The following is a 205,408-nucleotide window of genomic DNA, read 5'->3' as shown; positions in this document are numbered from 1 at the left end:
ACATTAAAATGTTAAAAGTTGTGCACCATGTTTAAAGTTTGAACACACTAAAGAATTAACGCTAAATGATCATTTAGCAAGAAAAAATTAAATTGATGACATTTGCCTATCAGATGATTACTTTCAAAAAATGTTTTAATCCAATTCTCTGGTAAAAGAAAAGTTTTTTTCTATTAAATTTTTTTATTTATGTCAGTAATAGAATAAGAAAGCCTTGAATGAAAAATTTTGCTAAATTTGTAAAGGTTGAATATTCAAGACTTAAATGTAGTTCAAATCTAATTCAATGCTTATTTTTTGGTTAGTATTGATTCTTTTTGTTGTATAATTGATCTTTTGTATTATATAATGTAAGCTAAAGTAGGCTAAAAAAATACACCAATATTCAATTGCAAAACATTCAATGTTTTGAATGTTTTGTGCTTATTTTGATGCACTGATTTTGCAACTCACCGATGAATCTTTGCTATCTTTTTCTGAAGTTTTTCTTCACTTAAAAAATGATTAATAAATTAGAAGATAAAACTAGATTTATTCAATACAACGTTGATCCTAATGTTTGAAGTTTAAAAATTTACACATTTTAGAAAAGCACTTTTTAGGGTTTTTATAATTGCTTTAAAAATTCATCATATCAGTTGATTTTTAAAAATTGAAAAGCCTGTCATATATACTAAATAATTATCTTGTTGTGACATCATATCATATTCATGACATCATGTCACTTTGCTACTTTAGTATACTGATCTCCCAAAAATCAACTGTTTAAATTTGTTAATGAATTTTTGTTTCTATAGGGTGCCATTATGGATAAAAGAGTGATTTAAAAAGTTCAATTTGAATGTTTTACATTGATAGTTTCTGTGATAAAAAAGGAGGTCATCTAATATCCTGTTTTAAAAAAACAAAGCTCTAATATACAAAGAAAATATGTTTGTACTTTAGAGGTTGTATTTTTAATAGCACTTTTTAAGCAACCATACCACAGTATTTAGATCATGTGCTTCAGAATCAAAAGGTCCTAGGTTCTATGCCAGCTTTGGCATATAACCTTAAAACACAATGGAACAATCTTTAACTGTTTTGCTATGTTACAGGTTTGTACAAAGAAAGTACAAATTAGCTTCAAAGCATTGAGAATTATTAAAATTTTATTATTAAAGACAAAGCAGTCATTATTAGAATCTGACACTCCATCTCTATACATGAATCTTATTACCTCACTGAAGAGTAAGGCAGAACTATTTGCATAGAACAGTTTCTCTATTTCATCTCATTAATCTAATAACATTACTTCCTGTCATCCAAATGAAATAGCTTAATCTCTTTTGTTTTCCTATCTGCTTTTATAAATTATTTCTTATAACCCTCCTGCTTGTGGTCCACTCAACATTGCTATCAAAGTTTTACAAAATTGTAACTGAGTTTACATAATTGTAAAAAAGTTTTACAAAATTATTCTCCACTTTCTAAACTAGTTAAAAAGTGTTTACCAAATTTTGGTTGGGGCTCTTGGTTGAGGAAAAGCTAGAGATGGTGTCTCGATAAAAATACTCATCTTGGGCAGATGTTAAATGCATCCGGCTACTGTCTTATAGAAGACCTACTAAAAAAAGACTTAAAGGGTAAACAGATTCTATTTGTTAAACAGCCTCGCACCCTTTCTTCATCTATTAGGCTGGCACAGATATATTTATAGTACATTATTTCCAGTTTAGAATGTAGAATGTTGGATCTTCTTGACTCAATGCATTTATTTTGCTTGTGTCTGTTTTTATAATTAGGCAACTCACTCTATTATATCCTAATGAGGGTACAGCTCAATAGGAGAAAGTAGAGATCTAAAACTCAGTTTTATGGTTCTGAGGCTGGCTGGTAGTCAGGTTTCCCAAACTCTGTGGTAGCTCTCAGAGAGGCTGATTCCATCAACAGCTGTAAAATATCAGAGTACTAACAGTGCCATGTTGCGCATGAATGGTGTCCCTGTTTGTACTTGTTTATTAGTAGTAATGAGGCAATTGCTTGGGCTATTAAATAATGTACTGAGTACTACCTATTAAAATTATAAAAATCTAAAAACCATCGTCATTACCAAGTTCTCTAAATCTACCATTCATTAATATTTGTGGTCTTTAAAGGAACTTTTCTGTTGAGTCTTATTTCTTGCAAACTTCACCAGACCTACTTGCTCTTTGGGAGACTAATTTGATTTCAGCTGTCTCATCTTGTGATTTTAGTATTGATGGTTATCTTCCTTTAATTGGTAAAGACTCCGATAGTCACATGCTTGTCCTTGGCATTTACATTCATAAGAATTCACCCATTTGTTGTGAAACTAGGTTTGAATCCACAGACTGTTTGTTTATGTGCTTACGTTTAGCACCACTTCATTCTATTGCTTTTCTCTTTGTTCTATTTTGCTCTCTTTCATCTTAAGACTGCGCACTTTTTGATGCTATTTCTGATCAAATTGACCAAGCCCTCTCTCTTTATCCTTCAGCCAATATCATTGTTGTTGGTGACTTTAATGCTCATCACACTGAATGGCTTGGCTCTAGTGTCAGTGACTCTCCAGGCATTAAGGTCCACAACTTTTGCCTTTCACAATCTCTAACTCAAATAGTCAATTTTCCAACTCGTTTACCAGAAAACCTTAATCACTTACCTTCTCTACTCAACTTATGTCTTGTTTCTGATCCTAGTAAGTGCTCAGTTTCTCTACAATTACCCTTAGGTGCTTCTGATCACGGTTTGATCTCTCTAAAACTATTATCTCATTCTTCATCATCAGAATTCCCTTATCATCGTACCTCTTACAAGTACCTTAAAGCTGGAACTCTTTCCATGATTTTCTTCGTAATGGCTCTAAAAATTATTTTCTGTTAATTTTTTTTCCTCAAACATCTGTTATTTGGAATTCGCTTCCTTCATCATTCATGTTTTCCTGATTTATATAATTTGCAACATTTTAAGGCGTCTGTCAATCGTTAACTTACTCTATAAACTTCATCTTTTTTCTTCCAGTAACTTCCAAATCTAATAGTGATTGCTTGTTGGAAATGTTAAAAAAAAATCTATTGTGCAATAGATGATAACAGTGAGGAAAGGACAATTGCTCATGGCACTCTTCTTCATTTCTAGTAGCTTCTGGTGTAAAACCAAGTTTTGTCCGTGGCCCTGTGTTGTTCAATATCTGTATTAATTATCTTCCTGATATTCATATCTTTAAAGTATTTCTATTTACAGATGGCACAACTATACACTCCTGTACTTTAATAATTCTATATAATTTACAGATGGCTATATACTCTATTTATAATATATACTTTAGTCTTGACTAAAAAGTTATCAATTTGCTTAAAACAGATCATGAACCTGATTTCTCTTCTGTGACAACTTTGGGCTCGGAGTGTCTGATGAATTTTGATCAAAGTAAAACTCAGTTGCTCATTTATTGCAATATTGTTGATATTCCTATATTGATGAATACTCTTACTGAAAGAATGGTAAAACCTTACTGAATGAATAGCAAAATTTTTACTGAATGAATAGCAAAACTCTTACTGAGTGAATGGCAAAACTCTTTCTGGGTCTTCGAGTTTAGATCTTCTTAGATTATTATTCACTAATGATCTCTCATGGATACCATTGTATAAATTCTTTTTCAAAGTAGTCATCTGCTAAGGTTGCATGCTGATAAAGTCTCTTATTCGTCTTTCTAAAATCTAAAAGAGACTAGGCCTCATGAGAAGGTTTAAAAATGTATTTAAAATATTTTAAGGCCTGCTCCAGCTGCCCAGTTTTTTACCAAATTTGATTTTTTATCTTTTTTTGTTTTTTACCAAATTTTTGCTATATTAATTTTACCAATTTGGTAATTGATCTTTTGTCAATTTTATTCACTAATAACTAATTTGTGCTGCGGAATATAAGCTTCACATTTGTTTTACTTTTATGTCAGCTATATTCTATCTTGCTTTTTGTTTAATAAATAGTCCACTTGTTTTTTAAAGCAACCTGACTCAAAATTTATATATATATATATATATATATATATATATATATATATATATATATATATATATATATATATATATATATATATGTATATATATATATATATAAATAAAGTCGTCCGTCAATCGTTATCTTGCTCTACAATCTTCATCTTTTCTCTTTCAGTAACTTCCAACTTTAATTAGTGGCTGCTTGCAGCCTTGTTGGAAGCAAAGATGTTTAAAAAAAAAAAAAAAAATTATATATTATTAAAAATATATATTCTCTTCTATTTCTCTTGTTATATATTTCTCTTTTTTTTTGTTTTTAAGAATACTTAAAAAAAAAAAAGTTTTATGCGGTTTAAGTAAAATAAAAAATATTTTCTTTCTTTTGTTTTTTTTTTCTTTTTAATTGTTTTTATTTTATTGTGCTAATTATTTTATTGTTTATTTGTTTTTAATTTGTTATGCTTTATTGTTAGGTGTTGTATATTTTGTGTATTTATTCAGGTGCAATGGCTGCTGCAAATTTTATTGAACAAGAAGTAAAGAAAAAGTTGAAGTCATCTTTCAGCTTTATAGTAAAAAATCCTGGAACCAGTGGATTTATGTCATCTAAAGCTACCCATAATCAAGGTCAAGAAACCTTTTGGAATGTTGACAATAGTCTAAAAAATTCAAAAACCATAGCTTTAGAAAAAGATGAACAAAAGCAAGAAACTTTAATCAACCAATCAAATCTAATTAAAAATTTAATCAACCAATCAAATCTAATCAAAGGAAGTGAAAAGAAGCTTGTGAACAGTCTGCCTAATACTGTTTCAATGAACACAAGTAGTGTGTCTGCTAATAGTGCATCTGTCGAAAGTGCTGCTAAGATTGGAGCCCTAATAGGTGCAAAAGCCGGAGCTGAAGCTGCAGTTAATTCAATTCAGCAAAAAAACATATTAGCTACAAAAAAAATTGAAAATGTCAATGCAGATGCGCAAGGGCAAATGTGGAAAATACATCTTGATGAAGATTCAAAAGTTGTAGAAAATCAAAATTATTATTTATGTGCAAAGCGTAATGCAGGCAATTCATCAGCTGAAAATGATATGATTTGGAAATCTGCTTTAGAAGGTGCACAGATTGGTGCAGAGAAAGGAGCCATTTCAGCTGCAGATGAAGTTATTCGATCACTTGGATTTAGAGGTTTTGACAAATTAAAAGAAAAAAGGAAAGCAAGATCAATTGGCCTGAGTGTTGCTGAAAATGAAGCAGTTGTTATTGCAAAGCGAGTAGTACAAGATTTTAATTTGAAACTTACTGAGTTAAAAACTTGCATTGCCTCACAAAAGTCAGACTTCCATGAATCTTCCAACTTTTCTTTGTTTTCTCGTTCAGGGTTGGAAGCCCATAATAAATTACGTAAAGCACATGGAGTGCCTGACCTAGTTCTTGACCTGGAAATGACAAAAAAAGCAGAAGAATATGCCGAGAAGCTTTCTAAACTTGGAAAGAATTCTATTGTTTTAGCTTCACCATTAGAAAGAGATGGATGTGGTGAAAACTTAGCAGTATTTTGTACATTATCACCATCTCAAGTTGTTGATGAAGCTTCAGAAGCAGTGACAAAATGGTAAATACTTTTTTAGTTTATTTGCTTTCAAATAACTATTTATTTTTAAAAAAGCAACTTTCCATAGCTTAGTTTGCTCATGTACAGTTCTAACCACCATATATTTATAGCAAAGATCTAACCACAACATATTTGTAGTAAAAATCTGTTTTGTACTGTATAGTGTACAAATTTATTACTAAAAAGCATTTTAATACAGCATGTAAACATTGATGACTCACACTATTTAGACATTTTTATGCCCCTACACTTTCATTATAGCTTTTTTTAGATCTGCTAGTGATGTTGGGTTCTGATTTGAGACTTTTACTTTCACTTTTACCAAACAGTTTTCTATGGGGTTTTATTCAGGCATTTTACCTGTTCATGCAGCAAGAACATTATTTTATTTTCTGATAGCAAGTTCTTAAGACCTGTTGGCAAGTTGCCCGGTTGTGCATTAAACTATACAATTTTTTAATTCAAAACCAATTAGACAAATAGTTCTTAAAAATTTTCAAATAATTTGCAGAACTGAAAGTCTCATTTTGTTGTAAAAGGTGTTAACCAGTATGACTGTTGGCAGTGATTGTACCACAAATCGAAATTGCTGGACATAGCCGGACAGAATGCTCTGTGTTTCCTTGAATAAAGTGCTAGCCAAACTATATAGCTTGAGCTTTTTTTGAAAGCAAAAAATATTGTCACAGTTTAACTGTCCACTTCATGTGTTTTTTTCAAAGTTTGAGGCAATTATAAATTATCTTTTCAAAATGATTAAATACATTATGGTTGAAGATTAAAGTATTTGGCAAAGAGTCTTTGAACTTTGTTGACAACATTAAGACTAGGAGGCAGTGAAGTATTTTTAAGCTTAAAAACTCTATGTGCTTCACAACCAAACAGTGTATCATGTCAGTTTTTGGAGTGATAGTTCTAAGCCTTCCACAGGATTTTTCTGAATTAATTTCATCTGTTGACTTGATTTGCTAAATTGGTATAAAAAATTGTCTAAGGACAACTTCATTCATGCAGCAATTGTTCAGACTTTCATTAAAAGTTGTGCTTTAATACGTTTAGCAAGTGATGTCATTGTCATGCTCTAAGATAATAATGATTTTTATGTATATAAAGCATAAAAGATATTTTCCTACTGGTTGATAACAACACAATCATCCACATGGTTGATAACTACTTGAACACACAGATGATTGTCGAGTGTGTGTCCAGTAAACATATTTTACATATATAGTTAGTTATTTGTAATAATTATTAGTGATCTGATTATTTTGTGTATATAATGGTGATTTTTATGTATATAAATTATTTTAGTTTGAACAAAAGATTTCATAGTTATTATTATGTATTTCAGGTATTCAGAAGTTTGTACTCCAGGGTATTCTTTTAATGATAATACCCCTTCTAGTTCTGTTTTACATTTTACTCAAGTTGTTTGGAAATCAAGTACTCTTCTTGGCATGGGCAAGTTTACTACAAAAACGCATAGTGAAACATGCACTTACGTTGTAGCTAGGTACAAGAAACCCGGAAATGTAGCTGGTTTGTATAAGTCTAATGTTATGAAAGGAAACTTTGATGAAAGTTTGTGTCTCTTAATGAAAAACAGTTCCTTCATATCAGGACCCGTTATTACACAAGGTAAATGATTTTGAGATTTTAGAATAAGAAATAAGTTTTTCTTTGAATCTCTTTTTAACATTTGTTAAGTTAATAATGCTTATAAATAAATTTGTAAATTTATATTTAATAAAGACTAAAAATGAAATGTAATATAATATTGTGTTTGCTTAGTTACTAGAATTGAGGTGAAAATTCTAATAAAAAATAAGTAGTAGAATAAAAAATGAAATAAGAGATCTGGTATCTAATATGAGGTGGAAAATGAATGTACATAAGAGATCTGGTATCTAATATGCATTATCTAATAAAAAGTAGCATTAACAGAATGAGCATTTTCACAATAACTTTTTAGTCCATTCCAATTCCATCAATTAAGTTTTTTAAGATTTCTCATGTTACAGTTATTCTAAGATTTTTCTTGATTTGTTACTCAGAAAAATAGCACATTATAGTTAATAACATAGTTAATTACAGTTTTGACTGTAACTAATTGGTTTAACTTTTATCAAAAAACTTCTTCCTATTTTAATTTTAAGTATACCTGTCCTGTTGTATGTTAACATAGAGAAACTCTGTACCATTTAAGTATCAAAATTTGTAAATTTGTTATATTACTGTACTTAAGTTTTATATTAATGGATACCATTTTGATTGTAAATATAAAAAAAATGTTTTTTTAATTTTTTTTCACTATTTTTTTTACTTGTGATGGTCAGTGATAGTTCTAAAAACAGGTAAAGTTTAAAAATCAACTTTTGTAATTATAATTAATTTAAATTAAGTTGGTTTTGAAGATGATTTAGTGTAAGTTATTAGGTTTTTTTTATAATTAAATAAAAGTATAAAAAATTTTTTAGGTTAGAGACAGCTTTTTCTTAGGTAAATAAAAAAGATAAACAGTTCTTGTTATGAGTTGTGTATGCAAAAGCTTAACATGATTGATAAAAATTTATTATTATAAATAAACTTTAAGCAGGAGAAATTAAGGCTCACAATGAGGTGTTTTATTAACTACATTTTAATTTATGCATTGTCCTCATAGTTCTTATTGTTTGAACACATTTTCAGAACTGATAACTTTTTTATTGGATTATATTGTATCTATAGTAAGTATATGAATATGTTTTTGAGGCTTTTTTTTTTTTTTGCTGAACCTAGCATAACTATTGCTGTTTTGAAATCCATACTTTATCAGACGACATTCCTAAAAAGCATCTGATATTTCCTGTTTAGAGTACCTTTTTGTATACTATCTAATTGTTTATATTTTCTCTGCTTTTATATTTTATCTATAATATACATACTTGTGCCATACTTGATCTACCATATATATACTTAATGTTTTTTTTATTCTTATATGAATATTATTTGAGTTGATTTTATTTATTACTTTGTTTGTGGATATTTTACTTGCACAATTTTAATCAATTTTTTTTTTAATTTCATTTTTTCCACAGCCTACCAATATAGGACCTAATGTCAACGAAACATACTCTGAAAACTTTTTGAGGGTTATTATATATTTGAAAGGAGTCCAAAACAAGCAATCCTCAAATCCTGATTTAAAATCTGAAGAACTTTTTGGGTTTGAAGTTCTTCAATAATGTCTTAACATTTTATTAGCAATTTTGTTTGGATTTTTTAAGGGGTTCAAACTCATACTTTTTGTGATTTCAGGGGCTTTTGAGTACATTTTTTTGTAAATTATGTAAAAGAGAAAGAAGTAGACCAAATAAGTACAATGACTTTTACTTTTTTCAAAATATAAAAGTGTTTTACAAAAAAATTGCTCACAATTTTACATTATCATAAAACCTTTTTTATTCATTAGGGTGGGACATAAAACACCTAAATTGTTTTTAAAAGTACCATAAGGAAGATTAAAGATCCTAATTTTTCTTTGATTTATTAAAATAAATTTTGCATGAGACATATCAATTTCTTTACTAGTTATTAAGTAGAGAAAACATAGTTGACTGAACAATGTTAAAAACTTAAAACATCAGGTGAAAGTCTTGACATTCATTCCTAAAATAGAATATGAAAATACAAAGTTATTTTGTATTGTAAATTCTGATTCAAATAGTTAAGTCTACTCCTTACCTCACCATACCCCTACCTTCTCCCCCTCCCCTCCCTACACCGTCACCACCACCTAATTTGTATAACATAATATCAGTTTTTATATTTAATAAGTGTCTCTAAACATAATAATAATTTTTTAGATAAATAACACTTTTTTTGAGATAAATAACACTTTTTGTAGTTAAATAACACTTTTTTAGGCAAATAACACTAAATAAAATGTTCAATTTAATTATCATTGCTACACTGTGTATATCAGGGCTTTTATCAGGGCTCCAGAAGTTACCTCCTTGCAGCGTATGTATATATATACTACATATATACTCATTAGGGTGGGACATAAAACACCTGAATTGTTTTTAAAAGTACCATAAGGAAGATTAAAGATCCTACTGACATTAAAAAGGATAATTTTTCTTTGATTTATTAAAACAAATTTTGCATGAGACATATCAACTTCTTTATTAGTTATTAATTAGTGAAAACATAGTTGACTGAATGATGTCATAAAGTTAAAACATCAGGTGAAAAGTCTTGACATTTATTCCTAAAATAGAATATAAAGTTATTTTGTATTGTAAATTTTGATTAAAATAGTTAAGTCTACTCATTACCTCACCATAACCCTACCTTCTTATCCTCCCGACACCACCACCACCCAATTTATATAACTTAATATCAGTTTTTATATTTAATAATAGTACTAAGTAGCACTATTATTAAATAAAAAGTTCTGGTTTAGCGATACTAGATACTGTTAATGTGTACAGTTGTGATAGCGTGATGCATTGGTTCTGTTTAGTCATCTATTGTAGTCACATCACATTTTTGTCCAATTTTAAATTGGTAAATAAAAAGCTAAAAACACTCACTGTGCACTTATAACGGGTGACAACTAAAAATCCGGAAAAAAAGAAATTGTGCGCAAGGCATATTCAGTTGTTTAACTTTGTCACTTCGTTTACATTATCAAGTAGTGTATGATTCAAGTAATAACTTTACATTTTTATGAACGCCATAAAAGTGTTGGCAAAATGTTTACTGTAGAACATTTTTTGAAAGAAAGTATATTGGAAAGTACAATTTACGATATTTTAAAACGTGGTACTGTTGAAAGAAAGCAAGGATCCGGATGAAAGCCCACAATAATGACCAAGAAAAATTTGAATAAGTTAAAAACTCAATTTAATAACAAAGATGGCATTAGCCAGCGTGATGCTGCTAGAATATTTGAGTGTTCCCAGTAGTATATCAGTAGGACACTTAAAAAGCTTCAAGTTAAACCAAGGATAAAGCAGAAATCGCCATCCTACACCGAAAGTCAAGTTACTTAAGTAGAAAAAGATTGTCGTTATCTTGTGAGACATTTTGGTAACAAAATTTCATTTTGGATGATGAAAGTTATTTTACTTTAAGTAAGCCCCAAATGCCTGCTAACAAAATTTATTACACAGACAACTCTTCTGTTACACCACCTGGTGTTAAATTCAAAATGCGAAGCAAATTTGAGAAGAAAGTAATGTTATATATTGTTGTTTCCGACAGGAATTTCAGAGCCATTTTTCAAGGAAAGTGGTCTAGCTGTCAACCAAGAAGTTTACAAAAACCAATGCTTAACTAAAATTTTAATCCTATTTATTAATAAATATCATTCAGATGATAATTACATATTTTGGCCTGATAAAGCATCGTCACACTATGCGAAAAGTGTTACTGAGTTCCTCCAAAGCGAAAATATTCCTTTTGTACCGAAGAATGTTAACCCCACCAATCTTCCTCAATGTAGACCAATTGAAGATTTTTTTGGAGAACTAAGTTCTTTAGTGTACAAGGGTGGTTGGAAAGCTTGAAATATTTCACAACTCAAGCGTAGAATTAAAAAATCCTTGAAAGAAATGGACACAACTGGTGTACAAACAGCTTGTGCGAAAATTAAAAAAAAGTTGCGCAGAGTAGCGGATAAAGGACTCTTTGTGGAAAACCATTAATTTTATTGTATATTTTAAGTTGTCATCAATTATATATCAACCATATAAAATTGTTATGAATAAATTATTTCATCAAAATTAACATTTCTTCTCATTCCGGATTTTTAGTTGTCACCCGTTAGGTTTTCGCAACAGATGTAAAACCTACTGAATGGATTTCAATTCAGCAAATGCTGATATGATGTGCATTTTGAAGATTCCAAATGAGTGTGCGTGAAGGTGTCTGACAAAATCATTAGATTTCAAGTACTGTAACCACATCTAGTGGGATAACCTGAAATCTGTTTTGTCATACTGGAGTGCATTAAAAGAAGTTGTGGTCACAAATAATATAATATTTTTGTCTCTGCAACATTATGATCGCAAACTGGTGACCAATGGAGCTGTCCAGTCACATAGGCATTATAAAAACAGATTAACAATAGTTAAAGCGTAAAAATCAAAAAAGATTATCCAGAAGATTGAAAAGTAATCTTTATATTACGAAGAGAGTGTCTGAATCAAAAAGACATAACAAATAAAGAAAGCATTAAAGATTAGAAGTAGTAGAACTAAAAAATGTTATGCTGTTATAACCGATTCTAGCTAAATAATGGATGTATGGTGATCCCCCATCCTCAGGAATGCAATTTTGATGTATGACAAGTTATGCGAGTGTTTTTGTTGATTAAATAAGAAATGAAAGTAAGGACCAATAAAAGATTTAGGTTAAGAATGGAATCAGGAGGGAAAAAATGGCAAGCATAGTAAATAAAACATTATTTAAAATTTAAAGACTAAAGATTAGTAGATTTTAAATAAAGCGAGCAATCAATTGGGTTAGATATATGATTTCATTGTAAGGTCAATGGTGAAAGGTAATCTGTGAAGACGTAAAGTAGAAGACTCAGTAAAAGTATTGACATTCATTAAAAAGAGAGTATCACCAACATAGTGATAATTATTAGAAATAAAAAATTGAGTTTTGTATGGGTTAAATTTATCAGCCACTACAAGCTACAAGCAGAAAGAGAGATAACATCATCAGCTGTCTAAATGATCAAAAAGTTTAGACTTTATATCAAGACTGGTTAAATAGGTTTTAAGAATGAGTTTTTTAAAAATGGGAACCACAGATTCCATTTTGTAGCAGACAGGAAAACAAGATTTAATTTTGTAGAACATTTTTGAAATCTGGAATGTTGTTATAGAACTGTTGTTATGGAAATGTTGTTATGGAAATGTTGTCTGCATTGCAAGTTGTTTGCATTGCAAGTTGTAGTTGAGTTTAAGTGAGTATAGTTCTTAACAATGGAAGCTGAAGTGATTTTCATGGTTAATTATGGATTTACCTGTTTCTCTGAGATGTTAGTAAGTGTGTGATCATTAGATTTATACAATGAATTTAAAAAAAAAACTTGAGGTAATAATTTTTGCAAATAGTTCTTTCTTTTATTAAGATGAGCTTTTATTAAGATTCTGTGTCGTGAGCATTCACCCATAATAACAATATTGGTTGATGGGATAAAATAAATGAGCTCGAATGAAAATAGGCTCAATTATCTATTCTAAAATAACATTGATATATGTACAGTCTTTGAAAAAAGGAGAACAATAAAAAAACAAAAACAAAGTTTAATGAAGTAGTGCATTAGGAAAGCTCATAAATGAATAGTCAGAAATTTCAAACTTTATTTCAGGGCAAACGGATGAAATGATATGCAAGTATATGCCTAAAAAAAGCATGTGACTGTTGGAGTCTTTGCAAATCAAAGAACGATTGTAATCAACACTAAGGTCCGAGGATGGAATTAAAAACGGTCTCACAAAGATTGCTTTACTAAAGAAAGAACTAAAGAAAGTGCTTCTAGTTTTGTTTCTAACTTTCATTTTCATCTTGGAACTATGTTTTATGAAAAACTTTCTACGTTTAATATTGTTTCAAACTTTTATTATCTCTTTGAACTATGTTTTATGAAAAACTTTCTACGTAATGTTGTTTTAAACTTTTATTAACTCTTTGAACTATGTTTTATGAAAAACTTTCTACGTTTAATATTGTTTCAAACTTTTATTAACTTTTTGAACTATGTTTTATGAAAAACTTTCTACGTTTAATATTGTTTCAAACTTTTAATCTTTGAAGTATGTTTTATGAAAAACTTTCTACGTAATGTTGTTTCAAACTTTCATTATCTCTTTGAACTATGTTTTATGAAAAACTTTCTACGTTTAATATTATTTCAAACTTTTATTATATCTTTGAACTATATTTTATGAAAACCTTTCTACGCAATATTGTTTCAAACTTTTATTATCTCTTTGAGCTATGTTTAAGAAAAACTTTCTACGTTTAATATTGTTTCAAACTTTCATAATCTCTTTGAACTATGTTTTATGAAAAACTTTCTACGTAATGTTGTTTCAAACTTTCATTATCTCTTTGAACTATATTTTATGAAAAACTTTCTACGTTTAATATTATTTCAAACTTTTATTATATCTTTGAACTATATTTTATGAAAACCTTTCTACGCAATATTGTTTCAAACTTTTATTATCTCTTTAAACTATGTTTTATGAAAAACTTTCTGCGTAATGTTGTTTCAAACTTTCATTATCTCTTTGAACTATGTTTTATGAAAAACTTTCTACGTTTAATATTGTTTCAAACTTTTATTATCTCTTTGAGCTATGTTTAAGAAAAACTTTCTACGTTTAATATTGTTTCAAACTTTCATAATCTCTTTGAACTATGTTTTATGAAAAACTTTCTACGTTTAAGATAAACTTTTTTTTTTGTTATGACAGTATTTTAAGTTAGTATAAATATTTTTTCATTTTATCCAGAATAGAATTTGTTTACTTCAGTTGTAGCTGTAATTTTGTATTAGTTGGCAAAATCTTTTTCTGAGATATGAATGGTTCAACCATCGTTTTTTTCCCTATGTGCTTGCTTCTTCTTGACAACACATAACTTTTGTCTTATTTATGTTAATCTCAAGCTTTTATTATTCACTGAAATTCTTTCAGTACTTTTTCTTTCTCTGCAATCAAGCATAAAACATTTCCATATAACAATCTTAACTCTTATCAGCCGTTCTTCAATATCTAAATTGCTTAAACTCCACCAGATTATCACTCTTGGTTCTCCTTCAAAATCTTTTTTAAGGTCAATCAATGCTGTTTACAGATCTTTTTTTTTTTTAATAAATATTTTTTAAACCTGTCTTAAATAAACATTGCAAAGGTTGTTCTCTTTCCGGGTCTGTCTTATCAGTAATTTCTAATTTTATTTGCAATGATTTTTTGTAACATTTTTATTACCTCATTAAGCCATTTTTAGGGCGTCTTTACCTGCTTTATAAATTTTAACCACCCAATTATTTGGGATTTTAGTTTCATTTACAATTGCATTGTAACAATCTGACAACTATGGAACACCCACATCAGCGGCGGATGCAGCATTTTATGGTGTTAGAGGTGGTGTTTGAGAAAACTCTTTACATATATATGTTGATACTTATGTCAAATAAGATGTTTTTGAAAAAAAATTGTGATGGTTAGAGCCTGGGAACTAAAAACACTAAAATTCTGAACTCCTGCCCCAAGCGTGAAAGCAACAAGCTGACAAAATAATTTTTTTTACTTTTCTTAAATAAATTTATTTTCATCAATAACTTTTAAATTTCATAGATCAATCTCTTAGCGTTCAAAAATTAATCCATTTAAATTTTATTTTTGACCTGAGATAGGGGGGAATTAATTAAAACAACAACAAAAAGAGTTCTTTACGAGTAAGTATAAATTTTTAAAGAAGAGATGAAGTACGCATGAATATAAAACCTTTTTTTTTTACATAGATGATACAGAATTTATATCAGAAATGTTAGATGCACACAATAAATATCGTGCGATACACCATGCCCAGCCTCTTGCCATAGATGATAAATTAGCGGCTGACGCGCAAAGTTATGCAGAAATAATTGCCAAAAGAGGGACTCTTCAACATGAACTTAATATTAACGACGGAGAAAACTTAGCTATGAAGTGTTTAGGACCACAAGAGGTTGAACCCAACGGTGTATTCTTTACTACGTTATGGTATGTCATGAGCTAACCGTACTAATTAGTATACTAGCTAACTATAACAACAATGTTAAATTAGTATACTAGCTAACTGAACAGTACTTTTTTTAAATTATTTTATTACTAATACTTTTGCTTTATTTTTACTATATTATCTTACTATTTAAGTTAAAATATTTAGCAATCATAATACAAATTTAGGTATCAAGAAGTGTGTAATCCAATTTACAAGTTTAATGGAGTCTTTGACCAATCTTCGTCTCATTTCACTCAAGTTGTTTGGGCAGACACAAAGTTTTTGGGTGTAGGACGAGCACAATCGACTAAGGGTGGCGTGACTTGTCAGTATATTGTATCAAGATACCGACCAGCCGGTAATTTTGTCGAAGAATTTGATAAAAATGTTTTAAAAGGCTCTTTTATAGAAAATATATGTAAAGGTTTATCAGATCAAGACAAAAGACATCACATGCCTAAGTACAGACCTAAAAACCTGAAAACGTTTTCATCGATCGGGACATCAGTTATTTAATTTATATGTGTATATATATATATATATATATATATATATATATATATATATATATATATATATATATATATATATAACATTTTATATAAAAGTAATAAAACGATAAGATTTTTTTAAACTTTTTTTACGAGTGCAATTTAAAATTTTTAATTTAAAATTAAAGTGGTAATAGGCAGTATAAAGTAAATGACGTCTAGTGCTCATAAAAATTTACAGCTTATAAGAATTCATGCACAGCGTGAATTAATAGTTAAATATCAACAAGAGATGTGCGTTATGAAAAATTGTTATTTTTATATTTGTTAATATTGAAAGAAATTAATTTATATTTAAAAAAGTTTTTATAGAACTTTTTGAAAATATTTTAATATTTTTAATTTTATTTTAATGTTGTCTTTATAATCCGCCATTATGAAGCTAGATAATAATCAATATTAGCAAAAAACAGTAATCCATTCGATAGTCGCAGTTATTTTTCGTATAGCTTTTTAAGGAGATAACTTTAAAATCTTTTATGATGGTGATAGCTAATATTTTCATGTGACTTAAACATTGACGTCTATGGTTAGACCATGGCGCTTTTGCGTCCCACTGGATTTTGCCGATTTTACGCCATATGCGTAAAGCTTTATGAATTTTATGTCAATGTTACATCGTAAAGATGTTGTTTTGAGGGTTGATTACGCATGCTAATAGGTGTTTAAACATGCAATCTTGTAATCCTGGATCAAAATCCGAAGGGTTTTTTATCAGGCGTATGCTCTTCAATAATTTCCTCACATTTTATTAGCATCTAATTTCACCTGTTTCGGTACTTTTTTTGAACAACCTAATTTCAACTTTTTAGGTGCGTTTAAAAACGTACTTTTTTTGATTTATGTAAAGAAAAAATACACCATGTAAATAAAATGCTTTTTGTTATTTTCAAAATGTATTAGTATTCTACAAGAAAATTGTTCACATTTTCCATTCTTTATTCATTTCCTTTTTTTGAATTATATCGATTTGAATTTTGATGATTCCGTGACAAAATATAGTGCTTTTGTAATCAATACTTAAAAAGCTGATTTGAATAGTCTGTATTTAAGTGGTCTCTTTTGTATCATTCCCAGTGATCCTTAAAATTATGATGTAGAATTCTGATTGCTTGCTCACTGAAGATTTATAGATTTGTATAAACAAATTGTAGAAGAGTATTTCATGCATATATATATATATATATATATATATATATATATATATATATATATATATATATATATATATATATAGACACACACACACACACACGAGTTTATATATGTAAATACCTAAGAAAATACTTTTATATTATCAAGACTATTTTTGTATACTTAAGAGAATCTTCAATAGATAAACTAGAACTATACGTGAGTATTTATCATCAAAACGCTATTGCGTTAGCAATCTTATTTTTATGTTCCAACTGGAATAAAAAAATTTTTTTTTACTTTAATATAATAAATAATAACAAACAGCTAAATAAATATAAACTTTTTAAAAAAAGATATTTAAAATATTTTGTTTGGCAAACACTATCTCTTGATGTAATATTCTAATAAAAACATTTGCAATCTCCCAGAAACATCATTTTATCCACTGTCATTCACAAACAACAATTTCAAATTTTTAAAATAGCTTCAGTACAAGATTTGCATCTTGTATTCAAGCTATTTTAAAAGTTTGCAGGAACAAACTCAGTAAAAGGATGTGACTTAGCTGAATGACGAGTCAAAAAAAAGCAAGAATGAGTTTTGGTTGATGGAATTAAATATAGTAGCTCCTTTGAACAACGACCTTGATCGTATTTGTAGAAAAGAGAAAGAGATGCAACTTTAAGGCAATGGGAGAGAGGCTCAAGCTTGGCAGATAAAGCAGGTCCAACTACGTTTACAACGTTTTTGAACCTTGTCTAAAAAAGGAAGACTATGATTAGAAGAGTCAGCGCTAATGTAACAGCAGAATTTCATACAGAGACGAATAAGAGATTTGTAGAAGTAGAGAATGGAATAAGGAGTAATATAATGACGAGCACGATAAAGAGAAGCAATCTTAGTTGGTACTAACTTGCATTGGATTGAATATAGGAGAAAGTCGGATAGCCCGGGTGGTGGGTAACTCCGGACACTTGATGTACAACTTAAACTAAAGAAACTATGTGACTTAAAATACTATTAAAACATTATTTGAGTGAAAATATGGCATTTGCAAAATATCTATCGTAATATGCCAAAACGATTTGCTGGGAGTGCAGGATAATGTTTCCCACCACTAGAAGAGCGATGCATTCACATATTTGATTCACAGTTAATATATCTAATTTTTATATAAACTAATAACTTTTATTAATTAAAGATACATTTTTATTTACAATATTTATTTAAAAAAATTCGTTTAATACTTTAATTCGGTTTAAACCGGTTTTAAAACTAGTATTTGTGAATGAGGTATGATCTGGTGGTATCGAGCACATGTTTTGAGAGAACTTAATCCATTTACTTATTAAAAATGAGCAACTTTTTTTATATAAACAATAATACATTTAATATAATACACAAACCCATAATAGTAGTTCGTTTAATTTCAATAACAAGACGTAAGCTTTGAAAAAAGTGTTTTTAAAGTGTTTATTTTTATTTGTAAAAAGCTAATGTTTTTATTTGTAAAAAGCTAATTTTTTTGTTTGTAAAAAGCTAATGTTTTTTTAAACGATGACATTTTTATTAGGGATGGCTCTTTTGTTTACCTTTATTTTTACTTACACGAGTTAATTTTTATCAAAAAGTAAATTACATAAGTAATTTTAAACGTTTTATGTAAATTTATATTTCCGTATAAGTAATTAATTTTTTTGAAGAACTTTTACTTTATAATGTAAGTTTTTTTTACTTTCAAAAGTAAGTTATGTAAAAGAAGATTACATCAAAAAGTAATTTACTTTTACCTGTAGAAGCAAGTCACGTGAAAAAGTTGTTTACTTTTACATTTAAAAGTTAATTACTTTTGTTAAATATAAAAGTTCCTTAAACTGTAATTTACATTTATCCATAAAAGCAACTAATTAAAAAAAAATTATATCAAAAAGTTGCATATGAAAGTAAATTTCATAAAAGTAATAAGCTACCAAATGTAAATTGCATTCCGTATTAATTAAAAATTAATTCGCGAACAAATTTTAATTGCACCTTCTAACATTGCGTGCAATCCTGTCCTCTGCCTTTATGCTATCTTTCTAAATCGACTACTTCTATCTTTCACTCTAACATATCTTCGTTCTTCCTAAAATCACTTTACTCTTGGTCCGTAGAGCGGGTTATGACGCTCCTTTTGGAGCCGAACTTGTCTTTGCGGTCCTTGGTAATGTGGCCTCAATATGGCAATTAGCCGGAGGAGGATAAACCACAGTACCAAATGTAAATTGAATTTAAAATAAAATAATATTTTTCAAGTAGGAATTTTTTATTTTAAAAGTAATAACAATTCTATATTAAAAATAAATTTTATAAAATTTAAATTACATTAGCTTACATTTTATATAATTTGCAAAGTAAATTAAATGTAATTTATATGAAGTAAGCAATTAAATTTACTTATATTTTACAATAACTTTGGCAGGGTCTTGTATAAAAGTAATGCAAAAAAGTAAAACTTTAAGTCACTAACTTTTAATTTCCCGCAACATTTGATTTGCGCGGTTGTTTTAGGCATTTCTTCCCTGTAAAGTTTAAAAATATTAATAATAAGTTTCTGCCGATGGTTAAACCCTCTCTAATTCCGGTCCATGATAGTTTTAGCTATAATAACCATTTTCTGAATCAAACCGTCTCAAAAATATTCACTCTCTGGCCAGCCATTCGAAAGGTCTGGAATTTAGACAAAGCTGAAACAAGGCAGTTATAACTGCCTTGTTTCTGCTATTTGCTATAGCAGAAGGCGCATATACCCATGGGAACTCAGAAAGGGTTTGAATTTAAAAGAATTAAATTGGCATAACTGTTAGTTCTTTTTTACAAGTTTTTTGTGTAAATGTATTTATTATTTAAAAACTAAGGAGAGAAAGTTTAAACCTGTCCTGAGTTATGGGGACTATAACACCATGCCCTGAATATTAAGGAGCTCCGAACTTTTTAAGAGGACGCTTTATTTTTGTAAAGATTTTTGCCACTTTGATACGAAAAAAGTCCACCTGCTCAAGAATATCCTTTGACTCTAAAAGTCTTGGTTTAAACAAATACGGTTATATTATATGGGCATGAAAAATTTAGAACTTTTCACGTAAATATCTTTATCTGCGTGTAGTATCAGTGGCCTAGCTACAGCAAGGCCAGTATAAGCAGAAATTATGATCCCACAAGCAACTGAATCTAGAGCCGCAAGGTTTAGGAGCCCTAAGATATATTTACAGAATTTTTTTTTTAGAAAAGTTATTGTTCCAGAGAAACAGAAGTTGGGTTCAAAGGTTATGATTATATAAAGTTTACACACAAACCGAATAAGGTGGTAGTTTCAACATTTTCCTAAACATTCTAATGTGATATAAACAAGAACATACTTAAGTTTGGCACTTAAGTATGTTTTATTTACCAAAAGTGTATTTATTAACCAAAATCATCGATTTTTCATAATTATATTAATATTACATCTCAGAATTTACGCAAGTAGACATCATTATATTATTGGTTACCATAAAGTCTTTAAATGAGTTTAATATGGTTTTTAACAACACATTAAAAGACCTCATTTGTACGTAACTATTAATAATACTATTAGTTAAAGATGTTTATGATTAAGTAATTCTAATCGGTTTGGTGATAAAAGGAACCATTTTCAAATTATGAAACTTTTTTACATTGCTTTTGACGTGGTATAATACGCAATACTTGTATTTAAATCAATTTAAAGTTAAATCTTGTATTTTGTTTTATTTACATTTTCATGGATTATATTTTTTAAAACCATTTTATTTATATGTTATAAAAAAAAAATTATTCAAAATTTCTGTTATTTATGCAATATTTCTTCTGTTTTAGTATGTTATTTTAGAAAAAGTTTTATCTTTTCCTAAAATAACATACTAAAACAGGAGAATTTGGTATTTCAGCTACATATATATTAATTTTTTAGATATATTCCAAAAAAATACAAAACTATAGTTGTCAACTAAAATAAACTTATTAAACTCAAATTTCAGAAAAACACGAGATCATCAATTTTTAATGACAAGTTTTTAATGACTTTATTATGTATGGATATTTAGGGGCTTGGCAAAAAGACTATTTTTGTCTTCTTCTCGCCCCCGCCATTCATAAATTTTACAAAAGAAAAGTAATGATTTGTAACGGCAAATAAAAAATAAAAATAAAAAATTATAAAAATTAAAAATCAATCACTTCATTAAAGAATGACTTTTAATAAAGTCTCTTTATGTAATAAAAAAAAAATCATTGACATTAATTTCAATGATTTTTTTTTTTTTAAATTATCAAATTAATGATTAAAAAATCATTTAATCATTAGTTTGATAATTTTCAAATTAATAATAATAAAAATAAGAATAATTTGAACATCATTATATTATTTTTTGAAAAATACAAATGATCTTGCAGACTAAAGTCACTTATAAAAACTTAATTTTCTTTTATAACTTAAGTAAAGATAGTATATTAAATCCCCTAAATGATTGGTTGCTCAAAATTTATATGGTCATAGTTTTTGAACACTAAAAGATTACATGACATTAGAGACTTGTTAACGAGCTTAAGATTAGTTTAAAATGTGAAAAAAATGTAGGGTAGAGGGGGGCTAGTTGAGCATAGGGGCAAGTTGGGCAGTTAAAATATCTCAAAAACTACACATCGTATGACATAACATCTAATGGATGAAAGTTAGGGAATAAGAATGTTAACACAATGCGTAACATAAGATTGCTGAAAAGCTATTGAGTAAGATACACGGGCTTTTTTTACTTACGTTATTAAAGTGTATAAAATAAAAAGCTAATAAACTATACACACGCTTACTGTTAGTAACGGTTTTCTTGATGATTCACCCAAGTTTTGTACCATACATATTCATCTATTTGTTAATTTTTCAACTTACCACGCACTATTGCTCAACTTACCCTGCTGGGGCAGGTTGAGCAACTTTAGGCAAAATCTTCTTAATAATATTAAAAACTATACTTTTTTCTTAACAACGTTTTAGCAGGTTAAATTATCTTTCAAATATTGAAAAAAATATGTAAATCCGACGCACCTTTCATGAGATCCGTTAGATTTAGTATAAATTGCTCTACTAGCCCCGCTCTACCCTGTATATAAATGTTATAAACTCATCGCTATCACACTAATTGCATGAAAGGAAGGTTACCATTTTAGGGTTTATTGTTAATAAAGTCCAATTATCGCAATACTTTGAAAAGCTTTACATAAACATGAATATATAAATGTTTGGACTTCGCTCCATGTCGTTACATAAAGTTAAATTCTCAAACAAAAACAAAAAGCTTGCTACGGGCCTGATTTTAAATATGCGATTGGAATCTGGTTATTTAAACTTTATGATTTGCACTTTTGTTAACCTTTTTACTTTAAATTTTTGAAAATTTAAAGTGAAAAAAGTAACAAAAATTTACTGAAAAAAAAAGAACTTGATGTTATTTTATCTGTATGATAAAATAACATCAAGACACTTTTCTTCACAATCGACCATACAATTTTAAATTTGAAAGTGTACTTTTTTGAACCAGCCTACTAAATTCGCTTTTGTATTTTGTAGCCTGCAAAGTTTTGTATTTTGGGTTCGTTTTATTCAGCGTGGTTGTTGTTAAAATCCAATCAAACCAAAATGAAAGTTATTTCTGGAAATGACTAACTAGAATAATTGTTAGATAATAGAATAATAAAGGAATAATTGGTGTCTGGAATAGACTAATTGAAATTAGTTCATTACAGACAACAGTTTTATAAATAGCTATTAATAGATAAATTTAAAAAAAAATTAATTTTTGTTTCTGTTAGAGTGGTTGTTACCAGGACTGACCAGAGCCGTTCCGAACGGGGGGTGAAGGGGTATCCTCCCCTTCCCCCAAGCTGCTGTATATGCATTTGAGTTAGCACATTTGTACATTTAGCATTTCAGTTGGCAAGTTTTGAAGTAAGTTGGCAATTATCAAATATCGAGGACCCTTCTTTTTTGTGTATGTGTGTCTCTAGTTGGCAAAATAACACATACGACACCTCCCCCCCCCCCCCAATGAGAGACCTCTTCGGGACGGCCCTGACAACAACCACACTGAATAAGAGAAGCAAAAAGCAGCAGCATAGCTACAAATATGCCCGACTCCTTTACGGTAAATTGTTATCAGGGTCACTAGCCTTTTCTCTCCCGACAAAAAAATTAATACTAAAACATATAAATAAAAAAAATGCCTTTTCAAAGCTTTTTTGCAAAAAATTGTTCTTTTTAAAAAGTTATAAACCCCAACTTTAAAGAACAATAAAATATTAGAGAAAAAAAAATAAGGGTACGACCCCCTTGTCCAGGAAATAAATTTAACACGCATGTTTATCGGAACCACATAAATACTGTCAAGATAAAAAGTAAAATCAAAGTAAAGTCTGAAAGAAAAAGTAAAATTAAAAAAAAAAAAGAGATTCAAAAAAGTGGAGTTCTCCAGTTGGCTCTGAAAACAATTTTAAGATGTACTTTTATCAAATTTACACAAATGCTGGAAGTTTCAGAGCTCTAGCTAGTTTGAAAGGTAGTGAAAAATCAATGGAAAGATTTCGGGACAATTGATAGCCGACAAACATCTTGTGAAGTCAAACTAACGTTTGAAAAAAATACAAGTTTATTCTAAAGCACTATTTTAATTGAATAAGACTTTATTTTTCTAATCATTCTTGTGCGGGTAGAACACCAACGCAACAAAATGGAGGTTATTAGTGTGCCCACAACCTGTAGTAGAAGATTGAACGGCTTTCCTTACCATCTTTTTTCAAATAGATTATATATGATAAAATGCAATAAAAGATTATATCTGATAAATACTCCTTTAATCATATAAATTATATCAGAAAGTTTAAATGACTTACAAATTTTTGATAACTGTTTTAGCAGTCGATGTCCTTGCGAATACCAAAAATGTTATATTGCCATAACAAAATACTTGATTGAAAAGGCAAATACAAAAAAAGAAAAAAAACTGGAGAAAAAGGGCGCTCTAACGAACAGTAGAATTACCCATAGCTTAGAAATTATGCTCCTTTCCCCCTCCCCTCCTCCCGCCAAAGTTTCATTACGGCCACTAACCTTTCTTCTCAGCAAAAAAAAAATAAAAATCAATGATTAATTAGCAGCCCCTATTAGCATTCATGCGGCAGGGAGCCCGTCTCTATACTACTGGTTTACCCGCATGTTGACTATATTTGCCCTAATTATAATAGAACTACCCTTTATGATATACGTGAAAAAAAAATCCTTTTCCGATGCCCCACCACAAACACTGCCCAAGTACATAAGAGCATAACCTGAAGTATTACCCAGAAGTGCTCTCAAAAAGACAATTGGTTTGAATACGCTACCTTTCTCAAAATTTATTTTAAATCAACATGAAATGACTGTTCTTTGAGAAAGTAAATAATATAACTTTCATTTTACTTACAAAGTAAAGTATAAAATTTCAAAGAAAAAATTAACTTTTATTTGTTAAAGTAAATAACAATTTTTTTCAAATTACTTTTATTTAAGCAGTTATTGCTAATTAATTACATTTATACGTAAAAGTAATTTGTTGTTATGATGTAGTTTTATTTTACTTTGTAAAGTGAGTGTTATGTTTTTTAAATATTTTATTTATGTAAGTTTACTTCATGAATAACTTTTTTACATTTAAAAAATTACATTTTGACGTAAATTTTTTACATAATTATAACCAAAATTACTTTTCAAAGTAGTTTACTTTACACGACTTACCACTAAAAGTAAGTTACATTTACAAGTAAAAGTAAAAATGCAAGTAACTGTTACTTGTAAAAGTAAATTACTTTTTCAAGTAACAGTTACTCATTTAAAAAACTTAACTTAAGTAATTAAGTTTTACACGTTATATAATTTATGTAAAAAAAAAACGAATTGCTTTTAAATGTAAGTAAATTATATATTTTTATATGAGTTATGTAAAGTAATTTACGCGTGAAAGTAAAACGCGTCTTTGCATCAAAATAAGTAAAAGTGACATCCCTAATTTTCATTCCCATTCCTTATAAATCAGAGGCAATTTTTCATGGCGATTTTCTTTTAATGTGTCGAGAACATTCCAATACTAATTAATTATATCGTCGTTGGCCAGGTAATATCTCACTTGTGTAAAAAGCAAAATTTTACAGGAGACTGAAAAAACTATATATTTCAATGAAATGAGGTTTTAAAAGTAAGAGTAAAAAACAAATAACTAACAAATTATAATATAATTGAAATGAGGTTTTAAAAGTAAGAGTAAAAAACAAATAACTAACAAATTATAATATAATTCGTTAGTTATTTGTTTTTTACTCTTACTTTTAAAACCTCATTTCATTGAAATATATAGTTTTTTCAGTCTCCTGTAAAATTTTGCTTTTTACACAAGTGAGATATTACCTGGCCAACGACGATATATTGTAATTTTGTTACTCGGATAAAAAAGAGATAAAACCACGGTTATACTACGTATCCGGCTATCCTCCGATTTTGAAACATGCCTTTTTTCTTTCATATTGTGTATATTATTATGGTACACAATTATTTTTTTGCTTCTAATTCAATAGATAAATATTTATACTTTTAAAAGTATAGTGCATACACAATCTATTTTTTCCTTAAGTGTCCGGGGCTATCCGTCTTTCCCCAATGGCTTCTAATGGAAATCATATATGGAAACTTTCCATAAAAAGTCAGTCGTGAAAAATTAATCCAAAAAGTCGTAAAGAAGAGGACTGAGTGAGAGAGTTGGTATTCATTAATATAGGAATGTCGAAAATATTGCGATAATTGTTTGAAGTAAATAACTGAGTTTTGTTGGAGTTATAATTTACAATCTAGTACATGCGCTAATCTGTTACATAAGTGAGATAAGATTCAAGATCGGCTGCTTGTTATTAGCGATCGAAAAGAGAAGACACGTTTTAAGTATTTAAGATTACTTTTTACATTGTAAACTATGATAGAACATTCCACGTCCATGGTTTTTGAACTTCTAAACATTAAAAAAACAGCCTTAAAAACTTCATTAACCTCATTAACCTCGTTAACTGCATCCTAGTGTTCTTAACCTTAAAAAAAGTATTACGTTGTGTTTGGTATGGAACTTTCTCTTGTTTTTATAACAGAATGATCACTTGAAAAATTACTCATTATAATTTGTCTATCTACTAATTCTAGAGGTCTTTATACTAGATAATAACAATCAGGAATTCATATTCCGAGGCGTATAATTACATTTATAATCATACAATAAATCGCAAACATATTAACAATTACACGTTGATTAAAAATCATATGCCATTGATGATTATTTAATACATAAAATGTTAAATAATCATCAATCGAAAATTAGTAAAAGTCTTTTTTTTTGCCCAATATTTTGTTTATCATTATTTATCTATATTCAAACAAATTTCGCAAGTTTAAAATACTTCTTGTGAGATTGTAAGAGTTTATTATTAGTCTTATCTCATGATTGGTAAATACTTGTGTTAGTACAAGTAATGCGTTGCTAAATGTTGTATTTGAATTTTATGTTCTGTTAAAATACTTTATTCTGTCCTTTCTATTTCTGAAAGAGGTTTTGAAAAAAGTGGCTGTTCCATTACACTTATATAGGCAAGGTAAATGACAATGACAACATTGTTTATTGGCAACCTATTTTATTTTAATTTGTTTTATATTTTCTTTTAAGGTTTTAGGTGAGACAATATCAAAAAAGGTTCAAGTTTAATACAGTTTTACAGTATTTAATACAGTATATATATATATATATTTTTTTTGACAGTTTAAAAACAAATTTAAGTACAAACGTATTCATTTATTCATTTGGTTCAATAGTAATTACCGTTTTGCTTTTAACGTTATAATGAATGCAATATTTAAAGGGAGTTCCCAAGGCTTAAGATAAAAAAGCATTTATTTTTGTAAATCTCATCATCATTAAAGATGTGCTTTAAATTATCTTTGTAGTCTTTGTGGCTGTTCCTATGCTAGCCAACAATATCTTAGAATAAAAGAACATTGTATAGGAAAATCAAATAAATAAAACATTGTATAGGAAAATCAAATAAATAAAAAATTTAAACCATTTATTTTTAAACCAGTATTTCTTGTTTACTTTTTTACTACTCAATATAGTGATTTGTAAAAAAATAACTAGGGAAATAATAGGTTGACATTTTGCCCAAATGTAATGGTTTGATACTGTCAAATTTGGCGGAAAAAGCTCCTAAAATAAACGCATCCAATGCTAGTCCGAAAACCGTTTTTTAAACGTTTATTATTTCATCACCATCACCATCATCCATCACCACTGCCTTTCGATAAAAAAAGCACCTTATATAAGCGTTTCTAATACACGTCTAAAAACATTTTCTTTACATTTCCGTGACCACTGGGCCCGGATAAACTATACTGCTGTGTTAGAAGATTTTTCGTGATTAATGCGATGGGAGTCGTAAACTTAGAGAAGCCAATACCATTCATTTAAAATGCAAGTAATAAAATAAACTCTTATATTTTACAGCAAACTTGTTATTGCAGTGTTATAATAAAATAGTTCAAAGCTTTATACACGTTATATAACGTTTTTCTTACTTAATCAGTAATATAATCAAAGGGCTGAACGAATATTTTAGACGAAATTTAAAAAAAAAATACTTAAAAACATAAACCATAAAAATAATACTTTATTTAGTAACTTTTAATTAATAAAAAAGAAAAAAACGTTTTATTAATTGAAGCTTTTGTACAATTTATTATCTGCAGAATTTCATTTTACCAGGGCAAAAAAAAAAAAGAAAAATCTTTTTTAAAAAAAAAAAAAAAAAAAGCAAGTTGTTTTGATTAAGTATAAAGTATTCCAGCTTAGAAAACCAGTTTGTTTTATTTAAGTATCTTCGCTTCCAACAAGACTGTAAGCAACCACTAATTAGAGTTGGAAGTTGAAAACCACTAATTAAACTGGAAGAGAAAAGATGAAGATTGTAGAGCAAGGTAACGATTGACAGACGACTTAAAAGATTGCAAATTATATGAATCAGGAAAGCAAGATGAAGGAAGCGAATTCCAAAGAACTGATGATTGAGGAAAAAAACTAGACGAATAAGAGTTTTTGGAGCACTTAAATCCAGTCACAGAAAAAGGGTGAGACTTAATTGAATGACGAGTAACACAAGAATGAATTTTAGTAGATGGCAGAAGAGATGCTAGCTCTTTAGAGCAGTGTCCATTATAGTATCTGTAGAAAAGAGAAGGAGAAGCAATATTACAATGACGTTATAATGGTTAGAAGTGGGCTAACGGGTGATGCGGAAGTTATCGGACAAATTCTAATTTCATTATTTGAGCATAATAATTAGTTTTTGTGGTTTTATGCGTAGGCATAAACGTTCTATAAAATATAAACTTTATTATTTGAAACACAATTATTTAAAATGAAGTTAAATGCAGCTGAACGAGAATCTTTTCGAAAGCGACTAAAAATGTTTTTTGTAAATAAACCTAATATAAAAAAAAAAAAAAAAAAATCGTAAATCATTTTGAAAAGGAAGGATTTGTTCGAAGTACAATATATGATAACCTAAAAAGACTTGAAACTGTTCAATCGTTTTCTGATAAAAAGCACCCTGGTCGTCCAACACCCTGGACTAGAGAAAAGAAAGCCGAATTAACGAGACTTGTCAACAATCGAAAAGGGGTCAGTCAGAGAAAAATAGGTATTAAATTCGGTGTAAATCAATCGATAATTGGTCGTCAGTTAAAGAAAATGAATATTAAATATAGAAAACGTGAAAAAACTCCAAAATACACTATAGAACAACAAATAAAGGCAAAGAAAAGAAGCAGGAAACTAGTTAACCAACTCTATAACACAAAATCGCTTCTAGTCATCGATGACAAAAAATACTTTTGTTTTGCAGGGGACAAAATGCCTGGAAAATCTGGATACTACATCAACATCAAAAAGACATGCCCAGAAAGTGTTTGTTTTATAGGAAAAGAGAAATTTCCAAAAAAATTATTAATGTGGATAGCCATATCTGACTGTGGTATGTCCGAGTCATTGTTTCGCACTTCCGAGGCTGTAGCGATCAATTCATCAATCCATATTAATGAATGTTTAGAAAAACGACTTCTTCCATTTATTCACAAGTATCATGGAGACTTTAACTATTTATTTTGGCCAGATTTAGCAAGTTCTCATTATTCTAAAGATTCTCTAAATTGGATAGACCAATATGTCTATTACGTTGACAAAGAATCCAATCCCCCAAATGTGCCTCAAGCACGACCAATTGAAAACTTTTGGGGACATTTGGCACAGAAGGTTTACGAGGGAGATTGGCAAGCTTCAACAGAGCAAGTTTTGATTGATCGCATTATACTAAAACTACAAGAAATTGATTTAAACTTTTTACAGTCGCATATGAAAGGCGTCAGAGCAAAATTGAGATCAATTGCAGATGGTGGTGTTTTTTCATTATTTTGTCCTATAACTTCCGCATCACCCGTTACAAGAGCAGGTCCAACTATGTATACAATGTGTTTTTGCACCTTGTCTAAAAGAGAAAGGGCATCATTAGAAGATCCACCCCAGATAATGGGTGATGCGGAAGTTATCGGACAAAATAAAAACGTCAATAACTTATTTATAAATAAAAAAACAAACTACTATTATATTTTTATTAAATAAAGCATTTATCTTTTAATAAAAATATATTATTATTTATATAGTGTGTGGATTCAAATCTAGTTTCCCGACAAATGGGCAAATTCTTACAAATGTAAATGCCCAGACCAAGCATGTGACTATTGGAGTTTTTACGAAAGGAAAATAACCATCAACACTGATCATAACAAGATCATCACAAGAAAATAACCATCAACACTTTGATTACAAGCCGAACTCAAATTCGTCTCACAAAGACCAAGTAGGTCTGGTGAACTTTGCAAAAGATAAGACTCAACAGAAGAAAAGTTACTTCGGAGACCACAAATATTAGTGAATGATAGGTTTAGAGAACTTGGTAATGACGATGGTTTTTTGTGTTTTATAGTTTTTGGTACTTTAGCCATTTTTAAATTTGTTAAAGAACTTGACTTAAAGCATAAATAGTACTCAGTACACTGTTTAATAGCCATAGCAATTGCCTCATTACTATTAATAAACCCTAAGCAGTAACAAAGGGCTCCAAATGTAGCCTCGACAATGCACACCAAAAGCACAAACAGGGACACCATCCATGCGCAACATGGCATTGTTAATACTCTGATATTTTACAGCTGTTGATGGAATCAGCCTCTCTGAGAGCTACCACAGAGTTTGAGAAACCTGACTACCAGCCGGCCTCAGAACCATAAAACTGAGTTTTAGAACTGTACCCTCATTAAAAGATAATAGAATGAGTTGCCTAGTCATAAAAACAGAGACAGAAGCGAAACCCATGCATTGAGTCAAGAAGATCCAGCATTCAACAAACTGGAAACAATATATTAAAAATACATCTCCGCCAGCCTAATAGATGAAGAAGGGGTGCCAGGTTGGTCAACAGATAGAATCTGTTTACCCCTTAAGTTGCCTTGATTAGCGCAAAATAGTTCCTTGAGAAAACCGAATTTATGTCTAATAACCGTCCAGTCAATTTAATTATGGGTACAAGTATTGGAGGGATGTCTGTTTATATTAACCAAATTATAAATATTTTCATAGTGATGCCATCGTTGGTAAAATATATTCATCTTTTAGATGTTCCAAATCTGCAACTGTCCCTTCCATCATTATTAGCATTTATGCTACTGTTTTCTTTAAAGCTTAAAAGACTATATCATATGAAAATAAGCTTTTGCCAAGAACAGTGCATTTTTTCATGATTTTTTTCTTGATTTTTTAGAACCATCTAATTAATTATCGAGTGACTCAAAGGGTCTAAAAACGACTGGCTTGCCAAATTAGTAGTTTAATTTTGCCTTATATAGCAACTAAGTATTTGCAATAGCAGTTGTCGTAAGACTAGTAGTATTGCAAGTATCGTTTTGCTATATAGTACTTTTGCTATACTTGTACTAGAAATTTTTCCACTAGACTAGTTGTCTTATGGAAAAATGTTAGTTTTGCAAAAGTTATAAGATTATTATTTTTATGTTATTTAAGTTGGTAATTAAGTGGTAAAAAAGTGTAGGAGCATCAAATATTTAAAAAAAGCAGCTTGTCTACCTTTTCCTTTAACTTTTCATACTCACAATATTTTGCACAAAATAAATCATGGTTTTAAGGTAGGCAGCATCTAATAGCTGTATGAGATGCGTGGAGTTTGCTGATAATGTCACAAATGCTATTGTTATTCTAATACTACAACGTTCAATCTTAAAGATAAGTTATCCCCAATCTTTACTTTATAGTATCTTAACATCTAGTACAATGTCTGTCCGCCTTCCCTAAGCTATCTTTCTAACTCGAATAGTTTCAACTTTCACTCTTTTTTTTTTTTCGTTCTTCCCAAAACTCACTTACTTTTGGTCCGTCGAAGTGGGTTATGATACTCTTTAGTGAGCTAAACTTATCTTTGCGGGCCTTGTGATATGTGGCCTCTATAGCAATTAGCCGGAGAAAGATAAACCACAATACCAAAAAAACCATGACGGACTCTTTTTATCACTTTCATCACTTTTAAATATAAATTTTTATCTGTTATAAACTCCTTTTAGTGGTTCATATTCTAACTATATGCTCCATAACAATTCCGCTTTGTTAACAACATATGGTGGTAACAACTTCTTCTTTAGTACATTCATCAATGACCAAAAAAACATCACTGAGAGTGAGGCCTTTGGGGAAATAATGACACACTCAAGGTATCGACGTTTTGTCATTATTTTTTTCTTTAACAAGCATTATGATTGGTTTCATCATATTTCCATATACTATCAGTTGGTATCTTAATTATTTCAATGTATAAGTACATAAAATAATAATCAGTTACAGTTGACCTTATTTTTGTACTATTGATGTTATTTGCAAATCTTACCGTGAGATTTTCATGCTTTTTTTTTATAAAAACTCGACTTAATCATATCCTGAAATGATATTGATCTAAGGTATAACAAAACCTTTTTTGACTAAATACCTCATTAATATGCACCTTATATAATATGAATCCACTTGAAAATACTAACTGCTCACTTGTTCAACTGTCAAGAAATAAACATTATCAATATCTAATATATATTTATGGCACTGTATATTTAAAATAAAGTGGATTAACATCAATTATATACAATTGTATAAAAAAATAATTTATCGATTAGTAAAATTCTGTTAATGATATAACGTAATAATATGGCGTAATGATAGTATATATTTTTAGCTGCTTCTTTCGATAAAAATTTGACACGGAAAAAGAACATTGAAAACTTGTTATGTAGAATTTCCTCAAGTATAGGAATACATTCAAAACAATACTCAATATAACTATATACCACTCGTCCGAAATAAAAATTTTTTTTACAACTATAAATTTTTTTTATCATATCTTCATTATTTATACAAAAAAATACTTTATTATATAATAATTATATTGAGTATTTATAAAACTTAATCATAGGTAATGATAATGATTACAATGACACATTCTTGACAAGTGAATTTTCATCAGGCTTTCAAACAGCATTGACAAATCTTTAGGAGACCTGGGGATGAAGTTTTAACTATATTAGTCCACTACTATCGTGGCCACTACTTAATTCTGATTTCATTCTAACCGTTACCCATTTTTTTTATTTATATATTTTTATGCGTGTTTGTATATATTTTATACTCTGAACTACTTTGTTTGCTTTAAATATATATATTTTTTATTTGTGTGCATGCTTATTTATATGCTTACACACGTGTCATTCGTCTTATTTCATACGCGATATTTGATTTTTGTTATTATAATAATTTTAGTATTAAAAGTTTTATAAACAAATAGTCAATTTGCTTTTTGTAAACTTTTGTTTTAACTGACTTACGTTATAAAGCCTTCTAAAGAAAAAAAATCTTGGTTGGTCCATAGTCATCTCTAAGGCCCGAGAAAAAAGCTCGGAAAATTATCGCTGAAAATTGTGAAAAAAGTAGTATCGCTGAAAATTGTGAAAAATGGTTAAGTATAGACTATTTAAAAAAAACAAAAAACAATTGGAAGTTAAAAAATTAATTTTTAAGTATTTCCCCGAAAAATGATCAAGTAAATGCGTATAAAGATTTCTGAAACCTGGTCATAATTTTTTATTCACAAACTGAGCCATCGCAAAAAATGTTTTAAACGTAAAAAACACGAAAAATTTGTATATGTATATTACCACAAATAATAGTAGTCTTAAATTAAAAAGATAACTATGTCTTTATTTGTCTTTAATAAAAATTTCTTTGTTAAAATAAAACAAAACAAACTCTTTAACACAAAGATTTGTAAAGAAATGAAAAAAAAAACCGAAAAGAAATCTCTTTTGCGTTTTTAAATAAACCGATTATTTTTTGCTGGTTTTATTCTTCGATGTTTTCGGATTTCCTTTTTTTTGATGATTTCGAATTTTTTTTCCTTTTGGTGATTTTGTTAGCGTAGTGTCGGTGTTTTGTTCACAACCAAACCACTCATTTGTTTCTTTGAAACCCTGTGGGCATTTTTGACAGAAATAACCAAAGAACTTGGGCGTCGAATTTTCAGGGCAAACTTTACAGAAAGCTTGGCGACTCCTAATTCTCTGATGAAAATTAATTTGTTCAAAAAGATCAAAATATTTATTTGTATCAGTGCAACATGACTCTGTATCTTCATTAAGAATAACGGGGTTACTAATCTATGGTTAAAAACGATATAAAAGATTTATTTTTTTAAATCTAACATCTCAGACGAGATCGAGTTAAAAAAATAAGTAAAACAGGCAAATTACCTTTTTAAAATATATTAAGATTTAAGATATATTAAGATATTATAAGCATAAAATTATTTATAAGAATAAGTTAATGACTTATTAAGATGGTGTCAGTCATACAGAAATCTGATCAAAGGAGTGACACCAGTTTTTAAATGTAATATAGATACAAATAAGCACAACGTCATTGAAACACATGGAACGTAAACACATGGAACGTAAACACAAACAACATATAATAAAAATTAAAACACATACAATATACAAATAAAGATTAAAGCACATGAACATACAATAAAACAAAACATGCTGAAATCATAATTTGTAGTTTATAATAACAATAAAATTATTAAGAAAAATAAATAAACAAAATTAATGATGATAATTGTAGTAATAATGAAAAGAAAATTAGAAGAATATTATAATAATAAGCATGATAATGTCTAAAAATTAGAATAAAATATTTTAAAGAATTTTTTAAATTGATTTTGTTTAAGATGGGGAAAAGGTATTTTAAGATGTAGTATTTTGGAAACATTCATGATGCATAAAAGGCTCTCCCATTCACAGACGCACTGATAAACAATAGAATGTTTACTATACTTCTGGGTTTTAGAAGATGGTATATTTAGTTTTCCATTGTATATATTTCTAGAGTAGAAATGTACTTGAGTCTACATTTTGTGAACAAGTTTGTAATGGAAAATGGTAAATTTTTATTTAAGGAGTCAAAAACATAAAGAAGATTAGCATACTTTACTAACGCTGGAAATGTTGATGTGTTAAGTTTTTTGAAAGACTCTGATGTATCTAATTTAATTGGTTGAAAGTTTATTATTTTAAAGGATTGAGGCTGAAACGATAGAAACTTGTTAATGCAATAATTTCCAGCTTGACCCCAAACTAGACAACAATAGCTAAAATGAGATGAGAATAATGCGTAGTAAATGAGATAAGAATAATGTAAAACCGTTAATACTTAAAAACTGTTTTCGATCTAAAAAATAAGATCAAAACCAGTCATTTACAATATGCGCATACTCCATAATGTTCTAATTTAGAAATCAAAATAATATGGTCAATGGTATCGAAAGCTTTTTGTAAATTGATAAAAACACCACAAACAAAATGACCAGTATCAAGAGCTTTTCTGATTTTTTCTGTTATACCTATTACGGCAAGTAGAATGTTTTGATTTAAAACCAAATTGAAAATCATTTAAACAATTGAATGAGTTTAGAAAAGAGTACACTCAAGAACACATAAGTTTTTCAAGAAGCTTAATAATGTTAGATAAAAGAGAGGTCTGTAGTTTGTGCACAAAAATTTAGAACCATTTTTAAATAATGGAATAACGCAAGATAATTTTAAAATATCAGGAAATGCTTCATTTATGAATGAGGTATTAAATAGTTTAGAAAAAATATTTGAAAATTCATCGTTAAAATCTGTAAGAATGTTTGTGCAAATGCTGTTTTGATTCAATTTAGATATGAGATGAAATTTCAGGAATATTTGCTAGAGATAATAATAAACTATGTAAATTTAAATATATAAGATACTTTTGATAGTCAACATAAGATGAACGAATATTGGGTTTAAGTTTATGAGCAACATTTTAAAAAAGTGTTAAAAGAGTCAGGCCATTTATATAAGTTTTATTTTCTTGCAAACAGATTGTTAATACTTTTACAAAGTTTGCGGAGATTTTTTACACTTTCTGAAAAAAAATATTTTAAAATGGATTTTTTTACTAAGTTTAATTAATGCAATTATCATATATTTATATCTCTTGAAAATATGACTTATATATTATATATAATATATATATAATATATATATATACATATATATATATATATAATATATATATATATATATATATATATATATATATATAATATATAAGTCATATTTTTAAGAGATATAAATATAAATATGTATATATATATTATATATACATATATATATATATATATATATATATATATGTATATATATATATATGTATATGTATATATTTATACATATACATATATAAATATACATATATAAATATACATATATATATATATATATATATATATATATATATATATATATATATATATATATATATATATATATATATATATATATACAGTATCGGACAAAATGAGTGCAACCAAATAATTCTAATTTAGTTTCTTTATATAAAAGTGCTGCATTTTTTCAATTTAGAGAAATAACTATGTAACTGTTTACAGACAAAGTTCTTCAAGTTTTATTCATCACAAAGTTCATTATTTGTACACGAAAATTAATAAATTAATCAAAAGTATTAAAAATAATTGATTTCCTTCTGGACAAAACAAGTGCAACTCGACAAAATGTTGACCAAGCTGTATTTCGCTATCAATATTTCGTGGCGAATCCTTTGTTGTCGATCACAGCCTTGCATCTTCGAGGCATAGATTCGATCAGGTGATCGATGAAACTTTGTGGAATCGCTGCCCAGGCTTTTTGGATTTGTTCAAACAGTTGATCCTTATTACGAACACCTTCACGATTAATTTTGCGGTTGACTCTCTCCCACAGGTTCTCGATAGGGTTGAGATCCGTAGATTGAGGCGGCCAATCCATCACCGGTAGGTGGTTGTCTTGAAACCACTGCTTGACTACTTTTGCAGTGTGTTTCGGATTGTTGTCTTGCTGAAAAACCCATTTTATTGGCATATTCCATTCAGCATGAGGTAACATCTTTCAGGATATTTTTATACATGAAATGGTCCATTATTCCATCGTTTCGATGTATTGGACTTAGACCGTTAGCAGAAAAACACCCCCAGATCATTACATTGTCTCCACCATGCTTCACGGTCTTATGGCAGTAACATAAATCGAGGCGTTTTCCGACCGGTCGACGTACACGGCAAATGCCATCGCTCCTTGAACTTCGATTCATCACTGAACAGGACAGTTCGCCATTTCTGCACATTCCAGTCAATATGAGATGTAGCAAACAGGAGTCTTTTCTTCTGGTTTTTTAGTGAAATCAGCGGTTTCTTTGCAGGGCGTCGAGAAAACAATCTGGCTTCAACAGCACGTCGTCTGATTGTTCGGTCTGATACAGGCAGCTCTAATTGCTTTTGTATCTCGACTGATGATATCCAGGGATCCTTCTTGATGGATCTGACGATCATAGAATCCTCTCTAGAAGTGGTGGAACGCGGTCTTCCATCTTTGTTATCTGCTGCCAACTTCCCTGTAGAACGATATTTGGAACATAGTCTTGATACGGTCCATTTTTTCACGCGGTATTTATCACAAATACTTTTTTGTGACATTCCACTTACGTAATCGCCAATAATTTTCTTTCTTAGTTCTAATCAAAGACTGTCGGGAGCCATTTTTGCACTTGAAGTCATAAAAATAATAAAAATAAATAGTCACGCTTCTCAAGGCTTACCGTGTTACATTTACCTTGTGATGATACAATAATGCTCTGTGGAACACAACGTCTTGGTTGGATGTGGACTGTATTGATGTAATAAAACACTTGTTGTATTTCACTTCTTGTATTGATGTTCTTCGATAAAACACTTTGATAAAACTCACTTCGATAAACTGTCTTAATAATACTGACTGATTGACTTCCATATACTGAGTGAATTACATGTCGATTTACATGTCTCTTATATAGTAAAATGAACCTGTGTGAACCTGTTCTGGAAGATTCTAGATGCTTCTTTTCGATGCTTCTGGAAGCTTCTGGATGCTTCTGAATGTTTCTGGATATTTCTGAATGCTACTGGATGCTTCCAGATGCTTCTTCTGGAAACTTCTGGAAGCTTCTGCATGCTTCTGGAAACTTCTGGATACTTTCTTTAATTATTAAAAAAATTCCGTGACGTTGACATGGACCAGACTTAAGAAAATGAAACAAACCAAAAAAGTTGCACTTGTTTTGTCCGCTGCAAAATGGCACTTGTCAACGAAATTCTGCCTGTGTGCTGTCACCTGTCAGCTGATTGCTCATGTCATGGCATGCTATGACTCCAGACTCCTGAACTGTTTGCGGTGGTAGTATAGTTCGTTTCGTTTTTAAGACATGTAAAATTAGGAACACTTTTTAGCATTGTTCGATGTTGGTTGCAAATGTTTTGTCCAATACTGTATATATACATATATATATATGTATATATACTTATATATATATATGTATATATATATATATATACATATATATATACATATATATATATGTATATATATATCTATATATATATATATATGTATATATATATATATATATATATATATATATATATATATATATATATATATATATAATATATATATGTATATATAATATATATATATATAAGTCAAAACAACCCACATCGCTTATCATGCAGGTTAGCAGGAAGTGCATCTGATGGTATGTTGTTAGTTTCAGGTGAATTATTGATCAGAAATAAATTATTAGTCATTAGCCATAATGCTACAACAACCGGATTTGGTCTTAACACCAATAAACCATCCTGTAAAAATTTTTAGTGACGGTGACAGTGTGATAAAAGGTCCAAATTGAAGCTTGATTCAGTCAATGTGGGTTCTATACAAGAAAAAAGTCAAAAGACTGCAACAGTCTGCATGCTGCTGCAACAGTCTCACTGTAAAGGTGGCAGTGCTAAGATTATTGGGTATGATGATTGATGGTTCAAATTCTATTGTGTTGTATGTGAAGGAGTGTCAGGTATTGGTATTTTGGTCAGAAAAATCATTAAATCATGCAGTTGAGATAAAACAACTGAATGAGAAGGTGATAATATTAGGATTAGCAATTTAATGAGTTTTATTGCTAAAAATTGTATTCAACAATAAAAATCAGTTATTTATGACATAATACTGGCAGAAAATCTGAAAAAAAAAACAAAGTAATGGGAGAACTCGGAAATTAAAAAAAAAATGCATGCAACCATATATGAAAAATGCAAAATGACAAAAGGAATGCAGGAGTATGTAAAAGTGTTAAATAAATGAAGAAATTTTATAATTATAGAAAAAGTTTGAGAATAAGAAAACCTCTATATTGATTAGTTAAGCATAAGACAAAACAAGCTTTGTACAAAGCTCAATCAGATGAACAGAAGTTATTTGACGAGATGTTAAATTTAGAGGACAAAAAAAATGCAGTGTTCTTATGTCATCTTATACTATAGTTATAAAAAATATCAAAATTTGGAATAAAACTTTAATTAAAGAAATGGAAATGATTGTCTCAAATGACAGAAATGGAAATGATGGGCTCAAATGACAGAAATGGAAATTGAAAGTAATTGGACAAACTAAACTCTGATTACTTTCAAAACCTCTCTGTTTAAAACTACTTTTTCTGAAAGCATATAAAAACATTTTCAATAATTCATAATGAGACATAATTAATTGACTATGAAAAAGTTAACTTATTAATACTTGTAGTTACAAGAACTTAATAATGGTAAGACTGTGCAACACATGTCAATAGAAATGCATATTAAACGATCAACATTTGGCTATAAATTAAAAGTTTTTCGATGATGGACTCATTTCCAAGCATTGTTGAAGACAGGAAGGCCAAAATAAACAACTTTTTACTAAAATAATTTTATAGATTGTCAAAGGCCGATCCGTACTATAGTGTAAAAGAAATCAATAGTAAGTTTACACAGTCACATCAAATTTCCTATTTTTATGCAACAGTAAAGTGTTGCTTAATACAAAACCTTTTAGGCCACCATCCCATTAAAAAATCTTTTGTTTTTGCAAAATATTGCAGGGCACTGAAATTCACTACATAACATTTAAATTAAACAGCAGAATAACTGTATTAAATATATTCGGCTTCCAGTAGATCACCAAAATGATGTAGGAGCAAGTTCCTACAGTGAAAGATAGTAATTAAAGTAGTAATTGTTTGGTTTTAGCCATGATATAGTACGTCCAATCGGTAAAGCTACAGTTAAAGCTGCTCCATGTTAAACCCTCAGTCTATTTAGCGAATTGTAGAATATTTATTGACTACATACATTGACTATTTTACAGCCTGCTGCATAGGAGTGCCTTTACATCGGGTTCGGCATGGAGCAGCAATCCTAAAAAGTCTCCACTGATGAGAGCAAAATAAACAAACAAAAAAACATTATAAGCTGCTTAACTGTAGAATTACTAGTCTATCTATTAAGTTCAAGACATTGAGACAAGAACAAATGATTATAAAGATATAATCAAGGACATAATGCTGACGAATGCAAAGAAGAAAATGTTGCATGGTTAGACTTTCAAACATGACAATGCTTTGAAGCACACATCTCAACTAATTAGGGAAATTTTTGCCCAAAAGAAAATTTGAGTCTCGGAATTGCCAGCACAATCTCCAGACCTGAACCCAATAGAACATCTTTGGGAGCACATTAAGAGAATAATTAGCAGCTCCAAGATCAACAGGAATTATTTGAGTTGATTAAATGCACTTGGGAGAAAATATCAATTGATGTTTTAATTAATTTGGTATTCCACCTAAATGCAATGTCTTCATTACGGCAAATAGTTTACCAACCAAGTACTAGTAGTATCTTATGTATAGAGTATAAACTATATATAACAGAATGTAACATGTAGCATATATAATATATAACGAAAATCATCATAAAAAAATGCTAAAAATTTATTTGTATCAATATTGTTTTTAAAGGACATATTTAGCTAGTCCAATTACTTTTGAGCCAAATATTTTGCATTTTTTTAATAAAATTTTTGTTTTGTCTTTCACAATTGTAGTATAATTTGACATACTTATAAGAAATTGTGTCAAATTTTTTTTGCTGACCTCTAACTTCTCATTTTTCCTAATTCCGAGGGTTGATATATATATATATATATATATATATATATATATATATATATATATATATATATATATATATATATATATATATATATATATATATATATATATATATATATATATATATATATATATATATATATATAAATAAAAGGGAGACAACCTTTTTGCAATTTTTAAAAAAAATGTAAATAAACTGTGTATCTGTTTTATATTTATTTACTAACTTATATTTAATACTTTAGCTTACTTTAATTTATAACTTATTTAATTTATATTAGGATCATTGGAATAAGGTGATGTAGTTTTTCAATAAATTGAATATTCATTTTTTTTTCCCATTACATACCAACAAATGTATAATAAAGAAGCTAATTATTGCAAATGATCCTAAAATCTTCTAGAGGAAAACCTCAACTTAAAGGACAGGTCTTCGCCTCCAAGTGCAGCTGATGAATACAAATTAAATGAGAGTATTCTGATCAAACTTTTTAAAACAAGAAGTAGATAAAAACAGAACAGAATTTTTCCATTGCTTCATAAAGTTTGAATAAAGGGCCTTTCTTAGTCTTTTGGTCCAGTTACTGCCTTGCAAATATGTTAAATATGTACTTCATTTATGTGGTCCCATGCATAATAGACAAAATATAAGTTTCTAACATACTCTTGCCAATATTATAATTGCACCCTATTTTCCAAAAAACTTTTCTACCAAAATGAAAAAAAGATCTTTTTCAATATAATTCCATCTAATTCTATTTCTATGACTTTAAATTACCTCATAATTTACGGGAATTTATGATACTGACTAAACATTGTTTGATCTTGTTATTTATACCAATAATTATACCATCTCAAGTTCTTTATTGACAAGAATCAAATCAGGTCAAGGCATCAGCGGTTCAAGGCATCAGCGGTGCAAAGCATCAGCAGTAAACTAATAAATTTCTATTTTTTTGATTTTTATGTTTATTTGATAATCTGAAATTTAATTAACATCATTACTTTTAACTTTAATAAACCTTTCCTGATGCCTACACCTTTTGTCTATACATTGTTGTATTAGTAATTTTGTAAACAGTTAAAAGTTGTTTCAAGTTACTGTAACTTCAATGTTATTCTATTCATTATATAAATATCTATAGATCATCCAGGTCATGTTTTAAAAATCCGGAAATTTGTTTGGGTAAAATATCCGGAATATATTTTCCCTTATTTTCCTCTTAATTTTGCTTTTACCTGAGTTGTTTTTAACTTTTTTTTTGTTTTCTTTCCGAAGTTTTTATTTTTCTGAGTGATGAGTGAAAATGCTTAAAAAACAAATATTTTACAAAAATTTATACCTAAACTCGTATGTATAGAAAATGTTTTGAATATTTGGAAAAACTAAAAGTTGAAAAATATATCTGGGATTCTGAAAATATCCGGAAAAAGATAATCCCTGAAAATCTTAAAATAAACATCAATTAACGTATAAGATTTAAATATATTAAAAATTTGATGGTTATAAAACTTTTATTTTGGTCATTTACTTATAAACTAAACAAAAAATTTAAAAATTTTTTGTTTAGTTTATAAATTTTTTGCAAAAGATTTTATAAGTTTGAGTTATTAAAAATTTAAATGAATTTATCAGATGCTTTTTCGTGCAGCTGCAACATGTGATGATTGTCAACATTTATTTTCAGATGCTTTTTTGTGCAGCTGCAACATGTGATGATTGTCAACATTTATTTTTAGATGCTTTTTTGTGCAGCTGCAACATGTGATGATTGTCAACATTTATTTTCAGATGCTTTTTCATGCAGCTGCGACATGTGATGATTGTCAACATTTATTTTCAGATGCTTTTTTGTGCAGCTGCAACATGTGATGATTGTCAACAATTTTTTGAGTCATTTTCGTTCTCTTTTTTTAGAATTTTTTTTTTTTTTTTTAAATGTTCAAAATGTTCTGAAAATTTTTTTAAATATTTAGAAGTTTAAATCTTCTTTTCTGGAAGCAACTAGTTGCATCAGTATAGAGTTAATGTCAGAAAAAAAAGCTGATCTTTTTCAACAGATAATTGAAGGCTCATCAAGTAGAAATCAGCAACAAAATGATGTTGTATATTTATATGTTATTATAATGTATATTTAATTAAATAATTAACTATATAAAATAATACATTTTGATCATTTGTTGGAATAGTTTTTTATGTAAATAAGGGAATGCAGTTTAACAATATTTAACGCATATTTTAACACTGTCAGCATATTTAACAAAAGTAATGCGTGCTGATGACACAATTTTTTTTCTGTCAAGTAATAACACTGTCATAACACTTTTTCATGACATGAACATGGAGCTAATTAAAATTTCATAATGGTTCAAGTCAAATAAACTATCAACTGAGGTTGAAAAAACTAAATGAAATTTATTTCATCCAAAATCCCAAATAAATCTTGTTACAAATACATTTTCTTGGGATTTTCATTGCTGAAAATCTTACATGGAAAAATCATATTAAAACCTTGCACAACAATAAAGTTTCAAAAATATTGTAATATTATACAAAGCAAGAAATTTTAAAATAGAAATGCATTAATTTATCTTTATTACTCACTTATCCATTAAAAACTATGCAAATATAGCATTGGGTATATTTGCATAGTTTTGCATTAGTGCAAAAAAAAGGTTTTATCAGCAACAGAAGCATCAAATAGTAAAACTTCTTGAGTTTGAGTTTCTAATCTCTGTTGATTTTTGTTATACTTATGGAAAACCTTTTTTATTTGAAAGGAATAATCTTAATATATATCAACTAAATGCTTTTAATGTTTTATGCTTCATGTTTAAATGTAAGATAAACTTAACTCATATATATTTACAAAATTTATATTGTAAATATATATGAGGTTGTGTTTGTTTCTTGGCAATTAAGCCAAAAAACAAACACAACCTAAGAAATGACAATCTTATCCATCAACATTATTTGCATACAAATTATGGAAAAAATATTTTATACCATATCGCAGAACTTTTCTAGTGAACCAAATAAAATTTTTAAAAATTTTTACAATTTTTTGATGATTTCCAAAGTTAGTATTTTCCCACTTTCAATAGATGTTTATTTCCAACATGGCTGCAAACAACTACTATTGGAAGTTATAAAGCAAGATAATGATTAACAGACGACTCAAAAGATTTATATGATTAATTATATGAATCAGGAAATACAAGATAAAGGGAGCGAATTCCAAAGAACTGATGTGGGAGAAAAAAAACTAGACAAATAAGAATTTTTGGATTACTTAGGTCACAGTTAGCTACAGTCACAGTAAAAAGATGAGACTGAATGACCAGTAACACGAGAATGAATTTTAGTAGATGGCACAAGAGACACTAGTTCTTTAGAGCACCCATTATAGTATTTATAGAAAAGAGTAAAAAAAGCAACATTATGACGATGTGATAATGGTTGAAGAGCAGGTTCAACTACATTTACAATGCGTTTTTGGACCTTGTTGAAAAAAGAAAGGGCTTTATTTGAAGATCTGCTCCAGATACGGCAACAGTATTCCATACAAGGCCGGATCTGAGATTTATAGAGATAGAAAATAGAGTCCGGAGTAAGAAAGTGTTGAGCTTGATAAAGAGATGCAACCTTACCAGATGCTAATTTTGCAATGGATTTAATATATGGTTTCCAAGAAAGATTGGAAGTAAGAGTTAATCCTAGAAGATGAAGGGTAGATGACTCATCGAGTACATTACCGTTCATAAATGTAGGAAGATCTAAATTATTGCGATAACAATTGGCTGAAAAAAATTGGGCTTTATCTGAATTAGAGTTCACCAGCCACTGTGATCCCCATGCTATAGCAGAAGTGAGATCCTTTTTAAGCTCAAATGCCCCATCCAAGCAATCAGAGAGTGTTGGTTTCATATCAAGACATGAATAAATGGTATTATCATTAGCAAACAATGCCACTTTAGATGTGAGAGTTTCTGGAAGATCTTAAATGTAAATTAAAAAAAGTATAGAGTCAAGGATAGAACCAACTTTTATACTACAATTGGTAAGGAAGAATTCAATAATTTTAAAAATGTTACCTAATACACCATAAGAAGAGAGCTTATATAGAAGACCAGTATGCTAAACTTTATCAAAGGCTTTAGAAATTTCAAGAGCAAAAACCTTAACCTTTCCACATTTATCTAATGCACGATAAAACCTATCAGTTATTACCATTAAAAAATCAGCAGTAGAACGAGAAGATTAAAAACATTGATAATCATAAAGTTATTAGGTTCAAGTTGAGAGATAAAGTGTTTGTTAATTAAAGACTCAAAAACCTTGCTTATGATTGTAAGAAGACATTAGTTAGAATTGCAAGTCAAATTGCTCTCCAGAATTTTTGAAAACAAGGATAATAGATGCCGCTTTCCAGCAGTCTGGAAAACAAGACTCTGATAAGAACTTGATAAATAGTTTTGAAAATATAGACAACAGCTTCGGAGAACACTTCTGCAAAACTATAACAGGTATGTTGTCCAGATCACAAACTGTAGAAGAGTCCAAGCAGGAAATCACTTTAGATACAGAAGCTAGAATAATACAAATATCAAACAATGGACCAACCTGTTTGTTGGCTGGATGGTAGAATGCAATTAGTGGAATCAAGAGATACAATCGATGAAAAGTTCTTAGCAAAGTATTCAGCTTTGTCTTTAGGGGAGGTAATAAAATCTGAGCCATGCAAAAGAGGAGGAATAACAAATTTACCCTTAATATAGACCATGTTAAAGATTCTCTGGAAGTCTCTGGAGCCTAATTTTTGAGATGATATACAAGATTTTGTGACTTGAGAATAGCAGACTTTGGCATTAGACAAGACCTTTTTACAATGGTTTCTAGCAATAGTAAACAGACATTTGTTTTCTGGAGAGTTGTTTTGGCAATAGATTGGAAGTAGTGGTTACGATTAGAAATTGCAGCAACACAATTAAAGGAAAATCATGGAGAAGAGTGAGGCTTGACTTGAAATTGTCAAGAGGGAATAAAAGATTCCATGCCAGCCTGAATCCAAAAAGTTATGTAAGTAGTATATCTAAAAAATTAAATACTTACATAAAAAATTAGTCAGCTTTAAGGAAGTTGTATGGGATACAATGATAGGGGGGTTCTGATGTTGAAGAAGAATGAGATAATAGATTTAGTGAGATCAAACCCTGATCAGAAGCACCTAAGGGCGAATGTGGAGAAACTGACCACTGACTAGGATCAGAAACAAGACATAAGTCTAGTAGAGAAGGTAAATGATTCGGAGTCTGGAAAGCGAGTTGGAAAGTTGACTATTTTTGTTAGAGATTGAAAAAGGCCAAAGTTGTGGGCCTCAACACCTGCAGAGTCACTGACAGAGTCAAGACATGAGTCAAGCCATTCGGTTTGATGAGCAATAAAATCACCAAAAACAATGGTATTGACTGAAGAATAATGAGAAAGAACTTGGTCAATTTGATCAGAAATAACATCGAAAAGAGTGCAGTCTTGAGATGAAGAAGAGCAATATAGAATAAAGAGCAAGAAAGATGATAGAGGAAAGTAGTGTTAAACAAAAGCACATAAAAAAATATTCTGTAGATTCAAACTGAGTTTTCAACAAATAGGTGAACTCTTATAAATGTAAATGCCCAAGCCAAACATTTGACTGTTGGAATCTTTACAAATTAAAGGAAGATAACCATCAACATTAAGATCACAAGATGATCACAAATTTTTCTTGGTATACGTTTATTATTTTATATTACTCGTAAAAATTCAGCCCAAACATTTTTTTTATCATTCCCTTTAATATGAACACAACTTGTCTCAGTACTTTAAGATCCCTTTAAACAGTATTTATATATTTTAAAATATTTGGTTATATTATTATTATTATATTATTTAACAGTTCTTGGTGACATGATCCTATAATACTCTTTGAGGATTTGCCGGACATTAGCACTCCCAGACCATTTTTGAGACTAATCTGAAGGGGGCAACCAGCCATTATTTATTTTTTTGGCATAATGAACAATTATCAGTTGCCCTCCTTTAGTGTGTCTTTAAAATGATCTATGGTGCAGTGATGTCTATTTTGACCCCTGTATATATAGTTTTTTGACTTGTTGGCTTTAAGAGTACAGAAGTTAAAAATTTCATTTGACAACAAATTATGTTACTTTTAATTACTTTGACTTTCTTCCAACATTTCCGTGTTGTCTAAATGCCAAAACTACAAAATTAACTGCAAATAAAACTTTTTTAAATTACCGCAAAATGTGTTTTTTAATGCAGATGTTTAATGTTTGAGTTAATTTTTTAAAATGTTTAATTTTATTTTTGCTTTTCAATTTTATTTATTTTAATTTATTTTTATTGAGTGTACACCAACTGAAATAGATAAAACATACAAGGAGTGTACATACATTGACTGAAATAGGTAGAGCGTGCAAGGAGTGTACATACATTGACTAAAATAAGTATAACATGCAAGAGTTCCGCTTTTCTGGGTTTAAGCTAGGGCAGGCAATCTTTTCATTGAAAAATTTTTCATGCCAAAAAATGTTAAAACTTTTGTCCAACTTCTATGTGTTGTGTGTGCATATATATATATATACTATATATATACTACTATTTTACTATATATATATATTACTTTACGTATATATACTACTATTTTACTTTAATAGCCACACCTTTTTAGTGATCACCCATAAAGTACGTACGCTTTTATTTTGAGCTCCTTTTCCCTCCTCCACATTTTGCTATACATTTTTTTGAGTAATCTCCACCTCCCTAAATATACTTATGTTTTTAACCTACCTACCTAACATTTCATGATATTTTTTTCAATTTAGCGTCTCCTTACTTTTATAATTGACCCACTGCCCTCCCATCTCTTCCCCTCTGAGTGTATGTACTTATTGGATGATCCCTTACTGAAATAAATAATTTACAACTTTGAACTAAAAACATTCATCTTACCTCACTTTTTGTTTGCACTTGTTTTTTTGAACAAAACTCTACGTTTGCCTTTAGGTAGATTATATCTATAGGATACAACTTAGTCAACTTTGTTCGACTTCGCAAGGATATTGAAAACTTTGAATCCTCTAACACAGGAAGAAAACCTCCATCTACTTGGCCAGAAGTAAGAATACAGAGATTTGTTAACAATTTTCTACAATCTGTCATTTTATATGGGTTATTTTCAGGTTTTAGACAGTCTTCAGAATTGTATGATATTTTATTTTTGATTTTGCTTTCAAATGAGTATTTTACATTTCTCAAAGTTACGGTTTGCAATTGCATCTCTACTTCGTAAGAAAATGTAACATCCTTTGTCTCAAGTGGTAAAAATAGTTCTAATTTCTTTAAAAAAATTGGTTCTTTTATTTCATTGGAAATCCAGCCATGATTTACCAACCATTGCTTATTTGGAATTTTAAAACTTGTTGTTCCGTTTGTAACCCATTCGTTTTTTTTAGGATCTGCTGAAGGATAATATCGAAATAGCTCATTAGATGACAGTATTCCTTTTTTAATGTCTCCTTCTAAGTTTAATGGAATTAAAACAATTTTTGAAATTGTTTCAGCATTACTACACATATCTGGCATTAAGTTGTAAGATAATAATCGGAAATCACTGGTATCTGGATCCATTAGTATCTGAGTGCAATCACTTGTCTGCATACCATGATTTCTGTAAGTGTATATGTGACATAAATCAGTATACAATCTAAGTTTTTGTGAACGTGTTAGATAAACACCTTTTATCATTTTGAGCTTTTTTTGTAAATCAGTATCACCAGAATCATTAATAATATCTTCTGCGCTTTTTTTAGCTAACATAGATCTTGCACTTCTTGCAAATGCATCCATTATCTCTGATTGTTTTTCCTTAACAACTTCATACTGACCAAAGAGGAGTTTTAGCGCCATTTTTATATTGTTTGCCTTATATTCACCAAATCCACTTGCAACTGTGCCAAGAAGTGATTGAGGATCAGATATTTTTTCAATAAAGGTATCTACCATTGCTTCAACAATACCAGAATATTCATCTATGTCACTTTGTTCAATAGCAGGTGTATAGCCACCATACAATTCTAAAAATGTTTTACAATCAGCAAGGGTTAACTTTATATTTGATTTAGCCTTATTTAAAATATCATTAATTTTAGTAAAGGTTTCTTTATTTTCTGAACGCTTTCCATTTGATTTTTTCAAAATAGCATTTAATTTTTCAATATTTTCAGAATAAACTATTACTATAGTTGCCAAGTCTTTCATATTTTTGGCTATTTCAATTGAAGTCTCCAAAGGTCCGATTATTCCTTCATCTGTATCGGTGATCCATTTAATTGGATTTAACCGGCCAAGGATTTGAATTAAAAGCTTTCCAATCTGGTGTAATAAATCACCAGCCTTCATTGCTATAGCGCTATCTTGTAACTCAAGTATTGAATTAAGCAGATCATCTTCTTTTTCTTTAATAATGTTGTTAGCTTTATCCCACATATCACGCGCATATGTCAAATCGTGGTTAGCGAGTTGATTATCGAAATCAGCTAAATTTCTAAAATATTTTCCAATACTTGTTTTTGTTTTATAGAGTTCATTTTTTAAATAGTCAAAACTTTTTTTAAGAAACTCAAACTCAAGAAGTTTTTGTAAGTTATATTTATCAGATAGTTTGATAGCTTTTTTTGCATTTTCATTTTCAAGGTTTTGTAAATTTGAGAATGCTTCTGATATGACATCATCAACAGAACAGATATTTTGATTATCAGGATTTACTGAACTGCAACTCCATTTCCCAAATCTTTGTTTTAAATCTGTCAAATAATAGTTAAGAGAACTAATTATATTCATATTTGTTCCTGTTAACAATATAGTATCTAATGATTCATTTAACAAATCATCCGACCAATTAGTACATGCAACTGCTGCAGGTTGTTTTATACCAGATAGATAATTTTCTTGTCTGCAATCATTTAAAGACTGTTCGTCTCCTATGCAACTAAAAGTTTTATTATTGTATTCAAAACCATTATAAAATTGTACATCTTTATCTATAGTTATTTCATGCATAAAGTTATATTTTAACATTGTACAAACAACTTTGGAATTTTCTTTTGTCCAATGATTTTGATAAACTTGTTTGCCATTGAAGCGAATAACTCCAAATGTATCAGATGCTAAAATTTGAAATAAATTATTTAATTTGCATTTGTCTTTCACCTGAAAGTATCAAAATAGAATAAAAAATATTGGGAAAAGTATGAAAATAAAAAAGTATTAAAAAAAAACAGAATAAAAAATATTTAAAAGAATGAAAGTACTACTAAAAAAAAAAAAATCCACAAATTAGAATAAAAAATATTATAGAGTAAATATAACTTAAAATATATAAAAAATAATTTTAAAATTTTAATGTTTTTTTTAAAGAAAAATTATTTACAAATATGATATAACAAGGTTTAAGGAAATAGATCGAAATCATTTTCATTTTTTTTCCTAACATAACTGATCCTAAGTATGAAGTTGGAAAGACCATAGCATGGTGTTTTATTATTGTAACTTTTTACAAACATAAATACACTGCTTTTAATTAACTTTTTTGTTGACCTTAAAGGTAAAAAACTTACCAAGAAGCTGAAAGAGCTAGGAGAGGTTCAATAAAAATTATCTAGAATATGTGTCACTTAGTATATAAATTGAAAAAGCTGTATTTTATTCCTTCATATTTATTAAACAAAAATATCATGAAAATCCATAATAGTTTCATTAGAAAATTTAAAAAATTTGATTTACTTAATAATACTTAATAACCATCAGCAAATTGTGATTGTCAAGATAGTATAGATAATATAGGTAAAAAAAAATTGGATTCAACGCCATTCTTTTGGCATGTCACTTAGTACTTTCCTTAAAGTTCCATTCAAAACTATATAAAACTAAACCTAAAATAAAACAAAATAAAAAGTATTTGTCAATAACATGCAGTAAAAAGTTGTTATATTCATCAGTTGTTATATAGTTGAAAAGTTGTTACAAATAATCTTCACTTGTTCACTAGAAAGTGAACAGATGAAGATTATTTAAAACTGACAAATATTTATTAGAAGTCAAGCTCAAGAAAGACTGTGGACCTAGACATACTTTTGACCAAGTAGCAAGAGAAACAGTGTGGCAGACTTAAAGATATTTAGAAAGAAAAGAATTAATACTATGATTTCAACATGGAACAAAGGTAAAAAGGACCTACAACATGAACAAAACAAAAGTCATACATTTCATAAAATGCAATGCATGACTTTTGAGTCTGAGCTCAGAAACTATCCTTATCACAGTTTGTAAGCAATGGGTTGATAAAAAATGGTGTTATATACAAAGTACTATTTATCTTGACATTTTGAGTGTTGAAAATGTACTTTTGTTAAATACAAAGAAGTTGAAAAGATAGTGTGTTAGTAAGTTTTTGTTATCTCAGAGATAAAATTGGATCAATAACGGATGAGTCTTTATTGATGTGTGGGAATGTGAAACTGCTGATGTGTGGGAATGGGAAATTAATGATGAGTCTTTATTGATGTGTTTGATCCAGTGAGAAATTAAGTTATAAATATTGATAGCAAGCAATTAGCTATAAATATTTGTAACAATAAAGAAAGTGATTTAGCCACAAAGATCGCCAGCTAGAAATGATATTTATTAGCTAGCTAAAAGTGCTCCTAAGTGCTTCAAAAATTCTTACAGGGCTCAAATTAAGCGTATTGCGATCCCACCTTCGCGATTAGTTTTTTCTTAAAAAAAATATTTTCGCAATTTGTTTTTTTTTGGTTATTTACTTTTTTTCTAATTTAGCACTTTTCTTTACAATTCTCAAAAGTAATGTTTTTTTCATAAACGCCATGCTAAATTTATTTTTTGAAGCATGATCATTTGCTCTTTCGCACGGAGATTTTCATTCAACATAAAAACTTTTAAATTTAAATTACTTTAAATCTCTGTGTGGAAGTCAATAAAATTTTAAAAGGTTGTTGAAGCAAAAAGCTGAAAAGGAAAAAAGATTTTAAAGAGAATTTTTTCTTCATTTCTTTTTTTTTAACAAAACAGCCTGATTTTTATCTTTTAAAACATTGCACCAAATTAACTTATTAATAATAATTTAAATTACTATTTTATCAACAAATTAATATTATTAATTTTACTTCTTTAAGTATAATAAAATATATATTAACTTGTTGTTTTTTTTAAACATTTTCTATTAGTTAATCAATGGTAATAGAAAGCAGCAACTTTTTTGCTTTAACAACTTTGAACCTTTTAAAGTTATATTTAGTTTGATTTAAATAAATATTTAGTTTGATTTAAATAAATATTTAGTTTGATTTAAATAAATATTTAGTTTGATTTAAATAAATATCTAGTTTGATTTAAATAAATATATTTATATCTTATATGTTGTTAACACATCATATAAGCTTCTAACTAAAAATTATTTTAACAAAAACTGTCGAATAGAATATGAAAAACATGATATCATTTTTTTACATTTTTGCTTTATAAAAAGCGATACCAAGATTAAACATTTTCTAAAAATACGCAAGTTGTTTTTAGGAACTTTATTTAAAAAGAAATCTATTTGAACAAAGGAAATCTTATTCAAATAATTTTGCAATTGAAATTTGAAATTGAAAAAAAGTTTGTAAAATTTTAAAAGAATTTAAAGAAACAAGGGAGAATGAGGAAGAAAGCTTTTTTTTTCGTAAATTTTAAATTTTGTTAATGTATTGAATAGTTAATTATATTTTGTTTCTTGAAAATAGTTTTAAAAGTAGAAACATTCTATTGCAAACATTAAACCAAATTTAAATTAAATAAATAAAAATTTAAATTAAAATTAATAAATTTCTAATAAATAATTAATAAATAAACTTCTGTTCAAAAAAATTTTTTCTAAAAAAATAATAAAGCATATTCTTACGTTTAATGTAATTTGATTTTATTAAACCAAATTTTTTTGTTTCACTTTTTGTTGGAAAACAATTTGAATAAAAAAATTGAATGAAAACATCAATTTAAAAACCGTTTGAATGAAAAACTTAATTAAACTTAAATTTTTTAATTGTACGCTAAACATGAAACAAATTTTAAAAAACGTGGTATCTAATGTTTTTTTGCTTTGATCTTACTTGTTTGGTCTATAGATTATAGACTCGTATGGTCTATAGACATGTTTTTTTGCAAATATGAAGTTTTATGATGATGTTTTAATTTATTTATTAGAACAATTCTGTTTATTTGCTTCGTTTAATTTTAAATGTGTTTTATGTTATTATGGTTGTAAATTGTATAAAACAGCACAAAACAGCGTCGCAAAGTTGTTTTACATTAGCACAAGCTCTTTATATTTTTAAAACAACTTTTGTTTATAAAACAAACAAGACAAAAAAGATTTGTTTTATTATTTTTTTATAGCTTTTTACTCTTTAAAAATAACGTTTTATCGTCATCATGAACATAATAAACAGTTTTCTATGACTAATTAAGGTGGCTTAAATATTCCAATATTTGCTTTTTAGTTTTAATTTTTTTACTTTCACTTTTTAAAGTATCATGTTAAGTAAAAACAATTACTAAAAGAAATATTTATAAATATAAATAAGTAATAGTATTAAATAATAGTATTATTACTTGCTCATTACACTATAACTGCAACTTAAACTTTAAATTATAACAGTAACTTATGCTAATGGTAAATGGTAACTTACGCTGTAAATTATAACAGTAACTTAAACTAATTTAAATTATAAAATATTGTTTAAATATGAGAAATAATATGTTGAAAAATAACAATTACGTCCAAAAAATACAATTTTATACTAAGGTAACCCCTTTCCCCCCCCCCCCCGCCCCTATTACAAAAAAATAAATTAAATTTTTTTTTTTTGTTTAAATTTTTTTGCGTTAATTTGAGCGCTGTCTTATTCGTCTAGTTTTTTTTCCTCGAACATCAGTTTTTTGGAATTTGCTCCAATTAATCTTGTTTTCCTGATTCATATAATTTGCAATCTTTTGAGTCGTCTGTTAATCGTTATCTTGCTTTATAAACTCTTTATAAAATCTTTACTTTTCCAGTAATTTCCAACTCTATTAGTTGTTGCTTGCAGACTTGTTGGAAGTCAAGATGTCAAAAAAAAATTTAAAAAAAATGAAATTTTTAACAAATTACTTAACTTTTTAGTAAGTAAAAAAGTCTAAAAAATATCAAAACTGTAAATAATTAAATAATTGCATTGCACATAACATTTTGAATCTTGCACTGATAATATTTTGTTTAAAAAAACAAATTTGGTTGAAATAGTTTAAATAGAAAGTGAACAAGGCTAAAATTTTATAGATGTACCTTTAGTTATTTTTCTATGAGTTTTCTATGATTTTTCTTATTATTTAATTATGACTATTAATTTATTGGGTTATTCCATATCAAATCACCTAGTTTTTTGAAAAATCTCCAGGGTACCATCTCAGATTTGCTTTAAATTTTGACCACACACATCTTATAAAAAAAATACAATCCAGAAAATTTCAGCTTGATTGACCAATTTGTTAAAAAGTTATGATGGAATTAAAAATGACCAAAATCCGAAAAATTTGTGTATCAGGAGCTTACAGCAGTTTTTTTCGATTTTTGACAAACCATAACTTTTTAAATAAAGATGGTGATCACCTGAAATTCTGTAGGGTAATAGTTTTTCGCCCAAATAATCCATTATTGCAGTTGTTTTTGACTGATTTTTTACAGTTTTTGAGTTATTGTACCTTAAAGTTGCTAAATATTGCAACACTATAAATATTTTTTCGAACTTTAACATGTTACAGTTTAATACTTACTTACAGAAAATGGATTTTTTTATTACCTTTGTGTACTTAGGGTCACCACTTGTTAGAATAATCAAAATTATGCATTAAAAATTAATTTAGCAATGCAGCAGCTTATTAAAAAATCACTTTTTTTTTAAAGTATGATAAATTACATTGACTTTGCTGGCATAGAAAGTAGCGTAAACAGTTGAAATAAATTATGACTTTTTAATGTTGAGGTTCTATATATAGACAATCACCATAAAAAATTTAAAGACCTATACTCTATCTTATGACATGATTGTAGCCTTTTGAGAGTGATGATATTTTCAAAAGGAGAATGTTATTAGACTATGAGCTAGCCTTAGATCGTAGTCTAATAATTGGTCATAGGGATGACAGTAGCATATTTTTTATTTATCTGCGAATGAATATATTCAGTTTTCTTTTTAATGACATAATGTCTTAATTTGTACTAATAATAATGACATAATCAGTGTCTGATATTTGTTAGTTTCTTTGAGATTTAATATGTTTATGTCTTTTTTAAACTTTTTAGATTAGTAATAAAAATAAAAAAATAGTAAAAAATGACAGAGAAAGCTAAAAGATATTGTGAACACAGATGTTGAAATTTTAATTCAAAGAATTGGACATACTTTTAAACTAAATGAGGAGATATGTTTTTTTTTTTTTTTTTTTTTTTTTAAACATCTTCGCTTCCAACAAGGCTGCAAGCAGCCACTAATTAAAGTTGGAAGTTACTGTAAGAGAAAAGATGAAGATTGTAGAGCAAGATAACGATTGACGGACGATTTAAAAGATTGCAAATTATATGAATCAGGAAAGCAAGATGAAGGAAGCGAATTCCAAAGAGCTGATGTTCGAGGAAAAAAACTAGACGAATAAGCGTTTTTGGAACACTTAGGAACAGTCACAGAAAAACGATGACACTTAATTGAATGACGAGTAACACGAGAATGAATTTTAGTAGATGGCACAAGAGACGCTAGCTCTTTCGAGCAGTGCCCATTATAGTATTTGTAGAAAAGAGAAAGAGAAGCAACATTACGACGATGTGATAATGGTTGAAGGTTGGCTGCAAGAGCAGGTCCAACTATGTTTACAATGCGTTTTTGCACCTTGTCTAAAAGAGAAAGGGCATCATTAGAAGATCCGCCCCAGATATGGCAACAGTATTCCATACAAGGCCGGATTTGAGATTTATAGAGGTAGAGAATAGAATCCAGAGTAAGAAAGTGGCGAGCTCGATAAAGAGATGCAACCTTAGCAGATGCTAATTTTGCAACCGATTTGATATATGGTTTCCAAGAAAGATTGGAAGTAAGAGTTAATCCTAGAAGATGAAGAGTAGGTGACTCATCGAGTACATCACCGTTCATAAATATAGGAAGATCTAAATTATTGCGATAACGATTGGCTGAAAAAAATTGGGTTTTATCTGAATTAAAGTTCACCAGCCACTGTGAGCCCCATGCTGTAGCATAAGTGAGATCCTTTTCAAGCTCAAATGCCCCCTCCAGGCAATCATAGGGTGTTGGTTTCTTATCACGACAAGAATAAATGGTAGTATCATCAGCAAACAATGCCACCTTAGATGTGAGAATATCTGGAAGATCGTTAATGTAAATTAAAAAGAGTATAGGGCCAAGGATAGAACCTTGAGGAACCCCTGAAGTTACAGAATAAGAAGAAGAAGGTTGTCCATCGAGGACAACTTTTATGCTAGGATTGGAAAGGAAGGATTCAATGATCTTAAAGATGTTGCCGGATACACCATAAGAAGAAAGCTTATGGAGAAGACCAGCATGCCAAACTTTATCAAACGCTTTTGAAATGTCAAGAGCGATGGCCTTAACCTCTCCACCTTCATCTAACGCACGATAAAACCTGTCAGTTATTACTGTTTGCAAATCAGCTGTAGAACGAGAAGATCGAAATCCATATTGATGGTCAGAAAGTAAGTTATTAGATTCAAGATGAGAAATTAAGTGTTTGTTAATTAAAGATTCAAAAACCTTGCTTATGATAGGAAGAAGACTTATGGGACGGTAGTTAGACGAATCAGATCGCTCCCCAGAATTTTTGAAGATAGGGATAACAGATGCGGCTTTCCAGCAGGCTGGAAAACAAGACTCTGATAAGCACTTGTTGAATAGTTTTGAGAGTATAGATGACAGCTCTGGAGAACACTTCTGCAAGACAATAACAGGTATGTTGTCTGGGCCACAAGCTGTAGAAGAGTCTAGACAGGAAATCACTTTAGATACAGATGCTGAAGTGATATGAATGTCAAGCAATGAATCAACCTGTTTGTTGGCAATATCAGGTAGAACGCAATTAGTGGAATCAAGAGATGATATTGATGAAAAGTTTTTAGCAAACAGTTCGGCTTTGTCTTTAGGTGAGGTGACAAAGTCTGAACCATACAAGAGAGGTGGAATTATAGATTTGCCCTTATTATTGATATTATTAAAGATTCTCCAGAAGTCACGAGAGCCTAATTTTTGAGATGAGATACGAGATTTCATGACCTGAGAATAGCGGGTTTTGGCGTTAGACAAAACCTTTTTACAGTTGTTTCTAGCAGTAATGAACAGACGTCTGTTTTCTGGAGAATTGTTTTGCTGATAAATATGGAAGTAACGGTTTCGATTGGCAATCGCAGCAGCACAGTGTGAGGAAAACCATGAAGGAGAGTGAGGCTTGACCTGGAATCGTCGAGAGGGAATAAAAGATTCCATGCCAGCCTGAATCCACGAAGTTATATAAGAAGCACATTTGTTGACAGGAAGTTGAAAGATTTCTACCCAAGGGCCATCACGAAGAAAATCACGGAAAGAATCCCAGTCAGCTTTACTGTAGTTGTAAGAGGTTCGATAGTAGGGGTATTCAGGTGATGAAGAAGAATGAGATATCAGTTTTAAAGAGATCAAACTGTGATCAGAAGCACCTAAGGGTGAATGTGGAGAAACTGAGCACTGACTAGGATCAGAAACAAGACATAAGTCGAGTAGAGAAGGTAAATGATTCGGGTTGTCAGGAAAGCGAGTTGGAAAGTTGACTATTTGAGTTAGGGATTGAGAAAGGCAAAAGTTGTGGGCTTTAATGCCTGCAGAGTCACTGACACTAGAGCCAAGCCATTCAGAGTGGTGAGCATTAAAGTCACCGACAACAACTATATTAGCTGATGGATAAAGAGAGAGGGCTTGGTCAATATGATCAGAAATAACATCAAAAAGTGTACAGTCTTGAGATGAAGGAGATCGATATAGAACAAAGAGAAAGGCGATAGAGTGAAGTGGTGCTAAACGAAAGCACATGAAAGAATAGTCTGTGGATTCAAACCTAGTTTCACGACAAACAGGTGAATTAATACGAATGTAAATGCCCAGGCCAAGCATGTGACTATTGGAGTCTTTACGAATCAGAGGAAGATAACCATCAACACTAAGATCACAAGATGAGACAGCCGAACTCAAATTAGTCTCACAAAGAGCAAGTAGGTCTGGTGAACTTTGCAAGAGATAAGACTCAACAGAAGAAAAGTTACTTCGAAGACCACGAATATTAGTGAATGATAGGTTTAGAGAACTTGGTGATGATGATGGTTTTTTGTGTTTTATAGTTTTTAGTACTTTATTCATTTTTAAATTAGATGGAAGAACTTGAATCAAAGCATAGATAGTACTCAGAACACCGTTTAATAGCCCAAGCAATTGCCTCATTACTACTAATAAACCCTAAGCCGTAACAAAGGGCTCCAAATGTGGCCTCCGCAATGCACACCAAAAGTACAAACAGGGACACCATCCATGCGCAACATGGCACTGTTAATACTTTGATATTTTTCAGCTGTTGATGGAATCAGCCTCTCTGAGAGCTACCACAGAGTTCGGGAAACCTGACTACCAGCCGGCCTTAGAACCATAAAACTGAGTTTTAGAGCTGTACCCTCATTAGGAGATAATAGAATGAGTTGCCTAGTCATAAAAACAGTGACACAAGCAAACCCATGCATTGAGTCAAGAAGATCCAGCATTCAACATCCTAAACTGGAAACAATGTATTAAAAATACATCTGCGCCAGCCTAATAGATGAAGAAGGGGTGCGAGGCTGGTCAACAGATAGAATCTGTTTACCCCTTAATGTTTTCACTATGAAAAAGCCTATATTTCTAGATATGAAGCGCTTCAAAAATACTGCTGTGATCCGTTTAAAGTCCACAAGAAAAAAATTATTAATTGTGTAAAGTCGATATTTTAACAGCAAGTCAACTTAAGATCAAACCTGGTCAAAAACTTTGCACTAGCTGTTTGAATGAATTCAAACTTGAACAAATTACAGAAATATTTAGTCAAGAAGGTGAAGACTAAGATGTTGATGATGAGGAGTTTAGTTCTTCAAACCTAAATAAGACAGTTTTAAATAAGAGTGCTTCTTTACTGGAAATATCTCCTCTAAAAAATGTAAGTAAATGTGACAAATTAGAATATGGAAAGCAAAAAGTTAAAAAACTGGAAACAAGTATGACAAACCTAGTAGCATCTGCATTGGATATAGACCCAAAAGAAATAATATCTGAGAAAAAGCAAAAGTGCATTAACTGTAATGATTTAGACAAAATTTTAGATGCAATAAAGGAAAAAGTAAAAATCAGTTTAAATGAAGAAAAAGTTCAGTTACTAACATTAACTCCTGATAGTTGGTCAATTAAAAAAACTTGCAATGCATTTTCAGTTTCAGACCATCTTGTTAAGAAAGCCAGAAAGCTGAAAAATGAAATGGGAATACTTGCTAAATGTGAGGCTAAAAAAAGACATCCTTTGGAGGATATTGTTAAGCAGAGAGTCATTGAAATATATGAATCTGACGAATACACTGGACAATGTCCAGGAAAAAAAGACTTTGTTTCTGTGCGTATAAATAATGTTAAAGTTCATAAACAAAAACGCTTAATATTAGTTCATTTAAAACTTGATCTGGAATTTAAGAAGCTACGCCCTGAACACAAAGTTGGATTCAGCAAGTTCTGTGAACTAAGGCCAAAGTGGTGCCTTACTGTTGATAGTAGTGGAAGCCACTCAGTTTGTGTATATTCTTACCATCAAAATGCTAAGTTGATGTGCTCTGCTCTTCCTAACAGCCATTTATTATATTACAAAGATTTAATGAAAGTATGTGTTTGTAATAAAGATAGTCGAAACTGCATGTTTCATCTATGTTCCAACTGCCCTGGTAAAATAAATTTGAAGACTTACTTAAAAAATGTGTTTGAAAAGAATGATTTTGATTTTGATGATCAGATAACATATAAACAATGGGTGTCAACTGACTGAACAGCACTTATAACAGTCCAAACAAGCATTAGTGAATTTATTGAAACTTTAAGTGAAACTTTGTATGACCTTTGTCACCACCACTTTATCAAAGAAGCACAGTCTTCCTACTTATCAGAGGCAAAACAAATATTAGACCAATATACCTGCATTATTCTGATGGATTTTGCAGAAAACTATAGTTTTCTTGTACAAGATGCTATATAAGGGTTTTACTGGCAAGCCGATCAAGCTAACTTTCACCCATTTACTGTTTATTGCAAAAATGAAAAAGGTCACCTTAAATGTGAATGCTATTGTTTAATTTCTGACCATCTTTGTCATGACCAATCAGCAGTCCATTGTTTTCTCACAAAGTTGCTCCCTATGGTCAAAATCAAACTATCCACAGTGAATAAAGTTAAATACTTCAGTGATGGTGCTGCATCACAGTATAAAAACTATAAATGTCTAATAATCTTAATTTATCACATAGTAGATCACCAAATAAATGCTGAGCATCACTTTTTTGCTACGTCACATGGCAAAAGTCCATGTGATGGAATAAGAGTTACTATAAAAAGAGAAGCAGCAAAAGCTAGTCTATGAGCAGCAATTACCAATCAGATTCTCACACCACAAGATCGGTTTACATGGGCTCAAAAAAACATCAAAGGTGTTAACATATTTTATCTTTCAAGTGATGAGATCAATAACCATGAAACAACTTTTAACCTTCAGAAACAATATGAAGGGATGCGCACAGTTCCAGGAACAAGAAGCTATCACTGTTTTGTACCAGATGGAGAGAAATTGTTTTTATGAAGAATCTCTAGTGATACTGTCTATGATACTCATGTGTTAAATGATGTTAATTTGATTTTAAAAAATCCTTCAAATTTTTAACCGGTAAATTTATTGCATGCTTTTACGATGAAGAATGGTACATAGGGCTTGTGGTTGATATTTGAAATGAAAACCAAGACGTTAATGTGAAGTTTATGCAAAGAAACAAATTAAATTTAAAATGGACAATCGATGCACGTTCAACTCAGTGTTGGGTTCCATTTGACAAGATAATATGTCAAATAAGTGTTTTATTGATTAAAAGTATAAGTGCTCGTAACTATATTCTTGCTAGTAATGACTATGACAGTATTATGAGTTATATAAATCAGAGATAAGCTAATTAGTTTCATGTATGCATACTTTTTCTTTTAATTGATATCTTACTCTTGGAATGCACTTTTTTACAGTATAGTTTGTATAAAATTTGAGGTATAAATTTTGTATGTGGTAAGTGGTATTTTTTTGTTCTCCTTTTGAAAATATCATCACTCTCAAAAGGCTACAATCATGTCATAAGATAGAGTATAGGTCTTTTTTTATGGTTTTTTTATAGGTCTAATTTTTTATGGTGATTGTCTATATATAGAACCTCAACATTAAAAAGTCATAATTTATTTCAACTGTTTACGCTACTTTCTATGCCAGCAAAGTCAATGTAATTTATCATACTTTAAAAAAAAAGTGATTTTTTAATAGGCTGCTGCATGTGCTAAATTAATTTTTAATGCATAATTTTGATTATTCTAACAAGTGGTGACCCTAAGTACACAAAGGTAATAAAAAAATCCATTTTCTGTAAGTAAGTATTAAACTGTAACATGTTAAAGTTCGAAAAAATATTTATAGTGTTGCAATATTTAGCAACTTTAAGGTACAATAACTCAAAAACTGTAAAAAATCAGTCAAAAACAACTGCAATAATGGATTATTTGGGCGAAAAACTATTACCCTACAGAATTTCAGGTGATCACCATCTTTATTTAAAAAGTTATGGTTTGTCAAAAATCGAAAAAAACTGCTGTAAGCTCCTGATACACAAATTTTTCGGATTTTGGTCATTTTTAATTCCATCATAACTTTTTAACAAATTGGTCAATCAAGCTGAAATTTTCTGGATTGTACTTTTTTTATAAGATGTGTGTGGTCAAAATTTAAAGCAAATCTGAGGTGGTACCCTGGGAGCCTTTAGGTGATTTGATATGGAATAACCCTATTATTATTATATAAGATGGAAAGAAGTCGTCAAAAAAGAATAAACAAAAAATGTAAAATTGGAATTTAAGATTTTTATTTTTGTTTAGTCAAAATTTTGGTTTTAGTTTTAGTAAAATCTTTGCAGAAATGTCTGTTTTGATTTTGAACTAATTTCAGTTTATTTTAGTATTTCCTGTTTTAGACATGAATTATCTGTAGCTATGGTGAGTATATAAGACAATAATATGTAATAACAATTGTATAGTATATTATATAAAAGTAAATAAGTAGTACATAATAGGGCTGTTATCGATTAATCGTTTTTTTTTTAATTTGATTAATTAATCAATTATTCAAAAAATTAGAACGATTAATCGACATTTTATATTAGGATTAGGTTTTATATAAAAAATAGCACTTTAGAGTTTTTCCGTCTTTATACACCAGATTGTCGACACTGGATTTAGTAATTGTTTCATGTTAAACCACGGAACTAACTAAATAAGCCATAATTTCCAAGAACATCTTGAATATTTACATTTATTACTTTTAAAAAAACTTTAATCCTCATGTTTTACTTCATAATGGTATGTTGATAATAATCTTTTTGAATGTATTTCGTAGGAATGTGTGTTCTATTTTGAATTATAGTGTACCTGCAAAAAATTTTATAAGTTATATTATAATTTTAGGATTTATCACACAATATATGCAACAGCAATGATATATGGGTACAGCCAAAAAAAAGAAAGTCTAAGGTCTGGGTTCATTTATTAGAAAATATAAACAATTCACGAACTTTAAAATGCAAGCATTGTGACACCAAATTTAAATCACATTTATCAACTACATCCTTAATGTACCACATGCAACACAAACACGACCTTCTATTAGAGCCTGCTTCAGGAAACTCATTAGTTGCACAAAGTAATTCTCAAAAGATAGTTTCATCCTATTTTCAAAAACAAAATTCTTGTTCTGGGTTAATTCTTGCAAAGTTAACATCTTTAGATAAAATATCGTTTTCAACTTTAGCAAATAGTGAAGAAATTATCAAAGGATGGAAGGCTCAAAGCTTAAAAATGCCATCAACAAGACAAGGAATTAAAAGTATTACACTTGAGTATGCTGACCAGATTAGAGAAAAATTAAAAAGCGATTTAAAAAAAAGAATAGAAGATGATGAGAGATTTCCATTATCATTAGACAAGTGGAGCACCAAAAAAAATAGACGTTATATGTGTATGAATATCCATATGAAAAACGGAAATGTGATTAGTATTGGTATGATAAAGTAAAAGACACAATGCTAGATAAGAGTAAAAGATGCAATACCAGCTACCAAGGCAGTTGAGATTGTTATTAAAAAACTAGGCGAGTTCGGTTTGCAGCTCAAAAACCACATAATCGGTGTTATAACTGATGGTTCGTCTGTAATGAAAAAAATAGGACGATTGATGGGTATTTATCATTAAATTTGTCATAGCCATGGCATACATTTGGCTGTGGTAGATGTTTTATATGCTAATCATACTAATTTAGTAGAACCTGATGACGAATATTTTGAAACAGAACTTGATAACTCTTCAATAAGTGACGAATGTGATGATGATGAGGAAAATTTTGAAAAAAGCGAAGGACAAAGTTGGGTTGAAGTAGCTCCTGCCAATTATGAAATTGAATTTGTTCAAGATTTTTTATCAGCAATAAATAAAATTAGAAAAATTGCTCCTTTTTTTAGAAAATGACCTGTAAAAAATGATTTCCTGCAAAGAGAGTGTCAAGAAAAACTAGGAAAGGAAAAAGTGATGATAATTGATGTACGTACACGCTGGAACTCAATGTTGGCAATGTTAAAGCGGTTCTTGGAGTTGAAAGAAATCATAAAATCAATACCAATAAATTTGTCAGTTATTCATTTATATCCAACAAATTGTGAAACTAAGCAGGTTGAGGAAATTGTAGAATCATTAGAAATCATTGAGGTAAGTTCACTTGCATTGGGAAGGCGAGATTGCAATATATTTGATGCTTTAAAAATATTTGAATTTTTACTTTCTAAATCGAAAACTCAATCAAGTGAAACTGGTATGAAATTCTATGAAGCAGTAAGTAAAAGAATATTTGAATGTAGAATTATTAATGTAGAAGGCTTGTTAGAATATTTAGATGATCGCAACACTTACCTAAAAGCACTTACACAAAAAAATGCCAACAAGAAACGAAATTGCTCTAACAATTAAAGAAATTGTTCATCGTTTATTTCTCATTGATCAGAATGTTAATGAAAATAGTTTAAATCGAAAAGATGAGGCTACACATAAATGTACTGAAATATAACAAAAAAAGAAGAATTGAATTGCATTCTGTCAAAGAAAAACACCAATGTTTCAACTGTGGTAAATTTTCAAAATAACGTTTCATCTATTAAAAAAGAGATAAGCATTTTTGAAAAAATTAACAAAAGAAGTGGAAGTCATTTATTTGAACAAATGTACAATGCTTTGTTAACTATTCCACCATCGTCGGTCAAAGCTGAAAGATGTTTTAGCGCAGCAGGGCTTTTTGTAACTAAATTGAGAACATCCTTAAATGATGAAACTATTGATTCGTTATGCTTTCTTCGCTCATATCTTTTACAGAAACAAAATGGACACGAAATAAACATTATTTAAATTTACTTATATTAAAAATTTCTTATAAAACTTATATTTGAACTTCTGAAACGTTTTTCACTAATGTATTACGAATTAGTTTTAAACTTATTATGTTTTCAATAACTATATAAATTAAAATTCTTTGCCTCTTTTAACCATTATAATATTATAACCATTCTTATTACAGTGGAGTGTTTTATTACTTTAAAACAAAATTAATTTATATTAAAAAAAACTCAAATAATACTATTTCTTGTGTAATTAAAGAGAAACTTTATTTTTCATAAACTAATCCATTAATAATTGATTAATCGTTTTTTTTTAAACCAATTAATTGTTAATCAAAAATTTCTCAAAATGATTAATCACAACACCTTTAGTACATAAAAATATGATATTATGTATATATTCAGTCTTCTCTGCTTAGCCAACATTTTTGTGCTAAAACTTTTTTGGGCTTGACCACATGCTTGCAAAAACTTTGGTGAGTGCATAAAAAAGGCTTGCCGAAAAAATAAGAGTTTTTTAAAAATGAAGCAAATTGTTTTTGTTCAAATACTGTAATGAAAAATCGTGAAAACAACTTTGTGAATGAATTATTTTAATTAGAACTTAAATAAAAACTAAATGTAATTATTTTATTCAAAATATTTTCCATTTTTCATTTTTTAGCCGGTTTTATTTTTAGTTACTTTATCTTAAATTTAAATAAAACCACATTTTGCCAGGTTTTTTTTAAAATTATTTCATCTGGTATTTATTTAATACATTCTTTTTGCAGTTTTTATTTTAATTTAAATAGCAAAAAAAGAATCGAGCTCACCAACCTAGAAATGATGCTTCTTTGTGCGTTGGCGTTAAATTTCAAACACAGAAGAATGTATATTTAATATACATACATACATACATATATACATATATACATATATATATATATATATATATATATATATATATATATATATATATATATATATATATATATATATATATATATATGTATTTAAATATATAAATCAGAACTAGAAAAAAAAATTGCCGACCTAAAGCTTATTTATGTCAGGATCAGATGGACACAAAACTTTAAACCAGAGACTTGACAGAAAAACACCAACTTCTCTTTTAACTGTTAACATTTTCTTAAAAGTTAAAAAAAAAAAAAAAAAGGCTTTATTTTAACTATTTTATTTTTTGCTTTTTTAAAAATTTTGTTTACAATTTAAATTAAAAGTTTGTATTTAATAACAACATGGAAGGGTCGTGTTTCTTTTTATTTTAATTTATTAGGAAGGCAAACTTTTTTTCAAATATAGGATTGGAGTCTTTTTTTGAGTATGGCATTTAAAACATTGGCGGGCGACTGAGGTTATATACAAAAAAATACAAAAAAAAACTTTAACACAGGACTGATTATCATAGCGGACTTTATTTATAAGTTTTTATTTCACGTTTTAGTCGTTTTTAAATAGTTTTTTTATTTCTGAATTTTCAATTATGTAAAACTTAAATAAATCTCTCTCTCTCTCTCTCTCTCTCTATATATATATATATATATATATATACATATCTATATATATATACATATATATAGATATTCTTTCTCTCTCTCTCTCTCTATCTCTCTCTCTCTCTCTCTCTCTCTCTCTCTCTATATATATATATATATATATATATATATATATATATATATATATATATATATATATATATATATATATATACATATCTATATATATATACATATATATATATATATATACATATATATATATATATATATATATATATATATATATATATATATATATATATATATATATATATACATATATATACATATATCTCTATATATATATATCTCTCTCTATATATATATATATATATACATATATATATATATATATATATATATATATATATATATATATATATATATATATATATATATGTATGTTTATATATATATATTTATGTATGTTTATATATATATTTATGTATGTTTATCTATATATATTTATGTATGTTTATATATATATTTATGTATGTTTATATATATATATTTATGTATGTTTATATATATATATATATATATATATATATATATATATATATATATATATATATATATATATATATATATATATATATATATTTATATATATATTTATATATATATTTATGTATATATATACAAAAAACAAGACCAAGAATTATATAACATAACAATACTTCTTATTATATCTTATCACAGAATTACTAGAAAGCAGTTGTATGTTGAAATAAATAAACTATGGGATAAAAACCTATGAAAAGCATGTAGAAAATTTGTAAACAAGTTTAGTCATGTGTCAAGATATGTCTATACAATCTAATCAGTGGTGAGCTCAATAAAGAGATGCAACCTTAGCAGATGCTAAGGTTTTTGCATCTTTTGTTTTGAGATTTGATATTGTTTAAGTAAGATCGGAAGTAAGATTTAATCCTGGAAGACTCAGGGTAGATGACTCATCAAGTTCTTCACAGTTCATAAATAATAAAAAGAAGATCTAGATTGTTGCAATAATTATTAGTTAAAAAAATATTTAATTTTATCTGAGATGCTTTTCAAGCTTGAATACTCTTTCCAAACAATTAGAGAATGTTGGCTTCTTATCAAGACAAAAATAAATTGTAGTATCATTAGTGAACAATGCCACTTTTATGTGAGAATTTCTGGGACATCTTCTATGTAAATAAAAAAAGTATAGGACCAAGACTGGAACCTTGATGAACCCTTGAAGTTACAGGAAATGTTACAGTGCTGTTCATCAAGGGCAATATTTATACTACAATGGACAAGGAAGAATTTAATAACCTTGGAGATGTTACCTGATACACCGTAAAAAGAAAGCTTATGGAGATGACCAGTATACCAAACTTTATCAAAGGCTTTAGAAATGTCAAGAGTAGAACAATAGCCAGCAGTAGAACAAGAAGATTGAAATCCATATCGATGTTCAGAAATTAAGTTATTAGATTCAAGATGAGAGATTTAATGTTTGTTAATTAAAGATTCAAAAACTTTGCTTATGATAGAAAGAAGACTAATGAGTCAGTAGTTAGACTAAAAGTTAAATCTAAAAAAATTGCTGACTTTAATTAATTCAATACATAAAATCAGCATAATACATGGATAATAAATAACAAATTGCATGAGGAATTATGTCTAATAATAGTATATAATAATACCTGGATTGAAGATTACAAAACTTTTGATATCTGCATTCAAAACATTATAAGTAACTAACACATCATTAATTTTTGGGTCCTGTATATTAAAATTATTTGTAATGGATCTGTCACGTGTTCTCTCAGTTATATACTGCTGAATACCAGAGTTTACTTTAATAGTGTTGTAAAATGTGTCTGATGCTTTCCATTGCTCGATCAACAAATGTACCCATTTATCCTTTTCAACTTCTAAATCTTTACATTTATCTGTTTCCTCTGCTAAAAAATAACAATACCGTATTTTATCCTGTTGATATGAAACTTCAATAAGTGTTTGCTTTTTGTTCTTTATGTTAAACAGCAGATGCAACCCGGAACTAAAATTAAAATTATTTTATGTCAAATATGTAAGTGTGTAGATCCTAAAATACAGTGTTTTAATTCACAAAAAAGTTCACAGTTCGAAGTTCACAGTTCGAAGTTCACATTTTACCAACTAACTGTGAGTTGGCACCTAACAAATTATTTAAACACTTTAATAAACATTACAATATATCTTAAATAACATTTTCAAAGAAATAAAATATTTTTAACAGCTTAAAACAAATATTGATAATAGATATGAGATGATATAATAAAAATATGTCAACATTTAACCATAGGATTATTTTTACTAATATTTTAGTAATACTCTAGATGTTGTTGGACATTTAAAATCCTGAAGCTTCAAATTCAGCAGAAAAAACATAAATCATTTTAAAATGTCACACTTGATATCAGTTATTATAAATTGTATAATGTTATAAGTATAAAATTTAGATATACTTTTAAATATATATATATATATCTACTAGAGCGTATGTATGAATGTATGTATGTATGTATGTATGTATGTATGTATGTATGTATGTATGTATGTATGTATGTATGTATGTATGTATGTATGTTTGTATGTATGTATGTGTGTATATATATATATATATATATATATATATATATATATATATATATATATATATATATATATATATATATATATATATGTTAATTCACCTCCTCAAGGCCAAGAAGACCTCTACAGACGAGGAGGCTAGTTATTTGTGGTATAACCCTCTCCCAACTCTATAACTCCGAAGCACGAACCTTGACAAACAAGGCGGCTGCGTGGAGAAACCAGTTGAGCACGGTACTACTAGGGACACGGTGGGGATCAAACTCGGAACCTCTTGCTTATAGTGAGCGCTCTACCACTACACATATATATATGCATATATAAAAACAACAGTAGTGATCGATCGAAACCTGTTTCGGTATTGCTTTTGGTCAAAATTTCAATTTGAACCGATACCGAAATTTCGGTTTCGGTACTTTTTATAAATTCAGTAAAAACTAAAATTTTGGTTGAAAAACATACCAAAAACCGATATTTACCTAATTTAGAAAAACAGTTTTTTTTTAGAATTTTCACAAAACATTTTGAAAATTTTCATAAAAATATTGAGAACTTTCACAAAATACAAAAAAATCTCATTTTGCTGAGAAAATCTGCCAGTTGTTAAATTTCACAATTAACTTATATTGCTGACTTTTGTGATAAATCTCAATTTGGGATACACGTGTAACTAATTTTAGCATAATACGAGTATAAAAAAATAATAATGTAAAATTGGATTTTTAAATAAATTTTTCTAATAAAATAAATTATGACTAGCCAAAAATTTCAGTATCGATTTCGGTAAAATATTTGCCAAAAATTCAATTTCAGTTTCGGGACCAAATTTGAGTATCTAAAATTTCGGTTTCAGCTTTTTTTTTGTTTCAGTCAATCAGTAATATACAGGCTTCTGCGGGAGTAAATGAGCGCTAGAGCGGAGAAAAGCTCACCTAAAATGAACATGGCGAGCCATGCGAGCTGCTCCTCTAAACTGCTCCTTACAAGAGCTATTGGTTTTTTTCACAAACTATTTGTTTTTTAATAAAAAAAATTGCTCATTAAATACAAAAGTCGGTTTTAAACTTGTTACAAGCATATGTTTGTAACGCTAATGTTACAATAATAAATACATAACAAGCATCATTTATTGCACTGTTAAAAAATTCTTTAGACGTAAAATATTTTTTTTGCAACAACCATGCCTTTAAAAAAGCATTACAGCTTTTTAACCAAATAATTTTTTTTTTTTATAAAAATGACTTTGTGTTTTTCATTAAAGTTACAATGAAAATTGTAATTTTGAGAGAAAAAATTTTACTTTTGCGAGAGCTGTAAATTGCTCCTGTTAACAGTTTTAGGGTTCATCAGGAAGCTTCCTGATAAACCTAATGATGGTGAAATATATATATATATATATATATATATATATATGTATATATATATATATATATATATATATATATATATATATATATATATATATATATATATATATATATATATATATATATATATATATATATACAGGGCTTGTGATGAAGCGGGCGCGATCCTGCCGCGCTCGTGAAACACGCCTGCAAACTGTATTTTTAAACCTTCTAGGCGCAATAAACAAGGCTTGCTCAGCTTATAACAAGAGTGTAAAATCATGCTCGTTCAAAAGTTTGGGACGGAAAGAATAATAAGCTTTTATATGGTTTTTTTATAAAATATTTGTATTAAAATTTTTAGGTAATGATATAACTTGTTGATTTAACAGTAAAACTCCGTCTTCCTTATACTTATATACTTATAGGAAGTACTTTTATAAAATATAAGCATTATGTCACTCGCTTTCTGCACGTTTCTGTTTTGCTGTTTTGTCAGCATTTTTCCATTTTGCACTAAATTAATGAATAAACAGTTTGAAGTCGTTACAGCTAATTTCAATAATGGAATGTTAACTATTTTAATCAAGTGTGCGTGGAAACACAATGTGAATATAAAAATGCGCAAATGAAATGGAAATAGAAAATTAGGAAATAACTATAAGAAAGTTAAAGCTTCTGAATATTTTTAATTTTGTAAAAATGTCAAGTAAGACTTATTTGATTTATTGTTAATAATATTCCACACATCGTTATAATAAAAATAAATTTTCAAAATGGAGATTTTTTTAAATTCATTATTGTATATAGTATAGGTTTTTTATTAACTAGTATTTATCTTAAATTAATTAAAAACATTTCTGCTGTTTAGAATGTCGGCAATCAAGAATATTCCAAAAGGAAACAAAGTAATGTTGTCAACATTTATAAAATAGCTGAAGAGATAATAGGCTTTAGAACTGAAATTACTGACGGAATTACATACATTATTGAAATATACTGCAAAATTTGTATTCCAAATCAAGTTCTCGATGACGACTATGAAATAGACAGTGCTGATGAAGATATGACTGACGAATTAGCAGCATTCAGTTTTGAAAATGAAAAAGAGAAAAGGCTGCTGACAACACTTGAGGGGAAAATCTGTTATTTAACTTACAACTAATAGTTTTGAAAAAGAATTTCAAATTATTCTTGTGTTTTAATCTACTAATTTTTTGACGATAAAAAAAACGTTATTTAAATAAGAAATTATAAAAAAATATATTTAATAATTATTAAATAATTTACGAAAAAAATTAATTATTAAAAAAATATCAATAAATATAAAAACCGTTAATCGTAAATATTAGGTTACCAGCGTTTTAAATACATATCAAAACAACAAAAGCAAAAAATTCTAGCCACGAATTTATTCTTCAATACTATTATAAGAACTTATTAAGCACTTGCATTTTTGTTTGGTTGCGATTTTTTTTTACCATTAATAGTTTAAAAAAATAGCAATCTGGTGCAAATAAAAAACAAGAAGTTGGGAAGTATAAAAATCTAAATTGTTGAAGTAGCATAAATGCACTGTTGTAGATACTACTTCAAACATTGACAAATGAAAGTCGTATAACAAATAGAAAGCCTTTTATAAACACAGTCTTTTACAATTTTCAAATTTCAAGATTGCTCTCTCAGCCCTGACCCCGAGCATGCATAATTGTGCGCTCAGGGTCAGGGCCGAATTAGGGTTGTCATTCAGCAATGCCGACCTAACTGCCGACCTGAAAGTGTTTGAGGTCAGCAAAAAATTGCCGACCTCATTTCTATGTTTTATGGTTAGATTTTTGTATCAAATAATTCTTGTCAACCTCAAAAAGATTAAGGTCGGCAAATTATTGCTGACCACATTTTTACTTATTCCGGGGGTTGTGAATTCTTCAAAAGCAATTTTTAACAAATCTTTTTTATTTGACATAAACATGAACATGTAAATGTTTGTAGTTTGGTCCATGTCAGCTAACTTAATGCTGGAAGTTATCTTAAATACTAAAAAACAATTTTGACACCCCTAATGTAGGCAGTCATTAATGTTGTTAGCTATTGAATCTACATATAATAATACTGAACTTAATAGTAATCACTTGTGCATCTTAAGCTCACATCACCCATATAAAGAAGAAAAAAGTTTTTTAAAACATTTTTGTAAGTAAATATAGAAATTTTACATACATAATATAATATTTTTATATACATGTTACATACATATGTATTATGTAAACATGTAGCTTGTGAAAATTTAAGTTTAAAATTAAGTAAGACATTTAAAAATTATGTAAATGTATAAATTCTATTTATATAATGCTAGGTTTTAGCTGATTTTATGGATTGTTTATGTAAAGATTGTGTATGTAAAAGTATATGAGAGTGGACTTAAAAACCAGATAATTATTTTTATTTATTCAAGGTAGATAAATGTTTTTTTAGTAAATCTATATTCTAAAAATTAAAAAACTAAAAGCTAAACAGTATTTATAAATAAAAGAATATTTCAAAAATTTGAAAATCATGCTCTTTTAATTTTTTAATCTAGTTTTCATTGAAAAATATTTTTTAATTATATTTTATATCAATTTATAAAATATAATTAAAAAAAATTATATTTTTTTTAATTATATATTATAAATTGATATAAAATATAATTAAAAATAAATATGCTATCAATTGCTAATTTTATTTAATTTTTAAAAAATTATGCTTCTCTTATACTGAAAAATTGTTCAGTTAAAAAGTCTTTAATTAGAGTTTTGTTCTTTAAAATATTATACGATTTCTATAATGAGCACTCCACGATTTCGATAATGAGCACACACCTAAAAAACCTTTTTAAAAAATCCAGCTTTAACTTTTTTTCAACATCTTCACTTTCAATAAGGTTGCATGCAATCACTATTAGCATTGGAAGTTACTGGGAGAGAAAAGATGAAGTTTATAGAGCAACATAACGATTGACAGATGACTTAAAAGATTGCAAATTATATGAATCAAGAAAACAAGATGAAGGAAGAGAATTTCAAAGAACTTGTGTTTGAGAAAAAAAACTAGACAAATAAGAATTTTGGAGCACTTACTTGTCTAAAAGAGAAATGAGGTCATTATAATATCTGCCCCAGAAATGGCAACAGTATTCCACACAAGGACAGATTTGAGATTTATAGAGATAAAAAATAGAAACCTGAATAAGAAAGCAACAAGCACCATAAAGAGATGCAACCTTAGCAGATGCTAATTTTGCAATCGATTGATATATTGCTTCCAAGAAAAATCAGAAGTAAGAGTTAATCCTAGAAGACCCAGAGTAGATGACTCACCAAGTACATTACCATTCATAAATATAGGAAGATTTAGATTATTGCAACAACACCTGCAATAATCTAAATCTTCCTATATTTATCTGCAATCTGTCCCATTAGTCTTTTTCCTATCAAAGCAAAGTTCTTCCTATATTCATCTGCAATCTGTCATATTAGTCTTTTTTCTATCATAAGCAAGGTTTTTGTATTTTTATTTAATAAACACTTAATCTCTCATGAATCTAATAACTTACTTTCTGATTATCAATATGGATTTCAATCTTCTTGTTCTACGGCTGATTTGCTAACATTAATAACCGATAGGTTTCATTGTGCATATCTGTAGAAGAATCTAAGCAGGAAATCTTTTTAGATACAGAAGCTGGAGTGATAAAAATGTCAAGCAATGGATCAACCTGTTTGTCAGCTATATCAGGTAGAACGCAATTAGTGGAATCAAGAGATGATATTGATTAAAATTTCTTGGCAAACAATTCAGCTTTGTCTATAGGTGAGGTGACAAAATTTAAACCATACAAGAGAGGTGGAATAACAGATTTACCCTCATTATTGATACTGTTAAAGATTCTCCAGAAGTCACAAGAACCTAATTTTTGAAATGAAACACAAGATTTCATGGCCTGAGAATACCGGGCTTTGGCGTTAGACTGTTTTACAATGGTTTCTATCAATAGTAAACAGATGTCTGTTTTCTGGAGAATTGTTGTGCTGATAGATATGGAAGCAATGGTTTTGATTGGATATTGCAGCAGCACAATGTGAGGAAAACCATGGAGAAAAACAAGGCTTGACTTGGAATTGTCAAGAGGGAACAAAAGATTCCTTGCCAGCCTGAATCCAAGAAGTTATGAAAGAAGCACATTTATCACCAGGAAGACGAAACATTTCTACCCAAGGGCCATCACGAAGAAAATCATTGAAAGAGTCCCAATCAGCTTTAAGGAAGTTGTAAGGGGTACGATGATAGGGGGATTCTGATATTAAAGAAGAATGAGATAATAGTTTTAGAGAGATCAAACCCTGATCAGAAGCACCTAAGGGTGAATGTAGAGAAACTGAGCACTGACTAGGATCAGAAACAAGACATAAGTCAAGTAGAGAAGGTAAATGATTTGGAATGTCTGGAAAGTGAGTTGGAAAGTTGACTATTTGAGTTAGAGATTAGGAAAGGCAAAAGTTGTGGGCCTAAATGCCTGCAGAGTCACTGACATTAGAGCCAAGCCATTCAGTGTGATGAGCAGTAAAGTCACCAATAACAACGATATTGGCTGATGGATAAAGAGAGAGGGCATGGTCAATTTGATCAGAAAAAACATCAAAATGAGTGCAGAAAAATTGCAGTCTTTAGATGAACGATAGCGGAATAGAACAAAGAGAAAGACGATAGAGTGAAGTGTCAAGTATGAAGTGGTGTTTAGCACTACTTCATACTTGATAGTATGAAGTGGTACTAAACGCCACTTCACACTACCAAGACACCAAAAAAGAATAATCTGTGGATTCAAACCTAATTTCCCGACAAATGGGTGAATTCTTACAAAAGTAAATGCCCAGGCCAAGCATGTGACTATCGACGCCTTTACGAATTAAACGAAGATAACCATCAACACTAAGATCACAAGATGAGACAGCCAAACTCAAATTAGTCTCACAAAGAGCAAGTAAGTCTGGTAAACTTTGCAAGAGATAAGACTCAACAGAAGAAAAGCTGCTTTGAAGACCACAAATGTTAATGAGTGATACATTTAGAGAACTTAGTAATGACGACAGTTTATTTGTTTCATAGTTTTTGGTACTTTAGCCACTTTTAAATTTGTTAAAGTACTTGACTCAAAGTATATATAATACTCAGTACACTATTTAATAGTCTAAACAATTGCCTCATTACAATTAATAAGTCTAAGACACGACAAAGGGCTCCAAATGTGGCCTCGACAATGCACACCAAAAGTATGAACAGGGAAACTATCCATGCGCAACATCGCACTGTTAGTACTATGATACTTTGCAATTGTTGATTGAATTAGCCTCTCTGAGAGCTACCACAGAGTTCGGGAAACCTGACTACCAGCCGGCCTCAGAACCATAAAACTGAGTTTTAAAGCTGTACCCTAATTGTGAGATAATATAATGAGTTGCCTAGTTATAAAAACAGAGATACAAGCAAAATCTATGCATTGAGTTAAGAAGATCCAGCATTCAACACCCTAAACTGGAAACAATGTATTACAAATACATCTATACCAGTCAAATAGATGAAGAAAAGGGTGCGAGGCTGGTCAACAGATAGAATCTGTTTACCCCTTAAGTCTTTGCCTTGAAGGCCTTCTACAAGACAGTAGCCAGATGCATTTAACGTCTGCCAGAGATGATTATTCTTAATAAGACACCATCTGCCTAAAAAAAGCATATCCTACAAAGCAGCAGGATATAAAGCAGGTTGTACTGGGTTACATGTTACCAATGGCAGAGTAACCTGAACTGACCTTAAACTTTAAAAATTGCAGAGAAGTCACTATGTACCCATTTTAATTTATTATCAAATTTAAAAAAACTGTTTTTTTCAAAAAGCATTTACTAATTTACAGGTATGTAATGAATGCTTTTTATTAATATAATATTAAAATAATAATTTTTATAGTGATAATATATTTATATATGTATATATCAGCCCTTGGAATTAGGAAAAATGAGGTCGGCAATAAATTGCTGACCTCAATCTTTTAGAGGTTGGCATCAGGTCCGCAAAAATTTTTTGATACAAAGGTCTTACCATAAAACATAGAAACGAGGTCGGCAATTTTTTGCCGACCTCAAACACTTCCAGGTCGGCAGTTAGGTCGCCATTGCCGAATGCTGATCCTAATTCCGAGGGTTGATATATATATATATATATATATATATATATATATATATATATATATATATATATATATATATATATATATATATATATATATATATATATATATATATATAAAGCAAGACTTTATTCCATGCAAACTCTGGTACAATCAGCTTTGCCAATACAAATGGTTCAAATTTTATGATGTTTTGAACTTTAGTCCAGAAATGACCTATTTGGACTAACATTTTCAATTATATATACTTTTTTAGCAGTACTTTTAATGAATAATTTAAGTTCCTGTGGAATAAAATGATTAAGAAAAGATACTTGACCATTTTTACTAAATCTAAAGATGAAAAGGAAATAACAAAACTAAAAATGTTTGAAATTAACAAATTACTGTCAATGTATAATGCTGTTCAAAAGGCAACGTTGTTATGCAATAAGAAAGACATCATAGCATACCCTGATGTGGTTGAACCACATTAAATCAGCAAGGATACTTAAAAACTTTTTTACTGTGATGGTGAGTATTAAATGCCTGCAACATATATAAGTTAAAGTACCTAGAGTACCTGGATTCTTCAAATTTTGCAACCTTCAACAAAATTGGCATATCCTTGATGGTTCAAACAGTAAACATTCATTTTGTGTGTGCACAATACACAAAAATGTGAAAATTGTTTTTAGTACTGTGGGCCTTGATATGTCTTACCATAAAATCATTGAATAATTGTCTGCAGCAGAAATCACAAATTTGCAAGATTCACATATGCAACAGTTGTTGCTGCCCCAAAAATTTTATAACAGTATCTGACAGAAAATGATGATCCAGAATAGCAATAAAGTGATGACAGTGACAAAAATGAAAAGTCAGTGGATTTCAAATAGTGGACAACAACAAATAGAACTGAACTATTAACAATAAAGCAAAAAATAACTTTATAAAGCTTGTACTGACAGAATTTGCAAAGAATTATACTTTAATAACATGAGTTTAAATACAGAGTTTCTGTTGGAACAGGAAGCAATGTTTCCTTACTTGAAAAAGATATTGGGGGCATCTTACTTTTGTGTAATTTCAGATAATGTGATGTTGGATTTATCAACAATTCTATACATAATCATATAAGAACTAATCTTTGTCCCACAATTACAAAAATTCTTTTTTTTTCTGATGGCTGTGCAGGACAGTATATATAGCTAGTAGGAAACAAACTTGTTAATAGATTTTCTAAAACAGTGACTGTTACTGGGAGATAAAGTTCTGTAACACTGAAGTTCTAAAGTTCTAGGACTTTTGCGTCCATTTATACTTTTTTCTACTTTGATCATAAAGATGAAAAAAACTGATGATAATGGTTTTGCATTACAACTATCTTCTTTAATGAACAAAAATATGAAATTGTTTGAATCGATTATTTTACAATACCACAACATCTATTTTGAAAATATGACAAACTTTACTGGCTTGGTGTGGTTTCTGAAATATATGAAAGATAAATTCTAAATAATAAAGATCTTGTATCTATATTAAATATGTATCTATACCATAATAAAAATTGCAAAGTGCCAAGAATGTCCTTTCTCTTGTTAAAACACGTTCAACATCTTCTAGATACTAGTACCTTATCTCAAAAGTAGACAAAACTCTAACAGCTTTTATCTTATTAATAAAAGTTCCCTTTTATTATAAAAATAATAAAATTTTTTATTTCAGTTTTCCTGTTCTCATTTTTCCTAAAACCAGGTTTTGCACTCTTTTTCAAAAGGTTTTTCACTACAATTTTCATTTTTTAATACATTAGAGATTTCTACAAGGTGAAATGCAACCGGAAAGTCAAATTTGCAGTCACTAACAATATCCTATTAAACTGTTATGTAGAGTAGATTATTATATAATAAATAAACTATTTCAAATGCATTCTAATGTAAAATATACTTCTATGTATACTTTTTTAAATTAAAAAAACTTTTAAAATTAAAATTAATCATTAAATTAACAAAACTCATATCAGCAGAGGTGGTAAAAAAAAAAAAAGTTTCAAAGCTGAATTTTTTTATGTTTGATAAATAAGTACAATTGGTTGAAATTTAAAAAAATCTGTGGTGTGTGGAATGGCTGACTACCTTTTTGATGGAACAACCCTACATTCTTTGTAAAATCTAGATACAAAAACTTCTTACAGTCTAATATAAATATAAATATTTGAAAATCATAGCTAACAGCTTGATCTTTCCTCAGATGTGCTTACTCTGTTTAGAGCAAAAATCATGTAAACAGAAAAAATATTTGAAAGACGCTGTAAAGATCATTTTCTGTTTAACCTGAAAAGAATGCACTTAATTGTCAAGATAAAAGGAAACTAAGGGGCTGAAATAAGACTTCAAAAATATAGTTTTTTCTAATTTTAAAATTTTATATATTAAGTAAATTTTTAATAGTGTCTTATTGCTTTTTTACTTAAGTGATATTATGTGAGACTTTAGATTTTCTTTTTTCATTTCCACAAGGTTGTTAGATTTATTAACCAGTTCATCACTAAAGCTATAATGGTTACTGTCTATTAGTTTATGACATCATTAGTATTATTTCAATTGATGTTTAATAGGTAGATATAAAAAAATTGTAAAAGTATATTGTATGTAAAATTATATTGTATGTATACCTCTTTTTAGTAATTCTTAAATCAACAAGAATACGAAACGTTGTAAACAATTTTGCTGTTTTAAATGTCCGTAGTGCTAAATAGTAAAAAATTATGCATTTTATTATATATTATATTATTATATATATTAGATATATTATATTTAAATTATCATAAATATACATATATAAATGCAGCATTAAACGCGAACACGGATGACATAATAAAAAAACAGGAAGTTGCGGAGGCTTTAGTACATACATCGACTATCAAATAGCCTGACCTGCAACAGAGTGCTGCTACATTAACTGAGGGTTTGGCATGGGGCAGCAATATTTTCTTTCATTATTCTTCCTTTTTTTCTTCTTTTTCAAAAAAAATAAAACGCACTTTCTTACCTTAATATGAGGAATTTGCGACCTAACATATGGATTGAGTAAAGGGTGTGTATATATATATATATATATATATATATATATATATATATATATATATATATATATATATAAAATAAATTATTATTAAAACTTTAAGAATTATTCCCAGTTTAAATTTTAGGATTGTATAAGATTTATGTGCAGTTTAAAAAAAAAAAAGTTGTTTTAACTAAAACTAATCATGTACCTGACTCTCCATTGATGAACATCACATTTTTAACAGTTATTCCTTCATTTTTTTCTTGAAAATCAATTAAAGCGTTTCTTAGTGCATACTCAGGGAGAGATTCACTATTTATCAGAGCACTTTTATGATCATTAACAATTAACTAAAAAAATACACAAAAATAAAATTGTCTGAGCCATAGCTAAAAATTTATTTATACTTTTTACCCCAAACAGTAAAACTTACATATTAGGGGTAAAGTTGTGTATAAAAAATTGGTGTAGTGGTGATATTTAGATTATGCAATAATGGTGGTTGAACATTCAAAAAAATTTATTAAAAATTTAGCTTTTTTAACTACTTTTTTTTTTAGATTTAAAGCGTAGAGGTATATTTAGATTTAACCTGAAGCGTAGAGGCATTATATATTTTAGGAGCGAGAGTTTGGTTTTTCTTTTAAGAAATTTGTGTTGAAAGTTAAACAGCAGATAAATAAAATTTAGCATGAAAGGGAAAAGTTGTTTTAGACAAAGTTAAAAAGATTAAGAAAAATTATAAATTAAAATTTCATTTTCAGAATCTTAATCGATACAAATTAAGTTTCAAAAATTAGAACTATTTTTCTTATTTATATCTATATATTGATAGTACAGTTACCATTTACCATTAATACACTAAATTATTTTTAGTTTTTAGTTACAATTCTATAATTCTGTAAAATGGAACTTTTTCAACTTGGTATGGAATTTTAATGTATTTTTAAGTAGTTTCCAATGTTTTTTTGAATAGAGTACTTTATTGTAACTTACAAGGTCAAACTGTGAGCGGTGTTGTTTTATTTATATAGCCATTATTATAAGCTACAGTTTTTACTTTTTTGGCCTATTTCTAACTTTTTATTTAAATTCTTTTAATTTATGTAGATTAATCATAAGTAAAGGCAAGTATTAATTATTCCATTAAACATAAGTTTTAAATATTCATATGTTCTGTTTAGATATAATGTAAGTTGTTTCTATTGATGCCAATGTTGAAGAAGAGGTTGAAAGTAAGCTTAAAAGCATTTTTATCTCTTAATAAATATTTTTTTTAAACAAAAGCTTTAGGTTTTACCACTTTATTATTGTTTTATTGCTCTATTATTTATCTATAATTATTTATTTTATTGTTATAATATTATTATTGTAATTTTGTAACTTTAATATTTGATTGTATGTTTTTTTAATAAAAGTCTATATAATTAAGTCTTTAATATTTCAATCAAAGTGTTTTTATTATTGTTTTCTATAAAAGTCTATATAAATTTAAGTCTTTAATATTTCAATTAAAGTGTTTCTATTATTGTTTAAACAAAATGTTTATATCATCAAAAAGATTAATAACTATTATTGCTTCTATTCTGAGATTTTCTTTACTAATAAGAAATCTTTACAAAGTTAAGAGTAAAATTGTTATGGCAACCAATTAGTGTTGCAATTGATTTTTAAGTGAAACTACAAGCTATTCGACGTTAACCACAAAAAAATTCACGATCATGATCTTTATAAGATAATAACTAGCAAATTTAAACTTGGCATAAAGGTATGGGTGAAGTGGTAGTGATGACAGAGGAGCGTTTGCTTATAGTGTTTTCCTGTGCACCATATTAGCTTTTTGGGAGCACGAAAAAGCCAAAGTTAAACTGAGTTAAATAAAAAAGTAATTATTTAAAAAATATTTATAAAAGTTTGAAAGTGTTTATTAATAAAACTATATAAATAAATAATACAAATAATTTACTATAGTTTTAAAAACAAATTACCTGTATACCATCACTTTTGAAAATTTTCACTTTCATAGCTTTTTCCCATAAGTTACCATCCATATCAAACTTAGATAATATATTAAAATATTGAAAACCTTTAGAGTCTGTTATACTTTGAACCAAATTCAAACTTTTAGTATCATTATTATTAACGTGAAGTATAAGATCTAAAATTTTAGGGTTCGTCAAGCTTTTTATTTTGAGAACTACTCCAGAAACAAGTTGTGGGACTACAAGGTCAAAGTAAAGTTGCCACGATTTTTCCAAAACTCCATCATTATCCTTTTTACGAGTATTAAATGTTTTAACTCCATGTAGTGATTTTTTTAGATCTAAAAATCATAAAACTATAAATAAACTTAATGGTTAGAGTTTTATCATGTTGTATATCTTGGTAAAACTAAAATTCTAGTAAGACAACTATTTTAATTGTTTTAATAAAATAAATAATAAATAAAAATTTACAGGGGTGTTTATAATAATAAAATAAAAAAAGAAATTTACAGGGGTGTTCTCTCATGGTCATCCGGTGGCACGGCATGACTCAATTTCTACAAGGGCAACTGAAATTTTTTTTAAATGCCTGTCAGTAGCCGACAGGACGACCAGATAGTTTGTTACTGAGAAAAGTGTGTTTATTAATAAAACTATATTTTGACCTATAAAGATTTTATTCCTTGTAATTATTTAAATGAAAACTATAAAAACAATGAGTTTACTTTGTTGCGTTATATAACTTCACCAAACTTAACAAAATTTAATTTAATTGAAGATTGAGAGAGAATAATATAATATTTTTCTATATACAAAACGTTTGTTTGCAGTTTTGACTTTCAACATTTTTGCTTCATGTAATGAATCCTTTGTTAAGATTGACAAAAACAATTTTTCAATTATTATTTTCACCTGAGATAAATTACAAAAAAAAATTTTTACACCAGACTACTGATTATCATAGCGGATGACTCAAATAAGAAATAAAAACTGTTTCAGTTGCCAACAGGGCAAATGGGAAAAAACAGGAGGCTACATTGCTGATTTTAATTTAGGTTTTATTTCAATTTCAGTTTAAAAACCTAAATAACAACTATTACTTAATTATAATTTAAAATAATAATAAAAAAATAAATTTTTCACAATTTTCACAACTTAAATAATATTTAAGGAAACTTTATATAAAAACTTTTTTTGTCTTAAGAGTAAAACAAGCAGGAGAAAAAAACATTCTAGGAATAAGTGGGAGAAAAAATGTGAAGAAATGTTTCAACAAGGTTGGATTTCTGCAAATCATTCTAAATCTGAAACTTTTAAGTGTGAGACAAATCTTAACACAATGTATTTAATTTATCTTACATCAGTTTGTGACTCCAATGAAAAAAAGTCAAAACCAAATCAGGTCGTAAGTAAAATCAGTATACCTGTGTGTGGCTGTTTAATAAATTCAATTTATTGGCACACATTGTACTCCTATCCTATCTCAGGCAAAGAATGAAAATTTAACTGATTTCTAAGTCCAGATTAAGAGAAATAAGGCTTATTTAAAAAAAAACAAGATAGAGGTTACAATTTTTTTGTTACATAAATTTGTTCTCAAAAACTTCCTCTATATCATAAAAATGGCAAAGAAAAACCTGAATCACATTTCTATCACTATAAAATAATTACAATAGAAAAGTGCATGTCATTATATTGGTATTTTTACATTTACCTTCATCATCAACCAAATAAAGAGCAAGAAAATGATAATTGTGTATTCAAAATCAACACCCAAAACTTAATTGAAGAGTAAAATTAGATCAAATGGAAAAGAGAAAATGAAATAGAGGATACCCTAGGAACAGTTAATTATGGATGAATCCTAATATTGGAAATTTTAATATTTTAAAATGTGTATATGCCCTTTTTTTTTCCTACTCTGGAAATGCATTTTGCTGGATTAACAAAAAAACCTTGAAAAATAAACTTTTTAACTTTTTTAGGCTATTTTTATTAAAAAAAACACACACACATTTGATATATATTTTTTGCTACATCACCAAAATATAATCAAAACCGCTTGAAACATTATTTTTTATTATTGTTGTTACCTTCTTTTTCACCGCTATTCTCTTCATCTTCTTCATTCTCTTCATCTTCGCTGTTACTTTTTTTGACTTTTTCACCTGTTTTACCTTCCTTATCATCTATTACCAAGTCATCTAAGAAAATCATTATTATCTTAAATGAATTCTTAATTTTGTTTAAAAAAACTTTAAAAAATAAAAACTTATGTTTTAAAATGATGAAAAAAATAATATACAACATAAAATTGATCTTACCTATAGATCCTGAGTAAAATACCAAATTTTCTACAGTTAAATAATGATCCTTTACAAGAGGATCAATTGTTTCAATTGTACTATCAGTTGAATAATTCTTTATAAGCTTACTCTTAAATTGATTATCAATAGTGTCAATAGTTATCTAAAAAACAATAGTAAAATTGTATAGTCAAAACATATCAGCTTTGCATAATCTTCAAGTATATTTTACATTTTATAAAGATTTGTAAGAATAGAATAAAAATGAATGCTTGATTCTTGCACTTTAGGGTCATCAGGAAGTTAAACACCAAGGTCTTTTTACAATGTTGTTGACTCTAGCTGGATTATTTTGACTGCACTGTGAGTTGTCTTTATCCATGAAATAAATGCGAGAGAAAAATTTAGATTGCTTGATATGCATACAATATTTGATTTTAATTGATTTTAAGGTTAATTGTTATTTAAGTCAGCTTGCAGACAAAGCATACTTTCTGAAAATTTAACGACGATTTGGTGTTCATCATTGATGCTATCAGCATATATTTTGAAATTTTTTTTGCATGTGTAATGTGCCTAAAAAGACACTACTAGTAACATTACCAAATAGGAAGTGTTATGTTCAATTAGAAAGAAAGACAATTTACTGATTTAAAATATTGCCTTATTAACACAATCTGATGATTCAATCTTATTTAGTTAACATTAACATTAACAGAAACCTTGAATACTGCAATGCAAGTCAATAAAACTATACTTTCAAGTATGCTTTTAACAGAGATCTTTTCTTCTTAATAATTTTTTCTAAGCTTGTATTCACCTCTTCAAGGCTAAGGGAGCCATTACAGTCAAGAAGGCAACCTATTTTAGGGACTTTATTTTTGTTCAGAATTTTGTACGTGTTCTAAATTAAGGCAAGAACATAAATAGCTCTAAGAATGAGCTCTTTTATTGAAAAATATAAAAAGACTAAAATATGACTAATTAGGAGGAAAATTATAACTATAATAAAAAAATTGTTTGATAAACTTTCTATTAAGTTTAGTTGAAAATAATTATAAAAATAGCTAAAGTAAGTTTTATTCAAGGTTGATTTAATAAAAATTATTTATTATTATTTGCTTTTACAGTACACTTAGATGGTTAATACACGTGGTCAATTATATATATATATATATATATATATATATATATATATATATATATATATATATATATATATATATATATATATATATATATATATATATATATATATATATATATATATATATATATATATATATATATATATATATATATATATATGTATATACAATTTGAAAAAATGCATACTATTAAAATCTAAAATAATTAAATTATTAAAAATGATCAAATTTAATCTTAGTACCAAATTAATTATATTTACAAAAAAATTATTAGTTTTTGAAAATTAACTACTTTTTTTATAAAAATGAGTGAAATTTTAAAATACTCTTACTTCAGTCATTCACAGATAAACAATAAATAATTAACGAGACACTTAGCAGTAATATTCTTTTTCAAACTCCTTCTTTGCTGAGCTTTACAAACAACAAGAGGTTCAAATGAACAATTTTGACAAGCTCGGGCTCAAAAATGATGTCCCAACACGCTGGAATTCAACTTATTACATGCTTGAAAGAATTCTGTACTTGAAATCTGCAATTGCTACCACACTGCTAATCAGTCCTTCTAGTGGCATTGAGTTCACTTTACAGGATTGGAACCTGTGTGAAAAGCTGGTAAACTTTTAGCGATTTTCAAAGAAGTCACCAAATTGCTCTCTGGAAAGGATGCTTGCATCAGTGCATTCCAATTGTGACAACTATTCTGAAGTCATTTGAAGTTCCCTATGATGATGAAGAATGGGCATGAAAAATACCTTAAAGAAAGCAATGGAGGCATGTTTTTTTGACTTAGAAACCATTAATCATTTTTCAATAGCAACACTTCTTGATCACAGATTCAAGCACCACTTTTTATGATCCCAAGAAGCTTTTCGAGCTGCTGAAAAACAAGCTTTTTTGAAATTAGACAGCTCCAATTTGAACCAAAATGAAACTATTCCTGTAATGAAAACTACGTCTATTGAGAACACTGGGTTTTCTTCAATGATGCAAAATATCATTGCAGAGTCACAAAGTACATGGTCCAACTTCCAAACAGGCAAAGGAAGTTTTAAACGAGTACTTAGAAAGCCCAACATCTTCATGCTGTTTAGAGTTTTAAAAAGAGTATGAAGAGAAAACAACATTAAAAGCAAAGTTTGGTTTGGCAAAAGAAGCAAAGAGATTCTTTACACCTCCACCAACATCTACCGAAGTCAAAAGGTTGTTTTCAACAGCTGGAGACATTCTTTCAAATGAAAGAAACAGACTTTTGCCTGAATACATAGAAAAAAATTTTATTCTGCAGAGAAAATATTTCAATTATTAACTTTAATTATTGAAATGTCTTGACTTATTATAGTTTTTATCAAATTATGCTTCATGGTGATTACTTAGATATATGTAAAGTAGTTTTTTTTTGCTTTAACTCAGGGACGTTTAACATTCTTTAGTTCAGGAATTTTTAACATTCTTCTTCAAATTTCGGCCGAAATTTTGGTTTCGATTTCGGCCACGGCTTCACTGAACCAAAATTTCGGTACTTTCGGTTTCGGCTCATATTTCGGTTTCGGTCAATCACTAGGTATTCTTTAATTTTTTTTTAATTTTTGTTATTTAGATATCCCAAGAAGACCAAACGGACTTGTCACAGAGCACCACGGAAGTGCATTTAACCAGGAAGTTCACGTCTCCTTCCTTACCGTGAGGCAAAAACATGTCCAGAGCTTGTTTCGAACCTGGATCTCCTGCTTCTATATATATATATATATATATATATATATATATATATATATATATATATATATATATATATATATATATATATATATATATATATATATATATATATAAAGGGTGTTTTTTTAGAGGTATAGAACTTTAAGTTGGCATTACTGTTCAAGATGGCGACCGATTTAACAGGCGACAAGTAATTTATTCTCAGTTTGGTTTGGCAATTCATCATGAATAGACTCACGCCTGAACAACGCTTGCAAATAGTTCATTTTTATTTCGAAAATAATGGTTCTGTGCGTAATACGTATCGCGCTCTACGTCCATTTTATCCTCGACAAAATCATCCATCAGAGCAGTTAATTCGATTAACCATGGAACGTTTTCGCACCACGTTTACTCTTATTGATAACTCGCATCCCCAGAGACGCCGTGCGGTGCGTACAGAAGAAGCTATTGCTACTGTAGAGCGTAGCATTGAGGAAGACCCGAATGAGTCTATCCGCCATCGAGCATAGGAATTGGATCTGTGTCCATCCACTGTATGGAAGATTTTGCGGAAAGATCTTGGTATGCGTGCTTACAAAATCCAACTCGTGCAAGAATTGAAGCCAAACGATCATCAAGCAAGGCGTAGATTCGTCGAATGGGCCCAAAACGAGATTGCCGTTGTTCCCGATTTTCATAAGCGAATTTTCTTTAGCGATGAAGCGCACTTCTGGTTGAATGGTTACGTCAGCAAACAAAACTGCCGCATTTGGAGTGAAGATAATCCTCAAGTGTATGTCAAAACACCGTTACATCCAGAAAAAATGACTGTTTGGTGCGCTTTATGGGCTGGTAGAATCATTGGTCCGTACTTCTTCAAAAATGATGATGGCCAAAACGTTACAGTCAATGGTGATAGGTATAGAGCCATGATTACAAACTTTTTCATTCCTGAATTGAAAAACCATGATGTCCAGGAGCTGTGGTTTCAACAAGACGGCGCAACATGTCACACAGCTCGTGTCACAATCGATTTATTGAAAGACACGTTTGGTGACCGCCTATCTTCACGTTTTGGACCTGTGAATTGGCCTCCAAGATCTTGTGATTTAACACCGCTAGACTACTTTCTGTGGGGCTATGTAAAGTCATTGGTCTATGCGGATAAGCCACAAACGCTTGACCATTTGGAAGACAACATTCGCCGTGTTGTTGCCGATATACGGCCACAAATGTTGGAAAAAGTCATTGAAAATTGGACGTCCAGATTGGACTACATCCGAGCCAGCCGTGGCGGTCATATGCCAGAAATTATATTTAAAATGTAATGCCACAAGATTATCTTTCTAATAAAAAAAATTCTTGTCAATCGAATAATCCATCGTTGTTTTATTGCAATTTAAAGTTCTATACCTCTAAAAAAAACACCTTTTATATATATATATATATATATATATATATATATATATATATATATATATATATATATATATATATATATATATATATATATATATATAGATATATATACATTTTTTTTTTTTTGTTCTTTATTACAAATTTTTAATAATTCATTTTACAGTTTTTATAAATAAAAAAAAATAAAAATCTAAATAGAAGAAAGAAAATACAATAAAAAGATTTTGTAATAAAAATAATAAAGAACGCGGAAACTCGAAGAAGACCGGCAGGTCTTGTCACCGAGAACCGCTGAAGTAAAACACTTATTTGAAATTTAAAATAATATAAAAGTATATACACAAATAACGTTTTTTTCACATTAAACATTAGTCTATAGAATAAAATAATTAAATAAACTTGAAAATATTTTAAAAGTAAATCAATATATTTGTAATTGAAAAAATTAGTTTTTTAAGATTAAATTTAAAAGAATTTTATTTTTAAAAGAAGAAAAGTACAATCTTGAGAAATATCATTTCGAGCAAATTACATTGTTCCATAAAAATGGTCCGCGAAAAGAAATACAAAATTTTCCAAAATTAGTTTGAGAAAACGGTTGTCGAATTAAATTATTATTCCTTAATATATATTTATTTCTGTCTTTTTGTAGATATAAATTATGAAAAGAAATAGGCGATAAGTTTGTTTTACATTGAAACATGAAACATAAAATATTAAAAACATTTAGTTCGTATATATTAAGAACTTTCATTTCATATAAAAGAGGTTTGGCATGAGCAAAACGGCCTTTAAAATTTATAAGCCGTGCAACTGTTGCCGATAAAGAGGTTCGAGTTTTCCTTTATTTGTACTGCCCCAAGCAATATTAGCATAGCTTAAATGGCAATGAATTAGTGAGTAATATAATTGAATTAATGCATGTTTGTTTAATACGCTTCTTGCTTTGTATAAAATCCCTATACTCTTAGAAATTTTATTACATAAATTTGAAATGTGGTTCGTCCAAGTAAGACTTTCATCAATATACACACCTAAAAATTTTGTCACTATAACCCGTTTAATAAGAATATCATCAATAAAAAGATTTGGCACATTAATTGGAAGTTGGTGTTTTTTACCAGCTGGATGGAAAAGAATCCATTTAGTTTTTTCAATATATAATGATAATTTGTTTAATTTAAACCAATTAGAAACTTTAGCCAGTTCAATGTTCATGTTGTTAAATAATGTTGTTATGTTATTATGAGAGAGAAATATGTTGGTATCATCAGCAAACATAATTGTAATTAGATTTGAAGCTTTAAATAGGTCATTAATGTAAATTAAAAATAAAAGAGGTCCTAATATGGATCCTTGCGGAACTCCGCATGTTACATTTAACAAACTAGATGATGTACTTTCATCTGCATAAACAAATTGCTTTCTATTATAAAGGTAACTTTTCAGCAAAACTAATACATTACCAGTTATTCCGTACCACTCTAACTTTTTAAAAAGAATTTTGTGATCAATAGTATCAAAAGCTTTCGCTAGGTCTATGAAAACAGCCAAAGTAAATTTAGAATTTTTGAATAAGTAAGAAATATTTCTAGTAACTTCAAGAATTGCGTGTTCAGTGGATTTGTTTTTTTGAAAGCCATATTGGTTTTTGTATGATAAGTTGCTTATAGTAAGGGGATTATATATTTTGGTGTACAAAATTCTTTCTAAAACTTTAGAGAGCGCAGGAAGAACTGAAATAGGACAATAATTATTTATGTTGGTTGAGTCACCGTTTTTTAATATTGGTATGACTTTTGCTATCTTTAGGCTTTGTGGAAAAATTCCTTGTTTTATTGAAATTAAAAAATTTTTTAATAGTACATCTTTTAAAACATCAAATGAACTAATAATAATGTTTCCGTTGACACCATCAGGGCCTACTGATTTGTTTAACTTTAACATTTTTAAAAGCATTTTCGAATTCTTCAAAAGATAATTCAAAGTAGTTTAGGTAAGAATTTAAAGGGAAATATAAGTTAGTAATTGGATTGTTAGGTTTATGAATTAATTTGGCAAGATTAGGCCCTACAGACACAAAGTATTTATTAAATTCTTCCGCAATCTCCCTTTTATCATATATAAAATCATTATTATGTCTAATTGTATCTGGTAAAGTGTGAGATAAAGATTTCTTGCTGCCAGTAGCTTCCCTTATAATTGACCATGTGCGCTTCAAATTTAATTTAAATTTTTCAAGTAAGTTTATGTAATAATATTTTTTTTTTTTTTTTTTTTAGGTTTTCAAAAAGTTTAGCATAATTTTTATAAACAATTTTGTTTTCATTTGTTTTAGTTTTTAAGTATTTAATGTATAGTTTTTGTTTAATTTTAGAAGACTTACGCAAACCCTTTTTAATCCATGGTGATTTAATACTTTTAGCGTGGAGATTGTGAGTAATTACCGGAAAATTAGCGATATAGATATCGTAAAATGTTTTGAAAAATGAGTTATAAATTAAATTTTCATTAGCGGAAACATTAGCAAAATTCCAATGAATTAAAGATAATTGTTCTCTAAAAGATTCAAGGTTATCGTTCGTAAAAATACGTTTTTTAGAAGTTTTTAGTTTTTCATTATATATTAATTTTTTATCTATATTTATAGAAAAGAAAATAGGAAAATGATCAGATAAGTCGTTTTTTATTAATCCTTTTTTTAAAGAATCGTTAAAGATATCAGTGGTCAAAATATTATCAATTAGAGAAACAGATGAGTGTGTAATTCTGGTTGGTTTGTTAATCAATGGAACCGCTCCATTTTCAAAAATATCATTATAAAAAATTCTAATGTTATTATTTACGTGGTATTGAAAACAATTCAAGTTTAGATCTCCTAATACATATATAAATTTATTTTCGTAATGACTTTTTTTAATGACGTCATTACATAAAAATGACCTGAGATTTTTAATTTCTCCTGAAGGTGGGCGATAACAACAACTTATGAAATTATTTTTAGCTTTATTGTATATTATTTTTAGCTTTATTGTAGCTTATAAGTATCTCCTCCAAATAGCAGGTAAGCATCATGTGACTGAATTAAGAATGCTTCACTTTTGGAAATTAGTGACCAATGAAGAAACTAGTGGACCTGATAATACTCTTTTCAAAAAGCTTAAAAATATTTTTAAAGAACCTAGTTTTAACTATAATTCAGTTCTACTGTTACGGTTTGATTGGAATAAGGTTAAAAGCAGTTTTTTAGAAAAAGCAACTATGAAGTCATTAACATTTTGCAAAGCATACGTTAGTAAACCAGGTATTATAAGAGATGATAGAAGTGAGCTTGCAGAATTAGTTGTCACGTACTTATTCCCTATAACATATAAAGTAAGAAAAACTGGTGCTATTCATCATGCAAGATTTTTAGGAAAAGCAATTTATTATCTAAAGATTCGGCTTTTATCCAATCAACTTACGTTTGTTCAGGAAAATGATAAACTGAAAATTTAAATTAAGCTTATTACAGAATTTATTGTTTGCTTTTATGCAAAATGGTATCTACAATCTGAGGATGTCATCAAAGCCCCTTTTCTTGACATTACAGCCATACATCAAATGCATCTGTACAAGAAGGTATGTACAAACCCAATAGCTGTCGATGCTGTATTAGAGTCTCAGTATAAACACTGTTGGTATTTGGATTCAACAATGAAACCTTTAGCTTTGCTAGATGGTGACTTAGCATCAGAGGAGAAGGCAAAAATTGCATCAGCAATTCTGTCATTTGATATGCCTAGCTCTGACTATTATAAGCCTGAGAATAAAGTAAAGCAAGATATCAAGGAAGTTTATAAAATGAATACAAAAATTGGGAAAAAACCACCATCCTTGTCTGCCTTGGTTGATGTCTTTCCTTACCTGATTTTTGACATGATTGGGTTTGATAAGCAACGAGTTCAAGACTGGCTCTCACTTCCACCAAACTATTGGCATACTCAATCATGCTTCAAAAGTTTTCAAAAATATGCTGAAACTTTGATTTTTGTAAATGACCATTCAGAACAGTCAATAGGTATGATGGGGCACGAAAATCCGGTACAATTTCAAAGATTAAGTTTAATGATGGACTTGGTGTGATGCAAAAAAAGATAAAGAGTTAAACTTGATTATTATTAGATTTGTAAATTTTTTTTCTGTTATAAAACTTGAATATAAATTTATAATTTTATTTATTCTTGCTCATTTTGATTTTTCAATATAGATAAATAGTGTTTTTTTCAATATAGATAAACAACATTGCTTAGGTCACAACCAACAACTTCATTCTTCCTGGCAAAATGAAGTTGGTTGCTCCCTCTGGTATGTCTTGGGAATAGTTAGAGACGCCTTGTGTGTATATGTTAATACAAGGCTTATAAATATATAGATATATATATATATATATATATATATATATATATATATATATATATATATATATATATATATATATATATATATATATATATATATATATATATATATATAATATTAAATACAAAAGTTTACAGCTCAAACTACGTCTGGGATTTAAAAAACACTTTTAACGAAACCCCTATACTAACATGGTCTATTCTTAAGTCTGTACCCTCCTACTCAAATATTTCCAAAATTATATCAAAGTGCAAACCTAACTAACAACTAAAAATAACTAGGTTAGTCTACTCCATATATCTCTAGGCTAACTAATAAATTACTCACATACACAGCTATTGTAATATATTTCATAATACTATTTATATTTTTATATCGATTTCAATTTGTTATTTTTTAATATATTAATAATGCGCATTATCACATAAACAAATATTTTAAACAACACTAAATGTATAACTATTTCACAACTATTGGCTAACTAAAAACAAATTAATAATATAATTAACCTAACTGCTAATCAATTTCCATCCCTTAAGGATCCAAAATACAAATATAAACCGTAACGTCCACTAAACAAATTGTAGCAAAGTTAAACTTTTACTACTTGCCTGATGATTGTTGGCGATTAGTTTTTTTTTTATTATGTCTTATGCTAGTGTTACAAGTAAAGTAGAGGTGTTACGAGATCGTGTACTTGAATTCCGAATCCGTTTGGATTATTCAAAAGTCAGCAATTCAAAATATATCTCAGAGAAAACCAAAGAACTTAGCGAGAAAATAGCAGCAAAGATTGGAAGGAGCAAAATTGAAAATATTACTTACCACAGAGATGGTAGGTGGATAACAGTTCTTAAATCAATCAATGACGCGACTAACCTTTCGATGGAGCAGATTGAAATCAATGAATGCGAGAAACCTGTTGTTTTCAAGCGAAGAGAAGAACAAGGTTTTTTAATAACAATTAAGTGCGATCCAACTGTCACGGATGCTGAACTATCCAATAAACTTGCTCCTTACACAGATACCATTTACTCAATCAAACATACAACTTACGACTTCGACCGAACTATCAAAGATGGTCGGAGACTTTTTAGAGTTAAGCTCAACACATTGGTAAAATATTTACCACATAATATCGAAATCAATGGAATGAAAATTAATCTAAACTTTGCTGGAAAAGAATTTTATTGTAATAACTGCCAAAGCAGACATGTACCAAGAAATGCATGTGTTCCACCAACTAACAACCATGAAATAAAAAATATAACTACAGTCGAGAATCCAATTGATTTCACGTACGGTCAGAGTCTTATTGATAAGAAAGGCAAAGCACCCGTATTTCTTTTCACTCCACCGTCACAAATGACAACACCAAATTCGACAACACCAAGAGGAGAGGTAAAAAACTCAATTTATTCCTTGAATAAAAATAATTCTACTATTACTTTAGAACACCAACTTAACTTGAGTTTACCGGAAGAAGTAAAAAAGAAGATAAAAAATATACAACACGAAAATGAAAGCGCCTTTGACGATGCGAGACGCTTGGAAAAAGAAAAACTGAAAATTGTGCATCCTGATTGAAAATCTTATTATAGTCGAGGATCCGTTTATGGAATATAAATCCAAAAAGAGTTTTAGAAAGGAGAAGGAAAAAGACGTTTTAATTAAGAAAAACGAGTTTGAAAATGGAGAAACATCGAGCGACGATAACAACGACAACAACGACGAGAACGATGTGGCGATGGAACAAGCGAACGATCGGAAAAGAACACACCCGCAAACTCCAGTTAAACAGAAGCAAATAGAAAAAATACGCGACAGACGAAACGGTATTCCTAAAACAAAATGGCAAAAGTATTCGTTCAAACGGGGACCAGTTTTGAATAATTTTTCCTTTATTTTTTATATTTATTTTCGTTTTTAATTTGATTTTATCTCAGTGATTTTTTCTTCCTAATATAATTTTATTCATTATAAATAAGTCAGAAAGATTTCTTTGTAAACAGGTCTTATTTATTTACTTTTTAAACAAAAAAACTTTTTTGAAATTTTCTTAATCAAACGAGTATGAGCCATGAAATTAAAAATAACTTATGACAATAAATTTTAAAATAATCGCTAACACACAGAACTATCTCAAATAGTTCCGATAGAATTTTATTTTTTGTTTTTTTTTTTACTTTTTATATTTTACGTTATCTTTTTTTTTTACTTTTTATATTTTACGTTACCTTGTAAACTTATGAGGGCGTCAGTAAGGCAAATAGCCAGATGACGTAATAAAATACAATACAACTTGCCTGATGATTGTGGTAACACATGAAACTCAGAGTTGCAATATTAAATTATGTTATAAACATTAGCATTTAGCTAATTTATGGTACTGTGGGTAACAGTAACATATATACTATATAGCTCTAGTTTATCTATTGGGCACTCCTTTAAGTATACAATATTATACATGATAATATAAAGATATTTTCTTTATTCGCATATATACACTTACGAATATATATATATATATATATATATATATATATATATATATATATATATATGTATATATATATATATATATATGTATGTATATCTATGTATTTATATATCTATGTATCTATATATCTATATATATATATATATATATATATATATATATATATATATATATATATATATATATATATATATATATATTATATATATATATATAATATATATATATTACATATATATATATATATATATATATATATATATATATATATATATATATATATATATATTATATATATTATATTATATTATATATATATATATATTATATATCTATATATATATCTATATATATATATATATATATATATATATATATATATATATATATATATATATATATATATATATATATTTTCAGCAGATGAAAAGACTAAAAACTTTCATTGAAAAAGTCACGTAAATCTCGATTTGTCAAAATAACAAATCGAGATTTACGGTAGGTAAATAACAATTCCAACATATTGTTTGAGCAACCATAGGTTATCTGGACGTAGGAAATGTGATATGTTAAAATTGCCTACATTAAAGCAGCCATCATAGGGCTTCCTAATTAAGCTATGAGCTAATTTAAAGGATTTAGCGATATATTATATTAAATTAGCATCATTTGGTCTATATGTAACCTAGATAAGTATGTGTTTATTGTTAACTTTTACGGATACTAAAACTTGTTTGAGAAACGTTTTTAAGAACTAATTAACTTTATGAGAGATAAATACATCTGTAATGAATACATCAGTATCAGTATAACCACTTTAACGGCCGTTTTAGCAATCTTTTTTTCAAAGTGAGTAACTGTTTTAATACAATTCCCATAGCTAACAGACATTTTATTAATTCAGCTAACAAACATTCTATTATTATTTAAATCATAAATAGTAAAGATCTGGATATAAGAAGTAGAAAAGAAAGTGAGGTTGCTAACTTTATAGCAAAGAAGAAATTTCGTTTTGTCTTTATCCAAACCTAATTCGTATAGAAGAAAAACACGGTGTAATTTTTGATCAAGCTTACAGAAGCAAAAATATTAAAAAGCTCACTATTCGAACGTTATGTCAAGATTATTATTGAAGTTAAAAAATAGTCTGAAAAAGAGTTTGTTGTTCTTAGCTATATAATAATAGTTCTTAACTATATAATAATTACAAAAATTGCTGATGTTGCAATTTATATAAATTGCTAAATTGCTATTTAAAATTTCCGAAAACAATAAAATACGTATCAAATATGTTTAGTATTCGATAAAAAGCGCGACAACAACCAATAAGAAATATAGGAAAAGCAGTAAATTACTTAGTTACGACTCGTAAAAAATGTTAAAACTCATAAAATGCTTTAACTAGCTTATTTCAAAATATTTTATTTTACTTGGTAACAAAATAACTAAAAGTTATTAAATTGATAGGCGGTCATTTGAAAATGGATAGAAGGGTTTTTTTGATTTATATATTGGAAAAAAATTTGCTGCAAAATGATGATATACATGTAAAAATTTTAAGTTTAGTTTCCAAAAGCAATTTGAAGAATCTAATAATAGTTTGTCATTTATTTCAAAATTAATTTATCAAGCCAAAAAAAAGTGGAAAAAATCAAATAGAAGGTTCTTTAGAACCTTTCATCAGAAAGTGACCGAAATTACACAGAACTTTCCTAATTGACCATTTCATCGTTCACTATAGTATTGTTAGGATTCGCGCATGCGCATGGGAGATATTAGGATTTATGTGTTTTTTGGACAAAAACGTTACTATTGGAACATCGCTTTCTTTTTACTTTACAAAGAAAATAGATAGCCGTATGAATAAAAAATGATTGTAAAAACTCAAGTTGGCTCACTTTTTTTTTGTTTGAGGCCCCAGAAGGGCACCAAGAAAATTTTTTTTATAATAAATGCAAGTTTAGAATATAACCTAAATTCACACTCTTTGAGACTGCGCTTTAATATTTACAAAAAATTTTGCCGTTAGGGCTACAGTGCTCAAAGAGTAAAAACGGAGGCAACTAGCCTCGGTTTCCCCTCCCATTTGTTTCTATTGTTATTATGATTTTATTTAGGTGCCCCAAGAAGTCCTTACGTTCTTATCAATATCTGATCGAGTCCACTTCCAACAATATATTTTCTGAATACTTTAAAAAAGACAATTATGATAATTAGTTCAATTATGATAGTTCCCCGAGTCAAAAAATGAAATTATTTTTGATCTCGTTATTTTGTCGTACAGTGGCGATTTTACGTGTGTGCGTGTGTGTGTGTGTGTGGGGGGGGGGAGATGTTAATTTTTGAGTTATAGTCGTTTTTTTACGAATTTGGTTGGGTGTTTGACAGAATTCAGTCGAGTAAATTTTCGTTTTGAGAGCCTTTTTTTTTTTTTAAGAAACTAGTTGGTACTTTTAAGGATTCACCCCCCTCCCTTTCCCTCATTTTATTTGTAGAATCACCTCTGCTGTTGTAGCTGTCAAACGTGGGACTCAATATCTTGAAAGTTTTCATTGGGTGGATTTGGTATAGCACATCTATGGATTAGATAGACAGATGCATGTTCAAATGTGAGATACTTTGTACGTAATATCTTGACCGTCTTTACTTTCGTATTCAAATGATTTTGAAATGCAACATATGTGGTTCCATGAAATTCAGATTTTCCGTTAGCAATGTTGTTCTTAAAGTCACTATTATAAATAGTAAAATGCAATTGCATTCCTATTTGAATATTAGGAGGTACAAATGTGCATTGATTTTTTGGCATAATTTCCATACCAGTATTTCCTCATTTTAATTTCCTATGATTGTGTTTTAAAGATCAATTTTTGATCTTTAAAACACAATCATAGGAAATTAAAAATCCAAGATATATCAAGCTTCCATCAGCTTCTTTTTACGGGTTTCTTTATGCACATGTAATCCGAGGTCAACTGAAAAAGTGTTTCAGTGACATCTCTTAAATCATTTACCGTTTTTAAGCGATGTGAGAATTGATTCTTGCTTTTTGCTGCTTTTACAATAATTTGTGAAATGCTAACAACACAACTATCAATGGATTTTTTATTTATTAAAAATTATTCCTGACACGTTATCTTGTAGAAGTTTCTTTATGTAACGTTTACAATTTACCTCAGTCGGGTCCTTATTTTCAATTAAGTTATTGTAAGTTTTATTAATGTTGTTCATATCCATAGCAAAACCATCATCTTTTAAGGTTAAGTTGATAACCGTCCAATATCATCCAATTCTTGAATTTCTCCTTGAACTGTTGTCAATTTAACAGATCTCTGCCTTCATATGGCAAATTATTCAAAGTTCTTTGTTAAAAACTTGAGATTTTGAACGGATCAATTTTCTTTTACCTTTTGACATTTTACTTGAATCTTCTAATTTATCTATGTCTTCTATGGATTTGGTTTCAGGATTGCTAGCAACAAATTTACTGTTGTTTAAGCAAACATTGCAAACTTATACGATGGGTAAACTTTTTGTAACATTTTGAGTTATAAACACTTTTTTTCGTCTAGTTCCTCGCGTTCCTCGCGTGGTATTTTTCTTATCTTTTGGTAACAATCTATTGTCTCTTGGTCACAAAGCAATCACTAAAACAAAGGAGTACCTTTGTTTTAGTGATTGCTAGGAGACACATTTTAAAAACTACTTAAAGAACATACCCAAAATGCACTCGTGCTTTTAATCGATATGAGATGTATATTTTTACGTAGATATCCGAAAAATTATCTTAATCAAAAATATAAATTTTGAAAAACACAAATAGTTTTTCTTTTACGCTCTTCCTCCAGACAAATAATGAATTTAGTAAAATCAAAAACAAGTTTTTTTTTGTTCTTAGTCCCCCATAATATTTAATATTTTAATAATTTCTTAGTCCCCCTAATTTTAATAATTTCATTAATATTTAATATCTGAAACAGTAATAACAAGTCTGATTTAATTAATCAAGTATTGATTTCTCACAGTATAGAAACGTTTTTAAAAACCGAAAACAAAATAAAACATTCAAATCGTTGCATTTTTATAGGTAGAATTATGAAAAAATAAAATAACATTCGAAATAATACAATCGTAAACCTATGAAAAATTCGATTTTGTCAAAATAGATATATTGCAGTAAAAATCCAGAGTTTAAATAAGAAAGATTTTTGTCTAAAATTTGTTTTACATAATATAAATTTTGTAATAATAGTTATTTATTAAATTATCATAAACTGCAAAAAATGTAAAATCACCGTTTAAGACTATATTTTAATAATTATTTGAAATCACAAATGACCGGTTTACCCCCGGTTTAAGTAAAATTTTCAACAGATTTTTTTGATATTTTTTTGAACACTCGGTTGATTGACTATTTTTAATTGAAATGAAAAAAAATTTGAATTTACGTAATTTTTATTGATGTTGCTATTGGTACCATTTACGTCATACCACGTGAAATAAAAAAACTTGAGTGACACCTGCCATTTTTCAAATCCTTGCCATACAAAGAACTCAAATTATTAAAAAGTTTGCTTGTAACACGTATGTGCACACGAAGGTACATAGTGGCCTGCACTAACATTAGAAATAAATAAACAAAGCTGAACATAAAGTTGCGCCAGCTTTTTTTGGTCTTCGAGATATCTAACTTCCAGACATAAAGCGAACTCCAAACCTTTATATATTTATACTTATGTCAAATAAGGATGCTTTGCAAAAAGTTGCGATGATTGAGAACAAAAAAGCCCCAAATTTTTAACTACCCTTGCCCCAAACGTGAGAGCAACAAGTTGATGAAATATTTTTTAAACTATTTTTAACTAGACTTATATTCATCAAGAAATTTTAAGTTTCATTGTATAATTAATCAGCGTTCTAATATTATGACTATATAGAATTTGCAACACCCCTCAAATTGAGGAGGAGAGGGGGTAAACTTTATGTGGCCATATTTTTTGAACGCTAAAATATTTTACTATTAAATCTAAAATTTATCGATGAATATAAGTCAAGTTGAACCCCTCCCCCTCCTTAAATCCGTTACTGGAGTAAGGAAAAGAAAGATTCTTAAACATAAAAATTTGTGTTAACGGCTAAAATCTCTTTTTTATAGATTATTATTTATTTTTTGTTAACATATTTGAATGCGGAGGATGTATATTTAATAGCATTATCAAAAATCTCTCCATTTAAAGGCACGAATTATCGAGAATTACAAGAAGAACTAAAACTTACATATATATTTCATCTTTATTCTAAAAATTAATAAATTTAACTATAATTATTTTTCAACTTTATTTTGGCCTCCAACAAATTTGAAGTGAAACATAAGAGTAGCTAATGATGCATTGCATGTTTTGAACTAAAAAATCATTAGTAAATCAAAACTAAAACTAAATTTATTCAATTAAAATAACTCGGGCAACATTGTCCTAAAAGTTGTATAAGAATGAATAAATGACAAGTAAAAAAAATTTTTTATTATTATCATTTCTAGTTCAGAATAGATTTTATATAAAAAGAAAAAATTATTTTGGATTAAAGTAAATAAACTGAAAAAAAAAATTTATATTATTAAAATAAAATTATAAAAAAAATTAAAAAAGGAACATGCAATAAAAACTATTATTTATTTAAAATAATTGCAATTTTTTCAAATTAGATTTGAAATAATTGCAATTTTTTAAACATTTTTTAAAATTTCGATTTATGTTTCATTTGACTAATATATTTTAATAAAAAATTTGAAATTAAACATAAAATAATTAAAACTATAAGCTTTAATTATTTTATACAATAAATAATTAAATAATAACTTGACAAAATAATAATAGTATTTATAGTATTAATCAAAAACAGATAATCAATATTTATAGTTTATAATTTTAATATAGTTTATAGTTTTTTTTATAGTTTATAGTTTTAATCAAAAACAGAAAATGCACCTTTTTAAGTTCTGAAAAAACTATTTTTCATTAAACACTTAAACAACTTTGAGAGTTAAAACTCTTTTACGTGAAAAAAATTTAAACACCTAGAATACCTGAAAACCATCGTTTTTTGTTATTCTTATAAACATTGTGTTTTTTCGCATTTTATTCACTGCTATAGTATCCAATACACGGTCAGGTAGTTGTTTTAGTTGAAAATATTTGTCATCGTTTTTTTTTACAAATTCCAACGTAAGAGTACGTCTCAAACTTCTAATATTAAGAACAGTGCTGAAAGATTTAATGTCACTTGGATTTGGCATCGTGAGGTAAAACCTTAGCTCCCACGATTTTTCTACACCATTGTTATCTTCAGACGTAATAATAGTGTTTTTAGGATATTGCTTTCGTAAATCTAAAGTTAAAAAATTGTCAAAATTATTTTAACTGTTTATAGTATGGTTTAATTTTCATGATCCATTTTTCTAAAGTTATAAAATTGATTAATCATTAAAAACATGAAAAATGGACTTAAAAAGTTAGTATTGTTCAATAAATATATTTTCTTTCTAAAAATTAGCCATTATAAATTACTATAGTAATATATATATAAATTACTATAATAATATATAGTCACTAATAAATTGGTAAAACGATACCGTTTGAGTTTTTCTCAAATGTTTTCAAGAGTTGAGACTATGGAAAATGTCAAAAACTATGGCTAAATAGCTGTATTGTATATACACACGCTAGTTCTTTAGCTAACAATAGGGACTACCTATAGATTTATAGTTTAAAAAATGCTTAAACATTATTATAAATTTTATAGCATAAATTGACAATATAATAAATATTAATAAACATTATAAGATTTTTTACTCTTTTCTTGCTGTCGAAGATCTTATTTTATCATTAAACTCAAAGCTTTTTTATTTGGCAGCTAAGTAACGATGATGTTTTTATGTCATAGTTCTGAACCCAATCAATTGTTAATTTTTAGACAAAAATATTTCAAGCAAGTTACAATTTTAACTTTTATAAATGCATATTTTACTTTTTCATTTGAGCATTATTTTACTAGTTAAACATTATGATATATTACAATTACCTATTATATATAATGGATTCAGCATTGTTGCAAGATTAAGGCCCCAGACTCTGTTTTAAACTGCATATATCCTCAAAAAAAACACTGTTGTAATTTGGTTTGGCAACATTAAAAAATTTTAACCCGAAGAAAAAAAAATTGTGCTTGTATCATCAGTTCTGAAAGCAAAATATTATTAAACCACAGTGTGGTTTAATCATAGAGTTGCACATAGTGCGCTATTTTGCTTTCAGAACTGATGATACTAGCACAATTTTTTTTTCTCCGGGTCAAAATTTTTTTAATGTTGGCAACCCTAGTTGTAATGGCTTTACTCAAAGTCTTAAACCATAAATTACATAAGCAATCTGAGCTTCAACAATGACATAAAACAAAATATTTAAAAAAGTTTATTTGCTAAAAGCTTAGTAGCGTAAAAATTCTTGAAAAAACTTTAAATATTTATTGAGATCACTAGTAATGCTAAAAGTATCAAAGAAATGATTGGCTTTAATACGTTTAGTATTAAAACCACTCAAAAATCTAGATTATTGCAATCAAGATTAGTTTAAAAAAATTTAGTTTTATCTGAGTTAAAGTTCACCAGCCACTGAGAGTCCCATACTGTAACAGAAGTGAGATCCTTTTCAAGTTTAAATGTCCTCTTCAAGCAACCAGTGAGTGTAGGTTTCTTATCAAGACAAGAATAAATGGTGGAATTGTTAACAAAAAATGCCATCTTAGATGTGAGAATTTCTGGGAGATCGGTAATGCAAATTAAAAAATATACAAATAAAACATTGAGGAATCCCTGAAGTTACAGAAAATGAAGAAGAGTGCTGTCTATCGAGGGAAACTTTTATACTACGATTGGTAAGAAAGGATTCAATAATCTTAGCAATGTTTCCTGATGTACCGTAAGAAGATAGCTTATGGAGAAGACCAGTATACCAAAGTTTATCAAAGACTTTGGAAATGTCGAGGATAATAGTTTTATCCTCTCCACGTCTATCTAATGCACAATAAAACCTATCAATTATTACCGTTAACAATAAGTCTTTTCTAAAATAATGGGTAAACTTCCAACCCAAACAGCATTCCAACCTCTATTTATAAACTTCTTGTCTGACTTCTTGATAACTAGAGAAATATGTTGCTATTATCAAAGATTAGTTAAATTCATGAAAAGTTAATACATTCTTGTATCTTCCACATTTTCTTAACTCTAAATGTTTATATAACAAATAATTTGAATTTCGTTTAAAAAAAACGTATATGTGTACTTGTTTGATTTGTTTAGTTGATTAATGGATACTAACCAACAAGTAAAGTCATCATTTATGGTGTCCCACAAGGTTCTATTCTCTAACTTTTGCTGTTTTTATTAATATTAAAAACTCATCTCATTTTATAAAGATTGCTCATTGTTCATCATTTTGCAACAACACTTGTTACTATTATTCACTCCCACTCACATTACTCTCACCAATATGACTCTCACTCACATCACTCTAACTCATATCACTCTCATTCACAACAGTCTCTCACATCACTCTCTCTCTCTCACATCACTCCAACTTACATCACTCTCACTCACATCGCACTTACTCCCTTTACTCTCACTCACATCACTCCCACTCAAATCACAATTAATCACATCACTCTCACTCACATCACTCTAACTCACATCACTCTCACTCAATTCACTCTTACTCACATCACTCTCACTCACATCACTCTAACTCACATCACTCTAACTCACATTACTCTCGCTCACATCACTCCCACTCACATCACTCTTATTCACATCATTCTAACTCAAATCACTCTCATTCACATCACTCTCACTCAAATCACTCTAACTCACATCATTGACTCACATCACTTTCACTCACATCACTCTCACTCACATTACTCTTACATATTTGTAAAAAAATTTAATTGAGATCTCCATCATACTTGTGATTGGCTGAATAATAAACATATTTTTCTTAATAATAATAACAAATATACTATTTTTACCCTTCAAAAAAGTCAAAAGATAAAGTATAAATTAGAAAAAATAGTGTCATAGTTTGCCCAGCAAAGAAATTATTATGGCTATAACAACTGATTCATTTTTATAAAAGCTCAGAGCTATGTTTATTCTCTGAATAAAAATAGAATTGCGATTACATTTTATCATTTAGTTATTTCAAAAACATGCAACTAAAGATATATGCTTGTGGCAAAAATAAAATGTTTAACCTATTTTATTTATACAGTACATGTAAAAGGTACAGTACATGTAAAAGGTACAGTACATGTAAAAGATACAGTACATGTAAAAGATACAGTACATGTAAAAGATACAGTACATGTAAAAGATACAGAACATGTAAAAGATACAGAACATGTAAAAGATACAGTACATGTAAAAGATACAGTACATGTAAAAGATACAGTACATGTAAAAGATACAGTACATGTAAAAGATACAGTACATGTAAAAGATACAGAACATGTAAAAGATACAGTACATGTAAAAGATACAGTACATGTAAAAGATACAGAACATGTAAAAGATACAGAACATGTAAAAGATACAGTACATGTAAAAGATACAGTACATGTAAAAGATACAGAACATGTAAAAGATACAGAACATGTAAAAGATACAGTACATGTAAAAGATACAGTACATGTAAAAGATACAGTACATGTAAAAGATACAGTACATGTAAAAGATACAGAACATGTAAAAGATACAGAACATGTAAAAGATACAGAACATGTAAAAGATACAGTACATGTAAAAGATACAGAACATGTAAAAGATACAGAACATGTAAAAGATACAGAACATGTAAAAGATACAGAACATGTAAAAGATACAGTACATGTAAAAGATACAGAACATGTAAAAGATACAGAACATGTAAAATATACAGAACATGTAAAAGATACAAAACATGTAAAAACTTTTTTTGAATGAAAAAGTGGATTTAAAAAAATAAAACTTTTTTAAAATAAAAAATGAAAATGCTGTTAATTAATCATCTGGCATTCATAAACCTATTTTGTAATTTGCTTGACAAAATATATGTAACTATATGCTATTATTGTGAACCTGGATGGTAAGACTTTTGTCTTCTGCCTGCTCCCGTCACAACTTAACTAAAAAAATATTGAAAATAATTTACAATGAAGATTACAAAATATATAAATGAAAAAAAAAAAAATCTGTTGTAAACGATCTCCAATGTACAATAAAACTTTTTGCCGATTATTTAAAGTTATTTATATATATAAAAAAAGTGCTTCTTATAATACTTTCTCCTAAGTCACCACCTCAGTATACTTCTATAGGTTATCTCAAACACTAAATTAATAATCTATTCTTGGGGCACTCACGATTTTTGGACTGACATTTTCCTCGTTCTTTATAATTCATTATCATCGTAAAATTGTTTTTTTCATTATATATCTGAAACTCAAAAAATCACAAAATAAATCTAAACTAAAATTCAACAGTAACATTAGTTAAATAAAATTATCATTTACTTGTTTTGCTATTTTTGTAAATTTTTTGGTTTATGCAAAAAAAAAAATTTCCGAGTTCTAAAAAATTTTTTCCTAACTAGAAAAAAAATAATTTGGAAATATCCTCTTAATCATTGCAGCTCGTTGTCTATTTGTTTACAATACAAGAGTTGGAATGTTTAATAATGAATTTAAGCATTTCAATTTTAAAAACGACTAATATCTAATTCTGTTTTTATTGTATTATTTCTATTGCACCAATAGAAATAACACAATAAAATTTGTTTAATTTTATCTATAAAAGCTTCTAAATTATCGTTTTCTCTTGCAATATGGTATTCCTCATTTAGTATTTTTTTAATTCTGTTTTGGATTTCTACAAAAAGCACAATCTTTGAAAACTTTTTTTTTTCATAGAACGACCTTTGCCTATTACAATAAATTTTATATAGACGTTTAATATAATTTTTCCAATATTATATAGATATAAACTTTTTGATGATGCAAAAAGAAATGTTTTGAATGTGTTTTTTAAGTGTGGAATGTGTGAGTAGATTATGTTAATGAGTGAATAGAGTATTTTATTATTGATTGAACTTTTTTACAGGTGAATATCAAGTGTAGTAGGCTTTCTTTTGTTTTCATGCATAGGGGACACATAGAATTCAGTGTTGATTCTTAATTTCCATTGCGGCGGTAGCGAGTAATAATTTTGGAGAGTTGTTGAGGTTTCATACCGACCAGTTGGCTTTCAAGAAATCCTGATATAAATACTTTAGAAGTGTCTCCTAATTTAGTAATACTGCTTTTCTCTGAATCAGGTGTAGGTTTTAAAGAGGTGTTTAGGTGCTTTATAAAGGGTTATAATATAAGGGCTGGTTTATCAATTCTTCAAATGTCATTTTAGTAAAGTTTTCACTTCGGCAATATATGTTGTTTCAGTTTCTTAGCATTTGACTATAATACAGGCTAGAGTTTTTAAAGAATGATTCAAATGGTTTGTAAAAAAGACTTGACTTCCTTGGTTTGCGTTTCTATAATTGTTTAAGATATATGATGCCGCATCTTTCCAGGATCTATTGTGTTGTTGATCAAACAGTTGGAGAAGGCGACACCTAAACTCTTAAATAAATGATCTTTCCAAGAGAAGTTTAGATTTAATTTTCTTTAATTTTATTTTCCTAAATAGATACCCTGGCATTTATTAAAGTTTCTGTTGCTAATTTGTCAAGGGCAAGGACTTTTCCAAGAGCTATTGAATTGCCAGATGTAAGAAAAAAATTTGTATCGTCAGCATACTGTTGTAGTTTTCGTTTCTTTGTTGTTTATAATAATGCCTTTTATTTGTGTGTTTTTTTTTATATAGCCTGCAAATATTTTCGCTTGTATTATGTACAGAGTCGTAGATAGAGGACAGTCTTGTCTTAATCCTATGTGAATTTTTATTTCTTCGAATAAAAAACCATTTATTTCTAAACGTGAGTTGATGTTATAGTAGGGGAGACCGGGGCTAGTTGGCTCGGTTTTTACTCTATGAACTCTGTAGCCCTAACAGTACATTTTTTTTAAAATATTAAAGTGTAGTCTTAAAGAGTATGGATTAGGGTAACTTATAAAATTTGCATTCATTTACAAAAAAAAATTCTTGGGGCCTTTCCGGGCCCTAAAAGTTAAAAAAATAATAATAATAATAATTTTATAAAAATATATATTTTTTTCCATAGTAAATGCTATGAGCCAACTTACCCCGTGAAAAATTTGTCAATTTACCCCGAAAGCTTTTTTTTTAATAAACAGTCTATAGATCCTAAAAAACGGCAGCTTTGAAAAAAAAAATCTGACTGGATATAGTAAACCAATTGTGACTGGAACTTTTACAATAATTTTTTTTTCATACGACTAACTATTTTCTTTGTAAAGTAAAAAGGAAGAGATGTTCTAAAAGTTACGTTTTTGTCCAAAAAACGCATAAATCTCAATATCTCCCATGCGCATGCGCAAATCCTGACAATACTCTAGTGAATGATGAAATGGTCAGTAAGGAAGTTTCTGAGTAATTTTTGTCACTTTCTGATGAAAGGCTCTAAAGATAAACGCAGTTCGTCAACTTACCCCTGCGACCAACAAGCCCCGGTCTCCCCTATAGTGTTTTAATTATATTAATAAAATAATTACTAAAATTAAAAGTTGATAAACAATCGAATAAAAATTTCCTGTCTACTCTGTCGAATGCTTTTGTTTGATCTATTGATATTATGGATGCGTCTAGATTATTTTCATTGCTAAATGAATACTGTCTCTGGTTTAGGATAAGTTATTGAATATTGTTCTATGAGAGATGCAAGCAGTTTGTGTTTCTTTAATAATAAATGGAAGTATATTTTTAAGTCTGTTGGAAATAACTTTTGTTAGAATTTTGTAGACTGTATTAAGTAAAAAAACTGGTCGCCAGATTGCTATATTTGATTTTTTTCTTTTTTATAAATGCAGGTTATGATGACTTGTTTTTATGAAGCTGGAGGCTCGTTTTCTTTTACTACATTATTTGATACATTAAGTAAAGTTTCGCCGAAAGAGTCAAAGTTTTCTTTATAGAATTCCGCAATTAGACTGTTCAGGTTACTTGTTTGATTTCATTGATTAAAAAACACCTTTTACTTTGTTTAAAGTTATGGTTTGGTCTAATGAGTGTCGTTACTGTTGGGTGATTTTGTTAATGTCCGTATTTTCTAGTAGTCTCTCTCGATGAAATAAACTTTTTACATTCTTAAAACAGTTTTGAATAGAAATCATGAAAACATTTTATTATCCCTGGAGTATTGTTTTGTTCGTTTATTATCCCCGAAATATTGTTTTGCTCGTTTCCGTTTGAACCGTTTATGTTGGTGAATAATTGTTTACATAATTTTTCTTTTTCAAGTTGAAAAAAAATTTACTACATTTTCCCCCTTGGTGTCGCCAGTCAATTTTTGCCAAAATAGCATCACCTTTTCCTTTTATTCATAGTTTTCTAATTTAGTTTTTAGTTCTTGACTTAAATACTTTATACCTGAGTTAAAGTGCGCTTTTTTTAAGGCATTTTTTAGTTATTTTTTCATAGTAAATTTTTTGCGGCGGTGGTTTTTTGCCTCATTTTAGCTATATTTTCTCGAAAAGATTTTTATGTCTTTTTTAAACTGTCCCACTCGTCGTATTTGTTATTCGAGACGTTTATAATAGAAGTGCGAGTATTTATGACGTTTGTTAGATTCTTGTTAAAGCTTTTTTTTTTAGGTGGTTTTTGTTAAGGATCCGGATATCTTTTCCTATTTTAAAATCATTTATTTTGGTATGAGTATTAACTGCGTTGTGGTGGTTTGAGTGGGTCATTGGGTTTTGATATATATCAATAAATTGACGCAAGTGATTACTTAAATAGAGTCTATCAAGACGAGAGTATGTTACGTTGTTAGTTGATTTATTAGTATATTCCGAAGATTATGGGTTAAAATACGCCACGTGTCTTTAACGCTCAAGGTGTTTAATAAACTGTTAAAATATTAGCTCGATGAGCATTTTTTCCTAAAAATTGGAGGACATCTGTTTATGTCATTGAGGACCATATTGAAATCGCCCCCGAATATTCTCACATATTTTTGGTACTTAAACTTTTTGATTTCTTTTGTAGTTTTTTTAAACAAAACTTCTCTTTACAATATTTGGTGATGTGGTTTATCCTCCTCCGGTTAAAGTTAGAAGAAGTCGAGATAGAAAGATGGCATAGAGAAAGCAGACAGATATTGCACTAGATGTTAGAATGTGCAATATTAATTTCAGTGTGGTAATTTTGATATTATTGAAACTTTTAGATCAATACAATACAATATTATACAATACAACATTTGGGTATTGTAATTTTTCACGCTCCCCCTCCACCCCTCACACTCCTACCTGTGTCATCGGCTCTGTTGATAGTTACGTCATAATTTGTTACACTTTGAAGAAAAAGAAAGACGTTGTGTAACGTAAAAAATTTTATATTTGTGACGTATTTTAATTGCGTTAACGTAATTAAAAAACGTCAATTAAATACATTTAACAAATAAAACGTTTTTTAATTCTTAAATTTTTTAAGTTACGTTACTTCCGATTTGTTATATTTTTAATAAAAATAAGGTAATAAGTACCTTAGATTGCTTAACCGTACCGTAAGTTATTTTAACTTTTAAAGGAACTTTTTTTTTTGTTTTTCGTTAGGTTACTTTTAAAGCTATAAAAGTTGTATTTACCTTTAAAAAGTATTTTTTTTAAAAACCACAAGCGGGGGTTAATTTTTTTAAATTTTTTAATTACAATAGTTTTGACAAGCGTGTTATTTCGCTTTCAAAAATCAAATACATATATAATCAAATACTTATTAAATATTTTAAATAAATTTTTTTTGTTAAATACCGTAATTCATGATCATGAGTAACGGTATTTAACGGCGTTTGTCAAGACATTAGTAACTTAAAAATATTTTTTTTAAAACTGCTAATTATTATCGTTTATTTTAATTGTAAATGAGATTCGTCTTAATAAGTTAATTTTTTTTTTGTAACTAATTTGTCACGAAAAAATAAGTTTCAATTCGCAAAGTTACGTTTCAATTATTTTATTTTAACTTATAAAAGTGCAACTTTTAAAAAGTCTAGACTGAAGCGTAACTTAACGTTAAAAAAAAATCTATATTTTAAACGTATTTTAACTACGTCTCATATCTAGATTTTGTTAGGTTACGTTTTTTTTTGGTCAATAATACAAGCGTAACACTTCACGAGTTTTTAGAAACCCACAAGCAAAAAGGTATATAAAATTTGAAGGTTTCTTATGATAGTATGCATATTTTAACGCACTATTAATAAACACCGTCTAATGTGTGTATAGACCGTTATTTGTGTAAAGACCGTACTAACTAGGATCATTTCTATAGTATGCGTCTGTAAGCTTATTCAGATTTTTAATTGGTATTAAATGCGATTATAAGTGAAAGACTTTCAACGAAAAAGATTTTTAGATTATACGTTTTGTTATGGCGACTTCATATGCACATGCAACTAAGCTTCATACGGACAGATCCGAAAGAATTGTTGAATTCAAGACGAGAATTGATTTTTCTAAAGTTAGCAATCCAAGATACATAACTAAAAATGCTCAAGAAATTTAAGAACGAATTGCCGAAAAAATTGGTGAAGGAAAAATTGAGAACCTGACCTATCATAGAGACGGTAACTGGATAGCCGTATTTTGGAATATAAATGATGCCAACACCATAGCTCGATCGGAAATCGAGTTGACCGAATCTCAAAAACCGATTTATTTTAGAAAAAAAGAAGATTTTGGCTTCCTGATAACGATCAAATGCGATCCGATTATTACAGACGAAGAACTTTCGGAACAATTAAAACCTCACATTAAAAATATAAACTCAATCAAACATGCAACATATGATTTTGACAGAACCATAGAAGACGGACGAAGACTCTTTAGAGTTAATCTTACGAAAGCAGTTAAAGAATTGCCACACGAAATCGAAATAAATGGGCAAAGGATAACTCTTAATTTTGCCGGAAAAGAATTCCTCTGCCGAACATGTGGCTCAACCCATATCCCGAGAGAAAGATGCAAAACCAAAGAAACTCAAATAAATCACCCCATCTCAACAACCATCCCAATGACTATCCCAATGGAATCTAAAAGACAACAAGAACGCGAAACAGAACCAAAATGAGAAGTAAAAAACTCAATATACGTAAGCAAAAAAAATATTCCTAAATTTGTTGTCCTCGACGACGACCAAATAGATATTAGTCTCCCTGAGGAAATTAAAAAGAAAGTAAGAGAAACACAAAAAAAGAATGAGGCTGCCTTTGCTGAAGCCAGAAGAAAAGAAGAAAAAGAACCAGCACAACAAAAACAACACTCTGAAACAACAACAGAAGAAATACCACACATAGATTTTAAACCAAAAAAACAACAACAAAGAATCGAAAAAATCATAAAAGTACTAATAAACAAAACAATAGGTCAAGAACAAGAAACAAGCGCAATCATCGACAGAGAAGATGACGAAGAAAGCGAAAATGAAGAAGACACCAACCGATGCAACAAAAAGACACAGTATGGCGACGAAATAGAGGAAGACTCGAGCGGAAGATTCGATCAAGAAAACGAAATGAGCGACAAGAAACAAACGCAACCTCCAACACCAGAAAAAGAGAAAATGACCCTGAAAGAAAAAAGACCCCGAAAAAACCAAAACCAAAAATGGCAAAAGTAATTTTATCTACACAGAAAATACGGTGGTATGTGCATTTTTTGCTATGTTCTAAGTTTGTTATTGCAATTTATTTTATTTGTTGTCTATATAATGTTGACCGTTTTTTACACTATATATTATCCGCCTATGTGCTCCAATTAAAAGCTTTCCCTTGAGTTAGGAAAGCAATACGAATACGAAAAATTAACACTATATTTTTTTTCCTGAAATTTAAAGGAAATATTAAAAAAATAAAAAATAGTAATAAAATAAAAAAATATAAAAATATATATATGTTTATTTGAACGATTAAAAAAGGAGAAAATAAGTTTTTTTACGTCAAACGTTAATGGTTTGAATAATTTAAGTAGGAGAAAAACAATTCTAAATTCTTTTAAAAACAAAAACCACGATTTCTTTTTAATACAAGAAACCCATTTAGATAATGAGAAAATAAATTTACTAGCAAATGAATGGAATGGCGACATTTTTTTCTCTCCTGGGAATTCGAAAACCCGTGGAACTGCAATTCTATGCAAAACACATCACGAGCACGTGATTTTTTCAGGAAATGATACGCGTGGGAATTTTAACTATATAGCAATAAAAATAAAAAACGTAAACTATTTAATTATAAATATATATGCTCCCTCAGGCGGAAACACGCAGTCCCTAAGGAAGAAATTATATATTGAATAAGCAAATATATTTCGCAATAAAGATCTCAACGATTTTATTATTATCATGGGAGGAGATTTTAATGGATACCTTTCAATTAAAGACAGATATCCTTTTTCAAATAAAAAAGAATGTCCCTCAAATAAAGTTTTAAAAACTCTTCTAAATATTCTAGAAATAGAAGACACGTGGAGAGTTTTTAATCCGAATACAAATGAATATACATTCGCGTCCGCTAATGGAGTTTTTCACTCAAGACTATATCGTTTCTATATAAGTAAGAAAAGTAGACAAAATATAAAAATCTACTTTGAACCTACAATATTAACGGATCATTATAATGCTCAAATTATAGAAATAACAAATAACAAAATAACTTTTGGAAAAGGAACGTGGATATTAAACAACGCGCTCCTTCAAAACAACGAATACAAAACTCTAATAGAAACGAACTGGGAAGAGTAGAGACAACAAAAAGAAAATTCTACAAACACAAAAGAATGGTGGGAAGCCGGAAAAGAAAAAAGAAAACAAACTTCTACAAAATTTAGTAAAAAATTAAATAAAAATAAAAATAAAAAAGATTATGAACTAAAAAAACTTCTAAAAAATGCATCCAAGAAAATGCTTTTAAATAAAAATATGAAAGTTTTAAAAAAAGACGTTAAAACAAAATTGGAACTAATCGTAAAAGTAAGAGCCGAAGGGGCGGCTATAAGAGCAAAAATTCAATGGCGATTAGAGGGAGAGAATTGTACAAAATTATTCTTCGGTTTGGAGAAAAACAAACTAGCAAAACAATACGTTTCAGAAATAAACGACAAAAACGGTGAAACAAAAAATACATCTGAAGACATCCTATATGAATTCAGAGAATTCTATAAAAATCTATACAAAAATAAAGAAAACGATAACGATTCCCAGGAAATTCTTTTAATTAATTCTAAAGTTAATAAAGTTACTAAAGAAGATAATGTACTATTAGAAAAAGAAATATCAGAATACGAAATTAAACAAACCCTATCACAAATGAAAAATAATAAATCACCAGGATCATACGGACTAACAATAGAATACTATAAAATATTTTTCGATCTGATAAAAAATGACCTTAAAGACACGTTAAATAACGTGTTGAATACTGGCGAAATGACGCCCTCACAAAAAGAAGCCTTAATTACATGTATTTACAAAAAAGGAAATAAAAATGAAATCGTTAACTGGAGACCTATATCTCTGACAAATGTAGACTATAAAATTCTAACAAAAACTTTAGCCAATAGATTGGACAAAGTCTTACCAAAAATTATAAATAGCAACCAAACGGCCTCGATCAAAAACCGAACTATAAATAATAATTTAAGTTACACTAGAGATATTATAAGCATTTCTAATACTGATAAACTTGAAACATGTATACTTTCCATAGATCAAGTGAAAGCTTTTGATAGAGTAGATAGAACTTTTTTATTTAAAAGTCTTGAACACTTTGGTTTTGCAAAGAATTTTATTTCTCATAGTAAAACAATTTATAAAAACATAAATGCTAAAACAAAAATTTATGGCTTTTTATCCAAAAATATAGATATTTTAAGGGGAGTACGACATGGTTGCCCTTTATCAATGATATTGTACATCATTCAAGCTGAAATATTTGCAACATATATAAGACAAAAAAAGGATATCAAGGGGATTATAACTGGAGGAGAAGAAACAAAAATCCAGCAATACGCTGATGATACCTCTCGGGTGATAACTCGATAAAAATGGTAGGACAAGCCTGAAAACTAAACAAAAAAGCCACAGGCGCTAAAATAAACCTAGCCAAATGCCAAGGTATGTGGTTAGGAGAAAATAGATTTAAAGATAAGGAACCATAACTAAATTTTGAATGGGGGGAATTATCCTTTAAGAGCCTCAGTATCACTTTCTCAGCTTTAGGCAGTTTCCCCTACTTCACCCACTGGAGGGACCGATTCCAGAAAATGGACAATACCCTAAACAAATGGAGTAAACATAAACTTTCATTAAAAGGAAGGAAAATTATTATTAACTCGTTGATAATTCCACAAATAACACATCTAGCCTTTATAGTACCCCTCCCAAATGATGGAGTCTTAAGCAAAATGGAAACAAAACTAAATAACTTTATATGGACAAGGAAAATACCTAACCCGAACAAACAAATAACACAACAAAAAATAAAAAATGGTGGAGTTGGAGTTGTAAGTCTAATAAACAAACTTAAGGCAATCCAAATGCAATGGGTCTCCAAGTTACATAACCCAAGGTTGGAAGGTCCATGGAAGAACGCAATGCTTCACATAATAAACTCGCATAGGAAATCGAACCAAAACGTACAAATATTTCAAACTAATCCCACACAACTTAAAAAACTTCCACCATTCTATCTTCAATTACTTAAAAATTGGTACGATGTTAAAACATCCTATAACGTCCCAATAAGAGATATAGAAGAAATACTTAATCAACCTATATTTTATAACAACAATATTCGTGATAAACGACACTGCTTTCTTATTCCCAAAAAAACCCATATTAAAAATGAAATAATGCTCGTAGCTGACATTGCGAAAACTTTTCAGCCCGGATTCCTACACCATAACTCAATAGGGTTAACGGAATCAGAGCTTAAAAGCATCGTGTTAGCTTTGCCGCTTCAATGGCATAACAAAATTAAACAAGAAGGACAAAGTTATGACCATAACAAAGTACCCATTTTCTTAGCAAAATGAAAAGATAAATATGAATATAAAAGTATTACAGTACTAACTATGTACAAACTCCTAAACAAACCTAAAAACCCTTTAAATCTAAGATATAAAAAATGGTCATTGAGTGATTACAATAGAATGAACTAACTAAATCTAAACGAAGATGACTGGAAACAATTCTTTTTAAAAATACACAAAAGAAACACAAATAAAAAAGCAAGTGATTTAAAATAGCGCATTTTATACTAACAACAAATGAAAATATGTTTAATAGGAAATTAAGAGTAGACAAAATATGCCCGCAATGCGGAGCTCTAGACAAAACTATAGAGCATATGATGTACAATTGCAATAAAGTACAGCCTTTAATACTTTTTGTTTTAGATATTCTTGATCAACTTTACCCCTCTGAATACCCCCATCAAAATTCTCTTAAATTTTTATTATGTGGATATAGCATAAAGAAACATGATAGAGAGTTTGGAAATATTTTACTTGAAACTCTCATAGTGGAAATTTTTTTTAACAGAATGAAGTCATATTATGATAAGAAAATGTTTAATATAAAATTTTTACTTAAGAAATTTGATGATAAAGTTAAAAGTACATTAAAAAAAGAACTTCTAATAATAAAAACAAACAACACACATGATAAACACATTAATGAGATAAGAAATATTTTTAAAAATGGAAACCTTAATCTGGTCGCTAATATAAAGAACTATTATAGGTAATCTTAACTTTCTCGAATTTCGTATTATCGTTTTATTTCGCTTTTTCGTTTTATTCGATTTTACTTCAATTTTTTTTTTTTTTTTTTTTTTTTTTTTTTTTTTGTTCTTTATTTTAGTTTTTGACGGATATAAATATTTTATATTTGGTTTATTACTCTTACGGATCTTGTAAAACGGTTTATATTTTATTTTTTTTTGTTCACGAGATTAACCCTCCTAGGAGGGACGTCAATAAGGCAAGTAGCTGACTGACGATAAAAAATACAATATATCTAATGTGTGTATAGTTACTTACTGTGCAGTGTTATGTACGTTTTGTTATTATGTATAGTTTGGTGTGCAGTACTAGTACTTTCTGTGCAGTACTAGTACTTTCTGTACTAGTACATTTCTGTATTAGTACATTTTCTGTTCACTTTCTGTGCAGTATTAGTTCATTTATGTATTTGACTTTCTGTGCAGTTATGTCTACACTTGGAGAGAAACCCTACCTCGCATCTTCTGACGACAGCCACTCAAACCATTATGGGTGAAATATGGAACAGCGGATGCGAGCATATATTTAAGACTTCGAAAATTGACCCAATGGCAGTGATCAGGAAAATTACCAGACACATCAGGAATATTGTTACTGTAAAATATAGTCATGTCCGTAAAAATACCACGGACATTTTCTGCCAATTTTTTTGTATTAAAAACATTTTTTGTCAATTAGAGAATGGGAACCTGAAACTAAGCATGAGCTAAACTAATACACTGGTTCATAAAAAGAACTAAATGTTTAGTTAAGTGTTCCTGTTCCCTGCAAATATTATTTTGTTTTTACAACAAAAATATTGTTATATATGATTAGACAATTACTGCCAGCCCTTAGTTTATGGTATATATTTTATTATTTGCATGTTTTCTGTAGGTTTCGTAACGTGATGTTTTGTGTAAAAGTCCTGTATTTTTTAGTTTTATCTAATAAAAACTTTCTTTACTAAATATACTTATTTAATCTTTACCAAATTCATTTTCAACCTTTTTCCATATTCTCGATTTCTTTCAGCACAATGGCTCCAAAAAAAAAAAAAAAACACATCAAAAAACACAAAAAAATATAAAATTAAAAAACTGAAAAAAATAAAAATATAAAAAACAAAAATATATATATATATAGAGAGTCACGAGATTATTATAAAAATATTGGCCTGTTTACTGAAGAATATTTTTGAATAGATCGGAGTAAAATTTATGAGAAGAAGTTTTTTATTCTTTTTCTTTCTTATATTATAAACGTGTATTATAAAAATATGTATAAATGGAAAAATATATACAAAGATAAACTAATGTTAAACTTATTGTAAACAATATATGCGTATTTATTATGCAGAGGTAGTAAAAATATTTGTAAATATTTATTATTTTGTAATTAAAAAAAAAAAAAAATGTCTACACTCTCTGATTTGACTTTACTTTCTTCTCTCTTTTAAATAGATCTCTTTGTATAGTAGCGTTTTCTCTGTACATAAATTTATGCACACACATAATAAACAGTGCTATGGGTAGAAACTATAGTTTATAATGTTACGTATCATTTGGTCAAAATGATACGTGTTGTTACATAACATTTTTCACGTAGCGTTACGTTACAATGTTACGTCTCGGTTACGTAAAAATAACGGACATTTTGCACGTAACGTAACGAATTCCGTTTATGTGACATTACGTAACGTAACTTTAAAATGTTATAAGGGAAAGTTGTTTTATCAGCAATATTATTTAAGTATTTGATTATTTATGTATTTGACTTTTGAAAACGCAATAACACGCTTGTCAAAACTATTGTAATTTAAAAAGTTTTTCAAAATACTTTCTAAAGATAAATACAACTTTTAAAGATTTAAAAGTAACGTAATGCAAAACATAAAAACAGTAACTTTAAAAGTTAAAATAACTTACGGTACTTAAGCAATGCAAGGTACTTATTACCTTTAAAAGTATAACTCATCGAGACGTAACGTAATGTGAAACATTTAAGAGTTAAAACGTATTTAAAATTCTTCACAAATATAAATTTTTTTATGCCACAATACTTCCTTTTTTTTTTTTAAGTGTAACAAAATAAGACGTAACGTAACGTTAAAAAAATCTGTGTTTGAGACATATTTTAGTTACGTCTCAAATCTAGATTTAGTTACGTTACGGTACGTCTCATTTGGTTACACTTTATAAAGTTAAAAAAAATATATTTGAAACGTAAGGTTGCGTATTGAGACTTTTTTACGTGACAAAGTAACCAATCGAGACGAAGCTATTTTAAAATAAAAGTAAAATATAAGATAGTATTTAGCAACACGGCAATGACAAACAATCATTTACTGCATTATTAAGTTTATTTATTTAATATTTAATTAAAAATTAGAATGGTAACTTTGTTACCAATTGCAACCGATTTAGACGTAACGTAACTTTGAAATATTTTATAAGGGGTTAGTTCTTTTGATGCTAAGATAAGTATATTTGTGGACATGCCATTGGGACCTGTGTTTTTTTTGGATTCATTGTGAATAAATAATCTTTTATTTCCTGTGGTGGAGCTAGAGTTATAAAAAACGAGTTTGGATTACGGTTATTTAAATAGTGGCTAAAGTTATGCTTTGAGGGTATGGTTTTTGATGATAGATTGTCTGCATCATCAATCATTAAATACTTGTAAATAATAGTCTTATTATTTACAATTAAACTTTCTATAGTATTATTATTATTTGCTTTTATATTTATTTTGTTTTCTATTGCAATCCAAGTTTTTTTGAGGTATTAATATATATATATATATATATATATATATATATATATATATATATATATATATATATATATATATATATATATATATATATATATATATATATATATATATATATATATATATATATATATATATATATATATATAAAATAAGTTTGGGTTTGAACAAAGTGGAAGTTAAAGAAAAAGAGAAAGTGGCTATTTTTTGTAACCTGTGGCTTCTAATTCTTGTAAAATTATTGACGATGATGATAGAAAAAGTTATAAATGCGTGGAGAAGTTAAGAAAAACTAGTGAAGGTAAAGTTTTAGTTCAAGAGATGACAATTTAACTTGAGTTTTATTTTGTTTTTTAATTTGCATGAAAAAAAAATTATTTATAAATTTTTGCTCTATCATTTTCATTAAGAGACAAAACAGCAAGTCACACAACTATGGAACAATGATTATAAAACTGTTAAAAAAATATTACTCTAAAATAAAAGATTTGTTAATGTTGTTACATTCATGTATATTGAATACATCTGTGTATCTTGTAGATAAATAAATGTATTTGTGTATCTACTTTTTTGATTTTATTCTTTGTTTAGAATTTCAATACACTTTGCTTTAAATTTGCAGAAAATTTTCAGCAGATTAAAGATTTGCAAGCCCAATTCCTTGATAGGCTTAAAAGCATTAATCAAAGTTGAGATATTGATTTTATTTTGAATGATGACAATATGGAAAAAAAAATTGATAAGTTCATTTGAGAGCTTCAATATTATTGAAAATATTTTAAAAACAAGTTCAAATGTAAGAAAATGCAAGAAAACTTCTAATGTTCACTCACTTTGACAATAAAAATCTATGTTCCAATTTTTATTATTGTTGAAGAGTGATGCCTAGATGTGTAAAAATTTTAGTGAGAATAATAACAGTTGTATTGATAATAGTAATAGTTGTGGTGTTGTAATGCACTTGCTTTATAAACAAGAAAATCCAAGCTTGATACCCACCACGTCCTTAAAGTACCGTGCTCTACTTATATCGAACCACAGCGGCCTTGTTTGTCAGGGTTGGTGTTTAAGTTAAGTGTTCAGTTTAAAGCTAAAAGTTTATATATATATATATATATATATATATATATATATATATATATATATATTTTTTTTTTTTTTTTAATGGGATTGACCATAAGTTACGCAACGCCTAATTTATCTCATTGTAGTAGAATGTCAATTTCACTTTTACGTGGTGATTTTTGTTGAAGTTTGATAGCTGTTATAATTTTTGCTAAAATTTTGAACTCTTCAATTAATTTTAAAGGGCATATTTATAAATGATCTAAAAGAACTTGAAAAAAATAAGACAAATCTTTAAGATTTTTATTAAGAAAATTAGCATTTTTTTTGTGTTTGAAGCTAATTTCTAAACATAAACATGTTTTTATAAAACATGATTACTATTTTTGAAATTTGTATAAAACTTCGCTTCATTTGAGACCCAACATGATATACTATTGAAAAAGTTTTTTTTCTAAAATATTTGGGACCTGTCTGATGTTTAAGGGTTAAAATGGGGCGGTTTCCCATGACTCATATTAATATTTTTAATATTTTTTGTTCATTTACAGTAAGACGCAACAAAATGTTCTTAGATAGACCAAACTTTTATTTTCGCCCCAGCCATATATATATATATATATATATATATATATATATATATATATATATATATATATATATATATATATATATATATATATATATATATATTTGGGTGTCCCAAAAAACAACATTGTTGAAAATAATCTGCTTTCACCCCCTAAATGTGTTTAGGGGGTGAGCAGATAAAGAAACTCAAGGTTTAAAATTTTTTTGCATATAAAAATTTTTAAGGGGTCCCCAAGACCCTCGAATATATAATGGGTCACTAATATTTTCAAAAAACAAGTTTTTCAAAAATATGTCAACCTGGTACTCATATAAAGCGAAATTATATAAAAATTTCAAAAATAATATTTACTTCGAAAAAAATGCATTTTTTATGATAATTTTGTTTAAAATTTTTTTAAAAAGTTAAAAATTTTCAAAATGAATATTATTTTTTAAATTTTAATATAATTTCGCTTCATTTGAGTACCAGGTTGACATATTTTTGAAAAACTTTTTTTATGAAAATGTTAGGGACCCATTAAATATTAGAGGGTCTTGAGGGACCCCTTAAAATATTTTTTATTTAAAAAAATTTTTAACCTAGTGTTTTTGTATGAGATAGAACACATTTAGGGGGTGAGAGCAGATTATTTTCAAAAATGTTGTTTTTTGGGACACCCTAATATATATATATATATGTGTATATGTATATATATATATATATATATATATATATATATATATATATATATATATATATATATATATATATATACATATATATATATATATATATATATATATATATATATATATATATATATATATATATATATATATATATATATATATATATATATATATATATATATTTATATATGTATACATATATATGTATATATATATATATATATATATATATATATATATATATATATATATATATATATATATATGGATATATTTATGTATATATATATATATGTATACATATATATACATATATATATATATATATATAAAAATATACATATATATACATATGTATACATATATATATACACATATATGTAAAAACATACATATACATATATATACATATATATATATGTAGAATCTGAAAAAAATAAAAACCCTTTAATTGAAAAAAAACAGAATGAAAATTATGGATTCAAAACAAAAAACGCTCCACCATTTATTTCTGACCTGGAAAATTTTGAAAATGATTTATTACAATAAATTAAAACTATAAAATTTCAAAACATAAATAATGAATTCCAAAAACAATTAAAACTAGACATTAATAATATAAAATTGAACCCTAATATTTTAGTTTTTGCTGACAAAACAAGCAACATTTACCAAATTACCCCAGAAACTCATCAAAAAATACTGCGCGATAATGGTGCGCGATCAAGACTCCATTTTTTTCATAGTTGCTAGAAATGGAGTCGGAATGAGAATATGCTGAATAAAATTAAACATTGAATAAACGGAAAAAACTTTTCCGTTCGGAGGTCCACAATAGACGCTATTGGGCGTCCGTTGGACATCCTATAGTGTTTATTGTGGACTTCCGAACGGACTGTTTTGGACGTACTTTATAGGTCCAAAATGGACGGACAAAAGTCGTTGCATTTGGTACGTCCAATAGACGTCCGAACGGACCATTTTGGACGACCTAGGACGTACTATGGACGTCCGTGTGCCCATCGGGTAGCAACAATAATATAATAAAAAAAAAAATAAAAAAAAATTTTAAACATAAATAAACTTAAATACAAACAAAGGTATTTGATAGAAGATTATAATGATCTTATTGCCAAAAACTTTATCAAAGAACATAATAAACCATAAGGATAAAAATATTTATTATAAAAATATACATCTTATATAAATAATACACATCTTAAAATTTTATCGTTTATATTTTATAACAATATTTAGCACTATTAAAAGTATTCAAAAACATTTTCAATTGAGAGAATGAAGTTTTTTAATTTATTTATGAAGACAGGAAAAGTAACCGACAAATCATAATTAGGTCAAACAATCTTATTCCAGAGGTGTATTTGTTTGCGGATAATAACTAATAAGCAAAATAAAACATTATAAATATTTAGTTCGTATCCCAGCTTGCACACATAAATTGGGCCAACGTATGTAAAACCATCGCGAATGTCGGCTTTTTTTTCCAATGCAAATCCAACGTTGATTCAGTGTCATGCTTTTAACAATAATATAGGTGAAAGGCCTAATACCAATGCAGCTAAAAACAGCTTACACAGCTGTTTTTAGCTGCGTATACATTAAGCAAACGTACGTAAAACCATTGCAAGACATAATTATTTTTATTATCTAAAACCAAGGTTGATCCAATGTAAACAACCCAACGTTGCTTCGATGTATATGGATTAAGGTTGACCCAATGTATATCACCCAATATTGATTCAATATATATGAACTAACGTTGATATAATTAATGCAACTCAACGTTGCAAGTGCAAAATAATGAATCTTTAATAAAATCTTCTGAAAATATTAAAATACCAAACCACATTGATGTAGATAGATGTTGCTATCAACATCAAGCGTGATCTAGTCATGAAAGAGGTACCTGATTGTCATCTAAAAGAGATCTTAAACAACAGCAACTCCGAGCAAATATGGTGTGAAATTAAAAACGTTAACGAAATTGTTCTTATTGGTTGTGTTAATAGACCACCTTTATCGCATATAAATGATATAAATAAATCAATTATGCTGGCTAAGCAAGCTGTTGATAGAAAAGCGTATAGTTGTTTGTTACGAGCAGGTGATTTCAACTTTCCGGATATCAAATAGCACGATGATGGCAGGATCGAATTACTAAGCGGTCAAAATAGTGCGACAAGTGTTTTTCTTGATACTTTGGCTAATCATAACCTAGAATAATTAGTTGATTTTTCAACATTCAAAGCATCTAATGGTAAAGTAAAAAATATTTTGGATTTATATATTACAGACTCTTCAACTAGAATAATCAACTTATCTAGCTCTCAGCCGTTAGGTAATTCGTCGCAAGGTCATAGCATATTGAGTTGGGATTATGTCGTCCTCCCTAAAAATGAGACTACTTTCTCAAACAAAAAAAATATGATTTTAATAAAGGTGACTATATAAGTTTTGGTAAAAAGATTACGGAAACTAACTGGAAGCAATTATTTTAAAATAAAAACACTAATGAGTGCTATAAACTTTTATGCAATAAGTATGATAAATTCAGCAAGCAATTTATTCCGTTAAAAAAAGTCTATACCACTCGTAATGCGTCGTGGATGAATAAGGAAATACTAGCTATGATAAAGCATAAAAAACAACTGGGCAATTACTTATCTGCGACTAACTGGCTATAAGCAAAATTGAAATAAAGTTTCTGACAGTAGACTACTTCATAAATTGAAAGCATATGGGATTAATGGTAAATTCTTAAATGGATTGAGCCATTTTTGATTAGTAAAAAACAGCGAACTGTTTTAAGTGAACGCTCTAGCGACTAGACTGATGTTTCAAGCGAAGTTCCTCAAGGGTCTGTACTTGGTTCAACATTATTTTTTATTTATATAAACGACTAAATGGATAAGATAAAATCAATTCATAAAATCTATGCTGACGACACTAAAGTGTTATAAGAAATAAGATCTAAGTTTCAAGATGCTAATCGCCTTATCGTTCAAAACGATTTAAACATTGTCACAGAATGGGCAAAGGAATGGCTAATGGAATTAAATGTTCCAAAATGTAATGTTATGCACCTTGGTTATAGAAATAAAAATCATGAATATGTAATGAATGATACGGATATCGAGAGAGACCTGGGTATCTTTATATCTAATGGTCTAAAATGGAACACATACAGATTGCAACACGTAAAGCGAATATGATACTTAGCCTATTAAAAAAAACGTTTAGGTCAAGAGCTACGAAGCTTTGGAGTAATTATACACTACATATGTTAGGCCGCATCTGGAATTCGCTGTTCCGGTATGGTGCCCTTACTTAAAAGGTGACAAAGAAGTTGAAAAAACTCATCACAAAGCAATAAAAGTACCTCATGATTTAATAAGATTACCTTATGCTGAAAGGTGTCGGCGGCTTCATTTTACTATTATGGAAACTCGCGAAATGTGGCGACTTGATCAAACAGTTTAAGTTAGAAAACGGTTTTGAGATTATCAATTGGTATAATCTACCAAATCGCAGATCATCTTCCAAGGTCCTAATGCGTGAATTCACATATAACAATGCTAGTCGCAAGTTTTTCACAAATCTTATTGTCAATGATTAGAATAACTTGCCGTCAGCATGCAAAAAGGTTCCGTCAGATAACGCATTTAAGAATAGAACTAACAAGTATTTTTTTTCTACAGCTGCTGTACATCTTTTACTGAAGATGAGCTGCACGTTTATTAATTAATTCGTGCTTTAGCAGCTACAAGTATTGACTTTTTAGATACTATTTGTCATAGATGTAAACTTTAATTAAATGAAAGCAATCTATTTTTTCTCTTTTTCTTAAATTTGATATCAACTTACTTGCTATAAAATAACAAATGCTTTAAACTAATAAATGCTTTTTTTACTTAAAGTTTATATTTCACAAACCATAAGTTTTTGTATAATATGTTGGTTTTGTTTGTTTGTTTTTTAACCATTTGTACTGTTATCTAAAAAGACTTATTTAAATATACTACTATTACTATTACTATTACTATTGTAAGCATGTAAAATTTTAAAAAATCATAACAAAATCTGATTCCGATTTGCATTAAATGTAACGTTGAGCCAACGTAAAATACAATGCTGTGCTAATTAAAAAATACAACGTTGAATCAACGTAAAATTTTATTAGTTTTAATAGTAAAATCGCTTCTCGGTCTAATGGCTAAGATCAAGTGTAGTATCTGTTATTATTTCGGCTCCGGAACATCTCTAAAATGGTTACGGTGTTGTTAGAAAGCAGAAACAGCACAAGATTAAAACCGTGATAGTCAATAGAGGTTCTTGGGTAAACGCTTTTTCGCTGTCTCCTTCTACGTCCGGAAATTTCAAAGCGATCCATCCACTCCAGATGTTAAATGGAGATAAACCCTTAAGTTGGCGCTGCTCCGCTTTGGCTAAGTGACAAAAAACCCTTAAGTAGGCTATAACAAACCCTTAAGCTGGCTAAAGCACGGAGTCTCGGCTCCCAAATAACTCCACCTTCTAGGGCTCTGTGTAAGTCTGGTTTCAGCTGCAGGTGTCTCTAGTTGGACAATAAAAAAATAAAAAAATTAACACTCTGCCTACTTAAAATACAACATTGTGCTAACGTTGGTAAAGTCGCATTTGTAACCAAAATGCTATAAAAACAACTTTGACTACAGATGTTGTACCAACGTAACTCACAACATTGTTCTAACATTTTACAAACGTATGTGCGCTTGCTGGGATATATTGAGCATTCTTATTTTTATGAAAAATATTTTAGAATGAGAAAACTGATTTGCAAAATTAATTAAACGGATAGCGTGTTTCTGACGGCAGTAAAGACGTTGTAATTTATACTTACCTGTGCTTCCCCAGACAATAATTGCATAGCTTATATTACTGTGAACGAAGAAGTCCTTCCTTGTTGGGAGTACTCCTTTATTGTAAACTAGGAGTAACTCCCTTGCAAGGAGTGAATTTAAAACAGCATTTTGAGGGTATCTATGTTTTAGTTAAACCTAGATTTCCTCAAAATGCTAATTGGACTCGTGATTCAATTCGATTTGCAAATCTAGACCTGCTTCGATTGGTGATTCGATTCGAAACTAAAAAAGGTGATTCGCAGGGCCCTAATATAAAGCATAAAACATATTAGACTCCTATATATTAAGAATTTTCATTTAAGCAAAAAAATTTCATTTAAACAAAAAAATATTTATCAATTAGTAAAATTAAATAAACGAATCGCATGTTTCTGAAGTTGATGAATAAATACAATTGTGGTTCAAGAATACATGCAATTTTTGAAAATAAATTTTTGAAAATAAAGGTTTTGTATTTAAAAAAATTTTTATGTTAAATAAACAGATACAAAACAATAAACTACAAAGTAAATTCAATACGATCTTCCGCTTTGGAACTTAAGAACACTTTGGGAATGTATATAAAATTATATGTTACACTTAGGGTTGCCAGATGTCTGGCCTTTACGAAGGAGAACACCGTAAGAAAAAATTATTTTTACAGTTATGGCACTGTTTTCTCCTCCGTAAAGGCTGGACACCTGGCAACCTAAGTTACAATGATTTAAACTTTTGTTGTAAAAACGCACAAAACATTTGTGCATATAATGTTCATTTATCACGAAGAAACATTGTATACTCTCTCCCTTAAACCCACCACTGAGTGATCATATCTATCCGTTTTAGCATTTCTATTTAGATCTTGTTGCTAAAAATAAATGTTGAAATGATCTAATCTATCAGAGTTGCTGAATTTTGTTGTCACTCTAGGAAGGCAATTAAATAGGGGTAAAGCTTCTGTTTCAAAAATTGAGTCGTAGAAGCTTTTTATTTTGTTGTCACTACTATATTGGAAACATTTCACATTCTCCAATAAGAAAATACTTTTTTTCCTTTAATTTTTTTTTTTAAGTTATTGTTGAAGAAATATGCCCAGGTTTTCACTAAGCCCGTCAGGTGATCGATAACAACAGCTTTTTTTTTTTTTTTTGTTAATTCACCTCCCCAAGGCCTAGAAGACCACTACAGACGAGGAGGCTACTTAATTGTGGTTATAACCCTCTCTCAACTCTATAACTCCGAAACACAAACCTTGACGAACAAGGCCGGTGCGCGGAGAAACAAGTTGAGCGCGGTACTACCAGGGACGTGGTGGGGATCGAACTCGCAACCTCTCGCTTATGAAGCGAGCGCTCTACCACTACACCACTACCGCATATAGCTTTATAAAATATTTTTAGTATGATTGTTTAGGATTTCAATAGTTAAAATTTCTTTATTGCCAAAATGCTCAAATCGTTTCTTATAAGTACTCCACCAATCGTTTCTTATAAGTACTCCACCACCACGTTACTACTTTATCGTTCTAGCAGGGTCATTGCAATCTGGTTTTTTTATAAAGCCAAATTGCTCAAAACTGGATGTTTTTTTTGCTTGAAAATTTTTTTCTGGTTTACTTAAAAAAATGTGGTAAAAATCTGTTTTTTTTAGACTGTTTGGTAGTTCTATTCTTACTAGATTATTTCAATTAATCTGATTTTGTTCTGGTTTATTTAATGTTTACTCAATTTAAACAAAACTTTATTGTTTTATAAAAATTCAAAGCTACAGAGTCTTAGTCTTGCATGTTGCTATTTTATTTTATTTAATTTAAAGTGTTTGAAATTGAAACTTTTTTGCTACTTTTGAAATTTACAGAAATTGGAATGTTAGTACAGTGTAGTAGAATATTATGGTCAGACGAGTCGAAATTTAACCTGAGGGAGAAACAAAGTGTGAAATAATAGACAAAACGTGAGAAGACCATTGGTATTAATTGCTTACCAAATGTTAACTTTATTTCATAAAAAAGGTTAAATAGACCGAAATAATCATAAATAAATAAAAAGAAAAAAATACGAAAATGAGTAAACGTTTTTTTTTATTACAGTACGTCTTTATTTATTACAGTACAGCTTATTTAACATATTAAAGAAATTCAAAAATAGAACAAATTCTTCCACAAAACTTTCAACAAGTTTAAACAATTTGTTTTTTTCCATTTATTTAATATTTGATTGCCTTTTTTTTTTTTAAAGTTTTTTTTCAATAAATTATTTATTGAAATATATTAGTAAATTCTTTTTAAGAGACATTTTAAAGTGAAATACCTTACATAAAAAAGGTAAAACGAATTCTTAAAATGTTTAAAAAACTAAACTATTATTTGCTTTCTTCTAAACATGGCCAACTAAAAAATTGATCAGATCTGTTGCATAGCTTCCAAGTGACTCGCGATTCGCGGGTTAGACCCGCATAGACTTTAAAAAACTTGCAAACTCGCAAAGGTATTTAAAAGACCCGCGAAAGAAAAAACTTATTAGGTAAAAAATTTACTAGGCGTTGTACAATAATTAATTAATAATAAATAATAATTCACAGAAAATACAGTAAAGTATTTTTTATAAAATTAACTGTATAATTTTCAATTAGTTGAACTAAATTGAAAATTTATTATATCAATTTATATAATTTATTATTATTATATGAATGTTCTATACCAAGTTGAAAAAAGTACAAAAAGTCAAGAAATTGAAAACCAATATAGAAAGCTCAGGATCATTGAATAAACTGAATCTGAAATTTTTAAAGAAAGCGAAGTTTCTGAAAATACTGATAAATTTCGGGGAGCTTTGAGGGGAAGTGTGGTCATTTTTAGGCATTTCGCTTTCCGCGATATTTCTGACAACTGCCTTACATGTCTACGTTTTTCTGTTTCTAACTGTTTTGTTGACCGAGTCTTCTCACAGTTTACCTGAAAAGCAAGCAGGGAAGCAAGTTTTGTCAAATCAAGTTTTGGATGCAGCCATTCGCATAAAATCATATTTAAGGAGCGGAATGAATTTTTGAAAAAACTTTACCATCCTTGATTCAATAATCTTAATGGTTGGAAATGAAATTTACGCAATAGATACATGCAAAAATGAAGATGTATTAGGAAAACTTTGTTAAATGTGTCTAAAAAGTACACACTTATGCTTTTTTTATTGTATTTAAGAAGAGATTAATAGTTAAAATAAATAATTATTTTTTAATAATTTTTTTTTTGGATAAACATGTTTTACTCTACTTCTTCTTGTTTTTTTCTTTTTTTTTTTTGTTCTGGTTTATTTCTGAATTAATATTTATTTAATTTTGGCTTGTTGCCAAAAAACCTGGCACCCTACTTTCTAGAGAGGTTAATTCAAAAGATGAAGATGAAAATTTGAATTAATTAAATCAGTTTAACTAATCCAACTTTTAGCTGCACAAATTATATTGAAAAGATTTTTTGTTTTCTCTATAAGCTGTGGCGTGTATGCACACCATGACTTTTTAGCTAACAATATCGATGATCTATAAGTTTGATATAGTTATGTTTTAGCTACAAAGCTACGGTATGTAGCTACCCCATATTGTTTATAAATTGTAACCAATATGTAGCTATTGTTTATAAATGGCTTACTAAAAAACATTTGTCATGTATATACATATCTTATACCAAAAATCTTGATATATAATAATATACATATCTTTAAAGAGTTAGGTAGCCACAGTCACATAGTGATTATAAAATTGTCATTATGTGGTAGCGACAAAACAATAAATTATGATTCGTATCTACCAAATAATCGTAACAACATCGTTAGCTAAAAAGCTACGATATGTACAACTAGCTTTAGATTTGTCGTTAAATATAGTTAGGTTTGTACCTATGATATGTAGCTATCGATATATCGTAATGGTGTTGCAAGCTATAAAGCAATGATATGTTATCATAGCTTTATAGCTTGATAACATATCATAGTTATCAAGCTATATATAACCATCAACTACCAAGCTAACAGTAAACGTTCAAGTACGTTAGAAGAACGTTGCGAACGTTCAAGCACGTTCTATGAACGTTTGGAGAACGTTTTATGAACGTTCACAACGTTTGTTAAACGTTTTGTGTTAACTGAGTAGCTTCAAATTCTTTGTTATGTATTAGTTAGCAACAATGCTACAATATGCGGCTAAAGATATATTGTTGCAATATGGGTAACTAATAAGTAGCGATATTTAGATCTATTTTTTGTTTAGCCACATGCTGTAATTAAGTCATAATGTTACAAGTTCTATTGTCATTATAAATATATTAAATCTAATATTAAAAACCGATTTTTTTGAAACGTTAAAGCCAAAATAAAACAAGTGTGAAAAAATAGATTGCTCAAAAATCGCTATAAAGCTAGCAGTTTACTAGCTTATTTCCCATTGGGTAATGTTCAAAAAATGTATATTTATCTATAGTATATATATATATATATATATATATATATATATATATATATATATATATATATATATATATATATATATATATATATATATATATATATATATATAAAAATAAATAAATAAATATATATATGTGTGTGTGTGCGTGTGTGTGTGCGTGTGTGTGTGAGTGTGTGTGTGAGTGTATTTAACATATAGGACATTTACAAATTGTTTCATTTGCCCAAAAATCCAATAAACTTAGTACACGATATATTTTAATAAAACCTCTTTGACTATGGTGATGGCTGTTAGCTTAATGGAGATAAAAGCTTAATGAAGATATGAATGTACTATTATACTAATTATTAATAATTCTTATAAAATTACTCTAGAAATGTAATGTTCAAATAAATCATTTAAAACAAAAATAATTCACTTGGTATTGGAAAATTTCCGATCCCTAGTTCGATTTTATTGCTTACAATCAAACCAACGTGCAAACTAGTCAAAACTAGAAATGTCTTCCATTTGATCATATTCAACTTTCTAAAAACAATAAGAAAAAAAAAAAGAATGTGAAAAATTGAAATCAAAAAAGTTTCAACTTTAGTATCGTGTGGAAGCTTCAACACAATACATCTATTTGACAATTTGTTATGCTCTAGAGCATTAAATAGTATCAAATACGTGTATTATAAAGTGAAAATTATTAGCCGAGTAGTATTACTCGACTTTGAAATTTCTAAAAAATTACTAATAACTAATATTAATATTATTTTCATCGTGACTGAAAAAAAAGGAAAAAATAAATTGCCTAAAAATTCAAAAACATCTTATATAATTATTTACTTAAACTGATAAGAAAAATACATTACAATAATAAGGTATAGTAGAGTTTTATCGCACACGTAAAAAAAATTAAACAAAAATAAAAAAGAACTGGGTAAAACTTGGTACTGGAACAGGTAGTCTTAAAGTTTTGTTTGCTTCAAAGTATTGATTTAATGCGTTTGCTTATAAAATCTCTACTACATGTGCTCATAAAATCAAGTAAAGTCAATGAAAATGAACAGTTATTTTAAGCAATAATAATAAAAAAAAAACATGATAATTGCTTAAATGTATATTCTTGTGTATGGACAGCAATTTAACAGTTTTTTTAATTTTATATTAATCATATTTTAATGTAGCATAATGTAAGTAATATTATTGAATGCAGTTGTTCAGTGCTAAGTTATTTTTTAGGTGACGAGTAATGAGCAAAAAGTACAATAATTTTTAAGTAGCTTAAATTCTTAAGAACTTAAATTCACTTTATGATTACTATTTTTTCATTCCTAAGATGCTTAAGGAATTTTTTTTAATGTAACAATAGCTTTCTTTCACAAAGAAAGAAAGCTATTGTAACATTAAAAAAAATTATAGAAATGCTTTGTCTTCCTCGTTGTGAAAAAATTCTAATAATATTCAGCATCAAAAATTTTATGCGAATTATTTTTGAAAGTTCGTTTCATTCTGTATTTATCGAAATTTTTTGTGCAACATTTTTCTTAATGATTTTCAGTCATTATGCAACTCCTAAAACCTTTTGGTAGCGTATTTGATTGGTCAATGTCCTGGCTTTGATTGTATTTGATTGGTCGTTTTACAAAAATATGGAAAAATATTGTTTAGTGTTGGCATTAAAGTTTAATGATTTCTTTACTTCGCACAGTGGGCCAGTAGGTGGACAAAATGGGAAAAATTTTAGTTGTCTAATCTTGAAAACCTATTTAATTTTAGTATCTACATATATTAGGAGAAATCTATTGATAATTTATTTATATTAAATCCCTTAGTTACCAGGACTCTAAGCATTTGAATATTGAGATAAAATAAAAAAATAAAAAAATTATAAATAAGTAATTAACGGTGACATCAACGTTGTGTTATATTTCGATTACATCTACGTTTTTGAAACAAAAAATTAGTACATGTTATTCTAGAGTATTTAGAGATAAGAAAAACCAATGTGTGAAATAAATTTGTCATAGCATGTTATCTCAGTTATACTTTGAAAATCACAGATTAAAAAAAAAATTTCTTAAGAAACTTATTTTTTGCCGCACAATAACTAATAATTACCACAATTTGCCATGTGTTGTCTTATATTTATTTGAGCTATATGATGCTTCAATCGAGTTTTAATTGATTGCTCGTTCCCTTAAATCCCCGTTCAGATTTTATGTATGTTTAACTTGGTTGCTATAGTACTAAATTTTGCATAGCAACAACTCATTTTTACATTAACGTTGTTTTAACAGTATTTTACTTGCGCTAAATACACAATGTTGGGGGTATGTATTAAAATGAGATTCAGAATTCTTATGAGGTTAACTTTTTTTGGTTACTATGGATACCTTACTTTGCATAACATAGCAACAACATATTTTCGGTAGTTGTTAGTAATTTAATTACTAACACTGACAGTAATTTAATTACTTTTAATTTTAATTACTAACACTTGTAGTAACTTAATTACTAACAAGTATTAGTAGTCCAGGCGGCATATATATTATAACATTTTACTTTTAAATACAAAATACTTGTTACAATAATTATTTAGATATGGTTTTGTTAAACTTAGACATTCATAATTTTTTCCAAAAAAAACAATCTTAGTATTTCAAAACAAAATATTACTGAAGATATATTAAAATTTATTCAGCCAAAATTTGCTGATTTTAAAGACGTTGATTTTAGACATGCTTTTCAACGATTTCTTTACTTGTATAAAAAAAAGTGGAAATCTGCAAACTATACTGTGAAAAATTTGGAAAAGAAGTTTGTGAACTGGCTTAATGAATATTTAATTGTCAGAAAAAAAGACAATGAACCAACTGCAAGTAGACGTGGTCGAAAACCAGTTGCATTTGATAATAGTTCTAATAAAACTAAAAAACGGCGTGTATCTTGTTTAATTGAATCTCATTCATCCAATGAATTATTTTTTGCTGCTAATAAAAAATTTAGAGATGAATCTGTTGTTATTGCTGCCAAGAATGTTTTAAATATATCAAATACAGATAAAGCAACTAAATATTCAGCAGACGAAGCACTGGCTTTAATAATTTATGCAAGTCTGACAAAAGCTTCCTATCAATTGATTAGAAGCGGAGCCTTGGAGAAAGAATATAACATCTACCCCGCTTACAATGATGTCAGAGATGCAAAATTGAAATGTTATCCTGCAAACATAACAGTGGAGGACAATTCAGCTTCAGTTCCTTTAAAAGATTTAATGACTCATACTTTGCAAAGAATCTGTGCAGTTCAGGAACCTGTGCTAAGGCACTTGATATTGAACGACAAAGCAATAAAAACAATGACACTAACGTGTAAGGCTGGTTTTGATGGTGCTACTGGCCAAAGCATTTATAAACAAGTTTTATCAGAACCCGACATTAACAGAGATTTAAAGCGTGAAGAATCATTATTTATTACTTGTCTTGTCCCATTGGATTTGACTGGATTTAACAACAGCAACGAAAAGGTGCCTATTTGGAGAAATCAAAAGTCGTCCTCCGCAGCCTATTGTAGACCCATAAGATTTGCATACAAAATGGAATCCACTGTGATTGAAGAAGATCAGTACATTAAAAGTGAGATAGAAAGCTTGGGTATGATTTTATTAGAGGTTTGCGGATCTTCTATTGAAGTGAATTGTATTATTGAACTTACAATGATTGATGGGAAAGTTCAAACAATATTATCTGAAAAAAATAACTCATACCAATGCTGTTCAGTGTGTGGTGTCTCTCCAAAAAATATGAATAGTCTTGATATCCTTAATATAGATTATACTAACAGAGAGTTCAAATATGGTCTTTCCAGTCTTCATGCATGGATTCGATTTTTTGAGATGTTATTGCACATTGCATATAAAAAAGAAACAAGAAAGTGGCAAGCAAGATCTAAAGAACACAAAAAAAAGGCATCTGTAGCTAAACAAAAGATTCAGACTGATTTTATGAACAAAATGGGACTTGTTGTTGATTTCCCTAAAAGTGGTGGTTCTGGAACAAGTAATGATGGCAATACCTCAAGGCGTGCTTTTGCAGCATATGAACAAACAGCTGAAATTCTGGGTATTGACCAAAACCTTATATTCAGATTTTACATTATCTTGGTAACGCTCTCTTCAGGATATGAAATAGACTGCTTAAAGTTCAAGGATTATTGTTTTGACACTTTTAGACTATATGTGTCCCTTTATCCATGGTATTACATGGCTCAATCAGTTCACAAAGTATTGATACATGGACATGACATAATTAAAAGCCTTACATTACCCATCGGACTTATGTCAGAGGAAGCTCAAGAGGCTAGAAATAAAGACTTTAAATCTTATCGCGAAAATTTCAGCCGAAAAACATCCAGAAAAGCAACAAATACTGATCTTATCAATAGACTCCTAGTTTCCAGTGATCCTGTTATTTCATCATTGCGTAAATCAACATCACACCAAACAAATCATAAAGCATTTCCTTCAGATGTTTTACAATTACTTAAACAATCTTCAAACGATATTATTGTTTTATAATTTTTTGATGTAATTTAAAATTGATAAGGTTTTCTTGCACTATTTTTTGCTTTTATTATTCCTAAAACATTATTTACCTAAATACTCAATTTTTATTCAATATAGGTGGGTCAAAAATCCGATAAGATATTCAAATATCAATTTACCACTTTGTAACTAAGGAAAGTATCCGGTAACTAAGCAATATAAGTATCCATAACAACTAAATTTAAAAAATTATCACTTTTGTAAGAAGTGTGATCTCATATTGGTACTCATGCCAAATTTAGTGAATATAGCACTTATAAAATATCTGCAGATAACAAAAGTAGGTTGTTGCTAAGCAAAATAAAGGTATCCATAGCAACGAAATAAAAAAATATTACCTTCATAAAAAGCGCAGACATCATATTAGTACTCATACTAATTTTAGTGAATATAGCTCTAATATTAAATTAGTTATGAATTTTGTCCAGTAAAAGTGCATTCTGGCCCACTGTGCTTCGATGTCATAGCAGAAAATGCCAGCACTAGTTGCTTTGAAGAATGTCTGGAACTTGTTGGTTAATTAACCACGTATTGGTAGAACTTCTTTTTATTGGTGCTTTAGCCGTTTTTACCTAAAGGTTTTTACCTAATTCACTTAACCAATACTATTACACCATTGACATATTGACAACAGTCACACATGACAGCAAGTGTAAGCAACGAAAGTTGGTTTAAATTCATTTAGTTTGAAAAATATATATATTACATAACTAATACATTTTCTTTTTAGAGTTTTTACAGATGTTCATTTTATTTTGAATATATATTATAGTTATAATTAAAAAAGCTATATTTCACCTAAAACTAGCCAGTATTTACTCTCAAACTTAAAGGTTAAAAATGTGTAAAAAAAACCACTAAACAAAAAAATTAAATAACTTGGAATTCTGGAACATTTAAAATTGTAAATTTTTCGGTTAGTGAGCTAGGGTGTTCCATTCATAATACATAAAAAAAAAAGAAAGTTAGCTTTCAAACAGCATTAAAGCATCATTTAATTCGGTCCTGTGATGAGCTGTAAGATGTGTGTTTAATATGAGCGATGTCAACGGCAACTTTAGCGGTCAGATTTTATAATATTTAAATAGCTCGCAGACTTCTTAATTGGTTTAGTTAGTTTATGCTATAATTTGTCGATAATATATTGTAATGGCGCTAATTCGTTTTCAACAGAAAAAAGGTGTAATAAAAAAGTCAAACAATGATGACGATATCGGACTTGTGAAAAGTAGTACACGTAAAATTATTACAGGTTTGAATTCAGCAGTTTTGAAATCCAATGAGGTGAAGTATAGAAATCCATGGTTGCTGTCTTTTAGTACAAAAAACTTTTACCACCAGTCATTTTTGGCCGCCATCTTGAAAATAATTCCTTTTTTAACCTAAATTGTCAATTTAGCTGTAATTTGTTCTAGAATTGAGTTCAGTGTCACATTTTTTCTCAGAAAAGATTTTTGATGCTTAAGTTTTTGAAAAAAGTTGATTTGCTCTACTAACACAAAATTTATTTCGTAAACAATTGATTAAATTGTGCGATTCAAACAAAACAATTTCTGCAAAAATTGTTGTGGAAATAGATACAAAATAATTTCTAACAATTACTGTAGAAATAAAAACAAAACTATTTCTGCAACAATTGATGTAAAAATAGAAACAAATCGATTTCTGCAACAATTGTTGTGGAAATACAAACAAAACAATTTCTGTAACGAACGTTGTGAAAGTACAAACAAAACTATTTCTACAAAAATTGTTGTGAAAGTAGAATTTAAACAACTTCTGTAACAATTATTTTTTTGGAAATAGAAGCAAAACAGTTTCTGCAACAATTGTTTGTTGGAAACAATTTCTGCAGTAATCGTCATGGAAATAGAAACAAAATAGTTTCTGCAACAATTGTTTGTTGGAAATAGAAACAACATTAAGTAAATCACTATTTGCGATGATGTTGCAAAGCGATATATTGCAGACAATAAATTTTTAATACATAGCCAGTACACATTAAGTATTTCTTTTTCATATAGTTTTTTATAAATGAATTTAAAAACCGATCAGCAAAATTATTTATACGGCTCACAACAGTTGCATTTAAAAACCCACTTTGTAATATTAGCTGGTATATACTTTATGTGCAGTAATTTTAAAAACTATATTACATTATTTTATAAAAATCATAAATTACTGGCAAGAGTTTTTTTACCCTGTCTACCAAACTGCGATGCCTCTGGGAGTCCACACAACAATTTGTCATTTAGACAAATGAATTCACATCTATTGATTGAAGATTCGGGTTTAGCCGGGCATTCTTTTAATCAATAATAACCTTTCATTTTTTGCATTAGTGGATATTGCATCAAAATAGTTTGTTAGTTTACGCTGCGGCAAATAATTTCAGTATTACTTGCCGGCACTTCCGCTTGCCATTTTTTATCAAAAACGTTTTTAAAATTGAAAAATTTTAAGTTGAAAATTTTATTTAAAAATTTCTTTAAAAACTATATTGCATCTCACCTTACTTTAGACCATTAAAAACCTTTTTAATAGTCTGAGATAACGACAATGGAGCTTTACGATGCCATCTTTACAGCGCGCCGAAAGTTTTAATTAAACTTTAATTAAATTTCTTAAAACTATGTTGCAACATTAGCTCCATCTTTAATGCTCTATTTTAATAGCGTTACGGTATCAGAGAATCAGGGAATCAGTGACATGAATCTTCATATTAAGAATACTTACACAATCATTTTTTATTATTCAGTAAAATTATTAAATAATATTACATACAACAAGAGTATAATATATATATATATATATATATATATACTTTAAAACTATATACAATAAAAGCATAACATACTTTAAAGCTATTTTAAGTAATAATTGTAAATAAGTAATAAAAAGTAATAAAAATTATTTAAATATTTGGTTTTGATTATAGTTGATTATGATTCATATGGCAAGATTATTAAATAATTTTTATTTTTTATTTTTAAGTAGTTTTTTAAGTCAAGGTCTCGACTAATCACTGTTCGCATTGTAGTTATATTGACTAAACAAGTGTAGAGTGTATAAAACAATACTATTAACTTACATTTTAGTAAAACTTTTGTTTAAAAGTTGTATCATGTACACTTATTATAAAAAACAATTTGAAATTATATTAAAAAAAATTAAAAACAAATTTTAAAAGCATAAGTCCATTAAAATTCACTGAATACTTGAATTTTCAACTCAAATAATAAAACCATCCTATAATATTTTGCACATACTTTTTTATAAATAAAACCTAAAACAAGCCCTAAACGGTCTGTTTGGACGTCCACACCGACGCCTTTGAACATATCATGTTTAGAGATTGAACATGATATATTCAAGGCGTCTCTGAACATATCATGTTGAAAGCAAAAAAAATTTTTTGTCAAGGCTGAGCCAAAATTGGACCCTTAATATTACGCAGTAACTCCTCATTTGGATTCATTACTATATTTATACCATTTTGTGCATTTTTTGAAAATATAGGAGAAAATGAAAAATTCCAGGAGTACTCCAGGGATTTCAAACAGACTAGTTTTTTGATAGTAATACTGTTTTATTATTCGACTACGCAAAACTACTCTCTTTAGAAGTGTTCAAACATAACGAGCATATTTTTTTAAACTATAGTCTTTAAAAGTGTCCAAACATAATAAATAATAATAAAAAGACAGTATGAAAGACACAAATTCGAAATAAAATTTGTAAAAGTTTGTAAAATTGTTGCATATAATAATATATGCAGTAATTGTTTGTTACATACATTTATATACATTGTTTTTTATATATATTGTTTTTGAGCTGGAATAAGTGCAGTTTTCAGGGAATCAAATAAATAAATATAATTTAATTACCAAATGCGACAATTTGTTATATATCGTGCAAAATGATATAATGGAATAGAACTTTTAATTTATTAGATGTTCTAAATCAATTACCTTAAAAAAATTTAGTTACGAGGTCAATTCAAATGGCTTGTAAAAAAGGAAAGATAAATCGACCGAGTTATACTGCATTACGAGCTGAAATTACAAAAGCAAAAAATGGATAAAAAATATATAAAAGTTAGATTGAAATAAAGAGTTTATATCTGTCTATCAACTCAATGATTTAAATGGTTTAATATCTGAATAAATTCTTGGGAGAAAACTCTGCCACGAATGATTTGGTTTTGATAATACCGAGTCTGTCATGTATGATGGTAGAACAATGGTTCTGTTTAAGGGCCTTTTCTATTTTTCATATATATTAACGATTTGCATCACTCTATAAATAGTTCGATTGCTCATCATTTTGCTGATGACACTAATCTTCTATGCATAAATAAATCACTCGCGCAACTTTGTAAAAAAAGTTAATTCAGATCTCCATCATTTGAGTTATTGGTAATATAGTAGCCGTATTTTTCTAAATATAAAGAAAACTGCATTTATTATTTTTCACCCTCCAAAAAAAAAAGATGCCACAATCAACTAATTCAATTAAACAAAAAACTCTCTTGTGCCGATAGTATGTTGTCATTAATACGACACAATGTTCTCCAACATATTCTAATATCAATTTAACATCCTGCCATCTAAGATATTGCTGCACTGTTTGGGGTCAAAAAGGTAGTTTTCCATAAAATCGTATAAACAATGTACAACGCATTTTCATAAGAGTTATGACATTTTTTCCTTTAAGATCTAATATCCAAATAGGTTTTCTGAATTACGAATTCTAAAATTTAAAGATCCTGCGAAATTTTATAAAAGTCTCTTTGTGTTTGATTTTCTTCAAAATAAACTACCGAATTCGTTTAATAATTTTTTATTAAAACAAGTGATGCACATAAACATTACACTCAATATAATGAAAATGTTAATTTGCACACTTCATTTTTCAACGCAATAAAAGTACTAGAAAATTTATGGGCACCCGTGGTGTCCGTTTTTAGCAATCTTTAACACTTGTAAATTATTTTTATTTTGAGAAGTGAAGTGAAGCCGGTGAAGGCAAATAAATCTTATAAATATTATGCATCCCTATTAAGTGTAAAGATTTAAAATCAAAAATTTAAATGACTGAAAACAAATGAAGTGCATAATTAAGAGCATAACGATAACGCCTTTCTTTAAAAGCAAGACATTTAAGTCTTTAAAAGCAAGACATTTAATAAAAGTTTATTAATAATTACGCGCATTTAAGTTATCTATTAACTAATTACTTCACTATTTATTAATCACCATGTCTTTTATTATATTGATATTTATTGTTATTAATATATTAGCTATAATAATTTAATTAATAAAAATATTGAAAAACAAAAGAAAAAGGACTCCAAAATTATTTGATTGACCATAATTTGTTTTAACGCTTGATATTTTTTAAGTTTTTTTTTTTAAATTTTTTTAACGCGCTTTAAAATAAAATAACTTCCGCATGATTAAACGTCAGCGTTACGGCAGCGTTTAACAATCAGGGAATCAGTGACCTGGGTAAATAAATATATATTAGGTATCATCCATAAATTAAGCAACACTATATTTATTTAAAAAATAGAGATCTTAATGTGTTAAGTTAAGGAGTGAAAAACCAATGTTGACGAAGTTGTTGAATGTACTGTATCTCTAGATGAGACATGGAAAGAAGAGGTCATGAACCTCTCAATGGTGTTGTTACAGCAACATCTCGTACTAACAGTAAGATTATTGACTATGAAGTGCTTTCAAATGGTTATTAAGTGTTAAGATTGCCTGTCGTGGCGTAATAAAATAGGCGCAGATAAATACCAAATATGGAACAGCATCAATAACTGTTCAATAAACCACAAGGGCTCAGCAAGCTCAATAAGGACACAAGAAGTGTCAAAAATATTGTCCAAAAACCAATGATAGTTAGTGCAAATGATACAAACTAAATGAAGTGAAAAGTTGTGAAAAGTCATGAACCTAAATTGTCAGTGCCTGCTGCTATTAGAGATGTTTTGAAACCAAATTTTATGATGCTAAGTACTGATAGTTTATTGATTAAATGTTTGCATGAAATGACCCAGAATGTCAATGAGTCACTCATTGCAATGATTTGGTCTCAATGCCCTAAAAGTTAAGATTGCAGTCAAACAATAATTAAAATTCGTGTTTGTTCAGCAATTATTCATTTTAATGATGTTTTTAATGGGCTTCATAATGTATTTAAATTTTTAAACATTACTCCTCAAGCTTCATTTTGCATAAATGGTCCAAAACGAGACTAATGTAGAATAAAAAAAGATAACATGAAATCAAATAGTTCCTGTAAAAAGCTAAGAAAAGTTTTAAGAGCTAAAAGAAAAGGTTTAATTGTTGAACAGACAAATACAAATGACTGTGAGTTTTATATAACTGGAGCATATTAACTTTTTTGTGTGTGATGTGACTTTGATGCTTGTTTTTTTCTATTCAGTTTTCAGTTTTTTATCTTCGTTTTTCTCAGCTTTAGATTTTTGCCTATTTTTAGTCACCGTTTCCAGAATAAAATTTTATAGACCTTACAATTTGACCTACAAATTTCTCAAGTTATTCTTTTAGGTTGATCAACAACCTGAATGAAAATGGAAGTTTTTTACTTTGTATTTTTTGAAATTTACGTCTTAGAACTAACGTTAGTCAATTTTTGATATAAATGGTTTCTTGTCTATAAAATATAAACCACTCAATAAATTTTATTGATTTTAGTTCAAATATCTAATAAATACAAAAAAAAAATAATTAATTATAATAAATACAAAACTATTTGTAAAACTTTGTTCAATAATTTGGTTTAAAAATTATTAAGGAAACAGTATTTAGGGTATTTCGGGTCCCGACATGGTTTATTAAGCCCGTAAAAAAAATTTTTAATTTTTAATTTTTTTTAGTTTTATATTTGGGCCAGAGGCGTAGAAAGAATTTTTTGGTGTTCGAGATAGGTAACTTCCAGACATGGAGCAAAATCCAAACTTTTATATGTTTATACTTATGTCAAATAATGAGGGTTTGCAAAAAATTGCGATGATTGGAGGCTGGGAACAAAAAGCCCCAAAATTTTCGCCCCTCCCCTGCCCTAAACGTGAGAGCAACAAGTTGATGAAGTATTTTTTGTTCTATTCTTAACTAGACTTATATTCATCGATAAATTTTAAGTTTCATAGCATTATCTATTAGCGTTTAAAAATTATTACCATATAAAATTTGCAACCCCCTCAAATTGAGGGGGGTTTAAACTTTATATGGTCATAATTTTTGAACGCTTAAAATTTTAAAATGAAATCTAAAATTTATCGATGAATATAAGTCTAGTTAAGAATTGTACAAAAAATACTTCATCAACTTGTTGCTCTCACGTTTGGGGCAGGGGGGCGAAAATATTGGGGCTTTTTTGTTCCCAGCCTCCAATCATCGCAATTTTTTGCAAACCCTCATTATTTGACATAAGTATAAACATATAAATGTTTGGAGTTTGCTCCATGTCTGGAAGTTACCTATCTCGAACACCAAAAATTCTTTCTACGCCTCTAATCTGGGCATCATATTATATGCAGTAAAAAGTTTTAAGATTAAACATTAGTGACACAAGTTTGATGGTATAACCTTAAGCTTTTTAACACGGCAATTTTCATTAAACTTAAAACGCTAATTGAATAATTATTTAACTAAAAACTGCGAGGAAAAATTTTTTTTGTTATGTTTTGTTTATTAGTAAAATTTAGCGTTGCGTAATAGACCTTTTTGTAATTAAGCGGCAATTATGAATCACGTGGTATAATATTTTTATTGGGAGGGCAAAATTGGGAAAAGCGGAATAGTATCGAAAATTAACTGACCGAAAAAATGATTAATAACGAAAAATAACTGATCGAAACCCATTTTAATGATTAAGATAGAAAATGTGATTTTCAGATTAATATCGAAAAGTTTTTATATCGAAATTTTTTTTTTTTTTTTTTTTTGTAGTTATTTTAGGTGCTCCCAGAAGTCGTTACGGTCTTATCACAGAGCACCGCGGGAGAACATTTAACGGGAAGTTCACGCCTCCTTCCGTACCAATGTCGCTAGTTGAGCTGGAGCTGGCGTCGAACCTCGGACCTCTGGGTTCTGAGTCAGAACTCTAACCACTGCGCCACGGCTGCTCGTAAATTCACAAATGCGGAACAATATCGAAATCAATACAAACGGAATAAGATCGAAAACACATTTTAATGAATTACATCGAAAATGTGATTTTCTGAATAATGTCGGAATAAACGGAATAATATCGAAAACTCATTTTAATGATTAACATCGAAAATTTGATTATCTGATCACACTTTTTTTTTTTTAAAAAAAGAACTAGTACTAGGAGTAAATCTTAAGAAACTTTTAATACTAAGTCACTTTTCAATAAAAAACTTATTTAAGATTTTGATGAATATTTCCTAACTTTTCACCTAAATATCGCATCAACTTTACATTATCTACAAAGGAGAAAAACAGTTTAAATGAATAGCTTAATTTGCACAGTGATGGGCACAAACTTTTTTATTATAGTTTAACTAAACTACTAACTAAAACTAAAAAAAAGTAGTTAAACTTTTAGTTACAAACTTTTTATAAAAAGTAGTTAACTTAAACTAATTAGAAATAGTTAACTAAAATTCAACTTTTTAACTTTTTTTTTTTTCAACTCAAGAAAATTTGTTGATGAATTTATGTTTCCGCTAACCGTTTTATTGATACAGACCAAGCGGAAATGATGTTGAAAAGTCCAGTTCATGCACTAAATAAATAAATACATAAAAATAGAAATAACAGAATCCTTGGAGCCCTTGGTCAGGTAAGTGGTGCATAGAAATAGAACGATTTATTTGGCGATATAGAAAAAATTTAGTTAATAAAAATTTAGTTAAACTTTTTCAACTAAACTAGGAAAAAAGTTAGTTAAACTAAAAGTTTAACTTAAATAAAAAAATTTAGTTTAACTATTGCATTTAACTAAAAAAAAGTAGTTTAACTAAAAGTCAACTAAAAAATTAGTTAACTATGCCCATCACTGAATTTGCACGCACAATAAACAGTTTAATTTGCACGTGCAATGAAATTTAATTCAATTTAAAACTTGAAATTTAAGAAACTCTTTTAAGAAACTCAATATTCCCAAATGTCGTTAGAAAACTTATCAAGATAATATATGTTTGCACACCAAAAGCACTGTTTAAAAAATAGTCACAGTTTAAATGGTTTCATTTCTCAATCAATTACTATCAATTTTTATGGCTGAAGCAGTTTTTATTATGTACGGAATGTTCCAATTATTTAATGAATGTTCTTAACAATTTTCTATTGTATACCATTTTTTAAGTCTTTTTAAGTTTTTCTTAGTTCAAAGTTCAGAGTATTCTGTATGTTTCTGTAAATACATTTCTTCAAATATTAAACAGTTATCTTGCAACATTTTGGGCCATTATTGAATAATAATTTTGCATATTCTACTGTGTCAATATCACCAGAATGTGTTTTCAATAAAGAAAGCAATGGAAAATCTTTTCAAATAATTTTTAATGGCGATATAATGTATGCTTTAAATAATTGCATGGAAGTACAACACTAAAATAATGCATATCTATTAGTATTTTCTAATTTCTTCTTAATTTTTTTTTAAGTACTTCAAAAACCAAACCAAACAGATTCTGCATGATTTTGAAAGTAAGTAGGAAAGTGTTCCAACATAAATGTGTAGGGCATTTTTATAACTATTACAAAACGTTATGTAAAGATAATAGACAACTTGTAAAATGTTTTTATTTTAGCTCTCAGCAACTTGTATAACATACTCAATAACTTCTGGTATGGAAATTTTATTAAATAACATCTTAAAAAATACAATATGATAATTAGTTTTTAACATTTGGTAGCTACATACCATACCATACCATCCATACCAGCTACATACCATACCAGCAATGTATTGAAAATTGTGTGCTCAATATTTTTTTAGTATTTACAATATTAAACATTCTGGAACAGAATGACCAGATGACTACATGTAATAGTAATTTTTCCATGGTATTTGGAGGTAGAGTGAGTATTGCATATAATCTTTTATTAAAAAGGATCTTTTAGCATGCTCTTCTTGTTTTATTAATCAAGATTTTTTAATTAGCTTTTTTAATTGTTTTATTAAGCAGCATCTTTTATCCTGCTATCCTTGTTTTAAAGTATTTTTTTCTTGAAATTTTTGCACATATAACAGATGGCTTTGTTGGCATATAGTTTTGCATGTTTACAAATAACTTTATCCTTTAAACTTTTTATGGTTCGTAAGTCTTTATTGATTTTGACTAAAAAATTATGTAACTTTTTATGGTTTGTTGACATTAAATGTAAATAAAATCAAACATCTTGTTTTAAATCATTTTATAAACAGCCAACAACACAACATTCAATATTTTTTGTTCTACTAATAGAACTTTTAGTTTATATTGTATAAATTATACAATTATACAGTATAATTACTACACTTTAATTCAAAACCGCAAAATACTGGCCTTCTATTTATTCTGCTTTTGGAGTTTTCGAACCTATTCCTTTTTTCACAATTTCGATATTATTCCGGAAAATCCCTTTTTGATTTTATTCCTTTTTTCACAACTTCGATCTAATTCCGTTTTTTGAATTTTCGATGTATTCCTTTTTTCACAATTTCGATGTTATTCCGGTAAGTCCCTTTTCGATATTATTCTCTTTTGAGCTATTTTGAGATTATATAGCTTTTCGGATATTCGATACTATTTCTTTTTTAACAATTTCGATGTATTCTCTTTTTCGATATTATTCCGAAAAGTCCCTTTTCGATATTATTCCTTTTTTCACAATTTCAAGATTATTCTGTTTTTCGGATTTTTGATACAATTCCTTTTTTTTACAATTTCGATGTTATTCTCTGTTTCGATGTTATTTCGGAAAGTCCCTTTTCGAGATAAATTATTTTGGCTGTTTTCGATACTGTTACTACTACCCCAAAATTTTAAACAAAACATTTAAAGAATGCTTATCTGATTTTTTACTGTTTATTTAAAATCAAACTGCTTATTTGAAAATACGTCGTATTTTAACATGCCACTTAAAAGTTATGAAGATTTTTTAAATTTACCTCTCAAGCAGCTTGTTAGTTTTTTTAGCTGTTCGTGGGTTAAGTACAACTGGACGTAAAGTAGAGCTTGTTGCCAGAGCATTTACTGCAATGGAATTAAATATAGATGTTATTGAGACAGCCGAAGAACAGGAGAAAAAACTTAGACAATCATATACGGAAAACTTAAAGCTTTAAATCTAATTAACCCTAACTCTGTACCTATCGAAAACAGAAAAGACTTAATAGCTGAATGGCTTAGTATAACTATGGGAAACATTTTTTCGTATATCCTGAAAAAAAAAAGATTTAATTCAGAATATATTGGCAAGTACAAGGACGAAAAAGCATTTTCATTTTTTGATAGTGGTTTTGTAGGTCCTATTAAGCACTTTAGTTTTAAAAAAGATATTTTATTTGTATATTCTGAAGTTTTTGGTTCGCAAAAAATCAAGAAAAAAAGCTTTTGAAGTTTGCAACCATATCATTGTCACCCTTTATAAAATGGAGTATGCTAACTTAATGTAATCTAACATGTGCTGAACAAGCATGTGTCTGGAATAAATCATCTCAAAAAGGTATCAAACCATGTTCAATAACTGTCCTAGTTGTTAGAAAAAGAATAGCAAATAATGAAGCAAATGGTATACATAATAAGGGAAAAACACAAATGAAAGCGTTGCAAGAATTTGATCTAAGAATTGAAAGTTATTGTGACTTTAATGAACATTTATTTGAAATTTTTTCAAGCAAAATTTATATATCTAAGCCTTCTTCTGTAATATTCAAATCAAAAGTTAAAACATTTAATGAAAATATTGAAAGTATTCCTGATCTTGAGGAGTTATCTTTTAAAACACTTTCAGATCATCCTAAGGCTGATAAGACAACTTACTGCAAAATATTTTTAGAAAAAATGATATTGCCAGATAAAACAATTAAACATATAGAATATAATAGAAGTGATCAAGCCGAAAGCAATAACTGGTTTCAAATTAGAAAGAAGAGGATAACTGCATCCAAACATCACAATATATATACCAAAGTTAACACTCTTTCTAGAAATACCAGTTCTGGAATACCTAAAACAACTCCTCTTGTTGCTGATTTTTAATACCCTCATAAAAGAATATTGTTACTGATTCTTTCAAATGGGGAATGGAACACGAGCAAGATGTTATAAACAAATTCTATGCAGAGCATGTATCAAAACACACTGATTTGAAATTTGAAAAATGTGGTCTCTTTATTTTTTATGAAAGACTGTATCTTGCTTGTTCCCAGATGGATTTATAGTATGCAAATGCCATGGAAGGGTGTGTTTGGAAGTTAAATGTCCTTTTATAATTTTTAATAAGACAATCAAAAAGTGATTGTAACCTTTTTACAATAAAAAATGATGAAATAGTATTAAATAAAAGTCATAAATATTACTCTCAAACCAATTCCCAAATGGCTATCACAAATTCCAAGTCAGCATATTTTATTGTTTGGACACTTACTTTAGGACTTATGTGACGAATTAGTCAAATTTGATGAAGAGCGCTGGGATAAGGTGAAAACAAATTTAGATGTTTTTTTCAAACATGTTTCTCCAGCATTATTGCTATTAGAACCTATAACATTCTGTGGAAAATGTGACAAGTTGATACTGAAAATGTGACAAGATGATTATGAATTATTAGCAGATCAAGACTGGATTTATTACATATGCTCCATGTCTGCTTTAAATTAAGTTTTAAACTTCAATAGTATGTGTTATACGTCAATTATGTGTTATACGTTTATGTGAAATCAATCATTACATTGAATTCTTTCTTATCAGTCATTACATTTATTCCTTTATCTCAAACATATAAGTTTTTAGATTAATATAATTATTTTGTTTATTTTTTTTTTTTGGACAAAAAGTTATTTCTTGAAATTTTATTTTTTTTTTGCATTTTTTAAAGATTTTACAATCAAAAACTGGGTTGAAATTTTTTAATTTAAAGTAAATAGGCAACTACTTACTTCTTTACATATCTTTCAGCCCTAATTGATATAAATTTATTTTTAACAATAATGACTTAAGCCTAATGATAGCCCTAATTGATATAAATTTATTTTTAACAATAATGACTTAAAGTTTAAAGAGTAAGTAAACAGTAGTTTAAAAAGAAAAAAAAAATTTATAATCATAGAGGAACATTATATCGTTTTATAAAAACGTTATATTATACTATAAAAGAAAAAAATATTTAGCAAACAAAATCTTTTTATTATAGACTATTTAGAAACTAATGATTTTCTCAAGTTTGATATAGCAGCACATACACGCAGTATATTATTCATGATTGGTAGATATAATAATGGTCTACATAAATGCGTACATTAGCTATGTTTGATGTTTCTTAAACTTTTTATTTTAACATTTGCATTTCTTTAGAAGCCTTTGGAGGTATACAAAGTATACGCTGTTTAAATACAAGATCTGTCCTAATTTTAAAGCTACGATCTGCCATAACTTGGTCATAGGGCTCAAGTATATCAAGAAAACCACTACTTCTGACAATGAAAATGTCAGAGGCGCTTCCACCATAAAGAGGAGACAGTCATGAAACTACTCTATTTATTATTGCTATTAAAAATTTGACTGTTGCATGATGCTTATATTCACTCCTTATACAAGCTTGAACATCAAGGGCACTTGACGTTTCAAAAAATATTTCAGAACAATCGATAATTGTTCTCACTTTTGGATACAATCTTTTAAAACAGTTTGGCATAGTTCCCCGTATTGTGTTGCGGGAAGGCCACAAAATCAAACTCTCCAACTCTTTAGATAATAATATAACCCATGTAATAATAATTTGAGAAACAGTTCCAGCAGATACACAAAAGTGAAAGGCTTCAATCAAAAGACCAAGACGTAATCTCGTCATAACTAATAGAAATTCCAGTGAGATTTTTCTTTTAGTTTTTAGAAACAAGTTTTCGTCATTATCATAATCTTGTGATAGGATTAATTGCTCAACAGATTCAACACTGGACAGAGTTTTTCGTAGTTGGTTGGTTTTTTTTATTTCTATCCTAGTATTTCATTACTGCTGCTTTGGGCTTGACATAATTAAAAACACTTTGGAACATTTTGACATTTTGTAAACCTGTAAAAGTAGATACATCTGAATCCCTAGTAATATGACAGAACTGTCTGTTTACACCATTACGCTGTTAATGGTGCAAACTCTGTATCATTTTGGCCACTATAACCTGCTTTGATTTCAAACAAGATTGAACATTTAGTGTCTATTTCTTCAGAAGGGGTGGAGATGTAGTTTAACAATTCTGCTGTTAGGGTATACCATTATCTTGTCAACTGATATGATTTAAGATTTTTACTACTTTCTTCATTAGAAGAAACAATCAAGAGATCTGATAATTCTTCAGCTGTTAGTGTATCTGAGTTAGAGGATTTAGGAATTTTTTTAGAAATTGGTTTTACAAGAGATCTTGTTCTGATTTTTGGAGGAGGCCTTGATTTTTTTTTCCAGGAGTAGATTGAAAATTCATGGTGTATGTCAAAAAATGTGTAGGATTAGGATTTTCATAAGTCGAAAAACCATCGACAAAATGATTGGAGCAAACTTTAAAATGTTTTGGTACAATGAAGTATTTTCGTCCTTTAGAAATAGCATGAATCCATGATTTCTTTGCTTTTTCATTAACAGACAGTTTGTAGAAATTAATAAATAATTTTCCAGATGTAACGTTACTATGCATTTTATAACGCTCTGGATAACGTTTATAGTTACTGCAAATACCTACAACTTAGCGATCATTAGCCATACTGTTTTATGAACCTATAAATCAAACAGTTATTAACAATCTAAATAATAAACTCAACATAATAACAAAAATCTAGTTATTTAAATTTAAAAAAATATAAAGCCTACTTAAGAGTTACATAAAAATAACCAAAGTTAATTTATACAAAATTTTTTAAACAACAAGAAAATAAATAAACAATCAAATAAACTTTGAAATTGCAAAAACACCCGCTTGATCAATAATACAATTTAACTATAATATAGTTAAATTATATATATATATATATATATATATATATATATATATATATATATATATATATATATATATATATATATATATATATATATATATATAAATTATAAATTATGTTAGTGTATTCTACAAATAGAGTGCTCAATGTTCTAAAAGAACAGAGCAATAATAAATTAGTAAAAATACTTATCTAATTTTTGATTACTTCAACACTGTGTTTCACCATCAGTAGGTTCATCAGGAAGAATCTTCCTGATGAACCTACTGATGGTGAAACACAGTGTTGAAGTAATCAAAAATTAGATAAGTGTTTTTACTAATTTATATATATATATATATATATATATATATATATATATATATATATATATATATATATATATATATATATATTAATAATATATAAGAAAAGATGTGAGCATATAGACTATATGCTCACATATATATAATATTATTATATATATGTGAGATATAGTCTATATGCTCACATCTTTTCTATTTTACTTACTTGAAGATTTACAGAGACGTATTGTTTTTACATAGGCATCGTGACTGTTTTTAAGTAAATTTGTAGTTTTGGAGTTTTTAACTGCATATGGAAGAGTGTTGCAAACATTAACCACTCTATTTAAAAAAAATTATTCTCTTTGACGACAGTTATTTGTGAGTTGTTTGATAAGTCTTTCCTTATTTCTCCTAACTTCTTATTCTTTTCCCCTTAATGAATTCCTTATTTCCCCATAACTTGGAGGCTCTTCTTTGTACTCGTTTAATAACTTTTTCATCAACTTTATTTAGTGGCCCATGCAAGCTTTCCATACTCAAGGTGAGGTCTCACAAATGAGGTATAAAGTAATTTAAACATTGAAGGGTTAAAGTATCTAAACGTCCGCCTGAGTGAAGCTAGTGCTGCATTAGCTTTAACTGCTGCATGTTTTAATTGGGCTGACAATTTTAGATCGCTAGTTATTAATTATTAAGTCCAAGATCTCGCTCTTGGTTGGTAGGCAATAAGTATGTGTGACCATTATCTTGATTTTGTATGCTAAATTTGTGATCATAGATAGTTGTTTTGGGCAAGTTTTTTATTGTCAATACTTTGCATTTGTTTGCATTAAACTACATTTTCCAATTATCAGCCCATTTAGCCACAGCATCAAGATCTGTCTGCAGCTGTTTAACATCATGTTGATTTTTTAATATATTTATTAGTTTACTGTCTTCAGCAAAGAGCTTGAATAAACATTTGACAACATCTGACATATCATTTATGTACACTATAAACAGTAAAAGAACTAGAATAGGTCCTTGTGGCACACCACTCTGAACTTTTTATTCACTCAGAGTAAAAAACGCTAATATTCGCCATTTTTTTCATACTCGGTTATAATTAAAATCCTTTTCAAAGATGAATTTAAAAAAGCCTTGTTTCTATCAACAATGTAAATCAATGTAACGCAACTAAAACAACAATGTAACACAACAATGTAAAGCAAAACTGTGAAAAAATGCTGAGCACATCATTTTCTGATATATCTCTGCCCCAAACCCTAACCCTGTTCCATGTACGTTTAATCGCGCCAATCTCTATTTGTCAGTCTATATATGTGCATTTAGTTGTACCAATCCCTATTTGTCAGTCGATGTATATACATTCAATATATAGCCATTTCCTATTTTTCAGTCGATGCATGTACATTTAATTGCGCCAATTCCTATTTGTCAGTCGATTTATGTACATTTAAAAAGCAAAATCTTAAATTAATTTTTTAAAAATCAATTAAAAATATATAAAATATATTCATAAAAACATTTAATTAAACTATAATTTAATTTTTACGACGAAAACCGGGTTGCGTAATTAAAAAAAGGTTTTCTAAACGATTGTTTTAAAATGTAAACTTTGATTTAAAACGTTTCTAAAAAATGGCGAATATTATAGTTTTTTAATGTCATTTTTCAAACTTCAATAGCAAATTGGAGCACTTTCTGTTAATTTTCAGACCTATGTTTTAACACGATTTTTAATCAGTATAAAATTCTCTATCATATGTAGCAATAAAATAAAATAAAAAGGGCGGGGGGGGGGGGGGGAAACTGCGGTAGCGCAGTTTTCATATAATATATATATATATATATATATATATATATATATATATATATATAAATATATATATATATATATATATATATATATATATAAATATATATATATATATATATATATATATATATATATATATATATATATATATATATATATATATATATATATATACACACAAATATATAAAGTTAAAGTTAAATGGTACGTAATTCTACATTCTTTACATAATGAAATTATATATATATATATATATATATATATATATATATATATATATATATATATATATATATATATATATATATATATATATATATATATATATATATATATATATATATATATATATATATATATATATATACAGTGGCGGCTTGTCAATAGGGGCCCGGCCCCACCTAGATTTATTTAAAATAAAGTATTTATTAATGTAAATATATATTTATATATATGTAAATATGCAACTATTAGCCTAAGCTATTTGCAGACAGGTTTTATGAAAATAAATAGTTCTAGTTTAGTTCCAATTTTAAATTATTTTATTTTTTAAGCAATATGTTATTTGCAACTTATTTATACTATTGTAGCGTTGTTTTAATTCATTGCCAATAACGGCTGGGCCGATTTCTACTGGCCATATTTAATTTGTTTGTAGTAATATAATTTTTGATGTGCGCGCAGAATTTATCGTGCTTTCAGGTGGGACGAAAAAGTGCACCGCAGGGCCTCATTGAACTGACCTGAAAAGAAAAGACGTTTAAAAACATCACTGAGCTGTAAAATTTCATCCACCATTTTTAATTCTCGATTTAAAGAGTGAAGAATTTACTGCTGAAAAAAGTCAGAAGTTTTGTTGACTCAATAAGGTACAGTAATATTAGGAAACCTTCTTCAAATTTATTTGTAAAAATAATGTTGTAAACATCATACATTTGTTAATATTGCAATTTTACTGTGAATATTAACAGTGTTAATATTACAATATTAACAGTGTTAATATTGATTTCTTCACCTGGATATGTAGATATAAAATTTACCATGTAGTTATTAGGAGTATAAATTAATAGGAATAGAAACATGGCAAATACATGATATTTAAAATAATGTAACAGAAATTACTGGTATAAATGTTGGTTTGACATAAACATTTAAAGAGATACAGTTAGGTAAAAAAAAAATTCATTTATATTAATTTTCAGAAACTAGATTTTCTAGGGCAAGTCATTTTATTCTATAACTATAACAGAAATAATAATGGTAAAAAGAATAAAATTATAAGTTTAGAAATTCTAGGGAAATTGAACAGTTTAGAAAATTGATTTTAAAATATCATGAAAAAGTTTCGCATTTCTTTTATAATCAACAATCTTGTATATTTTATAACTTTTGTTAGTTAACTACATTTTCAGGCATATATTGACAATATATGCCTGAAAATGTAGTTAACTAACAAAAGTTATAACTACTTTTTCCCTGTAAAATAAAAAAAACAATCGTTATAAATTTAAAAAAAAATAAAACAATATTATTGTTTTATTTTTTTAAAAATTTATAACGCTTGTTGTTTTTATTTTACAGGGAAAAAGTAGTGGCTCAGCCATATTAATAAGAATCTTGATTTGTGTATTAATCGAACAAATGTATCGCAAGTGTATGGCAATGTTTAACAAGTTTATATATTGTGATACGAGAAAGCTTAGTCATTCCTACAAATATAATAAGAGCTGCAAACTGTTTGTACTTTTGAAATTCTTTTTCTATTCTCAATGAGGGATTGCTGAAGTTTATTTTTTCCAAATAGCTTATGTATTATATTCTGCAGCATAATGAATCAGCTATTGAAAATTGTTTACATCGTTTGGTGGCAGTTGAGTTGTTCTACCTTTTAAGTTGCCAATTAGATCGGCGCTGAACCAGAGCCAATTTCAACCATGATGATAAGCATCAATCACAAGTTTTAAAGAATTTTTTATCAGGAAAAATATGCAACTGGGTTTTCAGGAAATATTTTAAAATTAGTCAATATTATTATTAGTTTGATACAACATAGGTACAAACAATTTAAACAACAGAAGATATAAAGAACATTTTTTTTTTCAATCACAAAAACTGTACCACTGGTGGTACTGTTACATTTCTTAATACAGCTTCAATAATTGATACTTCCAAAGAGGCACTAATTAAAAAAATATACAAAGTTTAGATTATTTTAAAATGTTTGACATTTACCATTACCATAGAAATAAATTCAGAATATTTTATTGAAACGTTTTTTTTTGGGGGTTAAAGCTGAAGCCAAATAACTAAAGCTATATAAACATTTAAGTAGTGTTATGTATGCTTACAAACAGATGTTAAGTTTTTATCTTTAATTACATGAAATCGTTAAAACATCTTTGACAATGTAAATAATCTTGGGAAGTTTACTATTAGTTATGACTGACATTGTAATTTAAATACAACATAAATGTTGTATTTAAGAATTATGGATTTAATTAAGTAAACTATGTGTTGTATTATAAAAAAAATATTTAAAAAACATGTTTAAAAATTTTTTAATGCTGTAAAAGTATCTTTTTTGTTTTTGTTGACCCTTTCGCCATTCTCAGAAAACTTTATGTAAACCTATCAGAGAGTTCAATGTATATGTAATGTTACATTCTTTATTATTTTATTGATTGGTAGTTAAGAAGCCCTTTAGGCCTAAACTACTGTTGATAAAGTTTGCTTTTAAATCATGCCAAAGTCTTAGTTACAATATAGTTTAAAGTTATCTTATTTATCAATAATTTAGGTTCATTAATAAGATAAATTAACATAAACAAAATTGACAGTTTATTGGCTAAACGTTTCTCGTCATTGGGATCCGAAAACCAATTTTGGTTTTCGGATCCCAATGAAATTTTTCGGATCTCAATGATCCGAAAAATCTCATTTTTAATATACAACGTTTTCCTAGAAATCAAATATAAAATATTAAAATAACTAACCATTACTAAGTGAAGTTAAGTTGATGTCGGAATTAACCGTTTTGTTGAAAATGCTGTTTTTAGTGATATCGGCACAATTAATGCCCTATCCCAATTATGCATGAAAATAACCTGGTGGAAACATTTTCTAAAGTATCAAAATTGATAGAGATTGTTTTGGTAACGCCTGTGTCCGCAGCTGATGCTGAACGGTGTTTTATTACTTTAAAAAGAGTTAAGGCACTTGTGTCTAACTCTTTTTAAAGTAATATGTATATATATATATATATATATATATATATATATATATATATATATATATATATATATATATATATATATATATATATATATATATATATATATATATATATATATTGCTGTTGTATGATTTAGAATTATTTATTTGTATGATTTAAGAAAATATATTTTTTTTCAAAAACAGAGCGTTTTATACTTAAATTTTAGAAAAAACAACTTTTAACGGAATACTAGTTTCATGCCAATCGGCAATCATCAGCCGTGAAGCAAAAAATCAAAAATATAAAAAACCGTTTAAAAATTACAAACTACGGTAGAATGAGCTCTGACGTTCTAGTACAAGAAGACGTAATGGAAAACTAATCTCCGCTATCAAATAATGAAAGGAGAAGTTTATTTTTGTGTCTACAGTTAGAGACTAATTCGCCTCTTTTGTTTAGCAGATTGTTTCCTTTGTAAAATGATACTTCGAATTTCTCATTTAAACAAAGCTTACAAATTTTTGACGCAGGATTGTATGATTTACAGCGTTTAATAATATTCCGTTTGATTGAAGTTGTAAAATTGTTTTCTTTTAACTCCCATACTTCCTTAGACAACTCAGTGTCGTTTTTGTACTTTTTTATGTTCAAAGATTTTTGATGGTTCGCATAACGTAGCTTAAATGAGGTTTCGCTTATCCTAATGTATACTTTATCGTTGTATTGAGGTTTATTTGAGCTCACGGTGGCTTGGTAAACGACGTTGTTAGACAAGCAATTGTTGTTCAGTGGACAAAGAGATTTTTTAATGCAATTGCAGGCTTTTTCTGATAATTTTACATCACCATATAAAATATTTTTGTTGTGTGAGTTGATAATAGATTTGATGTTTGGCATACAGAAGTAGCTTATCTTTATTGTGTTTCTGTTAAATATTTTGTGTAGTTTGTGGTTTTTAGGAAAGTGCTTGTCAATTAGGGTTAAAAAGCGTTGACCAATTTTTGTTGTAACATTTTTACTTAATGGAGGATTGTACCAAATTATGTTTCGTTTGTGGTTATTTTTTTGGAATATTTTTTATGCTTGGTTTATATGTCAACTTACTGTATAAGCGTATCCCAATTGCTTTAATGCGTCTTCATAAAGGTGTGTCGATTTATTAAAAATAACTTCACTTGATGAGTTGGCATATAATCTTAGCTCGATATTTTTTGGAAGATTATTTATTATACTAGGTGGATTGTTATAATCAGCATGTACATAACTTCGGTTATTTTCAGGCTTGCAGTATGGTTGAAAAGAATTTTGAGTAAGATTAAAAGTTAAATCAAGGTAGTTAACAATTTTAAAATTACTATTGATAGAGATGTTGAGATTGTTACGTTTGAAAACTTGAACAACATGCTTTTTTATTTGTTCCATTTGATGGCTATTTTTGTTCTTAAAAACACCCGTCATCTCGATATAAACCAAAATCATTTTTGTTGTAAAACAGCGAAAGTTGATCTAAAAGAAAAATTCCAACTAGTTCGCAAACTTCCGCGCCATCATAGGCTCCCATAGTAACATCAAACAATCCTGCTTTTTTCTTAATCCATGATATGCCACCGTTAAAAATGAAAGATTTTCTTGCATGACGTATAATGGATTTGCTTTGCTCGTCTATAATTATATGATGCTCGACGAAGGCAATTGCTTTATTTAGCATGTTTTCATCAATTGACGGATAAAAATTATTTATGTCAAATACTAAAAATTTACGAAGGTGTTTATCGTCAATTTTTCGGAACCAATTTATCACATTCTGCGTATTTTGCCATTGGTTTAAACACTGCCTGATTCTTAATTCCGAGTTGATATTGGATAAAATAAATTTGGACAATCTTCCTACTTCGTTCTTTGCAGGATTTAAAAGACGTACAGTAGGGTTGTTTATGAAGTTGGCTTTGTGATCTTTTAAAGTTATAAAACAATCGGCAGTTCCGTTTTCTCGATTCTATTAAAAATATCACGATTTGTCAAAATTTGCTTACTTTCTTTATTTACTACGTCCTTTAGATTTGGGTCGGCCTTTTTATAAATGGAAGTGATTGCATTTTTTAGAAGGTAGTTGTAATCATCTTTAGATATTTTGTACATGTTGGAAGTTTTGTCAGCTGGAGTCAGAGACGTGGTGGCACCTAAAAAGCAGGTACAAATTTCTAGAAGAGGGGCCCGGTGAAGTACTTTTAACGTGAGAAAAATAACTGATCAAGGAAAATTATATTTATACTAAAAAAAATTGTAATAAATAGATAAATAAATAAAGAAAATGTGGAGATTAGGTCAATTTCCACATTTTCTTATGTTCCACTGACAAGAGAACACGATCGCTAACATAGTTTTCAGCATAAAATTGTAAGTGGTGAGAAAAGAAGGCAAAGTTATGTTATCCTTCTCAGCAACCTTTCTGTAGATCTCCACAAAATCAACCATTTCAGTAGTGAATTCATTTAAACTGATACCAATTTTGAATTTTTCAAGCACTGATTGAATTTTTTCTTGTGAATTAGAGTTATGAAAATTATGACTAATATCTTCACTCATATTCTTCAATAAAAGATGTCTATGCTTTCTAAAAATTTCCGCTGTAAAGAAAATTTGTCAACAAGAATTGCAGTTGCTGAATCCACTAGAGTATAAAACACTTCTGCCAGCCACCGATCTTTAGCCTGAGTAAGTCGCTCAACTTCTGTTTCATCGAAGTCCGGTCGTTTCTTTCTGCCAGTCCTATTCTCATCAAAATTTGCTGTTCAAGCTGAGCTTCAGTTGCAACTTTAATAGTAGATAAAATAGCATTTTGGTCAGCACTGTCCCTTGATACTTGAAGCTTTTCCAGCGATACATTGACAGACATTATAGCAAACAAAAAATCAAGTGTTTCTCCTTGAAGAATTTTATTTAGGGGACCCAAGATAGTAAAAATTTCTTTGAAGAGACATAAAGTCACAATTGTTTGATATGACTGAAATCGGGATAAAAGATCTTGTGCTTCACTTCGAATATACATTTTCAGTTTTTTAATGTCATTTGAAATTTGTTCAAGGCAATCGATTACTGCCTGGTATAGTGTCAGCAGTTGGTCGGTAGCATTTTGTAAGGCACTGAAACGAACGCTTTGGTTAGCAGCCAGTTCAATAGAATGATTCACATCCTCAAGAAGAGATTTGCACTTCTCAAAAATATTATTTCGTTTCCTTGAGCTTCCGTATAGAAAAGTCTTTAGTTTCTGCACATTACCAGGCTTGTTTTCTGTTCCAAAAAAGTGAACAAAAACAAAAGAAGATTTTGTACAAACTTTCATAACCAGATTTGTTCCATGAATTCCACAATAAATATTTGTTGCCATGGAAGAACACTGCTTCAAATGTGTTGCAACTCCTTTGTTTATTCCTTGCATATTGCTTGCACCATCAAAAGACATACCTATACACTTTTAAATATCTACGTTAACTGATTTGATTTCATCTTTGATTTTTTCACTTTTTCCTTCACCAGTTGTTGTTCCAGTTTCAACCATTGAAATCAGATGTTCCTTTAAAACGGCCTCTTCTGCAGCAAGCGTAACATAACGTAATACAATAGAAGTTTGCTCGTAGAGTGTAATATCATTGTTGCCATCATCTGATGTTGAAAAGAATACTGAGTTATTTACCTCTTCTGAAATACATTTCTTGACTATCTGTGTCATAGTATGAATTAGCTTGTTTTGTGTATATTTGAAAGAAGCGTAATTCTAGCAGCCCTTCCAGTAGATTGTTTTTGAGTACTGTGAACATTTGAAAGTTTTTCATTCAGCTCATCATACTGACTGAGTAAATTTAACAACTTTAGAAATTTAACCGCGCCACATTGAAAGATTTCACTTTTTTCAGAGTCATTGTAAAAATTGGCTTCCTCATTTCCACGTAAAGAAATACTATCTGCGATCAAATACCGAATAGTATCAATAACTCGTGTTAGGTATTGATGTAGTTTTTCCGCTTCTTTACGTTTCTTGTTCAGATGTCTTGAGGTTTCAATATTTAATATTTTATCAATTGTTGAGTCTGATAATGCATGGACCATAGCTTCAGCAGCATTTCGATGATTTTTCTGGGTGCAATGCTTTGTTATGGTGTGACGTAAGTTTGACCAATTATCAAACCCATCACGTAAAAAACTTCTGTCCTCTCTTGATCCAAAGCATAAACAAGCAATAGTAGAGAGTAAGTTAGCCATGACTTTTTCTTCACAACTTCAATGTCATTAATTTTAACTGATTCAGTGTGATACTTAGATAACCTTGAATGTTTTGTTGGCTGATTTGGCCCTAATACATTAAATTGCTTTTTATCAATCGTCTTTGCATTTTTTAGCTCTAGAAATTTTGCTGGATTGTTTTCAGTGACATTTACAATGTTATCTGGTTACTTCTAAATAACCTTCATTGGTAGAGCCGCTGAATAATCTTTATTGGTCCGCCGCTAAATAATCTTTATTGGTCCGCCGCTGCATATTTGTCAATGTAAAGCAAATGAATTCATTATTGATGGGATGGTTAATTTTAGATAAAGAGGAGACATTGTTTAATCGTTCCTCACTAAAATGGTTGTTTTCGGTATTCTTTTAGTTTAACAATACATCTGCCTCTACCTTCTTTTGTTTCAGCCGCCATACATATCGTTCTCTTCTTTTTTTTAGCCTAGATGTTCGTTGTTCAGCTGATTCATTTGCTCTAGCTCGAAATTTCCGTTCTCTTTCTCGAGCAAGACAATCGATCATATTCAGTTTCCAGATTCTTTTTTATATTTAGCTTTCTTCTTTATATTTCTACGTTTATAAGATATTTTTTTTATTTATTTACTTTAGAAACATTAATTATTATTTTTAATAACTATTTATAAGTAAAGTATTAAAACGTTACTTACTTTTTACAATATAAAATCTATCAATTTCAGATCAACAACGTTTTTTGTTATTATTATTCATCTTCGGTTTTATTTATTTACGCTAAACAAAGTTTGTTGTTTTTTGTTTCTTTTAATTACTTTTCTTAACGATTTCTTTTATTTACGCTCAACTAAAGTTTAGCGTATTTCTTTTATTATTACCGCTGACAAAGTATTTGTTATGAGCGGACAACAAACAAACAAACAAACAAACAAACAAACCGACGTGAAAGCAAGTTAAATTAAATGTTGCAAAAAATGCCCTGATAGAAACTTATAGAACTGAAATAAATTTTTTCTGTTTGAGGATTGGGGGCCTAGTTTCCTGAGCCAGATTAAGGGCCCAGTACAAGTCCTCGTACCCTCGTTCTGGGCCACCACGTCCCTGGCTGGAGTTAAAGTTTTATTAGATTTGCGTAAAGATTTAATGTCATTATTTTTTCTTGAAGTGTGTTGCTGAGATTGCGAAATTTGATAATTTTAACAAGATTTATTAAATCTTTTTCAAACAGCGACATTTCTTTTATTTGTGGAGGACACTTTGAAGATTTTACTCCATAGTGAGTGAAATCATTACACTTAGACGCATCACCGAGTTGTTTATTAATAAAAAATTACGCTTTCCATCTCATTCTTTTTATAAGAGCTTCAGTTTTCTCGAGTAACTGCAGTATAAATTCTTTTTCAGATGGCATGGGTATATTTTTGATTGAGTATTTAAAGTTTATTTTTTCCATCTTGGACAATTTTGAGTAGAGTGCTCAACTGAAAGGAGCGTTTATATTGCTGCAATTGCATTAAAAATTGTTTTAAAATTTAAAGTATATATATATATATATATATATATATATATATATATATATATATATATATATATATATATATATATATATATATATCAATAAAGGGAAAGGAAAAAACAAAAGAAATACAGCTATACTATCTAAGGGAATAAATATCATCAAAACTGATATTTATTGTCCCTTACAAATCTCAAATAAGTTAAATAAATACTTTACAAACATAGGTCCAAAACTTGCTAAAAGTATTATAACCAAACCAAATAAACAAACAAACCAAATTAGTTTCAAAATTATCTTAAATCTCTAAATAGCGCAATACTTCAAAATGGCGTAATACTTCAAAATAGCGATTTTTCTCTTAAAGAGTATAAAATAGCCTTTTCTTTTTTTTTAAAAAAATAAATCATCTGGCTTTGATGACGCTTCTAGTAATATCAACATATCTAGTTATCTCAAACAAAAAGTACATTTCCAGACCTTTGATATATATTATAAAACTTTCAATAAATGAAAGGATTTTCCCGGAAACATTAAAATTTGCAAAAGTATGTCCAGTTTACAAAAGTAATAATCAATCAGAAATCTCTAATTATTGACCTGTGCCAGTACTTTCTGTATTTTCAAAAATATTTGAACGTTTTATTTATAAAAGAGTTTTTAATCATTTTAATTAAAATAATTTGTTTTACACAAAACAGTTTGAATTTTTGGAAAAAGTCATTCAATTGAAATTGTAGACCAAATTACTAAAGGATTTAAAATAATAACTTCACTCTAGGATTATTTATCGACCTATCAAAAGCATTTAATTAGGTTGATTACATCATTCTTTTATAAAAAATAAAACACTACAGAGTGATAAATAAAACCTACGATTGGTTAAAAAATTACCTCAGTGAAAGTAAACAATATGTTATTAGTAAGGAATCAGGACAACTTAAAATTTTATGCGAAGTTCCATAAGGGTCAATTCTCGGTCCATTGCTTTTCTTGATTTATGTAAATGATTTAAACAATTCATTAGCAAAACTTAATTTGATAATTTTACTGACGACACAAATCTCTTCCTTTCAAACAGTGACATTAAACAACTTTATTCTGACATAAATTTATAAATTAAGGAATTTCAATGAAAATAAAGATTAAAAAAAAAATACTTTGTTCCATAAAAATTTAGAATATGAAAATCTTGCTTTAAAACTACATTATTTGATTTTAAACGATAAACTAATTGGAAAAAATAAGTCAATAAAATTCTTAGGAATTTATATTGATGAAAATTTATCGTGACTTCCCCACGAATACTTATAAATTGCCAAAAATTATATGGCAAGTATTCTGAATATGGAATAGCATACCCTAGATCAAAACTATGGAACATTTTTCAAAAAGCAATGTACGTTAAAATTGTTTAACTCTTTTAAGTTTCTATTGTAAAAAGTTAATTTTTAAACTAGATGAATAATTTTTTAGTTTGTTTTTAATAAACATCGAATTCCATTATTCTAAGTTTTTGTTTGTTTAATTGTCTCTTATTTTTTATTTTTAAAAGAATTTGTTTAGAATGGCTATTGCTAAAATTGATACTATTTACTTTGTTTTTTTATTATATTGGAATTGTACATAGTATTTTAACAATATTACTTTATTTTTAACTTGTAAAACCCACATGGAGCTCTAGGAAGAGAGTGAGGTGACTTTTTTCTCTTTTCCCCTTTTTTTAATGTAAACGTTTTTTTATAATTAATTTTCTTATTATATAAACAGCAAATATTTATAATTTAAAAAAATGATAATGGTGGGGCTCTAATTTAACACACAATTGTAAAAATTTTAGATATCAGAAAAAATTTATCAACCACGATATTTCACACACATAGTTCGAATAATAACTTCTAGTGTAATGATTGGTATATAATATCAGAACGGTGTCTAACTGCCTAATCAAGTCGTTTTACAATCACGGGCGCGTTTCGTCATAATATATATATATATATATATATATATATATATATATATATATATATATATATATATATATATATATATATATATATATTTATATATGTATATGTATATATATGTATGTATACATATATATATATATTTATATATATATATATATATATATATATATATATATATATGTATATATATGTATGTATACATATATATATATATATATATATATATATATATATATATATATATATATATATATATATATATATATAGACATATATTCTCAGTATTATATTTTATAATTAGTTAATCAGTTAGCCTATAACTTTAAAGTAAGAACTAATACATAAGACACTTATGTAAAAAAATATTATTCAATTTAAAAACCCAATAATAAAATTACAAATAATAGCAGAACGTTAAAAATTAAAAGCAGGATATTAAGCAATATTAAAAGTGTCATACTTTATTGAATATATATATAACAATATATTGAACATTGATTGAACAAATTTCATATTTAGAAATAAAACAATGGAAATATTTAATAATAAAAGGTATAACCATCGTGATATTTGCTGATAGTGTAAATTGAATTTAAAATTAAAAACTATTTTTTAACGTTCTTTAATTTTTTAGCTACGTTTTGCCCTGAATCAAATTAAAATTTATGACAGTTAGCCAATTTATTCAAAAATATTTATAGTTCATAAGTAGTTGACCATTATTTGCAATCGATTGTAATTTTTGCATGCATGATAAACTAGCTTTCTATCATTTTCCCATCTCTCGGCCACTGAATACCTTCTATTACCATTAGTCTCACCTTTGATCAAAGGACAACCATTTATCAGTTCATACGCGTTTAACTTCGTTTCCAGTTTTTGTGCGGAGCTAAGCTGGTCAGAGCTATTGTGACTATTATTTGGCTTAAATGTTTGAAAAACATGCTCAAGAGTACATCGATTTTGCTTCTTTTTTTCCTTGCGAATGATTTTATTGCCGGCTGTTACAATCGCTTGCACCAAACAATCATCTCTCATAATGGAATTAGATAAATTAATGGAATCATCTTTAAGTTGACTCATGATTAACTTATTAGTATCAATATCAGTTTGATCTCAGATTGCTTTAGTTATTGGTTTATTGTTTTGATTACGACTTCTTTGCTTTCTAATGCAATATTCATATTTATTAGTTTTATAATCTTCCATTAAACAATCCACTATTTCATACTTTTCATTGAATATATTAAATATAAAATAATATATTTATAAATTGTTAAATAAATTTGTAAATATTTAATTTAAAAACTTTGTTTTAATCCTATAAAAACTGTAAACTATTTAATTTAGCTAAAAATACCATGCCTAATTTATATTTTCCAGCATTTGTCTTTCGTAAAAGTTATATACCAATATATTAACCATTTGTTTTGAAATGTGGTAAAAGCACTCTTATATTGAAGTTAGAAAAACCTAAGTTTGTATCTTGATCCAATGATTTTTTTAGTTTCATCTGATAAAAAAACCACGAGCACAACGGTAGTTTTATTTTAGCAACCATAGCTGCTAATGGTACAATTGAAGTTACGTCAATAACTGTCGAAATTCAAACCCTTGTCAATCTAATTTTTTGCGTAGGTTAAAATCTTTGAATTAAAAATATGATTGGGCTATTTAAATTTTTTTTTTCTTTTTATTAAGTTTAATTTCGGTACACCGTAATTTTGTTCAGATTTTCTTGATTTATATCTTACATATCATTTTTATTTATTTTTTTGTTTGTTTATTTACTTTATGTAAATGAAAATACATACTATCATTAGGTACGGATGACTATGTTTCATTTCCTTGTTATTATTATCTATGATTTTATTTCTATTTTTATTATTATGTCTATAATTTGACATCTGCATAACATCTTTCTTTAAGTTGAAATCTGTATAGCCTTTTAATTTAAAGAAATTTGTCGACAGTATTAGGATTTTTTTAAATCTAAATACAATCGACAAAAATTTAAACCTTTATTATTATTATTATTATTATTATTGTTATTATTATTAATATTATTTTTATAATTGTTGTTATTATTATTGTTATTATCGTTATTATTATTATCACTACTACTGTTATTATATTTTCCTATTTCTCTTATTATTTGAATAGTTGTATTAATTATATTAATTCTTTGTACTGATTTTTTAAATATTTCAAACATTTTAAAAATATTTTTCATTTACATGGAAAAACCTCTCAAAATTAAACAATATGTATGTATATTTTTTGCTAATTTAAAACTCAACCGTTTGATCATAAAATCATCAAATATCAAATTAAAGTATTGCTAACAGGTGCAAAGAAAGTGCCAGTCGCTACAAACTTATTGGTATGGAAATTATTTACTCCACGTTTTTTAAACTTGGATATTCAGAATGTCTGCAACCATCTCTGTTGTAGCTAAGCGCGGATATTATCTCTCAAAGAATTTGCGTCAAGTTTAACTTCAAGTTGTATTTGCGTTTACATTTGACTTTGACAAAAAATGAAGCAGGATACCATTTTTAGAAAAGAGAGGAATATACCATGAGAGTACTCGGTTGAGGCCACCCTGTTCTACATTAATTACCACGCTTATAAAAATACCAAAAGGTTTTTAATAAATGCTGATATGGTATTGATAAGAAAATGAAAACCGCAGCACAACCAGTTGCGCATAAAATTATGCATAAACCTTTACATGAACTCAGCGAAGAAAAATCTCCTATTTAGATAGTAGATACTGGAGATTTTGTTGTACTTAGATCAGTTTAATGATTATTTGTTAAAAGCAAATGATTATTGTAATAACTCAATGATTATTGATTTAATTCAACGATAATTATTTTAACGCAAAGACAATTACTTTCATTGCATTAAAATTATTGAAAATTAATTATTGAAGATTTTGCGGCATAAACATGTTAACTGTTTTTTTATGATTTTGAGTAAATTAGAATTATGTTCATTTCACTCAACAAATATCATGAGTTAATAGAATTTTGTCTAACGATTATCTTCGTAAAGCACTTCGAACAGGAAAATAGCCCAATAGTTAACAGGTTTATACCTTTTATGGTGAAAATAACATAAATATCAAAATAGCAAAATAAACTAGCGTTTATCGTTTTCAAATAATTTATAAATTATTATTGGTGTCAGCATTGTTCTTGCTTTTCCCTTATATCTTATTTTACTCGAAACTTTTGTAGTTGTCTATAATTACTTACAATTATTCAATTCAATGTACAATTTCTAGTTATCATTTACTTATATATGTGTTACATTATTTCCCTTGTATCCTATTATCATTTTTGTTTCCTATTATTGTTTCAAAATGTTTGATTTTAAACTTTTCTGAGCCACGATAAGTTGCTTATGAGCAGTAAAATGAAAAAATAATTCAAACTGGATGATATTTTGAGCTCCTCTGTGGCATTACAAATCTGTATGTCCAGTGACACATTTTTCTCATATGTCAACCTTGGTAATAAAAGTATGAAAATACGGTTTTGAAAATGCTATTTTTACTAAGCCAAAGAAAAAATCGGCAAGATTTTTTTTTTACAAAAACAATTTTATTTTTGGAAATCACAACTCTTGAATTAAACTCAAATTTTACCTTAACGTTCTGAGACTTTTTTTTGTTTTTCTTTTGGTTAATTATAGCATGAAAAAAAATTATATCATTAAAAAAAAATTATATCATTAAAAAGAAATTATCGCATTAAAAAAAAAACTCCTTTATGCTACTCAAAAATGTAAGGTCCTAGAGGAAAATTAGGAATTTAATTTTATATAAAAATATGTCTTAGTAAAACTTTTAATTTTTTTAAATTACTCTACTCTGCTGATGAATGGAATTAAATAGTCTTACATTAATTGTTAACCCCCTGTTTAAAACATTTTATGTTTACTTTTGGAAAACTTTTTTATGTATATTTTTTCAAGTTTCAAAAACTTTTTTTGTTATAGTATTTGCTTAATATATATCTTTTGCAAATTTTTATGGAAAAATTTGCAAAAGATTTAACACTTGCAAATATACAAAAAAAAGTTTAACACAATAGATATTTCTCAACCAACGTAGTATTTGACTGACATAGTTTTAATAATATTTGAATGACGTAGTTTGTCTCTTTATGTGAAAATAAGACCAAACGTGATAATGTGAATGAGTGGGTCAAAATTATCAATTGCCGTGACATAAATATATAATGACCACTTTTTATTATTTGTATTATTTATTCTTGCAAAGAACCTTGTCCTGAACTAAATAATGCTAGGATTTTTGAATCCTTTGAGCGTGGGATTTTTATTTTGGTCCGGCAAAAAAACTTCTGTCGTCATAAGCTTAATATTTCATTATAAACTAGTGAATGATTCTTTTACAACAAAGGATTATTATTATTATTGTTTTTGCCGTTGTAATTGTGTCTGCTGTCGATATTATTGCTGTTGCCGTGGCTGCCATAACCAACAATGGTGTTGTCATTTAAACATTGATTGCTAGCAATATTTATTACGGACGTATTACGTAATTATTACCCTATCTTTATTAATGGATTATTGTTTTAGGTTGTACTTTAAAAAAATATGTTAGCTAATAATATGCCTAGATTTATTAGTGTTTTGTATAAAAAATATCATTTTTGTAAATAATTATTAGCTTTTCATATTACTAGGAAAAGTAACTAATTGTATCTGGAGTGACGTGTTCAAAAAATAAAGCAGCAAACATAAGTACCTTTAACTACTAGAAGAGAATACGAGGTTCGGAGATTCCAAATAAGAAGACTTCTTATTCAATCGGAAGACTTAATACCTTTTCCTTAGTTTTAGAAAAATAACTTTTATTACACATACACTCAAAAACAAAAAACTAATTCTTATATATAAGGTAATTCTTATTTATAAGATAATTGTAGATCCAAATAAAAAAAGTGTTATTTGATTCTTAACCAGGTCACCTTAACTGCTCGAGCAGTAAAGGAAATGACTTTTCTAGATATATCTAGAAAATTTATGCTAAACAATCATGCTAGTTTATGCAGCAGTTGCATCACTATGCCTTAATAAACTGAGTCGCGGTCGTGAGAGCTACAAAAAATAAAATGCAATTTGTTTAATTTATTTTATATTTTGTTAAAAACTTTCAACAACTTGAAAAAATTTTAAACTTTTATATTTTTTAGAACAAGTTTTATTAACTATATTATAATTTATTTATTTTTTGTTCATGTTTTAAGTGGAAACGTAGCCTATTAATGCAAAATTTTCTTTCAATACAATTACTTTGTTTTAAGTAGAAACGTAGCCTATTAATGCACAATTTTCTTTCAATACAATTACTTTGTATGTACTATCAATTGGGTCATCATTGCGAAGTCAGGCTTTGTGATTTAAATTTTTAAGAGTTATGGGATATAAATATAGTATATATGAATATATGTTTACTTATACATATTTAATAGAGTAAATATACACTTACATACCCACAGATAAAACTGTAGAAAAGTTGTCTAGGCAGTTCTGGCATCAGCATTAAAAAGACTGCTGAAAAATTTGCAAAACAAAATCTAAAAAGAAATCTTCAGGAAAAAAGATTTAGATGTATCTTATAGCTCAGAAAGTGATGTCACTGATTCTTTAACAAACCAGTGAAATCACTTTCTGATTGAACTTCCTATTAAATGTTCTTCCGCGGTGCTCTGTGATAAGACCGTACAGGACTTCTTGAGGCACTTTACAAAAAAAAAAAAGTGAGTTAAATGATAAAAGTCAAGAAAAAGAACAAATTATAATACTGTCTAAAATATTCTAAAGCGTACAGCGCTAACTGCTGTAGGAAAATAACATTCTGTCAACCAGTACACTGCTACCATAAGCTATATTACAACTATCTTAGGAGGAGAAATAAATAAATTTGTTTTATCAAGTCTTTATCATCTTTTTGTCATCTCTTTGCGCTGTAAATAAAGTGATAAGTTTAGAAGCTCAAAAAACTAGACAGTGTGTAAAAGACTTGAATAATTCTACATATATGCCGGTTTCTGTTCATTTTAACAAAATGTTATTTGAAAATTATACAGATAATATTTCAGCCACAAGAGATAGGTTTGCTGTACTAGTGAAAGTGAGAGAGAAAAGTGAGCTACCAGGCATATTTAGTCAGATGGTGAAGAAATGCAGATTTCCCCACCACCTAACTAAGAAGCAAGGAGTTTGCATTTCTCACCACCAGACTCATATTTAGTCAGGTGGTGGAGAAATGCAGACTCCTTGCCTGTAGTCATGTTTTTTTGAAAAAACATATTACCCACGCTAACAAGATATATCCAAGTAGTAAAAGGTCAAAGTAAAAATTAAAAAGTCAAGTCCCAGCAATCAACTCTTTAAACACTTTAAATTAGTCTGAAAAAAATACAACTCAGTTAATTATTCAAACTCAATCAGAAACTTGGATAAATAAAGAACATCTTGGGCCTGATCACTTTGACAGGGATGTAATAGATAATAGGATCTACAAACAGATTAAGTACAACTGCATTTGCTTGATAAAAATAGCTTTATATGTTGCGACTGCATTAGTTTGTAGTAGTTTGATAAAAAATAACTTTAACAACCTGTTTTATATGAATAAAATATCTAAAACTCTTTTAATTTTTGGATGGTAAATCAAAAAAGGATGTTAGCTGAGTTTTGATGTTTTTGATTTTTGCTATTTTTGATGTTTCTCAAAAAGAGAGGTTCAAATTTCGTATTCCTGGTCCACTGCATTATGCAAGATTCACAACAAATAAAGTGTATTTACTGTTCGAAACCATACCAAATTTATTAGAGGAAAATATAAAAGAGATTCATGGTATGGCTATGTTTGTTGACATCTTTTACACCCAGTAGTTCCTTAGAGCTGTGAAAACTGCGGCTCCTGCTGCTGGATCAGGTTAGAAAAAGATAATAATAAATGAGAAAAAAACTTAAAATGCTTGAATGATGATTTTATTTAATTTTGTAAAAGTATTGTGTTGGGAATGAAAGCTTTGTGTCAGATGAAGAGGTTCATGAATATAAATCTTTATGGAGCTACTTCAGTTATAAATAAATTTGACAAGTACAGCTTGTATCTCGATTCTTCCTTAGTTGTGCTTCCTTTAACAGAAAAACTTTGCCTTAGAGAAAAGAAAATATTACCAAAGTATTGTACAATACAGTTCCACAAAATCAATAAAATATCTACTTAAACTTGTAATAGCCAATAAAGCGCTTCTTTTTCTATAGATTTTGTACAAGATCAGCCTCTATCTTTTTATTTTTTAGTAACTGAGGGGATTTTGGCTCATCTTTGATAAATTTGGATATGGAAAAAGTGCTTAAGATCCCTTCACAGCTCTGTAGGTTTAACAATTTGTATCTTCATTTGAAAATTATCATGAAATTCCTTGATGTGGTCAATGACTCATCAGAGAGGGTCATTAAACTAGTTAAAGAACTGATTGAAAAATTGAGAAGAAAAGGCAGGATTTGTTCTTGCTTAACCATGTTGACAAAGAAAGTAAAAAAATATACTAAGCATTAAACGCAAGTAATTGTATTTTAAAACATTGTGTGTTAATAGTTTAATAAAAGTCTAACATTACGTTAATTTTTTTTTCTCACCAGTTCTACCGCAACTTCAAAGAATGCTATATTAATAGGGAAGGACTAATTCACCCTACTTTAGGTTCTTTACTAAGTTTAATACCTGAAATAATATAACATATTTTAATAGGTTATTTAAAATTTGATCATACTGGCTAGAACTTGTAATAAAAAAGACCTTAGAAATAGGTAAACTTTTTTTTGTCAACTTTTTTTTTTCAATAACTTTTTCAGTGTTGAAAAAATTTTATTAAAATAATTTAAATGAAAAAATACAACTTTATAATGGAACAAAAGTTTTATGCCATTCGGCAATCATCAGCCATATTATTCATATATAAAGTAAAAACCGTTATAAAAAATACAAGTTAAGCTTTGCAACGGCATCTGTCGTCAAGCATACGTGATCAATATTTGCTAATCGCTGGAATCAAAGTAAGATAGTAAAAATTTTTTCCTATGCCTACAAGCAGAAACCAACTCACTTTTTTTGTTAAGAACTGATCGACTATCAAAAGTCATAATAAAACATTTCTCATTGATGCAAAGGTTACACTCTTTTGTAGATGGATTATAAGATTGGCATCTTTTAATTACGTTCCACTTAATTATAGACATATTACCTGCGCCTTTATGATTCCAAGTTTCCTTGGAAAGCCCTGTATCATTCTTATACCTGTTTGCATAAAAAGATTTAAGGTGGTTTGCAAACCTGAGCTTGAATGCGGTTTCACTAATACCAATGTAAAATTTTTCCGTAAGACTGGGATTAGTTGATAGACATTGGTTATTTAACGGGCATGCAGCTTTCTTAATGCAGTTGCAATTTATATCATTAGCGGTGAGCTTGTTGCGCAAAATTTGTTGGTTGTGGGAATTGATAATTGATCGAATATTTGGCTTGCAACTGTAACTAATTTTTATTGTGTTTCTATTGAAAATTTTGTGGAGCTTATAATGTAATGGAAAATGAAAGTTAATTAAGTTTAAGAAAAGGTGTCCAATTTTTGTTACCACATTTTTACTGAAAGGAGGATTAAACCATATAACATTTCTTTTTTGTTTGTTAATATTAGAAGGATTTGGATTTGAATGATATTGGAGATTGTATTTCCAGCAGTATGCAACATTTATCAATAAATTTATTGCTCCTCCTGTTGAGCACTCTTCTCAAGTCGTTAAAAAATGGAGAAAATTAACTTTAATTATTCAATAAAAAATATACCTATACCATCAAATAAAGAAGACAAATTGCGATTGCTTAAGATACTGATTAAAAGAATGAGATACTATTAAAATATACTGATTAAAATAATGAGATGGAAAAAGATGGTGGATGGTTGAATTATATCCAACCATCCACCAAGCATTTTAAAACAATTACCAACTTTAATTAAACATAGATTATCTTCCAATTCTTCAATCGAAAAAGTTTTCCAAAAGACTGCTCCTATTTATAAATTTGCATTAGAAAAGTCTGGATTTTACACCGATCTCCAATATCATTCAAATCCAAATCCTTCTAATATTAACAAACAAAAAAGAAATATTATATGGTTTAATCCTCCTTTCAGTAAAAATGTGGTAACAAAAATTGGACACCTTTTCTTAAACTTAATTAACTTTCATTTTCCATTACATTATAAGCTCCACAAAATTTTCAATAGAAACACAATAAAAATTAGTTACAGTTGCAAGCCAAACATTCGATCAATTATCAATTCCCACAACCAACAAATTTTGCGCAACAAGCTCACCGCTAATGATATAAATTGCAACTGCATTAAGAAAGCTGCATGCCCGTTAAATAACCAATGTCTATCAAAAGTTGTTGAATATAAAGCCACTTTAGCATCAACTAATCCCAGTCTTACGGAAAAATTTTACATTGGTATTAGTGAAACCGCATTCAAGCTCAGGTTTGCAAACCACCTTAAATCCTTTTATGCAAACAGGTATAGGAATGATACAGAGCTTTCCAAGGAAACTTGGAAACATAAAGGCGCAGGTAACATGTCTGTAATTAAGTGGAACGTAATTAAAAGATGCCAATCTTATAATCCATCGACAAAAAGTGTAACTTTTGCATCAATGAGAAATGTTTTATTATGACTTTTGATAGTCGATCAGTTCTTAACAAAAAAAGTGAATTGGTTTCTGCTTGTAGGCATAGGAAAAAATTTTTACTATCAAACTTTGATTCCGGCGATTAATCATATTGACGTCAAGTATACGTGATCAATAAATATTGATCACGTATACTTGACGTCAGCAATTAGCAAATATTTATTAGCGAATATCGATCGATAATTAGCAAATATCGATCGATTAGCAAATATCAATCACGTATACTTGACGTCAAATTTTTACTATTTAACTTTAATTCCGGCGATTAGCAAATATCGATCACGTATACTTGACGTCAGATGCCGTTGCAACGCTAAACTTGTATTTTTTATAACGGTTTTTACTTTATATATGAACAATATGGCTGATGATTGCCGAATGGCATGAACTTTAAGTTCCATTATAATGTTGTATTTTTTCATTTAAATTATTTTGATATATTGATATATATATATATATATATTGATATATATATATATATATATATATATATATATATATATATATATATTATATATATATATTGATATATATTGATATATATATATATATATATTGATATATATATATATATATATATATATATATATATATATATATATATATATATATATATATATATATATATATTATATATATATATTGATATATATTGATATATATATATATATATTGATATATATATATATATATATATATATATATATATATATATATATATATATATATATATATATTGATATATATTGATATATATATATATATATATATATATATATATATATATATATATATATATATATATATATATATATATATTTATATATATATATATATATATATATATATATATTGATATATTTAAGACTATTTTGTATTATAATAATAAAACAAAACTCATAGTCGTAAAAGAGTGCTCAATATTAAAAAGATACTTCAAATAGAGCGATATACATATATATTAACGAAGAAAAAACAACTTTTTCTATGGTACTTTAAGTTTCATGCCTATACGGCAATCATCAAAAAAAAAAAAAAAAAAAAAAAAAAAATAGGAGAGTTAAAAATAAAGATATAAAAAAAAGAAGTGTCAGAAAAAGTCAACGAGAAAGAATTAAAAAAAAACAAAAAAAAACTCGAATTTAAAAAAAAAAGAACACTTAAAAAAGAAAAAGAAAGAGTAAACAAAATAATAAAGTAAATAAATAAGAAAGACTTGAAAGGAAAAAAAAAATTCGCAAGTTAAGAAGAAATAAAAGAAGAAAAAATAAAAGAACAGCTAGATCGGTTGTTTTTATAATTTTAGACCTTTTTTTTTACGATTTAAATTGTAACCATCTGTTTGTCTGTATATTTTAATTCATACTAATTTTATTACTATTTATTTTTCTCATTATCTTATTTATTCATAGCTAATTGTATTCACTTTATTTAAAATTTATTACTAATAATATATTTTTTGTTATTATTATTAAATATTTATTACTATATATTTTTATAATTAACATATTTATACTACATATTTATTATTATATATTTTTTTTATTATTATTATATAGTTTTATTTGTTACTGTATAGATTTTTTAGGATAATATCATAATAAATATTATTTAATATTGATTTATATTATTTTAGTTTATATATTAGTATTTTATCATTCTGTCTTTCTAATTAAACAATATTATAAATTATTGTTTATTCATTGAAAGATAATCTACTATTATATTATTAACTACTATATTATTTAATATAGTAGTATAGTAGTTAGTTGAATGTTGTTATATGTTATTTACCTATTTGTTGTTATACTAAGTATTTTAATATTTGTTATTAATAAATTATCGCTAAGTATATAACTTTATTAAACTATTATAACATTAACTTTAGTTTTTTTCTTATTAAAACATATATTTAAATTGATTAACCAAAATTACGTAAATATAATAGCAATATTTATTTATTTATATTTTATTGACTTTGTCTTATTATCTTAATTGTTTAGCTTAATATTTATTAATTTATTTTAAATACTTTATATTATAATTAATTTAGTATTTGATTCTTTTATATAGTTACGTTTAAATCTTATACATAACAATACATTAACTTTAACACTTTACTCATTCAATAAACTCTATTATGGAAAGTTTTCCTTGCATTGTATGCCTCAAAAATGTTGCTAAAAATCACAAATCTATTCAGTGTGACAAATGTAATTGCTGGGTACACATCAAATGCAATAACATTAGTAGCAAACAGTATTCTGATTTAATTTCTGATCCACAGACCTTGTTCTGTATTATTTGTGATCCTCAACCTAGTTCAATTAAAACACTTAATTTAAATGTTTCAACTAATTCCCCTAATCTCAATTATTTGTTTAAATGTCTAAACAAAGTAAACAATTGTGTCTTAGATTGTAAGTACTACAATGTTGATGATTTTAATGCCTTAGATCTTAACCAAAACCCATTAAATTTCTTACACTTAAATACTTCCTCACTTTCTTTTCATATAGATGAGTTAAAATCTTTAATTCGTTTCTTTAAATTTCCTCCCTGTGTTATTGCTGTGTCTGAGACAAGGCTGAAACAACATGTATCACCCATAAGTAATGTAGAAATTGAAAATTATGTGATAGAACATACACCAACTGAGTCCAGTTGCGGCGGTGCCCTACTTTACATTAGTTCTACTTCTATATATAATAAGAGAGATGACCTTTTATTGTACAAAGCACATGAACTTGAATCAGTTTTTATAGAAATAATAGATCCTAAAGGAAAAAATACAATCGTTGGTTGCATCTACCGTCACCCTTGCATGTCAATTCATGATTTTAATAAAAATTTTCTTCTTAATCTATTGGAAAAACTTACAAAAGAAAATAAAAATGTTATGCTTATGGGTGACTTCAACATTAATCTTCTTAATTATGAAAACTCGCCTGAAATATCATTTTTCATTAATAATATGTGTTCAAATGCTTTTTTTCCTTACATTTCATTGCCAACGAGAGTCAATGTAAATTCAAAAACTCTAATTGGTAATATTTTCATTAATTTTCACTCTAACAACATTATATCAAGTAACCTAATAATTTCTCAGATCAGATCTCAGATCATTTAGCACAATTTGTTCAAATCCCAAGTTTTCACTCCAAATATACAACAGAAAAGATATACAGAAGGTGTTTTCGAAGGTTCAACAATGATGCTTTTCTAGATGATGTTAAGAGTATTCCTTGGTCCCAATTAATAAAAGAAGAAGACGACCCAAATCAATCTGTTAAATTATTCATGCAAAATTTTGAAAATATTCTTAATATACATGCGCCATTAAAACCTCTTACAAAAAGACAAATTAAATCTAAAAGTAAGCCGTGGATAACTCAAGGCATTTTGAAGTCAATTAAAATAAAAGATAAACTGTACAGAAAATTTCTCAATCATTCGTCAACTATAATAAAGGAAAGAACATTTAATTTATTTAAAGCATACAGAAATAAAATCAGTAAATTATAAAAAATAAGTAAAAAAAACTTTTATTCAAATTTCTTTCAAAACTATTTACACAATATAAAAAATACATGGAAAGGAATTAGAGAAATAATTAATATTAACAACAGTTTCACAAAAAAACAGTCTATTAATCTTATGATCAACAACAACTTAATTATCGATAATAAAACTATTGCTAATTCATTTAATGATTATTTTTTAAATATATCAGTGAATATTTCTGAAAAAATTGAACCTTCAATTAATAAATTTAACGATTTTCTTTAAATCCCAAATTTTAACTCATTTTTCCTTTCACCTGTTACAAAAGAAGAAATTGAAGCAATTATTTCCGTGATAAATAATAGGAAAAGTATTGGCCCTAATAGTCTTCCCACTTCAATTCTTAAACTATCTTCAAAAATTATATCTGAACCAATCTCTAAAATGGTTAATAACTCATTTAAAAAAGGAATTTTTCCTGACGTTTTTAAGATTGCTAACATTATTCCAATTCACAAAAATGGGTCAAAGCTTGAACCATCTAATTACAGACCTATTTCTTTGTTATCCAACATCGGAAAAATATTTGAAAAAACTATGTACAAGAGACTGTACAGTTTTTTTGATACCTTTAATTGCTTTCATAAATTACAATACGGATTTAGACGAAATCATTCTACTACATATGCGCTAATTGATTTTACAGAAACTTTAAGAAACGCACTTGATAAAAATAAGTTTGTTTGTGGTGTTTTCCTTGACCTGCAAAAAGCATTCGACACAGTAAATCACGATGTTCTTCTTGCTAAATTACAATACTATGGTGTACGTGGAATTCCACTTAAATGGTTTAAATCCTACTTAAATAACAGACTTCAATACGTTACAGTTAAGGAAACATCCTCAATAACCAAAACTATAATTTAGGGAGTCCCACAAGGGTCAATATTGGGGCCTCTGCTTTTCCTTGTATACATCAACGAACTAAACACCTGCATTAATAATGTTTTAACATACCATTTCGCCGATGACACTAACCTGTTAATTGTTGAAGAATCGCTTGAAAAAATGCAGTTAAAAACTAATGAGGCCATATTTTCTGTTATTAATTGGCTCAGAGCAAATAAAACTTCACTAAACGCTAAAAAAACTAAAATAGTTATCTTTAAAACCAAAACCCAAAAAAACAAGGAACAATGCACTTTTAACATTAATGGAAAAATATTAACTTCGTCAAAAACTGTGAAGTACCTTGGAGTTTGGCTGGATGAGAGTCTTTCTTTTAAGTACCATCAAACTTACTTACAGACTAAGCTAAGCCGATCAGTTGGAATGTTAGCCAAGATCAGACATTTCGTAAATTTTGAAACACTTATGAGTATTTATCATGCCATATTTGGATCGCACCTTAGGTATGCGTGTCAGATTTGGGGTAAAAAAAAAGGTCCGTCAAACCAGCTAGTTTCACTTCAAAACAAAGCCCTTAAAATTATTCACTTTCAAAATTTCCTATTTGACAATGTTTCTCTACTGTATAAATTGTCTAAAATTCTTCGGCTTAACGACAATATTACTTATTTAAATTGTTTATTTGTATGGGATTATCTTCATGATAAACTTCCAATTTCCTTCAAGAACTTTTTCCTTCAAATATGTAACAAACATTCTCACTTCCTAAGATCCTCTTCATACAACAATATCTTTGTAGAACATACTAGAACAGTAAAATTTGGCAGCGAATCAATTAAACATCAGTGCACCAATGCTTGGAACAATCTCCCTCATTCTTTTAAAACTGAAAACTCAATTTCTCGATATAATTTTCTCAATAAATTTAAAAAACACTATTTGGATAGCTACTAGAATAATAACATCAATAAAAGCAATTTATCACTGTTAATAGTCTTATTAAAAATTCTCTCTCTTGTATATTTTATTTATTTTATCTTTTTTTTTTTTATTTTTTTATTTTTTAGAATCTTTACATTTATGTACAGCTTTTTTGTCGTCCTTGTACAATGATTGAATGTGTATGTGCGTATGCCTGTGTGGGTATATGTATGCGTGTGTGGGTATATGTATGTGTGCAAATGTGTGCATATGTGTATGTATGTGTGTTGTGTGTTAATATGTGTGTGAATGTGTATGTATATTTATGTATGTGCGTATGAAGATAAGTATAGACATATTTAAATATACCATTGTTATTATTATTATTAACTTTATTTTTATTAATATTATTATTTTTATTAATACCATTATTTTTATTGTTATTAATACCATTTTTATTATTATAGTTATTATTAATGTTATTATTATTGTTAGCGTTATGATTTTTAGAGTTGTTATTATTTTATTCTTATGTTCTTTATTATTATATTCATTATTATTAGGTGTTTACGCATCATTAGTAGTTATACTATTTGTAAACATCCTTGAATTGTAAAATCATGTAATTCAGAATATATTGATTGATTGATTGATTCATCAGCCATTGATTACAAATTTAAAAACAAAAAAAACCGCTCAAATTACAAAATACTGTGTAGTGGGATCTTAACGTCGCTAAGAAAAAACATTTCCTCTTATCTTTTTTTGACACCGGTGATTAGCTAATATTTTGTTTTTTCTTAGCGACGTTGAGATCCCACTACACAGTAATTTGTAATTTTAGCGGGTTTTTTTGTTTTTGAATTTGTATTCAATGGCTGATGATTGCCGTATAGGCATGAAACTTAAAGTACCATAGAAAAAGTTGTTTTTTCTTCATTAATATATATGTATATATATATATATATATATATATATATATATATATATATATATATATATATATATATATATATATATATATATACAAATATATATATCGAAATGAGGGTTTTTTTACAAATCGCACAGTCAAATTCTGGAACAAATTACCAATTGAAACAGTAGAAGTTAAAAATCTCAACTTATTCAAAGCTAAACTAGACTTAATCGAGTATATTTAACTTTCTTGTTTAGTCTGCAAAAGAGTTAACATGGCATTAAATCTCAACAGTATTGTATATATATAAAGGTATTATTTATATTTAAAGAATAAGAAATAAATTATAAATAACGCGGATACTCCAAGAAGACCATCTGATCTTGTCACAGAGAACCGGTGTTGACAAAATTAGAACTTTTTCAACAAAACTATTTAAATTCATTAATTTATTTTTTCTTGTTATGTTGTGTACGTCTTGAATTCATTAAACTACTGAGTCTTCTTAACCGCTGACTTATGCAAACATTTTTCTCTAGAAACTTTCAAATAAGCATCACATCCAAAATGTTAATAATTTAAAAACACAATGTTGATAAAAATGTTTATAATTTTCAAAATAGATATAACGTCTTGCACCCGCTCAATTCTATTTGTCGGATATTATTATTAGAATCTTATTTCTTGAATACGATTATTAAAATCCAATTTATTAAATATATTAAAAATATATTTGCACTGGTTTACTTCCAAAATGCACTTCCAGACTACCTAAAAAGTTGTGCAAAAGAAACCGAAAAGCCGTACAATGGTGTTATTTTTTTTTACCTTCTATCCGAAAGTAAATTGTTTCGGATAAAGAGTAAAAACTAGGAAATGTATAGAATAAATAAGTACCCTACAAAAATTTACATTTAAAAAAATGTAGCGCTAATAGTTTTATTGGGTGGGAATTAACGAATGTCACATAGTTGTTGTATTCGCAAAACTAGACTATAAATAAATGTGTTTAAAGCTTTAACCAATGATGCATTTTGGTATTTATGAATAGCACTTACTTTACGTAATTGTATATTATAGTAATATTATTATTATAGTTTCGTATGTGTATGATTGTTAAAGTCTTCCCAGAAGTCCTTATGGTCTTATTACTGAGCACCGCGGAGAAGCATTTAACTAGAAAGTTCACGCCTCCTTTTTTACCGTTGTCGCTTATTGGGCTAATGCTGGCGTTGAACGCCAGATGTTTTGGTTCAAAACCAGAACTCGAACCACTGCGCTACAGCTGCACACATATAACTATATATTATAATAAAATACATATTATAATAATATTCATCAGAAAAATTATTAATGGGCTACCGTGCTGTTTCTATGACATTTAGCATCTCTTAACACGCTTAAGCTTATTTCTGTTTGTCAGACCAGCAGATTATTTGTTTATAAGTTTTCATTTTTAAAATCCGTTTTAAATCAAATTTTTAATGGTTTTTGTATCGTTTTCAAACTCTTTTATAATTGATCTTCCTGATGATAATCCATTAAGGTTTACAGTGTTAAATGGATTGCATCTAGTTCCCAGTGGGCGTAAGAACGCTTTGCGAACGTTTTTTAATGGTCCCGTAGAAACGTTTTTTATAGGTTTTTTAAACGTCCGTATGAAACAGTAAACGGACGTTTTTTTAAAAACGTGTTATATTGGTTTTAATTAAGTCTAAATAAAACGTTTTAGCGTTTTTAACGTTGTTTCTAAAAATTTTTTTTACGTATAAGTATTTAAGTAAATAACTTATGATATACAGAAAAAAAACAACCTTTTTACACATGAAAACTTAGGTCTAACAGCTTAGATCCGGATAAATAACTAAAAGTTTAAACATTTCGTGTTTATTTATAATTTAAGCATACAAAAATATAATAAAATAATTTTTATGCTATTCTATTAGAGCTCTCTTCAAACGATCGCCTCATCGACAAAATGGAATTTTGCTGTATGTTTAAATGACACAAATGTTCATAAAAAGAAAAATACCATAGAAATCTACAAGGAATTTCACTTGCATGAAAAAAAATGCATCAAGTAATAATAAGAAGAAAAAGCATTGTAAAATTTCATACAGTATATAAAAGGAACAATATAAACAACATGCACACCATGTTTATTTAAAAATTACCTTTAATTACTCTTCACAATAAATAAATTTTTTCTTAAACAATGCTATTTTATTTTATTTTTAACACGTTTTAGCATAATTTCATCCAAAACATTATTAAAAAGACCTTAAAAAATCATAGAATAAATTTAGTTTGATCACATTTTACTCTATTTAGGAAAACTTTATATATAAATGTAAACAAGAATATAACAACAAATAAAACTTTACTTTATCATTTAGAATTATTTTACTTTCATCAAATCTTGTGATATGATTTATTTTGTCATAAAATAATAATGAACCTTCAAATACAGTCTTTTCCCCCAGAATACTCACTGCAGATAAAGACTTTTTGATATCAGAATTTATGCATGGTAGTTCCATAAATATTGCATATTGAAAACCTATTATAAATAAAGAAATTAGAACAGAGTAAAATATTAATAAAAAGCAGTTGTGGAAAACTGAAAATTGAATTAAAGAGCAGTGCCCATCATAGTATTTATAGAAAAGAGAAAGAGAAGCAACATTATGATGATGTGATAATAGTAGGAGGTTGGCTGCAAGAGCAGGTCCAATTATGTTTACAATTCGTTTTTACACCTTGTCTAAAAGAGAAAGGGCATCATTCGAAGATCTGCCCCAGATATGGCGACAGTATTCCATACAAGGATGGATTTGAGATGCATAGAGATAAAGAAAAAAATCCGGAGTAAGAAAGTGTCTACGAAAATGAAGATATGCAACCTTAGCATATGCTAAGGTTGCATTAACTAAATAGTTATATTAAAGTATTTCGTTAAGAATATTAGATATAGCACCAATTTTAAAAAACTATTAAAAACTTGCATACATGAACTAAATTTAAAAAAACAATCTGATTCTTGAAGTTTAGAACTTGAAGACTCTGAATTACTTTATGAGTGCATCTTACATCTCTTTAGTTCTTTAGTCAAAATTTAGGTTTGTAAATATTTATAATTGTCATTCTTTATAACGTCAAATAAATTTTTTTGTATTTTTTTAGTTAGCGTACCGTCGCTATCTTAATTTTTTAAATTGGTGATTGTTACTACTGAATAAAGTCTTTCGGTTAAGCTAAAAAAAACAAAAACCATTGCTCAATATTATGAATATGATATATATATATATATATATATATATATATATATATATATATACATATATATATACATATATATATATATATATATATATATATATATATATATATATATATATATATATATATATATATATATATATATACAGAAATACATACATACATACATATATATATGTATGTATGTATGTATGTATGTATGTATGTATGTATGTATGTATGTATGTATGTATGTATGTATGTATGTATGTATGTATGTATGTATGTATGTATGTATGTATGTATGTATGTATGTATGTATGTATGTATGTATGTATGTATGTATGTATGTATGCATGCATGTATGTATGTATGTATATATATATATATATATATATAAACACATACACACACACACAAACACACACACACACACACACACACACACACAAACATTTATATAATTTTTCAAAAAGTTTGCATATATGTGAACTTAATATTAAAAAAAATATTCCATTTTAATATAGGGTCTATAGCTTTATTTTTGCATTCCCACACAAATTTTGAAAGTTCAGTGGAGTTGGCCTTACTTTCATAAACAAAAGAGTTTTCATGTTTATACCACCTGTCTTTGAAGGTTATCTTAGTAAGCCCAATGTAATAATATCTATGTAATAATATATTATTGTAATAATGTAATAATATATAATGTAATAATATATATGTAATAATATATTATTGTAATAATGTAATAATACATATGTAATAATATATTATTATAACAATGTAATAATATATATGTTATAATATATTGCTATAATCAGGGCCTTTCAGAGGTTTAGAGAGGCCCCGGCCAGTTAAAAATCGGAGGCCCCAAAAGAAAAATTTGCGCAAAACGCGATGCAAGATAATGCAAAGCCATTTAAGTCTTCAGATAGATGAAGACCAGATAAATGTCTAACTTTAAGACTAAATGCAATAAATTAGACAGACCGTCACACACAGATGTGGCGCTTTTTGTACGTTTTATCAAGCCAACTAGCCAAGAGACGCGCTTGTCTACTAAAAACGCATTTATTAGGGAGGCCTGGGAATTAAGAAGGTACGACGTATGAGTGGAATGTTACACTGTTACTTTATTGTGAATGTTACAATTCAGATTTCACAAATGAATGATTCATGCATGAATAATTATTAATTGGTTTTTATTATTAGCTTTTTTCGATATGTAACTATTTGCAAATCACTATAAATGAATAGTTAAATTAATGTCACATTTTGAAAATGAAATCTAAAGAAATTCACTAAAAGTAACTAAAACAGAATGAATTAGTTTTAATTAATTTTTACAAACGCTTTTCTTACTTTTTGTTCTGAAAATGCAGCAATTATATTTGAAAAATCTAGTTTTCGTGCAATATCGCAACTTATATTGAACATAGTAAGTCCATTCAACCGTTCCTGCCCCATAGTTGAACGAAGATAATTTTTTATCTGCTTTAAAACATTAAATGTGCGTTCGCCCGAAGCCGTTGATGCAGGCAAGCTGATAAAAATTCGTAAAGCAATTGTAATGTTTGGAAAGACACCTGAAAGACCAAGTCCAAGTATTTCTTCCAGCAATTTTTTTGGTGTGCAGTCTAGTTTAAAATTAGCACCATAGATTCTTTTAAGAAATAAAACCTCATTTTCAAGTTCTTATGAGATTTCTCTGTCATATTTGTGTTGAAAATGTTGAGTAGCCAATACAAGATCTTCGTCATTCAAATTTTTAAACTGCCAGAGAAATCCAAAAAGTTTACAAATTTTTTGTAACGACTGAAATCGTCGCGTGAGGCCAGATTGAATTGAGTCAATGATGACAAAATATACATTGATTTTGAAATACAACTCAGCATCATCTTGACTTGGAAAATGACGATTAGTTAAAAACTCACATGAAACACCAATATTTCTTGCAACAAATTTTTACTCATTTAAAATCTTATCAAACTGTTCACGCAACCTTTGAATGTCATTACATAGATTTTCAATGTTATCCTTTTCAATATCAAGAGTGGCTTGGCGTGCCTCAATGATTAGATTTGTCTGATGAATCATTGTGAATAGCTTCATCCAGACAGACGACATCAAAATGCAATCAAATTTGGAAATATACTTTTGAATAGCATTGAGTTCCATTTTAGCCGGGCTGTTAAATGTAGCACCCCAAGTTCATTTAAAGCACTTCTTACTGAGTTCAAATGTTGTGCAACTGGTTTAACACCATCAATCCGTGCTGACCATCTTGTTTTGGACATTCCATGCAACGAAACAGGAAGATGTTGTTTTAAAATTTCCCACCTTTGTGGACTGCTACTGAATAAATTGTACATTTGCTTAATTGTTCCAAAATACGTTACTGCTTCTTTGCATGATTCAGCGCAATCGATACCAACTAAATTTAATGAGTGATTTCCGCAGCTAGAAAACATACAGTTTGGATTTTGTTGTATCAAAACCGCTTGCACCCCGTTATACTTTCCAGTCATATTAGCACCGTTGTCGTAAGCTTGACCAATGCAGGCTTCGAAATCCAGCTTCAAAGTTTTCAATATTTCTAGTGTTCGAGCAGCAATTTCTCTTCCAGTTTTTTTTGAAAAATTTTCAAATAAAATAAATCTTTCTTCAACTGAAAAGTTTGAATTATCTAAAATTTTAACATAACGAATAACCAGAGTAGTTTGCTCCTTGTACAAGAAATCTGGAGTAGCATCAACAATTATTGAAAAATATTTTGCTTTCACAATTTCTTGGAGGATTGTTGTTTGAACATGTGAACCACAAATATCAAAAAATTCTTTCTGAATTCGTGTTGAAAGATAATGAGCTTGCATTCGCTTCTTACACTGTTGTGATTCTCAAACATGTTTAACATGCTCAGCTAAAAGTGGGTCATATTTGCTAAGAAGCTCAATAATACTTAAAAAGTTTCCATTCGCTCGATCACCTATTCGTTGGTTAGAACCAAAAAGTGCTAATCCACGTTCAGAAAGAAAAATAATAACATCTAGAACACGTTGGAATAATTTTTTCCAATTTTCAGTTTCAGTCTTGAGTTCTGATAAAAGTAAACTATCCACTGAAGTTTCACATAATGCGGCTCTACTAGCAGATTTCCATACAACATAGTTTTCTTTATGGTAAATTGAACTTTCGTGCGACGGAATACGATCTTTCAATCTTCTCCAACCTCTACTGATGCCCCATCCGGCAGAACTAGAGAGAAATGACACATTTGCAGCGTTTTTGTTCAAAAGGAAACATGGTGCACAATACAAAGATTGTTTTTCAACACTCCAGCACAACCAGTCTCTTTTGCATGTTTCTCCATTTGCAAGAGTTTTGTTTAAGAAACGATAAGCAAATGCATGATGATTAGAGTCTTTAACGATATTATTTGGAATTTCAAAGCAAGTAATCTTAAGAAAAGAGTTCACTTGACAAGAATTGTTCTTGTTGATAATCCCAATGTCAATAAAATTGAACGGATTACCTTGATGAATCGGATCAGTTATCTCTGTTTCCATATCTCGAATTTTATTTTTACCTGCATTTTCCTGTAATGAGATTTCGGTTTCAACCCGTTCCTGGTTTATAATATTTAAATTTCCTGCTGGTTGTTGGTCCAAAATTGGGTCTTCTGCAATTTGAACAACTATATTTTCAATGTTACCATTGTCACTCACACTTTGAGTTTGGTTTGCTTGTTCAATTTGAACTGTGTTTTGTGATGTTTTTAAAAACGAATATATTTTCTTTGAGTTGGTGCATGCTTCTTCGGCCAATTCTTTTCTCCGCCGCCTTTTACTTGCACCACTATCAAATTTTCTCTTCATTTTAATGGTGTCTGGAAATAATATTGAAATTTGAAAATATAATAAATTTATACATCAATCGAACTTATACAAATTTATAAAACGAATTATGTTTAAAAATTAAAAAATATTTACCAGAACAAAAATTTTTTACTATTCTCAATGTTACAAAATGTAACGTACAAAACGCAATGTACAAAAGCGCAATTTATCAATTTTATACAAAATGATAAGAAACAGTTCAAAACAAATTGATTTAATCTTGTTTGATGAAGTACAACTACAAAATATAAGAAAAAATGAAGCTACTAAAAAGCAGAACACTAAGTCATAACTTAAAAACTCGTACGAGTTAAAAGTAATTGAATTGTATCAATTTAATCAAGCGCGCCCGACGGAGGGTTAATTGCATCATTACATGACGTAATCTTTATCATGTCGAATTTGGGTTTGGAATGTGTAATTATAAAAAAGAAATTAATTTATTATTTTAAGTTATTATTTTAAATTGTTTAGAATAATCAGATTAAAATAATTACTTTGACATTTATTTTCGTGTTTAACAAATGTGTTTTGAAAATGTGAGGCCCCAACAAAATCGGAGGCCCAGCCATATGGCCCATGCGGCTCCCCCTCTGATAGGGCCTGGTTATAATAATGTAATAATATATAATGTAATAATATAAATGTAGTGATATATTATTACATTGGGCTTACTGAGAAAACCTTCAAAGGCAGGTGGTATAAACATAAAAACTCTTTTGTTTATGAAAGTAAAGCCAGCTCCACTGAACTTTCAAAATTTGTGTGGGAATGCAAAAATAAAGCTATAGAACCTATACTAAAATGGAATATTCTTGATTAAGCGGAACCATTCAAACCTGGTGGTAAATTTTGCAATTTATGCGTACAGAAAAATACTACATTATTACATCATCATTAAATCTGCTTAACAAACGAACCGAGCTTGTGTCAAAATGCCGCTATGAAAATAAGTTTCTAATAAAGAACTTTAATGTCATCAAGGCGGACACTCCATAGCATGTTTTTGTATATAATTTTTGTCGTTACTTTTTTGTTGTTGTTACATCTGATGATTGCTATTGCGTTAAACTTTTAGTTATGTAACTGAAATATGTATTAGTAATTATTTAGTATTCACTATATTATTTGCTCTACTAATTACATAACACGCTGTATAATAGAGCACTCTTACTGGAAATATTAACACAATTCCTACAATATATATATATATATATATATATATATATATATATATATATATATATATATATATATATATATATATATATATATATATATATATATATATATATATATATATATATATATATATATATATATATATATATATATATATATATATATATATATATATATATATATATATATATATATATATATATATATATATATACCGTCAAAGGGGGTTACTTTGGCCAGCGTGGGTAACTTTGGCCACACTTCGGTAAAAAGATTATTTAGCTTATAACTCCATTAAATATATATTTTTTCCCTGGCAGTAAAAGTTTTGTTGTTATGGTTACATCAATATTTACCTTCCAAACTTTTCCATGTACACCTAACTAAATACGAATTTACAAAGCAAGTAAGTACTCTAATTACTTATATATATAGTTGTTAGACAGTATCTAAATTATTACAATAATATGTAATCAATTTTTTTTGCTTATTGCTAAGAATGTTATGGCATAACCTATTCCAGCCTAAGTGGGGTAACTTTGGCCAAGCCTATTATTGGCCAAAGTTACCCCACAATTTATAATTTTACTTTAAAATGCTTATTATGTTACCTATTGTTTTATATACATTAATAATCTTTTGGTACTGTTTACTGATAACATTTTGTTGTTTCCAGGTAAGATTCAAGTGTTGTGAAATCAGCATGCCTAGAAACTATGTGCGGAAAGTTGGTAGTCGTAAGTATGCTGACTATTCAAATGAAACTCTATAAAAATGTCTTGATGACATTCGATCAGGAAGGTGCACTCAAACTAGTGCCTCTAAACTATACAAAATCCCAAGAAGTACAATAAAAAACAAGTTAAAGAACATTTTTAATAAAAATCCAGGAAGGCCAATTGTGTTAGACGAGAAGCAACAGAAAGTCTTTGTGGAACATATTTGTAAGATGGCTGAATTTGGATTCCCCTTAACTGAAACAGACCTTAGATTTATAGTTAAGGGTTATCTAGACAAAACTGAGCGCACAATCCCTCAGTCTAAAAATAATCTTCCAGGCATTGAATGGGTAAGATTGTTTAGAAAGCGGAACCCTACACTGACGGTTCGAGAATGCAGCAACATAAAAACAGTTCGTGCTGCAGTTGACGAAGTTGTAATAACAAAGTACTTTGATCAACTAAGTGAATCTGTTGAGAGCATTCCGCCAGAAAATCTGTGGAATTATGATGAGACAAATCTTCGGGATGACCCAGGAACCACTAAAGTAATTTGTAAAAGGGGATCGAAGTACATGGAGCGAATTATGAACTCTACTAAGTCTTTCACATCTATTATGATGTGTGGAAATGCAGTTGGTGAGATGCTGAGCCCTTATGTAGTTTATAAATCAGAACATTTATGGTCTACATGGACTGAGGGAGGGCCAAAAGGTTGCAGGTATAACCGTACCTATATTATATTATAATAATATTAAGTTCAATGTCGTGTTTTGCTTCTAATTTTTTATAAATAAATAAGATTTTGAATTTTTAAATTTGTCTATTACTTTCCTTGGGGCCATAGTTACTCAATGGGTGGGGTATCTTTGTACTAGAATATTTTTACAATGCATTTTATATGAGAAAACAACAAGTGGTCAAAGTAACCTTAGCCCCTGGGTAACTTTGGCCAAATTTTAAAAATAACCAAAAATAAATATATTGTTTTTAAATATTTAAAAAAGTGGTATGGATGGATTGGGAATCTTTTATTTAATAGTTTAAAAATGTTTTTACTAACTTACTACAATTCATATTAAATATAACATTACTACAGTGTTAAGATGCAAGTTTTTTGGCCAAAGTAACCCCCTTTGACGGTATATATATATATATATATATATATATATATATATATATATATATATATATATATATATATATATATATATATATATATATATATATATATATATATATATATATATATATATATATATATATATATATATATATATATATATATATATTAATAATATATATATATATATATATATAATATTATATATAATATATATATATATATATATATATATATATATATATATATATATATATATATATATATATATATATATATATATATACATATATATATTCTTACAAATTGAAATAAACATTAATTTAAAAGTTGTGAATTTTCTTGACGTCACATTTGACCTCTCGGAAAATTCTTATAAACCTTATAAAAAACCTAATGATGAATTATCGTATATTATTATAAATTCGAATCATCCCCCTCAAATCTTAAAACAAATTCCCATTTCAATTAACAATAGACTTAATTAAAACTCCTCTAATGAAAATATTTTTAACTCTTCCAAACGCGTGCATGAAGATGTTCTTAAAAAAAGCGGATTTAAAAATTTCGAGCTAAAATTTCAAACAAAAGTTGCAAAAAAGCGAAATAGAAATATATATTTTGGTTTAACCCTCCGTACAGCAAAAATGTTTCAGCAAACATCGGAAAAGCGTTTGTAAAATTAGTTGACAAACATTTCCCTCCCTCTAATAAATTGCACAAAATTTTTAGCAGAAACACTGTTAAAGTAAGCTATAACTGTACAAAAAATATTGAAAGAATTATAAAAGGCCATAATTTTGCATTGATTAATAAAAATGAATTTCTCAAAAAAAAAATACTCAAAATTGTAACTGCAAGCAAAAACTTGACTGCCCTATGAATGGCAAATGCTTATCAAAAAATATTATTTACAAATGCATTGTTTCCTCGCAAAACAACGCTGATAAACATTATATTGGCTTAACCGAGGGCAAATGGAAAAATCGCAAACAATCTTTTAAACATAAAAAATACTTAAAAGAGACTATGCTGTCTAAATATATTTGGCAACTAAAAAAAAAAATATTAATTTTAAATTAAATTGGTCTATCCTAATAACTGCGCCTGCCTATAATAACATTTCCAAAAAATGTATACTATGTTTACAAGAAAAATTTGAAATTATTACTCATTTAGATCAAGAAAATTTACTGAATAAAAAATCAGAATTAATTTCTAAATGCAGACATGGAAATAAGTTCCTATTAAAAAATTATAAAAACAAATGACCAGTCCAAATTTATCCTAATTCTAAAGAATTCTTTTCATGATTTTTTAATTATCTAATGTAGTTGATGCAACTTCCTGGTTGCAAAATACTACAGTTAGTACATAATCAATTATAACAATTTCCAACTTCCTGTGAAATAATTTTTCTATAATTTGAAAACTTTTTTGTGTTTAGACATTCTTCCTGATGAACCTACTGATGGTGAAACACAGTGTTGAAGAAACCAAAAATTAGATAAGTGTTTTTACTAATTTATATATATATATATATATATATATATATATATATATATATATATATATATATATATATATATATATATATATATATATATATATATATATATTTAAGACCATAAATCTTAGTATGAGTCATCATAAAACTTATGAATGTATAACTTACTTTATAAAAGTTTGTTTACAGTCGTAAGAGTTCGTAGTGAAACCGGAAAATACTGCATATTTAAGTAAAGTGGCACAGTGCGCCGTTTTTTAGCTTGAAGGTCCCGTAAAATATTTAAATGAAAAATAAACTCCTATTAAAACGTTTTTTGAACGTTTTACTTATACAATTGTCGTTCAAGCGACCATTAAACGTTTACTAAACGTTTTCAAAACGTACTTGTGCCCACTGGGTTCGTTCACGAATGACCTTTATGAATTTTTTGTTAAAAAGCACTCTTTTTCTCCGTAGTCTTTTCGGTGTAATTTCGCTTCCATTTCCTATAAAAAATTTTATTGTACGAATACCGATTTGCGGCAACGAATGCAATATTTTAAATGATTAACAATTTCATTTGCTATGAACTTTCTTTTTAAAGAGATCAATGATCTCTTTTCGCACGATTTCCGAATCTAATTTTTTTAACATTTTTAAAGTTTAAAAAAAATTATATGGGTTTTTGACTGCTGATTAAACAATTTCGCGTTAGGAATGTTAAGAAAGTTTAAAAACGCGTTTTAAGATAAAACTTTAATGCTATGTTGACTTTCTTTAAAGTTGACTGACAAAATTTATGGGGAATTGAAAACCCGTTTATTTTCAACTTTTTAATTATAAAAAATTATAAAACTTTAAAACAATTGTTTCTATCTAGAACAAGTTTTTTCAATTTCTATTTTAAAGAAATCTTATTTTCCGGAACATTTATTGAAGTATAACTAGAAATTATCTTTTTAAACAAATAAGAACCAATATTCTATAGAGAATCGGTATAGTTTTTGTTTATTAAAGGATGCTATAAAGTTTCCAGTTGCTTGAGTGCTCGAGTGTTTATTTGTATCTATTTATAAGAATAGATTTCTAAGTCGACATGGAGACTTGAGTTCCACTTCTATGTTTGAACATAAACAGTTTGACATATCGTGATATAACTACTTTGACATATCGTGACGTTAGAATAATGGGATTCTATTTCCATTTTTTAACGTTGAGAGAACTTAACTTTTTTTTTTTTAACCGATTTTTAATTATTTAATCATTTTCTTTTAATTTTCAGTTCTTGTTGTTTATATTGATAAAATATATACTTATTATGTTATTTAAGTTTTATAACTAATCTTGCATTATTAATTTTATAATTTTTAAAATTCCTTGTTTACAAGTTAATTCTTAATTCCAACTTCATTAAATAAGGTTAAACAATAACAATAAATTAAATTAACAATAAAAAAAAATATATACGTTTTTTAATATTATATAGTTAACAATAATAAGATTAACATACTAAAATTATATAATTTTTAACGCAAAAATAATATTATAAATAAAAACAGAAAATTAAACTTTTTTTACTACTCGGTGTAGTTAAGGCAATTTACAAAGTATTCGAATTCTTTTATATGGAATCAGCATGGTTTTATCAGCGTATTATGTCCAAACAAAAGCTTTAAATGGTATAATTTTTTTTGCTTGAGGTTTTTTTAATATTTAAAGAAACTTTTCTTTTTTATATATAATTTTCAAAACCTTTTTACTGCCCGTAATAGTGAATCTAAAGAACACCTTTTGGAGTCAATTCCGCTCATCGGCGTTAACATAAATTTAGTTGAAATCATTTGTAAAAGTTCCATAATTTACTATTGATCCTTGTTCTAATCGGTTCAGGCGTATATTAACTATACATTGTTGTCAAAACACAATCTTTCTATCAATTTTCACAAAAAATACTAGAAATCCGACCAAGAAAGAGCTTATAATTTAGAAAAATTGCCTATAAACGATCAGAACAGATCATATTGTTTAACTATAATGTTCATTTCACCTAAACAACGTATTTATTTAAAATCTTATTTAACTTAAAAATAGAATCTTTGGTCTAGGTTTTTTCGCTATAAACATTTATATTTTATGATACCGCAAGATTTATCCTTTTAATTTTTTTTGTCTTTTCCTAATTCACAGACCTGATCATTTAACAGAAATATTTCGTAGTCAACAAAATATCATACAAACGCTATAATATTTTAAAATTGCCTTAACTACACTGAGTATGAACATTGGGAAACTAATAATTCTCATCTAGTGATATGGCACTTTGTCTTATACCAATATATATTACTCAATAAATAATAAATAATGTTCTAAGCAATCAATTTAACAAATTTGATATTTTGATCTTTTAATTTAACGTATTTAAGAAATTTTTACTTCTGATTAGAAAAATTTAAGAGAGTATAAAATTTTTTTTTAAATTCTCTCAACATTACAATAACGAAATAGAACCCTATTATTCTAACGTCGCGATATGTTAATTTGGTAAATGTTTAATACATTTATCAGTATCACTGATCTCTATAATAGAGGTCTGTGATCAATATAAGTAGTGGACTCGATTAATTCTGTCTCTAAAAGTATGTGTAAAACTTAGTGAGTTTCGTTGTGTATCTCATGTCGTTGGTGGAGGAAATTTAAATTACTTTTCCAAATACTTGCCCATAATATATTGGCTTGTGTTATATCCCGGTGGGCACAGGACGTAAAAAAGACGTCTTTTAAACGTCTATTGAACGTTTTGGACGTCTTTTGAACGTTCAAAAGACGTCTTATTTAGGTCCTGTGCCCACTGGGATAGCTATGTATAAAAAAACTTTTTATTATAGAAAAAGTCTAGCTTTAAAAGTTTTTATAAATATTTTAATATAGAAAAAGTTTTTTAATAAACGAAAAGTAAGCGAGGCATAAAAGTTTTTTTGCTTAGCAAGCTGAAAGAAGTTAAAGCGGAGTTTGAGAATGAGAAATTAATATTATATAACCAAAAAAGGAATAAAGTTTATCATCGCGCAAAAAGAACGTAAGTTTTGCATCGCGCAAAAAGAACGTAAGTGATGAAAAAAAAACTTTTATTTAAAATGGTTACCTTAAAACGAGGTATTGAAATATTAGATCCTCATCATTCTACTCTATCAACTAAATAAAATGATAAAGTATCAATGAAATTGAAACTAATGCTACAATTTTTGATGACGAGATCAACACAGTAAACCTTTAAGTTTAAAAATCATGACCTTGAGTACATGATCACAAATAACAGATAACACGAGGTGCTGTTTAATTGAACATGGACACAAGAAAACTATCTAATAACTTTTTCTTTGTCTGAGTATATAAGAAAATATTTTAATTTAAATTGGTACTATAAAAAGCCAATTTTGAAGTAGTAAAAAGGTAGTGGTTGTAAGCATAATTCAAGAACATAAAAACACTAGACTGTGTTTTTCAGACGTCAATCAGTCAAAATGAAAACAGAAGGATAAAGATTTTTATTTTGTGCTTGGAATAACTTATCAGTCAGAGGCAGCAATGACAAAAAATAGAACTTTTCTAAATATTATTCAAGTTGACAACTCATTTAAGCATAAATAGGCGCTTTTGGCAACTCTCTTTTGGTATAACAGGTTTCAACAATATTAAAAAAAAAAAACCAATTTCATTTTTTTCTTCACAAATTTAAAATTAATTGATCACAACTGTAGTAGTAGAAATTCTTTTGCGAATCAATAGTGCAAGTATATTTGAAAGCTCTTTGAGTGCGCGCCTGAAGTATCTTATAAAAAACAATTGTGAAGTTATAATATATGTTTTTATTAATAATAAATTGTACTCAATTAAAGAAACCTTTGTGAAATTTAAAGAAAGTCTTAAAAAACTACATAAATGAGGTTGATAAATAAAAAAAGTCGAACTTTTGAAAATTGATAGAATAAACATTGCAAACTGCGGATGCCAAGGCTACAACAATGAATGTTAATATTATATATAACAAGCAATATTAAAGAGGATCTAAACAAAAAATTACACACGACAGAATCGCTGTTTGTGTTAATAATATGGAGCATAGACTTAAAAATAATTTCGATGTTACACTAGAAAAACGCCTGATTAGGTTTAAGTAATAAAAAATTTGTTTGAGTATATTGGAATGGCTTATCAAGTTTTGCTGTTTGTACTGACATTACTGCTACAAATACAGCCAGAAATTTTAAAACTTAACATTTTATTTTATAATCTTTTCTTAATCAAAAAATGTTTGAAATGGAACTTATAAATAAATAAAAAATTAACTTCTTATCAGAAATAACACAAAATTTACTAGTTCGGTAAAAGATGAAAATTGATTTCACTTTATTAAACTGGACTTGGTAAGAATAAAGCTTGAATACCTTGAATGGTTGGATACCGTACCTGGTCACACAAATCAAAAACAGCAGAAAGGTCAGTAGGCAATGATATTATCTTTCTTTCATATTTCATTTTTATACATTTGCACTTTCAAATTTAAATTTAGGTGGATATAAATTTTGGATACTAAAACCAAGAATGGCACCATATGCATTACTAATTGAAGAAACAGTTTTAACAAAATCCTCACGATTCAGTGTAATAGTATTTAATAGTATTTTTTGGCATTAAAAAGAAACTTGAAGACATTGCTAACTTTCTTTAGTAAAATATGTAACTATTACACTTTTTAACAGGCCTTTAATTTAATTTTTTTCTAATGCAAATTTGAATCTTTTAAAAACAACTTACTAAGCTCATTTTTTAGAGTGAACACATTATACAGCACATCCTAAAAGCACAATAAAATCACTTTTTCTAATCGATAATGAACTTGTTCTGTCATTCTATTTAGCTATACTATCCAAGTTTATAATTGATTAATGCATGCCTTGCAGTTTGAAATAATTAATCATGCAAATCAACAAACTCAACAAAATTTTCTCTAATTGATTCATTAGGAATCAAAATATTGTAGTCATTTGTGACTGATATGATGCTTAAAATATTTCCTCAAACATAATAACATACCCAGCAAACATTGTTTTAGTGGATTTGCAGTGGGCCTAAAGAGGCATTTTTAAAGGGTGTTTTTTTTAGAGGTATAGAACTTTAAATTGCAATAAAACAACGATGGATTATTCGATTGACAAGAATTTTTTTTTATTAGAAAGATAATCTTGTGGCATTACATTTTAAATATAATTTCTGGCATATGACCGCCACGGCTGGCTCGGATGTAGTCCAATCTGGACGTCCAATTTTCAATGACTTTTTCCAACATTTGTGGCCGTATATCGGCAACAACGCGGCGAATGTTGTCTTCAAAATGGTCAAGCGTTTGTGGCTTATCCGCATAGACCAATGACTTTACATAGCCCCACAAAAAGTAGTCTAGCGGTGCTAAATCACAAGATCTTGGAGGCCAATTCACAGGTCCAAAACGTGAAGATAGGCGGTCACCAAACGTGTCTTTCAATAAATCGATTGTGGCACGAGCTGTGTGACATGTTGCGCCGTCTTGTTGAAACCACAGCTCCTGGACATCATGGTTGTTCAATTCAGGAATGAAAAAGTTTGTAATCATGGCTCTATACCTATCACCATTGACTGTAACGTTCTGGCCATCATCATTTTTGAGTAAGTACGGACCAATGATTCCATCAGCCCATAAAGCGCACCAAACAGTCATTTTTTCTGGATGTAACGGTGTTTTGACATACTCTTGAGGATTATCTTCACTCCAAATGCGGCAGTTTTGTTTGTTGACGTAACCATTCAACCAGAAGTGCGCTTCATCGCTAAAGAAAATTCGCTTATGAAAATCGGGAACAACGACAATCTCGTTTTGGGCCCATTCAACGAATCTACACCTTGCTTGATGATCGTTTGACTTCAATTCTTGCATGAGTTGGATTTTGTAAGCACGCATACCAAGATCCTTCCGCAAAATCTTCCATACAGTGGATGGACACAGATCCAATTCCTGTGCTCGATGGTGGATAGACTCATTCGGGTCTTCCGCAATGCTACGCTCTACAGTAGCAATAGCTTCTTCTGTACGCACCGTACGGCGTCTCTGGGGATGCGAGTTATCAATAAGAGTAAACGTGGTGCGAAAACGTTCCATGGTTAATCGAATTAACTGCTCTGATGGATGATTTTGTTGAGGATAAAATGGACGTAGAGCGCGATACGTATTCCGCACAGAACCATTATTTTCGAAATAAAATTGAACTATTTGCAAGCGTTGTTCAGGCGTGAGTCTATTCATGATGAATTGCCAAACCAAACTGAGAATAAATCACTTGTCACCTGTTAAATTGGTCGCCATCTTGAACAGTAATGCCAACTCAAAGTTCTATACCTCTAAAAAAAACACCCTTTAGCAGTTCACTGGAGTTTTACTCATTGGTTACTTAGTGGGTCATTAATGGCAGCCGCTATAAATGGCAAGCCGATAACTTTACGGTATGTTAATAGTGTGTAGCCATTGACTACCCACTAATGGTCCACTAAGTAACCGATGAGTGAAACTACAGCGGTCCACTCAAAATGCCAATATAAGTCCACTAAAATTCCGCTAGAATGTTTGCTGGGTAATAATTGGATTCGTTAACACGACAATTTTTTTTCTCCACAGCATTCAAATAATGCATTTTGTGTAGATTTAAAAATGTTGCTGACGCTCTAGCTGTTTTTAAATGATTTTCTAAATTTGAATTGCCACAGTTTACTTTAAAGTTTAGCAACTCTCAGAAATATATCTTTGTTTGTAACCGCATAAGTCAACTATTTTATTATTTTAAAGTTTAGCAACTCTCAGAAATATATCTTTGTTTGTAACCGCATAAGTCAACTATTTTATTATTTTAAAGTTTAGCAACTCTCAGAAATATATCTTTGTTTGTAACCGCATAAGTCAACTATTTTATTATTTTAAAGTTTAGCAACTCTCAGAAATATATCTTTGTTTGTAACCGCATAAGTCAACTATTTTATTATTTTAAAGTTTAGCAACTCTCAGAAATATATCTTTGTTTGTAACCGCATAAGTCAACTATTTTATTATTTTAAAGTTTAGCAACTCTCAGAAATATATCTTTGTTTGTAACCGCATAAGTCAACTATTTTATTATTTCAACCTTTACCACTTTCGCTACATCACTGGTTAATAAAATTTTTCAATTAAGTTATAAAGTTTTTTTTAATTAACAAAAAAAAATACTGCTTTTCTAATAAGCATTGTATATTTTTATATTAAATTAGAAATAAGCTTTGTATATTTTTTGGCTATTTTTGTACATAGTGTTGACCAAAGTAGAACAGTAAGACCCAAAAAACCAATCGTCACAGGATTTGCAAGACGTCCATGATTGTTGTGGAGCTGTAATTTTATCTCCGAAAAAAATGTCACAACCTTAACATTTTTTAGAATTCAAAGAACCGTCAGACTGACAGATAAATGGAAGACGCTTTGGATTCTAATAAAGTCGGGATTTTGATTACCTCCACTAATATTTACTTCCGTTAATAGTAGGTTTGTTAAACAAATCAAATTCATTTGCCAAACGTTTTTGGGGCTTAATTGAGTTAGCCTCATGTTTTGTTTTTTCACACAAAATCTTTGTGGCTTGTATTTCAGTTTATTATTAATTTTTTTTTTTGTGCCATTTTTTTGTGCCATTAAATTTGAATTCAACTCTGATACCGAGGCTTTAGGCATGACAGCATGTAAAGCATTTAAGATGGATGTCTTTTAATGCTCACAAGCAGTTGTGCAGCATGTTTAAGAAGGTCTTTGTTTTAAAGTGCTCAAAAAAGTTAGTGTACTTGAAGTTCTATGCTTTTTTACATTTAAAGGAACTTCTGAAATTGCGGTGACTGGTATGGGTAGTGTTGATAATGGTTGAGTACTCGGCGCAAAAATTGATCCAATAGCTAGTTTTTCATTAGTTATTTTTCTTACATAACGGAAAAGTACCTGTTGCTTTATGGCCGGAACGCATATTGTCGCTAAAATTTTGGTAAAAAAGCTGTTTGAGCAACACAGGATAGCTATGTTTTGCGAGATATTTGAAACCTTTTATATGAAATGTTTGTTTAGGAATCCACACCATTTACTTTTAACTGTCCTATATAAACCTATATCAATTGGCTGTAGCACATAAGATGTATGAGCCAGTAGCTTTCAAATAATAACATTCCCCTTTTTTGATGCGTGAATTTCAAATCATCGAGCAAAGCCGGGTCCTTCCATCCAGCCATATTGCGCAACACCATAGGTAGCACCGTTCGGCCAGTTCTGGCTTAGAAGCTATTTGTACATTAATCATCAAATTCAAATAATTAAATACTAGTAAAATTTGAAATTTTTAGGATTCTGTGCACATCTATTTTAAATGCCTTTCAAAATGGATACCAAAATCCATGATAAATATTATTACCTGTGGCCTTGGAATAAGACATAAACAATCAAGAATATTTCAAAAGCATCACAGCATCAAAAGCATCACAGCAGACGAGTAATCTGATTAAAGCCATTTTGTTGCTAGAGTGCAATCAGAAATTTGTACAATCTTTGATTAAAAATTTTTTAAAATAGGTCATTAAAACGCTATAATTTATGCAGTTTATAAAAAAAATACAATTATAAACATTTCAAACAAATTAAATTTTACCTTAAAAATTGCGCCATTTTTTTATCAAAAAACAAAATATTATAAAATAAACTTATATGTTAACCTATTAGTAAATATTATTGATCAATAGTGCCTATCTGAGTTGACATTATGCGATAGTTTATAATAATGATTAATACATTAGTTTATAATTTTAAAATTATTCTGTTATAATATAAAAGTTACTGTCAATCTTATTTTACAACAGAGTAACTTTAAAATTTATTCAAAAATGGTGACCATGGTGTGTATTTATAATAAAAATGTCAAAATTTATTGGTAAATTTACAGGTAAAGTTACCGAGAAATTTTAAACTCGCAACACTACCCAGCTAGCACACTTACGTTGGGTCAACGTATGTAAATTCATCGCAAACGTCGGCTGTTTTTCTCCGATGCAAAAACAACTTTGATCCAATGTTTGTTTTATCGTATTTGTATTAATGAAAATCCTAATAACGACGTGATTAAAAATAGTTTGCAAAATTATTTTGGTTCAATGTATGTAAAAACATCGCAAAAGTTGGTTGTTTTTTTGATCTAAACCCAACGTTAATCCAATGTATAGGAATCAACGTTAATCCAATGCAAATGGATCAACGTTGACCAAATGTGCATACCCCACATTAATCCAATGTATATAGATTAACGTTGATCCAATGCGTATAGTTTAACGTTGGATTATATACATTGGATCAACGTTGATCCATATACATTGGAATAACGTTGGATTATATGCAGTGGATCATCGTTGTGTTTGCATCGAGATAAAGCAGATATACAAATGTATATTTGTATAATATATAATAATTATTTTTTGTTTAAATACTTCAGTTAATTATAAAAGTATATTTTGTTAATATATTTTTCTCTTTCTTATATAACAACATATCAAGCCAAAAGCAAAACAAACATGAATAATGCGTCTTTAATGAGATGCATTTGCTATAAAGTATAAGCATTAATTATGATAAGCATAAACAAATGTTTATACTTATATAAACCACGTTTATACAAGTACATTAATTAAGTAACCTAGTTAATAGTATGAATTGCACATTCTAACAGCTAGTGCAAAATCTGTCCGCTTTCTCTATGCTATGTTTCTAACTCGACTTCTTCTGACTTTCCCTTTAATTCCTTCGTTTTTCTCAAAATCACTTACTCTTGGTCTGCGAAGCGGGTTTTGATGCTCTTTAGTGAGCTGAACTTGTCTTTGTAATGTGCCTTTTGTATGGAAATTAGCAGTAGGAGGATAAACCACAATACCAATATAATCAAACGACAAAGAACTTTCTTTGTCGTTTGATATAAATAGTTCATATCAAGTGAACTTGACATAAACTCAAATTGGTCATTCAAACATCTAGTGCAATATCTTTCCGCTTTTTCTATGCTATATTTTTTAACTCGACTTCTGACTTTCACCATATAATTCTTTTCGTTCTTCCCAAAATCATCTTCTTCTAAAAACTTCTTTAAGTTCTCGGTTTCTTTCCGCACAATGGCTCAAAAATAAAATACAAAAAATACAAAAAAACATAAAATAAAAAATAAATAAAAAATATGAAATTAAAAAATACAAAAAAAAAAATTATAAAAATTACAAATAACTATTATAAAAATATAAACATAGATATTGTTAAATAATTACGGAATAATCAACGTTAAATTTATCTGACAAAGCTATATTTAATATTATAAAAGCAAGTTATAACATTATAAAAACGGAAAAATATATACGAACGGAGAGAATGTAAAACTTATTGTATATATTATATGTTTTTTTTCATGTAGAAATATAAAATTTGTAAATATTTAATATTTTGTAATATTAAAAAAAAAAGTATATTTATATATATATATATTTATTATATGTATATATTTGTATTTATATATATATATATATATTTTATATATATTTGCTAAAATATAAAACAAATAAATTTAATATTGATAAAAGTTAAATATAACGTTGTGCAAGCGTAAAATATAACGTTAAAGTTTTGCCAACGTAAAATACAACATTACGTTGAATCAACGTAATGTTGTATTTTACGCATTATATTACGCAAAATATTATGCATTGCAAATTTAAATTACAACGTTGGGCCAACGTTGTTGTTTGGTTATTGGCGATATCGCATTTGTAACCAAAATGATTTAAAAACAACGTTGGCTGTTGATGTTGGGCCGACGCAACACGCAACATTGTGTGCTAATTAGGTGCTAATTGTCTCCTTCGTTGTTTATCCATAAATGACCAAAGTTGGAGTATTTTAAAATTTCACTAATTTTCAAAAAAAAAAGTAGTTAATATTCAAAAATGAATAATTTTTTTTGTAAATATATTAATTTGGTGGTTTTTAATAATACTAAGGTTAAATTTGATCATTTATTTTAACACTTTGCTTATTTTAGATTTTAACAGTATGTCTTTCTTCAAATTTTTTGTATTGTAAAAAAATTATTTCAGCAGATTGCAAATAAACATTATTTTATTTATAGATTCATATAACGTGAACCGGGGTTAATTAAGTACCAGAGGGTTAAAAGAGTAAAATAATGGAAAAAGTTTATAAATGTTACAACACTTTTGGTATTGTTGTTATAGATTTAATTTTTTCTTTCAGCATTATTAGTACAATCAAGACATATCTGTAACTGCAATTGGTTTATGAAAACATGTAACCAGTAAGTGATAAGCGTACTTTTAATTTGCATGTCGAAATGCATTTAAAAAAAAGATGTCTTCGAGCTCTTCCTTGTGCAGAAAATTTGGAAGAATTAATCCAAACTTTAACATTATTCATGAATAACATTTTGATGTGTTATTTATAACTCAATTTAAACTGCATTATGTAATTTTTTTTTGTTTTGATTTTTTTCCAAAAATGTATTTGATCTATGGTTTTCGGGCTAATTGAGGCCATTTATAAAAGCTCTTGGAAAACAGGTCAGAGAGATATATTTTTTTATTCCAAATTTAGTGCCAAATTGACAACTATAATTCAATGGTTTATTTTTTTACAGGTTTAAAGTGAAAACATTTTAAGTAGTTGAAGAATCAGATTTTAGTTGCATTGGCTTTATAGACCTGGTCGCGACTGTTTTCAAACTCACCGCAAGTTGAACGTATACCTTAAATATGGTTCGAATGTACGAAAGGAAAGTTGATGCCAGAATATATAATGATTTCAGCAGTGGCAATTTAAAACTTGCATTCGCTGCAGTAAAATTTGGTGAAATAAGCTACCGTTATGCAGCTGATCACTATAAAATCAATTAAGTAACACTCCAGAGAAAAGTTGTTATTTTTGTTTAAAATATTGCTTACATATATGTGTGTGTCACTTGTCCTTTTTTAAACTCTAGTAGTATTGAAAAACTCTAAGGGTTAAATGAGTTGAACTCATCTAACCCTTGGAGTAAAACTCATTTAATCCCTACAGGGGGGTGAATTAGGTTTTTCATGCTGAAGTAATGAGTGTACTCTTATGGCCCCATAATTGGGGCAAAATAATAACATTTTGGAGTTTAAATAAAAAATCCGAAAAAATTTTCAAAAAAAACTTAAAGCTTAAAACATGCTTAGTATTTGTTTTAACTATCAATATAAAAAATGACATGTTGAAAAAACAATAAGTAACTGCTCTAAACAACTTGGGAAAAACAATCATAAAAACGTACTTAATTAACCAAGGTTTACGGTACACGTAGTAGTAACAAATAATATTTGAGAAAAAATAGTTTGTAAAGTTTGTAATTTTTGATTTTTTATACTTTTTCTTAAACGACCGAAGTTACATGCTGAGCAAGCTTTGGCAATTTTACGATATATATGTAACTGATGTTAAAACACTTTTATATTATATTAAAAAATATTTTTTATTTGATATTTAGTTTAGTATCGTTTAAGTGGTAGTGGTGTAGTGGTAGAGCGCTCGCTTCATAAGTGAGAGGTTCCGAGCTCGATCCCCACCACGTCCCTGGTAGTACCGCGCTCAACTTGTTTCTCCGCGCAGCGGCCTTGTTCGTCAAGGTTCGTGTTTCGGAGTTATAAAGTTGAGAGAGGGTTATAACCACAATTAAGTAGCCTCCTCATCTGTAGTGGCCTTCTGGGCCTTGGGGAGGTGAAATAACAAAAAAAAAAAAAAAAAAAAAAAGTAAAAACAAACATTCAACTTTATAACAAATAATTAAAAGCATATTAATTTACAAAAACAAACAACTTTATGTAGCTTAACTCAGATTGATATAATTTCGTAATGATATTTTAAATGATTATGTGATTTATTTCATAAATCACAAAATATCATTTAAGGAGAAAACCCCTAAAAAATTATTTTCTTATGTAAAGTATTAACGAAGTTATTACATGTTCCAAATAAAAGTACACTAAATAAAGATTTGTCATAAAAAATAACACTCCGTTACCATGCCAACATGGTAGCTAAGGAAAAATGTAAAATTAGTTTTCTCACTCTGACGAAGATTGAGGTCAATTATAAAGATACTTTTAGGTGATTTTTTCCAAACTTATAGTTGAAAGATAGATTTTTGCAACAAGCAGACAGTTTATGCAAACAACTTTTCTGTCAGGTGGTAGGTAGGTATAATTTTGACAAACATTTTAAGCACAAAAAAGATAAACTTTTTCTTTAATTTTTTTAGTTAAAAAAACGTCTGTTAAAAAAACGTCTGAAAATTTGTCTGTTCACTGCATACATCTTAATGAGACGAATACTTCATTCAGACAAAAATTTCATGTAGATCGGTCAAGCGTTTCTCAAGTTAAGTAGTCGGGAGATTAAAAAAGCGTTTCTCAAGTTACTACTGCCGGGAGATTAAAAACAAGCATTCTGAGAAAAATCCCAAATAAGTTGAAATTGTGATGAAAAATATTACAAAATAAATTGTGATGAAAAATATTACAAAATATATTGTGATGAAAAATATTACAAAATAAATTGCGATGAAAAATATTACAAAATATATTGTGATGAAAAATATTACAAAATAAATTGTGATGAAAAATATTTCAAAATATATTGTGATGAAAAATATTACAAAATAAATTATGATGAAAAATATTACAAAATATATTGTGATGAAATATATTACAAAATATATTGTGATGAAAAATATTACAAAATATATTGTGATGAAAAATATTATAAAATATAAGAAATACAAAATATATAGTATAAAAAGAGCATTTTTATACTTTGTATTTTGTATTTCTTTGATTTTTTTTAACTATGAACGCCAGCCCCATACATATTTCCTTCCTTCTGTTCAAATTTGTCGGACTTTTTATGTTTGCGGCTTTTTAAAATCTTCCTTTGTTACTTGATGGTGTCTTGATTTTTATACTTCGACATGCTAAATCTTCTCTGGTTCAAGTAATTGCATCCAAAAATGGTATGTTGTTCTGGTATCATATTAAGTCTTTCAAG

The 205,408-nt window shown here is 28.3% G+C and overlaps 3 protein-coding genes and 2 pseudogenes across 5 annotated transcripts in view; 3 read left to right on the top strand and 2 right to left on the bottom strand.

Moving 5' to 3' along the window:
- Positions 1–16,056, top strand: part of LOC100206500 (uncharacterized) — a 90,403-nt gene extending 74,347 nt beyond the window's left edge. The window contains exons 12-15 of one of the 2 annotated variants that reach the window (XM_065820238.1): positions 4,509–5,619; positions 6,971–7,257; positions 15,155–15,395; positions 15,582–16,056. In XM_065820238.1, coding sequence (XP_065676310.1) covers positions 4,509–5,619; positions 6,971–7,257; positions 15,155–15,395; positions 15,582–15,912 — 1,970 coding nt within the window. In that variant the 3' untranslated portion in view covers positions 15,913–16,056. The remainder of the gene's footprint in view (positions 1–4,508; positions 5,620–6,970; positions 7,258–15,154; positions 15,396–15,581) is intronic. The other variant, XM_065820237.1, reaches the window with a different exon arrangement.
- Positions 16,057–33,560: 17,504 nt separating this feature from the next.
- On the bottom strand, positions 33,561–138,465 carry LOC100201811 (uncharacterized). Of its 2 annotated transcripts, XM_065820204.1 has the most exons (11): positions 138,311–138,465; positions 131,047–131,156; positions 101,231–101,532; positions 83,995–84,139; positions 83,764–83,874; positions 81,674–82,008; positions 79,894–80,035; positions 79,291–79,366; positions 68,129–68,487; positions 47,973–50,188; positions 33,561–34,017 (listed from the first exon to the last, which is right to left on the bottom strand). In XM_065820204.1, exons 1-11 carry the CDS (start codon positions 138,343–138,345, stop codon positions 33,688–33,690), a joined length of 4,161 nt encoding a protein of 1,386 aa, XP_065676276.1. In that variant the 5' UTR covers positions 138,346–138,465; the 3' UTR covers positions 33,561–33,687. The 2 variants fall into 2 exon arrangements, with proteins under 2 accessions (XP_065676276.1, XP_065676277.1); XM_065820205.1 differs by lacking the exons at positions 131,047–131,156; positions 138,311–138,465 and adding an exon at positions 118,095–118,391.
- On the top strand, positions 110,647–110,735 carry LOC136092492 (small nucleolar RNA U3; annotated as a pseudogene).
- LOC136092498 (U2 spliceosomal RNA) lies at positions 125,484–125,712 on the top strand (annotated as a pseudogene).
- Positions 138,466–185,693: 47,228 nt separating the features above from the next.
- LOC136091900 (uncharacterized) lies at positions 185,694–186,671 on the bottom strand. Its single transcript, XM_065819615.1, has one exon. The coding sequence runs from the start codon at positions 186,669–186,671 to the stop codon at positions 185,694–185,696; it is 978 nt and encodes a 325-aa protein (XP_065675687.1).
- Between the last annotated feature and the right edge of the window lie 18,737 nt (positions 186,672–205,408).

Source organism: Hydra vulgaris, chromosome 15 (genome assembly GCF_038396675.1).
Source record: "Hydra vulgaris chromosome 15, alternate assembly HydraT2T_AEP".
NCBI classification, from domain to species: Eukaryota; Metazoa; Cnidaria; class Hydrozoa; order Anthoathecata; family Hydridae; genus Hydra; species Hydra vulgaris.
Note: the sequence above shows the minus strand (reverse complement) of the source record. Positions and strands in the feature narration are given on the sequence as shown.

Excerpts from the sequence above, each read along its gene's own strand:
- LOC100201811 (XM_065820204.1), bottom strand. The coding sequence starts at position 138,345 with ATGATACAACTTTTAAACAAAAGTTTTACTAAAAT. Across the intron at positions 79,367-79,893 it reads GTTCATCAATGGAGAGTCAG|CACTACGGACATTTAAAACA; the intron begins GTACATGATTAG and ends TTTACTATTTAG. Across the intron at positions 50,189-68,128 it reads TTTTGTAATCTTCAATCCAG|CATCTGATACATTTGGAGTT; the intron begins GTATTATTATAT and ends TTCAAATTTTAG.
- LOC136091900 (XM_065819615.1), bottom strand. The coding sequence starts at position 186,671 with ATGAAGAGAAAATTTGATAGTGGTGCAAGTAAAAGGCGGCGGAGAAAA.